This window comes from Malania oleifera, chromosome 10 (genome assembly GCF_029873635.1).
Source record: "Malania oleifera isolate guangnan ecotype guangnan chromosome 10, ASM2987363v1, whole genome shotgun sequence".
NCBI lineage: Eukaryota > Viridiplantae > Streptophyta > Magnoliopsida > Santalales > Ximeniaceae > Malania > Malania oleifera.
Genome location: NC_080426.1, coordinates 86,569,196 through 86,857,553, shown reverse-complemented (window position 1 = coordinate 86,857,553; position 288,358 = coordinate 86,569,196). Strand labels below are relative to the sequence as shown.

Genomic DNA, 288,358 nt, shown 5'->3' with positions numbered 1-288,358 from the left:
TGTAAATATAGGAATGTAAAGAGAATAGGGAAAGAGTGACATAAGGTTTTTATCGAGGTTCGGCCAATACTGCCTACGTCCCCACCTCAAGCCAATCCACTTGAGGATTCACTAAATGCTCACTTAACTAGGTGGATCAATGTCATTTATAACTCTCCTTATGAGGCTGAGCTACAACTAGTTCTCCTTATGAGGCAGAGTCTCCTCAGTTCACTTACCAAGCAGAACCAAACCAATTTCCCTTAGGAGGCAAAGTCTGCTCAACTTACCTAACTAGGCTAGAGCCAAATTGGTACACCTTACAAGACGATGTATTCCTCTTCAGGCCACTTCTGAAATACAAAAATATGTAAAATAAAGTTTTGTGTACAACAAGATGCTTATCAAAATAAGCTAGTGTGTACAAGATAAAGCACTATAAACACTCTCAAATGATTTACAGTTGAAGCTCTATAGAGTATGTAATTTTCTTTCAAAAATATTTTTCAAATAAGGACTAAGAGTTTTGGAAGATGTCTTTCCTCAAGAATGACTTTGTATAAAATCAAAATATAAGAGGCTTTTCAAGTAAAGAATATATGAGTTGATATATTGCTTAAGCACTCTTGATTTACTCAAAGAATATCTCTACAAACAATTTTCAATGATGAAACGTATAGGAGATTTTGATCATTAAGGTTAACCACAAAATACAATAAAGACTTTCGAGCTAAGTATATGAAACTTAAATACAAGCTCAAGTAATTTTCAAGAACCCAAAAGAAATTTTCTCTAAAAAATTATTTTTCAAAATGAAGCATTTTGGAGAAAAGATTTGCTCTTTAAAATCTTAAGAACAAGAGGCTTTTCAAGCAAGATATATAACTTGAATAAATGCTCAAAGCCAACTCTTATGCACCTCAAGATTTCCTAAAAATATTTTTCAAAAGGATAGTGTGGGAAAAAATCTTTTGATATGGAGTAGGAAATGAGAAAGAATTAAAGAATAAGCAATATAACTTTCAATCTATTTTTCTAACATTCAAAAGATGTTTTCGCCAAGTATTTATAGACTTTTTTAGGAAATGTCCGTTATCTGATTGTTGGGCATTAAAATAATATTAAAATTTGAATTTTTCAACTGTTAAATGCCCAAAATTTTGAACTTCCGCGAGATTCGGTTGACTATCCAATAAGGCCAGTCGACTGACCCTTATGTGAATTCAAAATTCACGATAGTTAGTTAGTTGAGCAAAAGCATTGGTCGACTGAGCTATTTACGTTTTAAGGGGGTTGGTCCGCCGAGCTTATTGGATTTGCAAAATTGACCTTAAGCACTCATCAATCGACTGACCTAGATACAGCTGTAGGGAGGTCAGTTGACTAACCTTATATGAAAATATCATTTTTTCTTTTTAAGGACACGTCGGTCGATTGAGTTAGCTTGACTGGCCGGTCGATTAAGCTTTAGCAAAAATGAATTTGGCCAAGTCTTTAATTCCAAAAATAGTTTAAACCTTTTGTGGTAGTGTTTAACTCTGAGTAAACAATGTTTTAGTCTAGTTTACGGTTCCTACGGTCAATTTATAGTTTTAGTAGAGATTTAATAGAAATCAAATGAAATGCATGCACATCCAAACCCTAATTACTATTACAACACAAAATTACATAAGTCTTATGTCTTTGCTCTCTGGTGTCTATGGAAATACGCCTTGGAATATGATCATGTAGGAGCCTTTCAAGGCTTCCATATTGCACCATCATCTGTACTTTTCTAGGATTTAAATGTTAAACACTAAACACAAACATAATATGTTGTTGTTTGTCATAATCAAAACAAGGATAGAACTCAAAAAGTCAATATTTTAGAATTAGAGCTCGGCTGGCCTTTTAATTGCAAAATAAGAGTCAAATTGAACCTCGATTTCAAAAGTTAAGGTCCAATTGAATTTCAATCTTTCAAATTGAACTCAATCGAACCTTGAATCCCAAACATCAAACCCTTAACCAAATCCACATTATAAACTCAATTTGACACCAAACTCGTGCATTGAACATCAATTAACACCATGCATATTCATCCAATTAAAATCCAATTCAAACATTTCTTTTTTCACGCACTACGCACCCGCAATTCACACAATTTCTCACCTACAATTTCACATACTATCCTCAATTTCACTCAATTTCATTTTTAGCATATTTAATCACCTAAACATCCTTAAATTACACTCCCCCAACCTCCCATTTCACTAATTAATCACACACACATGCACTAAAATGCACATGCACACACCCAATGTTTCCCCTTGAGTTCACATCCAAATTTCCATGCGCTCTCCACACTTTATCTTACCCCTTTAACCATGGCATATTGCCTCTAACCCCCTTTCCCACATGGCACCATCTCTCTTTTCCACTTAAAACAAACATAAAAATAATTCTAAAATAAATCCTAATTTGGAGAATCCCTCCAACCAATTGCAATACATTTTGAAAATAAAAAATAAATAAATAAAAAAGGGAAAGGGGCTATAAAGAGTCCTTGGTGTAAATTAAAAGAGGAAGTCTTTTTTAGAATTAAAGAAAAACCATATGTAGGGCGCCCCCCCCCCCCCCCTCCTCCGCAACTCTCCTCTCTCAAACCTCAAGAAGATACCACCATAATTATCCCCTCCTATGAAAGTAGGAGGCTCCATGCACCATTGAACAAAGAAAAAAAATATTAGAGTCCTAAAATTCATCTCTCTTAGAGAAATTCGTTTTTCTTGTTTTATTTTCCGTTGGTGAGCATCAAGAGAGGAAAATCATCACAAATTATTTTTAGTCCTTCAACATTAACTGTATTGAATCACATTTAAATGATTGTATTATTTGATTGTTTCAAATATTAGATTCGTTTCTCATGATTAGAATAAGAACTTGGAGGAATGACTTGTAGAATGTATAAGCTTAAAGTTGGTATGAATGCATGAGTTACTCCATAGTTAGTGAATAATTTAAAGGTATGAAAAGTTTTAAAGAGGATTGAAGTGTTACATTTTGTTTAGATTGCAAAAAATGAAAATGAGATGGGTATGTCATGATTTAATCAAAATTTTGGTGATGATGCATTGTCAAACTTGATGTGTATACCACTTGAAAATTCAAAATTACTGAGTTTTTCAATTGCGTTTGGTATTTGAATTGGCTTAGAAGGGGGTAAGGAAGGAATTGAAATTGCAAAAATGGAAAAACAAGGAAGAAGGAGAGAGAGAGAGAGAGAGAGAGAGAGAGAGAGAGAGAGATGAAAAAGGATGGAAGTAGAGTGATATAGTGAGATTAGAAAGAGACTTCATAGTAGAGAAAGTAGAGGGACAACGTCAGGTAAGAGAGAAATTATGAGAGAAAAAGATAATTAATAGAGAGAATGAGGAGAGAAAAGAAATAGAAAAAAGGAGAGAGAAGCAAAAGGCTAGGTAAGAATTGAAGACAAAGCAAATTACAGAGGAGTGAGGCAGAGTTTAGAGAGAATGAGGAAAAAAGAAAGAGAAAATTAAGAGAGAGAAGTAAGAGTTAAAAAAGAATGAGAGAGAGAGAGAGAAAGAGAGAGAGAGAGAGAGAGAGAGAATGAGGAGTAGTAGAGAGCAAGGAAGAAAGGGAGAGAGGCTCAGTTGTTTTCATAAAGGATTTAGAGAGAGAGAGAGAGAGAGAGAGAGAGAGAGAGAGAGAGTAGAGAGAGAAGAAACGAAAAATAACAGTGTCTAGAGCTTCAGCGAGCTCTAATGGCAGTAATAGTGATCAGCAGGTGGTTGGCAACAATGGGGAGCCAAGTTGCTACAGAGGGCCGTATATGACCATAGCGCTAATGGCATCTGCCAGGCGGGTGGCTTAGTGACCCTAACGAACTTGCATACGAGAGAGGAAGAAGGAAAGATAAATGTGTGTTATTTGGTCATGCACTCCCCATGTGTCAATGGTTGATTGGGTTGTCAGTTTTTCTTTTTCCTACCTTTCTTTTTATTCGAATTGACTGATTTGACAAAGTTAACCAGTATTGACTCGGGTTGACCCATAACTAACTCAAGTTGACCTCTGTTTAGCTAGCCTTACCTATTGAACCCTTGACTGGGTCAACATGTCTGACCTTTTTATAGGTCAATATGTTTGACCCTTAAAAAAACATTAATATATAATAATTTTTAATTAAAAAAGCATAAAAAACTAATTTAAAATTTTAAAATTTTAAAAATTTAAAATATATAATAAAAATTGTAGTAAAATTTTAGGATTCTTAAGTCTTGAAAAATTAAAATATTTCTAAAATAAAAAAATTAACTTTATAAAAGCAGGTGAAAATTGGGAGAAAATTCATTTAAAAAATCATAAAAATTAATTTAAAATTTGAAAAAAAATAAAGAAAATATAGAAATTTGGGAGTTTTGGAATTTCACAAAAAAAATATATAAATTTTAAAAATACAAAAATAAGAAAATTTTGGAAAATTCTTTTAAAATCATTAAAAATTGCAAAAAAATATCCTAAAATTTTGGGAAAATGTGAAAAATTTTCTAGAATATTTATTATCTATTTTTAAAATCATTTTCTAGTGTATTTTGACTTTAGATGGCTTTTATTTATATGTTTTAGTATATTTCTTCATGTTTGAATGCACGATTGGATGTGCTTGTTCGCTTTTGTGTATGTATGCACACCCCTATGAGGAGGGGCTTAATAAAACATGGTTATTTAGTTCTCAAACGTCTTCTGAGGGGTGGAGAGTCTAGCAAAATTACTTCAAGTTCACTCGATGGTGATTCTATTAGACTCTGATTTTTGTGCGCACTATTTGCAAATGCCTTGCATGTGTGGTTGTACAAATGATTATGTGCATGTTTGCAAGTTTGTGTTGCATGTTTACTTATAACTATTTTTGTTTGTGTGTTAGTTTATCATGTTTCCTTGCATGCCTCTTTGGTTTTTACGCATGTTAGTGTGCAACTTTTAGCTGGATAAACTACCATTAGTAGTGAACTTTCCTTTGGTGTTGAGAGTTATGTTTTCGCATGCATTTGAGAAATCGGAGGCCAGGGAAATTTTTGTCTCATGCAAGGTCTTCCAATATCTAAAGGTCAAGTAAATAAGACATTTAAAATGAAAATAAAATAATAAACAATTAATTCTCTTAGGGGGTTTGCTAGGGGTTGTATATTTGTACGCTTTTGGGGATCTTAAGGTGAAGGTAATTTTTAATTTTCGCAGAACTATCCAATATTTAAATATTTGATAATCAAATAAAATGGAAGAACTAAAAGTTTCGATTAGTCGAATTTGAAGGCAATCTTAGGCAGGTACCATTAAATGAATGAGTGTATAGGGAATGCTAGTACCTTTCTCTTACATAACTAACTCTCGAACTCAATTTTGGTGACACAAATTAACTTTGTCCGCTAGTTTTTTCAGCTTTAAGTTTAACTTAAAGATCAACTCATCAGTAGTAATTAGACGATTTAACGATATCTAGGTAAATAAATGGTTAGTGGTGAATCCTCAGACTTTATTGACCCAATTTATCGTAGTCGCCATTGCCTCCTATAGATTTACATACCATCTATACTATTATGTGTTTCATTTATTCATGTTGACAATAATACTCCTAACCCTCCTCAAAATTCAAATATGAAATCTCTAATATAGAAATTACAACCTTTAATGACTCCTAGACGATTCCTATCCTTGTCGTCAATGAAGCTCCCAAGAGTGAATTTCAATATGGGTGGATAGGACTGAGTCTGAAACCAATGTTTTAGATTGTTTTTTAGTACCTTCATTTGAGCTAGTGCAGTCAGGATAGTTGAATAAGGGCATGCTTTGACTAGTTGCGGTGAGGGGAGTTAGCAATGTTAGGATTGAAGTTGGATGGAAGCATGAGAGTGACAAGGTGACTTTAGGGACATTTTGGTAGAAATCAACTAATTAAAATTCTAGTTTAAATTATTAAAGTAAAAATTTTAAAAAATATTTGAACCAATGACAATTCAAAAAAAGTAGTGCTTGATTTACATTTAAATAAAAGATTATTTCAAATGGGTGTTTTTTGAATTATTTTTCTTTTTAGAAAAAAAAAAAACCATTTTTAAAAAAGCACTTGAAAGTACTTATATAAGTAATTTTTTGCTACTTTTAAATAAGTAATTTTTCAGATAAATACTTTTTTTTTTTTATTTAAGAAAAGTACTTTTGTAAGTGGCTCTAAATTCACAAATATTTTATCACACAAAATCTCATACAATTAAAGGATTTTCCAAGCGAATAGTTGTTGTCGGTGACCTTCAAAAGAGAAAGACTTGCCTACCACATCCACATGGGTATTGTGCGGGCACCCTCTCTATGAAATTTGCACTGACATAAATAGTTTGACCTTACACCTGCATGCATGACGTAATTTTAATAAAGAAGTATTATAATATTCCGCTATCCCATAACACTCTTGTTGCCTTTGAGAATACAAATTTTAAACTTATATTTTAATTTTTTGGTATAATTTTATGCTACACATTACCAGAATTGAATTTAAATTTGAAATTCAGTGTGCCTGTGAACTTAATCAAGAGTTTTTCCTTCAAAGCAAACAAAAACAGAAGTTGGGCGTGACGGCTGAGGGGTCCACCGTCCACGAGGACACAAATGAAATGCCCGTTGAACTGCTGAAGGGGCCAGGGTCCGTTTTGGAGAGCTCAGTCTGTCAACGCGTTCACACAACTGGCTTGCCCCTTCCTCAACATTTCCGATTCCCACAACAGGCCAATGGCCGCCCCTTCCCTTTTTTTTAGATAACGCTCCGGGTGTTCACGTCCGTTTTAACGGTCCGCGACTAATCCCGCGCCCCATGCCAGCCTTGCCCACAGCCCACGGAGAGGGTAAATCCAGGAGCCCGCCGCAGGAATCGAACCCAGGAGGGGAGAAAGCCCTGACCTTGTGAAAGGCACTCCCAAGGTCCGCCCTGCCAACTGAGCCACCCCTTCCTTTGAATTAGGGCTGGTTTGCTCGTTCCATTTTCCTTCCCCCAACCCCTCTTTCATATATATATATACATAACTTTTGAAAACTTTATTTCCGAAATTTTGGCTTGAGAAAAAAATGAAAAATAATTTTCTTTTCATTATAGTTTTATATTAAATATTATTCAAAATAAAAATTATTTTTACCATATTTTAAAATTTACATACAATATCCTTATTTATATTTGACTCAATATATAACTTATGTTGTCCTCTTCTAAGATCATTAGCATTGAGGATAAAATTTAAAATCTGTCATAGCACGAGCAAGTTAGGTCAGACATGTGCAGCGCTTGACCAATAAAACATCTACATTTGATATGCTAAGTCTACCATGTATTGATTACGTGACTGACAGAGTCTCTTCAAGTGGAAAAATAATATTAATAATCACTCTAGTTGTATATATCATATCTAACATGATTCTTATAAAGTCTCTATTGAAATTGGTGTATTCCCAAGAGGGGGGTGAATTGGGCATTTAAAAATTTCTTCTTAAGTTCGACTATCCAGATCAACAGCAGTATTACACAAACCTAGGGTATTTCTAGATAATCATAAACCCAATAATTCACAATGTAAAACATAAATGTTCAAGTGCTGTGAAATTAGGAATAGCTTTTCAAGAGGGGGGGTGAATTGGATTTAAAAAAAAAAAATAGTCCCTTTATGATTAGTTCTTTTAAGTTGTAAATCTTAGAAACAATCACAATTAACACAATAAGATCAAACACTCAATTTATGTAACAATATATGTGAAAATTCGCTACACTCAGTATAAACCTTGTATCACAATTATTTTTCTTCTCAATGTTCAGTTTTTAAATAAACTTTCAGATTAATAGGTCAAGGACAATCAACCAACGTATTCTCTTTCGGTTTCCGCAATCAATGTTGATTTATCCAAAACGAATTACCTTCCGGTCTATTTAACAATCAAACATTCAGAATTGAAATTTAAAACAACCACGCAGATTATATCTTTAAAAAAATTAAAGAGTAGAGTAGAGAAAGAAGAACACAGGGATTTTTACGAGGTTCAGCTTCAACACAGTCTACGTCCTCGCCTTTGAAAAAATCGCCAAAGGATTCACTACTACCGTTCCTTTATCAGCCTAAACAAAACCAATTACAAGCACTCCTTGGGTAAGGCTAGAGTCCGCCTTCTCTAAACAATATACCCTTGTTTGGTCCAACTATTCAACACTCAAATCGTCAACAAATCCTATTACAAAGATAGAAAACAAGACATACAAAAACTTGCTCCTCAAAGAGCTGATTCGTACAAATTTGAAACACTTATGCACTTCAATAAATTCAAAATATGAATTTCAGAATGAAACTCTTAGAAACTTATCTCCGTAGGTATCTTTCAATGAAAGAATCAACAACTCAATGATCAAACACAGTAAGAGATTCAGCAAAACTTCTCTTAATTTCGAGCAAGGATGAGAGCAATTTGAAGCACTTTCAGAAATTCAAAATGAGAGAGTATGATAGCAGAATATGATTTCTTAATGATCTTGATGTAAAAATCAATGTATCTTAGGGGTATTTATAGATGTAAAAAACCTTCTTGCTTATTCCCCAAGAATATTCAGAGTTGTTTCCTTATATTAAACTTATTTGAGTTTCCAAATATTTGAATTTCAAAAATTATATCCGTTGGAAAATAGAAAAATGCCGCGAGGCAGAAGACTGTGAAGTCCTGGTAGTCGTTTGTCCATTTAATATAACTATAAAAAAATAGGCAGAAAGGTGGCATTCGTCTGGCCATATGGTGATAGTTGTCTATTCATATGTAATTTTAAGCCTTTCAATAACATAGAAGGTAGACAGTCGTCTGGTGAAACCTTTACAGTCTTCTTACTTTTCACTGGCAGTCGTCTGTCAGAGCCTTGACAGTCATTTGTCAGGCTTCTGTGTTTGAGTTTTAAGCCTTATTAATTTGGCCAGTCATCTATCGATTTATAGACAGTCATCTGTCCACTGAATGTTTTTCTTTTCTAGTCAATTTTTGATTTTTCTCTCATTGTTGCTTGGAATATAGATTTGTTTTAACTTTAAAAACATATTCCAAGTTTTATCTTAAGGTCCCTAAGTCTCTTTGCTTAATGAGCTTCAAAATGAAAACTTTATATTTGAATAAACTTAAAGTACTTACAAAAACTTTTCCTAAGTACTTAAAAATTCTTCTTTACTCTAAACTTTCTTTGTTGCTAGTCTCTGATCTCTCAGAATTATCTGAGCTTTCATCTCTTTAAACCCTCTTGATATTTCTTCATTGATTTAGACTTTGAGCTCTCATGTTGATCTTCTTTAATCATCATGCTCTTATGGTCTTTAGACTTTGATCCATGCTACATAAGTACTTTCAACATTGATTCCTAAGAAAATAAAACACCCAACCGAAGCATGTTAAGCCCTACTTGTTTGTTAGCATCAAAATAGAGTATTAGACCTTGTAAGGCCAACATGCTGGAATTTAAAATGCGGAAATTAAATTAGGTGCAAGAAATGTTATTGGGGTTCGGCCAACTATGCCTACGTTCCCGCCTTGACTCGCAAGCCCAAGGATTCCACTACGGCTCACTTAACGGGTGGAGCAGCACCATTTACAATCAAGTCAAATTAAAGCAGGATTGACCTCAACCTTTACACACTCTCCTTGCGGGGCGGAGAAGGCCCTTGGTCAAACTTATAGGGCTGACCACAACCTTTATAACACACTCCTTAACAAGGCAGAGTATACCTTCTTCAGGCCCATGCTTGGAATACAATCAATCAGTTCAAATTTTGCGTACAAATAAAGTTGCTTCTAATGCAAGTAGATTTGTATTGATACGCACAAGCAATAGCTAATGCACTTCAAATGTAACACTCAATATAATGTCAATAAGCAATCAAGTGTAAGAGTGTATTATCAAACTATCTTTGAAACAATATATAGATATATATATATATATATCAATCACAAGTAGGGTTTCAAAAATTTCCAATAGTATGATCAAATATCTCAAAAAATGACTTTCGAAAGTATTAAGCACAAGAGATATTTTGTAGCACTAGCTTGTCAAAAAGATTTTTACTTCAAAAATCATAAGACAAGCTTAGGAGTCTTGCAATTTGAATGCTAAGACTTACAAGCTAAAAAGTTTCCCCACACAATGGATTTATTAATTAAATCAAAGGGAAAACTTTTGATTAAATTTTCAATCAAAAATCAATCAAGCAATCAAAGTAATGAGAGTTTAAGCAATAGTAGGGAGTGTAGGATCACTTAGAATACTCTCACTCAAAAGGATTTTGCAATAGAATGATCAATGGAAGAGTATTTGACTTAGTATGTGAAGAAAAGACTGTCAAAAATTCAGAGGATTTTTCTTAATCCAAATTCCTAATATTAGCTTAATTTGTACAAATGAACTCATATATATAGACACCCTTAAAATTTTGACCGTTGGGACACTGGGGACATTTTTAAAATTGTTTTAAAACATGTTTAACCCTAATAACCTCATTTTAACCTTAATAACCCGCGGTAAAAATAGGCCAACCCGAGAGTTTCGGTCGCCTGAATAGGCATATGAAGAAAAGAAAATTTTGAAGTTCGGGTGCCTGATGAAACGTTCAGGTGGTTGAGTCTAAGGCAATTTCCAAACTGCTCGAGGTTCAGTCGTCTGGTCCTAAGTTTGGTCTGTCGAGCTTGCCACTTTGGTTGCTCAAGGTATTTTTGAACGTCAAGTTCGGGCGCTCGAAGAAGGTGGAAAAAGTTACGGCTAAGGTTCGATCAAGCGAGGAAGATATGTTTATATTGGGTTTGGTCGCCCGGGCCTTAGTCAACTTTTTGACTTTCTATACCTTTGATCAACCAGGGCGTTTTCAACGCACACAGTTTGGTCGCCCGAAGTCCTTTTAAGCTTAAATTTTGGTCCTGATTTTGAGTATAAGTTACCCCTGATTGCATAGATATTATGTGCAAGATAGTGGGGATTTTCCTAAGTTATTGTGCAAGGACCTAATAGTCAATCTAAGGTTTAGGCTTCTTAATTAAGCCTAAAAAACTTGGCGTCGGTCGACCTAACCTGCGGTTTGTCTACGGTTACTGCAGAGCTTACAGTCCTACCATGCATACCATGCATTAATTATTACAGACTTTTGATAATAATTACAGACCCTTGATAAATAAAAATGCAACTTAAAATAAAAATCATTCTTCATACGCTGCTCCTTTACAATTCTATGGAATACGCCAGGGTATGCTCATTCTCAGTAGGTTAAGGCAGAGCACTAGAGGCTGGCGGGGCCGTTGTAGCCATTATTTATTTTAGAGTGGAAGTAGGATCATATATCTATGGATTTTGTTGCAAGTATGCCGTCAACATTACATGTTCAGAATGCAATCTGAGTGATCGAGGATCATTTTACGAAAATTGCCCATTTCCTTCCCATTAAGATCAACTACTCCATGGACAGACTGGTAGAGATTTATATTCAGGAGATAGTCTATTCTCACGATGTGCCAATGTCTGTAGTATCAGATCGAGGCCCGCGTTTTACGTCATGATTTTGGAGGAGTTTGCAAGAAGCTCTGGGGTCTTAATTATCTTTTAGCACGATGTTCCATCCTCAGACGAATGGACAGACTGAGAGGACGATCCAAATATTTGAAGATATGCTTCGAGCGTACGTGCTAAATTTTGGGGGTAGTTGGACCTAATTTATGCCGTTGGTGCAATTTGCATACAATAATAGCTATCAAACCAGTATTGGTATGGCACCATTTGAGGCACTCTATGGAAGAAGATGTTGTTCTCCTTTATAATGGGATGAGATGGGTGAGCGGCGAGTTGTGGGACCAGAGTTGGTGCAGCAGGTAAATGATAAGGTTCAGCTCATCAAAGATAGGATCAGTGCAGCTCAGAGCCGACAGAAGAGCTACGCCAACACTCGCCGCAGGAAACTAGAGTTCAATATTGGAGACCATGTGTTTTTAAAGATAGCTCCGTTAAAGGGAGTTATAAGATTTGGAAGAAAGGGTAAACTTAGCCCTAGATTTATTGGTCCATTTGAGATTTTTGAGAAGATAAGGCCAATTGCCTACAGGCTAGCTTTACCACTTGTTTTGTCCAGGATACACGACGTATTCTATGTCTCTATGTTGAGGAGTTATGTCCCAGATCCCTCCCACGTAATTAGTTATAGGGAATTAGATTTCAGTGATTCACTAGCTTATAAGGAGGTACCAGTTCAGATTTATGGACAAGAAAGAATATGAATTGCGTAATAAGAAGATTCCTTTAGTAAAAGTCCTGTGGAGAAACCATGCGGTAGAAGAAGCTTCTTGGGAGCTCAAGGAACAGATAAGGCAGAAATATCCACATTTGTTTAGTAGGGTTCATTTATAATCAGGAAAAATGTAAGTGGTTATGTAATGTTTCTTTTTGCAGGTTAGTCACTACATGTAGTAGTTTAGTTAGTAGGTAGTATTTTAGTTTTGGGGGAATTTTATTTTATATATGTAATCTTCGAGAACTTTAAATGTAACCACGGTATTTCTCCGTCACAAGTAAGGGTATGTAATAAAATAAGTAGACCATTTTTCTTTAAGGGATGGTGAATCGTACAAATAAATTTCAGGGATGAAATTTTTGTAAGGAGGAGAGAATGTAGAGACCCGATGAATTATATTAATTAAATAATAGGATGAGGAGAGGAAAAGAAATTGAAATAGGAAATTCAGCAGGGTCTCGTCGACGAACGAGCATCTTGAGCTTGTCGATGGGGACACGTGTCTTATCGACAAGAAGATACCGAGAAGGCTGTTTTCGGACCTGAAATTTGTCGACGAAGGGTAAGTGTTCGTCGACGAAATTCCTATATGGCTTTATCGATGAAGTGATATGTCTCATCGATGAAGACACATGGCTAAACATTCTATAAAAGGCCAAGATGACACGTGGCTAAGCATTCTATAAGTCCCATCATAGACTCCTTGCGCAAACAAGGCATGTACATACAAAAATCTCTTGGATTAGTTCTTTAAGTCCAGAACCAAGAGATCATGATTCCTTATATTGAGACCCATTAATTCCATACTCCCAAAATGTTTGACATTCATTTAGTCCAAATTTTATAAACCAAGTTATGTAAATCTACAAAAATTCTGACATTGAGATGCTAAGACTCTACCCCTTCTCAATGCATGATACACACAAAATTAATGTTAGAAATCCAAAGTAGAAACAATAATAAAAAGAATATTTCTAATCTTTTAATATAAATTTTAAAACAAAAAAATAATTTAATATATTTTGTAATTATTTGTTTTTTTTTAAAAAAAATAATGTAGTATTTTGTAATTACTCGAAAAATTAAAAATGAAAAAACTATTTCTACAAGTGATGCCAAATTTTTTTAATTAATTACTGTTTATTTATTTTATATAAATGCTATAAAATATAAAAAAATTAACCATGTTCATAAAGTTTTTGTAAAATTAAAATGACCAGGTCAAATTTATTTTCCTCTCTCTATTTATTTTTTCGCAAGTTCCTAAGAAGGCCAATCAAAACAAAGGGAAAACCGTGCAAGCCAAATCTTCAATTGCATCAGTGTCATTAATTCCGATGTGCCACCAACTGCCAGCATTGAATATTAACGTTTGAACTCTTGTATTGTAGGGGCCCAAACAATCAATGATTCTGTGAAGCCCAAAGAATCACGGGCTGGCCCAGTATGGCCCATATATTTCCCCCATGTGATGGTCTCAGTATTTCGTGGTCCATCAGAAGCAAAAATGCTTTTGCTTTAGATGCCGTGACAGCCCAATTGATTTAGCTAACATCCAGTGGGCATCAAATTTTACGTTCGAAGGCGATGTCGTCGCATTTACGTTAGTCTTAGTGGGTCGTTGGCTTTACCTGTTATCTCCTTCTATGACATGCTGTTGTCGACGTCATATTCCACATGTCACTTAGTCATCTCTGCCTCGCCACGGGTCAGCACCTTCGAAAGAAACAGAGGACTTCATTCCGAGATAGGGAATAGGAGAGGCTAACTAGAGCGGATGAGTTCAGCTTATCTATAACGTCGACCTATGAGAGTTTGCTTTCGTTTCATGTTTCTAAGGGCGGATCCAATATCAAGACGTCTTCTTTCAGAGGGCAAGTACTTCATTTGACATATCAAGTCAAAAAATATAATAGATTTGAATTTGAATATGAATATATTTAAATAAAATTAAACATTTTAAATTTATGTAATATATATATATATACACTCAGGCACATAATCATATTTTCTACGTCATCTAACATATTACAAATATCCACTTTAACATTTAAAAATAATATTAAAAATCCATTTTAACTTTCCATTTAATTACACAATGACCGTTTTTTATTATTAAGAACCGCTAAATTTAATAGAAAACTTTATCATCATATGCATTACTCCAAATCCATACACCCAGCACATGAGATAAATTGTATTTGGCTATGCTATATAATTAACTGTCCAAAAAATTTAGTCATAATCCTACATACATATGTTATGCACATGTTGTTGGTTTGTTATAATCATTTAATCATTTTTGTCAATAGGCAAAAAATTTTGCAACTAAACAAATAGTATAATGGCTTATAGTGCAACTTTTAAAAGTGAATGAATACATTTCTAACATGATAGATATTTCAAATGATGTAATATAATACTTGGGAGCATGAATTTCAAGTGTAGATATGGATTTGTGTGAATTTTGAAGAAATTCAATACAATTTTATATTTCATATTTTTCTAATTAAGTTTATTTTTTATTATATTTATTTCTTATTTTTAAAAGAATAATTTCACCCCTTAATTTTTAATTTGCAACTTGCAAGTGAAAAGAAAAAAAAAATAATATTAAAGATGGGGCATTTATTGTTTCATCGTCGAGTAAGAAGAAAATGATGAATTGTTTATAATATTTTTTTATAATGCCACCCATCCAATAGTGCACAACAAAATGAAATGATTGGATTTCTATGAGGTTATTATTGACTGAAACAATATAATCTTATTGGATCAACCCATTATTATTATATTTTTCCATCACCAATAAAAATTTGGATTGAGGTAGTAGGAAATCTGATGTCATTGGTGTAATCCCAATAGGGGAGGGGGTGAATTGGGTATTTAAAATATTTGGCTAATTTAAGCTTTGTGCCGATACACCACAAAACATATCTCATTCAAAGAATAAGCGTGTATTATGTAAAATGATTTACCAATTAATGTGAACATACACGAGTCTAGCATATATTCATTTAAATTAAATGTATGAATGCAAATAAGTTTAACGGTAAATAAACAAGCATACACAAATGGAGATTAAAGTGCAAAAAGTAAATGAGATAGAGAGAGACACATACAATTTGTTATCGAGGTTCAGCCAAACTAGCCTACGTCCCCGCCTTGGGCATACCCCCAAAGGATTCTACTATCCCTACTCACTTAAATGTACGGAACAGTAGTCGTTTACAACCTCTCCTTATAGGACGAAAAATACCCCAGATACACTTACCAGGCAAAGCCAAAATTTAGCCAGAGGAGGAGGGAGAGAGAGATCAACAAGAAATGATCGAGCTAGTAGGAAATCTGATGTAATTGGTGTAATCCCAAGAGGGGAGGGGGTGAATTGGGTATTTAAAATATTTGGCTAATTTAAGCTTTGTGCCGATTCACCACAAAACATATCTCATTCAAAGAATAAGCGTGTATTATGTAAAATGATTTACCAATTAATGTGAACATACACGAGTCCAGCATATCTCGTTTAAATTAAATGTATGTATGCAAATAAGTTTAACAGTAAATAAACAAGCATACACAAATGGAAATTAAAGTGCAAAAAGTAAACGAGATAGAGAGAGACACACACAATTTGTTATCGAGGTTCAGCCAAACTAGCCTACGTCCCCGCCTTAGGCATACCCCTAAAGGATTCCACTATCCCTACTCACTTAAATGTACGGAACAGTAGCCATTTACAACCTCTCCTTACGGGACAAAAAATACCCCAGATACACTTACTAGGCAAAGCCAAAATTCAGTCAGACTTTTACGGGCGGTGCCAAAACCCAACTCAATTACGAGGCTAAGTTCAACTCATCTTCCTTAAGAGGCGAAGACTCCCCACAACTCATTGCGAAGATTCATAAGCTCATTTATGCTTATTGACAAAATTCTTTTTGAGCTAAAAAACCCTAGGTTTTCCTATATCCTTAATTGAAAAATATTTTGTTTGAGAAAATCTTATTAGGGTTTAAATCTTTATGTGCTTATCATATACATCTTTTTTAAAGATTGAAAATATTATTTTGAGTATAACACTCTTACTCCCTGAGCATTATTGCATATCATATTAAAGTGCTTGTATTGAGCTTAAAATTGTATATCTCTGCTTGTATTTAGAAGCATGTATTTTGTACAAAAATAAATTATATTTATTGTACCGGTTGGGTTCAGCCCATTAATTGAATTGGAGAGTCTTAGCCCCGTAAGTGAGACCGGTTTGAATTGGAGAGTCTCTGCCCCGTACTTGTAATTGAACTGTGGTTTACCATACCCTGTAAGAAAAGGATGTAAACGACTTCTGCTCTACCCATTTAAGTGAGCAGAGATAGTGTAATCCTTGGGAGTATGCCCAAGGTGGGGACGTAGGTTGGTTTGGGCGAATCTCAATAACAAATATCGTGTGTTGCTCTCTCTCTATCTCATTTAATTACTGCACTTTAAATTTCCATATGTATATGCTTGTTTATGTATAAGTCTAATTATTTGCATGCACATTTTTATTTAAATGAGATATGCTACATGTGTATGTTCATACTCATAGCTTGATCACTTTACATACACGTTGTAATTAAAGTGGGATATGATATGTGGTGAAATGGAAAAAGTTTAATTTAGTCAAAATATTTTAAAACCGAATTCACCCCCCCCCCCCCTTTATTGGGATCACACCTGTAAAGACCTGGAAAATTAAAATAATTAAGAAAAATAATAAATAAAATAATAAATAAAATTAATTAATTAATTAAAATTATTGATCAATTAATTAGTTAAACATTATTAAATTGATGTATTAAATAAATAAATAAAAAGTATGAAAAAGAAAAACGAATTGAAATAAGATATATATGTATATAAATATATATAGGTAAGTTATTATAATAGATATATATATATATATATATATATATATATATATAATATGTGTAAGTTATAAAATAATAACTTCCAGAAGCTTTAAGGAAAGTTATAAAATGATAACTTTTGCTTCAGGAAGAAGGAAGTGTTTGATTTTTTTTTAACAGAGAAAGCGTCTGCATCCCTCTGTCTTCTCGTCCCTTCTCTCCCATTCTCCTCCATCACGTCTCCAATATGTGGCGAATCGGGAAACAGAATGTGTCGTTGGATTCCTATTTCCGCTACCAATATTTCTACTGGAGCAGATTTGTCTTGGAATGACCTAGACCCTACTCCTAGGGAAAGGTAACTTTTCCCCATATTCTCAATTTCTCTGTAAATATGCGGTTAAATAGACGATCGGGTACCACCACGTGGTCTTAGTCGCGATTGTAGTCATTTTGGCGTAAGTAAACTTCAAATTGGGAGTTTTCTAAGCCTCACTCCAAAGTGAGAGTGAGATTTGGAAAATTTGGAAAAATGGTTATATTTGCGGGTATAACTATTTATTTGAAAATTATGGCCCTAAGAAATATTTAAATAGTATTTTATTTAGGAATAATTTAATGGAACTGAGATTTTTTATTCAGGGCCCGAGTGAGCGCCGTAGGTATTTTTTGGGGTCCCTATTGACGTAGTTCAAGAAACCAGGTAAGGGAAAAAATATATATTAAACCAAAATTTTTATGAATTTAATAGAAAAATAAACTATGTTATATGTACATGTATATGTTTCAGTATAGGTAAAATGCCAGCCATTTAAATTATATATTTTTTTCAAGTTTAGGACCGTTTATTAGATATGTATATGCGAAAATCAACTGATGAAAGTGGAAAATATTTTCAGCATATAAATGTTAAATGTGAGTTGACCTATTTTACAGAAATTTGTATGAATTTTATTATTAAATTGTGTGGCATGAGATTCTGTGCAAATATATGTTAAATGTATGAGATGCAGGCTAAGTAAGTAAGACATTATGAATAAAATGTCGTATGGATAATGTTGCCTGTGTATGTTAAATGCAACCATTTAAATGTAAGACAGCTGAAAGACAGCTATGTTAGCAGATCTAACTCATTTCTATGTGGACTAACTGATGATGACAGTTAAAAGGAGCTGTGTTAGCAAATTCTAACGCATTTATGTGTGAACTAACTGATGATGGCTAAAGACCAGCTGTAGTACGAAGGAAATGAAATGAAAACATTATGCAATGAAATGAAAATGGAATGACAATGCAATGAAATGAAATGTGAAACGTGAATGATACAAATGGGAAAGAGTAACTTAAAGTGAAATGCAATGTAATGTTTAAGTTATGAATATGAACAAGTGTGTGTGATTGAATAATGACAGAAAAAATGATGTATTATGGTATTAGCAGTATTTATGCTAGTAGAACATGTTACGATTGGGGTGAGACATACTCTTCGCTTGAGGGCTTGCTGAGAAAGGCGAGTGCCCTACTTGTATCAGGTGTAGCAATAGGCTGCATAACGTGCTAGGGCAGAGGGAAATTACTTGTATGGGCGGGTAGATTTCCCTATTCTTGGGAGCCTTTGCCGGTAAGCTATTGTTGAACGGTGTGAGTACGAAATCAATCTAACACTTGAGGGCTTACTAAGTAAGGTGAGTGCCCTGGTATGCTTTATTAGTGACCTTAGGGTTACCTAAATATCAGAGCATAAGGGTGCTACTTGTATGGGCGGGTAATCACCCCTATCGTCGGGTAATCTCGTGGGTTAAGTCTCTGCATGTGATTGATTAGGTTCAGAGAATGATTTCATTATTAAGTTCATGATTTACAAATTTTATTAAAATGATATTTATTCACCTCATGTTTGCCACACACTGTTTTAATATATGGTTTCTTCCCTTACTGAGATGTGTCTCACCCGAATATGAATTTATCTTTTCAGGATTTTCTCGAGATCGAGCTTTAAGAGCTCGAGGTTTTTATAGCATTATTGGGAAATAGAAAAAGAAAATGGTATATTTCTATGTTAATTTTGGTGAATGTAAATATTTATATTTTATGTCTTTATATTTTAAGACTGTTGAGTAAGGAATGATTGTAAAAAATACCGAAATGTTTTGGGAGTTATGTAGATTTATGGAAATGCAGGTGATGGATGATTTATTATGGATTATAGTTAGAATTAGTAAACTCTGGTGTTATGTTATATGGAGATTATGTTTATATTTTCCGCTGCATATGTTATGGATCATAGATTATTAGGAATTTTATCAGGTATAATGCACCGGACCCAAGTATAAGGGTTCGGGGCATTACATTATGGTATTAAAGCAATGTCTAGCCGGAAGTGTGATTAATTTCACATCGCCTGGATATGAAAATGTTAGAGTGTTAGGTTAGAGATGATTTATACTAGAGTATAGAAAACAATTAGGATAAGGATGCTAGATGGATAGGTCAGGTTAGGTGTTGAAGAGTAGGTTTGGTGTAAGGAAGTATAGGATTTTGTCTTATAGCTTGGAGGCAAAAATCCCTTGGCGGACTTCTGTGATTTTCTGATTCAGTCAACGGTTTCAGAAAATCACGGTAAATCCATTGATGGTGATGTTTCTTAGTCATGGAACTGGTTTTTATATGAAGAACTTGGATGTATATTGGAAATTATATAATTGTATTGTTGGGATTATGGTATGAGATATAGTAAATCGTAAAATTATGAAAATGAAATATTTGGTAACGAATTTCGAGGACGAAATTTCTTAAGGAGGGGAGAATGTAAAGACTTGGAAAATTAAAATAATTAGAAAAAATAATAAATAAATAAATAAATTAATAAAAATTATTTATTAATTAGTTAAACATTATTAAATTGATGTATTAAATAAATAAATAAATAAATAAAAAGCATGAAAGAAAAAAAAATTAATTGAAATAAGATATATATGTATATATATATATATATATACATGTATATAAATATATATAGGTAAGTTATTATAATAGATATATATATATATATATATATATATATATATATATATATAATATGTGTAAGTTATAAAATGATAACTTCCTGAAGCTTTGCTTCAGGAAGAAGGAAAGTTATAAAATGATAACTTCTTGAAGTAAAGCTTCAGGAAGAAGGAAATGTTTGATTTTTTTTAACAGAGAGAGCGTCTGCGTCCCTCCGTCTCCTCGTCCCTTCTCTCCCACTCTCTTCCATCTCGTCTCCGATATGCGGCAGATTGGGGAACAAAATGTGTCGTTGGATTCCTATGTCTGCCACCAACATTTCTACTAGAGCAGATTTGTCGTGGGAACGGCCTAGACCCTACTCCTCGGGAAAGGTAACTTTTCCCCATATTCTCAATTTCTTTGTAAATATGCGGTTAAATCAACGATCGGGTACCACCACATGGTCTTTGTCGCAATTGTCGTCATTTTGGCATAGGTAAATTTTCAATTGGAGTTTTCTAGGTCTCACTCCAAAGTGAGAGTGAGATTTGGGAAATTTGACAAAATTGTTATATTTGTGGGTATAACTATTTATTTGAAAATTATGGTCCTAGAAAATATTTAAATAGTATTTTATTTAGGAATAATTTAATGGAACTGAGATTTTTGATTCAGGGTCCAGGTGAGCACCGCAGGTATTTTTTGGGGTCCCTTTTGGAGTAGTTCAAGAAACCAGGTAAGGGAAAAAATATATATTGTTTATGAATTTAATGAAAAAATAAATTGTATTATATGTACATGTATATGTTTCTATATGGGTAAAATGTCAGCAATTTAAATTATATTTTTTTTTTGAGTTTAAGACTGTTTATTAGATATGTATATGCGAAAATCAACTGATGAAAGTGGAAAATATTTTTAGAACAATTATACAAGAAATGAAATGTATTTTCAGCATATAAATGTTAAATGTGAGTTGGCCTATTTTACAGAAATTTGTATGAATTTTACTATTAAATTGTGTGGCATGAGATTCTGTGCAAATATATGTTAAATGTATGAGATGCAGGCTAAGTAAGTAAGACATTATGAATAAAATGTCGTATGGATAATGTTGCCTGTGTATCTTAAATGCAATCATGTAAATATAAGATAGCTGAAAGACATCCATGTTAGCAGATCTATCTCATTTCTATGTGGACTAACTGATGACAGCTAAAAGGAGCTGTGTTAGCAGATTCTAACACATTTCTATGTGGACTAACTGATGATGGCTAAAGACCAGTTATAGTACGAAAGAAATGAAATGAAAACGTTATGCAATGAAATGAAAATGGAATGACAATGCAATGAAATGAAATGTGAAACGTGAATGATACAAATAGGAAAAAGTAACTTAAAGTGAAATGCAATGTAATGTTTAAGTTATGAATATGAACAAGTGTGTGTGATTGAATAATGACAGAAAGAATGATGTATTATGGTATTAGCAGTATTTATGCTAGTAGAACATGTTACGATTGGGGTGAGGCATACTCTTCTCCTGAGGGCTTGCTGAGAAAGGCGAGTGCCCTACTTGTATCAGGTGTAGCAGTAGGCTGCATAACGTGCTAGGGCAGAGGGAAACTACTTGTATGGGCGGGTAGATTTCCCTATTCTTGGGAGCCTTTGCCGGTAAGCTATTGTTGAACGGTGTGAGTACGAGATCAATCTAACACTTGAGGGCTTACTAAGTAAGGTGAGTGCTCTGGTATGCTTTATTAGTGACCTTAGGGTTACCTAAATATCAGAGCATAAGGGTGCTACTTGTATAGGCGGGTAATCACCCCTATCGTCGGGTAATCTCGTGGGTTAAGTCTCTGCATGTGATTGATTAGGTTCAGAGAATGATTTCAGTATTAAGTTTTTGATTTGCAAATGTTATTAAAATGATATTTATTCGCCTCATGTTGGCTACACACTGTTTTAATATATGATTTCTTCCCTTACTCAGATGTGTCTCACCTGAATATGAATTTATCTTTTCAGGATTTTCTCGAGATCGAGCTTTGAGAGCTCGAGGTTTTTATAGCATTATTGGGAAATAGAAAAAGAAAGGGGTATATTTCTATGTTAATTTTGGTGAATGTAAATATTTATGTTTTATGTCTTTATGTTTTAAGGCTATTGAGTAAGGAATGATTGTGAAAAATACTGAAATATTTTGGGAGTTATGTAGATTTATGGAAATGCAGGTGATGGATGATTTATTATGGATTATAGTTATAATTAGTAAACTCTGGCGTTATGTTATATGGAGATTATGTTTATATTTTCCGTTGCGTAGGATCATCGATTATCAGAAATTTTATCAAGTATAACACACCAGACCTGAGTTTAAGGGTTCAGGGCATTACAACACCATTTCCAACAACCTCTAAAGAGGTAATCCATTTTTTAGCATCAACCAACATAGGGGATTTGTAGTTATTTAGTTTTTTTTTTTCCCTTTTTTTCTTTATTAAGGTTCAGTATGACAATTAAGTTGATAATTAATTTTCTTTTTTTAATTTATTTTTGGATGGATGAGCATTTTTTTTATTCTATAAAAAGATAAAATTAAAAGAAAACAAGTAGGAGGAAGACATCTCAAAATACTCTCCGCCCACCTACATAATAAAATTTATTAACCATATTCCTTCTTTGACTTATATGGGCACTTTGTCCAAAAACAAATTAGTCATAATCATACGTGCATGTGCCATGCACATGTTAACTGTTGGTCCATTAGATGGATTTAATCCTTTTTGTTAATAGGCAAGGATTTTTTTAACTGAACAAATAGTTTAATGGGTTTTAGTGCCACTTTTAAAAGTTGAGGAATATATTTCTAACATAATAGATATTTCAAAGGATAATGTCGTTGGGGATGTGGCTCATATTTAGAGTTAATCACATGTACCATAGAAAGCCACATAACGCGAGGGACAAAGGAAGAGAAGCAAGGTGTTTTCTTCTGCTCCAAACCATCGACAGTTTGGTTGAATTGTTGACAGTTTCCGTTAGCGCAGATTACGTAAATTCAAATTAGGGGCTTGTAGATTGGGCTTATCTAGAAGAGTTTCTTCTGGGGGGATTACTACCGATGTAGTTTAGTTATACCAGAACACTTATGTACACATTGGATGTTATATAAACATCATTATGTAACCCTATTGGGGTAAGCTTTGACATTGATCATAGTGAAATTGAGGTTGCTGCTCTCGTAGATGTAGGCTATTGTCGAACCACATAAATCTTGTGCGTTCTAGTTGTGTTTTTGCTTGTTCTTATTATTGTTTGATTGCTTCTTGAGTATATTTCATCATCCAGTGATTGCATTAGTGGTTGTTGATTGTTTCGTGTTTGATTGTGTCCTTCTGATACACGTGTTCAAGTTGAATGAAACTACCAACAAGTAGTATCAGAGCTATTGGTTCTCAATGGCTGGGATCTCTTCAATTAAGTTCGATGTGAACAAGTTCGATAGAACTGGTAATTTCAGGCTTTGGCAAGGAAGGGTGAAGGACTTGCTAGTGTAGTAAGGGATGGTGAAGGTGTTATACAAAAAAAAGTCGGACGATATGAACGACGCAAGTTGGAAGGAGCTTGAAGAAAAGGTGGTTTCCACGAGCAGGTTATGTTTGGCCGATGACGTGTTGTATCACATCATGGATGAGGACTCGCCAGCGGAGGTTTGGTTGAAACGGGAGTGTCGATACATGTCAAGGTCAATCTCAAACAAGTTATATTTTAAGCAAAAGCTTTATTTACTTAAGATGGTGGAGGGTTCGGACCATTAGTGATTTGGTGTGAGTTAATGTGAAGTTCGAGGAGGAGGATAAGGCGTTGATGCTGCTAAATTACCCACCTACGTCGCCTACATACGAGAATCTGGTTACCATGTTGACTTTGGGGAAAGAAACCCTAGAGTTGGAGGACATCACAAATGCATTGCTGGGGTTCCATCAAAAGAAGAAGGCCAACGATGAGGGTTCACTTGGTGAAGAGCTCGTGGCAAAGGGTAATTAAGGTCGTGGGAGAGGCAAGTCTTAGAGTGGATCAAGTGGTAATAAAACTCAATCCAGGAGGAAGAAAGATGTTTGTTGTTTTAAGTGCTGGAAATTAGGGCACATAAAATCGAAATGTCTAGAGTGGAAGAAGGAAAAGTGTTAGCTTTGGTGCAACCCCAAGAGGGTGGGTGAATTGGGTATTTAAAATTTATTGCCAATGTTAGAATTGGTGTATTCCCAAGAGGGGGGTGAATTGGAATTTTAAAGTTTATCTCCTAGGTTAAATGAAATACCCGTATAATATAACCTAGGGTCTTTCTATGCAATTCCAAATGCATCAATAATATAATGTACGAAAATTTTAAATCAAGCACATCATTCACACCATAACATACATGTGCAATAAATATAAAGTGTAGAAATATAAACAAGACACATGATATGTTATCGGGGTTTGGCCAACTGTGCCTACGTCCCCGTCTCTAGCTCGCAAGACCGAGAATTCCACTAAAGGCTCACTTAACGGGTGAAGCAGCACCAATTACAACCAGATCAATTATCATAGGGTTGACCTTAACCTTTATAACCAGGTCAATTAGCGAGGCTAACCTCAACCAACATGCCTTAATAGGATGGTGCACCTAACTTTCCTAACGGGTCTAAGCCAATCTAGCACTATTTCATAAGGCTAGTCTCCCTCTTCAGGCCCATGCTTGGAAATACAATAGTATGTTCACAATTAATGAAATTGGTACAGTGATTATGCTTTCATGTAAAACCAATATGTACCCAGTTATGCGCAATCACATATACCACAAATAAGATATAATAAGTAAGCTCAGCGTGGTTTAATAAATCTACTCTTAAATATATTTGCTATCGATGTAATCGGTACATGAGAGTGCAAACCAGTTTGTTCTTTGTATCACAAGATGTTCAATCAATGTGCTTAAACAAAGATATCAATCAATTCTCAAATATACCAATCAACAGGATGTCTCAATCATGTAAATATCAAATAATGTATATGCTTGGTTTGCAAAGGATATTTAATCTTTGTATTCAACAAATGATATGTAAGTCGATGAATATGGCAACAAAGATCAATATCACATAAACAAATATATGTTCAAAGGTATGTCAAGATAAATTACTCAAGATATTTGAAAATGTTTTGAAATAGTTTTTGCAATTCAAAAAATAAAAAATAAAAAATACGAACTTCTCAAAATATTGCAATGAATATGCAATACTCAGAAGTTTAATACAAGTCTTTTTAGAAGAAACTTATTAACAAAGTCCCCTTAGGACACTTAGGTTTGACTCTCAAGAAAATCGTATCAACCAAACAAAACAAGGAGAGTAAACCTTTCTAAACAATTGCTCAAAGCAACTTACGAAGAGTTCAGGCAACAGTGGAAGGTAAGTATGAGTGAATGGAGTGTGAAAATGAGTAGTAGGAATTTTGAGCTTGAGAGATAATTTTTTAATCAAGTTGGCTAATCAAGTTACTAATTATTCCAAATGAAAGGGTATATATAGACTTCCCTTGAATTATAACCGTTAGGGACATGATTGGAATAATTAGAAAAGATTTAATGATATTTAATTATTTTAACCCTGTTTTACCGAGTTAACCATGGTAAAAAATTAAGTCCAACCCAAGAGCACAGGTTGACCAGGAAAAGTTCAGTCGACTCAAGTTCTTGAGGTTCAGTTGACCGAGCCAAAAATGAACTGCCAGTTCGGTTGACCGAGCATGTATATCTGAGGCAATTTTTCAGTACGTCCAAGGTTCGATCGACCAAGATCATTTTGAACTAGATTGGTTGGTCGATCAGACCGTTGGGTTCCCACACGTGGGAACTCGGTCGACCAGGTTGGTAATATAAAATTTTCTCTCGGTCAACCAGGAAGTCAAAATGTTGACTTCCCAGGAGGCTCGGTCAACCGGGGACAAATGAGCTACACCGTTCGGTTAAGCATGCTATGGTCAGCCGGTTGATCCGGTCTAGGGTTGGTTGACTAGGGGCAAAATGAACTTGCATTGCCGATCGACCGAAGGTGCATATTTTGTGCATTTCGGTCCTGTTTCATGCAATAATCACCCTATTCAAGTGTCTAACACATACAAGTGAGTGTGTGAGTGTCTTAGGATTTTTTCTGAGTCCTGTTTCATTTATGATTCAGTTTGAACTCACCTATTAGACCATGCATGTGATGTGTGTGATTATTACAGACCAAAAAGCCCTAATTACTATTACAGACCCTTTACATGAATGAAATATATTACAACATAAAAAATGGGTCTCCAATCTTCACTTTCTTCCATGTGCATTAAGATCTTTCAATTTAAGTTCCTACACATAACCTCAAACACCCATTAGATATAATGAGTATTTGTCATAATCAAAATTGGGCGTGATGTATAAGGTCAACATTCTCCTTCTTTTTGATGATGACAAATACACCTAGAAAAAAAAAATATGAGAATAAGCCTAAGAAGGCTCCCCCTATCAATATGCATTAAGAAAAATCAAATTTTAACCCAATTATTTTACCCAATTTTTGCCTCTTCATCTTCCCCTTTTGGCAACAGCAAAAAGGGTCATAAGTGTGAAAAGCTCTAGGCAATGGGTGAGTGTAATATTTATATATTATAAGTTTTGGAAGATTTTGAAAAATTTCGGCAGAGTGCCGTTTGAAAATTGGACTTTCCAAAACATATCTTGTATAAATAATATCCTTTTTGAATTTTTAAGACTTAGCAGTTTATCCACAACTACTCAAACACTTCCAGTACGATCCATGCAATAAAACATAAAGTCCAATGGCATCATGTAGTAGATATAAGAATTATATATACAAACAAGAACAATTTTTACAAAGTCTAATCCAATGAGAGATATCAACAATTCTAGGGTAGTTAGACTTTGTAAATTTTACTTGAAGGCTCTCCTAGCAAATTGCATTCAAGCTAGGATAAAAAGAAACTGCTTAGACTAAGTAGATAGATATTTTATTAAGATTCGTAAGAAGTGTAAGCAATCAATTATTGAGTCTTAAAGATGAATATCCTATATTGGAGATTGATTCACTTTACCAGTCAATTAGTATAATCACACCTAAGGATCACGCACGCATCGAAAAACAAACATTAAGGCATTAAATAAAGCACATACCGAAAACCATCCATATCAAAGCATACAGAATATAGTGACGATCAAGGTTCTTAGAAAAGCCTTAATATTTAACAAGTCAAACCATGATGCATGTGAGTTTATTATTTTCTTTCTTTAGTGATGGAGCTGAGCTCCTCTAAATATGTGATGATTATGCAAAGATGAAGGTTTGATATCTCTATTTAAGTTTTCACTCATCCTTTCAAAAATTATTTTAAGGTTAATTTCATCATAATTATCCTTGGATAAAGTTTTCTGTTGAGAAAAAATCCTGAAAAAATTTTGGTAGCATGCCGTCTGTAAATAGGACATTTCCCAAATAAACCTGTATAGAAGATTCTCAACATTCAATATATCAAAGATTTAGGGCATGCGAGAACCTATTCAACTATCAACATGCAATTACACATCAACTGCATCCGTCATGCAGGAGGCATTCTATCCTAAACATGCAAGTAGATAGGTAGTGATGTATATATATGTGCCGTTTATGATATCCAATAAAAGAGCACAAGACTATTATCAAGGCATTACACACAAACATCATGCAGTACCTGAGAAACAGATAGCTACGACATTCCCAAAGTTAATACACATAAACAGATAAAAATAAATAACTAACCCAATCAACATCATAATCCAAAATAGACAGGGGTTAGAGTGAAATGTGTGGCAAAAGAGAAAAGAAAAAGAAAGAAAGAAGTAACAGTTGTTTTATAAGTACAGACCAGATGATATAAAAAAATGAATCATAACCACAAATCCTGATTTGTAGACTGCTCTCTTGAATCTAGATGTCTCCCCCATCAACACCATCATCGGCCCCATCACCGGCATCAAAGTCGAAGTCCATGGTCATCCGATCTCTCTCGTCCTACATCTCCTGAATCCGGTCATTTAACTTGCTAAAGTTAACTGCCATGGTCCTCTCCAAATCTGTGAACCGACTAGCAGTAGAGATGGAGAACTGGTGGAACTTGTCATGAAGTGTAGTAGATGATGACGCAAGATCTCTAAGATCTGTCTAAATTGACCAAAAGAATTAGAGAGGCTGATGATGGTAGCCATTAGATCCACGTTTGACAGCTACGTGGGCTGTGGTGGAAACTCGTATTGGGCCTCCTCTTGTGTTGTGGCACCCCTAGATGGCAACCATACGTTGCCAACCAGCTCATACCGTATAAGTCTTAGGGTGTAGCAGAAAATATATCAGCCGATCTCCTTCTCTTCAGTATAGCCACATTGGTGGGGGTGACTCCCATGGATCGAAATAACTTGTTCAAGATCCCTCCGTATGACATTATAATCCTGTGGCCAATCGTCTTGGCCATTATCCATCGTATCATCAAACTAAGTAAATCTAGATTTTTCTGAGCAAACAAGCACCATATAATGAAGCAGTCTAAGAAAGATACGTGCACCCTAGAATCTACCTTAGGAAAGATATTATACGTAATCAAGTGGTGCACAACCTTAGCCTCTAAAGTGAACTGCTTATATTGTGGGGGGTGATTTTGACTGGCTGCTCATGGATCAGACATAGTTAGGTCCGCAAATGTGGCAACCGTAAAATCCTGTTTGTGGATCCAGGAAGTTACCGAATCTGGGCATTCAAAGTTCCCACAATCTATATCTAAGATGTCAGATAGATATTCAACATCAAAGCGAACATCAATCCTTAATACTCTAGAAAAATATCCATTTTCATTATTCCCCAGATTGGCGTAAAACAACCTAACATATGTAGGATAGTGGCCGCTAGGCTGATAGGAAATAAAATTTTTCCACCCCTAATACTCAAGCATATTCATGACATTTTCAAAGTACTGGTCCATAAATTCCAGACCTAAAATCTTACCCTGTATGGCTTCCTTCAGGCGAAACTCTCGTACGTATCTGACCTTTGAGCGCTTTGACAAGAAGTAGTCATCCTCAATGTGTGCTAAATTGTGGGCTTCAACACGATCATTTTGATGCTCCATGAGTGCTAGATGAGGGAGATTTGGCACTGGTCTAAGGATTTTGGGCAAAGTTTGGAGGAACAGTGAAGAAAGCTTTGAAATTTTCTAAAAAAAAAATAAGATTTGAGCTTGAAGAAGGCATTTATATAGCATGGTTTGGTCGACCAGGAGCAAATTCGGTCGACCGAAAGTTCAAATTCTTCACGAACCGACACTATTCGATCGACTAGAAAGAATTTGTACTGAAATGGGCGGTCGACCGAGGTGGCGTACTATTCTTCTGTTTCGTTAACCAAGGGAAAACCGACGAGTTCGATTGACCGGAGTGGAGAAGCTCACCGAGGGTCGGTCGACCGTACGATCAAAGTCAGGGGTCGGTCGATCGGGAGCTCTAGTTCAGTTAATGCTCGATCGACCGAGCATAGTAAATTTCTCCGATTTGACTTTATTTTGACCAAAGATTTTCCTTTAGTTTAGATTTGATATGTTACATATATTTTCACATTAAAATGATTCTTAAGGATCCTTGGTGAAGTAATATCATACAATTAAAGCACGTACCAAGAATTGACAGATTAAACATAGATTACTTCCTAGTTTTGCAGTTACCACAACCCCTAAACTTAGAGACTAACGAAGGATCAATTAGAAGATGATTTCACTTTGAACACACTTTTCCTTAAGTCTTATGAGATTTTCTAACATGAGCAACCAATCCATTTCTCTTACCAAGCCTCTGGCACTTATGAGTAGACAATTAGACCAAATATGCCCTTTTCTCATACAGAATAAGAAAACTTTATACACACGTGAAAGATTATGCTTATTTATTTTAGCTTTACTCATTGAGGCATCATTGTGGGTTTGCTGAACAAAACATATACCCTTTTTGAAAGATTTATTTCCTTTGAACTTCAAGGGTTTAGTAAGATTATTCTTTCCACATTTTACTTTGGGTGAAGCTCTAGAATAATCACTTACTTCTATCCTTAAGTAGATAATTTTCAATGTCCTTTTAATTTTTCTCTTATAAAAAATAGAATGATAATCTTTTAATCCTCTCAATTGTATAGTTATCCTTTTCTTTTGATTTTTCAGAAAGGTTTTATGATATGACATTCTAACTAGAGACTTATGAATTTTAAATGACTCCTTTTCTAGTTGTCCATTCAATGATACACTTTCATCATAAAACACACCGCATGATTCAATATAAGATTTATTTCTATAATTGTCACATGAATCCATGCATACAATATCATTATCAGAGACAATTGGTGGTTCATCATAAGAAATATCACAGTTATTACATGAACTATTGCATGCTATGTCAATAGTAATATCACTGGGAATATCAAACGAATTAGCACAATAATGTTCACATGAAACATTGCATGCAACAATAGCAGTGTTTTCACACGGAACCACAAATGATTCTTCACATGATATTTTTGCAGTAATCAACATAAGAATCATCAACGGCATAACAAACTAAAACAGAAGGTGAGTCATGTACCTCCTCGTTGATTACTAGCTCATGATTCACCACTACCAGATCATCTGATCTTAGAGCTTCTAGAGTGGCAATCTCCTTGTTGTGGTTCTCTCTATATCTCTTTTCCAACTCAACCCATATTTCCTATGCGCTGCTACACGCCATAATCTCATAAAGAATATTAGTATCTAAAGCACAATATAACATGTCCATGGCATGTGAATTTGCATGCATCGAATTAATATTATTTTCTACAGGCATACAAAACCCATTTACAATCACTTGGCAGACTCTCCAGTTCATTGATTTTATAAAAATTCTCATTCTAATTTTCCATGTGGTGTAATCGACACCACAAAATATAGGAGGACTGAAAGGTGATTGTTCCTTATTGAATGGGCATACACCAATTTGAACCATTGCGATCTTTTTTTGCAAAAATGTTTAAGTCTAGAGCAACGAGGCTCTGATACCAATTGTTAGAATTGGTGTATTCCCAAGAGGGGGGAGGGGGGGTGAATTGAAATTTTAAAATTTAGCTCCAAGGTTACATGACATACTCGTATATTACAACCTAGGGTCTTTATATGCAATTCCAAATGCGCCAATAATATAATGTACGAAATTTTAAATCAAGTGCATCATTCACACCATAACATACATGTGCGGTAAATATAAAGTGTAGAAATATAAACAAGACACACGATATGTTATCAGGGTTCGGCCAACTATGCCTACGTCCTCGCCTTTAGCTCGCAAGCTCGAGAAGTCCACTAAAGCTCCTTAACGAGTGGAGCGGCACCAATTACAACCAGGTTAATTATCAAAGGGTTGACTTAAACCTTTACGACTAGGCCAATTAGCGGGACTGACCTCAACCAACACGCCTTAATAGGATGGTGTACCTAACTTTCCTAATCGAGTTTAATCCAATCCGAGACTATTTCACAGGACTAGTCTCCCTCTTCAGGCCCATGCCTGGAAATACAACAGTATGTTCACAATCAATGAAATTGGTACAACGATTATACTTTCATGTAAAACTAATATGTACCCAGTTACGCGCAATCACATACACCACAAATAAGATATAATAAGTAAGCTCAGTGTGGTTTAATAATCTACTCTCAAATATATTTGCTATTGATGTAATTGGTGCGTGAGAGTGCAAACTAGTATGTTCTTTGTATCACAAGATGTTCAATCAATGTACTCAAAAAAAGATATCAATCAATTCTCAAATATAGCAATCAACAAGATGTCTCAATCATATAAATATCAGATAATGTATATGCTTGGTTTGCAAAAGATATTTAATCTTCGTATTCAACAAATGATATGTAAGTCAATGAATATTGCAACAAAGATCAATATCATATAAACAAATATCTTTTCAAAGATATGTCAAGATAAATTACTCAAGATATTTGAAAATGTTTTGAAAGAGTTTTTGTAATCCAAAAACAAATACAATTTTTTCAAAATATTGTAATGAATATGTAATACTCAGAAGTTTAATACAAGTATTCTTCGGAGAGACTTATTAACAAAGTCCCCTAAGAACACTTAGGTTTGGCTTTCATGAAAATTGTATCAACCAAACAAAACAAGGAGAGCAAACCTTTTCAAATAATCACTCAAAGCAACTTACGAAGAGTTTAGGCAACAGTGGAAGGTAAGTATGAGTGAATGGAGTGTGAAAATGAGTAGTAGGAATTTTGAGCTTGAGAGAGAATTTTTTAATCAAGTTGGCTAATCAAATTACTAATTATTCCAAATAAAGGGCTATATATAGACTTCCCTTGAATTATAACCGTTAAGGACATAATTAGAATAATTAGAAAAGTTTTAATGATATTTAATTATTTTAACCCTATTTTACCGAGTTAATCGTGGTAAAAAATTAAGTCTAACCTGAGAACATCGGTCGACCAGAACAAGTTCGGTCGACCCAAGTTCTTGGTGTTTGGTCGACCTGCCCAAAAATGAACTGCTCGTTTGGTCGACCGGGTATGTACGTCTGAGATTCGGTCAACCAGGGTCATTTTGAACTAGACTAGTCGGTCGACCAGACCGTTGGGTTCCCACACGTGGGAACTCGGTCGACTAGGAAGTCAAAATGTTGACTTCTTAGGAGGCTTGATCGATCAGGGCCAAATGAACTACACAATTCGGTCGACCGGGCCGTGGTCAGATGGTTGACCCGGTCCAGGGTCCGTCAACTGGGGGCAAAATGAACTTGAATTGTCGGTCAACCGAAGGTGCACATTTTGTGCATTTTGGTCATGTTTCATGCAATAATCACCCTATTCAAGTGCCCTAACACATTCAAGTGAGTGTGTAAGTGTTTTAGGATCTTTTCTAAGTCCTGTTTCATTTATGATTCAGCTTGAACTCACCTATTAGACCATGCATGTGATGTGTGTGATTATTACAGACCAAAAAGCCCTAATTACTATGACAGACCCTTTACATGAATGAAATATATTACAACATAAAAAATGGGTCTTCAATCTTCACTTTCTTCCATGTGCACTAAGATATTTCAATTTAAGTTCCTGCACATAACCTCAAACACCTATTAGATATAATGAGTATTTGTCATAATCAAAACCGAGCGTGACCTATAATGTCAACAACCTAGGTTAATTGGATTTATAAATAGAATAATACGGCGTAGGGTTAGTCTATGGAATCATCAATTAAACATACACGTGCAGTAAATGTAAAGTGCGGAAAGTAAACAATACACACAATATGTTATCGAGGTTCAGCCAAATTGCCTACGTCCCCGCCTTGGCCACACCAACACAAGGATTATCAATATAATGCTCACTTAAATGGGTGGAGTGGCACCTAAACAAACCATGTCAATTCAAGGGGCTGATCTCAACCAACATGCCTTAGTAGGATGGTGCACCTAACTTTCCTAACTGGGTCTAAGCCAATCCAAAACTATTCCACAGGGCTAGTCTCCCTCTTCAGGCCCGCACCTGGAATACAACCAGAGTGTATAAAGTTTGTACACGAAAATACACTTCTAGACAAACAAGTGTGTGTACCAATACAGCTCAATCAATATTGCAAACATGAATGATATGTAAATATGCTCAATGCTCTAATATGTGCTAAACACTCAATCAAGTATAATAATCAGATAAGGGTTTCAAATATGCTAAGCAAGTTAAATCAAACAAACTCAATAGGATATTATGCTAAGCAAGTTAAATCAAACAAACTCAATAGGATATTTCAATATACAAAGCACAGTGGAGTTGTTTGAAAGAGAGCTTTTTGAAAAGGATTTTTGCACACCAAAAACTAGGTTTAGGTATCTTACAATGACAATGTAAGAACCACAACCCTCAAAGTCTTCCCACACAAGATTTATCAAATGAAATCGGTGGAAGAACTTTAATGCTAAACTCTTAGATAAAATCAATCAAGCAATAATACAAGTGAGAGTTCTAGTTGGAGAGATTAAGTACAATAGCTTTAGAGATACTCACAATGCTTAAAGAGATCAAGAGTGTGGAGTATGTGAGTGGTTGGAAGTAGTATTGGCTATAAAATGATTTTTAGATTTAAGAGAATTTTGGCCTTAATGATCTTTCTAATCTATTTTCTAATTATTCCAAATGAAGGGGTATATATTGACTTCCCCAAAAATATGACTGTTAAGGACACAAATGGAATAATTATAAAAGTTTTAACATCATTTAAATAAATTAACCCCGTTTAAAAAATATTAACTGTGGTAAAAATAAAGGGCAACCTGAGAGCACCGGTCGACCGAGGCAAGTTCGATTGACCGAAGTTCTTGAGGTTCGGTCAACTGGGACTAAAATGAACTGTGAGCTCGATCGACCGGACTTATAAGTCCAAAGCATTTTTGCGAGGTTTGGTCGACCAGGACTAAAATGAACTGCACGTTTGGTTGACCGGACTTGTATGTCCAAAGGTGATTTCCCATTTTTATGAGGTTCGGTCAATCAAGGACATTTTGAATTGCCTCGGTAGGTCAACCAGACTATTGAGTTCCTATACGTGGGAACTCGGTCGACCAAGTCGTTGGCATACATTTTAGGCTCGGTCGACGAGGTGGTCAAAATGTTGACTCTTGAGGAGTTAGGTCGATCAGGGTCAAATGAACTATGTGAGTTCGGTTGACTAGGCTACGGTCAACATGTTGACTTGATCTTAGTTCGATTGATTGGAGGAATTTTATACTATGGAGTACGGTCGACCGAACATGCATATATTGTGCATTTCAGTCCAATTTGATCATGCAAACACCCTATTCACTTAGTTATACATATGTGAGTATCCTAGGGTCATTTTAAGCCTTTTTGAGTGCACCGAAAAAATCTGGCGCTGATCGACCTTCGGTTGACCAAAGGGTGATCCCTAAGGTCTTTCTATGGTCAGTATAGGTACCTAAAGTCCAACTAGGGTTGATTTGAGCATACCTACCTATCATGCATGATGTAAAATATTACAGGCCATAAGGGTGCACAACCCACAAATAAATTTGCATCCGAGAATGAAGAAATGAAATAATGAATACAAATACAAGACACAAATCTTCATTCTTCGGCACGAACACCGCACGCCATCATGATATGTCTTTCAGTACGAATACACGTGCACAGTGAACCTGCATGCAATCCTTAGTACAATCATCAGTACCAAAGTATTTGTCATAATCAAAACTAGGTGTGCCCTATCAGGTCAATAATCTCCCCCTTTTTTATGATGACAAATACTTTATGCAAAAGTGGGTACAACCAAGAAAGGCTTCCCCTGACTTTATGCATAAAGATAATTAAAGTAATGAGTAATAAAAGATTAAGCATGATTAAGCATAGTTTTACCCACTTTTGCCTCTTCTCCCCCTTTTGGAAACAACAAAAAGGGTTAAGCAATAAAGCGCAAAGGCAAAAGAAGTCATTTAGTTACAAAATATATATTGGGAGGATTTTTGAAAAATTTGGCAGCATGCCATTTGAAAATAGACCATTCCCAATCATAACTTTGTACCTAAGTGACCTGTGCTGAGTTTCAATCAACATATATAGCACATATTCATCAATCAACTCAACCAATACAGTATGATCAAGAATTATAACTTTTAGCATCCAAAAAGATAATATAATCATACAATACACAATGAATGACAAAGTATGAAGTATAACAATTTGATCACACAAGCTATATAAATGGTCATTTAAATGATTTAAATGACATGAAAATAAGGTTAGACCATAAACATACACAGACCATTACAATTAAAGCATATCATAAGACCCATGAAAAATTTGAGTTAAGAAAACACGGCATATGATCCTAAAAAGAAGGTTTGAGCATAAATACGGTCTAACTAGTTCGCATACATTTTTATGTGAAGTTATAGAACCAGTCATGTGACTTTAAAACCATATATGTATATAATAATAATAGCAAGGAAAGAGAGAAAATTTGAGTTTTGAAAATAATTCTTGTCATAAGATATTACAATAAATATATATATGTTTATATATCCCTCTTATGATATTTGCAAAAAGTATTGGGGAGTTGCTTGCTGAAATAGAAGTTTTAATTTAAAACAAGCAAGCACAAATTTTCTGATTTGTCAATTAAGCACATACAAGAATATAACCAGAAAACTACAACCATGATGATCCTAAAGATTTAATAATTCACATGCTAGATTATATGACAAATACAAATAACTTGTGGCAAAATAGTAAGTATCAACTTAAGATTTTCACAAAGATCTTTTCATTTAAGCACATGCCACATTTGATTCAACATCATATCTAAGCTAAAAATTTGGTGAGCATAATATGATAGGCGTTTTAATCTTAGAAGCTCCCCCTATCAATTTGAGTTATAGCTTAGATGCAATAAACTGCTTATACTAAAGAGAGAGTTATTTCATTATGCCTAGTTGTATAAGCCATCATTTTAAAACTTTTAACATAATTACACTGGATATTAGCTAATTTATTTCAAACATGGCAACTAGTATAGTCTCCCTATAATCTTCAAAACGCATAAGAGAATATATATTAAGGCATGAAATAAAGCATATAACCAAGAACAATCTATATCTAAATATATAGTTTTAAGAGCTGGATATGATGTTCAAGATTCTTAGAAGAGCCTCAATATTTAAAATTCAAAGCATGATGCAAATGAGTTCTTTATGCTCCTTTTCTAGGGATGAATCTTAGCCTTTCTAAATATTTGATGATTATGTTAGGATGAAGTTTAATTTTCTTAATTGATTTTTACTCATCCTTTCAAAAATGTTTTAACGTTAATTTTATCATAATTATCTTTATCACATGATTTTATATGGGAAAATCCTGGCGAAATTTTGGCAGCATGCTATTTGTATATAGGACATTTTCCCATAAAACTTGTACCTTATAGTGGGTTGTTTTCAACAGATGAATCATATATAGCAAGCAACAACCTAGTATCCACAACTAGCACGCAAATTATATCACTGCATCCGCCATGCAGGAGGCTTTCAACACAAGCATGCTTTCCAGTAGTTCAATCAAACAACAACAACAAAACCAAGCCTTAGTCCCACTAAGTGGGGTCGACTATATGAATCCTTTTCCGCCAATTTATGCAATCATTATTTTGATAGATTCAAGGATATATCCTTACTCACTATCTCCTCCCAAGTTATTTTAAGTCTACCCCTACCCCTTTTACTGCCCCCCACAGTAACTAAGTCACTCTTCATCATAGGTGCACTATAAGGCCTACGTTGCAAGTGTCCATACCATCTGAGTCGTCCCTCCCTTATCTTATCTTCTATAGGAGCTACACCTAACTTACCACGAATATGTTCATTTCTTAATTTATCTTTCAATATTATACCACTCATCCATCTAAACGTCCTCATCTCCGTAACTTTTACTTTTTGGATATTATGTTTCTTCGTCGCCCAACATTCCGATCCATATAGCATAGCTGGTCTTATAGTTGTCCTATAAAACTTCCCTTTCAATTTTAAGGATATTCTACGATCACATAGCACACTTTAATGAACTATTCAATAGATGAAATGAGCTATAGCTAACAATAAATAGTTATGAGATTAGTGTAGAGTTGTTCTCACAAAGGCATACATACATATAAGCGTAATAAAAATTGAGAGCATTTTAATGAATATAGATATGAAAGATGAATGCTCCCCCTCAATTATGCACTCGACTCATTTACTGTCTTTTTCTTATTTTTCAAATCAATTAGCCAAGAGATCTAGATTTTTAATGATATATGCTTGGCTTCAAGTTCTTAGGCTTACCTAACCAAAAAGTCATAATTGTATATTTCTTTAAGAGTTCTAAGCCTATATTTGCCTCTTTTCATACGTGAGAGGCCTAAGTTCAAATGGCTTTAAATGTTAAGGTTCGTGCATACCTTTCTTTGAATTTTGTTCTATCATCTAGATTGAAACCTATATTAATCATTTTAGCCATTTAACTTAATTCACAAAGCTAAAGCTCTAAAGGATTTGATTTAATATTTGAGAGCTTATAAAAGAAATTTTGGATTAATACTCTTGAAAAATTAAAATTTAAGTTATGTTCAAAGAGTGTTCATTATGAATGGACATGATTCAAGATATTTGCATGGAAGAGGAAATGTCCAAACAATTTAGATAAAGGGCAACTAGAAGAGTATGAATTTTGGAACATTACTCTTTGGTGATTGGAAAGTATCCTTTAGGTATGATCACAAATTTGGAGCAAGGATACAAACCAATGAGAGGGTGGATCTTTACCTGATGTGATTGTGGTTGGTAAAGATTTCCTATGGAGGATACGGTGAACCAAAATTAGAAGATTTTTATATTTTAAACACAAAAGGGAATATTTTGATTGATCAGTGAAACTAGAATCCCTTAGTGGTTGCCTCTAATTTTGATTATGGAAGGATGCCTTTTAATAAGCACTAGAAATATTTGGAGTTTATGATCAATAGTGCTTTAAGCGTAGAATGATGACTAAACATTTTATTAGGCATTTTAGGCTTTCAAGATGAGTTTAGGACAAGATTTTTAACTTCATTTCCTAAAACTCAAACTTGTGCAATGGACAAAGTATGCTTAACTTTAGATATTCATATTTAAGCGTGAGTTAAGAAATTTGAAATTTAAATACAAGGCAAACATGCCATGTCCATTTGGAAGTGGATTTTTATTCAAGCAGCCAATATTTTCATATTTTAACCAATGAATATATGTATCAAGTTCAAATTGGTTATATACTTGGATTTGTAGATTGGCTTGATTTTTCAAAATACTTAGTATGTAAAATTTTAAATAATAGACATATACTAAGATTTTACATTTTCAGCCCCAAACCACTTCCTAAGCCTTTAGAAGATACAACCTCCAATAGCTAATCCTAACTGCTAAGGAAGAATTATATGATCATGTAATTCCTGTTTGAGCAAATTCTTCCTTGAATTTCAAGGGGTTTTCTTTCTTAACAACTCATATCATTTTTCTACCTTTTATTCTCGATGGGTTAGGAGTTGATGATTCTTTGACTTTCCATACTCATTTGGGTTTCACACCTTTTCTTTTAAAAGTGCAATCAAATTTTGTGTGCCTCTTCTTTTTACATAGGATGCATGTGGTGTGAGTGTATGGAATGGAGGAGGTACTAGCATAGTGTTTCGATTCTTTTACAAAATACCCTATGTATAGGTTCTTCCTTTTCTTATTTTCAATTCCATTAAAACCTATACCTTCCTTATCTAAGGTCATTTTTTGTGAATCTAACAATTTATCAAAGTTTTCCTTGCCTCTAGTGAACGTATAGATGATCTTAGATTGGTATTCTATTTTCTACTCTAGATCTTGAATTTTTGAGTTTTTCAATTCTTTGCAAAAATTTTGAAGTTTCATAAGTTCTTTAGACATATTGTTTGCTTTATTTTCAAGATCAAGGATATAAAAATCCTTTTCATTTTCAATTGTAAGTTGGGATCTTACGTCTTTAAGCTCTTTTTGCATCATAGCATTCTTGTTTTCCAAATTTGTGATTTTTAAATCCTTTTTTTTTTATTAAAAAGAATTTGTTATTCAAGTTCTTTCAATGATGCCTCATTCTTGTTTTTCAAAACATTGTAGCGTCCAAGAGTTCTAATAAGAGACTTATGAGTTCTAACATATTCAACTTGCAATTCCTCATAAGTAGGCATACTTTCACTATCAGTATTATCATATGATTCAGTATCAGATGCATCATTCAATTCATCACATGAATCATTACTAAATTTATCTACTAAAGCAGAAGGAATAGAGATAACCTCATTATCTGTTAAGGCAACAAAGCACTAGTTACCTCCTTCGGGATTAGTAGGGCTTGAGTCACACGGAGAGATCACATTATTTTGCATAGATGCTCTATATCTCCTCTCAAGTTCATCCCAGATCTGCTTAGTATTACTACACGACATAACCTCACATAAAACATTAGAATCTAAGGCATGCAGTAAGGTATTCATGGCATCAAAATTTATTTGCACTAAGTTCCTATCATGATCATTCAGTTCACACTCAGATTAGGAACATCACTACAACCAATGGATTTAACAGGCACACAATCACCCCGATCAATGACATTCCAAAATTTTCAATTTAAAGTTTTCACATACACAGTCATTCTGAATTTCCATATAGCATAGTTATCATCACAAAATACTGGTGGGTGTGTGACAAATCTTCCCTCACATAAAGGGGATGCATTAACACGAGCCATCATGATATTTTAACTAAAAGATATCTAAGTCTAAGTTACGAGGCTCTAATACCAATTGTTAGCTTTGGTTCAACCCCAAGAAGGGGAGTGAATTGGGTATTTAAAATTTATTGCCTAGGTTAACTTGATTTATCAATAGTGTAATGCGGAGTAGGGTTAGTCTATGCAATCATCAAATAAACATACACGTGTAGTAAATGTAAAGTGCGGAAAGTAAACAGTACACGTAATATGTTATCGAGGTTCGGCCAAATTGCCTACGTCCCTGCCTTGGCCACACCAGAACAAGGATTACCACTATAATGCTCACTTAAATGGGTGGAGCGGCACCTAAACAGACCAGGTCAATTCAACGAGCTGACCTCAACCAACACGCCTTAATAGGATGGCGCACCTAACTTTCCTAACTAGGTCTAAGCCAATCCAAAATTATTCCACAGGGTTAGTCTCCCTCTTTAGGCCCATGACTGGAATACAACCAAAGTGTATAAAGTTTGTACACGAAAATACGCTTCTAGACAAGCAAGTGTGTGTACCAATACAGCTCAATCAATATTGCAAGCATAAATGATATGTAAATATGCTCAGTGCTATAATGTGTGCTAAACACTCAATCAAGTATGATAATCAGACCAGATCTAGAGTGTATATCCAAGCAAGATTTGAAACACAATATGTGAATAACACAAAATTAGATTAGAGTTTCAAATATGCTAAGCAAGTTAAATCAAACAAACTTAATAAGATATTTCAATATACAAAGCACAGTGGGGTTGTTTGAAAGACTAGCTTTCTGAAAATGATTTTTGCACACCAAAAACTAGGATTAGGTATCTTGAAATGACAATGCAAGAACCACAACTCTCAAAGTCTTCCCACACAAGATTTATCACATGAAATCGGTGGAAGAACTTTAATGCTAAACTCTCAAATAAAATCAATCAAGCAATAATACAAGTGAGAGTTCTATTTGGAGTGATTAAGCACAATAACCTTAGAGATACTCACAATGCTTAAAGAGATCAAGAGTGTGGAGTATGTGAGTGGTTGGAAGTAGTATTGGCTATAAAATGTTTTTTAGATTTGAGAGAATTTTAGCCTTAATGATCTTTCTAATCTCTTTTCTAATTATTCCAAATGAAGAGGCATATATAAACTTCCCAAAAAATATGACCATTAAGGACATAAATGGAATAATTATAAAAGTTTTAATATTATTTAAATAAATTAACTCCGTTTAAAAAAATATTAATTGCGGTAAAAATAAGGGGCAACCCGAGAGCACTGGTCGACCGAGGCAAGTTTGGTTGACCGAAGTTCTTGAGGTTCGGTCGATTGGGACTAAAATGAACTGTGAGCTCGGTCGATCGGACTTGTAAGTCCAAAGCCTTTTTGTGAGGTTCGGTCGACTGAGACTAAAATGAATTGCACGTTCGGTCGACCGGACTTGTATGTCTAAAGGCGATTTCTCATTTTTGCGAGGTTCGGTGGAGCGGGGACATTTTGAACTGCTTCGGTCGGTTAACCGGACCATTGAGTTCCCAAACGTGGGAACTCGGTCGACGAGATAGTTGGCATATATTTTAGGTTCGGTCAACTAGGTGGTCAAAATGTTGACTCCTGGAGAGTTTGGTCAACTTGAGTCAAATGAACTACATGAGTTTGATCGATCGGGCTATGGTCAACCTGTTGACCCGGTCCTGGTTTGGTCGACCGGGGGAATTTTATACTATGGAGTACGGTTGATCGTACATGCATATATTGTGCATTTCGGTCCAATTTGATCATGCAAGCACCCTATTCACTTAGTCATACATATGTGAGTGTCCTAAGGTCATTTTAAGTCTTTTTAAGTGCACCAAAAAAATCCAGCATCAGTCGACCTTCGGTTGACCGAAGGGTGATCCCTAAGGTTTTTCTATGGTCTTTGTAGGTACCTAAAGTCCAACTAGGGTTGATTTGAGCATACCTACCTATCATGCGTGATGCAAAATATTATAGGCCATAGGGGTGCACAACCAATAATTAAATTTACATCCCAGAATGAAGAAATGTAATAATGAATTCAAATACAACACACAAATCTTCATTCTTCAGGACGAACACTACACGCTATCATGATATGTCTTTCAGTCCGAATACACGTGCACAGTGAACCTGCATGCAATCCTTAGTACAATCATCAGTACCAAGAGTATTTGTCATAATCAAAACTGGGTGTGACCTATTAGGTTAATAGAAAGGCAAAAGCTCAAGCGGGTTCTTCAAAATATGCAAATGTAGTTGAAGAAGGGGAATTGAGGAGCAGTGATGGTGAGATGCTTTCTGTGTCATTAGGTTTAGAATGCCTCATGGGTTCTTGGATCCTAGACTTGAGATGTTCTTTTCACATGTGCCCAACAAATTTTGGTTCACCACTTATAGATTGGTGAGTCCTTGGTTCTATTTTGATGGGAAATGGTGCGATTTGGAAAGTTATCAGAATGGGGGATATTAGGATCAAGATATATGACGGTGTGGTAAGGACATTATGTGGGGTAAGGCATGTACCCGATCTACGGAAGAATGTGATATCATTAGGTGCTTTGGATTGTGACGGGTATAGTAACAAGTCCAAAGGTGGGATGATAATGGTGTGTGATGACGTATTAATGGTGATGAAGGGATAGAGGATAGCAGGAAATATCTATGCATTATAGGGTAACATAGTTGTAGGAGGAGCTACAGTTGAGAGTTTTAAGTTAGGAAATACTATTTTGTGTAATGTAACCACACACAAAATAGTGGGTATTCTTAATTACATTGGTGTGGATGTTTGGAGACCATTGAGGGCAACATCACGAGTTGGACATAGGTATTTCGTGAGGTTATCACAAAAGGTCTGGAGGTATCTTATGCGGCACAAGTTGGAGATGTTTGCCAGGTGTAACTTGTGGCTGAGGTAGAGCACCAGACCAGGAGAGAGTTCCTCAGGTCAGATATTATTTTTGAGTATGTTGTCATTCAAGGAGTTTTGTGAGCAAGGCATGGTGTATGTAGGGCTTGCAAGGGACTTCTTGGTGAAGTTAGAGAGAATCATATGTTTCTCGATCGATCAGTTGCCAAAGAAATCACTAGAAAGGAGAGTTATAGGAGAGGCTTGGACTGGTTATGCAGTAGGCTTTGGAGGTCCAACTATACACATTTCTAGTGAGAGGGGATCTAGGCTTGGTGTGTTATCCGAATAGTGCATCTTTCTAGTATATAAGAAAGATGGGTTTAAGTTGGGTGATCCAATGACAAACAGGGTGAAGATTGGTCGAGACATGGCTTTAGGTGTTAAAGCTATAGGAAAACGTACTTAGGTAAATAAAGAGAAATGAGTGCCAGAAAGTTGCAGTAGCAACAATGAGCATGTTGTGCATGTGGAGTTGAAGACTCAGGGCAGGAGTGCAGGTAGTTCTAACTCAGGAGACTTGCAGTATCATAGGATAAATTGGAGTAGAGAGGAGATTGTGATGCAAGTAGAGTTTCAGACTCAGGCCAGAATTGCAGGGAGTTTAAACTCGAGAGACCAACAGGATCACAATGGGCTCAGAGGCACTATTAGTCTCTAATGTCTTATGCAACTATTACTGCCAGGAAGGATCCTACTACCTTTCAAGAGGCAGTGCACGGCCAGGAGAAAGGTAGGTGGACAGGTGCCATGGTGGAGGAGATAGAGGTATTGTATAAGAATCAGACAGGGGGGTTGGTGGCGCTCTTAGAGGGGGAGAGGGAGATAGGTTGCAAATGGGCAGGTATTTTGTGGTTTTATGTGAGTGACATGCCGATTGCTGGAAAGGTTTCGACTGAAGTAAATCAGTTAGGGACTCTGTTGAGAATGGAAGTTGACATAAAGGTTTTGAGTGCTGCCAAGAGTGTTCTGGGGTTGGAGATTTGCAAGAGTAAAGTTACAAGGAGATTGAGATTATCTTAGGGTAACTTTGTAGTTGCGGGAAGATTGGTGTTATCTCAAGATGGCTATGTGGACAAAACTACATTGAGATTATGGTTATCTTAGGGTGGTTTTTAGGGTCAGGTGTTGGTGAGGTTTAGCATGGTTGATGTTAAACCTATCATCGGTACACCATTGGCGAATGTAAGCAAATAGTCTACCGCTCAATACTCGAAGACAAATGGTGATGTTCAAGTCATGTCAAAGGTTTTCTATGCCAGTGCAGTTGGGTACTTCGACGAGCAATAGAGGGTTACGTCAGTTGTGAGGTTCGTAAATGGAGACTACACAAGGGGGTTAATTGGAAGACAGGGCGTATAGTCTTAAGGTGCGCTGGTTACAATTGCATCAAAGTTTTTGTCATAGCCTGAGGCTACCAAGGTAGCATTGTGGCTCGAAGGATTGTTCAAGGAGCTGGGTGTTCGGCTAGGTGAAGTTCTTATTACCACGGTCAAGTTCAAGTGTGGTTTGGACTTGGTTTATGTCTACAAGTGTTAGAGGGGAGGTGGGTTCTGATCTATACGCACTAGTGGAGTAGCGATTATGCTTTCAGATTTTCAAGGTGGTGACTATTTGCCAAGGTAGAGATTGTTGGCCATGTGACTCATATTCATAGCAAAACACATGTACCGAAGAAAGTTACGTGACATGAGGGACAAAGGGAGAAAAGCAAAGTGTTTTCTTCTGCTCCAAACTGTTGACAATTTTTGTCGATGCAGATTACGTAAATTCAAATAAGGGGCTTATTGATTGGGCTTATGTGGAGGATTTTCCTCTCGGGGTTTGCTACAGATTAGTTTAGTTATATTAGAACACTTTTGTACTTATTAGATGTTATATAAACATCATTATGTAACCCTATTGGAATGAACTTTGACATTGATCATAGTGAAACTGAGGTTGCTGCTCGCGTGGACGTAGGATATTGTCGAACCACGAAAATCTTGTACGTTCTAGTTGTATATTTTCTTATTCTTATTATTATTTAATTGTTTCTTGAGTATATTTCATCATCTAGTGATTGCATTAATAGTTGTTGATTGTTTCGTGTTTAATTTTGTGCTTTCGCTGCGCGTGCTCAAGTTGAATGAAACTACCAACAGTCTTGTTTAGCGACATGGATTTCAAGTTTAGATATGAATTTTGAAGAAATTCAATATAATTTTATTATATATATATATTTACCCTTTAATTTTCACCGTACAACTTGCGAGTATAATAATAATAATAATAATAATAATAATAATGAAGATGTGACATTTATCATTTTATCGTTATGCAGGAAAAATGATGGATTGTCCATAATATTTTTTTATAGTGCCAATAATATTACCCAAATACGGATTGTCCAAAATATTTTTTTATAGTGCCAATAATACTATCCATTCCATAATACACAACAAATGCAACGTCTGGGTTTCCCTGCAACAGTCTAATCTTATTGGATGTTGGCCATTATTATTGGATTAAAAACAATACATTTTTCCATCATCAACCAAAAAATTTCCCAAGAACCAAACAGACACAGAGAGAAAGTGGGAGGTATATCAACAAGAGATGATGGAGATAGCAGGAAATAGCCACTGCAAAAGGATTCTATCATGCAAGATGAAACTGTAAAGGAAAACTTGATTAGGGTCGCTGCTATAATTATATAGTTACATGCTCATGGGACTTTGAGGATCATTTAGTACTGCAATGGCGGCTTCAATCCTCCTCTTCAACTCTTCTTTCTCCCCTTCCTCTGCCTGTCACCACACCAACATTCATATATGTAATTAAAGAGGCTGTTTTTGAATGATAAGACATTGGAAAATGGTTTAAAAACCAGTTAATATTGTTGTTTTTATCAATCTAATCATTTCATTAGTTAAGTCTGCTACTGGCTATGGGGATAATTGCCAGTTATATATCACATGAAGAACTAAAGCCCTCCCTCTACCATAGTTGTAGCTTAAGGATATTCAATCAAGTTACTAGATCAATATATATATATATATATATATATATATATGCGCAGAGAGAAAGATGACAAATTAAATGTCATGATAAACAAGTTAAGACAAATTTGTCATGTTGGAGAAGAGAGAAGATATTTTCATTTAAAAAATTTCAATTTGTCATAAAGTTTGTGCAACATTTTTTCTGCCTTGAAAAAATATTCAAACCTAGCGAAAATCCATCGTATAATTAATGAATCTCCCAAAACCATCCCTTTCAATGTCCCACTATCAAAATAAATAATAATTAAATAAAATATAAAGCAAAACAGAAATAAAACTAATGAGCAAGTACTTTATAAGACATTCTAGCTGTAATTAAAATTTTAACATTTTCATATCTAAGGTTTTTATTAGAATATTGTGAGCTAGATAGATAAAAAGTAGTGTATTATTTCTTGTTGGGTAATCAAATATTTAATGCCAACCTCAAATATATTAAAATGAAGTGGCATATTCCATGGTAGTCTCCACCCCCGGGCCCCGGCTCAACTGAAAATTTGTCAAAAAGATGAAACCTACAGCAGTGATCCAACCCATACTCATTACCATGGGTACACTGCCACCTGCATGCTGATTCCGCCATAGTCGTTCCTCACACACTCCATACTAATCATTGTGCTGAAGCCAAAAAATGTTTCATTTATCATTTTTTTAAGAGCATCTGTCCCACTTTATCAAAGTAATCTCATTGCTGCTTTCCACCCACAAGGGTCCCCCTCTCATGGCCCATACCCACCCTGCTCTCTCTTCCAATCAACCCCTTTCAACTAGACGACCCTCCCCAATTCTTTTTCTTTTTTTCACCCTTTTGTCTGAATTGTATCCGTTAATTTTTCATTTAGTTCATTCATATAAGAAGATGATGAACCAGACGGAAATCTTTTGGCTTTCTTAAGGATAAAATTTTCTTTTATGAAAGAGAAAGCTAAAATTTTAATTTAAACTAATTAAAGAGAAGGAGAAAGAAAGAAAAAGAAAGAAAGAAGGAAACCCCAATTAAGCATATATGCACATGATATTTGCAGTAAATTAATTAAAGAAAGAAAGAAAGAAAAAGCCCCGGGGGGGGGGGGTGTGGTGCGTGGGTGGATTTGAAGCTTGACGGAAGTAGCTGCTTGACAGATATGTGTACAAACCTCAACGAAGACAGTTGTCAAAAGTCTGCCTGAAAAAGCGGTAATGTTGGCAGTGATGATCTTGAGCTTCAAAGATTCGAAGACCTCACACAGCTTCACCATGGTGTCTGTTCTTTTGCTACAAGTCAAGCTCACTACCACAGTCTTCTCTCCCATATACGATGCTCGCAGCTGTATATATACATTATATATATATATATATATATATATATATTAATTCCCAGTTATATCATTCATTTGATAGTTAATTAATTAATCGAGAGAGAGAGAGAGTGAGGCACCTCAAGGACTTCAATGGGAGATGGGGGGACAGGCTCGAAATCATAGCAGAACTGCCCAGTTCTCTTCTTCTTGGGTCCCCAGGGGCCGTTGAGCACCATCGCCCCTTGCTCGTAATCAAAGCCCGTGTTTTTCTTCACTTTCCCTGATTCCAGTTCCAATATCTCCGCTTTTATTTTCCTTTCTTCCTCGTGCAAACTTTGGATGTATTCAATGGCGTCCTTGATTATCGACGCCTTATCCATCTGCACTTATTTATTTAGCCACCACCACCCCCTCAGCGTCGCCGCAAATTGATATTTACATGAAACTTAATAGATCAAGAATTATATCTATATATATGTATATTAAAGTGAAAATTAATGTAGAGTGTGACGTACAGTAGCCCCCCCCGCTGAAGGGAAGGGACATCGCCGTGGGACGTCCATATCGCCCACTAGTAGTCGTTTTTATTTTAAAAGTAAAATGACAAGAAATTGTTGGCAGGGTGGAATGTCCAATAATAATATAAGCATCGTGCAGATATAATTTAATATTTATAAAATAAAAATAGTATTGCAATTTAAAAATATCGACCACAGTTTGATCATAATTTTATTTATTTATTTTTTCTATTTTTCATGAGCAAAATAAAATTTTTAAAAATAAAAATTAAAGTAATTTCCTTTCTTTTTTAAAAATTTTCTTTTACTCTTTTAAATGAAAATTAAATAACAAGAGTAAAACCCCTAAAATTATTATGATTGAAGTTCAACGACCTTAGTGATGTTGGGGACAACTGATCTGAGAGCAAACAGTCTCTCATTCAGCTTCTTCCTCCTGTTTCTTTCGGACACAATGTTCTTGGACGCCGCCGACGACGCCGCTCCGTCCGGCGAACTCGAATCGTAATACCCAGAAATTGCCTCATCGAGACCCCAACTAATTTTTTTAAAATAAAATAAAAATCAGTGGATCGCTCCAGCAGCAGGGGTTGGGGACTGGGGAGGGTTAATTATAAAGGGAGCAGGTAGGTTGTACCTGTCGAGTTCTTCAGTTTGGAGGAAGACGTTGGTCTCCCAGTAATACTTGTATTCTTCTCCAATATTCTCCATCGTCAACTATCAAACCAAGGAAACAGTGAAAGGAAAGAAAGAAACAAAGGGAAGTGGTTTGCCGTGCTTTTTTAAGTAGTCTGGGAATTGAGAGAGGGAGGGAGGGAGGGAGGGAGGGAGAGAGGATTTGTGTGTGTTGTGGGGGAGTGCGGGATGTTGTTGGGAATGAATTTATAGGGAGAGAGAGAGAAGTTAAGAATGGACACGTGGGAAGCTCCTGCTTCTGTTGCTTCTTCCCGGAAACATCTCAGCCATCCAAAAAATATTCAATGCGGGTCTACGACGCCGCGTTTCACAGGGGACGCCGTCCCCACTCCCCCCCCCCCCCCCCCGAAACCCGTTTCTCTCATTTCAGCCTTCAGAGGTTTGTTTTTCTACTCTCAATGCCTCGAGTCTGCACCACGCGCTCTCTTCTCTGCCCTTTTACACACCTACTCCATTTGTCACCAAAGCGACGGGCCCTCATCACCCATGCTTATGGGAGATTGCCCTCAACGCTCTTGGCTCAGCGTTTGCCCGCTCATATTTTCTTCGTTGGAAAATGTAACAAATTATATATATGTATATATATATTTTGGGTAGAAGCAAAAATTATGATGTATAAACCCTACAAGCCACAAAGATAAATGATAATGAGAAACTGGGTTGGGGTGGCTCCAATTAAGGAAACATAATGGCGGAGAAGCAGCGTCGCGTGGCCAACATGCAGTTCTTCTCGCGCAGCACCTCCAGCCTATTCATAAACTAAATAAAGTGTGCTTGCAAATGATATTTACTAAATGTGAATTGCTCAATTCATTGCTAGAATAAGTCACTAACCTTGTATTTATAGGTAAGTTGAACTACTAACCGTTTTATGGTCGTTGACTTAATAAAATAATTAAATATTTTGAAAACTAGTCATTTATAGCCGTTGGGTATAAAATCTCGATGTAAACTGTCGATGGATTTTCCTAAACTGTCGATAGTTTTCTCAAACCGCAGACGATTTGCTCAAACTGTGGACGGTTTCATCTAGACCAATTTCCATTTAACTTATTGTCTAAAATCGTCGATGCACTTGGGTCAAACCGCAGACAATTTGGGTTTGCAAAACTAATGTTTTGGTGATATCCTAAATACTTTATAAAATAATATGCAATGCATTTGCTCAACGCGTTGCTCAATGAACTTGCGGGAGACTGCAAGAGTTACATAAGTTCCTACCTCAAAACACTCCCTCTTACAATAAGACTTTGTTAGATGTGCTTGAGTTCGTTTGAGTGAGTGTCCACTTTGATCTTGCCTACTTGAATATTCACTTGGTCTTTGCATTTGATCCAATACCTTCATGTCTTTGTTACTTGTACCTGTACTAACTTGATCTGCAAAGATAGGTTATCTTGGAACTAGAAAAATGGTTGAAATCATCAAAATACATCAAATATGATTATGTAGCCATTAAGACTAACAATCTCCCCCTTTTTATGATATCAAACCTGTTGAGTGTTTACTTGATCTTTGCATTTGAATTTGTACCTATCATAGCTTGATATGCAAAGATTAGTTTACTTAGAATCACTAATGGGCTGTTATCATCAAAATATGACAATTAGGATCATGTAGTTACTAAAGCTAACAATCTCCCCATCTTTTATGATGGCAAAACATTGATGTTCTTATAGGATATAATTACAAGCTCCCTCTTAATTTATGCATATTGTTGAATACAATATAATTTTGCTCCCCCTTGCTATATGCATATAAGGCATAATAAATACATTCAACTAGATATTTCATATCACTAGAGCTTTATAACACACAATATATTTAACTATAAAGTTTATTATATATTAAGATAAGACAACAAATGAACCGAACTTTCATTAAGAAATTTTCAAGCAACAAATCTGAACTTCCATTTATAACAATTTAAACATCATTACAAAGTTGTACTTAATACACCAAAAATTCAAATATACCGATTTTACACCAATTTTACTTCTCCCCCTTTGATCATCATAAAAAAGAGAGGCACTAGTGATTTATCTTAAAATGCTCTAAAGCCTATTATGACTATTTTCCATGCTATTATAACGAGCATTAACCCCATGTTCTAAGTTGTCTAAGCATGTGGAAATTTCATGTTTTAGTAAACTGATGCGTGCATGTGTCCCATCAAGATGTTGCCTAACATAGTCATTATCCGGACCACCAGCATTAGGTTCTTCCATCTCCTCATCCGGATTACCAAAATGTCCTATTCCTAGGTCTTCTTCTTCCATAGTTTCCTCAACTTCTTCTACTAGGCCTTGTACCTATGCCATACGCAGTACATAGCGAATATGTCTCTGTGCGTTACCGTATCACATCCACTGTGTCTCGGCGAGACATTATAGGTAATCATGTGGCGCAAAATCTTGAATTTTACAATGAGATCCTTGGCTTTTGGGTTTTTTCACTTGCGGTATGTTTGGGTTTCCCGTTATTAGTTGGAGTGCTTCATGGGGATTAAACTAATCCTTATGTATGGGCCAACCTTGCTAGGGAGACTTTCTATGTTGTACACATCATAACTGTATTAAACGTGTTGGCATCTAGATATATAACCTTATTCCTAATCATGGAATGTGCAGGTTCTCGAGGAGTTGTAGGTATGAAGTTTGCATAGAATTCCTTAACTAATTTAGGATAAACAGGATTATCATGAGTCATTAGGAACTCCAAGCCTATAGCCCTAAATTTGTCTGTGAACACTAGAAAGTTATCCTCAAGGAATTTTATCAATATGATTTTGCTACTTATAACATTCTTTTTGGATATATCCTTTTTGAATTGTGCGTAGGCTTCCTTGGAAACAAATCTACTTTCCCATTCCTCAAAAAATTTCCTCGCTCATTCTTTAGATTAAGGAGGAGTGGAATCCTAAGTAGGTTCCTTTTCTTGTATTCTTGAGGAACTTCCTTCACCTCTCTTAGTCTCATAATACTAGTGTAGTTGGAGGAAAATTGGAGGGCTTTTGGAAGATTTTGGACGTAAGGAAAACAGTGGTACGAGAGATTAGGGTTTTAGTCTATCTTAAAGATGATTATGTGCGTGTTTTTAAGTGACTTCTTTGAAAAAGTTGTGGCATTGAACCTAAGCATCAACCTTCTTGATTGATTTTTATTCTTTTTGAGTCTGATCTCTATTTTGAGGTTGACAAAGCACATGTTTCTTATGTGTGCATTTAGTACTTGAACAAGTTAGGTTTCAACTCACACATAAGGACAAGCGACATGAAAGCCAGGAGGAACCTGAAAATTATACTTTTAGCGCATTCCATGGAAGACAGAAGAACAAAAAAAGAAAAGGAAGATATTTGTGTTTATTGTAATTGCATTTAGCTTTTATATCTAGTCTATAATAATACATACATCTTGCATGATATGATTTTAATGCTGAGACAGCACCATAGACGGACCGTAGGGAATCAAAGGCCATAGGCAGACCTTAGGGCACTGATTTTTTTCATCAAAAATCCTCTTCATAAAAGTTAAAATTAAACAAGATTTTTGAAATATCTTTAGGGTCAAAATTGGGGGAAAAATAGGGCTAAAATTAATTTTACAAAGACATCAGTCAACCTTTGGTCGATTGATGTTACATTTTTAGGCTTAATTAAAAGACCTCAGTCGACCGACCCTTTACATTTTAAAACACCTCGGCCGAACGAACTAACCCTGAGGGCAAAATAGTAATCTCGGTCAACCTCGAGTGACCGACCCCTAAATAAACTAAAATGCTTAGCTGACCAACCATGCATTTTAGGTCTATTTTTTGCTCCTTGATGTAGGACGGGGTAGGGTAACCTAGTCCTACAGGTTTCAACCCTCAATCAACACACATAAGAAACACTTTAAAATAAGAGTTTAATCAACCAAACATTAATTAAACAAATCATGCTTTATCACACGGGTCCAAAGATTTTGAAAAGGTCTATAGTTCAATTCGAAATTCAATCCCAAGTGGTTCTTTCATAAAATAATCAAGTGATATGCTTATGAAAAGGTTATTCAATCATTCAAGAAAATAAGTCTATGTTATTACAATCATATTCCATAATTGACAAGCAAATATATGTTAAAATCCTAAGAATTTAAGTTTTGGGAACTTCAGTCGCTTGGGGAGGAAAGGTTAGTCGCATGGGGTCACAAAATCAGGGTTTTTGGCTAGCAAAACTAGGTTAGTCGACTAGGTTTGGGAGGATCAGTCGACTGACTGAATTTTCAGTTGAGATACAGAGAGATGAAAAGGATTAGTCAACTAGGCTTAATGGGTTTGTTGATTGACTGAATGTTTGTGAGGATACCGAGAGTTAAAATGGGTTCAGTTGACTGGGCTTTCGAGGTCAGTCAACTGACCAGTGGGCAATGGAGATAAAAATGGGGTTTTTAAGGGTTCTACGAAATAGATGCTTATGAGGACTTAAACAAGGATCTCAAACAAAGTTAAGGACGGATTAAGATGGATATTACTGTGTGCAATCGTTGGATATCTTACTGATGACCAACGAACTCAAATCAAACTAAGAAATTTGTCTAGATCGTGATGAATTGGTGTGGGTGTTTTTGTTGTTGTCGAATACGAAAGGTGTGGGGATATGAGATGGTGAAGATATGATGGATAGATGTGTTGGTATTACACCAATTGATCTTCGAGGAGAACGTCATAGCCTCTCACCACTCAATCTCAAGGATCGAAACAAAGCTCCGAGCTTTCAAAGGAAGAACCTTTATTCAATCAATAATAATACTTGGCTAAAACAGTTTTCCAACGTTTACAATAGTAATATATATAGGGAAAATAAAGAGCTAGAAATAAATGACCTAAATGTCCCTATACATGCATAGGAGATAACTCACTTAATGTTCACAAATTAACTCGCATAAATCTCTCACAAATTAAGTACTTAACAACTTATAATACAATTAATTAAATATAAATAAACTTAAAAGGGAAGAGTGGATCTGCAGGGTCCCAAATGAATTGGTGTGGGGCCTAGAGTAGCCGTGTGGGGCTCAATAGGCCTTTGAGCTCGAAATCACAACTCGGGCTTCTTTATTCTGAAAAGTTTTCAAGTATCTCTATTCCGGGGGTTGGACACATGTCACCATTTCAACGTATGAAAGGGAAAGTGGTTGCCGATCCCCATTATCTCTCGTGGGGCCAAAATAATTCTTCTCCAAAGAATTAGAAGCAAAATACTGGGAGTAGAGTTTCGAGTTGAGACGAAGTACATCTTCCTTCAAAATCCAGCTATGCTCTGACATTAGTTTACCTTTCTACTTGATCAAGAATTTCTGATAGGATCCAGCTCATGTGATCATGGTTTTGTCATTCAGGATTTCCTCAATTTCATCACAGTTCTTGGATATTGGTGGTTGTTAGCTTTACCGTGATCCTAAGAGGGGGGGGGGGGGGTGAATTGGTATTTTTAAAATTTATCTCCTAGGTATTCCTCCTAACAGCAGTATGTTCACAAGCCTATGGTCAATCTAGTGCAAATAATGTAAACATACCAGAAATTAAATAAAGCAGTTTAAACAATCACACAAGCACCAAAAAGCAATAAATAAAGGTTGACACGCAGATATGTTATCGAGGTTTGCCCAACTACCTACGTCCCCGCCTTGGCTAACCAGCACAAGGATTATCATAATAACTTGCTCACTTAAATGGGTGAAGCGGCACCTATACAAACCAGGTCAAATTACCACAGGGCTGACCTCAACCTTTACACCAATCCTTACCGGGTTGGATTACCGCCCCCTCAAGCTATGCCTGGAATCTCTCAGATATACAATCAAACGGTACAATATATGGGTGCTTTCACGTAAAGCAGATTTGCACCACGAATGCGCACAAACACAAACACCACAGATGATTTAAAATGTAAGCTCAGTGTGGTCTAAATAGTTTCAACTCTCAAATAGATTTACAATCGTTGTAATGAGTGCGTGAGAGTGCAAACCTAGATGATCTTTGTATCACAGGATATTTAATCTAAGTGCTCAAACAAAGATATTATCCAAACTTCATATATTTCAATCAACAAGTTTTCTCAATACATATATGTATATGAAGCTCTAGCAATGTATATGTTTGGTTTGCAAGATATATGAAATCTTTGTATTTCAGTAGATGATATAGACTTGTATGGATATTGCTACAAAGATTAATATAACACACACACAAATACCTTTTCACAAATGTATCAATATGAATACCACAAGATATTTGAGTATGTTTGAAAGTATTTTTGCAAGCCCCAAACAAATACGAACTTCCTAAGTTATTGCAATGAGAATGCAATACTCGGGAGTTCACCACAAGTCTTCTTAGGGTAGGCTTATTGGCAAAGCCTCCTAAGAAAACTTAAGTTATGCTCTCGAAGAAAAATCGATTCAAATATGCAACAAATGAGAGAGCAAACCTCTAAGCAGTAATACTCAATACACTTATAAATGATATAGATAGATGAAGAAGGTAAGCTTGAGTGGATTTCAAAAGAGTATGAGCAGTGAGAAGCAAAAATAAAGTATTTTTGCTTGAGAGAGATTTTCTTAATCTTTTTGCTAATCAATACTTAATCCACAAAATGAAAGAGTATATATACACATACTGAAAATTTTGACCGTTGGGGACCCATTAGAGATTATTAGAAAAGATTAATGACATTTAAATCAATTTAACTCTGTTTAAATTTATTAACCGCGGTAAAAAAATAGGAACAACTTGAGAGGTCCGGTCGACCAGGACTCAATTGGTTCGGTCGACTCGAGGATTTTTGAACTGAAAGGCTCGGTTGACCGGAAAGGGAGATTTCCCAAACTTTCGAGGTTCAGTTGACCGGGCCTTTTTTGAACTGTATGGTTCGGTCGACCAGACCGCTGGGAATTCTCCCGAGGACCCTCTGGTCAACCAGGTAGTTGGAGTACAAAAGTGGTCGGTCGACCGGGAGGTCAAAATGTTGACTCCCAGGTGGTTCGGTCGATCGGGGTCAAATGAACTACAGGGTCTCGGTCGACCGGGACCTTGGTCAATGGTTGACCCAGGTATGGTTCGGTCGACCAGGCCAAAAATGAACTGATTTGGCCGATCGACTGAAAGTGCACTAAGTGTGCATTTTGGTCTCATTTTGACCCAATCAAGCCCTATTTAAGTACCTAACAAATATATGTGAAAGTGTGAGTGTCCTAGGAGCACTTGGGGTCCAATTTGAAGACACCGAAAAAGTTCGATGTCGATTGAACGAAGGGTACACCCTAAGGTTTTTCTAAGGTCATTTTTTGTTTGTATCTAGTTTGAGCTTACGAAATAAATCATGCATGTGATGTGTGTGTTTATTACAAACTGAATACCCTAATTACTATTACAAACAAATTTCACTAAAATTATTACAAATAAGAGCATGAATTTGTCTTCAAGCTTTGAGCTTTCACTTGCCATCGATGATATGCTAATATGAACCTGCACATGAACTAGATATTTATTAAATATAGGAGTATTTGTCATTATCAAAACCAGGCGTGACCTATAAGGTCAACAGTGGTGATGGTGGCAAAGAAAATTTTCTGTGGTTCGGGTGCGTAATGAATGGAGAACAGAGTGGGATTACTTGCAAGGTTAGAAATAAGTGGCTTTGCAAAAGTAAATGCTTCAAGAAATGGGGTTAAGTCCTCAACATTTAACGCATTACTTATTGACTTTTTGGTTAGATCCCTATTTTGATTATGACAAACCACAGTATCTTATCTGTGTGCTTTGAGTACTTGAGCAGGTTTATGTTTTAGTTAGTACAAATGATGATGCAATGTGGAAGCCGTAAGAGCATCTGATCGAGAATATCCTGACGTATGCCATGGAATTGCAAAGGAGCCGCACATGAAGATCGATTTATATTTCAAGTTCTATTATATTTTTATATTTATCATTATGGGTCTGTAATCTTATATGGTCTATAACAATTAATGTGTTGCATGCATGATAGGACTAATAAACTTAATTGACCATAGGGATCTGAATGACCTTAGGGCGGTCGACCAACGCCAGATTTTTGGGGTTATCTCTCAAAGACCATAGATTGACTTTAGGACCCCAAAATCACATGAAAAGTCCCCTATAACTTAGAAATGAGAATTATGTGAGAATGGGTGACTTTATATAGAAATCAGAACTTAAATGCACAAATTTTGTATGTTTGGTCAACCAAACCAAAACATACAGAACACCTTCGGTCGACCAAACCTTGCTAAGGTTGATTGTTGACCACTTGGTCGACCAAACCATAACACGCATAGATCTTCGGTCGACCGAACCTCCCTGGGGTCAACAAGTTGACTCTTCGGTCAACCGACCAAAAATGAACTGTAATGCTCTGGTCGATCGAACCACCCCGGGGGAAGTCCCAACGACCTGGTCGACCGAACCTCCAAGTTCAAAATGACTTGGTCGACCAAAGTAAATGAAGTTCAGTCAACCGAATTAAGTTCGGTCAACTGAACCTCGGAGGGTTCAGAATCTCCTTTGATTGGTCGACCATCTTCTCACTTCAAAGTTGTCCTGGTCGACCGAATTGAGCACCACGGTAGATCGAACCATGAAATTGGTCAACTGACCCTCTTGGGTTGTCAAAATTTACTGAGGTTAAAAATGTTGTTAATATTATTAACTTCACTTAAACTTTTGCAAAAATGACATATATGTCCCGAACGATTATAATTTTGGGAAATTCTATATATACCCCCTTATTTGCAAAGATTAGTTTGAGATTAGTAAACACAATTAGAAAATACCCTCTAAATTTCAAAAAGCCTATTTCTCATACTCAAGCTTTATACTCCCATTCTTATTCATCCATATTGCAAATACCACTTAGTAAGAGTGCTCTTATGTACATCTCACCAAACATAAACTCTCACTTATTCGTTTTGATTAGAATTAATTTTTTATTTGAGAGTAAGCTTCTAGTTTTTCTAGGGGGCTTCGTAAATAAGCCTTACGTAGGAAAACTTCTTAGAACTTCTGAATTTTGTATATTCATTGCAATATTCAAGAGTTTGTATTGCGTCTTGTCTATGAAATACTATTTTACAAACCGATTTCCAATATCTTGTGTGGTTTATTTTGAGAAAAATATTTGTTGAAGGTATTTGAAGTGTGCTTGAAGATAAATACTATTTTACAAACCAATTTTAAATATCTCTTGTGATTTATTTTAAGAAAATTATTTATTGAGGATATTTGAAGTGTGTTTGAGATCTTTGTTGCTGCATTGTGATTGATACTGTTATTTTGACACAAAAATATTTTCACTCTCACGAACTGATTTTCATATTTGCATTAATATTTGAGAGTAGACATTAAGACTACACTGAGCTTATCATATCCTGTCATTTGATAGTGTATTGATTATATTGGTACATATATGCTTGTGTAAGAAGCATTTGTTTGTATGAAAATTTTCATATTTGTTCTATTCTAGGCGTGGGCCTGAAGAGGGAGACTAGCCCTGTTGAATAGTCTTGGATTGGCTTAGACTCGGTTAAAAAAGCTAGGTGCACCATCCTAGTAAGGTATAGGTTAAGGTTAGCCCCGTTAATTGACCTAGTTGTAATAGGTGCTGCTCCACCCGTTAAGTGAGCATTAGTGGAATCCTCAAACTTGTGAGCTAGAGTCAGGGACGTAGGCACAGTTGGCCGAACCCTAATAACATATCATGTGTGCAATTTACTTTTCCATAATTTATTTTCTGCACGTGTATGTTATTTTATGAATGTCGTGAATGATTTAAGTTCCACATATTATTTGCGCATTTGGGTTTATGTGTATATAAAAAGGCTCTAGGTTGTGAATTACTGCTATTGGTTTAGCTAAACTTAGGAATAAATTTTAAATACCCAATTCAACCCCCCTTTTGGGAACACACCAATTCCAACATTACTAATGCCAAATTCAGTGGGAAAATCAATCATATAAGCATTAGAACCGATTTTCTTTAAAATCTTGAAAGGACCCATCTTTTTAGCATATAACTTTCTTACCTTTCCTACCGGAATCTGTTCAGGATCAATACGGATTGTAACCATATCACCCTCTGAAAATTCTTGTAACCTGCAATGAATATCGACAAGAGATTTATAATGTTCATTGTTCAGAATGATAGTAATTTCAAAGTGTAAGTCATATATGTGTTTAGCAAAAGCATAAGTCGGCTCACTCACTCTAGACTCAAGTTGTAGTGGAATAAGATCTGCAGGCTTTCTATGACTATATCTTGTGATATCTTGACATGAGATGAGTATGGTGATCCTATCCATTAAACTACTGAATGCAAAATTGGCTACAGGAAGGCATAAATCCCAATATATGTTGTGGTCAACTATTAAACATCTTAATAGGCCGCTAAGGCTTCTATCAACTACCTTAGTTTTCCTATCAGACAGAGGGTTACAGGCATTAGAAAATTTGAGTTTGGTGCCTAACATCGTCCTCAAGACCTTCAAGAAGTAACCTATGAGCTTCACATCTCTATTAGAAACAATGATTTTGGGAAACCTATTCTTGAAGTCAATTTTGTTGGTTACTCTACGATTGATGCATGTGCTCAAATTTTTATCTTTCTTGGGATTAGGGAAAGTAAGGCAGGGAAGTGGAACTAATTTCTTATGAACAAAGTCATGTTTCTTCAATTAATTCACTTGTTTCAGACTCTCATGTTCTATCGAGTTCACTTTAGGATGTGGTAAATGAGGCAAAGAAGAACAAGGAACAAGATCTATGACATGCGGAATCTTTCCCATGTGAGGTAGCTCGCTAGGTGGTTCAAGAATGAAATTATCAAACTTAGAAGGCAGGGATGATACTTCTAAGGGTGTTTCTTTCTCAGGAAGGGGTATTTCAGTCTCCTTAGTAACATCCACTGACACTATCTTTGTATCTTGCCTTTCTTGCTCACACAACTTTTTACCTATGGTGTTCAAGGATCCTCCACTAATTTCTCTCTTTTACTTCTTTTTTATCTCACTATCTTCCCTTTCAAGCGCCAAGTTCAGGGGTGCTTTTCCTTTGTCCATAGATTGTTGGACTGGGGAAACGCTCTCTTGGGAGGTGACTAGACCTGATTGCGTGGGTCGAGACTTGTCATAACTCTGTATCTTTCGGGAGAATGACTCGTTGGAAGAGCTATCAAACCATTTTTCCATGGGCCTTTTAGTAATTTTCTCAAAATCATATGCTAAAGTATAGGTCTGTTCAAGGGATTCAAAGTGATATGGAAATAGTTTACTCCGTAGTTCAGGCTTTAATCCTAGGCGGAATCAGGAGATCTACTAATTAACAGTCACATAGACACCACATCTTATTGACAACTCATCGAATTGACTCATGTATTCTGACACAATCATGCTACCTTGATACAAACTGTAAAGTTGATCTATAATGTGCTCTCTATAACTAAGGAGTTCATACTTCTCTCTTAACCTATCCTTCATTAGATCCTAATGCTCAATGGTTCGATGATTTAACCTTGCTTCCTGCCTCTCGACATTTATCCAATGGAGCTTGACTTGCCTCGTTAATCGTATTTTTGCAAACATAACCCGATGAGGGTCAATCATCTTACACCAATCAAAATAAGCATCCATCCTGGTCAACCAATCTTGGAAGACTTTGGGATCCTTTTGTCTATCATAGGTGGGGGCTTCTATCCACATTACATCCTTATATGGATTACGATGGGCCCTACGGTAAGGTCTCCTAACATGAAGGTAATCAACGTTATTGTCCTCATCATCCCAATGTTGGGCATCGGGCTCATGACGTGGGGGTCTCCTAGCAAAGTCATCTTGATGATTCAATCATCGTTGTGGAAGGAGAGTTACTAATGGATTTTTAGCCACATACGCCCTTTGGTATTTGGAGTATAACTTTTGCTAAAAAACTCCAAATAACACGTTCCTGATGTCAAAAGAAAGCTAATAAAATTTTCCACAACTTTTCTGTTTATGGTTTTTGAAGAGGCGAAGGTTTTGGTAGTGAAAATTGCATATCAATTTGGAAGACGGACAATGAAGATGTTGGGACTCAGAAGGTTCGCCTAATCCGACCTAGGCTCTAATACCAAGATGATGTAGGATGGGGTGGGGTAACCTAGTCCTACGGGTTTCAACCCTCAATCAACACACATGAGAAACACTTTAAAATAAGAATTGAATTAACCAAACATTAATCAAACAAATCATGCTTTATCACACGGGTCGAAGGATTTTGAAAAGGTCTATAGTTTAGTTCAAAATTCAATCCCAAGTGGTTCTTTCACAAAAGAATCAAATGATATGCTTATGAAAAAGCTATTCAATCATTCAAGAAAATAAGTCTATGTTATCAAAATTATATTCCACAATTGACAAGCAAATATATGTTAAAATGTTGAGAATTTAAGTTTTTGGGAACTTCAGTTGCCTGGGGAGGAAAGGTCAGTCGCATGGGATCACAAAATCAGGGTTTTTGGCTAGCAAAACTGGGTCAATCAACTAGGCTTGGGAGGGTCAGTTGAATGACTAAATTTTCAGTTGAGATACAGAGAGATGAAAAGGGTTAGTCAACTGGGCTTTATGGGTTTGTCGATTGACTAAATGTTTGTGGGGATACCGAGAGTTAAAATGGGTTCAGTCGACTGGGCTTTCGGGGTCAATCAATTGAGCTTTCGGGGTCAGTCGACTGAACAATGGGGAATGGAGATAAAAATGAGGTTTTTAAGCTGGATATCTTACTGATGACCAACGAACTCAAATCAAACTAAGAAATTCGTCCAGATCGCGATGAACCAGTGTGGGTGTTGTTGTTGTTGTCGAATACAAACGGTGTGGGGATATGAGATGGTGAAGATATGATGGATAGATGTGTTGGTCTCACACCAACTGATCTTTAAGGAGAACATCGTAGCCTCTCGCCACTCAATCTCAAGGATCGGAACAAAGCTCTAAGCTTTCAAAGGAAGAACCTTTATTCAATCAATAATAATACTTGGCTAAAACTGTTTTCTAGCGTTTACAATAGTAATATAAATAGGGAAAATAAAGACCTAGTAATAAATGACCTAAACGTCCCCATACAGGCATGGGAGACAACTCACTTAATGTTCCCAAATTAACTCACATAAATCTCTCACAAATTAGGTACTTAACAACTCATAATGAAATTAATTAAATATAAATAAAGTTAAAAGGAAGGCCCAAGCTATGTGGGGCCTAGAGTGGTCGTGTGGGGCCTAATAGGGTCTTGAGCTTGGAATCACAACTCGGGCTTCTTTATTCTGAAAAGTCTTCAAGTATCTCCATTCTAAGGGTCGTCCACATGTCACAATGTCAGAAAACGAAAGGGAAAGTGGTTGCCAATCCCCATCACTCCTTAGCCAATTGACCTTATAGGTCAAAAAGGCTTCAGACGACTGAACCTCGAGCACCAGTAGATCGGCATTTGGCCTTAGCCAATCGAACCTAAGAAGGTTCAAAATTGCCTATCTTCAGCGGACCGATCATCTTCCACAGCCAACAAAACCTATTTCAAAATTCAAAATGGTTGTGTGTGTTCGATCGACCGATGCTGAAGGTCAGACACTGAACCTATCGAGTTGGAAATTTTTTAAATGCCAAAATGTAATTAAATATTTCCAAAATACCGAGCGTGTCCCTAACGGTCAGATTTTTAGGAAACTCTATAAATAGCCCTTCCATTTGCTTAATTAGTAACTTTGATTAACTTTAAAATCCTCTCAATTCTTTTCTTAATCAAAGTTCCCCCATATTCACTCTTATTTCAAAAATCATTTTGGGGCAAAAATTTAATACTCCTTCTCTCTTTATTTTTTGTTTAACAAATCTTTTGGAAGAGAGAAATTTCCTTTGGGGCATTTATTTAAGTTTGTGCATATCCTTTAAGCATTCACTCTCACTTATACTTTATTGTTGAAAATCATTTTGAGAGTATTCCTTAAAACTTTTCTCATACATTTTCTTGATTAATATTTCTTTGGGAAAACTTGTTTTTGCTTGTGAATTTAGCACATCCATAGCAAGATTCAAAGGTTCACTTGTGTTTTGCTTGCAAAAATCTTTTTTAGCCATAACCCTAGCTTCCCTTAAAGATTATTTGAAAAATTATTTTTGGGGAAATGTCCTAGGGATACTGAAAGGAATACCTTGAGCATAATCTTTGCTTGAAAGGTTTCTCATATTTTCAAGAAAATTATTTTTCTTATTTTAGGGTTTTGTTTGAAGATACTTTAAAGAGAAAAATCACACATACTTACTTGAACTTTATCCTATATCACACGTGAGGGCATTTTGTGCTTATTGTTGTACATAATATGTGAGAGTTATGGTGTATTCCCAAGAGGTGGGTGAATTGGGTATTTAAAATTTTTTTTTAGGTCAATTTATCTTTATTTTAATTCCTCAATCAGTATAACACAACCTAGGGTTTTTTTTTAAAATAAGCATGAATCCCACAAATAATAATGTATGCAAATATTTAAAATAATTATAACATTTAGCACAAATTGAACATAAGCATACAAGTGCTGAAAGTAAAGTACGAAATTTAAATAGAGTAGGGAAGAGAGAGCGCAAACACAAATTTTTTAACGAGGTTCGGCAACTCCCCCCTATTTCCTTGCCTTGGGCAAACCACCCAACAATTTCACTATTTGCTCCTTAAAATTGGGATGGAGCTTCTTGTTACAATCCGCTTCTTACTAGGGTGAAGCTTCCCATTATAATCTGCTGCTTACATGAGGTGTAGCCACCTCTTTACAATCCACTGCTTCCATATGAGGCATAGCTACCTCACCACGGTTCACAATCCGAACCATAAATACAAGTGATATAAGGAATGAATTTTTCGTACAATGAAATGCTTCTCAATAAGCTAAGTTGTACAATGTAAAAACCTTAATGCACTCTCAAATGATTTATAAAATTTGAAGCTTGGTAGAGTAAGGATATTCCTCTCAAAAATATTTTTCAAGTCAAAATGAGAGAGTAGAATGATTTGCTCAAAGCTACCTTGTAAAACTCAAAATATTTTCTCCAAAGGATTTTTCAAAATGAAGAGTAGGAGAAGAATATTTCTTCAAGATTGACCTTTAAAAACAAATAGTAGGAAGACTCTCAAGAAAAATATATGGAAGAGAATATATGCTCAAGTCTTGCTTGTATAACCCAAAATAATTTCCCCAAAATGATTTTCAAAAAGAAAGAGTAGGAGAAAATAGATTTTGATCTTCAAAGAGAGTATAATGATGAATAAGAATGAAATAATTTTTAACAAGGCTTTCCAAGTGTATAGACTTGGTATTTATAGGCAAATTGGAGATATAGCCGTTTTATGGTCGTTGGGGGTATTAAAATATGAATAAATTTGAAAACTAGCCGTTTTTTCGGCCGTTAGGATGCTTTCTGCGTGAACACCTTTCAGTTGTTTAGGTATAACCTTTTCTATACAACTCCAAATTGGATGTTCTAGATATCAATAGAAAGCTAAGAGAAAATCCCACAACGTTCATGTTAACACTTTTTAAGATAAAAGGTTTTTAATTGATAAAATCGGTCATCAATGAGAAGGAAGAAATATGAAGGGAATTCTTCTGCTGCGGACACCTTTCAATATTTTTCACATATATTTTACTGTATAACTCCAAGTTGAATGTACTTGGTATCAATATAAAGTTAAGGGAAAATCTCACAACTTTTATGTTGGAGACTTTTTTTAGAGAAGCAGTTATTGATAGAGAAATGTGCTCATCAATGCGACAGAAGAAACATGAAGGGTTTTTTTTTGAAAAAAAAAACTTGTTTTGGAAAAAATGTTTTCATGAAAAGTTTATGCTCCTAAGGTCAATCTAAGGACTCGGTTATTTTGTGAGAGCTTCAACTCAAATCATATGATCATGCATGCATAAATTGAAACCTAATTACTATTACAACTTAAAGAATAAATAAAATCTTCATGCTTCTGCTCCTTAATGCTCCATGGAATATGCCATAATTTGTGCTCGATTAGGTACTCCATGGCTTCCATTTTGCATCCCTTATTTGCGCCTTCTGCATCATAAATCTGTTCAAAGACTAAACGCAAAAATGAGATGCTTTGGTTTGTCATAATCAAAATAGGGATCAGATTCAAAAAGTAAACAATCTCCTCCTTTTTTATAATAACAAACACAGGAGCAAAATTGGGATTGCCTGACAAGGCTCCCCCTTACAAAATGCATAATTTAAAATGATTTTAAATAATGTTCACATTCACACATGAAGACTTTAGAAATTTCTAAGTTGAGCATTCGAGATTAGTTTAGTTTAATGTGCAGTTTTTGTTGAAGCTAATTTTAAAAAATATTTAGTTAAGGACATTTTTCATTTTCCATTTTGTAATTAAGAAAAGGGCAAGAGAATGCAATTTATATGATAGTTTTGCTCTAAATAGTTCCCCCTCTTTCGTCATCAGTAAAAAGTCTAACAAATTTTTTCTATGATAAGAAAACCATTTAAAAATAAGGCCCTTGAATTTTAAAATTTCATGACACACAATTGATTTTAAGAACATTACAAAAGCACATGTCATGATGCATTTAAGCTTACAAATTTTGAAGCAAAAGAACAAAATATTATCTATTAAAGGTTCATTTCTTTCCATAAAGATTAAAAAAAATTTTCCTTTGGATATTATCAATAAGTATTGGGGATTATGCTTGTTGAAAAAGAAACTTTTGAAAACTAAGGTGTAGTCCCAAGAGAGGGGGTGAATTGGGTTATTATAATTTTCTTTTAATTCTTTTTAAGAATCTTAACCTCTTATTAATTTAGCAATCACACAACAAAAACTTAATTGAATAATCAATCCACAAACCAATATTGTAATAACTCGAAAAAAAAAAGTTATTAAATAAAAAAATTATGAATTAATTAAAATTATTAATGAATTAATTAGTTAAACATTATTAAATTAATGTATTAAATAAACAAATAAAAATAAATAGTATGAAAAAAAATTGGAATAAAGATATATATATATATATATATAAAAGTTAAAGTATAAGTTTAATGTGTGTGTGTATATATATATATATATATATATATATATATATATATATATATATATATATCAATATAAAAGTTAAGTTAATGTAAGTAAAAAGGAAAAAAAAAAGAAAAAAAAAAGAAAAAGAGATAAGGCAGAAGACTTCCTGTGAAAATTACAGAGAGAGAGAGAGAGAGAGCTCCTACGCTCTCCCTCGTCGTCCACTCCTCCGTCTTCTCTCTCTCTCTCTCTCTCTCCCCCCCCCCCCTTATTTCTTGATGGATATTCAACCAATCAGAAAATGGAAGGTACCGTTGGATTCCTAACCCCACCACCGACATTTCTACTGGAGCGGATTTGTCGTGGGAGCGGCATAGGCACCATTCCTAGGGTAAGGTAATCTTCCCCTAATTTCTCAATTTCTCATTAAATCTACTCTTGAATCGACAATCAGGCACCACCATGGGGTCCTAGTCATGATCGTCGTCATTTTGACATGGGTAAATTTCTAATTGGGATTTTCTAGGCCCCACTCCAAAGTGAGAGTGGGGTAATTTGACTATATTTAATGGTATAGTTATTTATTTAGAATTTATGACCGTAGGAAATATTAAAATAATATTTATTTAGGATTAATTTAATGGAATTAGGATTTTTGATTCAGGATTCGGGTGAGTACCGTAGTTATTTTTCAGGGTCCCTGTTGGCGTAGTTCAAGAAACCAGGTAAGGGAAAATTATATATTAAATCAGATTTTATGAAATTAAATGTAATAATTTATGTTATATTATATGTATGTTTTGGTATTAATTATTTAAATGCCAACCATGTAAAACTATGATTTTTGAGCCTAAGACCACTTATTTAGTTATGTATTTGTGGAAATGAACTGAAGAAAGTGGAAGGAATTTCCTAGATAATTATGTAAGAAATGGAAATTGTATTTTCAGTAATTAAACGCTAAATGTGAGTTGGCTTATTTTATAGGAATATGTATGAATTTTTACTATTAAATTATGTGGCATAAGATTCTATGGAAATATATGTTAAATGTATGAGATGCAGGCTAAGTAAGTAAAGCATTGAGAATAAAACATGAATGAATTATGTTGCTTGTGTATGTTAAATGCAACCATGTAAACGTAAGACAGCTGAAAGACAACCATGTTAGCAGATTCTAGCACATTTCTGTGTCGACTAATTGATGACAGCTAAAAGGAGTTGTGTTAGTAGATTCTAACGTATTTTTATGTGGACTAACTGATGATGGTTAAAGACTAGTTGTAGTACGAAGGAAGGAAATGAAAATGCAATGTAATGACAATGAAATGACGATGGAATGACCATGAAATGAAATGACAAATGTGAACGAAGTAAATGAGAAATAGTCACTTAAAGTGAAATGAAATGCAATGTTTAAAATATGAACATGAATAGATGTGTATGAATGAGTAATGACAGAAAGAAATAAAGTATTATGTTATAAGAAGTATTTATGTATGTAGAACATGTTACGATTAGGCGAAGCAAACTCTTTGCCTGAGGGCTTACTGAGAAAGGCGAGTGCACTAGTAGCTTCAGATGTGCAGTAGCCACATAACGTACTAGGGCAGAGGAAACCTACTTGTATGGGTGGATAGATTTCCCTATCCTTAGGGCCTTTGCCGGTAAGCTATTGTTGAACGGTGTGAGTACAAGATCGATCTAACACTTGAGGGCTTACTGAGTAAGGTTAGTGTCATGGTATGCTTTAGTAGTGACTTTAGGGTTGCCTAAATATCATAATAGAAGGATGCTACTGGGAGGGTAATCACCCCTATCCTTGGGTAATCTCGTGGGTTAAACCTCTGCATGTGATTGATTAGGTCCAGAAAATGATTTCAGTGTTATGTTAATGATTTGAAAAATGTTATTAAAATGATATCTTTATACCTCATGTTAGCCACACGCTATTTTAATATATATGTTTCTTCTCTTACTAAGATGTGTCTCACCCGAATATGATTATTTATCTTTTTCAGGATTTCCTCGAGATCGAGCTTTGAGAGCTCGAGGTTTTTATAGCATTATTGGGAAATAGAAAAAGAAAAGGGTATGTTTCTATGTTAATTTTGGGGAATGTAAATATTTATGTTTTATGTCTTTATGTTTTAAGGCTGTTGAGTAAGGAATAATTGTGAAAATACTGGAATGTTTTGGGAGTTATGTAGATTTATGGAAATGCAGCTGATGGATGATTTATTATGAATTAGAGTTAGAATTAGTAAACTCTGGTATTATGTTATATGGAGATTATGTTTATGTTTTCCGTTGCGTATACTATGAATTATGGATTATCAGGATTTTATCAGGTATAACGTGCCGAACTCAGGTTTAAGGGTTCGGGGCATTACAAATATTTAATCAATCAAATAACCAATCAACAACTAAACCAATCAACCACAAAATACCAAATCAAGATATGATATGCAACTCTTTGGCAATTTTCAGCTTTTGTAGGAACTCAAGATATTTGTTTGTAGCCATGTGTATATGAATTAATTTTGCTTGCTATCTCAACTAAGATTTTTGCAAACAATTAAACAACGTATTCCCTTTTGGGTTTCCAAAAAAGTTTAATCAAATGTACTTTTTTAAGTTAAGAGTCTTCTTAATCTTGGTCTTTGATTTTCAGCAACCTGCACTTAGCATACACACCACACAATATATATAGATATTGAAAATAAAGAGAAGGGTAAGAGAGAGACCAAGATTTTTATGAGGTTCGGCTTATCCTCAACCTACATCCTTTATTTAGGCCAATACCACCTAAGGATTCCACTATAGCACTCCTTTCTGGGCGAAACAAACCTTTACAAGTCCCTCTTTAAGGGTAGAGATCCCTCTCCAAGCAATACCCCACGCTTGGTTACAACGATCCAATAGCCCTAAACCGTTAAGAAATAAGAAAACAGAAGAAGAGATTTGTGTACAAGATTCACTCTCAAAATAGAGTAGGTTAGTACAAGTACAAGCACAAAGTATACATCAATGTAAAACTCAATATAATGAAATTGAAGCTCAATGTGAATCTATCATCGGTTTGATATTTGAAAGATTCAGACTTAAGGCTCAATTTTGGTGTGAGAAGTTCAGAAAAAACTCAGTTGAAAGATCAACAAGATGTGAGCAAGATAGCCTTTGAGAATTGAGAGCACTTAAGAGTATGTTGATTGCTGAAAATATTTCTTGGTAATGAAAATCTTTGCCTTGGGGGCTATACATGGAGTTTAAAAAGTCAATTCCTTATTCCCCAAGTTTACTTGGAGTGTTTCTCAAGGTTGCACAAAATTTGGAGCCCAAGAAACCAAATTTTGAAACTTTCCCATTTGTAATTTTAAAAGACTTTCGAATGGAAATCGCCTGTCTCACAGGGTCAGGCGCCTATCTTAGTTTAATGTTGAAAGTCAATGTACTGGCAGGCTCCTATCAAAACACAGTTAATTGTCTCAGTTGACAAGGCAGGTGCCTGTCTGGCTATGCTGAGGCGTCTGTCACCATTCTATTTACCTATCTTGAAAAATATAAAAAAGGTTAGCCACCTGTGGGTTTTATGTCAGGCTCTTGAGCATCCTAAAAAATTTGTTTTTCAAGATTTTTATTTAAAAATTTTTTTTTCTCTTGGAACCTTTATAATATATAGTTTTAGAAATTATATTTCAAGGTCTTTAAAAATGGTTTCTAGGATTTTAATTATCCCTAAGGAGCTTTAATGCATTTATATTGATTTTTACTTGAAGTACTTACATAAAACTTCCTTAAGACTCTAAATCCTTCAACTCTTAAAGTCTTCATGTATGTCACTTACATAGAACTTCCTTAAGACTCTAAATCCTTCAACTCTTAAAGTCTTCATGTATGTCCTTGTTTGAATCCATCTTGAATTTCAACATTCTTTAGGCTTCCACAATATTTGTCAGACTTTAAGCTTTGTCACCCTTTGATCTGAGCTTTGCTTGAACCACTTGTTTGCATATTTTCATTTACTTGATCTTGAGCTTTCTAATATGTGATTCCTGAAACATTTCAACTTTGAAACATATTAAATTCTCTCGATTTGTTATTATCAAAATTGGAGTCGTAAGCTTTGTTATGCCAACAATCTCCCCCTTTTTGATGATGACAAATTCGGAGCAAAAGGGAGTGAACCTTAAAAGGCTCCCCCATACAATAAGCACGTATGTAATAATAAAATTTTAGTACTCAAACTTAGATTGCAAGATCCATTAATATCAAATTGTAAAACAAAGTTGAATAGAGTTTCTAATCATTTAATCATTTAAATCATTGAACAAAGTTGTATCTTGTATATCTTTTCAATCATTTAAACAATTGTATCTTTTATATTTTTAGTGTTAGTCGTATGTTATATATATATATATATATATATATATATATATATATATATATATATTTCTTTTGCTCTCACAAATATTCTCCCCCTTTTAACATCAATCAAAAAGCGAAAGAAAATCAACAAGCAGAGGCATAATAGAGCATACAAAAGAAAAATGTCATATTCTTCTAGAGTAATACATGTATAGTCAAAATTCCGGAGAAGCAAACCAAAAAGTATTGAATGTCAATACAAAAAAAAAAAAAGGAAGCTAAGATCAGAACATCATTTAAGATCAACAACATTTAAGATTAAAAAACATAAAATATAGCTAAGATCAATCATCATCGGTATCGGCAACATCATCATCTTTATCAACATCAGTAGTTTCTTCATAATTATCGTTGGATGCATCATCATCTTCTTTCTTTCCCTCAGAAACATCATCAGATGCAGCGTCGCTAGAAGGAGTAGTGCTAATGTCTGTAGGTGTTGCACCTTTGGAGGAGCTAGCCAAGTTTTTCTCCATACGATCTATTCGATGATCAAAAGAGGAACAATAAGTTTCTATAGCAGTGACCTTCTACTAAAGAGAATCAAGACCAGATTGCATCCTTTGACTGAAGTTGAGGTAATGAGTATAAAAAGGGAGGAACCAAGGAGGTGTGTCCACGTCCTATGGAATAGATGGAGCTAGCTCAAAAGACTGAGGAGGAGGCTCAGGTGTGGTCTACTTATGACCTCTGTGAAACTACCCTTGAGTATACTTCTTATATCCCATTAGCTTAAGAGTTGTGGCATAAAATATATCATAATGGTTTTTTTTTTTTTTTTTTACAAAATTAAGGATTGGTGTGAGGATGTGATGATGAGCAAACACTAAATTCAACATTCCTGCATGAGGAAGAACAATAAGAGGAGCTTCTTCCTTCATGATCATACACTTGATTATGAGGCTCGGTAGGTCCAACTTTTTCCCTTTAAGAATGCCCCATATGACAAAACAATCGACAAAAGAAACGTGGTCATGTGAACCTGCTCCTGGTAGGATTTTGTTGGTGATTAGTTTGTGCAAAATCAATGCTTGAAGATTCAACTATTTATAGAGTGGGGGATTGCCAAAATAAACAGGATCATCTGTCATTACTAGTGGTAAGAACTCATGTGGAGTAAACCCCTGTTCCATTATCCACTATTTTTCAACGGGTTTGCACTCGAAATATCCTTTCTTTATACGGAGTATCTTTCCTAATGATAATGAAGTGAGATGAATGGATTGCCCCAAGAGATTAGTTGAGAAACCAATGTCTTGCTTCACCATATTGGCATAAAAAATCTTTACTAGATTTGGATAGTGTCTAGTGTCCTGATATGTGATAAATTTTTCCCTCCCAATATCTTCAAATAGCGTTATGATTTTAGGAAAATTAGAATTCAAAAACATAACATCGAGTACTTTACCAAGGATTGGATCAATAGATTGGATTCAATTCCAGTAAAGTGTCTTGGCCTGAGGAGTGGTTAGCCACTTTTTTACTTCGTCATTGTCGATATGTTGAGAAGAGGAGCCCTTGTTTTTGGTTGACTTTGTTCTTGGCATGGTTCGTGATGATGAAAACCCTAGGGCGTAGTGACGATTGGAGGTTTAGGTTTTGTTGAATTCTAAGGATTTGATGAAATCTTAGAGGAGAGAAGATGGTTTAGGGAAGGAGGAGAAGTTTTAGGGAGGAATGGAACAGAGTTAGGCGGCTAAAGGGTTTAAAAATGTAGGTCTTTTCATGTTTCAATGGATGACCCGCTGCAAGTCAAGTGCCTGGTATTCGAGGAGTCAGGCGCCTAATGGCCTTAATTGCAATGCCTTGAACCCAAAAAGCCGGTCCGGTGTGTTATACCTGATTAACCATGCCTCGTGGCGCCCCGAACCCGCCTTGTGGGACTCAAGTGCCACATCATTCATTTTCCTATACCTCTTATTCCATTAATATTTACATAGCAAAAAACATAACTACAGTCCTCAATCAGTGTAATACCAAAGTTTTTTACATCTATCTACATTCCAACATAAATCATACATCCACCTGTATCCACATTTATGCATAACTCCAAAAAACATAAACCACAATTTCCAGTATTCACATTCATCCATTTCTCAGATGACTTAATACATAAAACATAAAACATAAAACATAAATTTATACAACCCAAAAGTATCATCAAGTTTATACCATTTTTTTTTTTTTTTTTTTCCTTTCTCTAACTCAAAAACGCTATATAAACCTTGAGCTCTCTAAGATCGATCTCGTGGAGGTTCTGAAAAAGAATAATTTGTATTCAGCTGAGACACATCTCAGTAAGGGAAGAAACAATATGTTAAAAATAGCGTGTGGCCAACATGAGATTATAATTAACATAATATTCAACATTTACAGATCTTTAACATAATTTCTAAGATCATTTTTTGAACCTAATCAATCATAAGCAAGATATTTTATCCATAAGAAAAACCTAAGGATAGGGGTGATTACCAACCCATACAAGAAGCACCCCTCTGCTCTGATACTTTAGGCAACCAATGGTCACAATTGAAGCATATCAGGGCATTTACCTTACTTAGTAAGCCCTCAGGTGAAAAAGTAATCTCGTACTCACACAATTCATACAATGGTTTACCAGCGAAGGCTCTTAAGAATAGGGAAATCTACCCGCCCATACCAGAAGTTTCCCTCTGCCCTAGTACGTTATGCAGCCTATTTCTACACTTAATACTAACCAGGGCACTTGCCTTTCTCAGTAAGCCCTAAGACTAAGAGTTTGCCCTGCCCAAATGTAACATGTTCTATGAGCATAAATAATGATACTACCACAATACATTATTTTGTCTGTCATTATTCTGTAATTCTCATCTATTCATGTTCTCAGCTTTGACATTTCAATACTTTTCACTTATATGGCTCTTTCCCATTTCACATCATTCACATTTCACATTTCATTTCAATTTCATTCTCAATTTCATTTCATTTTATAATATACCCAGCATCTTTCAGTTATTTTTGTGTTAGTCCTAGCATCTTTCAGCTATTTTTGTGTTAGTCTCAACATCTTTTAGCTATTTTTGTGTTAGTCCACATAGAAATGCGCTAGTCTGCTACCTAGCATCTTTCAACTGTTTTTGTGTTAGTCCCAACATCTTTCAGTTTTTTTGTATTAGTCCCAGCATCTTTAAGTTGTTTCTGTGTTAGTCCTAGCATCTTTCAGCTATTTTTGTGTTAGTCCTAGCATTTTTTCAGCAAGTTTTATGTTTGTCCTAGTATCTCTTAGCTGTTTATGTTTCCTTATGGTAATTTACTAATTTGGCCTTAAGCACTCGTTAATCGACTATCCAAGTATAACTAGAAAGAGATCGGTCAATTGGCCTAATATGAAGAACGTTATTTTGGCCTTTAAGGACATGTTGGTCAACTGAGATGAAAAAGGATATGACATTCAAAACATTAAAAGTGATTAAGGTAGAAAATTCAAAAATAAAGATGTTGAGAACTATTGTACTGAACATGGAATATCTTACAACTTCTCAGAACCTCGTACATCTCAACAAAATGGAGTTGTTGACAGGAAAAATAGGTCACTTCAGGAGATGGCTAGAACCATGTTGAATGAGCATAACCTACCTAAATATTTTTGGGTTGAAGCGGTGAATACCGCATGTTATGTTATGAACAAAGCCTCACTTAGGACCACCCTAGAAAAGACCCCATACTAAATCTAGAAAGGTAGAAAACCAAATATATCCTATTTCCATGTTTTTGGATGCAAGTGCTTTGTTTTAAAAGACAAAGAGGACCTAGGAAAGTTTGTTGCCAAATCAGATGAAATCTTCCCAAGATATGCCATGAATAGCCTTTAGAGTCTATAACAAAAGAATCCTTTCAGTTGTAGAATCTATTCATGTAACATTTGATGAGGATAATCCATTTTATCCTAAACATATTGATATTGATGAAGTTGAAGTAAGAAAAGGTTTAGAAGACTTAACAATTCAGGAAATAAAAGATGAGAGTAATGAAATCAACACACCTTTAAATGATAACTCTCACGGTTAATCTGAATTGCCTAAGGAGTAGAAGTTCATAAGGAATCACCCCATAGATCAAATTATAGGTGAACCTTCATGAGGAGTGTCCACTAGATCATCATTAAAGAATATGTGCAATCATTGTGTGTTCCTATCTCAAGAGGAACCTAAAAAATTAAATGAGGTAATTAATGATGAATCATGGATAGTCTCCATGTAAGAGGAGTAGAATCAATTTGAAAGGAATAAGGTTTGGAAGTTAGTTCCTAGACCCACCAATCACTCTGTTAGTGGCACTAAATGGGTGTTTAGGAATAATAAGGATAGGAATGACATTGTAGTCCGCAACAAGGATAGGTTGGTAGCTCAAGGTTACAATCAAGAAGAAGGAATAGATTATGATGAGACCTTTGCTTCAGTAGTTAGAATGGAAGCTATAAGAATGCTACTAGCCTATGCATCCCACAAAAACTTCAAACTTTACCAAATGGATGTAAAGAGTGCATTTCAAAACTGATTCATAAATGAAGAACTATATATTGCACAACCCTCAGGGTTTGAAGATTTTTATTTTCCTGGTCATGTAGTTAGACTAACGAAACCCTTATATGGATTGAAACAAGCACCTAGAGCTTGGTACGAAGAATTAAGTGGCTTCTTGTTAGAAAATGATTTTTCTAGAGGAAAAATGGATAGCACCCTATTCATAAAGTCAAAAGATAATGATATGCTTATTATACAAATATATATTGATGACATTATCTTTGGCACTACGAATAAGGATTTATGCAAAGATTTCACCAAATGCATGCAAGATGAGTTTGAAATGAGCATGACGAGTGAGTTGACATATTTCCTTGGTCTTCAGATCAAGCAAGCTAAAAATGGTACCTTTATAAATCAATCAAAGTATTTAAGAGACTTACTTAAGAAATTTGATATAAACGGTGGAAAGCCATTGGGAACTCCAATGAGCACTTCTATTAATCTTAATAGAGATGAGCAAGGAAAGCCAGTAGATGTGAAATATTACAATGGCAAGATAGGTAGTCTACTCTATTTTACATCTAGTAGACCTAACATCATGTTCAGTGTCTGCATGTGCGCTCGTTTTCAAGCAGCTCCTAAAGAATCTCACCAAATAGCTGTAAAAAGGATATTGATATATTTAATAGGTACTATTGACTCAGGTCTTTGGTATCCTAAAGATACAGAAAAAGTACTAGTGGTACTTGCCACTTTTTGGGATGATCTTTCGTTTCTTGGTTTTCCAAGAAACAGAATTCAGTGGCACTGTCTACTGCTAAGGATGAATACATTACAGCAAGTAGTTGTTGTGCACAAACTCTATATATGAAATAAAAACCTAAGGATTTCAACTTGGAATATTCGGTTGTACCGATCAAATGTGATAACACAAGTGCCATAAATATTTCTAGAAATCCCATTTCTCACTTTAGGACCAAGCATATTGACATTCAACATCATTTCTTTGTAGATCATGTGCAAAAGGAAGATATAATTCTTAAATCCATAAATACTGATGAACAATGGACTGACATCTTTACTAAACCTCTCTAGGATGATAGGTTCATCTCCATACGATGAGAATTGGGTTTATTACATAGTAGAGAGGTGATTTGAGAAGAAGACTTTAATGTGAATGAGTGGTTGAGCTAAAAAAATATGTAAGTCATAAGCTCTGAAGGACACACGATTGAAACCTCAGTATCAGTTGACTAAAACTACACTGACTTACTAATATTTTAGGTTCAGGCTCATCAGGCGACTAACTCCTTTAGTGAAGTCGACTAACTCGCTGCTGACTTGTGAAATTTTGAAGAAATAAACATGTCAGGCGACTAACTCTTCGAGCATAGTTGACTGACCCGTGGCGGTATATATATTTACTTTTCGGAAAAACCCTAACTTTTCACATCTCATCCAACTGACCATATGTCTTCACTCTTCCAAAGTGTCTCTTAGTTATTCTCAAGTCCATATTGAAGAAAATCACACCGATTAATCTTCAAAAGATCCTTCTATCTTTCATTTTCATCTCATTTTTGAAGGATTTAACCAATTATTTTTCTCAAAATCATGCCTAGAACCAAGCATACAGCTAATTGAGGTCCCTCATCAGGCAGGGATTATTTAATCTTCGATAAGGTTTTAGATCTTGAGTTCTTTAGAGATGAATTTCTCGATATTTTTCTAATGTTTACTGCTTCGGGTTGGGAAAGATTCATAACTTAAAAAGCTAGGGGCATGTATCCAAATCTTGTGAAACTTTTTTATGCTAATATGGTGAAGGGAGAAACTGTATGCTCCACTCAGATTATGGATAAATTGTTTGCAGTAACCCCATAAATTTTAACCACTAGGCTTAGAATCCAAGTAGGTGAATTTAAGTCTCCACCTATTGGCACATTTTGGATAATGGAACAAGATTTTACCCTTGAGGAGTTTTTACCATTGATTATGACTAAAGCTCGTGTCTATTTTGGTCATCCTTTGTTGTGTCATCAGCTGAACTTGCCGGCCCAAATCTTACAGAAACTTATCACGTATAATATATTGCCTAGGGTAGGATCACATGACCATATTTCCTACCCCTGACTGTTTTATGATGTGGTGACTGTTAAAGGGCAAGAAGCTTGATCTGCCCAGTTTGATGTTAAAGTGGATGATTTCACGAGAAGAGGCTATGTTAGAATTCGTGTATTTCCAAGAGGGGGGTGAATTGGAATTTTCAAATTTATCGCCTAGGCTAAATACCCGTATAAAACAACCTAGCGTCGGTCTATATAATACAAAAGATAAACTATCCATTATAAGATATACTCATTTAACGCATAATGAATAGTAGGAATTCAGTGCTTTTCATATGAAGGCATATGGGCATGAAGGATAAAAATTCATTAGAGCATTTAATGTATATATATTTATGAAGAGTAATGCTCCCCCTAAGTTATGCACTTATTCAATTTATGCCTTTTTCATTTTCTAGTTCTTAAGTCAAGTGTTTTAAGATTTTTGATGATGTATGCTTGGCTTTGGATGAATAGGCTTAGAGGACCAAACAGTCACAATAGATATTTCTTTAAGTAAGCTAAGCCAGTATTGCCTCTATTGATATGTGTAAGAGGCACAAGTTCAAATGGCTTTTCAATTCAACTGCATGTGCATGGGTTTACTTGAATTTTGTGCACTCATCTAGATTGAGACCTGTTGCAACCAACATAGCCATTCAAATCATCTCTACGTATATAAAGCTCTAAAGGATATGACCTAATAATTTGAGAGCTTGTGAAGTGAAAATGAGTAAATACTCTTGACGATCAAATTATCATTTAGTTCAGAAGAGTATTTAATATGAGTGGACATTTTCAAAAATGTTTTCGTCCTTAGTAATGATGTCCAAGTATGCGCAAAGAGCGTCTAGGAGAGTATGAATTTTGAAAACAGCTCTTTGAATAGTGGTATGTATCCTTTAGATATAATTATAATTATGAAGCAAGGATACAGCTAGTGAGTAGAAGGGACCTTACCGAATATGAACATGGTTTGATAAGGATTTCCTATGGATGGGAGGGTGAACCAAAATTAGAGGATTTACAATTTAAACTCAAAGGGACCAATCCCCTAGTGGATGCCTCTAATTTGGTTATAACTATGAGAAGCACTCAATATATATTAGTAATTTGTGATCAATAGTGCTTTAAGCCTAGAGTGATGACTTGATTTTGATTTAGGCATTTCATATTCAAAAGTGAGTTTAGGGTATAGTGATATATGATATAAGATGGATCCCTAACGCTCAATCTTGTGCAATGGACAATAGTGGCTCAACTTAAAGTATTATATTTAAGCATGGGTTAAGCTTTTAGAATTAATTACCAGACAATCATGCCATGTCCATTTGGAAGTGGATAAAGGTTCTTAGCATAACAGGATAGTGTTTAGTGAGTGTGTATACTAAGATTTTCATTTTAAGCAACAACCACTTCCTAAGCCTGCAGTCATCACGACCCCCTAAACCTAGAAACTAAGGAAAGAATGACTCCGTTTTTCCTTAAGTCCTACGGGGTTTGCTTTCATGATAAGCCATATAATTTTCTTATCCAAGCCACAGGCATCTCCAGATGAATAATTATGTTTAGTGTGCCCATTTCTTTTGTAGTGTAAGCAAGTTATGTATGTGCGTGTCAGAGTATGTTTTCTGATTTTATGTTTGCACGAAGAATCATGATTGTGGGATTTATAATCTGAACCATTTTCAAAAGATTTATTTCTTTCAGCTCCTAAGGGTTTATTTGAACTGTACTTCTTAGATTTGAAAATCATTTCAGAATGATTGTCAATTTTTCTTTCTAAGAAGATGATTTTCAAGACCTTTTTAATCTTTTTCTTCTCAAGGATAGTATGATATTCATTCAAATTTTCTATTTGTTGAGCTATCCTTTCATTTTCATTTTTGAAAGATACCTTCTTCTTGTTCACCCAAACTAGAAACTTATTCATTTTCAATAAAGCATTTTCCAGTTTTTCACACAAAGGCATGCTTTCATTTATCAATTCAGTACATGATTCATCAAAAGAATTAAAACAATAATTTTCACATGAATCATTGCATGCAACAACAACAGTATTTTTACAAGGAATACCAGATGATTCATCATACAATATACTGCAATATTTTTCACAAGAATCATCACATGTATCAATAACAAGATTATCACAACATTCAATAGATGATTCAACACGTGATATTTCAAAAGTTTCAGTATAAGAATCATCACATGAATTATATAAAGAATTATCATAAAATTCAACAGATGATTCAGCATTTGAAATATCACAACATCACAAGAATCATCAAATGAGCTAGAGTGAGAATTATATACCTCCTCGTTCATTTCTAGCTCATGATTTACCTCCTCCTGATCATTTGAGCTTGGAGCATTCGGAGGAGTTACAATCTCCGTCTCCTGGGATTCTTCATATTTGTTTTCCAACACAACCCAGATCTCTTGTGCACTACCACAAGCCATAATCTCATGAAGAATATTAGTATCTAAAGCACAGTACATTAGATCCATGGCATATGAATTTGCATGCATAAAATTAATATCATTTTCTACTAGCATACAAATTCCATTAACAATCACCCGCCAGGCCATCCAATTCATTGATTTTATGAAAACACTCATTCTAATTTTCCAAGTGGTGTAATCAACACCACAAAATAACGGAGGACTGGAAGGTGACTGTCCCTCACCGAATGGGGATACACCAAATTAAGCCATCTCGATCTTTTAGTAAAAATATTTAAGTCAATGCCACGAGACTCTGATACCAATTGTTAGAATTCGTGCATTCCCAAGAGGGGGGTGAATTGGAATTTTTAAATTTATCGCCTAGGTTAAATACCCGTATAAAACAACCTAGGGTCGGTCTATATAATTCCAAATGCGCTGGTGTATAAGATATGTAGAAATTTAAATCAAGCGCATCATTCACACAATAACATATGCGTGCGGTAAATATAGAGTGATGAAATGTAAATAAACACACGATTTGTTATCGGGGTTCGCCAACTGTGCCTACGTCCCCGCCTCTAGCTCGCGAGCCCGAGGATTCCACTAATAGCTCTCTTAAGGGTGGAGCGGCACCGATTACAACCAGGTCAAATTAACACAGGGTTGACCTCAACCTTAACCAGGTCAATTAGCGGGGCTGACCTTAACCTACACACCTTAAACAAGACGATGCACCTAGCTTTCCTAATTGGGTCTAAGCCAATCCGGGACTATTCCAGGGCTAATCTCCCTTTTTAGGCCCGTGCCTGGAAATACAACAGATGTGTAATACAATCAAATGGTACGGTGATTGTGCTTTCGTGTAAAGCAGATATGTACCCAAATACGCGCAATTACATACACCACAGATGATATAATATATAAGCTCAATGTGGTCCAATAACTCAACTCTCAGATATGTATTTACTATAAGTGTAATAAGTGCGTGAGAGTATCAATCAAGCAATCTTTGTGTCACAAGATATTCAGGCAAGATGTTCATACAAAGATGCTAGCCAAACAATATATATATGTATATTTCAATGAGCGGATTTTCTCAGTTGTATGATGCTCAAGTACTGTATATGTTTGGTTTGAAAAAGATGTATAATCTTTGTATTCAGAAGATAATATATGAGTGAATGAATATTGTAACAAAGATCACTATTTCATAAACAAATATCTTCTCAAAGTTATATCAAAATAAGTACACAAGATATTTGAAAAATAATTATGAAAAGATTTTGCAACCAAAATACTATACGATCTTCTCAAGATATTGCAATGAATATACAATCTCAGAAGACCAAATAAAAGTCTTCTTAGGAGAGACTTATTAACAAAGCCCCCTAAGAATACTTAGGTTTAGCTCTCAATAAAATCGTATCAATTAAGCAGAACAAGGAGAGTAAACCTTTCCAAACAAACACTCAATCAACTTACAGAGAGTTTAGGCAATAGTAGAAGGTAAGTATGAGTGAATGGGGTGTGAAAATGAGTAGTATAGGTATTGGGATTTTCAGAGAATTTTTCTCAACTGAATCTGATAATCTCTTCTTACTTTGCACAAATGATCTCATATATATAGACATGGGAAGATATATGACTGTTAGGGACCTATTGGGTATTATTAGGGAAGTTTAATGACATTTCAAATATTTTAACCCTGTTTAAAAGATGTTTAACTGTGGTAAAAATCAGGGTAACCTGAGAGATCCGGTCGACCAGAAATGTTTCAGTCAACCAAGTCTCATATGGTTCGGTCAACCAAGGGAATTTTGAACTAAGGGCTCGGTCGACCAGGAGAAGGCATTTTTTCAAATTTTCGAGGTTCGGTCGACCGGGCCATTTTGAACTGGCTGGTTCAGTTGACCAGACCGCTGAGATTTTTCCCGAGGACCCTCGGTCGACTAGGTAGTTGGTGTACAAAACTAATTCAGTCGACCAAATGGTCAAAATATTGACCAAAGAGTGTTTCGGTTGATCGGGGCTTTCTAAACTATTCTAGTTTGGCCAACCAGGGCCTTGGTCAATAGTTGACCCAGGTCTGGTTTGGTTGACCAAGCCAAAATGAACTGACTTGGCTGGTTGACTGAAGTGCACCATGAGTGCATTTCGGTCCAATCTTGAAACATACAAACCCTATTCAGGTGCCTAACAAACGTATGTGCAAATGTGTGTGTCCTAGGGTCATTTATGTCCAACGTTAAGACACCGAAAAATTCTGGTGTCGGTTAAACCCTAAGGTCATTTTGCATTGTGGTTGGTTAGAGCTTACCTATTAGATCATGCAGGTGATGCATGCAATTATTATAAGCCATAAGCCCTAAATACTATTACAGACGCTTTGCATATGAATTAAATACAATACAATTGATAAATGGGTCTTCAGCTTCAATTCCTCTTTGTGCACATCTCGATCTTAACAATTTTAGTTCCTACACAAAACCTCAAACACCTATTAGATATTATGAGTATTTGTCATAATCAAAACTGGGCATGACCTACAAGGTCAACAGGCTAGAAGGGTCATTATTCCATATGGAGGAATACTGAACCAAATTTTTAACCATCTAGGTCTTATGACACTATCTACTTTATTCATCAAAAGAATTCATTACGATGTGTTTTCTGCTACTACTATGAAGCAAATTAGATATGAACAACGTCCACAAAGGATGGTTTCCCAAGGGTGGCAGGGGACGTGGACAGGCTCCTGAACCCTAGCAAGATGCACCACCAACAAATGATATGCCCTCCTGGTTTATAGCTTATTAGCAGCAGATGGCTGAATTTCATTGTGAAGTGCGTACTGGTATCAGTTCTCTTGAGTCTAGCATCACTGGACTTGATCAAAGGATGGGACACTTAGATAACTATATGGCTGGATCATCTTTTTCATGAAAAAAAGCTCCTATGGAAGAAAATTCAGATGATGATGAGGAAGGCATTGAATCAGATGACGGTGATGAAGATTATCTTTGTTTTACTTATGATCTTTTAAAACAATTTGAGTTGTAATATTTGAGCTGCTTACAACTCTTCACACTGCTTTCTTATCTTTACTTATCTTTAATATGACTATTTTCATGCTAGAATTTGATTCTATTGAATATCTTTGGTATGATGCTTGAATATTTGATAAATGTTTGACTTGAGAAATTGCATGCTGAATTATGGACTATGATTGTGAACTGAATTCTAATTTTAGGTCCTATCGTTCAATGCATATTAATTTCTTTAGGTACCCTTTTTGTTGATGTCAAAAGGGGGAGAAATCATAGGCAAAATGAGAATTTATGATTTAGTTTATGATTGATGTATGAACATATATTCAGGGGGAGTTATTGAGAAAGCATGATATTATATTTAAAAATTATGAATACTTGAATGATATGAGTTATTGGACAACATGATATTATATTGAAAATTCTTAATGAATGATATGAGTTATTGGAAAGCATCATATATATTGAGAATTCTGAATGCTTGAATGATATGAATTATTGGAAAGCATGATATATATTGAAAATTTTGAATGCTTGAAATTGCTCTAACATGAATATTGAAAGCATGATATTTAGAACGCTTGAGATATTCTATTGTGAGTGTATGACTTATTAAGCATATGCTTATTGTAAGGGGATGCCTTAAAGGCTTTCTCATTGTTTCTCTTTATATGTCATCATCAAAAAGGGGGAGATTGTTGGCCTAACAAGGCTTGATCTCATTTTGATAATAACAAATCAAGGTTACTTAACATGTCTATGTAAGTTTGAGTTTCAGGACTTAAGTGTTTTTGTGAGCATACTTGAAGAGCTTAAATGATATGTACACTTAAATTCATGAATCATGAAGGAATTAAAGAAATAAAGTTATGTGGGACATTAAGCTCATGGAAGCAGTGCATAAAGCTCAGAAGAATCTTGAAAGCTTCACAACATGAAGACTTAGGCACTTAGATAGGAAAATTGTATGCAAGTCTTTTATAAGTACTTCAAATTCCAATATTGAATGATTGAAGCTCCTAGGATATATTATTGGACTTAGATACTTGATTTTATACATGGAAAATATTTTCTGAATGTCCAAATTAAATTTCCAATATATGAATTTTAGTTTGGAACCAAACATTGAAAAACAAGTGTTTGTTGACTCTATGAGTCTAATCCTATTTTGATAATGACAAATCACTTGGTATTTGGTCTGTGCATTGAGATTGTGAACACGAACAATATTTAGCATGCACAGAAGGTTAGGAAGTCATGGAAGCCACAAGGATTAAAGCATATACAACCTGGCACAATCCATGGAACTAAAAGAGTAGAAGAATGAAGATGCAAGTATCAAGTTCAAGATCGTCACAGGAATGGGTATTTAGAATTGATTGTATTTGCATATTTTATATGATATAACTAGAAGCTTAAAATATACCCTAGACTGACCTTAGGACACAAGCATCTCATGAAAATATTCTAAGGTTAAACATGGACTTAGAGATCTTATTTCAAAACTTGGAAAATATTTTATAAGACATCAAAACAAACTAGCAAAAAGGATTTTGAAACCAAAATGAAAATTCTAAAGTTGGTATGCCCAGACGACTGAGTTGTACCCTCAGAAGTCTGAAGATGCACGCTCAAACGACTGAAGTTTTACTTCAGAAATCTGAAGAATTTCCTCAAAATATTGAAGAATTAGTTCAGTCATTTAAAGATTTAATTATTAAAACCAAAAAGCGAAACACTTTCAGACGTCTGAACCCTGAGTTCAATTGTCAGAGCTGAGACTTCAAAAGACTGAACCTACAGTCGTCTGACCTTGTGTCCAGACTATAATTTTTAGTGCTTTATGGAACATCAGATGTCTGAACCTTAACGCTCAGTCGTCTAAACCTGCAGACACTTTAAAAATATGAACTTTAGTGAGAAAACACACCAAATTATTCACTTAATCAAATTGATCCAATGGTCAAGACTTAACCTAAGGCCAAGATTACTTACAAAAACAACTTCTAAACCCTAGTGCCTTGCTTTTGGCATATGATTGGGAGCCTTGAATGTATACACAACTCTGGAAAGCATTGAACACATTGCTAAGCTCTTGCCTACGATTTCAAAGCATTTACATCATATCTAAGCTTGGGCTATGTTGATTTTCAAAAGGAGTTCCAGCGAATATTGTGCAAACAACTTAGATATTGAGGTTTGGTGATCAAACTAATTTTTTTCTTATTCTTAAAGACTTTTTCATCTCGCAGACTTATTCTTGAATATTCATTTTGAGAGATTGATCTTGAGTTATTAATTATATATACATTTTGTGAAAGACCACTACTTGAGAAAAGTTTTTATTAAAACTAAAATCTTGAAGAAAGTTATAAATATATTTTCATTCAAAGATTTTCTATTTGATTAGTGTAAGAATTATTTGATTGCAAACGCTAAAAGCTTCTAAATACATATTCTTGAGGAATATTATTTTTGAAACATAGTGTTTAAATATTTGAAATATTCAGAGTTGTATATTTATTCAAAGATTCAACTTTACAAATTATTGATAGCAAGAACATAGATCTGCGCATTATTCGAGATTATTTATGAAAGGATCTTATTTTCTAATCTTGCATAAGGTCTTCTAAAATCGAACCATACGTTTCTCCATAGCATTTATTGGTAAAATCATTTTTGGGAGATATTGATTCAAAGGGTAGATTTGTGAAGCATATCATTTATATAACGATCTCATCGTTACATATATACCGAGTTTCAAGTTTTATCATATGGATATGTGTTAGGAATTTCAATTGTACTTACTAGCTTTGTGTAGAAACATTTGAGTTTTTGCAGAAATTGTATTTCTATATTGTAATCACGGTTCAGGTTGTGAATTGGGTTTGAGGAGAAAGCTTTATCTCTTGTAAGTAGCGGAGTAGGAGAAAATTGTGCCTCTTGTAAGCAGCGGATTGTAAGGGAAGCTCCATCCCAGGTAAAGGAGTAGGGATTTAGTGGAATCCTTGAGTGGGTTGCTCAAGGCAAGGATGTAGGTCAGGTTGGCTGAACCTCGTAAAATCGTGTTTTCCTTCTCTTTTCCCTTAACTTTTTAATTTCCACTTGCAATTCATTATCATTTTATGCATCTTTGTATGTTGATCAATATTACATACACTTGATAATTAATTGGGTATACTTGAATTTATTGAGATAATAATTTCAATTTATTTCAAGCCCCTGCGATTATTTTTTAAAATATTGAAATAAGGATTAAGTGGTAAAATAAACTTAAATAATTTGAAATACCCAATTCACCCCCCCTATTGGGATAACACCATAATTCACATTTGGTATCAAAGCGAGTTTACATAGACTTAACCATCATTTTTGTAAAAAGATCATATGACACACATCGGTGTAACCCCATTCGGTGAGGGACACTCATCCACTAGACCACCTATTTTTTTGGGTGTAAATTACACTTACTAGAAAAGAAGAATGAGTATATATCTCTTAAATGTTGATTGGAAAGTGTGGAAAATTGTATCTAAAGGAAATCATGTTCCTATGAAAGTAGTTGACAAGGTAAATGTTCCTATGACTGAAGATGAGTACATAGAGGAGGAAATCGGTGCAAATAGATGCCACTACAATGAACTTGCTATTCTGTGTACTAGATGTAAATGCGTTTAATAGGGTGATGGCCTATAACACTACTAAAGAGATTTGGGAAAAATTAGAAGTTACATATGAAGGTACTAAGGAAGTAAAAGATAGTAGGATAGACATGCTTACTAGTGAATATGAGGCATTTAAAATGACTGCTAATGAATTTATTCAATCCATGTACACTAGATTCACACACATCAGGAATTATTTAAATGCTCTTGGTAAATCTTACCTTACGTATGAGTTGATCAGGAAAATACTCAAGGGACTACTGCTAGTTTGGGAAGCTAAGGCTACTATAATAGCTGAAGGAAGGAATTTGAAGGAGATGTTAGTTAATGAACTGATCAGATCGCTCGTCACTTATGAGCTAGCAATAAATGAGAGGAAGAATGAGAAAAATAAAGCAAATAAAGTTACAACACTTAAGGCATCATCTAACCACTCCAGTGAAGGAAGTGATTCAGAATCGGATGATAACATGACTCTTCTCACTAAGATGTTTGGAAAGTTCATGAGGAAGAATAAAAAATACACAAGAAAATTCAAGGGCTCAAAAATAGAAAAGGGAAAGACAAGCAGAAAGAAGCAAAAGAAGGATCTTCCTATGTGCTATAACTGTAGAGAAGTTGGGCATATCAAGCCAGACTACCCCCAACTGAAGAAAGAGTCTAAGAAGAAGAAGAAGAAGAAGAAGAAGGCACTAAAGGTTGGTTGGGATACTCACAATATTATTAGTTCAGAATTTGAATCCAGTGATGATGAGATTGCAAATCTGTGTCTGATGGCTCACGAAGACTACGAGGTACAATTTTTTTTTCTACTTCATCTTATTATTCCAGTGATTTAGAAAATGAAAATAGCATGCTCTCTTATGATGAACTGCAACAGGAATATTTGTATACACTTAAAATGCTTGAAAAAATGAATAAGAAAAATTTTGTTTTGATGTTAAAATTCAAGGAACTTTCAAAGTTAGTGGAAATTCAAAATGAATCTCATGCATCCTTAATGAGAGACAAGGATTTGAAAACTGAGGAGTTAGAAAAGAATTTGAAAGATAAATCTAAGATTATTTGTAAATTTACAGAAGGTCAAACTAATTTTGAAAAACTCCTTGGAGCTCAAAGAAATTCCCTAGATAAAGAATGACTTGGTTTTAATGGAAAAGAAAATTTGAAACTAAAACATCTTTACATGTGTTATTTTCTAAAAGAATCGAAGACTTATGTTCCATCAAAAGATTATTATAAATATACCACATGCTTTAAATGTAAAAGGATGGTTCATATAAAATTTGACTATCCTTTTAAGAATAGAGATGTTAAGATGAAAAAGGTATGGAGAGTTAAAAGAGAGTCAAACACTAACCCCTATGGACCCAAGAAAATCTACAATAAAAAGTAGTTATTTGATTATGGGTTGCAGATCTGCTTGAGATTGTCCACTTCGAAAGATAGATGGTATATGGATAGTAGATGTTCATGTCAAAAAGAAGGATCACAGGTGTAGGTAAAGTTGGTAATGATTCATACCTTATTATAGATGATATTTTACTAGTTGATGGTTTAAAACCTAACTTATTAAGTATAAGCCAACTATGTGATAAAGGTTATAAAGTATCTTTTGAACATGACAAGTGCATTGTTGAACATAAAACTGATAACAAAATTCTATTCACTGCTAAGCGTTATGAAAATGTATATACCACCAGCTTTGATAACTTAACTTCTCAACACGTAACCTATTTTTCTACTATGGATGAGATTAGTTGGATTTGCCATAGGAGACTAGGACACACAAACATGGAATTAATATCTAAATTAGTTAAGGGAGACTTAGTTAAGGGACTGCCTAAGGCAAAATTCATAAAAGATAAAATATGTGATGCATGTCAACTAGGAAAACAAACAAGATCTAGTTTTAAGAGGAAGAAAGTCATCTTTACTACTAGGCCACTTCAAATGTTACATTTAGATTTATTTGGTCTAAACCCATTTTAGAGTTTAGGAGGAAAATCATACGCATTCGTTATAGTATTTGATTATTCTAGATATACAGGGGTGCTATTTTTAGGTCACAAAGATTAAACGTGTGAACAATTGATTAAACTATGCAAGAATATTTAAAATGCAAAATATACAATAAAAAATATCCGGAGTGATAGGGGTAGAGAATTTAAAAATCAAGATATGGAAGAATATTTCAATTCATTAGGAATATCTCATAAATTTTCAGCTCTTAGAACACCTCAAGAGAACGGTGTAGTTGAAAGAAAGAATGTGTCTATACAAGAAATGTTCAGAACTATGCTGAATGAACAAAAGTTACCTAAGTACTTCTAGGCTAAGGCAATGAATACCGCATGCTATGTTCGAAATAGAGTTTTGATTAGACCATCTCTAAATAAGACTCCCTATAAATTTTGGAATGGACATAGACCAAACATCTCGTATTTTCATTTCTTTGGCTGTAAATGCTTTGTGCTTAGAGACAATGAACACCTAGGAAAGTTTGATGTCAAATCAAATGAAAGTATTTTTCTAGAATATGCCTTAGGTAGTAAAGCCTACAAGGTATATAATAAATGATCATTAACCGTTGTAGAATCCATTCACGTAGTATTTGATGAATCCAATCCATTTACTCAAAAGACGGATGAAGATGAAATTGAGATAAATAAAGATTTTGAAAAACTATCTACTGAAAATGATTCAGATAAGAGAAATGAAATTAAGGAACCATCTGCTGAAAACAATCAATTTGAAAATGAAGTTAATAAACTACCTAAAGAATGGAAGTACATAAATAATCACCCCATTGATCAAATAATAGGTGAACCATCCCGTGGCGTAGCCACACAATCCTCACTTAGAAATATGATTAGTCAATGTGCATTTTTATCTCAAGAAGAACCTAAGAATGTGAGTGAAGCAATTGAGGATGAATCTTGAGTGATGTCCATGCAAGAAGAGTTAAACCAGTTTGAGAGAAATAAAGTATGGACATTAGTTCCTAGACCATGAGAAGAAGACAGTTACTGGAACAAAATGGATATATAAGAACAAGAAAGATAAACATGGGATAGTTGTTAGAAATAAGGCAAGACTAGTAGCTCAGGGATATAACCAAGAAGAAGGAATAGATTTTGAGGAAACCATTGCACCTATAGCTAGAATGGAAGCCATTCGTATGTTGTTAGCTTATGCTACTTTTAAGGATTTCAAACTATATCAAATGGATGTCAAAATCGCATTTTTAAATGGCTATAAGTGAAGAGGTATATGTAGAACAACCCCCAAGTTTTGAAAACCATAAGTATCCAAAATATGTTTATAGACTAACTAAAGCCTTGTACGGTTTAAAGCAACCTCCTAGAGCTTGGTATGAAAGGTTAAGCAGTTTTCTACTAGAAAATGGATTTATTAGAGGAAAGATAGGCACAACACTATTCATAAAATCTAAGAATGATAACAAGCTCCAAGGTCAAGTATACGTAGATGATATCATTTTTGGAGCAACAAATGAAGAATTGTGCAATGAGTTTGCAAGTACTATGCAAAATGAATTTGAGATGAGCATAATGGGAGAACTAAATTTCTTCTTATGACTTCAAATTAAACAAGAAAAACATGGAATTTTTATAAATCAATCGAAGTAAATTAGAGACTTACTCAAAAGGTTTAATATGGAAGATGGAAAAACACTAGGGACACCTATGAGCTCTTCTTTGAAATTAGACAAAGACGAACAAGGTATACCAGTAGATATTAAGCTCTATCGTGCGATGATTGGTAGCTTACTATATATGACTACCAGCAGGCCTGATAGAATGTTTAGTGTATATTTGTGTGCAAGATTTCAGGTTGTACCTAAAGATTCACATTTATTAGCTATCAAACGAATACTTAGATACCTAATAGGAACCGTGGAACTTAGATTATGGCATCCTAAGTATACATCCTTTGAGGTTGTTAGCTATTCCAATGTTGATTTTACCAAAACTAAAGTAGATAGAAAAAGTACTAGCGACACATGTCATTTCCTAAGACATTCGTTAGTATCTTGGTTTTCAAAGAAGCAAAATTTAGTTGCTCTGTCCATAGCCAAGACTAAATACATAGCGGCTGGAAGTTGTTGTGCTCAAACACTATACATGAAGCAACAACTTATGGACTTTGGATTAAGCTATGATATAGTTCCTATAAGATGCGACAATACGAGTGCAATAAACATCTCAAAGAATCCTATATCACATTCACGAACTAAACATATAGAAATTAGACATCATTTTCTCCGTAACCATGTGCAAAAAGGAGAAGTGACACTTGACTTTGTATGCACAGAGGAACAATGAGCAGACATATTCATGAAACAACTTGCAGAGGATAGGTTTATCCAAATAAGATGTAAATTAGGCCTGATGCATAGTCGAGAAGTTGCCTAGAATTATATTTGATTACATAATTCAAGGGGAGCAACATCAATTAATATTCACTATTGGTTAGAAATTTCAAATTTGGCTCATTTGTTCACATTTGGTATTAAACTCATAGCATGATGATTGCATGTTAAATGACACATGTTGATACTCACATAAACCTTTGAACTTTAATGACTGTTTTGCTTATCCATGTCTATGTAAGTTGACACACTGTGTATGTTCACATTGAAACTTAATTCAACAACACAGTTTTGCATTAGCAAAGGGGAGAAGTAAATTAAATAACATAGGGAGACATATTTCACAGTACAATTTTAAAATATAAAGGTTGCATTTTTTTTTTTTAAGGATGAGATATAATTATGTCAGAATATTTTTGTTATATACCTTTTTGTTGATGTTAAAAGGGGGAGAAGTAAGGTTATAGCAAAAATAATTTGCAAATTTTTTTTTTTTTTTTAATGTAAGAGAGAAAAGTACATAAGTACATGAGTTATACATGCAAAACTATTGTCTATTTTACATTATGCTGAATTTTATACTGTGCATTATTTGAGGGGGAGCCTTGTTAGGCGTAACTCATTTTCTATTTTTTCTCATGTATTTGTCATCATCAAAAAGGGGGAGATTGTTGACTCTATGAGTCCAATCCTATTTTGATAATGATAAACCACTTGGTATTTGATCTGTGCATTGAGATTATGAACAGGAACAATATTTAGCATGCACAGAAAGTTAGGAAGTCATGGAAGCCACGAGGATTAAAGCATATACAATGTGGCACAATCCATGGAACTAAAATAGAAGAAAAATGAAGATGCAAGCGTCAAGTTCAAGATCGTCATGGGAATGGGTATTTAGAATTGATTGCATTTGCATATTTTATACGATATAGCTAGAAGCTCAAAATATATCCTAGATTGACCTTAGTACACATGCATCTCATGAAAATTTTCTAGGGTTAAACATGGACTTAGAAACCTTGTTTCAAAACCGAGAAAATGTTTTATAAGACATCAAAGCAAGAGAGGAAAAAGGATTTTGAAAACAAAAATAAAAATTCTGAAGTTGGTCTGCCCAAACGACTGAGGTGTACCCTCAAAAGACTAAATATGCACGCTCAGACGACTAAAATTTTACTTTAGACGTCTGAAGAATTTCCTAAAAAAACTGAAGAATTAGTTCAGTTATCTGAAGATTTAATTATTGAAACACAGAACAGGCAGAATACCTTTAGACGTCTGAACCCTCTATTCAGTCATCTGAGTTAAGACATCAGAAGACTGAACCTATAGTTCAGTCGTCTGACCCTGTGTCCAAACTATAATTTTTAGTACTTTAAGGAACATCAGATGTCTGAACCCAAACACTCAATCGTCTAAACCTACATAAACTTTAAAAATCTGAACTTTAGCAAGAAAACACACGGATTATTCACTTAATCAAATTGATCCAACGGTCAAGACTTAACCTAAGGCCGAGATTACTTATAAAACAACCTCTAAACCCTAGTGCCTCACTTTTGGCATATGATTGGGAGCCTTGAACGTATACACAACTCTAGAAAGCATTGAACACATTGCTAAGCTCTTGCGTGCGATTTCAAAGCATTTACATCATATCTAAGCTTGGGCTACATTGATTTTCAAAAGGAGTTCCAGCGAATATTGTGTAAACAACTTGGGTATTGAGGTTTGGCAATCAATCTAATTGTTTGCTTATTCTCAAAGATTTTTTCATCTCAAAAACTTATTCTTGAATATTCATTTTGAGAGATTGATCTTGAGTTATTAATTATATATACATTTTGTGAAAGATCACTACTTGAGAAAAGTTTTTGCTTAAAACTAAAATCTTAAAGAAAGTTTTAAATATATCTATATTCAAAGATTTGCTATTTGATTAGTGTAAGAATTATTTGATTGCAAATACTAAGAGCTTCTAAATACATATTCTTGAGGAATATTATTTTTAAAACATAGTGTTTAAATCTTTGAAATATTTAAAGTTGTATATTTATTCAAAGATTCAATTTTACAAATTATTGATAGCAAGAACATATATGCGCATTATTCGGGTACAGTCGACTGACCCTATTGTGACTTTTAGAATGCACTATTTTGAAAAGAGCACAGGCGACTGACCCCTCGAGTTTAGTCAACTAATGTGTATGCTTAAACGTTTAACAATGTTGATCTTGTTTCCAAAACATGCGTGATTAGCTTCCAAATTGAGAGAAAACTTGAGGGAAACTTTTTGAAACCCTAAAGCACTATTTAAACATCCTATTCTTGCACATTAGGGTAAGAACATACGACGAAAAAAAGAATGACACACACATTTTTCTAGTTATACTACTGCTGTGTTCTTGTTGCAAACAAAATAAATTCTAATTTGTTCTTTTGAAACTTATACTTGTAAATCTGATTTCTAGTGATATACTTTCAAGCTTCATCTTTCATATGGTGTTATTTGAAGTATTTTGTATTCTAACGTGTACTAATTTATTCATTTATGGATATTTCTCTGACACAAACAATTGTTGCTTTGGTGGTATTGTTTAATGATTCGGGTATTGTGAATTGTTGCCTAGCTAGTGGATTGTTCTTGTTAGAGAGGCAAATCCACCTTGAACGGAGAGAGGCTTTACTTCATCTGGTAATGAAGTTGGAAAGGAAATCCCCACAGCGGGTTGCTTGAGGCAAGGACGTAGTGTAGTGACCCGAAGAATTATGGTATTTAAATAATAAATAGGGAGAAGAAAAAGGAAATTAAAAGGGAGGATAGCAGGTCCTCGTCAACGAACGTGACGCGTTCGTCAACGACGTAACATATTGGGCTCGTCGACGAGGGTGTGCTTCGTCGACGAGGGTGTGCTTCGTCAATGAGAAGATACCGAGAGGGTGTTTTGGGCATCTTTGAATTTTGGTGATAAGGGAAGAGCTCGTTGACAAATTGTCTTCTTGACCTCGTTGACGAGATGACGTGGCTCGTCGACGAAGGCCAGTATATGAATAGCCCTAAATGTGATTTTTCAGTCCATTTTCCGCAGGAACCCTTCTCTCTCTCTTCCTTCGCTTCCCTTTACTTCTCTCTAGGATTTCGGGCCAATATTTTACCCATTCAACATTCTGATGCCACCACGATGCTTTTGGGGAAATTCTTTGCATATCTACCGGAGTGGATCTTTGATGGGGCTAGTGCGAAACCCATCCCAGATCCAGAATTAGGCTTTCTACTCAATATTTGACTTCTTGATAGTTGTAGGAAGCGTAGTATGCGTAGAAATATTGGAGTTTAGTTCTAGGGAATATCATTTTCAGGGTGTTGAACGGGGAAGCCTACGGGTGCAGGACTGTTTTTCTTAAGGGTTTTTCAGGATTCAGGTAAGGAGATAAACTAAGCAAGATATTTATGAAAATATAAGTATAATTTTATAGCATTTGATTTCAGAAAAATGTATGTATATAAATATGTATTATGTTGGAAACTACTTAAACTGATGAGATATTCTTATTATTTGTAAAACCCATTCTGTGTGGCATGAGTAGAATTTATGATAAATTACTGTTTTTTGGGAACATGATAATGCTATGGTTATGATTTTATGGCGTACGAGCCAAGCTATGGTTATGATTTGCCGGCGTATGGGCCGAGGTATGGTAAAATATGAAATGCCGGCGTACGGGCCAATGATTTTCATGATATATATAAATATAAAAAATGATGCGATGATGTTGATTTGGCAGTTAATAATATGAAATATCTATGTATCACAGTTTGATTATATGTTATATCTTATTAGAACCTAGTTGGCTTGGTTTAGACTAACACTTGCACGATGCCGCTACTATGCGTTCATGATCATCATGATATTGTGTTAACACTGCTGTACGGAGTAGCGTGAGAATGTATAGTCGATGTGGTTTTAAGAAGTATAGATGCCCCTAGTGTATAGACCAGGTCTGGTAGACCCATCGGACTTACAGACTGTACTTTTGACTTGGTAATGGTCGACCAACCATTGTCAAGTCCCGCGTTCGAGCCACACAACCCAGTCATGTGGGGGTAATACATGACAATAGCCAGTTAACCTACCAGGGTTGTTTTCTTATTGTTATTATTGTATGAGATGGATTATGCTTAAAGAAATCCTATATGTTCTCCTATGCTATGATTATACATGTTTTTCCAAGAAATGATATCTATACAGTTTTACTGGTTATGTTTATGTATATGATTATATGTATAACACAGAGAAGCTCATGTTGCCACACACTAGTATTAGTTTATTTCCCTTACTGAGAGGTATCTCACCCCAAATTATATATACTTTTCAAGAGCCTCTGATAAGAGAGCGGATAAAGCTCTGCTGAGATAGATACAACTGACCTACCCTTTTTGAAGGGTAAGTATTTTGTTAGGGCTAGTTGGATTTGGTAAGAAGTGGCTCTAGGACACTTTTTGGGATGTGTATATAAATGTAATGGATGTAGTAACTGTGGTACTAAGATGGATAATATTATGTTTATAGTGATTATGATTTTATGTTTCTTACTGCTTAGGCTTCCGTATTATATCTCTGATGTATCCCTGGTACCCACGAGTTTAGGTTGATCATGATCGCTAGATGTGTTATACCAATTTTATTATATTATAGAAAATATATATATATATATATATAGAAAATAAGCAAGTCATTACAGTTTGGTATCAGAGCCTAGGTTGCTAAGTTCTGTAGACTTTAGAGTGCAGCCGAAACAATATCAGAGTATAGGAAAATGATTTAAGGTTTTGTTCTATAGTCTAGAGGCAGGAATTCCATGGTGATTTCTATGTTTTTCCTGGCGTGATGATTCTAGGAAAATCATGGTAAACTATTATCGGGTTGTGTTCCTATAATGTAGGATTGGGATTAGGAATGAGTTGAGGAAGTTAAAGTGGGGAACTATGTTAGGTGTGTAAGCTAAAAGTATAGGATTTCTTAGTTACATTTGTTGTTTTTCAGGATGGATCCACGAGGAGGTAGTGCCTATGCGAGCGGTAGTGATGGGATAGGGCCCTCAGGTGTAGGTGGGACTAACTCTGACGTAGTATTACGTAGCATGGCTTAGCAGGTTATGGTTGAGATCGCTAGGAGCTTTAGAGAGCAAGGTGGTCCGTCTACAGGCCATGGGTGTTCTATAGAGAAGCTTATGAAGATGAATCCTCCAACATTCTCAAGAGGAGTTGATCCTGCAGCCGCCGAGAACTAGATGTAAGAGACCGAAAAAGTCTTGACCATGTTGTAGTGTACTAAAGAACAGAGGGTCCTCTTCGCCACCTATAAACTAATAGGAGAGGCTAAGAGATGGTGGGCTGCTGTGAGGCTTTTGGAGCAACAGAGGACTACGCCGATAGCCATGACTTGGGATCAGTTAAAGGAATTGTTCTTCGATAGATATTTTCCAGCTACTGTCAGGGAGGCTTAAGTGGAAGAGTTCTTGAATCTAAAGCAGGGATAGTTATCGGTCCAACAGTATGCAGTGCGTTTTATTGAGCTTTCTCGTTTCACTCCGTATATTATCCTTGATGAAGTGAAGAAAGCGAAACAGTTTGAAAGAGGCTTGAGGTGAAGCCTATTTAAGCAGGTGGTAGTGCTACGGATCCAGGATTTTGCTGAGTTAGTCGATAGAGTAGCCTTGGCAGAGGTTGGTGAGCGTTTGGATGCAGTGGAGTAGGGACAGAGGAAAATATCTGAATCTTTGAGCTACCAGTAAAGTCCTATACAAAATCAGTGGATGAGAGGAAACCATGGCAAAGGACGAGGGCAGGAGACTAGAGGACGCAAGGTTTAGACAGTGCAGGGTCCTACTGTCTGTCAGACTTGTGGGAGGAGACACTGGGGAGAGTGTCGAGCAGATCGAGCTATCTGCTATCACTGCGATAGACTAGGGCACATGGTCCAAGACTATCTTACAGCACCAAACGCAGCTCCTACTCCCACACTGTACCGAGGAGGTTACCAAGCACCATATGGGTGTCAGCGGAGGAATATGGTTGCAGCCAGAGTATTCACTCTAACGTTGGATGATGTTGAGACGGCCGGTGATGTGGTGATAGGTATGGTTAGTATGTTTTCTTTTAAAGTTATTGCATTGTTTGATTCAGGATCCACACACTTGTTTATGTCCTTGGAGTGCACTAGACTGTGCGGGGCAATAACACAGTTGTTAGACACTGAATTGTTGGTATCTACACTGACTGGGTCGATAGTGAGGTGTAGCAGGGTGTTCCGGGGTTGTTCAGTTGATATTCAAAGGAAAATCTTGTCTGCTAATTTTATAGTGCTAGATATGCATGGGTTCGATGTAATAATTGGTATGGATTGGTTAGTAGCTAATTTTGCCAACATAGATTACCATGCATGAGAAGTGATATTCAGACCTCCAAGAAAAGAAAAATTCAGATTTGCAGGGTCGCGAGTGCAATCTTCGCCCCAGTTAGTTTCAGCTATTCAGGTGAGGAGACTACTATGGAGCAATTGTCACAGTTTGGCGCTTTGTGAAGGAGATGTCAGAGAATGAATATAAACTTGTTAGCACGCCTGTAGTAAAGGAGTTTAGATATGTTTTTTCCAGATGAATTACTAGACTTGCCGCCTGATCGTGAAATGGATTTTCCTATAGATTTACTTTCAGGTACAGCACCGATTCCTAAAGTACCTTATCGTATGGCACCAGCAGAGTTGGCAGAATTGAAGAATCAGCTACAAGATTGCTTGATAAGGGCTTTATACGACCTAGTGTATCTCTGTGGGGAGCTCCAGTTCTATTTGTGAAGAAGAAAGAAAGGACTATGAGGATGTGTATCAATTATAGGGAGATTAATAAGGTGACAATCAAGAACAAGTATCCTCTACCTTGTATAGATGATTTGTTTGACCAGCTTCAGGGTACACGAGTGTATTTTAAGATTGACCTCAGATTTGGCTATCATCAAGTGAAAGTGAAAGTAGAAGATGTCTCAAAGACAGCCTTCGGGACCAGGTACGGGCATTACGAATTTCTTATTATGCCATTTGGTTTGAAAAATGCTCCTGTAGTATTTGTGGACTTAATGAATAGAGTCTTCCACCAATACTTAGACCAGTTCATTATTATTTTCATTGATGATGTACTGGTCTATTCAAGAAGTTATGAGGAGCATGAGACACACTTCAAGCAAATTTTGTAGACGCTCAGGGAAAAGAAGTTGTACGCCAAGTTCAGTAAATGTAAATTCTGACTTGAGGAAGTCGTGTTTTTGGGGCATGTTATTTAAGGAGATGATAATTCTGTGGATCCTAGTAAGATTGAGACGGTAGTGAATTGGGCTAGACCGAGGAACGTCTAGGAGATCAGGAGTTTCTTGGGACTAGTTGGGTATTACTGTCATTTCGTTGAGGGATTCTTAGCATTGTCAGGGCCTCTGATAAGACTGACTAGGAAGAATGTCAGATTTGAGTGGGATGACAGTTGTGAACATAATTTCCAGGAATTGAAGCAGAGGTTAGTCACAACACTAGTATTGGTCATCCCGTCAGGGGGTGAGGGTTATGTCATATAGTGATATGTCCTTGAAAGGACTTGACTGTGTATTGATACAACATGGCAGGGTGGTAGCGTATGCTTCTAAACAGTTGAAAGAATATGAAAAGAACTACCCTACCCATGATCTTAAATTGGCTGCAGTAGTACACGCGTTGAAGATTTGGAGGCATTACCTGTATGGCAAGCGGTGTGAGATCTTTTCTAACCACAAGAGTTTAAAGTACTTTTTCACTCAGAGGGAACTGAATATGAGGCGGAGAAGGTGGTTGGAGCGTATTAAGGATTTTGACTGCACTATCAGTTATCACCCAGGAAGGGCTAATGTGGTAGCTGATGCGTTGAGCAGGAAAACTAGGGAATCAATGTTGGTGGCTATGGAGATCCAGTATCCAATTATGATGGATCTAGAGAGACTCGACATCGAATTAAGTGGTCCTCAGGTATGTATCGTCAGTTTAGTAGTGCAACCTACTCTGCAGGAAAGAATTAAAGCTGCTCAGAAAGAAGACCTAGAATTATGAGAGGTGATGCACAGAGTGTAGAGTGGTTCGGGGGACGAATTCAGTATTGAAGATGACAAAACTTTGCAGTTTCATTCCGAATTATGTGTTCCTGCTAATACTGAGATCAAGAAGATTATTTTAGAGGATGCCCACATATTTTTGTATACAGTTCATCTCAGTAGTACGAAAATGTATAGGGATCTGCGAGAGCTATACTGGTGGAGTGGTATGAAGAAAGAGATTGTTGAGTATGTAGTCCAGTGTTTGACGTGCCAGTAGGAAAAAGCTGAGCACCAGAGGCCGGTAGGGTAGTTGCAGCCGTTATTTATCCCAAAGTGGAAGTGAGATCATATATCTATGGATTTTGTGTCAGGATTGCTGATGGCGTTACATACTCAGAATGCCATTTAGGTGATTGTTGATTGTTTGACTAAGATTGCCCACTTTTTACCTATCAAGATCAGCTACTCCCTCAACATATTGGCGGAGATTTACATTCAGGAGATAGTTCATTCACATGGGGTGCTAGTATCTATTGTGTCAGATTGAGACCAACGCTTTACATCACATTTTTGGGGGAGCTTGCAGGAAGCTCTAGGGTTTCAGTTATCATTTAGCACAGTATTCCATCCTCAGTCAGATGGGCAGACTGAGAGGACGATACAGATATTAAAGGATATGCTTCGAGCGTGCATATTAGATTTTGGGGGTAGTTGAACTCAATTCATGCCTCTAGTGGAATTTACTTATAATAATAGTTATCAGACCATCATTGGCATGGCACCGTTTGAAGCATTGTATGGCAGGAGATGTCGTTCTCCTTTATTTTGGGATGAAGTGGGTGAGTGGTGAATTGTGGGACCAAAGCTTGTTCAGCAAGCATGTGATAAGGTTCAACTTATCGAAAACAGAATCAGTACAATTCAGAAACGATAGAAAAGTTACGCTAATACCTGCTGCAGGAAATTGGAATTTGACATCGGTGATCATGTATTTCTAAAGATAGCTCCGTTGAAAGGGGTTATGAGATTTGGGAGGAAAAGTAAACTTTGCCCTAGGTTTATCGGTCCATTTGAGATTCTAGATAATGTGGGTCCAGTTGCCTATAGGTTAGCTTTTCCACCTGTATTATCCAGGATGCACGACATATTCCATGTTTCCATGTTGAGGAAGTATGCCTCAAACCCTTCTCATATTATCAGCTATGGTGAATTGGAGCTCAATGATTCACTGGTGTATGAGGAGGTACCAGTACAAATTCTGGATAGGAAAGTGCAGGAGTTACATAATGAAAAGATTCCTTTGGTAAAAGTTTTGTAGAGGAATCATGCAGTGGAAGAGGCTTCTTGGGAATCTGAGGAGCAGATAAAGCAGAAGTATCCGCAATTATTTCAAGAAGCTTAAGTTGTTAGGAAATATTTCTTTTGCAGGTACATGTGATAGTTAGTAAGTAACATTTTAGTTTTGGGGGAATTTTCTTTTGTGTATGTAATCTCCCAGGACTTGGAATGTAACCATGGTATTCCTCCACCATAAGTGAGGGTAAGTAATAAAATAAGTAGACCATTTTGTTTAAAGAGATGAGGAACCATATGAATGGAAAATTTCGAGGACGAAATTTTATAAGAAGGAAAGAATGTAGTGACCCAAAGAATTATGGTATTTAAATAATAAAAAGGGAGAAGAAAAAGGAAATTAAAAGGATGACAGCAGGTCCTCATCGATGAATGCGACATGACATATTGGGCTCGTCGACGAGGGTGTGCTTCGTCGATGAGAAGATCCTGAGAGGGTGTTTTGGGCATCTCTTAATTTCGTCGACAAGGGAAGAGTTTGTCGACGAATTGTCTTCTTCACCTCGTCGACAAGATAACGTGGCTCGTCAACAAACGCCAGTGTATAAATAGCCCTAAACGCGATTTTTCAATCCATTTTCGCGCAGGAACCCTTCTCTCTCTCTTCCTTTGGTTCCCCTTACTTATCTTTAGGATTTCAGGCTGATCTTTTGTCGGTTTGACGATCCGAGGTCACCACGACTCTCCTAGGGAAGTTCTCTGCATATCTGCCGGAGTGGATCGTTGGTGGGGCTAGTTCGAAACCCATCTCAGATCCAGGGTAAGGCTTTCTACTCAATATTTGACTTCTTAACAGTTGTAGGAAGCGTAGTATGCGTAGAAATACTGAAGTTTAGTTCTAGGGAATATCATTTTCAGGGTGTTGAACAGGGAACCCTGCGAGTGCAGGATTTTTTTTCTTAGGGGCTTTTTAGGAATTAGGTAAAGGGATAAACTAAGTTAGATATTTTAGAAAATATAAGTATAATTTTATAGCATTTGATTTCAGAAAAATGTATGTATATAAATATGTATTATGTTGGAAACTACTGAAATTGATGAGATATTCTGATTATTTGTAAAACCCATTATGTGTGGCATGAGAAGAATTTATGATAAATTACTGTTTTCTGGGAACATGATAATGCTATGGTTATGATTTTTTGGCGTACGGGTCGAGCTATGATTATGATTTGCCGGCGTATGGGCAGAGGTATGGTAAAATATGAAATGCCGGCATATGGGCCGATGATTTTCATGATATATATAAATATACAAAATGATGCGATGATGTTGATTTGGCAGTTAATAATATGAAATATTTATGTATCATAGTTTGATTCTATGTTATATGTTATTAGAACCTGGTTGGCTTGGTTTAGGTTAGCACTTGCACGATACCGCTGCTATGTGTTCATGATCATCATGATATTCTGTTAATACTGCTGTACGAAGTAGTGTGAGAATGAATAGTCAATGTGGTTTTAAGAAGTGTGGACGCTCTTGGTGTATGGACCAGGTCTGGCTGACCCATCGAACTTACAAACTGTACTTTTGACTTGGCAGTGGTCGGCCAACCATTGTCAGGTCCCGCCTTCGGGCCATACAACCCAGTCATGTGGGGGTAATACATAACAATAGCCAACTAACCTACCAAGGTTGTTTTCTTATTATTATTATTATTGTATGAGATGGATTATGCTTAAAGAAATCCTATATGTTATGTTATGCTATGATTGTACATGTTTTTCATAGAAATGATATATATACAGTTTTACTGGTTATGTTTATGTATATGATTATATGTATATCACAGAAAAGCTCATGTTGCCACACACTAGCATTAGTTCATTTCCCTTATTAAGAGGTGTCTCACCCCAAATTATATGAACTTTTTAGGAGCCCCTGATTGGAGAGCGGATAAAGCTGCGCTGAGATAGATACTGCTGACCTGCCCTTTTTGAAGGGTAAGTATTTTTTTAGGGCCTGTTGGATTTAGTAAGAAGTGGCTCTAGCACACTTTTGGGATTTGTATATAAATGTAATGGATGTAGTAACTCTGGTACTAAGGTGATTATGATTATAGTGATTATAGTGATTATGTTTATAGTGATTATGATTTTATGTTTCTTGCTTCTTAGGCTTTCGTATTATATCTCTGATGTATCCCTAGTACCCACAGGTTCAGGTTGATCATGATCTGCTGGATGTGTTATACCAATTTTATTATATTATGGAATATATATATATATATATATATATGGAAAATAAGCAGGTCGTTACACGTAGGTTGCGACCGAAAGTTTTAAAAATAAGGGTGTTCAACTTCTTCTTCCCTTAAGTTTTTAATTTCTATAAGATATATCAGCGTGCATGATTTTAGTTTCATTAAGAAGTTGTTGAGTATTGAATCTTGTTGAATATTTGAGGAAGTGTTGAACATTGATATTGCTGAGTATTGAAAAACGTGTTGAATGATTGAAAATTAATTTTTTATTAAAATAAGAACTCCTATAGTTTGCTATTTATATATTGGATTAAAAATTAGAATAACTAAGGTTTTAAACCTTTGATTAAGTCATTTGAAGTAAAAATGATAGGTATTTAATCATTTTATTGAAGTATACTTGCTAAGATAAACAAACCTTCAATGCTAAAATCTTTTTTTTTTTTTTTGTAAATCTCATTGATTTCAGCTGAAAATCATATTCTGAATAATTACTTCACTGAATTTATTAATTCTTGATTTCATATTGTAAATTTAGATTTTGTATTGATCTATATATTCATATACATATTCGTGCTTATATCTAGAACTCCCGATTAGTATAGTAAGGTCACTGAATAGATATATTATTTGTGCAAATCATTGAGGTTTAAATAATCAAGGACTAAAGTAAAAAGGAATTCCGCAACCAAATTTTAAATAACTCAATTCGCCCCCCTCTTGGGATTACATCCTAATTTCATTAAGTGTGCATATCAATTAAGCTCTTCAAGTACACTTACAAAAACACTTAAGTCCTGAAACTCAAACTTAAATAGACATGTTAAGTAACCTTGATTTGTTATCATCAAAACGAGATTAAGCCTTGTTAGGCCAACAATCTCCCTCATTTTTACGATGACAAATAAGGAGAAAAAATGAGAAAGCCTAAAAAGGCTCTCCCTTACAATAAACATATCCTTAACAAGTCATACACTCATATTAGAATATTTCAAGCGTTCAGAATATCATGCTTTCAACATTCACATCAGAACAATTTCAAGCATTCAGAAATTTCAATATATATCATGCTTTCAATACTCATATCATTCAAACATTCAAAATTTTCAATAGATATCATGCTTTCAATACTCATATCGTTCAAGCATTCAGAATTTTCAATATATATCATGCTTCAGAATTTTTAATAGATATCATGCTTTCAATACTCATATCATTCAAGCATTCAAAATTTTCAATATATATCATGTTGGAATTGTTGTAATCCCAATAGGGGGGTGAATTGGCTATCGAAAATAATATCCTTCCCAGGTTTGGTTCAAATCGTAGCCAGTGGTACAACACCTTGGGTGTTTCTGAAATAGTCTCAATTCCCCAAGCAATTAACTGAGCAAATATTCAAAGCATATATAGCAAGCTCAGTAATTCATAATCGTACACAATAATAAAACATAAACATTCAAGTATAGGAATTTAAATTGTGGAAATTAAAATCAGGCACAAGAAATGTTATCGGGATTCAGCCAACAATGCCTATGTCCCCACCTCAAACTCACAAGCAAGAGGATTCACTAAAGTTGTTCACTTATGGGTGGAGCAACACTGTTTACAACCTCCCTCTCCTTACTGGGCAGAGGAATACCCCAAGTCAAATTAACAGAGCTGACCCCAACCTTTATAACACCTTACCAAGATGGTGCACCTAATTCTTTTAACCGGGTCTGAACCAGTTTGGTGCTCTCCTAACCGAGTTTGAGCAATTCGAGACTATTCACAGGGCTAGTCACCCTCCTTCGATCACCCGTCAAGATTACAACAAATATTCAAATGAAATATTTTTCGTACAACCAGAATGCTTCTCAAAAGCAAGTGTACAACAATAAGCACAAATAAACTCAAGTATGATATGAAATAAGCTCAATAAGAGGATGTGACTTTCACAAAAATAATCTTTGAATAAAAATGTGTATGATGAGTGCTCAAATATTTTATGCCCAAATAAGAAATTTCTCCAAAAATATTTTCTAAATAAGGTGCTAGAGAATCTAGGGTTTATGGCTCAAAAATATTTTCACAAGTACAAGCAAATGAACCTTTGAATCTTGCAATGGATGTGCAAGATTCACAAGCAAAAAATATTAACTCCTAAAAATATTTATCAAATGAAATATGTGGGGGAAACTAAAACAATAATCTCAAAATAAGATATAAAAAATATATGTTGGATAAGAGTAAAAACGATTTAGATTTGTAAAACAAATGCCCAAAGGATGTTTAAAGAAAAGCTCTCTTAAAAGATTTAACAAAAGAAATAATAAAGAGAGTATATGTTGAGTATAAAATTTGAAAGCGTTTTTGGGCTAATCATCTTGCTAATTATGAGTAATGAGGGGGTATATATAGAGTTGGGCAAAAATATAATCATTGGGGACACGCTGGAATTTTTAGAAAAGATTAATTAATTTTTAATCATGTTTAGGAATTTAAAAAAAAATGGCTAACTCGAGAAGTTCGGTTAACCGTGTTCAAGGTTCGGTCCACCACATTACTAAGTTCGGTCGACCAAGGCAAATTGAACTATGGATTTGGTCAACCATCTAAGGGCGATTTTGAATCCTTTGTAGGTTTGGTCGACTATGGCTTAGGTTTGGTTAACCATCTTTGAGGTTCGGTCAACCAAGGCTATTTAGAACTATGAGTTCAGTCAACCAAGTTGGTGGAAAAGTGAATTTTTATAGTTTGGTTGACTGAGGAAGGTTAGTTCAATTTGGGTTGGTCGACCGAATCTTTGACTTTGGTCAACTTCTCAGTTCGGTTGACCAAAGTCAAATGACCCTGTGATGGTCAATCGACCAAGGCAAGTCAAATTAATATTTTGCCCCTGATTTTGACCTTTAACAAAATTTCCCCTCAAATGTATGAGTGGTTTTTAAGTGAGAGATTTTTCCATGAAAGATTTTTTGTCCTAAGGTCAGCTATGGTCCTTGTATGGTTCCCTACAGTCGAGGCTTTTGAATTAAGCCAAAAAATCCAATGTCGGCCAACCTTTGTAAACTTGGTTTTGGGCCTAATCTTTGACCCTAACCAATTAGTTATTTAAGAAAAGAGTTTTTGTGAAAAGCGCTGCTCCCTAGGGTTAGTCTGAGGCCATCCTGAGCTTATCATCCATATTATGGATGCCATGCATTATTACAAACCAAAACATAAACTAAATGCAATACAATAAAATTAAATGTCTTCTTCTTGATATTTTGCTCTTCACTTCATGGAGTACGCCACGTGTATGTGCATTAAGATCTGTCTTGGCCTCCATTTCTCTTAATCTTTATGTGTGTGTCGAAATATGAACATGTTCACAAACTAAGTACACACATATGATATAGATATTTATCAATATCAAAATAGGGATTGGACTCAAAAAGCCAACATATCATGCTTCAGAATTTTCAATAGATATCATGCTTTCAATATTCATATCATTCAAGCATTCCAAATATTTAGTGTATATCATGCTTCAAAATTTTCAATAGATATCATGCTTTCAATACTCATATCATTCAAGCCTTCAAAATTTTCAATATATATCATGCTTTCCTAATAACTCCCCCTGAATATATGTTCATATGTCAATCATAAATTTTCATTTTGCTAGTATTTCTCCCCCTTTTGACATCAACAAAAAGGGTAACTTAAAAGATACATGCATTGCAATATAGGACCTAAAATCAGAATTCAATTCACAATCATAGTCCATAACTCAGCATGCAATTTTGTAAAGCAAACATTCATCAAAATGTTCATTCCAAATATACATCATTCATCATGCAAAAGATATGCAATATAATCCAAATTCTGTCATAAAACGAAACATATCCAGAAGTAGCAAAGACATAAAACATAGTGTCAAAAGTTGTATTAAGGCAAATATTACAACCTAAATAAAGTTCAGAGAGAGCAGAGTTAAAGTTAATCTAATCTTCATCGCCACCGCCTAATTCAATGCCTTCCTCATCATCATCATCTGAATTTTCTTCCATAGGAGCTTTTCCTCATGAAGAAGATGATCCGACCATATAGCTCTCTAAGCGTCTAATCCTCTTATCAAGTCCAGTGATGCTAGATTGAAGGGAACTAATACCAGTATGCACTTCACCACGAAATTCAGTCATCTGTTGTTGATAAGCTGTGTACCAGGAGGGCGTCTCGTCTACTGGTGGTGCGTTTTGCTGAACTTCAGGAGCTTGCTGAGGTCCTAGAGCTTGTCTACGTGCCCTATCACCTTTGGGCAACTAACTTTGTGGACATTTTTCATACCCCATTTGTTTCACTGTAGTAGCAGAAAACATATCATAATTGGTTCTTTTGACGAATAAGGTAGATGATGTGGTAAGGCCTAGATGGTAAAAAATTTGGGTTAGTATTCCTCTATATAGAATAACAACCCTTCTAGCCTCTTCTCTAGTAATCATCCATTTTAAGATTAGGCTAGATAAATCAAGCTTCTTTCCTTTTAACATACACCACACCACAAAATTGTCAAGGTAGGAAATATGGTCATGTGACCCTACCCTAGGCAATAAATATATTATACGTGATGAGTTTTCGTACAATTTGGGCCTGCAAGTTTAGCTGATAATACAATGGAGGATGACTTAAATATCCAGGAGCTTATTTCATAATCAATGGTAAAAACTCCCCAGGAGCAAAGCCTTGAGCCATTATCGAAGATGAACCAATTGGTGGACATTCAAATTCACCTACTTGGATTCTGAGCCTAGTGGTTAAAGTTTGTGGGGTTATTGCAAACAATTTATCCATCACCTGAGTGGAGTATACATTTTCTCCCTTTACCATATTTGCATAAAAGAGCTTTACTAGATTTGGATACATGCCTCTAGATTGATAAGTTATGAATCTTTCCCAACCCAAAGCATTAAACATTGGCAAAACATTAGGAAACCTTACTGCAGATGGGTTTGGTAGATTGAAGATGTTTCCAATGAACTTGTCTGAGGTGTCATCAACCATTGCTCAATGTCATGTGAATCATCTCTTTTGGAAGAAGGACCTTGGTTCACTATATGCTTGGTTCAAGGCATGATTTTGGGAAAATAAACAAGTAGAGATTTCAAAAATGAGATGAAAATGAAGGATAGAAGATTCTTCTTAAGATTAATTAGAGAGATTTTCTTCAAAATGGACTTGGGAACAAAAGAGAGACACTTTGGGAGAGTGGAGATATACGGTCAATTGACTGAGATGTGAAAAGTTAGGGTTTTTACGAATAGTAAATACTTATATTACCACGAGTCAGTTGACTTTGCTCGAAGAGTTAGTCGCCTGAAATTTGTATTTCACAAGTCAGTATATATTCAGTCGACTGAGGATAAATGGTCAGTCACCTGACCTTTGATATTTTTGACCTACATATTATTTTAACTCAATCACTTATCCTCACTAATTTCTTTGTTTCAAATCACCTCTCTACCATGTAACAAGCCTAACTCTCATTGTATGGATATGAACCTATCCTCGGAAAGAGGTTTTGTAAAAATGTCAACTCATTTTTCATCTATATTTACAAACTCAAGAATGATATCTTCCTTTTGCACATGATCTTTAAGAAAATTATATCTAATGTCAATGTGCTTTGTCTTAGAGTGAGAAATAAGATTCTTTGAAATATTTGTGGCACATGTATTATCACATTTGATCGGTACAACCGAATATTCAAAATTGAAATCCTTGAGTTGTTGTTTCTTATATAGAGTTTGTGCACAACAACTACCTGCTGCTACGTATTTAACCCTAGTAGTAGACAATGCCTCATAATTCTCTTTATTGGAAAACCAAGATACCAGAGATTGTCCTAAAAAGTTCCAAGTACCACTAGTACTTTTTCTGTCTATCTTACATCCAGTATAATCTGCATCCAAATAGCTAATCATTTCAACGGTTGTGTCTCTAGGATGCCAAAGACCTAAGTCAATAGTACCTATCAAATATCTCAATATTCTTTTGACAACTATTTGGTGAGATCCTTTAGGAGCCGCTTGAAAGTGAGCGCACATGCAGACACTGAACATGATGTCAAGTATACTAGTAGTCAAATAGAGTAGGCTACGAATCATGCCACGATAATACTTTACATCTACTGGCTTTCCTTGCTCATCTCTATCAAGACTAATAGAAGTGCTCATTGGAGTTCCCAATGACTTTCCACCTTCCATATCAAACTTCATAACCAAGTCTATTATATACTTTGACTAATTTATGAAGGTGCCATTCGTAGCTTGCTTGATCTGAAGACCAAGGAAATTTGTCAACTTGCCCATCATGCTCATTTCAAACTCATCTTGTATGCATTTGGTGAAGTCTTTACATAAGTCCTCATTTGTAGCACCAAAAATAATGTCATCATACTATATTTGTATGATAAGCATATCATTATCTTTAGACTTTATAAATTGGGTTGTTGATTTTTGAGTCTGATCCCTGTTTTTACTGTGATAAACCACAACATCTCATCTATGTGCCAAGTATATACAGGCTTATCTTTATGGAAAAGTACAGATGATGATGCAACATGGAAGCCCTAAAAAGAAATTAAAAGAACACATTTCATAGCATATTCTAAGGAGTAGAGCTTGAAGACTCTAATTTTAAGTTGTAATAATAATTAGGGCTTATTTGTGCATGCATGTCAATTGGTTTAATTTGAAGCTCTACTAAAATAATAAATTGACCTTAGGAACCCAAAATTAAAGGAAAACCTTTTATGCATGAAATTAATAATTTTTCACAATAGGTTTGAAAATAGAATAGCTTTCCCAAGAGGGGAGGAGAATTGGATTATTTAAAATTTTATCCTCTTTTTAACTTTTTACTTGTCTAAATGCAACAACAAGAAAGTAACCTAATAAGCTTATAAATATAACCAAATCACACCATAAGGTACTGAAAAATTAAACACACAATCCAATCAACCAAAGTAAGAAAGTCAAACAATCATTCAAGATTTTTTATACTTTTTGTCAACTGCCCTGTAGTTGTTTGCAAACCTATTTTGAATGAAATTTGTATTGCACTTCTCCTGATCAAGATTTTCGCAAATTAACCAACGTACTCCCTTGTGGGTTTCCACAAATGGTTAATTAAAACATACTTTCTAAAAATCAAGAGTCTTCTTTTAAATATGGATTTTAAGCCCTACAACATACACTTAACATACACAAGAATATATCGTACAGAAAATAAAGAGAAAAGAAAAAAGAGACACAAAGATTTTATGAGGTTTAGCTTCAACACAGCCTACATCCTTGCCTTTGGCAAACCACCAAAGGATTCCACTATCTTAGATCCTTTACCAGGTGGAACAACACCTTTACAACCACTCCTTCAAGTAGGCTAGAGTCCGCCTCTCCAAACGATGTACTCTCATTCGGTCAATGATCCAACAAGCCTGGAATCGTCCAATAACTACAAGAGAAATAGCAAGTGGATGTGTACAAAGAGTGCTCACACACAGAGCAAGTTAGTACAATTCAAATCTATATACTTCAGAATTTAAATATCAAGGATGAAATACAATTTGAAGCTCAAGATTAGAATTCACCAAGTTCCCTTTTCTCCAAATGAGAAATAAGTATGTAGAACTCAGGGATTGATGATCAACACTTTCAGAATGTCAGTACTTTCAGATTGTAAGTATAGTTGAGCAAGTAGACACTTTGTATGCAAGAGAGCTTAGAGCAGCTTTTCAATTCTTAATATGTTTTGATTTGCAAAACTATGTATTTATAGCCTTTCAAAAGTATTTTCGTGTTGCCCAAGTTTACTAGGAGTATTTCCCAAGTTTTTAGAAATTTTGGGGCACAAGCAACTGATATTTAAAATTTGAAACATTTAAAAAATTTGTCCAATAACAGTGTTCAAACGATTGAACCTTCGGGGTCAGTCTTCTGAAGTTCCTTAACCTTTGAAAATTTTGAACTGGATACAGGGTCAGACCACTGAGGTTAGGGTTCAGACTTCTGAAGTTTCGGGTTCAGGTGACTGAAGTCAGAGTTCATTCTTCTGAGGTGCTTCTGCTAGCTTCTGTGTTTCACCAATAATTCTTCAGACGACTGAACTTATTCTTCAAATGACTAAACTTAAAGTTTAGTCTTCTGAAGTTGCCACTTCAGTCTTCTATGCAGAATATTTTTTGATTTTTCATTTCCATTTCAAAAATATGTTTTGCTCTCTTTCTTTATTCTTTTCTAAAACATTTTCTGGGATTTTAGAATAGATCTCTAAGTCCATATTTTTCCCTTAAAGAGCTTCAAATAATATTTCAATAGATATTTAACTTTGAAGTACTTACATTGTTCTTCCTAAAACCTTATACTTTAAGCTTGAAATCATCCACTTCAAGGTTACTTTTGAAATCCCTTGTACTTTAGTTTGAGCTGGTTTTAGTCTCTCATGCTTTGATCATTCTAGTGCTACTTTAAGCTTCTCTTGGATCACTTGTTAATTAATGTAGCTTGATAGTCCATAATGATCCTCGTTTTCTTGTCAAACCTAAGACACCATTACTCAACCATTCCAATTTAGAATATCATTTGTTTGTTATCACCAAAACTGATTGAAAAGCCCAGTTAGGCCAACAATCTCCCCTTCTTTTATAATGACAAACAAGAAGCAAAGATAAGAGTTTCTTTGAAAAAGACTCCCCCTTACTATAAGCATCTTTTTCACATTTAAAGTAAACAAATAGCATATCATCCAACATGTAGTAAAATTTAATAAGTATGTCACACTTTATTTAATATGAATATGTTATAATTTCTTACATGCATATTTGTATATTTATTTTTACTTGCATCTTTACAAGTTATGTGTCATATTTCACTTTAGCATATTATTTCACTTTAGTATATTATTTCACTTTAGCATATTACCTTTTAGCATATTACCTTTAAGCTTTCATTTTGTATTTATCTTTGCTAACAATGTTTTCTCCCCCTTTGTCATTAGTCAAAAAGAAACAAGTAATAGGAAAGGATTCATTTTATAATCAGCAAGGAATGAGTTACACATAGAGGGGATTTACATTCAAAAAGTGGAAAAAACAAACATCTCAAAATAAACTTTCAACTAGTAGTATACAAAACAAATAACTACATCATTAGATAGTCATCTACTCTAGTTTCTTCCTAGTGTTCTTCTTCTTCATGACTTTCTTCTTGACCTTCTTCTTCTTCTTGTCCTCCTTCTTCCTCAGTTCCTTCTTCTTCTTCCTATCCTCCTTCTTCCTCGGATCTTTCTTCTTTTTCCTGTCCTCCTTCTTCCTCATATCCTTCTTCTTCTTCCTCAATTTCTACATCAGAGCTATCAGCTTCGCTGCGAGGAGCTGAGCTGAGGTCCATAGGATCACCAACCCGAGAAGATTTTTCCTGATATTCCTCAATCTGAGTTATGCGTTGATCAAGTGAGGTAACTTTATCCTTGATACTCTAAATCCCGGATCGCACTTTAGATAAGAAAGTGGAGAAGTCTTGCTGAAAGGACAAAAACCACGAGGGTTTATCTTGGGAAGATCCCTGATCATGTGTAGGAGGAGGAGGAGCTGCTGCTGAGGCTGCAGGAGCACGCTGAGGTCTACCTGTTTTAAAGTACTAACCCGCATTGCCTTTGTCATACCCCATTTTTTTTAGGGTATTAACATTGAAAATATCATATCGAGTTCTTTTAACGAAGAATTCATAACTACTGGAGATATGAAGATTAGCAAAGAGAAGGGTGAGAACACCACTATAGGGGAGAACAACTCTAGATGATTCTAGTTTGGCCCACATCCATTTTATGATTACACTGGCCAAATCTAGTTTTTAACCTTTGAGAAGACACCAATGAACAAAGCATTCCATGTATAAAAGATGATCAAACGAACCTTGCTTGGGGAGAATATTATAGGCGACAATTTTATGTAAAATTTGATCTTTCAAACTGAGTTGCTTATATAAAGGAGGATGCCCAAAGTAGATGGGTTCCCTGTCCATAATTAATGGGAAAAAGGTTTCAAGAGTAAATCCTTGTTATAAAATCCAGGATTGAGTGGGAGTAGGACATTCAAATTCTCCTGGAGTAATTTTGAAGATAGGAGATAAAATTTCAGATTTCAAAAGAATTTTCTTCCTTTTCACTTCAGATGAAAAAATGCCATTTTCATAAGTCAAATTTGCATAGAATATTTTAATGAGATAAGGAAAGATACCTTTGGATTGCTGAACAATGAAATCATACCATCCTATGTTTTTAAATAACGGAAGAATTTCAGGAAATTCAGCAGTGAGGAAGGAGATATCTAACACCTTACCTAGAATAGGATTTATGGAGCCGAGAGAGGCACGATAACAAAGTTTGGCTTGTGGTGCAACAAGCCATTTTTCAATATTTTGTTCATCCCTTCTTGAAGAAGAATCGTGATTTGTTGTTTGTTAGGTATGAGACATGTTCAGAGAGACGAAAGAACTTGATTGAAAAAACCCTAGACTTCGTGAGATTGACCGTGGAGGAGTGAATGGAGCTTTGGATTGAATGATTTCTAGTTGAGAGAGGAGAGAAATAGAGAGAGGTAAGTTCGGAAGAGTGATAAAACAGACTTCATATGTCTGAAATTAGGGTTTTGAAAGAGTTGTTATATTTAAACTATGCGACTTTAGAAGACTAAGGATTATCTTCAGTCATCTCAAAATTTGCAGATCTAAAATTTGAAAAGTTAGTAGTGTCGCGACGTCCCGGGTGCGCGTGTGGCCCCGAGTGGCGAAATTAAAATCAATTTAATATTTTCATGGAAAAACATGGATATCGGAGTCGCCACTAACCTTTAGTGCGGTTAGAACACATGATTACTACCCCGTTCGAGGAAGAATCGGTCTACATTACAAGAGTTGGGGTCGGGAGTTCGGTTACGCGAGGGGAAGGTACGAGCACCCCCTACGCTCCCGTTCTTACGAACGGTATCTAATTAATTTGAAATTATCCCTAAGTTAATCTAATAATTCTTTAAATTATTCCTTTTTATGAATTTATGAATACATGTAAAAAAAAAAAATAATAATAAATAAATGAAGATAATATATACATATATATTCCCTCAGAGCTTAGGGTATGTGATGCCCGAAGGCTCATACCCCCGCAATAAAATCATAGGCAAGAAAAAAATCAAAAATACTTAATAACAAAAATATAATAATAATAATAATAATAATAATAATAATAATAATAATAAATGATCATAAAATAATAATAATGATAGTAATAGTAGTGATCTACAATAATAATAATAATAATAATATTAATAACTCGACACATGTATATATACGTTTGATAATAATGAATAGCATGTACCCTAATATATGGAAATAATATGTGACTATATACATGCTAACATACATATATACTTGCACAAAAAGGATAGTAAGAATAATACCGCGTTCCAAGATTTATAATATCAGCCCACCTCTAAAAATATACATGTGTATATATATATGATAATTATGGCAATAATACTATTAGTAGTAATAAGCATATATTAATAATACTAAACCTGCCTTAATAAAAACATGTACAATATGGAAATAATAAACTAATCCTATAATTAACATGTAAACTATACAATTTGGAAACAAATCAAGTAAAATTATGGGAACAATTCAAATTATAATCTATTATGTGAATATATATATATGGGTATAATATATAAACATGTGATAATTAGGAAATATACCAAAATCTAACATGGAAATACAGTAATAATACGAAACTAAATAGGTAATCAAATATACAATAAGAAGGATAGGTAAAGGTAATATAAATATGCACCTAAACATATGAGGTGATCACAATAATAAGATGTAAACTATACAATTAAATAATAATATAAATATGCCAATAAATAATTAAGGCTATGACAATAATGCCTATGCATGCAAATTAGATATACAATTTAAGATATGCAATCAATAATAACATAAATATATATAAGGTCATAATAATAACAATCACATAAGTATGTAAAAATATATATAAAAAAAATATGCAACGTAATAATAATAATATGCAAAATAAATACACAATGATAATATGACAACAATATTAAAGTATACAATAATAATAACAAGAAAAATATATCATGGATATTAAACACTAAAACAAACAATGTAACAGACAACAATAGTATTAATATTTTATACATATAATAAACGCAGCAAAAAAGCGCACTTTAAATATTAAAACGAATTTTTACAATGGAGTTTCTACAGCTATATTTAATATCTAGAGATAAATAAATAGACAAATAAGCATGAACAAATATCATAAACTGAATATTTAACATATACAATCAAGAGCTTAATCCTGCATATTTAAAAAAAAAAACACAACTAATAAAAATCAGTTAATCATTTAATTTCTACATATACATAATAAAGGATTTAAACTTTAAATGTTAAAACATGACAAAAAAAAAAAAACTAATGACAATGCAGTAAAAATATAACAGAGGTGAGTATATCAGTGAGTGCAAGTGGGTGCGTGTGTGTGTGCAGCAGGTGATGCCGGTGCGGTGAAAGGCGACTCACGGCTGGTGGTGATCAAGATGGGTGACCGGAGCAGGGGTGGCCGGAAAGACAAGCGAACGCCGAGCGAACACCGAAGAAAAACAGTAGTGAGCGCCGGAGAAGATGACTGGTGCTGTTGCCGGAACTAAAAAAAAAAAAAACTGAGAAAGATGGCCGCCGAAAAACACAAACGAGCGCCGGGCTATTGGGTTGCTGTTGCTTTTGGTGCCTCGTGCTCCAACAGAGGACTTCCAGCTGAAGACCTCTAGAGTAGCCTCCTGCGATGCCGTTGGTGCCTTCCCACCTAAAACCCGTAATGCCGTGATGGAGGGCTCGGGGAGTTGGTGGCTGGCTACTTCTGTTCTGGTACTGGGATGCGGCGGTTGGAGTTGTAGGGGATGGCCGGAGGAGCTGTGGCGGCTGGATTCTATGGACTGGCGGCAGAGGAGGCCAGTCGTTGTTGGTTGAGAACGTGAGCAAGAAGAAAGGGACGCGCTCGGGTGCTAGTCTGGCGTAGTGGAGATGGAAGAAAGAGGGGGAGAAGAGATCAAGGTGGGAGACTGAGGAGGATCAGCGGGTGATGGGGTGGCCGGAGAAGAAGAAGAAGATGGTTTTTTTGTATTTTTGGCTCTGTGGCTGTGCTGTGCGCAGCGCCCCCCCCTTTTTGCTGTGGGAAGGAGCCTTTAAATAGGCTCCAACCCCAAAACCCTAGGCTAAAAAAATAAAATAAAATAAAATAAAATAATAATAATAATAATAATAATAATAATAAAGTAGAAATAATAATAATAGTAAAAATATTGAAAAATAATAACAATAATAAATAAAAATAAAAATAAAATAAGGTAATAATAAAGATAATAAAAATACCAATAAAAATAATAATAATAATAATAATAATGATATTTAAAAAATAACAAAAACAATGAAAATAAAAATAATAATAGTAATATAATAATAATAACAATAGTAAGATAATAAAGTGATAATAATAATATTTAAAGATAATAATAAAAATAAAAATAATAAAAATAATAATAATAGCAAAATCATAATAATAATAATAATAATAATAATAATAATAATAATAATAATAGGAAATATAATAATAATGCTACTACTACTAATAATAGTAATAATAGTAAAAATAATAATGATAATAAAGTAATAATAATATTTAGAAATAATAAAAATATTAATAATAATAGTAATTATAGTAAAAATAATAATAACAAAGTAACAATAATAGTATATAAAATAATAATAATATTAATAATAATGGTAATAATAGTAAATATAATAATAACATTGGGTCTGGGTAAAAATGGGGTGTCTACAGCTGCCCCTCTTTGTAGGATTCGTTGCTTCAAAGTAAAAGTAGGAGCTCTCCTACGTTATTTGTGGCAACAAACCTGCAAAGATAAAAGACGCTGATTTTGGACCAGGCCAAATGCATCAAAAGAGTGGGACCGCAGAGGGTCAATAAGGTGGGACTGCAAAGGGTCAATAAGGTGGGACCGCGAAGGGTTAGTAAGATGAGATCGTGATGGGTCAATGAGATGGGATCGTGATGGGTCAATAAAAGTGAGACCGTAAAGGGTCAATAAGGTGGGACCGCGAAGGGTCAATAAGATGGGACCACAAAGGGTCAATAAGGTGCGACCGCGATGGGTCAATAAGTGTGGGACCGCGAAGGGCCAATAAAAGTGGACCGCGATGGGTCAATAAAAGTGGACCGCGATGGGTCAATAAGAGTGGGACCGTGAAAGGTCAATACGAATGGGACCGCGATGGATCAATAAGGTGGGACCGCGATGGGTCAATAAGAGTGGACAGCGATAGGTCAATAAGAGTGGACCGCGATGGGTCAATAAGATGGGACTGCGATGGGTCAATAAGGTGGGACCACGAAGGGTCAATAAAAGTGGACCGTGATAGGTCAATAAAAATGGACCGCGATAGGTCAATAAAAGTGGACCGCGATGGGTCAATAAAAGTGGACCGCGATGGGTCAATAAGAATGGGACCATGATAGGTCAATAAAAGTGGACCGCGATGGGTCAATAAGAATGGGACCGTGATAGGTCAATAAGGCGGGACCGTGATGAGTCAATAAGGTGGGACCGCGATGAGTCAATAAGGTGAGACCACGAAGGGTCAATAAGAGTGGACCGCGATGGGTTAATAAGGTGGGACCGCAATGGGTCAATAAGATGGGACCGCGATGGGTCACTAAGAATGGGACCGTGATAGGTCAATAAGGTGGGACCACGAAGGGTCAATAAGGTGGGACCGCGATGGGTCAATAAGGTAGGACCGCGAAAGGTTAATAAGAATGGGACAGCGATGGGTCAATAAGGTGGGACCGCGATGGGTCAATAAGGTGGGATCGCGAAGGGTTAATAAGAATGGGACCGCGATGGGTCAATAAGGTGGGACCGCGAAGGGTCAATAAGAGTGGGACCGTGAAGGGCCAATAAGAGTGGACCGCGATGGGTCAATAAAAGTGGACCGCGATGGGTCAATAAAAGTGGACCGCGACAGGTCAATAAGAATGGGACCATGATAGGTCAATAAGATGGGACCGCGAAGGGTCAATAAGGTGGGACCGCGATGGGTCAATAAGGTGGGACCGCGATGGGTCAATAAGAGTGAATAAGATGATCAAAACAATTTGGATGAAACTACTCGCATGAACGAGATAATCAAGAAAGCTTTGAGGTGATCCAACACCTCGATTTTGTTGTGAACAACATTTTTGGATGTGAGGGCTGATGCCCTAATTTCAATGCAGATGACTCAATTTGGACTAAGGAGATGGTTACTCTATATGGGGGATGATGAATCAGGTACGAAACCTTGAGATCTTTTTGGAATATGTCCTCAGGTGTAGGGTCTAGAATTATTCCACTGGGGATTATCCATTGGGAATGAAAACCCGAGTTTCTTTGGCTGTCTTTAGATTACCCTCTTTGAGAATCAACAACCAAGGGGTCAACTGCCACAGTTTCAAAGTATGTCAATTTGTGCATTGGGGCCAGCTGCCCTAGTTTCAAAATATGTCTAGACAAGAATGGCTCAGTCAATGAGGCAAAAGAATTATTCAGAAGTTTATTCAACCAGACAAGTATGATTGAATGGTGCTCTATTGCGATATGTATGCATGTTGCTACCTAAGATGATAGAATGCAGTGAAATGTTGCTATGTGTGCATAGTGAAGTGTGAATGCAAAGATGTATGCATGTCGCATGAGATGCCCTTTGTATTTCCTTTCTTATGCAATGCATGGGATGTATGGTAATGCATGAATCTTTTCTCCTTCCAACGTGCTTGTAATCAACAACCCAATCTCTGATTTCGGGTGTGCCTTCAAATTCCAAGTTGCCGCTGATTCTAGCCATGTTTCAAATTCCAAAAGGCGCTCAAAATCTACCCCAGTGTTTACATGCCATTGGTCATGGCCCTATTTTCGACTTTTATTCTGTTCTGAAAGCTCCTGAATTCACTCCAATAGAACTTAAAAGCTGCCCCAGATTCGATCCTTGTCCACTGATCTTGGCTATGTTATCATTGTGCACTCTAATATGACAGCATTGGAATTAGTCCAGTCAAACTCAAACCAACATCTGCCCCAGTTACCATCATTTGTTACTGATATTGGCTTCAATTTTCTTGACTCATCCGGCCATGGAGGTGATTGGCTTGGCTCAAATGAAACTCGATCACAAAATATGCCTCAGTTGAATGAATCTATAACTGATCTTGACCCTATTTTCATATGCCAATCTGGTAAGAAGGTGCTCGAATGGGTCCACTGAAACTCAATTCTTTTTGATAAGCGGATCTTTGAAACCTGACATGACATTTGCCCTAGTTAGATTGCTCTTTCTCTACATGGATCTTCTTTATATAAACTGCTGGTGATTCTAAAACCCTTTGACTATCCATCCTCCTTTAAAACTTTGAAGGGCAAGAAGTTTTTTTTTTTTTTTTATATGATGACGTGCCAATTTACTAACGAGCTCGTAACTAACCCAATTATGATCTTGAATTCCCAACTAACATAGATGTCTCTAACTGTGTTCCTCTGAAACTTGGCATGACACCTAGCCTAGTATATGCATTTGTAGCTGATCTTGTCCGTCTCATATTTTCTTCACAAGGACGTTCTTTGGATTGCATCCTTAATGTTTTAAAATCTCTTTGAAATTTAAATGAATAAGCATGCAATCAGATAACTCAATCTCAATAGGAATATGAATGGAATGCACAAACTTGCTTGTCTTTGCTTGATTTTTTGTGCTTGTTAAATAGGAGACAAATTTTACCAGTACTTTGACACTAATATAAGTTTGCTAGCTTAGAGAATCATATCAATGGGCAAAACCTTTTTTTTTTTTCTTTTTTTTAGCCTCATAACCGTAACTCCTCCACTGTATCACCGCTTAGAGGTTCTTTCTTGCTTATTTCAATCTTGTTTCAAACTCCCTGTCTTGAATTATAACTAGTATCTCATTAGGTAGTCAGATCAATATTCCGATCTCAAGGTGGACTTTAAGACATGGGACGAAACGTAGGCTTAGGATTGAGGTTTCACCAAGAATAAGGAAACTAAGGCTCAAAATTCCCATTCCATAATAAAAGTTTTGGCTCCAATTTATGGTGCCATATTCACAGAATTTTGACCGAACTTGTTATTTGAATAAGCTGCCTACATACCTTTTCAGGATCAGGTCATTACATAGTTCAAACTCATCATTGAGTCTGATAAATCACTTGAGACAACAATGTATACCAATCTGGTCAGGACTTTCATTTGGACCGTAATGTAGGCTAATGGTATGGGTTAAAGAAAGAAAGATTTAAATAAGGCTCAAAATTTATCAATTTCATCAAGGGTAATTTGGTCAAAGATCACATATGTAGTATGTCCCATATTTTCCTTTTTTTTTTCCTTTTCTTCTTTTTGCTCTCTTTTTTTTCTCATTTTTTTTTTCATCATCATCTTCTTCTTCTTTTAATGTAACTTTTTCTTTTACTTTTATGAAGAAATCTTAACTTCATTTTCATTTGAACTTCAGTTAGGACCAATCTTTCAAAAAACTGCCCCAGTGTGGGGTGTGATCCTTCAACAGGTTAATCAAGGAATGAATTTTTCAGGCTCAAAAGGGTTGTTAAGGGATTTCTTCTTTTACTTTCTTTTAAATAGTAGAAAAATGGCCTGCCATCATTTTGGTAATGATCATTGCCTCAAATGACTTTTCAAACACTACAAGACCCAAACCCAGGTTGAATTTTTGATGAACTAACTTTTAAGAAAAGATTGGTTTAACATTTAGGCTCGAAATGGGTTAGCAAATGGTAAATCATCGTTTGGTTCTTTATGGGAAAACTGGTCAATCAAAGATAGCCACCCTTCATTTGATCAGAATATAATCATCATACCTTTAAGACACCAATCATAGATAACAAAGACAAGAGACTTTTTCATCGATTTTATCAAGCGAATGTAGAACAAAACTTGATGAGTTCTTTCTGTATATTTCTCCTATGACTCTTCATCATTTTGAAATCCATATCTCAACCAGGCTCTTGAAAATGTCTTGAAGTGGGGGGTCTTTAAAGACTTTTCCTTCATCATCCTTTTTTTCTTTTCTTTCTTTCTTTTCTTTTTTTTCTTTTTTTTTTTTTTTTCTCTTTTTGCCCCATTGAATAAACTTCCAAAACTAGCTAATGGCTCCAAGTCCTTTGTACTGACAAAACTATTACCTATGTCACTTTACACAAAATACAAGCAAAGATAGACAAAATTTGGCATAAAGTGATGATTCAAGGAGGATGAAATGAGATGAGACTGAAAAGCATTCTTATTTCATTCAATTTCAAAATGATTTAAATAAAAAGCATGGACATTCCTCTTGTTATCAGCCTTAGGTGATCAAGCAGCATTTCTGTATCATGTGAGCTCACTTCTAAAGTTGAATACCAATCAATCTTCTAACCCGATGGCGTTTATTACATTCCTACTATGATCACGCAATGGGTCCTTTCTCTGTAGAGAGATCATCTTGCTCTGCTCAATATTGGAATCCTGGATCTCAATTCTATCACCTTGGACCATGGCTTTAAAGATAAATTGGAATGTGATTATTGATCCATTAGAGATGATTATGCATACATGGTTATGAAATTGAGCATGGAATGCATGATTATGTTATGCAATGGGTGTTTATGCATGGGGGTAACTAGTGCACAAATACATACAAATAAGGATATGAACATGCATCAACCTATCATGCATGGTTATGCGTGTAATTATGCGTGAATGCATGAATGCAATGTAACCTAAATGACTACTTTGCCAGAATTTTGAAAACATCCCGCTAATGAAAGATTTCAAGATTAAGACGACCATTGATGGGCCACAATTTCAATTCAACTCTTCCCTTAACCATTCCTTTCTTTAATGACGGTCCATGTACCTCGTATTCTATGAAAGGTCAAATTATGATCGGAGGTTGGGGTTGACCCAAGCTAGTCAACCCCTTGGATTTCTTCAATGCGGGCTTGTGAACTTTAACATGCACTTGGATCTCGAGTATTTTAAAATATGGGTTTCAATATATTTCATGATGGGATTAGGCCCTAGTTTTAAAAGGACTTGGGCTTGGATTGCTTAGAAAATATTGGCCCGAATTTTTGGGTAATAGGGCCGAAGCCCATTTTTGGAAATCTGAGTTTGACCCTTTTTGAAAATCAGGCTTGGGCTGAGTTTTTACTTAGGAAAAGGTCGGGCCTTGGTTTGTTTTTAAAGAATTGAACCCAAGTTATTTGAAAAGGGTTGGGCCGACCCATATTTTAAAATGCTCAGGTCAAGTGCTTCATTTTTTTTTTTTTAAAAGGATGGGCCATGGTCTCATTATTGGGCTTTTCTGAATACTGGCTAAGTAGTATATATGTCTAAAATGGATGTCAAATGTATGATATAATACAAAGTATCTCATAACATATATACAACATACTATACATGGAGTAGGATGTGGCTCCTGTCCCAACCCAGGGTAGGTATATATATACAGGGTTCTTCATGATTCTATCCTAATTAGGGAAGACTATAGACAAGTATGTGTGGGTAAGCTCTAATTCTTATATACAAAGGTTCCCAATCTAACCTCCATCCTCACCCAAAAGGGGTTTGGACGAAGTTCAAATTGAGCGGAGTGGTTCACGGGTCCCCACAAGCCCTGCCACGTGGGGACAAACGCTATTACACTCCTATCTAATCCTAGTAAGGAAAGCTCGGGTATAAAGCGTGAAAGTGTGTGCATTTAAATTTAACCTAATCCCGCTATCCCCACATTTATTCACATGCTATAAACAATATGGAAACAAGATATCTACCATTAATACATATATTCAAAAGATAAGGAAACACAATATATGCAATTAATATGTTTATTCAAAAAAAATTTGGAAACAAAAAATAAGGAAACAAAATATTTATGATTAGTATACACAATATCTATAATTAATATGCTTATTCACAATATCTAAAATTAATATGCTTTATTCAAAATATTTGGAAACAAAATATCTACAATTAATATTCACAAAATTAGGAAACAAAATATTTTTAACTAATTTTGGTTATTTACAAATTATGGAAGTAAAATATTTACAATTAATCAAAGTTTATTGACAAATTACAATATTTACAAAATAAGGAGTAATTAAAAGATTTATTAAATTTAAACTTGGGATAATTTTCAATTAATTAATGGCTCGACTTTCTAAGTCCCCAGCGGAGTCGCCAAGCTGTTGCGACGTCTCGGGTGCGCGTGTGGCCCCGAGTGGTGAAATTAAAATCAATTTAATATTTTCATGGAAAAACATGGATATCGGAGTCGCCACTAACCTTTAGTGCGGTTAGAACACAAAATTACTACCCCGTTCGAGGAAGAATCGGTCTACATTACCAGAGTTGGGGTCGGGAGTTCGGTTACGCGAGGGGAAGGTATGAGCACCCCCTACGCGCCCGTTCTTACGAACGGTACCTAATTAATTTGAAATTATCCCTAAGTTAATCTAATAATTCTTTAAATTACTCCTTTTTATGAATTTATGAATACATGTAAAAAATAAATAAATAAAATAATAAATAAATGAAGATAATATATACATATATATTCCCTCAGAGCTTAGGGTATGTGATGCCCGAAGGCTCATACCCCCGCAATAAAATCATAGGGAAGAAAAAAATCAAAAATACTTAATAACAAAAATATAATAATAATAATAATAATAAATGATCATAAAATAATAATAATGATAGTAATAGTAGTGATCTACAATAATAATAATAATAATATTAATAACTCGACACATGTATATATACGTTTGATAATAATGAATAGCATGTACCCTAATATATGGAAATAATATGTGACTACATACATGCTAACATACATATATACTTGCACAAAAAGGATAGTAAGAATAATACCGCGTTCCAAGATTTATAATATCAGCCCACCTCTAAAAATATACATGTGTATATATATATATAATAATTATGGCAATAATACTATTAGTAGTAATAAGCATATATTAATAATACTAAACCTGCCTTAATAAAAACATGTACAATATGGAAATAATAAACTAATCCTATAATTAACATGTAAACTATACAATTTGGAAACAAATCAAGTAAAATTATGGGAACAATTCAAATTATAATCTATTATGTGAATATATATATATATGGGTATAATATATAAACATGTGATAATTAGGAAATATACCAAAATCTAACATGGAAATACAGTAATAATACGAAACTAAATAGGTAATCAAATATACAATAAGAAGGATAGGTAAAGGTAATATAAATATGCACCTAAACATATGAGGTGATCACAATAATAAGATGTAAACTATACAATTAAATAATAATATAAATATGCCAATAAATAATTAAGGCTATGACAATAATGCCTATGCATGCAAATTAGATATACAATTTAAGATATGCAATCAATAATAACATAAATATATGTAAGGTCATAATAATAACAATCACATAAGTATGTAAAAATATATATAAAAAAAATATGCAACGTAATAATAATAATATGCAAAATAAATACACAATGATAATATGACAACAATATTAAAGTATACAATAATAATAACAAGAAAAATATATCATGGATATTAAACACTAAAACAAACAATGTAACAGACAACAATAGTATTAATATTTTATACATATAATAAACGCAGCAAAAAAGCGCACTTTAAATATTAAAACGAATTTTTACAATGGAGTTTCTACAGCTATATTTAATATCTAGAGATAAATAAATAGACAAATAAGCATGAACAAATATCATAAACTGAATATTTAACATATACAATCAAGAGCTTAATCCTGCATATTTAAAAAAAAACACAACTAATAAAAATCAGTTAATCATTTAATTTCTACATATACATAATAAAGGATTTAAACTTTAAATGTTAAAACAGGACAAAAAAAAAAAAAAAACTAATGACAATGCAGTAAAAATATAACAGAGGTGAGTATATCAGTGAGTGCAAGTGGGTGCGTGTGTGTGCGGCAGGTGATGCCGGTGCGGTGAAAGGCGACTCACGGCTGGTGGTGATCAAGATGGGTGACCGGAGCAGGGGTGGCCGGAAAGACAAGCGAATGCCGAGGGAACACCGAAGAAAAACAGTAGCGAGCGCCGGAGAAGATGACTGGTGCTGTTGCCGGAACTAAAAAAAAAAACTGAGAAAGATGGCCGCCGAAAAACACAAACGAGCGCCGGGCTATTGGGTTGCTGTTGCTTTTGGTGCCTCGTGCTCCAACAGAGGACTTCCAGCTGAAGACCTCTAGAGTAGCCTCCTGCGATGCCGTTGGTGCCTTCCCACCTAAAACCCGTAATGCCGTGATGGAGGGCTCGGGGAGTTGGTGGCTGGCTACTTCTGTTCTGGTACTGGGATGCGGCGGTTGGAGTTGTAGGGGATGGCCGGAGGAGCTGTGGCGGCTGGATTCTATGGACTGGCGGCAGAGGAGGCCAGTCGTTGTTGGTTGAGAACGTGAGCAAGAAGAAAGGACGCGCTCGGGTGCTAGTCTGGCGTAGTGGAGATGGAAGAAAGAGGGGGAGAAGAGATCAAGGTGGGAGACTGAGGAGGATCAGCGGGTGATGGGGTGGCCGGAGAAGAAGAAGAAGATGGTTTTTTTGTATTTTTGGCTCTGTGGCTGTGCTGTGCGCAGCGCCACCCCCCCCCCCCCCCCTCCCCTTTTGCAGTAGGAAGGAGCCTTTAAATAGGCTCCAACCCCAAAACCCTAGGCTAAAAAAATAAAATAAAATAAAATAATAATAATAATAAAAATAAAAAAGTGGAAATAATAATAATAGTAAAAATATTGAAAAATAATAACAATAATAAATAAAAATAAAAATAAAATAAGGTAATAATAAAGATAATAAAAATACCAATAATAATAATAATAATAATAATGATGATATTTAAAAAATAACAAAAACAATGAAAATAAAAATAATAATAGTAATATAATAATAATAACAATAGTAAGATAATAAAGTGATAATAATAATATTTAAAGATAATAATAAAAATAAAAATAATAAAAATAATAATAATAGCAAAATGATAATAATAATAATAATAATAATAATAATAATAATAATAATAATAGGAAATATAATAATAATGCTACTACTACTAATAATAGTAATAATACTAAAAATAATAATGATAATAAAGTAATAATAATATTTAGAAATAATAAAATATTAATAATAATAGTAATTATAGTAAAAATAATAATAACAAAGTAACAATAATAGTATATAAAATAATAATAATATTAATAATAATGGTAATAATAGTAAATATAATAATAACATTGGGTCTGGGTAAAAATGGGGTGTCTACAAGTAGCCTCCCAGATGTCTGAAGTTCCAGGTTCTGTCTTCTGAACCTACATTCTACAGTGTTGAGTCATCTGAGGATTTAGGTTCAAACGACTGAAGTTCAGAAAAATTTTATAATTTCTTTTCTAAAACAATTCTCTGCTATGCACTAATCCAAGTTCTCTTCTTATGGTTATAAATCTTTCTTCACTAAGAGGTTTTGTAAATATATCTACCCATTGATCGTTTGTATTGATAAATTCAAGTATTATATCCTCTTTTTGAAAACGATCTCTTAGAAAGTGATGTCTTTTATCAATGTGCTTAGTTCTTGAGTGTGAAATAGGATTTTTGGAAATATTTATTACACTTGTGTTGTCACACTTAATTGGTATTGTTTGGTATTCAAGACTGAAGTATTTTAGTTGTTGTTTCATATAAAGTGTTCGTGCACAACAACTTCCGACAGCTATGTATTCAGCTTCAACTGTGGATAATGCTACGAAATTTTGCTTCTTTGAAAACCAAGATACTAGTGAGCGTCCTAGAAAGTGACAAGTGTCACTAGTACTTTTTCTATATATTTTACATATAGCATAATCCGCATCCAAATAGCTAATCATTTCAAAATCAGTCTCCTTGGGATACCACAATCCTAAATCAAGAGTGCCTACCAAGTACCTTAGTATTCTTTTAACCGGGACTTGATGAGACTCCTTAGGTGCTGATTGAAATATAGCGCACATGCATACACCAAACATAATATCGGGTCTACTGGTTGTTAAATACAAGAGGCTTCCTATCATTCCTCGATAATGTTTTGTATCTATAGATTTTTCCTTTTCAACTTTATCAAGGCTTGTTGAGGTGCTCATAGAAGTTCCTATGGGTTTACTTCCTTCCATGTCAAACTTTTTCAACATATCTTTAATGTCTTTTATTTGATTTATAAAATTTTCACTTTTGGCTTGTTTGATTTGTAACCCTAGGAAATAATTCAACTCTCCCATCGTACTTATTTTGAATTCTTTTTGCATACAATTTGCAAATTCTTTGCATAATTCTTCATTTGTAGCTCCAAAAATAATGTCTTCTATATAAATTTGTACTATTAGCATGTGTTTATTTTTATTTTTTATAAATAAAGTGCTGTCAACTTTTCCTCTTGAAAAATTATTATTAAGTAGAAATTTGCTTAGTCTTTCATACCAAGCTCTAGGAGCTTGTTTTAAACCATACAAAACTTGTGTTAACTTGAATACATGATTTGGATTTGTTGTGTCTTCAAAACCTGGAGGTTGTTTAACATAAACTTCTTCATTTATATATCCGTTTAAGAACACACTTTTTACATCCATTTGGTATGGTTTAAAATCCCTATGGGCTGCATAGGCTAGGAGCATTCTAATTGCTTCCATTCTAGCTACAGGGGCAAAGGTTTCATCATAATCAATACCTTCTTCTTGGTTATATCCTTGTGCTACTAGCTTAACTTTATTTCTTACAACTACCCCATTTTCATCTTTCTTGTTTCTAAATACCCATTTGGTTCCTATGATTGAATGTTTTATAGGTTTAGGTACTAGTTGCCATACTTGACTCTTTTCAAACTGATTTAGTTCTCCCTGCATAGCCATAATCCAAGAATCTTCTTTTAAAGCTTCTTCAATATTCTTGGGTTCATCTTGAGATAAAAAGACATAATGGTTGCATATATTTTTCAATGATGCTCTAGTGGTTACTCCTTTTGATGGTTCTCCAAGAATTTGATCTTTTGGATGACGTTTAACATATCTCCACTCTTTTGGTAGTTCTTGGTTTTCTATGGAGTTTTCATTTGAGGTTTTATCATTGTTTTCTTCTTTTATTTCAAGATTATCTTCTTTTTGTGAGATATCTTCTCTTTCATCATTCTTTATTTCTTTGACAGAGTGATTTGATTTATCAAAAGTTATATATATGGATTCAAAAATAGTAAGAGTTCTTTTATTATAAATCCTATAGGCTTTACTATTTGTGGAATATCCTAAGAAGATACCTTCATTAGATTTTGCATCAAACTTACCTAAATCATCTTTAGTATTGAGAATAAAGCATTTGCACCCAAATACATGGAAGTAGGATATGTTGGGTCTTCTACCTTTCCATAGTTCATAAGGTGTTTTATCTAGACTTGATCTATTAGATACCCTATTTATAATATAGCAAGCTGTATTTACGGCTTCTGCCCAAAAGTATTTAGGTAAATTATTTTAATTTATCATGGTTCTTGCCATTTCTTGGAGGGTTCTATTTTTTCTTTCAACAACTCCATTTTGTTGTAGAGTCCTAGGTGCTAAAAAGTTATAGTTTATTCCATGATCATCACAAAATTTATCAATGTCTTTTTTTTTTAACTCTCTACCTTGATCACTCCTAAAGTGAGTTACATTATAGCCTTTTCATTTTGTAGTTTCTTGCATAGAGTGATTAGCATGTTACAAGCTTTATCTTTATTTGCTAAGAACAATACCCAAGTGAATCTTGAATAATCATCTACAATCACAAAGGTATATTGTTTGCCTCCTAAGCTTAGGGTTCTAGTAGGACCAAATAAGTCTAGGTGCAAGAGTTCTAAGGGTTTACTAGTTGATATGTACTTTTTCTTTTTGAAACTTGTTTTGATTTGCTTTCCTTTTTGGCATGCATCACAAATCTTGTCTTTCATAAATTTTGTATTTCGTAATCCTTTTACTAAATTTTTCTTGGATAGTTTAGATAATAGGTCCATGCTTGCATGTCCTAGTTTCCTATGCCAAAGCCAACTCATTTCATTTATGGCAACCAAACAAGTCACATTTTGATTTACTAAGTTCTCAAGGTTTATACAATATACATTATTTACCCTATAAGTTGTGAATAAGGTTTCATTATTCTTAGGGTTTTGAATAACACATTTGTCTTTCTTATAAATTATTTCAAAACCTTTGTCACTTAATTGACTAATGCTCAAAATAATATGTTTTAATCCTTCTACCAACAACACATCATCAATTGTAAGAGAGGGTTCTTTACCTATTTTACCAATGCCAACAATTTTACCTTTGGCATTGTCACCGAAGGTCACGTATCCCCCATTTATTTGTTTTAGTGTGGTGAACTTGGTCTTATCACCGGTCATATGTCTTGAACACCCACTGTCCAAGTACCACTTTTCCCTTAATGGTGTTGTCCTAAAGCACACCTACAATGAAGGATTCATAGTGTTAGTTTTTGGAACCCAAATTTTCTTAACTTTCTTAAATTATTTTTAGTTCCATTATTTACTTTCCATTCACCTTGAATTTTAACATATTTTCTTTTGAGATGGCAATTAAACATCACGTGTCCTTTATTCTTGCACATGTAGCAAGTAGTGTGTTCATGTTTATTGTTTGAAGAAGTACTAGCATAGTGCTTTTCTTCTTTAACAAAATATCTCATGTATAACTCCTTACTTCTTTTATTTGTTTTTCCATTATATCCCATTCCTTCTCTATTTCCATGTAATCTTTGTTGTCCAATCATTTTTTCAAAATTTTCTTTTCCTTTGGTAAAGTTATAAATTGTTTTCTTTTTATCCTCTATTGATTTCTTAAGTTCAATTATTTCTAAATCCTTCTTATTTAGATCATCTGCTTGTATTTTTCCTATCTCTTGAGTCATATCTTTTATTTCCTTTTCTAACTTTTCAATACGAGATTCTTTCTCCTTTTCAATGGATTTTGAAGTTTCAAGTTGTTTTACTAGTTTTTCATTTTGCTCTTTCAAAGTTATGTTTCTTTTAGAGACTTTGATAAATCTATGTAAAGCAAATAACTCAGCTTGTAGTTCTTTATAGGAGGGCATGCTATTGCAAGATTCATCTCAAGACTTATTACTAGATTCCATTAAGGAGTAGTAAGAATTTACCTCTTCATCATTTTCCATGAAGCACATATTCGTTATCTCTTGTCCACTTGACTCGTTCTCTATTTCACTTAAGCTTGAATCATCCCAAGTAGCTTTCATGGCCTCCTTCTTCTTCTTTTTGTCCTTCTTGAGTAAAGGGCAGTCTGGCTTGATGTGTCCTGGTTTCTTGTAATGATAACATATAGGAGGATCATTTTTACTTTTATTTTCTTTCTTACTTGTTTCCCCTTTTTCAGATCTCTTTTTACTAAACTTTCTAGGGAACCTTTTATTTCTCCTATAGAACTTTCCAATTCTTTTAGTGATGAATGCTAATTCTTCTTAGTCTAGGTCACTTAATTCACTTTCATCTTCACTTGAGCTTTTACTAGAAGCTTTTAAGGCGAAGTTTGTTTGTAGAATAGAGATACTCTTCAAAAGAGCAGATTTGTACACGTTAGAATCACAATATGCTTCAATAAAATCAATAAAGAGATGAAGCTCAAGATTATATCACTAGTAATCTGACTATAGAGTGTGGATTTCGAAAGATTAAATCAGAATTTCACAAGGTTTCAGCAAGAACAGACAGCAGCCGTTCAGAAAATAATTTTAGTAGTATAACTCAAATTTCAAATCATATGTGTGTATGTGGTTAACCTAATTTGCAAAAATATTACCTTTATATAGAGTAGAAAGACATCTGAACATTTTCCCCAAGTTTTCTCTGAGTTTGGAAACCCAATCATTTAATTTTAGAAACAAATTCATGTTGTTAAAAGTTTAAAACACAAACATCAGTCGACTAAGCCATAGGGTTAGTTGCTTGAGCTCTTTAAAAATGGTGCATTTAGAAAGTTAGTACTGGGTTAGTCGAGTGGTCATGATGGTTCAGTCGCCTGATCCTATTCTGTTTGCTCATTAAGAAAGTCAGTAGCATATCAGTCACCTGATATGAGATCATCAGTCACCTGACCACTTAGCTATTTATTGTTTTTCAAAGTTTGGTTCCAAAACATAAATTTGTAACTTGGAAAACTAATTTTGGACTTTGTGAAAATATTTTCCATGCTTCAAAACAGGTCTCTAAGTCTAGAATGAATCCTAAGAGCTTCAGCTTCAATATTGAGATTCGAAGTACTTATATGAGACTTTAACAAGATAAAAATTAATTCTTGAATATGCTTTATATCCATCATGACTCATAACTTTAAGTATCGACTTCATTCAAGCTCTTCAAACATAATCACTTGATTTCATAAAAACACTTGAGCCTTGAAACTTAACTTAAACAAACATGTTAAGTAGCCTTGATTTGTTATCATCAAAATGAGATTAAGCCTTACTAGGCCAACATCTACAATTCGCTCATAGGTTTCTTCTAAATTGTCCCAAATTTCCTTTGTAGATTTACATTCCATTACCTTGTTAAACTCATTAGCGTCTAGTGCACAGTATAAGCATTCATTGCACTTGCGTTTATTTGTAATTGTTTCATATCAGTTTCACTTAATTCAATTTCATCTTTGGGAACCTCCTTGTTATATACAATCTTAGAAGGCACATAGTTGCCTTGGGTTACTACTTTCCAAACTTCCAATCCATAGTTTGCAAAAATATTCTCATACGTTGTTTCCAGAAGGTGTAGTTCACACCGCAGAAAATAGGAGGTCTAGATGAGGATTACCATTCACCAAAAGGGGATATACCTATGTTTGCCATTATATCTTTGTGCAACTACTTATAAATATTTGCTACAACCTAGGCTCTTATACCAATTGAAACTAAAGATGTAATCCCAAGAGGGGGGTGAATTGGGTATTTAAAAATTTTTAAGAGAAATTTCAATTTATTTTAACCTTTTAAATTTAAACCAATCACAACCTCACACTAATATTAAACACAATCAACTAATCAGCGACTGTATTATACCAATCGACAATCCTAAATATATATGAGAAGTTGAAAATACAATCCAAATTTTTACCTTCAGCAATTTCAGTAATTAGCCAGTTCAATATTCAAAACTGAATTTCAGTAACAACCAAATATTCTTCTTAAGACAAAAATTCAGTAATATAAATCAGATAAGTTAGATGATTATGCTTTGAACAATTTAAACAACCAAAATAGCTTTTAACTCAGCCAACCACAAATAGATTCAAGTATCAGTATTTGTCTGAATTTTTAGCAAAAAATATAAACCATACCAATTTACCAATAATCTCACTTTAATTACTTGATGCACACTCAATCAATATCTCAATTTTTAGTAAGTTTTCCCAACAAATTCAAAAAATACACACAGATTATAAAGTGCTGAATTTAAAGATATAGGGAAAGAAAAGCGAACACCATATTTTTTACAAGGTTCGGCTCATCACCTACGTCCTTACCTCAAGCAACTTTCTGTGAGGATTTCCTTTACCACTTTGTTCAATAGGTGAAGTAACCCTCTCTTTGTTGGTAGGGGAGACCCCTCTCTAATGAAAACACCCTCTCGCTAGGCAACGATTCAAAATCGTAAACCATCAAAGTTGCAAAAACAGCAATACAAGATGTTTGTACAAGCTAAACACTCTCAGTAGAGCAGAAATTGTACAAGTTAAAGCACTATATACTTCAAATAATCAATATAGAATTGAAGCTCGCAAAGAATTCTAAGGTATTCTGTTTGTAGGATGGAGAATTGAGAAAATCAAATCAGAATTTCGTCTAGGGTTCTAGCAAAATCTCACAATAATTTTTCGAAGAGTATATCAAGAGTAGAACAAGAATTTGAATTGTATGTGTGAGTATTAGGTTGCCTTAATTGCGAAAAAATCATTCTTTTATATAGTAGGAAGTATTCTTACCGTTTTCCCCAAGTTTGGAAACCAAATCATTCGAATTTGGAAAGAAAATTAGCATTGTTAGAAGTTTAAAACATAGACTTCAGTCACCTCAACCATGAGGTCAGTCGCCTGAACTTATTCAAAATAGCGCACCAGAAAAGGCAGTAGCAATTCAGTCGCCTAACCCCAAGAGTTCAACCACCTAACCTTGTTCTATTTTCTTATTAACACTGGCATAAGCATATCAGTCGCCTTATAGACAATCATTAGTCGCCTGACCACTATACTACTTAGTGTTTTTCACATTTTGATTTCAAAACTTGTTTTTTTAACTTTGAAAAGTATTTTAGACCTTATAAAAAATATTTCCATAATCTAAATCAGGTCTCTAAGTCTAGAATAGATCCTAAGAGTTTCAAACACAATATTGAAATTAGAATTACTTACATGAGACTCTAAAAAGATAAATACAAATAAATTCCTAAGTCTTCATGTCGTATAACTTCAATATTTGTCCGAGCTTTGATCAACTCTTTAATACGCTTCATATTCCTTATGACTTGTAGCTTTAAGTTTAAGCTTCATTTAATCTTTTCAAGTAGATTCATTTTACTTTGTAAAACGCTTGATTTTTGAAACTTAACTTGAAAACACAATTAGTAACCTTAATTTGTTATCATCAAAATGAGATTAAACCTTGTTAGGCCAACAGTTCATATACTTAGCCAAACCCCACATATCGTTCATCTTTACACATGCTTATTCAAAGCATATATACAATCAAATATTCATAATCATATAAACAATATTCACAAAATAAGATGGAGTAATTAAAAGACTTATGAAATTCATATTTGGGATAATTCCTAATTAATTAATGTCTTGACTCTCTTATGTCCCTAGCGAAGTCACCAAGCTGTCACGACGTCCTAGAATTAGAGCTCGAGGAGACAAGGGAATAAGATATATGATTTTGAAAAATTTTTGAATTTGGAGTCGCCACTAACCTATTTTCCTTGGTGCAACTAAAACACCTAATTCCTACTCATTTGATTGATCACTAGGCTAAACCTAGGCCAAAGAACCAGTAGTCTCAGTTTGCTTATACCAAGATTGGAATTGAGAGTTTGGTTATGTGAGGGGAAGGTATATGCACCCCCTACACACCCATTCTATGAATGGTACCTATTTAATTAATAATTATCCCCAAATTGAATTTAATAACCATTTAATTAACTTCTTTTAAAATAAACAAACAAAGAAATAAATAAATGTTCAAAATTAATAGGAGATTAAAGAATTTGGGTGTGACTTAGAAATGTCTAATAAAAACTCCAAAAGAGGGTATTTTGTTAGAAAAACTACCCTCAGAGCTGATACAGGTGAGGTTGAAAAATATCCCATTGTCCTTTTTAAAATCATAGGGAACCACCCCAAAAGTGATAGGGATCAACATGCCGTACCCATTTCTTTTGCAAACATGGTTACACATGGACAACCTCCCGATGTCCACTCCTTTGCCGACATTATGACACGTGGACGACCTCTCAATGTCCACTTCAGTTCATGATTGTTTTGTAGGTTCATGTGGGATGATTTGGAGACTTTTGATTTGAAGACCATATACTATTTGGATGGAAGACTTTATTATTATGTTCATTTTATAATGTGCTGCTTGAAGACACCCAAGTGAATTATGGAAGCAAAATACAACTCAAGACCCATGTGAGCCTCACACAGTCTTATAGGCTCCACACGGATTGGGCATCCCTTTGACTTATGTTTTATAATTAATTTGTAATATTGCAAGACAATTAAGCTTGCTTGCATGTGCATGTTAAGTAAGTTTTTGTGTTTAGTAACTTGTAAAAGTCTTTAATATGTTTGTAAGTTGTGTTAGCATTTAGTAGGTTGTCTCTCATGCTTATATGGGAATTGTTAGCTTGTTTAATGCTTTGTCCCCCATGCTATCTAATATTGTCCCCCCATGCTAGCTATATGTATCCCTTCATTGTGAAAACAAAAAAATTAAGCTAAGATTTGATATTGAATATTGAAAGGAATTTCCTTTGCTAAAACTTGAAAGTTTTGTCCAATCATTTTGATTAAGTAGTGTGAGGCTATGCGTTCTCTCTAAAGATCAAGTGGTGAGAGACCACTAATCTATCTAGTGACTCCATCTCCACCACCCCTCACTAATCAACATGGCCTCCTGTCCAACACATCCACACGGCCACCATACCATAGACCACACGACCATCTTCCATCCAACACCCACACAACCACACCATCATACACCCACATGGCCACTTTTCCTTACCTCCATTACTACGTTCGTCCCAATGTTTCAAAGCTTGAATGAAGGACTTTGGTATGGTCTAACTTGTGTTGAACAACATCAAGTCATCCAAACAATTCTCTTGGTAATTTCAGTACTTGTGTTTGAACCCTTACTATATATTATGCAAACCTTTGTTTGCTGCCTAAAATCCCTTATTTGCTAAGCCATTTGAATCCTTAAAATTCAATATTGATATTTGCTAGCTTGAATCAATTGTATGAAAATTAGTTTGCTAACATAGAACTTATATTCTTGAATCTTTGAAGTAGAACTTTTTTCGCATTTAACTTGATTCATTTGTGAAAGACCAATTGGGACTTATTTTCTGGACAACATCATACACCGTTTAAAAATTCAACATGTGAAATGAAGCTTGATTTATTGTGTTTATGTTTAGTTAATTGAGTTTTTAAATTAAAGTGTTTTGAGTGTATGTGCTTGTGAGGGTTGAACCGTATGACTAGGTCAATCTATCTCGTCCTACATCAACAAGTCAAGAAAATCATCAAAAATACCTTTTAAAAATATTCTCAGATTTTTCAAAGTTTTGTATAAATTTTTTTGAGCACTTTTAAAATTTTTCTAATATTTCAAGGATATTTTCCAAGATTTTTCTCCATTTTTTGCGAGTCCAAATGACTCAAAATATTTTTCTTAAATTCAAAATTACTTTTCCAAGTTTTACCTTTTCTATTTTTTTGTGATTTTTTTGCTATTTTTATCTAATTTTAAAATAAAAAAACTAATTAAAAATAATAAATAAATAATAAAATAGTGAACCGCGTCAACCAATTCATTCAGAACGGACTGGTTCAATCGAATCATTTAGAATCAACAGGGTCAACAAACAACATCCACGTGTCCACCCACAGCGGCGACACGTGGCCCCAACTTTTTTTTGGAATTTGTTATGTAGGGTGATGTCATCAGTTGCCCCCATCCATTAAACATGGATTGCAGATGTGGCAAACATTTTGGTTGTCCAAAGAAAACGCAAATCGAACAGCCCAAATTAGGCCATGCTGCCCCCTCTCTTTTGGTCCAGAATGTGCCACATGTCACCGCATGGGGGTGACACATGGCCCACTATCCCCGAACATAAAAGCCTAAATTTTTCCTCTTTCTCATTTTTTTTCCATTCCTCTCTCACTCTCTCTCTCCTCTCTTCCTCTGAGCACTCTCTCCTTTCTTTCTTCTCTTCTCCCTTTTTGTTCTATGAACTCTCTAGTTCTTCTCCCTCTCTCCTCTCCTCTCTCTCTCTCTCTCTCTCTTCTCCCTTTCTATTCTGAGAACTCCTTGGTTCTTATCCCTCTCTCTCTCTCTCTCTCTCTCTCTCTCTCTCTCTCTCTCTCTCTCTCTCTCTCTCTCTCGCTCTATCTATCCATCTATCTTTTCTCTTATCTTCTCCCTTTTTGTTCTACTTTCCTAAATCCCCCTCACCTCTCTACTCTCTCATCCCTTTCTATTCTACTTTCCTGAGTCCCCCTCATCTCTCCGTTCTCTTATCTCTTACTCTGAGCTCTCTCTCTCTCTCTCTCTCTCTTCTCTTCTCTTCTCCCTTTATGTTATGCAAGCTCTCTTTTTCTATACCTACTGCTCTCCATTTGTCCCTATTCCCCCCTCTGTGCTACAAAGCACCCTATGAGACCCCTCTTTCCAGGGTTTTCAACTACAAGTTTAAATCTCATATGAAGGGTCAAAGGGCTCACAGATTCGTCAAGAACTCCAGATGAGTATCCTTTGCCCCTCTTTTTTCATTTTGAGCTTAGATTGGGGAATTATGGATTGGAGGTTCTAGGTTTGATTTATGTGTTCTTGGCTTTGGATCTTGAGCCAAACCTGGTTCCAAGTGAGTCAACTTACCCTAAACAAGTGAGTGGGGCTCGAGTGATTCAGTGTGTTGACTCTTGATTTAGAGTCAGGGTGACTTGAGGTTTGACTCGGTTCTTTAGCTGTGTTTAATTCCTAGGTTAGGTTGGACAAGTGGGGTTGAAAAAATTGGGCCTAGGTCTGAAAATTGGGCTGATGGTTTTCTTTTAAAACAAATGGGCTTGGGTCCCAAATTGGGCTGAGGATTTTAAAAAAATAGGCTAGATCCCCAAAATTAGGTTGAGGGTTTTTTAAAAAAATGGGCTCGGGCTCCAAAATTGGGCTAATAGCCCCCTCCTTTGTTCTTAAAATGAGGCCCTAACCCACTACCTCTCTCTTTTATTTCAAAAGGGCCAGGGGTTTTGGTTATCAAAAATTTGGGCCCAAGGCCTTTTATTTTAAAACACGGGGCCTGGGTTATTTTTTAAATCCTAGGCTTTGGGCTATTTCCCAATTGGGTTTTAGGGATATTTTACAATTGGGCTTTAGGGGCTGGGTTTAAAAAATTTGGGCTTAGTTCACTGTTTCAAAAGTTGGGCTTTGGGGGCTTAGTTTTTAAACATGGGCTTAGCTCACTTTTTGGCTAAGTCCTAAGGGGCTAAGGGTGTTTTAGGCGTTTTTTGGACAGGTGAGTCTCAATCCACTACAGGGCTTGGGGTGGGTTCTTAGATTTGGATTTCCTGGTCTTTCAGAGAGAGGCTTTTGGGCTAGGTCAAGCAGAGTGGAACTCTAGGGGTTTCTAGGTTCTCATAATGTACTCTATGTGTATGCATGCATGGGGAAATCCTTCTTCTGATTGAGTATCTGTGATATATGATAGCTTAAGGAAGTGTAAGCTAAGAAATATATACTTGAGGTATTCTACTCCTTCGGGTCTTCGCATCCCTGTGTTCCTTTCTATCTAGGCTCTTACTTTTCTCTCGGGTAGTCCTCTAGGTTGGGTGTCTCTTCAGGTAGACAGGGATGCCTTCGATTTGCATGGGGCATTAGGCTGCGTTGCCTTCTTCTCTAAGTAGGGTAATAAATTGCCCTTTTAGTTTCCCTAGGGTTTTTGCCCTCAAGACTAGCCTATCCCTCAACTTACAATGATGTCTCTCTACTTTTCTTTCGGAGCTCTATCTTTCCTACTCAATGTATTGGTGTACTTTCTCCTTCTGCAAACCCCCATATTTATAGGGTTAGAGCTTTAACTAAGATTTGCAACCTTTAGAACTTTCCTTTCCCAGTGTCTTCATTTCATTCAAATCCTCGCAAGTGCTTTCCTTCCTATAGCAACCAATCCCCTCCTTCGTGTGATTTGATCGATTCTCCTTTTCTCACTGAGTCTTTGGCTGAAGATATGAGGGGATACATCCCAATCTTTTGAAATATTCTCTAATTAATTTCTAAATTGCAAAAATTTATTTCTTGTACTACTAGATCTTCTTTCTATTTTTGGATGCAAGTACCTATGAAGATGCTTTGGGAATATCCTTGTGCGCTAGATTTTTGTTCATCTTCCTCTCTATTTTCTGTATTTTTGGTGTTTCCTGTGATGTATTTCCCATATTTTCCTAGCCCACTCCCAATGTATTTCCCTATATTTTTGTAACCCTGATGTATTTCCCTGCATTTTTATACCTCTCCATGTTTGTTTATTTGTAAAAAAGGTGAGATTAATAAAATAAAATAAAAAGTTATTTAGTAAAAAATGGTCCGGTTACGTATATGAGAATGAAAAGTTATCAAAACAAGGAACTTAGTTAAATTAGAAACAAAATATTTATTAAAAAGGACCTGGGTTAAGTTCAAAAAAAATAATATAAAAAAATTATCAAAATGGGACCTAGTTGAATTTAGCCGAATGAAATAAATAAAAGAAAAATGTTATCCACAAGACCCAGTCAAAGTTATCACAAAGGAGCCCTAGTTGTGTTTCATGTATTTGCACAAATAAATGGATAAAATAAAAGGAACTCTATTAAAATGGAGTCCAATTATAATTGGGTGTCTACAATATTATTAATTTTCAATTACCTCTAATATAATGTTAATATTTTTCTTCCTAATTAACATATGTAATTAAATGAAACGATGCATGCATCACATATTGAGCCATTAAGTTGTGTTTGACAATATAAAAAAATATATATAATGATTCATTGTGCAAAGCAACAAGTGGTCGAAAAGAAAAGTACCAATATTGTCTTGAATAGAATAAATAAAATTATATTAATTTATATAATATAATTTTTCAATATGATATGATAATTTCTTTTAAACATACTACAAAACATATTTGTACTTGCAAATTATTGTTCGAGTCTAGTTGTCAGAAACTGTGGTTGAAACTATACCAATGACATATCTTAATTTAGCCTTTACAATGTAAGTGGAAAAATAATTTAATTAATATTTTAAATTTCATTATAGTTAGAATTTATGATATCATTATCCAATATTGGGGAAACGCACGTATTGGTCACATCAGAATTAAACTTTGAATAAATTGATTGGTCATTATATTCATGAACTTTGTTTTACATTTTCCCAAGTATCTAACTTTAAATTCGAAAATAGTTTGAGGAACACATTAGTGCTTGTCATATATCATGTCATTTAAAATTAATAAATTAGTTTGTATAGATCTTAAAATGCATGGTATATACTTACTATAAATATGACACCAATTCGCTAGATTCTAAACATTGAAAATTCGTAACAACTATTACACGTATATATTTGTTTTATTGTTTTCATATTATATATGTCATATAACATATATTTATACATACATATATATACATATATATATATATAATATTATATATATAAATATATATTATGTTAGTTTATATTATTTAATAATCAAATTAAATTTATTGAGTGAAGCTCGAGTTTCTAGAATTTACGTTTGAATCAAATTTAAACTCAATAATTTTGTCACGAATCAAGCTTTGAATGTAATATTTTTCTAAATGAATCTGAATTTTCAGAATGTGACTCTTCCAACTTAATTAGATACATTCGAAAGAAAAATTATAAAAGATCGTAATACTCATTATAGGGGTGGCAAAATGGGTATCGGATAAACAGGTTCCTGTTAAGCGCCTATTTAAAAATACTTTTTATTTAATTTAATTTTTCTTTAATATTCCATCAAAATTGACTTAATTTTTTTATTAAAAAAAATAGCACTTTTAAATAAATAAATAAAACAGCCTAAAAATCAAAATGGTCAAAAGTATATATATATATATATATATATATATATATATATATATATATATATACATTCACAGAACCAGCGGTACTTGTGGATGGTGAAATTTTACTCTGTGAGCCAATGAATATCGTAGATGGTGAGAGTTCACGCTGTGAGCCAGCGGGGATCGTGAATGGCGAGAATTCTCTGTGAGCCAACGGGGATCGTGGATGGTAATGAAGATGTGTCTCGGGGGTCAAGCTGGCCGAATGTTTAACTGATGTACAGAAAATGTGTTCCCATTCCGGACTTTGCCTTGATCAGCGAGATTAGGAGGCGGAGGACGCTGATCCATAGGTTTGGTGTCGTATCAGGGAATCCGAATGGCTCGTCGGTTGCTGGAGTTCCTGTGTAATAAAAAGAAAAGAAAAAAAAAAGTAAATGGGTATCTTATTCAAATTCGATGAATGGACAGCTGAGGAATCACGGGTCAAATTTTAAACTTTTTTGAACCCCCTAACGCATTACCCAGCAGTCTTCGGACTATCCTGCCGTAGCTCGTGCTGCAATGTTGTAAGAGGCGGGCGGCCACTGGACGCTTGCTGGCGTTCCACGACGTGCGGCGCGGAGTACGATAATGGCATCACGGTTGCTGTCCAAGAAATTGCGACATCTTGACTTGTGCCGGGTTGAGCACAACAACAACTTAAAAAAAAAAACAAAGGGAAAATTTTCACACTAACAAAATACTCCCACATAAATTGGAAAAGCAAATTAAGGCATTATATAAAAAATTACAGAAAAAAAAAACTAAAAATCAGAAAGGTAAAATCTATTAACACGCCTCACTTTTAGAAAATGACACTCCGTTCCCCTAAACTCTCGAAAACTATCACAAAATATTTTAAAGTTTAATTTTATTGATAAAATTAATCTTTCCTTAGTTGACCGTCAGTTGATTATTAATTTTAGTACAAAAATTAAATTGAATGTCTAATAAAATGACAATTTTACCCTTCCACTCAATTTTGATAAGATAAATTAAGAAAATGACATTAATTTAATAAATTAAGTTGGACAAGTTGATCGGTTAATTACAATATACTTTGAAAATTAAATTTATAAGTGATTTGAACGTTTATCAACTTCGCCTAATCAATTAATTGACATAATTAAATTATTATTTTTTAAAAATAAATTTTATGATAAAGGAATAAATAATACAAGTAATTCAAAAAATACTTAAATAATTATATGATTACAAAATATTTCCTATATAAATTGTGATGAATGATATAATCCTAAGAGTGGGGTGAATTGAAATTTTAAAAATCATTGCAATTTATTTTGTCGATTCACCGACAATATCCTAATCAAATTTAAAGGCGTGTACGTAAAACAATCACAACAATAAATAAGCAATCACAACAAAATAAATGAAAACATACACGTACAGAATTTAAATGAGTTAAGGGAGAGAGAACGACACCGAGATTTTTACGAGGTTCGGCTATCCCCGCCTACGTCCTCGCCTTGAGCAAACCTCTCAAGGATTTCCACTATACCACTCTTTTAACCGGGCAAAACAACCACTTACACACTCCTTATAGGCAGAGCCACTTCTCCGAGCAATATCTCATCACTTGGTTCACTCTAGACCTAGTAAAGCGGATCGGGTCGGATAATCCGTGGGGGATAAGGCGGATTATCGGGTGAAAAAATCATAATCCATATTCGACTCGTTTAAGTGGCGGATTAAGCGATTTCGGGTCGGATAATTCATGGCGGATGGGCGGATAATCCGCCATTCTCAAATATAATTTTATTAAGAATTTATTTTGTGTCGTAATATATTAAGTTGTATACGATAACTTACGATTAGTTTGTGTATTAACTTTTTTAGTAACTATATCAATCATTCAATCGTTTATATTAATTAACAACTCCTAAATCAAGCAAGTAAAATTATAAGTAATAAAACATAATAAATTAGTCTCAATCCAACTCAAAATAGAAACTCAAAGTGTGTGACTCGTGTGAGTCTCTAAAATCCAAACATTACAACTGTTCTTAAAGCATGTGAGTTTCTTTAAACACAACTATTTCATCATTTTGATAAATTGAATTCGCTATTTACTGAGACATTTTTTTCTCCTAATCCTTATAATGTACTGCAAAAAATAGAAAAATGGGATTAAATATTTTCATTTTATATCTATATTGAACATAATGAAATGAGTCAAACGACCACAATATTTATATTGAAATTTGACTGACCGAGTCGAAAAGTTGTCATTATGCATATAAAGAAAGAACAGAAAATGATCATAATCCAACCATCACCTCATACCATTGCCATGGAATCATGGACTAATTAATATTTAATATAGTTTTTGGTTCTATCAAAAAAAATTTATACGTAAGAATGAAAAAAAATTTCAATATTGATATTACTTTAGAATCGGACTCCATAGTCTTAGAAGTATTAGAAACTCTGAAAGAGACCATGTACATGTACTACATACAGATACAGACATACATTTACATATATATACCATAAAGAATTTGTACATGTACTACATACAGATACAAACATTCATATACATCAACAGTCTTGCTGATGCTAAGAATTTGCAGCCTTGCAGTACATCTAATCCTTCTGTAGCAACCCAACTCAACAGATGGGAAAAAAATGCAATTATACCGCCTGGTCATGGACATTGATAATGTTTTATCTATTTGGCATATGTTCTCTTTTGGAGTTCATTCATGGCATGTAAATTGGTGTGGCTTGGAACCACATGCACAACTTTACTTACCCTTTACTCCAAAGTAAATGTATATTTTCTTTTTCATCTCTGCATTTGAGAAAGTGGTTGGTATTCCTTCATATGGAGGATTGAATTATCTTATGATGCAGATTAACCTAACTTAAAAAATTTATGTAGGAGTGGTGTGGGAAAATACAAACTTTGTACAACAATTGTTGATCATAAAATGGTCTTTTCATTAGTTCAATCTGTTCATTTTTTTGCCCAAACTGACAATCTCTATTCTTGGTCATGTTCTTCTACAAGATTTATCTGAACAAAGAGAATGTGGGTGACAAATAGCAAGATACAACAGGCCTCTCCATATTATCTCCTACTATTAACTTGAAGCCTAAAGAGAATTCATTCTCCTTTCCAAGATACCCAATTTAATACAACAAGCTGATTTAGCATAGATTACAACCATGGACAATTCTGCACTTGGTTAAACTATTAAAGCCATGTCATGTACCACCAAAACATCCAACAGGAATAAAAGATGAAATTTATGAATTATAAAGGCCAGCAAAGGAATTATTTTTCACTGCCCTACCTTCTTGTTAGTATAGGAGTAGAAAATTCTGTAGAAATATGTAATGTCCTAATATGCAATAACAGAGAAGTGGAAGAAGCATATCTGTAGAAGAAGAAAAAGAAGAAGAAAACTCACAAATTTGAACTTTGAAGTAGATGAAATCACGAAGGCTCGAAGACGAGCTTGCGAAGAGCTTTTGGTTCGAAATGTCCACGAAGAACTCACGAAGCTCCTGACGAACTCGCAAAGGGATTCTGATGGTTCGTAGTGTGGAAGACCAACTCATGAAGCTCCTGCTGGTTCAAAGGGTCGATGACGAACTCACGAAGCTCTTGACGAACTCACGAAAGGCTCTTACTGGTTCGAAGTGTTGAAGATGAACTCACAAAGTTCCCACTAGTTCGAAGGATCGAAGATGGACTCGCAAAGGGTCAGAGGGCAAAGGGCTTCGAAGGGTCGAAGAAGAAGGGTCTCTCGTTCTGGCTCTCTCTTGGATCGAATGTCGAATCGAATAGGGCATTAGGGCTAGGGCTTGAATCGAATAGGGCTGGCCTTGGAGTGGGACTCCACTACGAAGACTTGGCATAAATAATGGGTCATGTGGACACTGTTGGGGCACTGGGCTTTCCATACTTGGGAAGTGGGCTATGGGCACTTCCATTGGGATGGGTTAATTAGTAATGAGTTTTTAAGCGGTTTGGCGGATATCCGCCAGATAAAACCGACCTGACCCACTAAGGAGGCGGATATGAAAATTGAAAACCATATTCGACTCATTTAGCAAGCGGTTGATTATGAGTTGGTTAAAACGGGTCAGATGCGGGTTAGATTAACAGATTTTTATCCATTTTGCCAAGTCTAGTTCACTCCTAATAGGCAAAGCCACCTCTCCAAACAATATCCCCTACTTGGTCTACTTCTTATAGGCGGAGCCACCTCTCCAAGCGATATCCCCTCACTTGGCTACAATTCACAACCCGAATCACAAAGAGTATGAATGAAAATAAAATTTGCGTACAATGAATGTTTCTTCACAAGCTAATTTGTACAATGAAAAATATAACTAAATGCACTCTCAAACAATTTGAAATGTGAGGCTCAATAGAGTTTGGTGGAAATGATTTTTCTCAAATAACCTTTGAAATATTAAATGTAAGAAGACTTTCAAGAAATATATATGAGTGTGAATATATGCTCTAGCCTTTCAAGGATAACTCAAAAATATTTTCTCTAAAATATTTTTCAAAAGAATAGGAGAAATTTAAATTTTATGCTCAAGAAGACTTTTGAAATATCAAATATAAGAAAGCTTTGGTGTAGAAAATATGAGTGCAAAAATATGCTCAAAGCTTTTCAAGAATCGCTCAAAATGTCCTCTTCAAAATTGTTTTTCAAGAAAAGTAGGAGAAATTTGGATTTAATCTTCAAAAAGAAGTTTGAAATATGAGTAAGAATGAAAGAATTTTCAACAAAGCTTCCCAAATGTTTTTCTAACATTCCCAATTGTTTGGACTTAGTATATATAGGCAAAAACCAAATATAGCCGTTATATGACCGTTGGAGCTTTAATATAATAGTTTATTTTTAAAACTAACCATTTTTCGGCCATTGGGGTGCTTTCCCAAAAGGTCCAGTCGATTGGGGCGAAGATCCGGTTGACTAGATCTTCAAATCCGCGAGTTTCGGTTGACTGACCAATGATCTGATTGACCGGATTTGGGTTTTTGGTGCGGACACCCTTTAGGTTTTTGGAAATAACTTTTTATATACAACTCCAAATTAAAGGTTCTTGACATCAACAGAAAGTTAAGAGAAAATTCCACAACATTTATGTTGACCACTTTTTAAGATAAAAAGTGATTAATTGGCAAAATTGCTCATCAATGAGACTGAAGAAACATGAAGGGATTTTTCTACTGCTGACACCTTTTAGTATTTTGGATATTACTTTTTCTAGAAAACTCCAAATGGGACGTTCTTGGTATCAAAAGAAAGCTAAGAGAAAATCCACAATTCTCATGTTGCAAATAGTTTATAATGATGACTGATTGATCAACAAAATCATTCATCAGTGAGACGACAGAAACATCAAAAGAAAGCTAAGAGAAAATCCACATAGTTTATAATGATAACTAACTGATCGAGAAAATCATTCATCGGTGAGACGACTGAAACATGAAGGGGAGTTTGAAAATCTTATTTTGGAATTCTTTATTCCAAAAATGATTTTTACACTTGATATAATTTTTACACAGTTGTAAAATGATTTTACATGAAATATTGAGTGTCTAGGGTCCAACTAAGGTCATGGTTGAGAGAGAACTTCAATTCAAATCAAATGATATGCATGAATAATTTAAACCTATAAATACTACAATTGAAAAATATAAAGTTTTCAATCTTTACTCTTCACAAATCCATGGAATACGCCAAATGATGTGAGCATTGATTAGCTGATTTGGGACTTTTTGTTTTTAAAAAAATTTCTAACTAATTGATTACAAAATATTTCCTATATAAACTTCATGAAAAAAATGAATAAATATATCCTTAATAAATAAAATATAATTTTTAAAAATAGATTTGGATCAAACAATTGGTTGATTTTGTGGCTATTTTTTTTTTTTTTTGGATTTGGGTGGATATCATATTTAATAACATAACTTCTTGAATAAAATCAAGAAAAGTTGGGTGAATTGTCTCAAACATTGGTCAATCAATTAATATAAATTTAAATTTTATTTAACCCTTTTAGTATTCATATTTTACACACAGAAGAACTAACATCTCATTTTATAATTTAATTTATAAAGAATGAATTTTAAAATTTTATTTGAACTTTTTTTTAACACTATGTTTGGAAAGTGTTTATTTGAACATCCCCAATAGAAAGTCACTTGAATTTAAAAATATTGAACTATGTTTTACTTGTTTTATGATGTGTTTAGTTATTAAATTTTTATGAAAATTACATCTAATAAACATTTTATGATATTAAAATTATTAGGTATTTTTATGATTTATTAGTAATTTTTTTTACATATTTTTTAAAAATTAAAATTAACAATTTTTTTTTTTTTTTGTTATGATGATGTCAATTGGTTGATCTAAAGTAATTAGATCAGATACATCAGTTAATTTTAGAATCAATTAGGTCTTTAGTTAGTTTTAAGACATTATGTTGATTCAATTTTTTAAATTTAATTTATTAAATAGGTTTCATTTTAAAAATATCATTTTATTACGATTAAAATTATTTTTTTCACATATACATAATAGTTTACTAACAGTCAATTAATGGAATGCTCATTTAGTTAGTAAAATTAAACCTCAAGAGGTTCTTTGGTAGTTTCTAAAAACACGGATGGTGGAGTGTCATTTTCAAAAAACTTAAGGGGTGTTATTAAATTTTAACTAAACTAAAACATTAGAAACCAACAACCTATTTGTTAATATTATAAAACTAAAATAAATTAAAAAAATAAATTAAAAATGTTTACTTTCATCTTTTAATCAAGTAATATTATAAACATATGATTAAAATAATAAATTTTCAAAATAATATTCATTAAAAAAATCATAATAAATAAAAATTATTATAATTATTTTACTTAACTGTTATACTTCCAAAATTACTTTACAATAAAAATTTTATTGGACATAATAACTAAAAAAATAGTAAAAAGTATTTAATAATTGCTTTTATGTCATTTTTAAAAATTTTTTATTTTAATTATATTTAAATTTGTATGATCATTTTGATTTTATTTTAATTTTAAACTGTATAAAATGAATGATTTAATCCACAAAAATAATTTATAAATATTAAAATTTCTAGCAACAGATTGCCAAAATAACTAAAACCCATAAATTTTGGCTTTCAATTTTTTCGCAAACAGCAGAAAATCGAGAATAAAAATAGAAAATTAGCAATATAAACAAAAGCACTTTTATAATCTTTTTTATTACTGTATAGAAATAAAAATTGAAAATTGAAAACAACGACAATGTTGACTTTAGTGTATTCCCAAGTGGGGAGTGAATTGGAATTTTAAAACTTTTCCTAGGTTAAATTTAAATCCATAATCAGTATATTGCAATGTAGGGTCTTTCTAAAGATATGTTAATTACCCAACACAATAAATTGAGCAGATAAATAAAATAGTCATATTCGACTCAGTATTTCACAATCATTCAAAGCATGCATGTAAAATAATCAAGACAATAAATGATAACATATATGTACGAAAACTTAAAGTGCAAAAAATAAAGGAACACACGATATGATATTGGGGTTCGGCCAATACTGCCTACATCCCCTCCTCAAGCTCACAAGTAAGGGGATTCCACTAATTGCTTACTTCACTGGTGGAGTGACACCGATTACAACCTCCCTCTCTTTACTGAGCAAGGGAAACTCCAGGTCAGATTAATAGGGCTGACCCCAATCTTTACAACACCTTACCAGGATGGTGCACCTAGTTCTCTTAATCGGGTATGAACAAGTCCGGTGCTCACCTAACCAAGTCTGAGCAATTCGAGACTATCCGACCACACAGTGGGAATACATTAGATAATCAAATATTTATGTACAATCAAGATGTTTCTTACATGAAGAAAATAAGTACCAATATGCACAATCAATGCACTCATAGATGATAAGTATTTATGCTTAAGTGAGGTAAGGTCAATCTATATGCCAACTCTTAACCAAAAAGCTAGTATATCGTATATACATGAGAGTGATACCTTTGATTTTAAGATATTATAATCAAAGAGCAATAATCAAAGGAACTCAAATTTCTATCCAAATATCTCAAAACAATGTATATCAAGTATCAAGCACAATTGAGATAAGGGATGCTAGCTTGCAAATATATCTTTTTAGCAAATAACACAAGCAAGCCCTTGAATCTGGCAATGAAAATGTCAAAACTCAGAAGCCAAAATATGAGTTCTTCCTGAATAATATATATCAATAAAATAGTACAGGAATCACTCTAGCTTACTCTCTAAAATCAATTTCAAACAATGCACAATGAGAGAGTTGTAAGCTATTAATAATATGTATGAGATGTAAGTACAATATCAAGAGATTAACCTCCTTTGCAAGTTGCAATTGGTTTGCAACCAAGGAGTATAACAAATAATTCTCCTCAAGAGATAGTTTTTCAAATCAAGGAACAAGGAGAATGAGCAATATGCCTCAAAAGATTAGAATAATATGAGTTATATAAGTATTACGAGTGAAAAAAATTTCAGAGAATTTTTGGCTAATGATTTTTCTAATCTCTTCTAATTAAGACAAATGAGGGGGTATTTATATATATTCATGAAAAAATAAACGTTGGGGACACAGAGGACATTTTAGAAAAAAAGATTAATGATGTTTTATTAAAATTAACCTCATTTACCTGTGGTAAAAAAATTGACCAACCCGAGAGGTTTGGTCGACCAAGGACAAGGTTCAATCAACCACTTTTATAAGTTCGATCGACCATGGAAATTTTGAACTGAAGATATGGTCGACCGTCTCAAGGCGATTTTGAACCCTTCATAGGTTTGGTCGACCAAGACAAATGATGGTTGGCTACTCATCTAGGTCCAGTCAACCATGGCCAAATAGAACTATACATTTGGTCAATTGGACAGTTGGGGGCTCAGATGTTTCAGTTCAGTTGACCTAGGACGATATGTTCATTTTAGAACGGCCGACCGCGTGAAGTCAACATGTTGATTTCTGATCGGTTCGATCAACCAAGGCTTTTATGCTACTAGGGGTTCGGTTGACCGAGGTTTAGTCTTTTCAGCCTACAATGTGTTTGGTTGACCAAACTCATTATTACTAGAATGGTTAGTCAACCGGGGCTATTCAGAAACATAATTTTGACCCTAATTATGACCCTAAGTTTTATCCCTACTTGTATAAATGTGACATTTTAGCCTAAGGGACTTTTCATTATGTGCATGGGGTCCTAAGGTCAATCTATGGTCATTGAGATTATATTACCTATCATGCATGAAATGCAGTTATTACAAACCATAATATAAAAACCAAATGTAATTACAATTGAAATGAAAAAAATGTCTTCTTTCTTCTTTACTCTTCTGCGTGGAATTCACCTGAAATGCCTAATCTTTAAGTCCATTAGGCTTCCATTTTCTCATATCTTATGTCCGTGCTGAGATGTAAACTCGTTGACACACTAATTGCACATATAAGATACAGATGCTTTGTCAGCAACAAAACAGGGACCGGACTCACAAAGCCAACAAACAATACCAAACGAACTCTAAATCAAATAAACTATCTAAATGAAAAAAAAAATAAAAAAAAACGAAAAAACTAAAAATAAAAGCACTAACCATGTAATTCAAAAACTTAGATATCGGATTTTAGATGTTGTTGCTACCAAAAATTGATTGGTTAATGTATATTGATCTCTGATTATGACCACCTACAAGGAATCAAACAAGAAAGACTTGGAGGACCTAGGGCGTACTCTAAGGAATTGCTTCGATGCCTAAGTCATGGAGTGTGGGAGGATAAGATTGCAACTGAACGAAAATGTTGCTTGGGAGAAGGCTCTTCAGAAAGAGATTACCTAGCTTCGTAATGTTAAACTTGCTGACCTGATAGGTCACACCCAGTTTTGATCATGACAAATACTCTTGGTACTGATGGTTGTACTAAGACTTGCATGCAGGTTCACTGTGCACGTATATTCGAACTAAAATACATACCATGATGGCGTGCGGTGTTCGTGCCAAAAATGAAGAATTTTGTCTTGTATTTGTATTTATTATTTCATTTCTTTATTCTGGGATGTAATATTTTATTACGGACTGTGCACCCTACGGCTTGTAATAATTTGCATCATGCATGGTAGGTAGGTATGCTCATAATAGACCCTAGTTAGGCCTTAGGTACCTACTTTTAGTACACAAAGTCCCCAACATCACTCTTCATGTCAAGGGAATTAAATTGGCTAAAAATGAACTTAACTGAAAATGTTGAGAGGGTTCGGGCGACCAAGCAAGTCAATATATTGACTTTGTGTTTGGGCACTCGAACTTGATTTAAGCATATCTCCCTCGAGCACCGGAACCTGTGTTAGAGCACTTTTCAACTACTTGGGCGACCAAATGATCATGTTCAAATTGGGCTTGGGCGACCAAATTGGTTAGTTCGGTTAATCGAACTTAGAACCGAGCACTCGAACTTACAAACAAAATGCTACTGACTTTTGGTCAGCCGACCGACTGCTTCTTCGGGTACCCGAACCATTAAAAATTGATTTTTTGAGTGAGTCTATTCGGGCACCTGAATCTCAAGCCAAGCACCCGAACCTTGAGGGTTAAAATATTTTTTACTGATTTTTTAATGAGGTAAACTAGGTTAATTTTATTAATGGCTTTTGAAACAAATTTAATTATTCCCATTGTGTCCCCAACGGTCAAAAAATCCTCCTTACCTATAAATACCTATTCATTTGTCATAATTAGCAAAGATTAGCATTTTGATTAAAGCCAAAATTCTCTCAACTTCCAAAACCCTATTTTAGCCTATACTACTCCAAAACACTCATACACTTCATATTTTTTTATCTGTCAAGTGTTGTGAGTATTTCTAAACTAATTGTGCTTGGTCTTACTAGCTAATACTCTCATTTGGTATATTGTTTGATCGATTTTATTTGAGAGTATAGCCTTAAATTCTTCCATCGATTTTACTTGATAAATCTTGTGTGGAAAGACTTAGAAGGTTGTGATTCTTGCATTGTCATTGCAAGACACCTAAACCTACATTTTTGTGTGCAAAATCCTTTTCAATAGCTAGTTTTTCAGACACTCCATTGTGTTTTGTATATTGAAATATCTTGTTGAGATTGTTTGAATCAACTTGCTTAGCATATTTGAAACCCTGATTTGATTTTGTATTATTCACGTGTTGTGTTTCAAATGATGCTTTGATATACGCTCTAAATCTTGATTGATAATCTATACTTGATTAAGTGTTTAACACACATTAGAGCACTGAGCATATTTACATATCATTCGTGCTTGCAATATTAATTGAGTTGTACTGGTGCATATATTTATTTGTGTAGAAGTGTATTTCTATGTACAAATTTTGAACACATTGGTTGTATTCCAAGCATGGGCCTGAAGAGGGAGACTAGCCCTGTTGAATAGTCTTGGACTGGCTTAGACCTAGTTAGGAAAGCTAGGTGCGCCATTCTAGTAAGGTGTGTTGGTTGAGGTTAACCCCTTGAATTGACTTGGTTGTAACTGGTGTCGCTCCACCCGTTAAGTGAGCAGTAGTGGAATCCTTATGCTGGTGTAGCCAAGGCGGGGATGTAGGCAATTTGGCCGAACCCCGATAACATATTGCGTGTATTGTTTACTTTTTCGCACCTTACTTTTATGTATGTGTATGTTTAATTTTTAAATTGCATAGATTGACCCTAGGCTGTGTTATACTGTTATTAAAACCAGTAGACCGAGGCTATAAATTTTAAATACCTAATTCACCCCCCCCCCCTCTTGGGGTTGCATCAAAACTAACAATTGATATCAGAGCCTCGTAACTTAGACTTAAACGTCATTTAGTAAAATATTATGACGGCTCATGTCAGTGCATCCCCTTTATGTGAGGGAAGATTAGTCACACACCCACCAGTATTTTGTGGTGGTAACTATGTTGTGTGGAAATTTAGAATGACTATGTATGTGGTAGCCTTAAATTGGAAATTTTGGAAAGTCATTGATCAAGGTGATTGTGTGACTATGAAATCTACTAGGTGTACTGATGTTCCTAAATCTGAGTGTGAACTAAATAATCATGATAAGAACTTAGTGCAGATAAATTTTGATGCCATGAATACCTGCTTTAGATTCCAATGTCTTATGTGAGGTTATGGTGTGTAGTAATGCTAAACAGATCTAGGATGAACTTGAAAGGAGATATGGTGTGTCCACACAAAAGGAAGTCATCTCTCCAAGTGACTCAAGCTCCATTGATCTTGAGGGAGGTAACCAGTATTTTGTTGCTTTAACTAATAATGAGGTTATCTCTATTCCTTCTGCTTTAGTAGAAAAATCAGAAAATGATTCACATGCTGATTTGAATGATGTGTCTGATTGTGAATCATATGATAGTAGTGATAATGAGAGCATGCCTACTTATGAAGAACTGCAAATTGAATATATTGGGACTCATAAGTTACTTGTTAAATCGAATAAGAAATATTATATGCTGAAAAACAAGTATGATGCATGCATTAAAGAATGTGACTCAAAATTTATTGTTGAAAAAGAAAATAATTTGAAAATTAAAAGATTGGAAAGCAAGAATGAGTCATTAGAAAAGAAATTGACTGTTTTGAAATCTCAAGTTTCTAATCATAATAAAAAGGACCACTTGATTGCTGAACTTGAACAAAAGGCAAATAATTTGATCAGAGTATTCATTGAACTTCAGGATGATTGCAAGGGTCTTAAAAATTTGAAAATGAAAGAGTTTGAAAAGAAAATAGAGGACCAATGTAGGATCATTTACACATTCACTAGAGGTAAGGACAACTTTAATAAGTTGTTAAGATTGCAGAAAATGACCTTGGATAGGGAAGGTATAGGTTACAATGGAGTAAGAAATAGGAAGAAGAAAAGTCTATACATGGGGTACTTTGTAAGAGAGTCCCAAGATTATGCTAGTACCTTGTTCAGTCCATAAACAAACACCTATTGTGCTTTGTGTAAGAAGAAGGGTCATACCATGTTTGATTGTGCGCTTAAGAGAAAAGGCGTTAAAATGAGACAAATTTGGAGAGTCAAATCCGATCCCATCTCTTCTTGACCTATAGGAGTTCTCTTGTATTCATAGAACTGATTAGGAGTCCTCACAAAGCCCTAAGTCTTGTAGATAAATCATAGGGGTCTTAGTTTGGGAAAGCTGGTCAAAATAGAAGAAGTTGACCAAGCTCGGGCGACCGAACCATACAGTGCTTTTGCACTTCAAGCGACCGAACTTGGAAGTCTAATCAGGGCATTGACCATTCTTCGGGTGGCTAAACCTCTACGTTCAAATTCATTTGGGCTGCTGAATATGGTTCAGGTAACCAAAATTACTTTAGGGTAACCAAACGTAGACTTCGGGCGATCAACCGATGCAGTTCATCTTTAGTTCGGGCGGCCGATCCTTGGTTTTTTAAAATGGCACCTAAAATTCATCCAACCAAATCATTGCTCGGTCAACCAAACAGACTCAGTGGGGCTGTGCAATTATAACTATTCAGGCAACTGAACTTCTTCTCAAACACCTGAATCGCACTGATATATATGGAAATCCACGAAAAATAGCTTATTTTACATCCACCGTTAAAAGCTGCCCTGTATTTTTCCCATTTCTCAGCCTAGTATGTAAAAACCCGAACTGTGACAAGTGGGTTTAAATAAATAAGAGAGGGGTAAAAGTGGTATTTGAACAGGCTTCGTTGACGAAGCCTGAGTTCGTTGACGAAGGCCATGCATCTCTCGTCAACGAAGTTCAAAGGCTCGTCGGCGAGGAGAAACCAAGGAGTTTTGGGAGCCGGTGATATCATGATTCGTCGAGGAATTCACCATCTCGTCGATGAGAGGACTATAGAGCCTCGTCGATGAGTTCGCCCAAGTCAAAGGGCTATAAATATCATTTTTCATTGCTTAACCATTAAGAATTTCAAATATCTTCTCTCTCACTCTTTCTCTCTCTCTCTCTCTCTCTCCCTACACTTCCTCTCTCTTGATTTCTTCACTGATTGTCACTAGAATTGTGAATCTAAAGTTACCATGAGGATCGTGGAAAGATTCTCTACAAGTTCTATGGATCGAAATCCCGTTTTGGAGATTTTTGGGTTTTGGCGTAAAATCGAGGTAAGGCTCGGTTTTCAATTTTGATCTGGTAGTTTTGTAGGAAACTATCTTGTGAGTATATTCTATATTATTGATTGTAGGTTTTGGAACTCGGTTTTTTGTTTAGGGGCCTTGGAGTTCAGGATTTTTTATTCGGGGAAAATGTAAGGGGAACTATGTTTATATCAGTTATTTTTGAAATGAGACTTGGTGGAACTGTGGTCCACAGTTCTGTGTGTATTTTGGCTACTCATTTGGGGGATTTAACAGGGAAAACTATGGGTTTTTCATGATTACAGTTTTGGGAAAAAGGGGGCGACGGGCTGCATCCCTGGTTTTTTATTGAAAATTAATTGTATATGTTGATTTATACTGTGATATTGGGATGGTCGTACCTTGACTTGTTTAAACTATATTTGTTTGAAAAACCATGATTTAGATTACCAAATGGGTGTAGTTTGTTTGGTTATATGAGCATGCATGTGTGTGTGACTGGTGAAATGCTAGTAGGAATGGGGTTCTGAATTGTTCCAGATACTAAAAGTGTCCAGCTCTATATCTGAGGGCAAGTGTTTATTGCCTGCCATGTAGGTAAGAGTGTCCGACTCTATATTCGAGGGCGTAAGCCTATTCTAGCAGATCAGGGTGTGAATCCACCAGTTAGCGCCGATACGATGCCATGTGAGTTGGGGACTAGCCATGTGCCAGTGGTGCCATATTTGCGGATTGGCTATGGGCCAACGCCGTATGTCACGGGTCGGCTTTGGGCCGATGGGTGTGACAACACCGGGATTGCTGATCATGTGTATGTGTGCGTGTATGCACTGTGTAAACTAGTATTGGACCACATTTAACTGTGTGTATGTTGTATCATGATAACATTCAAATGCCACACACTAATATAACCTGTGTTCTTCCTTATTGAGAGGTTTCTCACCCCTACTGTATGTACATTTTTATAGGTCCTTCGAGTAACCGAAACTAGATTCATGGTGTAGGGAGCATAGTGGCCGGTGTACTGTGGTTAGCGCTTGGGTAAGTGTTAGGACTGTATTTTGGTGGGTTGCCATTTTTAGATGTATTTGGGCACTCATTTGTACGTTTTGATAGAGCCTGTTTCTGCTCTTATATAGACTCTGATATGGTACTGCATATGTATATATAGAATGACCTTTTTCCGCTGCGTATGTGATTGTGATTGGATGTGTTTAGGGTGCCTAGGAACCCCATGGGGTCGGACCCTCATCCTTTGTACTGTATCTCTGGATGATTTTTATGATACAGGGACAGATTAGGTTACATTTTCACCCCTGGGTTCCATTTTGGGATTAGGGGCGTGACAGCTTGGTATCAGAGCTAACCAGGTTATTAGGTCTTGTAGACTTAGTTAGGCTTAGCTGTGAGTACATACCAGAGTATAGGATTTTGGATATGGGTAGAGTTGGTTGAGGGTTGTTCGGTTGCTAGACCAAGATTTTTCGACGGTATTCCATGTTTTTCCTGGGATGACAATTCTAGTAAAAGTAGGGCAGATCATTGATGACTTTCATGTCGATATGATAGGATAGACCTGGACCTGGCAGGGAGTAGTGAACACGATTAGTGTAGATCATTGTGTTAACTGTATGTGTTGTAAGGATACTGATAGATTCCTATTGTGCTACAGAATGGAGCCCAAGGATAATGACCTGGGAAGTGGCTTTGAGGAGACTGCGAGTGATGAGTCTCCTTCTGTGCCTTGAGGTTTGACAAGGCAGGTGTTACGAGAGATCGAGCGGAGTGTGAGGAGACGCGAGCACTCTCTTATTGCTGTGGGGTGCACCATTGAGAGGTTCACATGCATGCATCCTCCAACGTTCTCTAGAGGACCTGACCCAATGATAGCAGAGGATTAGGTGGAGAAGACTAAGAGGATTCTAGAAGTCCTTCACTGCACGGATAGGCAACGAGTCCTTTATGCCACCTTCTAGCTATCTGGGAAGGTGGGTCGATGGTGGACTACAGTGAGCCTGCTAGAGAAGTAGAGAGTCGGTCTAGAGGAGATGTCATGGAGTCATTTTAAGGAGGTGTTCTTCGACAGATACTTCTCGGCTTCTGTACGTGATGCGAAGGCAAGTGAGTTTTCTGCTTTGACTCAGGGAAGTTTGATGGTGCAGGGATATGTGGCTTGGCACATAGAGCTATCCCAATTTGCACCGTGTTTGATCTCGAGCGAGTATGAGAAGACTCGAAGGTTCGAGAAGGGTTTGAGGAAGGATATCTATAAACTAGTGTGTATGCTTCAGATCTGTGAGTTCTCGGTGTTGGTGGATAAAGCCACGATGATTGAGATAGGTATCCGAAAGGACGAGGTGGATCAGGAATCGAGGAAGAGGATAGTACCTTCTGGTTCTCAGACATGATCTCGTTAGGGATCGTGGAAGAAAAGGAACAAGGGCTCGGGTTACCATCAGAATACTGAGTGCCAAGATTTCCAGATGATCCAGACTAGTGGTCATTGTACCAGATGCCACAGGTGGCACGAGGGTAAGTGTTGGTCATTTGGGGGTAACTGCTACAACTGTGGCCAGTTAGGCCACATGTTTTGTGATTGTTATGCACCGAAGCGAGATGTTCCTACATTTAGTGTGAATCGAGGGAGCAACTAGATACCTCGGGGAACCGTTCAGACGAATACAACTTCAGCTAGAGTATACTCGCTTACTCCAGTGGATGCTAAACATGCAGGGAACGTGGTGACAGGTACCTTATTGTTACTTTCAAATAAAGCTTATGTTTTGTTTGATTCGAGTGCAACCCAATCTTTTGTATCTGTGAATTTTGTGGAACGATGTGGGGTTGAGACCTAAGACATGAATGAGGTGTTATCTGTTACTACACCATCTGGGAGTGTATCTTTCTGTAGGAAGATGTTGGTAGACTGCCCAACAGAAATTCAAGGGAAGCTGCTACCGGTAAATCTTGTGGTATACGACATGTCAAGGTTCAATGTCATACTGGGGATGGATTGGTTGTTCTCTAGTTATGTTGTGATCGACTGTCGTAGGAAGGTTGTAGTTTTCGGACCTCCTGGGGAGTAGGGGTATGAATTTATGGGATCGTGTGTGCGTCTAACGCTACAGATTCTGTCAGCACTATGGGCGAGGAGGTTACTCTTGGAAGGATGTCAGGGGTACCTAACTTGTGTGCAGGAACCGTCACGAGATAAGTTGAGGCTCAAGGACATTCGAGTAGTCAGCGAGTTCCCGGATGTGTTTCCAGATGATTTACCTAGTTGACCTCCGGATCGTGAGGTGGAGTTTACGATAGAGTTACTACCTGGCAAGGCACCGATCTCTAAAGCTCCATACTGGATGGCTCCAGCAGAACTTCGGGAGTTGAAGGAGCAGTTATAGGAATTACTGGACAGGGGATTCATTCGACCTAGTGTTTCACCCTGGGGAGCTCCAGTATTGTTTGTAAAGAAGAAGGACGGGTTGATGTGCATTGATTACCGTGAGATTAACAAGGTGACTGTGAAAAATCGCTATCCTTTACCTCGTATAGATGATCTCTTTGACCAGTTGCAAGGAACACGGGTCTTTTCAAAGATCGACTTGCGGTTAGGATATCATCAGGTGAGGGTCAAATCAAAGGATGCAGCAAAGACAGCTTTTCAAACCAGATATGGCCTCTACAAGTTCTTGGTCATGCCATTTGGGTTGACGAATGCTTCGGCGGTGTTCATGGATCTAATGAACGGGGTTTTCCATGAGTACCTGGATCTGTTCGTGGTGGTGTTCATTAATGACATTATGGTATACTTGAGGAGTACAGAAGAACACGTGGAACATTTGAGGTTAGTGTTACAGATTCTATGAGAGAAGAAGTTCTATGCTAAATTGAAGAAATGTGAATTCTAGTTGAGTCAGACTGTATTCTTAGGGCATGTGGTAACTGGTGATGGTATATCAGTTAATCCTACCAAGATTGAAGTTGTGGTTGACTGGGTGAGGCTGAAGAATGTGCAGGAAGTTCAGAGTTTTCTAGGACTGGCGGGTTATTGTCGTCGATTCGTGGAGGGGTTCTCTAAACTATCAGGACCTCTGACACGATTGACCAGAAAGGGGGTGCAGTTTATGTGGACTAGTGATTGCGAGCAGTGTTTTCAGGAGTTGAAGCACCGGCTGGTTACTGCCCCACTTCTAACCATTCCTTCAAGGGATGGTGGGTTTGTGATTTATAGCGACGCATCTCTGAAAGGTCTGGGATGTGTGCTTATGTAGCAAGGTAAGTAGTAGCTTATGCCTCTTGGCAACTGAAGGAATATGAGAAGAACTACCCTACGCACGATTTGGAATTGGTTGCTGTTGTGTATGCACTGAAGATCTAGAGACACCATTTGTATGGTGTGCAGTGTGAGATCTTCACTAATCATAAGAGCCTTAGGTATTTCTTCACACATAAAGAGTTGAATATGAGGTAGAGACAGTGGCTTGATTTGATTAAGGACTACGATTGCATGATCAGTTATCACCTAAGGAAGGTTAATGTGGTAGCTGATGCGTTGAGTCGGAAGTCAAGACCTGCGGCTGTATCTGCGATTGTAACTCAGTGTCACATCAAATGAGATTTGGATAGCTCGGGTGTAAAGTTGGTGGTTGGTGATAATCAGGCTTATCTTGCTGGTTTGGTGGTCCAGCCGACTTTGTTTGAGTGTATAAATGCCACGCAAGCTAGTGATGCAGAGTTGGCAGAGGTTAGGAAAAAGGTACAGCAAGGACTGGCTATAGAGTTTAACATCTCTAACAGAGGTGTGCTGAGGTTTGGGACCAGGGTATGTGTTTCGGACGATGATGAGATCAGAAAGACGATTCTCGAGGAAATGCGTCGTTCTTTGTTTACGGTACATCCTGGTAGTACGAAGATGTATCGGGATTCGCGCGAGACCTTTTGGTGGTCTGGTATGAAGAGGTAGATTGCTCAGTTTATGGAGTAGTGTATGACGTGTCAGTAGGTGAAAGTTTAACATCAGAGGCTGGCAGGTCCGTTGCAGCCTTTGCCTATTCCGGTATGGAAATGGGAGCATATTTCCATGGATTTTGTGACCGGTTTGCCACCAACACTTCACGGGAAAAATGCTATCTGGGTGATCGTGGATAGATTGATGAAATATGCTCATTTCATACTGATGAAGGTTGGCTATCCTTTGAGTAGGCTAGGAGATTTGTACGTGCATGAGATTATGAGAATGCACGGAGTACCAGTGTCCATTGTGTCAGATCGAGATCCGAGGTTTACTTCTCGATTCTAGATGAGCTTGCAGGAGGCATTGAGGATGAAGTTTACTTTCAGTACAGCGTTCCACCCCCAGACTGAAGGACAATCGGAGAGGATGATACAGATCTTGGAAGATATGTTGCAAGCTTGTGTGTTGTACCTCGGTGGTAGCTGGATACAGTTTATGCCACTTGTAGAGTTCGCTTATAACAACAACTTCTAGACTAGTATCAAGATGGCACCGCTCGAGGATTTGTATGGTCGGAGGTGTCGATTTCCTTTGTGTTGGGATGAGGTTGGTGAATGTCAAGTGTTAGGACCTGAACTCGTGCAGCAGGCATCTGAGAAGGTGGGCTTGATCCGGGAGAGGATTAAATCAGCTCAGAGCCGGCAGAAGAGTTATGTAGATGTTCATTGCTGTGATTTAGAGTTCGAGGTGGGGGGTAACGTATTTCTGCGTATCGCTCCGATGAAAGGGGTGATGAGATTTGGGAGGAAGGGCAAGTTGAACCTGAGGTATATCGAACCATTCGAGGTTCTCGAGCGAGTGGGTCTAGTAACCTACAAGATTGCATTACCTCCAACACTTTCAAGGGTCCATGATGTGTTTCACATATCCATGTTGAGGAGATACGTGTTGGATTCTTCACATATTATTAGCTACGATGAGTTGGAAATTGGGGATACTTTAGCGTATGAGAAGATACCTTTTTAGGTTCTGGATCGTAAAGTTCAGAAACTTCGTACTAAAGATATACCGTTAGTGAAGGTATTGTGGTGAAACCATGAGGTTGAGGAAACTTCTTGGGAACGGGAAACGGAAATACGCCGGAAGTATCCACAATTGTTTTGAGCACTTGTATGTTATCCTACTTTGGGTTGGGATAGGTGGTTTGTCGTCGGGAGTGTGTGTATTGTGAACTCCTGAGATAGTTGTATATGTAACCACAGTATTCCTCCGCCATAAGTAAGAGTATATATGTGTATGTTGTTAGCCTAATAAGGCTTACAATTCTTTTTTTTATGATAACAAATCAATGATGAGTTTGATATGGTTCAAGTGGAAATTTTTTAGGAAAGTGACAAAGCTTAAGTGCATAAGGAAGCTTATGGATTACAAAGAATTCTTGAAGAACATAATAAAGCTTATGGATTACAAAGAGCCTGAGGAATAAAGTTATACTGGTGAAAAAGCTCGAATAAAAAATTGAAATCACAAAGATGATGGAAGAACAAGATTGAAGATCAAAGAATTATATTTTTAAGGATGTTCTAAATGTAAGTACTTCAAACTTAATTTCAAGTATAAATTGGTTTGAAGGTCTTAGAAATTCAAAAATATATTTTTATATATATACTCTAAAGAATATTTTTATGATCAATGAAAAGAAAAGTTTTTGAAAAAGGAAAAATTTTCAAATATTGAAGGGCCAGGCGACTGCCACATTAAGAAAGAGTTTTTTTAAAAGTCAGTAGTTAGACAAACGACTGCCTAAACCTGTTAGATGTCTGCGTGAACAAACTAGGCAACTGCCTTGGTTCTAGCAGATGACTACAAGCATTCTGGGTTGAGAGATTGCTCTGTGACAGGCGACTGCCAAGTCGTGGCAGACGACTACCACTCGAACATTGGCATTAAATCTCTCAACGGAAAGATTTTTTAAACCATGTTTTTGGACATATTTTTTTCAAAATACTTGGAAATGATTTTTAGGAATCTTTGGGAGTAATGAATGGCTTCTCAAACATCTATAAATAGTCCAAATATTCAAAAGTTTCATCATTGAAGCAATATTCAAAGGTTTTTAAAATTAAGCAATCTTCAAAGGTTTTCAGATCCAGCAATTTTCAAAAGTGTTTAGATCAAGCAACCTTCAAAAGTTTTTAGATCAAGCAACCTTCAAAGGTTTTTAGATCAAGCGATCTTCAAGCATTCAAAATTCTCAAAGGATCTAAAACTCTCTTATGTTCAAACTACTAATCTGCTATTGATTTATATTTTGAAGCAAAGCTTTCAAAAATCTGAATCTTTCATCTTTTGAAAATTATTTGGTGATTCATACTAAGTGTTGAGCTGCAAATTCTTTTATACTTAAGTCACTTTGAAGTATCATTGAGCTGATTATTGTACTAATCTACTCTGCTGTGAGAGTTTTTCATTTGTACATAAAATCTCTTTATCTTGATTCTTTGACGATTCAGAGCTGTTGAATCATTGGACCAAACGAGGGATTGTTGTTTGGAGAGGCAGGCTCTAGCCTAACAGAAGGAGTGGTTGTAAGTAGGTGTTGTTCCACGCGGTAACGGAACTGATATAATGGAACCCTTTGGTATTTTGCCAAAGGCGAGGATGTAGGCTGTGTTGAAGCCGAACCTCGTAAAAAATCTTGTGTCTTTCTCTCTGTTTTACTTTATATTTTTTACTTGCTATTGTGGTATGGTTTAAAAGTGCAAGTTGCAGGTTTTTAAGTGAGAAAGAAACAAAGATACTTAATATTTAGAAAGTACATTTTGATTAACCGTTTGCGGAAACCCAAAAGTGAGTATATTGGTTAATCTACGGAAATCTTGATCAAAAGAGGTGCATTCTAAAATCTTACAGGGAAATCAACTAAACCTTTAATATTCTTGGTTGAGTGATTGAATTACTCTGATTTCATTAATTGACTTGTGAATTTAAATTTCAGTATTTTTAAGTGTGATTATCATTTATATATCTTGTTGTTTGGGTATTAAAATGAAAAGCTTAAAAATTGTTAAACTTCAAAAGAATCCAATTCACCCCCCCTCTTGGGAAGCTATTCCTTATTTCAATTGGTCTCAGAGCCTAGTTATAGAAATTCCGAACAAGAAACTATAAAAAGATCAAATGGCAAACATTGGAGTAGCACCATTGTGTGAAGGACAATCCTCAACCCGTCCACCAATCTTTTGTGGACACAATTATACTTTTTGGAAAAAGAGAATGGAAATATATCTCCATCACATGGATTGGAAAGCTTGGGAAGTTGTTATGGATGGAAATCTTATCCTCACTAAGTTAGTTGATGGAAAACATATTCCAAAAGAAAAGAAAGGCATGACCGACTTAGATTATAAAATGCTTTAAATAAATGCAAGTGCTATAAATGCGTTATATTGTGCAGTAGATGCTAATGAGTTTAATCAACTCATGGCCTACAAAACAGCTAAGGAGATTTGGGATAAACTAGAAGTAACTTATGAAGGAACTGTTGATGTTAGAGACAATAGGATAGAAACCTTAAGACTACTTCTTTGGATGAACTTATGAATTCACTTCTTACATATGAAATGGCATTGAAAGAAAGGAATCCTAAACCAAAGCATAAAAGATCCATAGCTCTAAAAGCATCTAGCCATAGCACTAGTGAAGAAGAAAGCGAAACAAGTGACCAAGATCAAGATGAATTGGCATTCATTACTAAGAGACTAGGAAAATTCTATAGAAGAAATAAAAGGTTTCCTAGAAAATTTTATAAAAAGAAAACTGAAAAAGGAGATACAAGTAGGAAAGAAAATAAAGGTAAGAATGAACTACCAATCTGTTATCATTGCAAAAAGTCAGGGCATATTAAACCAGAATGTCCATTATTCAAGAAAGACAAGAAGAAAAAGAAGGAAGTAATGAAAGCTACTTGGGACGACTCAAGCTCCAGCGAAACTGAAACTGAATCAAGTGAACAAGAGATGGCAAATATATGCTTCATGGCGAACGACGAAGAGGTAAATTCTTGTTATTCTTCAACCGAATCTCAAAATGAGTCTTGTGATGAGTCATATGATAGTTTGCCTTCTTATAAGGAATTACAAACTGAATTATTTTCACTACATAAAAAATTTATAAAAGTGTCTAAAAGAAATATAACTTTGAAAGATCAAAATCAAGAACTAGTAAAGCAACTTGAATCATTCAAAGTTATTGAAAAAGAAAGAAATACTTATATTAAGAAGTTGGAACAAGAAATAAACATAGAAAAACAAGAATTAGATAAAACTCATAAAAATGATTTGAATAAGAAAGATTTAGAAATAAATGAACTCAAAAAATAGTTGAGGATAAAGAAAAGATTGTCTATAATTTTACTAAAGGTAAAGAAAACTTTGAAAAGATGATTGGACAACAAAGGCTTCATGGAAACAAAGGAGGAATAGGCTACAACGGCAAAACAAATAAAAGGAATAAAAAGCTATACATGGGATATTTTCTTAAGGAAGCTAAGTTTTATGCTAGCACTTCATCAAATAACAAACATGAACACACCACTTGCTATATGTGCAAGACTAAAGGACATGTGATGTTCAATTGCCCATTAAAGAAAAAATATGTTAAAGTTTAAGGAGGATGGAAAACAAATAGTGGAACCAACAACAAAACAATGAAAGTCAAAAGAATTTGGGTTCCAAAAACTAACACAAAGTGTCCCTCATTATAGGTTTGCCTTAGGACAACAACGACAACGGACAAATGGTACTTGGACAGCGGATGCTCAAGGCATATGACCGGTGACAAGACCAAGTTCACTACCTTAAAACAAAAGGATGGGGGATATGTCACCTTCGGCGACAATATCAAAGGTAAAATTGTTGGTATCAAAAAAATTGGTAAAGAATTTTCACTCACAATTGATAATGTGCTATTAGTAGAAGGACTAAAACATAATCTTTTAAGTATTAGTCAATTAAGTGATAAAGGATTCAAAGTGATTTTTATGAAAGAAAAATGTGTTATCCAAAATCCCAAAAATAAAGAAACCTTGTTTATGGCTCATAGAATAAATAATGTTTATTGTATAAATCTTGAAAAAATAGCAAATCAAAACATAACTTGTTTAACAACTATGAATGAAGTAAGTTGGTTATGAAATAGGAAACTAGGTCATCCTAGTATGGACCTACTATCTAAACTATCTAAGAAAAATCTTGTAAAATGATTACCAAATATTAAGTACATAAAAGACAAGATGTGTGATGCATGTCAAAAGAGAAAACAAGTAAAAACAAGTTTTAAAAAGAAAAAATTCATATCCACCAAAAGACCCCTAGAACTCTTACACTTAGACTTATTTGGTCCAACTATTACCTTAAGCTTAGGTGGAAAACAATATGCTTTTGTAATAGTAGATGATTTTTCAAGATTTACTTGGGTAATCTTTTTAGCAAACAAAGATGAATCTTGTAACCAACTAATAACCTTATGCAAGAAATTACAAAATGAGAAAGGCTATAATGTAACGAGCTTTAGAAGTGACCAAGGAAGAGAGTTTAAAAATAAGGAAGTTGATAAATTTTATAATGAACATGGAATAACTCACAATTTTTCAGCGCCTAGAACTTCACAACAAAATGGAGTTGTTGAAAGGAAAAATAGAACTTTGCAAGAAATGGCAAGAACAATGCTCAATGAAAATAGTCTACCTAAATATTTTTGGGCAGAAGCTATAAATACAACATGTTATATTGTAAATAGTGTATCAATAAGATCAAAAATAGATCAAACACCATATGAACTTTGGAAAGATAGAAAACCAAATATATCCTACTTTCATGTATTCGGTTGTAAATGCTTTATATTAAATACTAAAGATGATCTAGGAAAATTTGATGCAAAGTCAGATGAAGGTATTTTCTTAGGCTGTTCTACAAATAGTAAAGCTTATAGAATTTATAATAAAAGAACTTCTACAATTATGGAATCAATTCATATAATTTTTGATGAATCAAGTCATTATGATATTAAAGATATGAATGATGAAAAAGGAGTCACTTCACAAAAGGAAGAAGTTCTTGAAATAAAAGAAGAAAAGAATAATGATGCTCTAAATGAAAACATTTCAGAGAATCTGAAACTTCCTAAAGAGTGGAAATATGACAAAAATCACCCAAAAGAACAAATTCTTGGTGAAACATCAAAAGGAATAATCACTAGAGCCTCACTAAAAAATATTTGCAATCATTATGCTTTTTTTTTTATCCTAAAATGAACCAAAAAATATTGAAGATGTTTTAAATGATGATTCTTGGATTATAGCTATGCAAGAGGAATTAAATCAATTCGAAAGAAGTCAAGTGTGGGAACTAATACCAAAACCCAAAGATAAATCAATTATAGGAAGTAAATGGGTGTTTAAAAATAAGAAGGATGAAAATGGAGTTGTTGTAAGAAATAAAGATAGGCTAGTGGCAAAAGGGTATAATCAAGAAGAAGGAATTGATTATGATGAAAATTTTGCACCTGTGGCAAGGATAGAAGCTATTAGGATGCTACTAGCCTATGCAGCCTATAAGGATTGTAAGTTATATCAAATGGATGTGAAGAGTGCATTTTTAAATGGATATATAAATGAAGAAGTATATGTCAAACAACTTTCAGAGTTTGAAAATTCTAAAAATCCAAACCATGTATTCAAATTGACAAATGCTCTTTATGGTTTGAAACAAGCTCCAAGAGCTTGGTATGAGAGGTTAAGTAAATTTTTACTTAAAAATGAATTTACAGGAGGAAAGGTTGATAGTACCTTATTCATTAAAACTAAAAACAAAGATATGCTATTAGTTCAAATATATGTGGATGATATTATATTTGGAGCTACAAATAAAGATCTATGTAAAGAATTTGGCATATGTATGCAAAAAGAGTTTGAGATGAGTATGATGGGAGAATTAAATTACTTTCTAGGATTATAAATCAAACAAGCAAAAAATGGAACTTTCATAAATCAAACTAAATATATTAACGACATGTTAAAAAAGTTTGATATGGAAAAAAGTAAACCTATAGGAACTTCTATGAGTACTTCAACTAGTCTTGACAAAGATAAAAAAGGAAAACAAGTTGATACTAAGCATTATCGAGGAATGATAGGAAACTTACTTTATTTAATAGCAAGTAGGCCAGATATTATGTTTAGTATATGTATGTGTGCAAGGTTTTAGTCAACTCCTAAGGAATCACACCAGACAACAGTCAAAAGAATCCTTAGGTATTTATTAGACACACTTGAACTAGGATTATGGTATCCAAAGGAATCTAAATTTGAAATGATTAGTTATTCAGATGCAGACTTTGCTGGATGTAAAATAGATAGAAAAAGCACAAGTGGAATGTGTCATTTTCTAGGATACTCTTTAGTTTCATGGTCTTCAAAGAAACAAAACTCTGTAGCATTATCCATAGCAGAAGCAGAATACATTGCTGTAGGAAGTTGTTGTGCACAAACATTGTATATGAAACAACAATTAAAAGATTTTCAAATACGATATCAAACTATCCCTATCAAATGTGACAACACAAGTGCTATTAATATTTCAAAAAATCCAATATCTCACTCAAGAACAAAACACATTGACATAAGACATCATTTCTTGAGAGATCATGTGCAAAACGAAGATATAATGCTGGAACTTGTAAATACACATGATCAATTAGCAGATATTTTCACAAAACCTTTGTCGAAAGAAAGATTCATATTTATAATAAGAGAATTGGGCATGCTTTATAGTCGTGAAGTAATTTAAAAATTGTTCTGCTTGGCAAGCGACTGCCACCAAGGAGCCAGGCAGCTGCTAGACTACTGACTTTTCAGATTCCACATAGACAGGCGCCTGCCACATTCAAGCAGGCAACTGCCTCGTGGTAGGTAGGGTTTAAAACCCTGTTTTAAGTTATTTTAAAACCCACCAGGCGCCTGCTCATTCATCTTTCTCACTGAAATCTTTCATCTCTATTATTTTCCATACACATATCCCGTTCAAATCATCTTGAAACCAAGTTTCTAATCCTTCCTACTCACCAAATCCTGAACCTAACTTAGGGTTTCCTTGTTTTTCTTCTCCATACAAATATGCCTCGATCCAAATTTGTTGGTGTCAAGGGATCCTCATCGTCAACAAGGATCAATAATGATGAGGTGGAGAAATGGTTAGTGACTCCACATGCTAAGCACCTTTACCTAAATCAGATTGCTTCAGCCGAACCTATTTTAGGTAAGGTTCTTGATGTAACGTTCTTCAATTCCGATTTTCCTGAAATCATGGAACCCTTTAAGAACATTGGATGGGATAAGTTTATTACCTACCAAGCTAAAGAATATTATCCCAATGTTGTTTGAACTTTTTATGCAAACATGGAATGATGCGATAATGGGATCAAAACCAATTTTCTTGGGCAAAATATCCATCTAACTTCCATATCCTTGGGAAAGATTCTTCGAATCAAGCCAGGGGATTTTGAGGTTCACGTTGTTGAAAAGCAATGGATTATGATTCAAGGTTTTACTCCCCAAGATTTTTTGCCCCTAGTCATGACTGAAACTCCTGTTAACTTTGGGCATCCTCCTCTTTATAAGCAGCTTAATCTGAAAGCTCTGATTTTGCACAAGCTCATTACAAACAACATCTTACCACGATCTGGCTCACATGATCATATTTCATTTCTGGATTGTTTTGTACTGTGGTGTATTCTCAAAGGAAAGAAGATGGATCTTCCAAGTTTAATTATCCAGTGGATTATCATAAAAGTCGATGCTCCTCGTATTTGTTCTACCATATGCTGGGATGTTGAGTATGGTTTTTGCTCACTTTAATGTTCTAACACCATCATTCAACTTCACTAGAAAGACTTATTATGATATCTTTTCTGATACCGTTCTTAAACGTATGGGCTATAAGAATTCTCCTCAAGGATGGTTTCATAAAGGACATCGGAATGTCTCATCTGCTCCACCACCTCCTTCATCTTCCATCCCCACACCTTCAATTCAGCTTGATCCAGAAACTCCTTCATGGTTTGTTCCATTTTTCAATCATTATATGACGTTCAGTGATGGTATGAAATCTGGCCTTGGTACTCTGCAAGAGAAGGTTACCTCTATAGAAACTCATTGTTCACATATTGATAAGCGAGTTGATAAGATTGAACAACAGTTGGCCAGTTCTTCTAAAGGAAAATCTCCTATGAGTATCAGTTCTACTACATCCAATGATGATGAATCTGGTGACCAAAAGGAAGGAGATGATGATGAATTTGGTGAACAAGAGAAAGGAGACGATGAAGAAAGTGGATCTATGGAAGCTTCTGATTGATGTGTTTTTCATCTATAAGATATTTATCACTTTTGTGTGCTTTTGTGAATTCAAGCTTTATCGGATAGGCTGTTCTTGATGTTCTAAAAATAGTACTTTGTCTTGTAGCATTTCTCTATTTTTTTATTTTTTTTTTCTCCTTTTTGATTGATGTCCAAAGGGGGAGAAATGTATAAGAGAAGTGAGTGCAAAAATATTATGATATATCATTGTTTGTAAAACTTTAAATGGATGGATGGATATGTTATTGGAGCTTTTATGGATTATATTTGTACTTGTATGTACGGTTTATTCATGGATTATCTTTTGGATTTATATGCATGAATCATACCTTTAAAAATATGTCATGCTTATTGATAGGGGGAGTATTTTGGATTTTTATGCATGAATCATACCATTAAAAATATATCATGCTTATTGATAGGGGGAGCCATGAGTATTAATTTTTAATTCTTATTATTTTTGCTTTCGATTTGTCATCATCAAAAAGGGGGAGATTGTTGACCTAATAAGGCTTATGATTCTTATTTTGATGATAACAAATCAATGATGAGTTTGATATGGTTTAAGTGGAAGTTTTTCAAGAAACTGACAAAGTTTAAATGCATAAGGAAGCTTATGGATTACAAAGAATTCTTGAAGAACATAATAAAGCTTATGGATTACAAAGAGCCTGAGGAATAAAGTTATACTGGTAAAAAAGCTCAAAGAAAAGATTGAAACCACAAAGATGATGGAAGAACAAGACTAAAGATCAAAGAATTATATTTTTAAGGATGTTCTAAATGTAAGTATTTCAAAGTTAATTTCAAGTATAAATTGGTTTGAAGTTCTTAGAAATTCAAAAATATATTTTTATATATATACTTTAAAGAATATTTTTATAATCAATGAAAAGAAAAGTTTTTGAAAAAGGAAAAAATTTTCAAATATTGAAGGGTCAGGCGATTGCCATATTAAGAAAGAGTTTTTTTAAAAGTCAGTAGTTAGACAGGCGACTACCTAAACCTGTCAAGCACCTGCGTGAACAAGCCAGGCGATTGCCTTGGTTCTAGCAGGCGACTGCCAGCATTCTATGTTGAGAGATTGCTCTGTGACAGGCGACTGCCAAGTCGTGGAAGGTGACTGCCACTCAAACATTGGCATTAAATCTCTCAACGAGAAGATTTTTTAAACCACCTTTTTGGACATATTTATTTCAAAATACTTGGAAATGATTTTTAGGAATCTTTGGGAGTAATGAATGGCTTCTCAAACATCTATAAATAGTCCAAATATTCAAAGGTTTCATCATTGAAGCAATATTCAAAGGTTTTTGAAATTAAGCAATCTTCAAAGGTTTTCAGATCCAACAATTTTCAAAAGTGTTTAGATCAAGCAACCTTCAAAAGTTTTTAGATCAAGCAACCTTCAAAGGTTTTTAGATCAAGCGATCTTCAAGCATTCAAAATTCTGAAAGGATCTAAAATTCTCTTGTGTTCAAACTACCGATCTGCTACTGATTTATATTTTGAAGCAAAGCTTTCAAAAATCTGAATCTTTCATCTTTTGAAAATTATTTGGTGATTCATACTAAGTATTGAGCTTCAAATTCTTTTATACTTAAATCACTTTGAAGTATTATTGAGCTGATTATTATACTAATCTACTCTGCTGTGAGAGTTTTTCATTTATACACAAAATCTCTTTATCTTGATTCTTTGACGATTCAGATCTGTTGAATCGTTGGACCAAACGAGGGATTGTTGTTTAGAGAGGCAGGCTCTAACCTAACAGAAGGAGTGGTTGTAAGCAGGTGTTGTTCCACCCGGTAACAGAACTAATATAGAGGAACCCTTTGGTATTTTTCCAAGGGCGAGGACGTGGGCTATGTTGAAGCCAAACCTCGTAAAAAATCTTGTGTCTTTCTCTTTGTTTTACTTTATATTTTTCACTTGCTATTGTGTTATGGTTTAAAAGTGCAGGTTGCAGGTTTTTAAGTGAGAAAGAAACAAAGATACTTGATATTTAGAAAGTACGTTTTGATTAACCGTTTGCGGAAACCCAAAAGGGAGTACGTTGGTTAATCTACGGAAATCTTGATCAAGAGAGGTGCATTCTAAAATCTTACAGGGAAATCAACTAAACCTCTAATATTCTTGGTTGAGTGATTGAATTACTCTAATTTCATTAATTGACTTGTGAAATTAAATTTCAGTATTTTTAAGTGTGATTATCATTTATATTTTTGTTGTCTGGGTATTAAAATGAAAAGCTTAAAAATTGTTCTAATTCACCCCCCTCTTGGGAAGCTATTCCTTATTTCATATGTGTATGTGTATGATGGGGCTGCGCTATAGTAGTCACCAGTTTCTTGTTGGTATTTCATGTATATGTATTCCATGTATGAGTCGTGAATGAGAGATGGCAAATTTCAAGAACGAAATTTTTGTAAGGAGGGTAGATTGTAAGAACCCGAACCGTGATAAGTGGGTTTAAATAAATAAGAGAGGGGTAAAAGTGGTATTTGAACAGGCTTTGCCGATGAAGCTAGAGTTCTTCAACGAAGGTCATGTATCTCTCGTCGACGAAGTTCAGAGGCTCATTGATGAGGAGAAGCAGAGGAGTTTCGGGAACCGGTGATATCAGGATTCGTTGACGAATTCACCATCTCGTCGACGGGAGGACTATAGAGCCTCGTCGACGAGTACACCGTCTCGTCAACAAGTTCGCCCGAGTCAAAGGGCTATAAATATCATTTTTCATTGCTTAACCATTAAGAAACTCAAAAATCTTCTCTCTCTCTCTCTAGAACTCTCCCTACACTTCCTCTCTCTAGATTTCTTCACCGATTGTCACTGGAATCGTGAATCAGAAGTTACCACGAGGATCGTGGAAGGATTCTCTACAAGTTCTATGGATCAGAATCCCGTTTTGGAGATTTTTGGGTTTGGAGTAAAATCGAGGTAAGGCTCGGTCTTTAATTCTGATCCGGTAGTTTTCTAGGAAACTGTCTTGTGAGTATATTTTGTACTGTTGATTGCGGGTTTTTGAACTCGGTTCGCTGTTTAGTGGCCTTGGAGTTTGGGATTTGTTGTTCGGGGAAAAGGTAAGGGGAACTGTATTTATATCAGTTATTTTTTAAATAGGACTCGGTGGAACTGTGGTCCACGGTCCTATGTATGTTTTGGCTACTCATTTGGGGGGATCTAACAGGGAAAACTATGGGTTTTTCATGATTATAGTTTTGGGAAAAAGGGGGCGACGGGCTGCATCCCTGGTTTTGTTAAAAACCGAGTGTATTTGTTGATTTATACTATGATATTGGGATGACCGTATCTTGACTTTTTTAAACTGTATTTGTTTAGAAAACCATAATTTAGATTACCAAATGGGTGTGGTTTATTTGGCTATATGAGCATGCATGTGTGTATGACTGGTGAAATGCTAGTAGGAACAAGGTTACGAATTGTTCCAGGTACTAAGAGTGTCTAGCTCTATATCCGAGGGCGTGTGTTTATCGCCTACCACGTAGGCAAGAGTGTCCAGCTCTATGTCTGAGGGCGTGAGCCTATTCCGGTAGATTAGGCTGAAGGGTGTGGATCCACCAGTTAGCACTGGTACGATGCCATGAGAGTTGGGGACTAGCCATATGTTGGTGGCGTCGTGTTTGCGGATTGGCTACGGGCCAACGCCGTATGTCGTGGGCCAACTTCGGGCCAATGGGTGTGACGACATTGGATTGCTGATCATGTGTATGTGTGCGTGTATGCACTATGTAAACTAGTACTGGACTGCATTTAACTGCGTGTATGTTGTATCATGATAACACTTAAATGTCACACACCGATATAACCTGTGTTCTTTCTTACTAAAAGATGTCTCACCCCTGCTGTATGTACATTTTTACAAGTCCTTTAAGTAATCGGAACTAGCGTCCTAGTATAGGGAGTGTAGTGGCTGGGGTACAGCGGTTAGTGCTTGGGTAAGTGCTAGGGTTGTATTTTGGTGGGTTGTCATTTTGAGATGTATTTGGGCACCTGTTTGTACATTTTGATAGAGTCCGTTTCTACTCTTGTATAGACTCTAGTATGGTACTGCATATGTATACATAGAATGACCTTTTTCCGCTGCATATATAATTGTGTTTGGATATGTTTGGGGTGCCTGGGAACCCCATGTAGGGGTGAGCAAACGGTCGGTTCGGTTAAATTCGGGTAATTAACCGAATTAACTGAAAAATTCAGTTAAATAAAACCATTAACCGAACCGACCAAATTGACGATGGAAACCGAACCGACCCCGACCGAATTGACCATTCGGGTAATTCGGTTAACCGATTTTAACCGAAATCATTTAAAATTAATTGTTAGAAATATAATACAATTATAAATTTTTTTTAAAACCAAATCTAACTTAATTAAATACCTTATTTATTAAATTTATTAATGAAAATAATATTTTACCGTAAAACAAAGAATCGAAATATGTTAATTAAACTCCTTCATGCACTTGCATAAGCAAAATTTATATTCATAAATTATATTTAAAATCTAATTAATTAGTAATTCGGTTAATTCGGTTAATCGAAATTTTTTTACCCTTAACCGAACCGAAACCGATTAACCAAAATTTTGTGGAATTATAACCGAACCGACCGAACCGGGATTTTTACCCGAACCGAACCGACCAATTTCGGCCGGTTAATTCGGTTAATTCAGTTTTCACCGAATTTTGCTCACCCCTAACCCCATGGGGTCGAAGCGTCATCCTTTATACTGTATCCGTGGATGATTTGTATGATACAGAGACAGATTAGGTTACATTTTCACCCCTGGGTCCCATTTCGGGGTTCGGGGCATGACATAGTACCCTTCAAGAAAAATTTTCTCTCATCATGGCAAGGGGCCATAGACGTGCTGCGGTAGGCATTCCGCTTGTACAGTGGTTCCTACACCCTACAGACGAATTAAATATGAAAGGGTTTTTCGTCCTACAAATCCCATCCTAAGAAAATTCCTAGACATAGATTTTATGCAAGCCTATCTCAATAACATCCTGGACATGTTTTGATACCAGAGGTGGTACAAGTTCATCGTCTTCTAGCCCAGGGGGATGTATCCTCTGCTCATTTGGCTATTCAACACCAATTTTGCACAGGATGGCTGAGGCTACTACTTTAGGGTACTTGAGACTGAGCTCCACTTTGATGATGCATACTTGGCAGAGACTGTAATGACTCAAAGAATAATGTTATTTAAATAATAAAGAGGAAGGGAACTGAGAACAGAAACAAAAGGAAGCAATCGACTTCGCATTCGTCGACGACGTTGCATTTTGGAATGTTATAACCTAATAATTTTCCTAGGGTCTCGTCGATGAACATAGGGGATTCATCAACGAGGGTACATGAGGACCTCGTTGACGAGGTAGCATTTCGTCGATGACAAAATACCAAGCGGCCGTTTTTCAAATTCTAAATTTCATCAATGAGGAGATGGTATTCATCAACGAACATCCTTCTATACCTCGTTGATAAGATGACGTGTGTAATGCCCCAAACCCTTAAACCTGGGTCCGGTGCGTTATATCTAATCATATCCTGACAAATCATAATCCATAACATACGTAGCGGAAAATATAATCATAATCTCCATATAGCATAACACCATAGTTTACTAATTCTAACTATAATCCATATTCAATCATCCATCACCTGCATTTCCATAAATCTACATAACTCCTAAAATAATTCAGTATTTTCACAATCATTCCTTACTCAATAGCCTTAAAACATAAAGGCATAAAACATAAATATTTACATTCCCCAAAATTAACATAGAAATATACCCTTTTTCTTTTTGTATTTCCCAATAATGCTATAAAAACCTCGAGCTCTCAAAGCTCGATCTCAAGGAAATCCTGAAAAAAGATAAATTCATATTCGGGTGAGACACATCTCAGTAAGGGAAGAAATAATATATTAAAGCAGTGTGGGGCCAACATGAGTTTATAATCAATATAATATTTAACATTTGCAAATTCTTAACATAATTTCCGAAATCATTTTCTGATCCTATTCAAACACATGCAAGATATTTTACCCACGAGATTACCCAAGGATAGGGGTGATTACCCACCCATACAAGTAGCACCCCTCTGCTCTGATACATTTGGCAACCCAAAGGTCACAACTAAAGTATACCAGGGCACTCACCTTACTCAGCAAACCCTCAAGTGATAAATTGATCTTGTACTCACACAGTTCATACAAAAGTTTACCGGCAAAGGCCCTAAGGATAGAGAAATCTACCTGCCCATACAAGTAGGTTCCCTCTTCCTTAGTACGTTATGCGGCTACTGCCACATCTATAGCTACTAGTACACTCACCTTACTCAGCAAGCCCTCAAGCAAAAGGTACGCCTCGCCCAATCATAACATGTTTTACATACATACATACTTCTAAAATCATAATACATCATTTTTTCTATCATTATTCAATCACATACATCTGTTCATATTCATAACTTAACATTGCATTGCATTTCACTTTAAGTGACTCTTTCCCATTCGTATCATTCACGTTTCACATTTCATTGCATTGCATTGTCATTCCATTGTCATTTCATTGCGTAACATTTTCATTTCATTCCTTTGTACTACAACCGCTCTTTAGCCATCATCAGTTAGTCCACATAGAAATGCACTAGAATCTGCTAACACAGTTCCTTTTAGCTATCATCAGTTTGTCCACATAGAAATGAGATAGATCTACTAACTCGGCTTTCAGCTGTCGTACATTTACCCAGCATCTTTCAGCTGTTTTACCCAGCATCTTTTAGTTGTTTACATGGTTGCATTAACACACACAAGCAACATAGTCTATGTCATGTTTTATTCACAATGCATTACTTACTTAACCTGTATCTTATACAGTTAACATATATTTCCACACAGCATTCTATTTACTCATGCCACACAATTTAGTAATAAAATTCATACACTGCCTGTAAAATAAGCCAACCAACATTTAATGTTTATATATTGAAAATACCTTTCATTTATTACATAATTATCCTGAAAATATTTCCCACTTTCATCAGTTCATTTTCGCATATACATATCTAATAAACAACCCTAAACTCAAAAAATATAATTTAAATGACTGGCATTTTACCCATACCAAAACATATACACGTACATATAACACAATTTTTTTTTCATTTGATTCATAAAAATTCTAATTTAATATATATTTTTCTCCTTACCTAGTTTCTTGAACTACGCCAATAGGGACTCCAAAAAAATACCTGCAGCGCTCACCTGGACCCTGAATCAAAAATCTTAATTCCATTAAATTAATCCTAAATAAAATATTTATTTAATACTTCTTAGGCCCTTAAATACCCAATAAATAATTATCCCCTTAAATTTAGCCAAATTTCTCAAATCCCACTCTCGTTTTGGAGTAGGGCCTAAAAAATCCCAATTGAAAAATTACCTATGTCAAAATGACGATGATGACGACTAGGACCACGTGCTAGTACTTAATCATCAATTTAACCGCATATTAACAACGAAATTGAGAAAATGGAGAAAAATTACCTTTCCCTAGGACCAGTGCCTAAGTCGTTCCCATGAAAAATCTGCTACAGTAGAAATGTCAGCAGCGGAACCAAGAATCCAATTGCAACTTCCGTTTCCCGATCCATCGTAAACTCGTCGAAAAATTGAGAGAAAAAGAGACGGAGACGGACGTGGAGCGCACTGCACGCAGGAAAATATATTCAGTGGAGGGGGGGGGGGCATGTCTGCGCCTCTGTTCTTCTTCTTTCTTCTTTTACTTTCTTCTTTACTTTATATATATATATATATATAACATATATATTATAATAACTTACTTATATATATCATTCCAATTAGTTTTTTTTTTAAATCCAATGTAAAAATGTTTAATTTAATAACTAATTATTTAATTCATCTTAATTTAATTTAATTTCTTTAATTTTAATTTTTTCCCTTTTTCCCACGCCATTCCTTTTATTTATTTATTTTTTATTTTATTTTTTTTTATTTTTTTTCTAATTATTTTAATTTTTTCTGGGTCTTTACAACATGGCTTGTCGATGAAAGCCACACTATAAATAGTGCAAAACCTTGGATTAATGCAAAAATTCAGCGCCGTTCTCTTTTCATTCTCTTTCCTACGGTTCCTCACCCTTACTTCTTCAATTTTGGCTCCGTTAGTTGCCGGATCGACAATTTGAGGCCACCATGACACTCCTAGAGGAATTCTCTTCAAGTTTGCTGGGGCTGATCATTAGTGGGATCGAGTCAAATTTCTCCCCAGAATCAGGGTAAGGACTTTTATTCAGTTTTTGGCCTTCTGATAGTTGTAGGAAATGATGAAGACAAAGAAATAATGATATTCTGTTCCGACGAATGTTGTTTTCAGGGTGTTGAGTAGGAAGCCCTACGAGGGTTGGACTAGTATACCATAGGGGCTTACCAGTAGTTAGGTAAGGGAAACATGTTATGCTACGTAACCATATATGATTTCAGTACAAATTATATGTTTTATTAACTTATTATTCAAATTATATACACAGTTTTCAGAGCCTGGTAATATTAATATTTACTTGTGTAGCTCGATTTGATAACAAAAATAGTATTATATTTATAGAATTTTTCAATACCATGCTTATTGTTATTAACAGAATACCATGATATTTGCATGTTTATAGAATGACAAATTTTTTAGCATACAGTATACTTAGATATATGCATTTTCAGTAATTTCAGAATAACACGTTTATAAGTACTATAACGCCCCAATATACAGGTATTCAGACAGCAGTTCAGTTATACAGAAATCAGATTTTCAGTTAGTTTATTAAGAATTTTAGATAAATTCTATGAGGTTATGGTTATTTAGAAACCATAGTAAAAATAGTATATTACATATATTAGTTACCTATATAGTATCAGACCTTGATGGATCAGACAGCAGAGTACGGGACTGTAGCTACAAATATTCAGTTCAGAGTGCAACCACATTACTCAAACAGTAAGTGGTATGAGGTCGATCGTGCCCACGTCGGGACAGACTCTCCATCAGACATGGATTGAGGGGTCGATAAGACTGTTAGAGTTTAGTTTACTTACCCTGGTCAGCCAGCCAGGATAGGACCCGCCTTCAGGCTGCACAACTCTGTCATAAAGGGTTGAATCATGACATACAGCCATCCAGGGAAATTTCTCATATATTATGAGTACTATCACACTTTCAGAAATAGTAGTATTAATATGAAAAGTAATTTCATACAGATTGGCATGTTCAGTTATATAGTTAATGGTTTTATTATACGTTATGTAACATCAGCACTTTTGGATTCAATTATTCATATTATTCTTAAATCAGATTATTTTTACCAAGGTATAGCTCAATAGCCACACCCTAGTAATAGCATGTTTAGTCTTACTAAGCGTTGGATCATCCCAATGTTGAATTATTTTTCAAGTGAACCAGCTAGGCGAGCGGAGCAGGCTCGCAGGTAGAGGGGCTGTTGTACTGCTCTTTTTGAGAATGAGTATTATTTTTTTGGGTGGCATGTCTTGTAAACCTATGGTATCAGTAAGGGTAGTTTCAAGAGAGCAGTGATGTTTGTATGTTGTGAAATGATTTGACACTCTGGTATTGTATTATGTGTGGATTTATTTTATATGATTGGCCTTCCGCTGTTTAGGTTAATGATTGAATTTAAAACTAGGGAAAAAGATTTTATTTTTATTAGCAGGTCATTTCAATTTGGTATCAGAGCCTAGGTTGCTAGGTTCTGTAGACTTTAGAGTACGGCGGAAGCAATACCAGAGTATAGGGAAGAATTTGAGATTTGTTTTGTGGTCTGGGTACAAGATTTTTCATAGTAGTTTCTGTGTTTTTCCTAGGGTGACGATTTCAGGAAAATCATAGTAAACTATCGTCTGGTCGTGTGTCTGGGTGGCGGAACTTGATTTTGAGTCAAGATTGGGGAGGGTAGTTAATTATAAATATAGGATTTGAGTAGAATAAAATGGATTAGGTTTGTGTAGGAGATAAGGTTCTTTAGTGTGTTCTTATTTTTCAGGATGGAACCGGGAAATAGTGGCACAAATGTTGGAGGAGACAAACCAGGACCTTCCAGCATGGGTGGTGATACTGATGTAGTATTGCGCAACGTCACCCAGCAGGTGATGGCTGAGATGGCCAGGAGCTCTGGGGAGCTTGACTATTCGGTCGAGCAGTTTACGCGGATGAAAGCCCCATCCTTTGCTGGAGGAGATGAACCGATTGTAGTTGAGAACTGGGTCCAAGATATTGAAGAGACATTGGCGGTGCTTCCTTGTTCAGATGAGTAGAAGGTAGTATTTGCAGCATTTAAACTGACAGGGGAGGCGAAGCGTTGGTAGAGATCAGCGCGACTGATAGAGGAGCAGCAGCCGATTCCAGTGCTAGTGACTTGGTATTGATTCAAGGAGCTAATCTTTGAGCAATATTTTCCTTCTGTCGTTCAGAGCACGAAGGTAGTAAAGTTTCTGCATTTGGTACAGAGGCAAATGACCGTATCCCAATACACAGTTCGGTTTATTGAGTTGTCACGTTTTGCTCCACATGTAGCACCTGATGAAGAGAAAAAGGTTAGGAAGTTTGAAGAGGGATTGAGGCAGAACTTGTTTGAGCAAGGTGATTGACTTCAAAGTTCAAACATTTACGGAGGTTGTAGATAGAGTTGCGATCATTGAGAGTGGTATTTAGAGGGGTTTAGTAGCTCAGAGTCAGAGGAAGAGGCCGGCGTCTTAGAGTTACCAGGATGGCTACACTAAGGGTCCATGGAGAGGAGGCCGTGATAGAGGAAATCAAAGGCAGACGACAGGACCTCGGGAATACCAGGGTATATAGACCTTTTCAGTGTGCCAGACATGCGAGAGACGTCATTCGGGGGAGTGTTTGGTAGGGAGAGGTATATGTTATCATTCTGGGAGACCCAACGAAATGGCACGTGCATGCCCAGGGCTGCAGGACCAGGTTCCAACTCACAAGCCCTATTGGGGAGGACATTAGGTAGCTCGGGGAGGATATTAGGTGCCTCGTGGAGGCCATCAGAGGGATGTAGCTCTAGCACGAGTTTACGCCCTGACGCTGGGTGATGCTGAGATTGTTGCGAATGTGGTGACAGGTACATTTACTATTTTATCATATCCAATTATTGTTCTATTTGACTCAAGTGCCACTTATTCCTTTGTATTTACATCTTACGTTAAATTATCTGGAAGTAAGACCCAATTGTTAGATATAACATTGTCAATGGCTACACCATCAGGATCAGTGATGAGATGTCAAAAGGTACTTAGAAGCCATCCAATAGAAATTCGGGGGAGAGTGCTACCAACAGATCTGATTGTATTTGATATGTATGGGTTTGATGTAATACTGGATATGGACTGGTTGGCTGCTAATCATACCAGCATTGATTGTTGTCAAAAAGAAGTAATTTTCAGACCCTCTGGTGAGCAGGAATTTAGATTCATTGGTTCACGGGTACGTGCTTCACCGCAGCTAGTGTCCGCTATACAGAAGAGCAAACTACTCCGCGATGGAAATCAAAGGGCTTGTGTTTTTTGTTAAGGAAGTCTCAGAAAATGAATTGAGGCTTGACAGTACCCCAGTCGTGCGAGAATTTTCAAATGTTTTTCTAGAGGAACTACTAGGATTGCCTCCTGAACGCGAGGTGGATTTTCCTATAGATTTGCCTCCAAGGATAGCGCCGATCTAAGGTTCCCTACCATATGGCTCCAGCTAAATTGGGAGAATTAAAGGAGCAGTTGTAGGACTTATTGAACAAAGGGTTTATACGATCCAATGTATTGCCATGGGGAGCTCCAGTGTTGTTTGTAAAGAAAAAGACGGGTCTTTGAGGATGTGTATTGATTATAGAGAAATCAATAAGGTTACTATCAAGAATAAATATTTTCTACCCCGTATAAACGATTTGTTTGATCAGCTCTAGGGTACACAGGCATATTCCAAGATTGACCTCAGATCAGGGTATCATCAAGTAAAAGTAATGGCAGAGGACGTTGCAAATACAACCTTCAGGACCAGGTACATGAACTATAAATTTCTCGTTATGCCTTTTGGCCTGACGAATGCCCCAACTATTTTCATGGACTTGATGAATAAGGTCTTTCATTGGTATCTAGATTAGTTTGTAGTGGTTTTTATTGATGATATACTAGTGTACTCGAAGAATTTTGAGAATCATGAGATGCATTTGAGGCAGGTACTGCAGACACTCTGGGAGGAAAAACTTTACACCAAGTTTAGTAAATGTAAGTTTTGGCCTGAGCAAGTTGCATTTTTGGGCCATGTGATCTTAGGAGATGGTATTTCAGTAGATCCCAGCAAGATTGGCGCGATGGTGAATTAGGTTAGGCCGAAAAATGTGCAGGGAGTCAGGAGTTTCTTGGGGCTGGCAGGTTATTATCGTCGATTCGTTGAGGGGTTTTTAGCTTTATCAGGACCTCTCACGCGTTTGACTTGGAAAAATGCCAGATTTTTGTGGATGAAGAATGCAAGCAGAGTTTTCAGGAATTAAAGTAACGGCTTGTCACTACATCAATCCTGACAATTCCATCTGGAGGTGATGGTTATGTTATCTACAATGACGCGTCTTTGAAAGGGTTCGGTTGTGTATTGATGCAGCATGGTAGGGTGGTAGCGTATGAGTCCAAGTAGTTGAAAAAATATGAAAAGAACTATCCTACTTATGATCTAGAATTGGTTGCGGTTGTACATGCATTGAAGATCTGGAGACATTACTTATACGGTAAGAGGCGTAAGATATTTTCCAATCACAAGAGTCTAAAATATTTCTTTATACAAAAAAAGTTGAATATGCGACAAAGAAGATGATTATAACTCATTAAGGATTACGATTGCACCATCAGTTACCAACCAGGTAAAGCATATGTGGTGGCTGGTGCTTTAAGCTATAAATCATAGGATACATCGTAGGTGGCAATAGTAGTTCAGCACCCAATTCAAATAGACTTGGAAAATCTTGGTGTGGAGTTAGTAGCAGATGATCCTCATGCGTTCATGGCCAGTTTAGTAGTACAACCTGCATTGTATGAAAGAATTAAATCTACTCAGAGAAATGATCCCGAATTAGTGGAGGTGCTAGCAAAAGTTCAGGATGGTCAGGGAGAGGAACTCAGCATTTTCGATGATGGGGCTCTCAGATTTCACACCAGATTGTGCATGCCTGTGGATGATAGCATTAAGAGAACGATTCTAGAAGAGACGCACAAATCTCTATACACTGTTCATCCTAGTAATACGAAAATGTATAGGGATCTTCGGGAGTATTTCTAGTGGAGTGGTATGAATAGGGAAATAGTAGAATTTGTGTAGCAGTGTTTGACGTGCCAGTAGGTTAAGGTTGAGCACTAGAGGCCAGTAAGACGGTTGCAGCCACTTTTTATTCCTGAATGGAAGTGGGACCATGTATCCATGGATTTTGTAACTAGGTTATCGCCAACCCCACATGGTTAGAATGTCATATGGGTAATTGTTGATAGGCTCACAAAGACAGCTCATTTTCTGGCCATTAAAGTTAGCTACCCTATGAAAAGGTTAGCAGTGATTTACATACAGGAGATTTTTTGACCCCATGGAGTGCCGGTATCCATAGTCTCGGACCATGATCCATGTTTTACATCGCGGTTCTAGAGGAGCTTGCAGGAGGCATTGGGGACTCAGCTAGAATTCAGCCCCACTTTCCATCCTCAAACAAATGGCCAGACAGAGAGAACGATTCAGATACTTGAGGATATGTTGCGAGTGCGTGTACTAGATTTTGGAGGTAGTTGGACTCAATTTTTGCTGCTAGTTAAATTTTCTTGTAATAACGGTTATCAAGCTAGCGTCGGCATGACACCATATGAGGTTTTATATGGTAGAAGATGCCGATCTCCTCTTTTCTGGGATGAAGTAGGTGAGAGGCGAGTTTTGGGTCCAGAGATGGTTCAGCAGGCGTTCGATAAAGTTCAACTCATTCAAGATAAAATCAATGCAGCACAAAGTTGACAAAAGAGCTACGCGGATACTCGCCGCCGGGAATTGGAATTTGAAGTGGGTGATCATGTATTTTTGAAGATCACACCATTGAAGGAGATCATGAGTTTTTGGGAAGAAGGGTAAGTTGAGCCCTAGGTTCATTGGCCCATTTGAGATACTCAAGAAAATTGGGTCAGTGGCCTATTAGCTAGTTCTACCACCATCTTTATTCAAAATTCACGACGTGTTTCATGTCTCTATGTTAAGGAAATACATCCCAGATCCTTCCCATTTTATTAGCTATACAGAATTGGAACTCGGTGGTGATCTAGCATACGAAGAAGCTCCGATGCGGATCCTAGATAGAAAAGAACAAGTATTGCACTGTAAAAGGATACCGTTAGTGAAAGTCTTGTGGATGAATCATGCGGTAGAAGAAGCCTCGTGGGAGCTTGAAGATGAAATCAGACAGAAATATCCCCACTTATATGGTGAACACAGCAATGATGTATAATTAAGGTAATAGTAATTTTATTTTGTTTAGCATAGTGTAATTGTAATGTAGTGTATAGGATAGGTAGTATTTTGGTTTTGGGGGAATTTTATTTTATAATTGTAATCTCTCAAAACTACCCATGTAACCACAGTATTCCTCTGCCATAAATGAGGGCAAGTAATAAAATAAGTAGATCATTTTTCCTTCTAAGAAGGAGAAGTCATATGAATAATAAATTTCGAAGACGAAATTTTATAAGGAGGGGAGAATGTAACGACCCGAAGAATATGTTATTTAAATAATAAAGAGGAAGGAAAATGGGAACATAAATAGAAGGAGGTAGCCGACTTCGCGTTCGTCAACGACGTTACATTTTGGAATGTAATAACCTAATAATTTTCTTAGGGCCTTTATGACAAACACAAGGGATTCGTCGACGAGGGTACATGAGGACCTCATCAACGAGGTAGCATTTCGTCGATGAGAAAATACCGAGTGGCCATTTTTTGAATTCTCAAATTCGTTGATGAGGAGATGGTATTCGTTGATGAACGTCCTTCTGGAGCTTGTCGACAAGATGACGTGGCTCGTCGTTGAAGGCCGCAGTATAAATAGTGCAAAACCTTGGATTAATGCAAAAATTCAGTGCTGTTCTCTTTTCTTTCTCTCTCCTACGATTCCTCTCCCTTCTTTCTTCGATTTCGGCCCTGTTAGTCTCTGGATCGATGATCTAAGGCCACCACGATACTTCTGGTGGAGTTCACTTCAAGTCTACTAGGGCGGATCGTTGGTGGGATCGAGTCGAATTTCTCCACAAAATCAGGGTAAGACATTTTATTCAGTTTTTGGCCTTGTAGCAGTTGTAGGAAATGATGGAGACAAAGAAATAATGATATTCTGTTCTGGAGAATGTTGTTTTTAGGGTGTTGAGTAGGAGGTCTTGCGGGTGTTGGACTAGTATACCATAGGGGCTTACCAGTAGTCAGGTAAGGGAAACATGCTATGCTAGGCAACCATATATGATTTCAGTACAAATTATAGGCTTGTATTAACTTATTATTCAAACTATATATACAGTTTTCAGAGCTTGGTAATATTAATATTTACTTGTGTGGCTTGAGTTGATAACACAAACAGTACTATATTTATAGAAATTGTGAATACCATGTTTATAGTTATTAACAGAAATACCATGATATTTGCATGTTTGTAGAATGAAAAATTTTTCAGTGTACAGTATACTTAGAAATATGCATTTTCAATAATTTCAGAATAACACGTTTATTAGTACCATAATGCCCCAATATACAGGTATTCATATAGCAGTTCAGTCATACAGAAATCAGATTTTCAGTCAGTTTATTTAGAATTTCAGATAAATTCTATGGGGCTATGGTTATTTTAGAAATCACAGTAAAAATAGTATATTACAGATAACAGTTACCTATATAGTATCAGACCTTGATGGATCAGACAGCAGAGCACGGTACCGTAGCTACAAATATTCAGTTCACAGTGCAACCACTTTACTCAGACAGTAAGTGGTATGAGGTCGATCGTGCCCACATCAGGATAGGCTCTCCATCATATATGGATTGAGGGGGTCGATGAGACTGTCAGAGTTCAGTTGACTTACCTTAGTCGGCCAGCCAGGATAGGTCCCGCCTTCGGGCCGCACAACCTTGTCATAAGGGGTTAAATCATGACATATAGCCATCCAGGGAAATTTCTCAGATATTATGAGTATTATCACACTTTCAAAAATAGTAGTATTAATATGAAAAGTAATTTCATACAGATTGGCATGTTCAGTTATGTAGCTAATGGTTTTATTATACATTATGTAATATTAGCACTTTTGGATTCAATTATTCATATTATTCTTAAATCATATTATTTTTACCGAACTATATCTCAATAGCCACACCCTAGTAATAACATGTTTCGTCTTACTGAGGGTTGGCTCATCCCAGTGTTGAATTATTTTTCAGGTGAACCATCTAGGCAAGTGAAGCAGGCTCGCAGGTGGAAGGGTAGTTGTACTGCCTTTTTTGAGAGTGAGTATTATTTTTTTTTTGGGTGGCATGTTTTGTAAACCCTTGGTATCAGTAAAGGTAGTTTCGAGAGAACAGTGATGTTTGTATTTTGTGAATGATTTGACACTCTGGTATTGTATTATGTGTGGATTTATTTTATATGATTGGCCTTCCACTGTTTAGGTTAATGATTGAATTTAAAACTAGGGAAAAATATTTTATTTTTATTAGTAGGTTGTTTTAAAGACATTTCGAATCCAGCGTGGCGACTTTATGTATCCTAATTCATCCTCCATCTAGATTAGTGAGCAAGATTTCACAGTGAGCACCTTCCTTAATCTTGTTATGATGAATCCTGTAGCTAACCTGGCACACACACCCAGCTACAGATCACTGACTTTGGAGGCAAAGGTGGTACACCACCTGATTTCATATAATATACTACCAAAGTCAGGATCTAGGGATCACGTATCTTATTTAGACTACTTTGTGATGTGGTGCCTATTCACAAGAAAGAAGTTAGGTCTCCCTAGGCTGATCCTATGATGGATGTTTCTTAAGACCGTTGGAAAGAGGATCATACTGCCCTACGGTGGTATCTTGTCTAAACTATCTGTTACGAAGAGGGTTACCAGGACTACATTTGCTACCATCAAGAAAGTTAGACCCTCTAATATTTTTAACTCCACCACTCTAAAATTAATGGGAAACGAGCTCACTGGCAATATGTGGTTGCCCACTACTCTTGAGAGAGACCCAGGAGCTCAAGAGATCTCGCAGGAGCTGCCCCATGCGCCGTCCAATGCCGAGATCATGGCAGCCATCACCGACCTCTCTGCGTCATTTCAGGAGTTTATGACCTCCATGACAGAGCAGACATCCTCCTCCCATGCTATACTTGACTCACTTTATAGTGAGTTCTCCAAGTTCCAGTCTGATGTACGGGCTAACTTTCATATTCTAGGTGAGCAGTTGAGAGAGATGAATGACGAGGATATTGGGGAGGATCAGATGGAGATGAGTGGTGAGGAGGATAATGATCACGATGGTGGGGAGACCTAGTGGTGTACCGTGAGGATCAGTTACTTCATATCCCAGCTTATATTTGATCTATTTTATGCTTCATTTACATACACTTACATTTGGCCTGTAATAACTTTAAAACAACTTCTATTTCTTTTTGTTTTGCCGAACACACTCACCACACACACATATGCAGATACTATCTTGTGGTGATTATGTTTTTGCTTATGTTCATATATATATCTGATGGTATTTAGATTTGCATGATTTTTGTGCTTACATGACTATACTACTGAAAGCATGTTTGCGTTGAAAGCCTCCTACATGGCGGATGCAGTGATTGAGAATTGCCTGCTGGTAGATTTAGGTTCTCGCATGCCTTAAACTCTTGAGATACTACTTGTTTGAGGATTATTTTTGTGCAAGTTAATTTTGGGAAATGTCCTGTTTATAGCCGGCATGCTGCCGAATTTTTTGTAGACATTTTCCCGAAAAGGTTGAAATTGAAAACTATGTGTGGATAGGAAATTTAATCTAGGATTTTAAATACTGACGCTTAGCTCATTTACTTTAAAATTTTGAATTCTCTAGAGCTGGTTGTGCATGCATATTTAAAATGCTTTGAAATTGGCAGGTTCTTATGGATAGATCACATTTTCAAACAAAATATTGCCAAAATTTTTCAAAATTATTGCACATAACTCTATTGTTTTTTAAGTGCTAAACTTCCTAAAACTTGAATTGTGCTTTTAAAATAATTTTTGAATTATGCTCAAGTTGATATATAAAGAAAGTGTATATTCTTATGGGGAGTCACTTAACCTTAAAATCATTAGGCTCTGAGAAAATAAATATGTATTTTGCTTTCATTTTTATATCCTTTGGAAATACATTAACAATGTGGTATCAATGTGCATATTTTGGTAAATCTTTGCTTGATATCATGTTCATTTCAAAATAACATTTTTTATAACTAGTGGTATTTTAACAGTTAGTATCTTCTCTACCACGTAATTATAACAATTGGTATCAGACCCACATGTTTTCACTATCTTATACCTTATGGGAATACATGTTTATTTTGGAAACCAAAGATGATTATGATAAAATTAACATTAAAATATTTTTGAAAAGATGAGTGAAAACTAAATGAAAAATCAATATTTATCCTTGCATAATCACCCTTTGGGGGAGTATAAAACATTAAGATTGTTAATGTGCTGCATGCTACTTTTACTACTTTGATGCACATTCTGTTTGAGTTAATTGATTGAAATATGCTATATACTATTCATTAAAACTCCAAACAGATTACTTAGGTACAAGGTTATCTTGAAATTGTGTCATTTTCAACCGGCATGCTGCTGGATTTTTTTAATTCCTCCCAATATACCTTTTGTATCTAAATGACATATTTTGCCTTCATGTTATATTACTTAAAGTTTTTTGTTGTTGCCAAAAGGGGGAGAAGAGGCAAAAGTGGGTAAAACAATGCTTAATCTATAATTACCCATTGCTTGAATTATCTTTATGCATAAAGTCAGGGGGAGCCTTTCTTGGCTGTACCCACTTTTGCATAAAGTATTTGTCATTATCAAAAAGGAGGAGATTGTTGACCTGATAGGTCACACCCAGTTTTGATCATGACAAATACTCTTGATATTGATGGTTGTACTAAGGCTTGCATGCACGTTCACTGTGCACGTATATTCGAACTAAAAGACATACCATGATGACGTGCAGTGTTCATGCCAAAGAATGAAGAATTTTGTGTTGTATTTGTATTTATTATTTCATTTCTTCATTCTAGGATGTAATATTTATTATGGACTGTACACCCTGCGGCTTGTAATAATTTGCATCATGCATGGTAGGTAGGTATGCTCATAACAGACCCTAGTTGGACCTTAGGTACCTACATTTAGTACACAAAATCCCCAACATCACTCTTTATATCAATGGAATTAAATTGGCTAAAAATGAACTTAAATCAAAATATTGAGAGGGTTTGGGTGACTAAACCTAAGTTGTGTAAAACGACTTGGGCGACCGAACAAGTCAATATATTGGCTTTGTGTTCGAGCACTCGAACCTAATTTGAGCGTATCTCCCTCGGGCACTGGAACTTGTGTCAGAGGACTTTTCAACTACTCGGGCGACCGAATGATCACATTCAAATTGGGCTCGGGTAACCGAATTGGTTAGTTCGGTTAAGCGAACTTAGAACTGGGCACCCGAATTTATGAACAAAATACTACTGACTTTTGTTCAGCCGACCGACCACTTCTTCAGGCACCCGAACCATTAAAATTTGATTTTCTGAGTGAGTCTATTCAGGCACCCGAAACTCAAACCGGGTAGCCAAATCTCGTGGGTTAAAATATTTTTTACCAATTTTTTAATAGAGTAAACTGGGTTAATTTTCTTAATGACTTTTGAAACAAATTTAATTATTCCCATTGTGTCCCCAACGATCAAAAAATCCTCCTTACCTATAAATACCTATTCATTTGTCATAATTAGCAAGGATTAGCATTTTGATTAAGGCCAAAATTCTCTTAACCTCCAAAACCCTATTTTAGCCTATACTACTCCAAAACACTCATGCACTCTATATTTCTTGATCGTTCAAGAGTTGTGAGTATTTTTAAACTGATTGTGCTTGGTCTTACTAGCTAATACTCTCATTTGGTATATTGTTTGATCAATTTTATTCGAGAGTATAACCTTAAGTTCTTCCACCGATTTTACTTGATAAATCTTGTGTGGAAAGACTTAGAAGGTTGTGGTTCTTGCATTATCATTGCAAAACACCTAAAACTACATTTTTGTGTGTAAAATCCTTTTCAAAACCTAGTTTTTCAAACACTCCATTGTGTTTTATATATTGAAATATCTTGTTGAGATTGTTTGAATCAACTCGCTTAGCATATTTGAAACCCTGATCTAATTTTGTATTATTCACGTGTTGTGTTTCAAATATTGCTTTGATATAATCTTTAGATTTGGACTGATAATCCATACTTGATTGAGTATTTAGCACACATTAGAGCACTTAGCATATTTACATATCATTCGTGCTTGCAATATTGATTGAGTTGTACTGGTGCACATATCTCCTTGTGTAGATGTGTATTTTCATGTACAAATTTTATATACATTGGTTGTATTCCAGGCACGAGCCTGAAGAGGGACACTAGCCTTATTGAATAGTCCTAGACTGGCTTAGACCTGGTTAGAAAAGCTAGGTGCGCCATCCTAGTGAGGCGTGTTGGTTGAGGTCAGCCCCTTGAATTGACTTGGTTGTAGCTGGAGCCGCTCCACTCGTTAAATGAGTAGTAGTGGAATCCTTGTGCTGGTGTGACCAAGGTGGGGACACAGGCAATTTGGCCAAACACCAATAACATATCGCGTGTATTGTTTACTTTTCTACACGTGTATGTTTCATTTCTAAATTGCATAGATTGACCCTAGGCTGTGTTATATTGTTGTTAAAACCAATAGACCTAGGCGATAAATTTTAAATACCCAATTCACCCCCCCTCATGGGGTTGCACCACAAGTAACATTCCTACTACTATTAAATCTATTGTTGTAAGATACCAAAATTCCAATACGCACTAAGAAGAGAAAAAGAAGTTTGGAATCAATTCCTACTGAGGAGGATTTCATAGGTGTCAAAAGTAGTTTAAAATAAAGTGTCCTAGTGTCAAAGTTTCTGGTATCTATTTTGTTGGATATGGTGATGTGAGCCCTAAAGGAGAAGAAAATGAAGAAGAAGATGAAGCAAAAATGAGAGCAGCTTTGGGGAGTAGGACTTTGATTAGTATAACTTTTATTTTTAACTATCAAATGATTGTATCTACATGAAGAACTTTTATTTTCTATTGAAAAAAGTGTACAATAATTGATAGTATTTTTCAACATTTTAGAGTTCCATTTGTTATGAATCTCCCTTCCTGTTATGTCTTTTAATTTATATATCTTGGGCTTGATTTCTACTGCTATTTACTAAGGTCTTTCCCTGCTATGCTTGATTTTGTTTGGCCCTAGTTCGCTGAGGTTAATCTAAACCTTGCTTAGCACAAAATCTCCTAGTTTAAATATTCCAGCTTTTACTCGAGCATTGTAATATTTGGCCACTTTATGTTGGTATGCTATTATCCTGATCTAAGCCTGGTCTCACCTTTCTTCTAATAAATCTAGCTCTGCCCTCATTCCTTCATTATTCCTTTTTTCATCAAAGTGTTTTATTTGCCATGAAGGAACTCCAATTTCTATTGGGATGACCACTTTTGTCCCAAAATTGAGCAAGAAAAGGGTCTCCCAAGTGGCCTTTCTAGTAATGGTGTGATATGCCCAAAGTATTGAAGGGAGCTCCTCCAGCGACTAGCCTTATGCAGATTCTAGATGCGTCTTTAGCTCATATAGTATTGTGCGGTTAATGTTTTCCACTTGCTCATTACTCTGTGGGTGTGCTATTGATGCAAAGTGTAATTATGCCTAAATCGGAGCAAAAAGGCTTTCAAATGATGGTTGTCGAATTATTTTCCATAATCTATCAAAATGGTTTGAGGTCCTTGTATCTACATATAACAAAGGTCCAAATAAACTTGCTAGTATTTTGTTTTCTGATGCGAGATATGCTTTTGCTTCCACCCACTTTGTAAAATAGTAGTATGGAAACTACCAAGAAGTTTCTTTGCCTAATAGCTTAGGAAAAGGTCCTAACATATCTATTCTCCATTGCACGAAAAGATACTTGCTAATTAAAGGGGACAACATATTGGTTAGAGTACGGGGTACGTTGGTGCATCTTTGGCATTTGTCACATCACTTCACTAATTCTAGTGCATATCTTCTCCTGGTTGGGCAGTGATAACCCTATCATAGAGCCTTATGAGCCAACGCTCTTCCTTTTAAGTGTTCGCCACATATTCTCTCATGGATCTCCCTCAAGATGTAATATGCCTCTTCCTTTCCTAAACAATGTAAGCATGGGATTGTGAGGGATCGACGATACGTATACCTTGCTGCCTTCCTTCCAAGCCTCAGTAATTCTTTTGGGAAGCACAAAAGAGAAGGGGCCACAGGGTTCTAAAAGGGGGACCATGCTGCAAGGAGAAGAGGAGAAAAGAATAGGATTTTAAAGGGGGAGCTAGCAACCATAAGGGACCAGAGTAAGAGTTGCTAAAAAGAGGAGGACAACTACTTTTCCCAACTGTTGGTGCTGCTGTGCACGGAGGATTAAAGAAGAAGAAGAAAAAAAAAAAAACATAGATGTTTGTGTTAAACACAGCAGGCTGTGTTTGGCCATCTCCTCTACCCTCTCTCCCTTCTCCTCTCTCCTTTGTTTCTTTATTTTAATGTTCATTTTAGTTCATTATTTGAATATCTTATTGTTGGATTGAGCGCTCCTCATTTTTTTTTATTGTCATGAATTTTATTGTTTTGAAGATTTAATATTAGATTAATTAGGCCATTGTCTTTTATTATATTGTCTTGGATAGTTTATCATTCGATTAATTTGCATCTTTAATTTTAATTTTCCAATTATTTTAGTGTCTTGAATGAGCCATTATTGGTTTATTTTGTTCTTTTAATTTTGTTATTTTATTTTATTGTTGCGATGGTTTGTTGGTGGTTTAGCTTGTTCCTTTAATTTTAGTATCTAATTAGCTTATTGTTTTTTAGCAAGTCATTGTTAGGTTAATTTGTTGCATTTTTTTTTTTTTGTATAATTTGCTAATTTTATTTGTGTTTATGGGCTATTTTACAACTTAATGAGATTAGAACCTAATTTAATTTCAAGGTGCACACAAGGTGTTTGAAAAAATGCTCTTTAGAGCATAAGCATTATACTTTGCCATTTATTATTGGAAATAAGTGGATTAGATGATGTTGATGATTATGATTTAGCTCATTGAGCAAAGATAAGCATAATTCATTCAACACATGTCCTCAATTTCCTCTAATTTATAGACAAGAGTAATGTTAGTGTCAAAGCCATCAAAGCATGAATTCCAAACTTGTTATGTAGCTATGTTCAACTTCTTATTTGTGTTTATAAACATGCTACATTTAAAATTCCTTTAGTCCATTGAGTACACATTTTATCAATCTCATACAAAAGAAGAATAAACCATCTTTAGGTTATTCCCGAAAATCCCGTTTCACTGTAAATAACATTTTAATTAGTCGTAGTGTTTAATTCTCCTTCATTTTTTTTTTTCTTATAATAGTTAAAGTTGAAACTCAAACATACCATTCCATATGGAAATAACTTAGGGACTTCCACAATACTACTTGGTGACACTCTGACACTTGAGAGTTATTCTCTAAGGTTTTTAAAGTGAGCCGACATTCAATAGTAGAATGAGAAAAAGAAGAAGAATAAGAAAAAGAGAATGAAAGGGAGGGGGAGGAGGAGGCATACCTTCTTGCAGAGGGCAATGGGTAGTGGCGGCGGTGCGTACAATGGGTGGTAGGGGTTGCGGTGCGTAGGGAGGACTAGACGAGGGCTTCGTGCAGAGAGCTAGGAGAGGGGTTCTATGGAGGAGGGAATATTGGGGGATTTGGGATTTCATTGCGAAGGGGAAGAGGGCTTAGTTGCATAAGGCTTTTAGTGACGGTTTGAAAAACCGTCACTAAAACTCAACTATTAGTGGCAGTTTTAAAAACAATCACTAAAACATTATTACTAGTGACAAAAATTTTCATCGCTAATCGCCAAAAAATCATTGTTAATATTTTCGCGCAATAGTTTGAGTGGAAAACCTACCTTTAGGGACAAAAGTATAATTAACGATTTTATTTTCGACACTAATAATGCATTTTTAGTGACGGTTAGTAGTTTTGTCACTAATGTCTTGACTATTAGTGACAAATTTTATTTTCGTCACTAATGACCCATTATTAGTGACGATGTGTGCTCTGTCTCTAGCTAAGAGACATAGTTTTTCTTCCTGATACGCATTAGTGCATGAGTTTGAGAAACATTCAGAGTATAGGACTGGAAGTTAGGTGTGAGTCCCACTTCCTTCAAACGACCATATGGTTTGCTAGTCTTATGCTTTTTACCTCCCTTAACTGTGACACCCCGAAACCCGCCAAGTGGGGCCCGGGTGCCACATGTTCCAATCACCTGCATTTGATACCATAATTATCATGCACGCAGCGAAACATAAATAAATAACCTCAAATAAATACCAGAGTTCTATATAACAACCCAAAAACAAACACTACAACATCTAGATATCTATATTCACAACCAGTATTTAAAACATAATCTCGTACAAATATATTTATACATATATCAATATCTCACAATACCCCAAAAAGAAACCAGCAAAAACAGTCCTAGCCTGGGCCTTCAAACTAGGTCTCCAGAAGAACCTTAAAAATTGTTAATCCACTAGGGTGAGACATTTCTCAGTAAGGGTGGAATAAATTATAACAGTGTGTGACAAATGAGTTTTAATATTTATATATCAAAATAAACTGCTTCTCACATAATATCAATAACAACTGAGAAAATGTACCATTAATAACATCCTCGACATCTAATATCATACACACATCCAATATGCACAAGTACATAATTTTAATGCAGGAGAAAGTCCCTGATGATAGGGAAGATTACCCGCCCATACAAGTAGCTTCCCTCTGCTCTGGTACTAAAAACTACCTACCAGAGCACTCACCTTACTCAGTAAGCCCTCAGGTGAAGAATTACCTCGCCGCCAGTACACACATCTTTATTATTTTAAAGGCAAAGGTTTCCGAGGATCGAGATGTCTAGCCGCCCATACAAGTAACATCCCTTTGCACTGATACCAAGAAACTACCTAGCAGGGCACTCGCCTTTCTCAGCAAGCCCTCGGTGGTATGTTTACCTTGCCGCATGCACACACATGCATTTACAATATGCTATACCATTATTTTTATGCTATAATTAAATTCACATGCACACAACACATCCACACAGGAATCATGCATCTTATACTTCATCTTCCAATGTCCTCAGTACGTGGTCCACACAGAGCAACTGTGTATATGTTAGTAGGTGGCCCACACAGGCACCTACGTACTTCTTATCTACACGTGGCCCACACATGTAACACTACCCACACAGGGTACATAATATGGCCCACACAGGCGCCATTATCCACACATGATATAACGTGGCCCACACAGACACCACTACCCACACAGGGTACATAACATGGCCCACACAGGCATCATTATCTACATAGGATATTACGTGACCCACACAGGCACCACTCCAGCTTCCGCAACACGTGGCCCACATAGGCACCACTATTCACCAGTATCCAATCCCTATGACCTACCCATCATACATCAGTAGAACAAGCTCTTTGACCTATCAATGTCCTACCCCATATAAATTACAGTATGACGAGCTCCTCAACCTGCCAATGTCATATCATGATTTATATCTAGGCAATATAACAACCTCCTCATGTCAACGTTATATTTAGATGCATACGAATAACCACACTAGTTAGTTCACACAGACACATCAATACATTATCACACAGGTATCCGACATATCAATACATTCCCACACAATATCCCAACAGATCAATACATTTCCACACAGGAGTCAAACATAACAATTTATTCATCATGTCATAATCATTCCAAACATTCCCACATGCAAACCCAAATGCCACAGCAATTTATTTTCAATTTATTAGGAAAAATTATTCCCATGTCACACAAATTTAATATCATATGCAATTATCACAAATATAAATTTTAAACAAAATCATCATTTTTCTAGTAATCAGACTATTCTGAAAATCATATAGATAAATAATAAATTTCATATGCTCGTAAATAATTAGTTCACCTTAATAAAATACTAATATAATTTTAATCCCCCTTACTTGATTCCCTGAACTACGCCTGCAGGCTCCTAAAATTATACCCGTGATGCTCACCCGAACCCTAATTCAATCAAATCAACTCTAATAAAATATTATTTTAACCTTTCCTAATTTATAATAATTAAATAATAATTAATTTCTAAATAACCCATTTATCCTAGTTTTTGGGCTATTTCTACAACAATCCCACGAGAAATCCGCTCCGCCAGATTTGTAGAGAATCATCCCTAGATTTTCGTGGTGGTGTCTGATTGCTCATTTGACTTAAAATTTAAGAAAAATTGAGGCAAGAATAAGAATTTGCCTTACCCCAAAAGATATGCCCACGTTACTCCTACGACAAATCCACTTCGGTAGATATGTCGGTGGCGAAGAATGGAGTTTAGTGATATTTTCAAATTTTCAACTGGGCGAGAATCCGCCACGAAATTGTAGAAAGAAAAGGAGTGAAGAACGTGAGCTGAGAGAAATTTTTTTTTTTCCTTTTTTTCTCTTTCTGTCTGCGCGTGAGGCTCTCCCCTTCTTTTTTTTGCCTTTCCACTTCCTGTTTTCTACAGGAAACTTAATAACAAAGTTTCCTTTTCCTTTTTTTTTTCTTTCCTTTATCCTTACCTTTCCTTTTTTCTTTTTCTTTTTCTTTTACCTTATTATATAATAACTTTATATATATATATATATATATATATATATATATATATCCTTATTTCAATTTTTTTTCCACACTATTCCTTTTATTTGTTTATTCCTTTAATTAATTTCCTTAATAATAATTAATTTTTTTGGGTCATTACATTAACTATTTCATCAATGTCTCTTAAGTCCTTCCTTTTCAAATTGGTTCGGCTCCTTCTTGTGGTGATGACCTCTTCTAAATTGATATACTTTTGGGCTCGTGCCATCAACTCACCCATATTGACTAGAGGCTTCTTTCCTTATGAATTCAAGAAAGCTTATGGCTGGAGAGTTGTTGTTATAATTTATAATTTTTTGTTTACTTAATATTCAATCAATGAGACTTTTTTAATTGAAATAAATTTAAATTTTATTATTTGATGAGTACTTCAAGATCTATTCTTTTATTTCTAAAATATATCTTTTATAAATTAAATTATTATTTATTTAGATGATTTAAAACACTTTATAATATTTTTAAAGATGTCAAATAAATTTATTTATTTTATTTTGCAATTTATATTTTATTTAGCATATAATACCCTCAATTCATTTTTAGTCCAATAATTTTTTAAGGTTTAAATTTTAATATATTTAAAATAAATATTCTAAACATAATTTATCTAATTTTATTGAATTTGGTTTCTTTTAGGCAAGTTTTGTTCTAACTTTTAAAACATAATATTTTTGTTTATAAACTTATGTTTATAAATTGATTGACATAGTTGGAACTTCTACATACTATGATATGTATATATACTACTAATTTAACTTTCTTTAATACTTCTAATTTAATTTTCTTTTTTTACCGAATGGATTCTTTCTCTAGTTTTGAACATTAACTAATATAAACTAGACTATGGAAATGTACATTTCTCTAGTTTTTCTTGAATTGATTTTCTCTTTAAAATGTTTTGTCTTTTTTTTAAATGTAGGAGTATATATATATATTTAAAAAAATGATTAACACTATTTTAGTATTTGTTATCAACAGAAATGATCCATGATCGCATAAATTGACAAAAAAAGATTAATATAATTGATCTCATCTAGTGGGACTTGAGGCTTGGTTTCGTTGTTGTTGTTGACTATACTAGTATTTGTTCTTTTATATATAATGTGGATAATTTTTTTTTAAAAAATTAAATAATATTTATATAATTATTTTAAAATTTAAAAATAAAAATACAAGAATTATGTTCCACAACTAAAGTGAATTTAATAAATTATATTTGCATTATTCATCTCTTAATTTATATCCCGGGATGTGAATCATATAAAAATTTAATTTTCAAGTCATGGGGTGTGTACACCTTCTATTAAAATTATTCTAAATGAAATTTACTTGAGGATTGTTCAATGTAATGTTTGGTATCTAACACTATATATATAATCCTGAAAAAGTCAAAATATTGCATGTCATGTCTTTCTTAAACCTAATTAAAGAAGAAATTAAAATTAGAAACAACACACATTTCTATAAATTGTAATAACTTTGTATATATATGATTCTCATAAGCATTACTTTTTGATTCCTAACATATTTAATATTTATTTTTCTAGGTTTCACTATTATGTTATCTAATGAAGTGGGTAGAGAGTGACACAAATTTATTTGTAAAATTTTATGACGTGACTTGAAAAATTGCTTTAATGAAGGACGTTACATTTTGGAAGATTTAGAAATCTTAAAATGATATCTCATCCTATATGGAAACTTAAAATCTTTAAAGTAAACCTCATGAAAAGACTTAATGTATAATATTAGAGACTTATATCTATAAATGTTCAAACTATATATTGTTCGAAAACGTGATTCATTAAGATATTTGAATGCGCGATCAAACTAATCACTATCATAAATGAGATTCTTTTATGGGCTTATATCTATAAATTTTAAAAGCCCATAAAAGAATCTCATTTATGATAGTGATTAATTTTATCGCGCATTCAAATATCTTAATGAATCACATTTTCAAACAATATATAGTTTGAACATTTATAGATATAAGTCTCTAATATTATACATTAAGTCTTTTCATAAGGTTTACTTTAAAGATTTTAAGTTTCCATATAGGATGAGATATCATTTTAAGATTTCTAAATCTTCCAAAATGTAACGTCCTTCATTAAAGCAATTTTTCAAGACACGTCATAAAATGTGACAAATAAATTTGTGTCACTCTCTACCCACTTCATTAGGTAACATAATAGTGAAACCTAGAAAAATAAATATTAAATATGTTAGGAATCTAAAAGTAATGCTTATGAGAATCATATATATACAAAGTTATTACAATTATAGAAATGTGTGTTGTTTCTAATTTTAATTTCTTCTTTAATTAAGTTTAAGAAAGACATGACATGCGATATTTTGACTTTTCAGGATTATATATATATATATATTGTGTTAGATACCAAACATTACATTGAACAATCCTCAAGTAAATTTCATTTAGAATAATTTTAATAGAAGGCATACACACCCCGTGACTTGAAAATTAAATTTTTATATGATTCACATCCTGGGATATAAATTAAGAGATGGCTAATGCAAATATAATTTATTAAATTCACTTTAGTTGTGGAACATAAATTCTTGTATTTTTATTTTTAAATTTTAAAATAATTATATAAATATTATTTAATTTTTTAAAAAAAAATTATCCACATTGTATATAAAAGAACAAATACTAGTATAGTCAACAACAACAACGAAACCAAGCCTTAAGTCCTACTAGATGGGATCAATTATATTAATCTTTTTTTGTCAATTTATACGATCATGGATCATTTCTGTTGACAAAAAATACTAAAATAGTGTTAATCATTTTTTTTAAATATATATACTCCTACATTTAAAAAAAAGACAAAACATTTTAAAGAGAAAATCAATTCAAGAAAAACTAGACAAATGTACATTTCCATAGTCTAGTTTATATTAGTTAATGTTCAAAACTAGAGAAAGAATCCATTCGGTAAAAAAAGAAAATTAAATTAGTAGTATTAAAGAAAGTTAAATTAGTAGTATATATACATATCATAGTATGTAGAAATACCAACTATGTCAATCAATTTATAAACAAAAGTTTATAAACAAAAATATTATGTTTTAAAAGTTAGAACAAAACTTGCCTAAAAGAAACTAAATTCAATAAAATTAGATAAATTATGTTTAGAATATTTATTTTAAATATATTAAAATTTAAACCTTAAAAAATTATTGGACTAAAAATGAATTGAGGGTATTATATGCTAAATAAAATATAAATTGCAAAATAAAATAAATAAATTTATTTGACATCTTTAAAAATATTATAAAGTGTTTAAAATCATCTAAATAAATAATAATCTAATTTATAAAAGATATATTTTAGAAATAAAAGAATAGATCTTGAAGTACTCATTAAATAATAAAATTTAAATTTATTTGAATTAAAAAAGTCTCATTGATTGAATATTAAGTAAACAAAAAATTATAAATTATAATTTCAACTAAACCTCTCCAACACCTTCTGTACATAACTACCCAGAGATAGCTGTCGAAACGTCCTGAAGTGGAATGAGGCAAATGAAAAATGTGAGGTTTAATTTTCTAGAAAAATCATCTAATGGTGTAATGGTGTATTTTACATAATTTCAATTACGATATTCCTTGTCGACACCCACTTCTGTTTGAAGGCCAATTTGATTAGAATTTGAAGGTCAATTTGATTAGAATTTGGGAATTTATCAATTAATTTGATAAAAAAAAAATGAATTGAGAGAAAGTAATTGAGAGTTTTTTGCCTTTTTATAGATTCTTACTAGCGCATTTTTGTCCAGGCCAAGCTCAAGCTTCAAATATATACTTTTAAGGCTTAAACCACCTTTTTATTAGAATGGGAGGATAACCCAATCCTAATTTGGATTTTCGTATTGAGTTGTGCACAAACACCCTTTTTGGACAAGAAACGAAACTCCTTGCATCCTAAAGGGCATTTTTTTTTTTCCGGGAAGACACTTTTAGACACCTAATCATGTTCGTGGTCGATTTAAATAAATCATGAGATTTCTTGATTAATTGGAGTATAGTAGACAATAATTGGTTAAGGAAGAAACAATTATAATTTCCCAACTTTCCCCTAATCCCTTGTTATGCAATTTAATGTTTTTTTTTTTTTTTTTGTTTAATTGCCTTTTCACCATCTAATAGGTGCTTAACCTCTATTTGATAGATATTTGCTCCTTAGCCTTGAAAAATTAGCTTCCAAGCACTCTTCTAAGGAAGGGGTTTCCATGTTCTAAAAGAGTATTTTTGAAAGTTGAGGATTAGGGCAATACCTCTTGCTTCCCTTTCTTTATAAAAAGGAAGCAAGAGATTGGGAAGGGGTTGCGGGAAGGGGGGGGGGGACCATAGAGGAGGATACATTAAATGAAGAAAGGAGACAAACATTGAATCACAAAGAGACTCTCAAAAGGGAGTCCACACTCAACAAAAGGGAGGAAGAGGAGAGGCATACATAGAAAGTTGGCATTCAAGATCTCTAGGCTTTGGTTTTCGAAACTTTGAAGAGAAATAAGGTATGATTTCATTTTATGTGTGCTCTTAGGAATAAAGATGTTTTCTTGTGTAAACCATCATTAGAATAGTTGGGATTACGGGGTTTCAATGTTCAAGCTCAGGCATTCATAAACATCTTTGCAAACTTGGACTTTTCTCCTTTATTTCATCAAAGATGCAATTTTTGTTGGTACTATGTGTTTAATATGGTTTCTAGATATCTTAATCAAGCTTAGGTTAGAAAAAAAAGAAAAAAAAAAGGAGGGGGGGGGGGGAAATTTGGGTGCGTTTTAAGAGCAAAAATAGTAAGGCCAAATGGGTGGTTAGAGTTCATTGGGGTTTGGGGAAAGTAAAAGAGGAGAAGCTAAGTTTTTGGATGCACATGCAATTAAAGGTGTAAAGGCGGAGATAATATGAACATCGGGGGTGCAAGATGAACAGAAAATGGGTTGAAACAATCTTGGAGTAAGAGGAAATATAGTCGCCACCATTATTACCACTGACGACTAGCTAGACTAGGGAAGGTATATTCAAGGTTTTCTTTTTTTTTTTGGGGTGGTTCTGTTTGTGTAGCATAGTTAGAGATACATGGGGAAGTCAATGGAGGTGAGAAGGAGCAATTTTTAGCATCAAAACTTTTGGAAAATGGCCTATGCAGCTATAAGGTTCCAATGTCTCTCCAGCGAGTCATTGAATAAGATGATCGAAAAAGAAGGTGCACACGTGTTTAATTTAAGGTGTGAGTGTACATTTTATGATTTAGAATTTTTTTTATATGATTTTTGGTTAATTTTTAGTTGATTTAATTAATTTATTTGAATTTTAGTTATTTTTATGAATTAGTAATTGTTGTGGAAATTTAGTATAGGATGCACAACAAAATAATTAAACTTGCAGCAAATGATAAAGCACCACAAGACACAATTCATACACAACCAGAATTCTGAAAGCAAATAAAGAGAACAACATGACAATATGTGGTTCAGCAAAGCGTACATCCACGGTAGCAATCGACACAAGAATTTCACTAAGAAATATGGAAGTACACAATACACTTCACACAATGATCTCTCTATATACAAAACATGTCCATAAGGACCTATATAACAACCCATCGGAGGTTTCCCTCCAAATACCCAACCACTCCAACGTTCTAGTTCAAAATTCAAATTTTTTCTCGCAACCTAGATGCACTCATTGGTGAGAACAGAACACTCGTTGATGAGACAAAGAAAGCTTCTTGCTCTCGATATCTCAGAAACTTTACAATTCCCAGCCTTTCGGTAACCACTCATCAATGAGTCCCTGCTGTGCAACACCAATGTAATCCATATGCTTTTCTTCTTCCTTTGTTTATGAGCCCTAACAAGTATAAAAGAAACACATTGAAATACAACAATCTCCACCTTGGCGATTATACGCCCCTTAGGAGAACTGCAGTAGACAACTTAAAATGACTCGCTATCGGTAATACACACCAATTTTGCATCAGTCGTGCTAAACCTCTCCAACACCTTCTGTACATAACCACCCTGAGATAGCTGTCAAAACATCCTAAAGTGGAATGAGGCAAATGAAAAATGTAAGGTTTAATTTTCAGGAAAAATGTAAGGTTTAATTTAGGTTGAAAATAACAATTTAGAAATTGAAATAAACTTATTCATATTTTTTATGAAAGAAGTCACATATCATGATTTTTTTACAAAATGAATAAAAAAATGATATATTTTAAAAAATTGTATGTATTTTACATAATTTCAATTACAATATTCCTTGTTGACACCCACTTTTGTTTGAAGGTCAATTTGATTAGTGTAGACACCCTATTTTTGCCCTAACCAAATAGAACAAAGGAGTCCCTTCTCATTATATTATTATTATTATTACCTTATCTTTATTATTATTATTTTCTTATAATTATTTGTATTATTTATTATTGTTCATTACTAGTATTATAATTAGTGTTACCTTACTATTATTTTGGGTATATTTTTTAATTTTTTTTTATTTATTATTATTATTATTATTATTATTATTATTATTTTCCTATATTATTAGTACTTTACTATTATTTTGCTAGTATTTTTATCATTATTATTATTATTTTTCATTTTTATTATTATTACTAGTACTTTTATTATCTTTATTTTATTTTTACTTTACTATAATTATTTTTGTTTTCCATTTATTTTATTGTTATTATTTTTGATATATTATTATTATTATTATTATTATTATTACTTTTTGTATTATTACTCTATTTTTATTAGTATTATTATTATTATTATTATTATTATTATTTTACTGATAATATCTTTATTATTTTTATTCTTACCATAATTATTTATTATTATTTACTATTAATAGTAGTATTATTTTTATTATTATTATCTTATGGATACTTATATTATTATTATTTCCTTTTTCATTATTACCATAAGAATAAAAGAATAGAAAAAAAGAAAAAGAAAATCAAAAAAGGGAAGTTGTTTTAGGGTTTTTGAGATTTTTTTATATAATGGCAAAGAGGGGACAGCCAAGGGGGGGCGCGGCACTGCACAACATAGCCGGGGCAGCGCACAGTGAAAAAAAAAATCTATTTCTTTCCTTCTTCTTCTTCTTCTTCTCAGGCAATCCATCCTCTTCTCAGCAACCATCACCGCCGCCTCCGCCACAGTCTCGACCACACAGCAGCAACTCCAGCCACGAGCCCCGGCGGCAAAACCTCCCAGTACTGTCGCTTCCTGCTCCATACTCCATCCACCCCTGTTTTGGTTCTCTCCGAACTGCAGCAACCACCGCCGAGACCCCCCTCTGCAACTCACCTCTGGCTACTAGCCAGAAGCCACAACCGAGGCCACCATTCCAACCATCTGCTCCCAACCCGACAACCCCATCCTCTTCACGCCGCCAGCAGCAGCGACCACCAGCAACACCCGAGGCTTTGCTCTGCAACTCTGCCACCACACTTCCCCCTGCAACCACTGAGTCTGCTGCGACTAGCCGCAAGCCTCCACGACCACCACCAGGTCCATCATCCTCGGCCACGAGCTCCACGACCACCACCATCCTCCAAGCTCAGACGCAGGACACCCGACAGACAGCAGCCATCTCCACACACCGCCGACTAGCGTCTCCAGTGCCAGCCCTCTGCACCCACCGCTGCACACTCCAGACGAGCCAGCTAGCCCTCCGACTAGCATCTCCGGCGAGCCAATCCCACTCCGACAGCCTCTGCAGATCTCCCCGGCGAGTCCCTCTGTAAGTACCCGCTGCAATCTCCTGTACACACACACACGCACACACTCACACCCATACACTGTGCACACACACGTATTGATTTTTTAAATTTTATTTTAGGTACGTTTATATCTTTGTCGTATTTATTATGTATATTAAATAATTAATATTATTATTGTAGGATTTTAATGTTGTAATATTACTATTTAATATCCATGTTTAGATTTTTGTCATATTTATTATAAATACTAATTGGTTTATTTTGTTTTTGTAGGATTCCTCTTTGTTTGATCGGGTCTCAAGTGTCAATATATGAATTTTCTTGTCATCTTTTTTTTTTAAATATGTAATATTATGGTTTACTATCTAATATTGTATTATCAGCATGTATATATATATTTTTCTTATGATATGCTTTTATTATTACATTTGTTTTGTATTATCATGTAATATTAAGGCTCATTGTTTCATATTGTTTTATTATCATATATACATATTCATATCTATTATGGTTTGTCATTGTACATATTTATATAATATTATGATTTATTATTTTGTGTTGTATATACTATGGTTCATTATCATGTAGTAGTATCGTTAGGGTTTTGATTATTCAACGTTTATATTTAATAGGATTTTAAGTATTTCACATTATCAGGGTTTAGATTTTTTTTTTTTTTTTAGAGTTTGGATTATGTCATATTCATATTTATTAGGGTTTTGGTCACTTCATAATATCTTTGTGTACTTTTAGGGTTGAAATTGCTTCCATATAAATTATGTACTTAGGGTTTTTGGTCATTATTGTACTCACTTTGTATTTAATATTTGTATAGTTAAGGTTGTGTATTAATTTTGGCAACCATTTTGTATTGGTATATATTATTTTCAGCAATGCCTTGTTTCCATAATTTCATTGTTTCTTTACTTGTGCATAGGTTTCCATGTTTTAATTTGAAATTTGGTTTATCTCTTTTATCAATTATTTCCATATGGGTGTAAAGGTATTTATAGGATATTAGGGGTGTGTACCATTAGGAAGATTATTATTATTACCTTTTATTTATAGTGTATTATTATTATTATCATGTGTGAAATTATTATGTTACCATTATGATATTTAGAATATGTATTTATTGTTAATATGTGCGTATTAATATTATTTATTATTGTCATTATGGGATTACTACTATTAATATTAATATTATTATTATTATTATCATTAGTACCATTATTATTATTTTTACTGTTGTTATTTATTATTATTATTATTATTATTATTATTATTATTATTATTGTTATTATTATGTTCATTATTATAATGATTATTATTATTTTATTTTATTATATATATATATATATTTATTTTTAGTTTTATTTTTATAATCCCTATGATTTTATTGTGGGGGTATGAGCCTTCGAGCATCACGTACTTTAAGCTCTGAGGGAATATATGTATATATATTGTATTACGTTTATTTATTTATGTATATTTATAAATTCATAAAAAAGAGAAATTTAAAGACTTATTAGATTAACTTAGGGATAATCTCAAATTAATTAGGTACCGTTCGTAAGAACGGGCGCGTAGGGGGTGCTTGTACCTTCCCCTCGCGTAACCGAACTCCCGAGCCTAACTTTGGTAACGTAGACCGATTCTACCCCTAACGGGGTAGTAATCATGTGTTCTAACCACACTAAAGGTTAGTGGCGACTCCGACATTCCATGAATCTTCCTTAAAAATATAAAATTAATTTTTATTTCGCCGCCCGGGGCACACGGGCTCCCAGGACGTCGCGACAGCTTGGCGACTCCGCTGGGGAGATCGAGAGTCGAACCATTAATTAATTAGAAATTATCCGAGTTCAAATTTAATAAATCTTTTAATTACTCCTTATTTTGTGAATATTGTAATTTGTAAATAACTTTGATTAATTGTAAATATTTTACTTCCATAATTTGTAAATAACCTTAATTAATTAAAAATATTTTATTTCCTAATTTTTTTTGAATATTAATTGTAGATATTTTGTTTTCAAATATTTTGAATAAGTATATTAATTATAGATATTTTGTATACTAATAGTAAATATTTTGTTTCCTTTTTTCTAAATTTTTTGAATGAACATATTAATTGCATATATTGTGTTTCCTTATCTTTTGAATATATATATTAATTATAGATATCTTATTTCTATATTGTTTATAGCATGTGAATAAATGTGGGGATAGTAGAATTAGGTTAAATTTAAATTCACACACTCTCACGCTCTATACCCGAGCTTTACCTGCTAAGATTAGATAGGGGTGTAATAGCGTTTGTCCCTTCGTAGCTTAAGCTTGATGGGACCCGCGAACCACCCCACTCAGTGCGAGTTTTATCCGGACCCCTATGGGGGAGGATGAAATTTCAAACTGGGGCCCTTCTTGTCAATAGGGATTAGAGCCTACCCACACGTACTTGTCCATAGTTTGTCCTTAACTAGGATAGAGCCATAAAGAACCCTGTATATACATACCTACCCTGGGTTGGGACATCCTTATCCCCATACTGACTATTGTATATATGTTGTGAGATACCTTGTATTATACCATGCATTCTGCATCCATTTTAGACTTACATACTACTTAGCCAGTATTCTGAAAAAGCTTAATAATGAGACCATGGCCCATCCTTTCAAAAAATGAAGCACTTGGCCCAAGCATTTTAAAATATGGGTCGGCCCAACCCTTTTCAAATAACTCGGGCCCAATTCTTTAAAAACAAACTTGGGCCCAACCTTTTTCTAAACAAAAACTTGGCCCATGCCTTATTTTCTAAAGGGGTCAAACCCAAATTTCAAAAATGGGCTTCGGCCCTATTACCTAAAAATTTGAGCCAACATTTTTCCAATAATCCAAGCCCAATTCTTTTTCAACTAGAGCCTTAACCCATCATGAAATAGCTTGAAGCCCATATTTTAAAAGACTTGAGGCCCAAGTGAACACTAAAAGTCCACAAGTCCACATTGAATGAATCCCATTAGTTGACTAGCCTAGGACAACACCAACCTCAGAACATAATTTGACCTTTCATAGAATCTGAGGTATATGGACCATCATCACGGAAAGGAAGGGCTGAGGGAGAAATTGAATTGAAATCATCACCCATCAATGGTCGCTTTAATCTTTGAAATGTTTCATTAGTGGAATTTTCTAGAATCCTGGCTAAGTTGTCATTTAGGTTACATCATATGCATGCACTTCATTTCATACATAGTCATGCACAATAGGTTGCATGCACACTCATATATTTGTTTGTATATATAAGCGCACTAGTTGCATCCATGCATAAACACCTATTGCATACCCTAATCATGCATCAAAACACATTCACTCATGCAGTACATAATTGTGCATTTATGATTCTAAAGAGGAAATTGTTGGTTTTCAGTTCAAAGAGGTCGTTTGAGTAATATAAAGCAATAATTGAGACCACCACGCATCAGTACAATACCAGGCGAAGAGCGAGAGAAATGAGTGAACAATTGGAAAATAGAGTCCTGGGTCTAGAACAAGGACAAGAAGAGATAAATGACAAGATAAGTAAGGTTCTGGAGTTACTGATGAACAAGGGAAAGGCAGTGCATGTTGATCCCGAAGTAGATGTGGACCCCGCTCATCCCCCAGGGTTCACCCCAGATCATGGACAAACATCAATTCCACCGCCTGGTGTCATGGGGGGTCCACCGCCAAATATGCCTCCTTTCATCCTTGCTATGCCAGCACAGGGGTTCCCAGTAGTAGGAACTCCTTCATTAGTACCTTCTGATATGGGGATCAGCAAATCTGAGGCTGAGCGTCGCTGTGACGTATTAGAAGAGCGCTTAAAAGCAATGGAAGGTTCTAATACTTTCGATTCAGTTAATCCAAATGACCTCTGCTTGGTGCCTAAAGTCACCCTACCACCAAAGTTCAAAATGCCAAACTTTGAAAAGTTTGACGGGACCCGGTGCCCTCGAACACATTTAGTGATGTACTGCCAAGCAATGGCCGCGTACTCAGACGATGAAAAACTAATGATGCATTGCTTTCAAAGTAGTTTGACCAGGTCCGCCATCCGTTGGTACATTCAGCAAGATAAGGCTCGGGTCCGCACTTGGAAGGATTTATCCAACGCCTTTGTTACTCACTACCGCCATGTGACGGAAATGGCGCCTGATCGAATGACTCTACAAGAGATGGAGAAGAAATCCACCGAAACATTTAGAGAATATGCTTATAGGTGGAGGGATATGTCGATCCAAGTGGACCCCCCGGTGAGTGACCGAGAGGCCATCTCCTTGTTCATGAGCACATTAAAAGACCCCTACCGTACGCACCTTAGGGGAGCAACTCCCCATGATTTTATGGATATTGTGGCTGCGGGAGGAAGAATTGAAGGCGATATCAAGGCAGGCCTAGTCAAGGATAGTGGCTCGGAAACTGGTTTAGGCAAAAGGTGGACTAATAGGAAGAAGGAGGAAGAGGCGCAAATGATACAGGGGCAGTTTAATTGGAAGAATCAGTACACTAGAGGTGGGAACCAATGGCCCAAGAAAAACTTTGGTTTTGAGCCCATGGTAAATCAAATGAGGCATACAGGCACAAGGCCCCAGATTGTTCACTCTGGTCCATCGAATCAGCAAACTCAAGACAGGTTTGTGACCAGAAACTTCCGCAGGGTGGACCCCATTCCCATGACATATGCCGAATTATTTCCTCAGCTGCGGGAAAAGGGGATGGTATCTGCAATCCCTGGGATGCCCGTTGCGAATCCTCCTCCACAATGGTATGACCCTGGGGTTCGTTGTGAGTACCATGCTAACTCTCCCGGCCATACTATTGACCGTTGTTGGGCTTTCAAGCATAAGGTGCAATCGTTAAAAATGCAGGATGGTTAGCTTTTGATGACAAGCAACCAGGAGTCCAGGGGAATCCTTTGCCCAAACACGAGGAAGGAAGTGGTTAACATATCAGGGGGGTTCCCAAATCAATGGTTTCAGTCGTTATCCACCGAGGCTAAAGTGATGGAGTACCGAACTTTTGACTATCTAATCCTTTTCAGTTGATGTTCTTTTGTTTTCCATTGTTATTTGCTTTTTGTAATCCGTGGACGCCTGTGTCTCGGAATAGTTTCTATATTCAATAAAATGAATTATGCATTTCGTTATCTCACTTGCATCATGAGTTCGTTTGCCAAATTTTGTTTACTTATGTTTCATGCCGGAATAGGGAAAGTAATATTGCCAGTGTTCATGAGTTATAAAGATATGTTAAAGGATGAAACAATCATTGAATTCAGACGTTATGAAGAAGTATCTTACTTTCCAAGGAATTCAACGAAGCGGCTATACTGTTTTAATAATTTCCTATTAATTAATCACTCATGTTTTGATCAAATGATGGACGGCCCTCTTTGGCTGACCAGTTATCCCTAAAAGAACCTAAACAATGATTTACCATTTGTTAACCAAATTGAGCCTGAATGTTAAACCAGCTTTTTCTTAAAAGTCAGATCACCAAAAATCCAACCTGGGTTTGGGTCCTTTAGCGTTTGGCAAATCATTTGAGACAATAGTCATTACCAAAATGATGGCAGGCCATTTTTCTGCTATCCAAAAGAAAGTAAAAGAAGAAATCCCTTGACAACCCTTTTGAGCCTGAAAAATTCATTCCTTGATTAACCTGTTGCAGGATCACACCACACACTGGGGCAGTTTTTAAAAGATTGGTCCCAATTGAAGTTCAAATGAAAATGAAGACAAGATTCCTTTAGAAAAGGAAAAGTGAAAGTTGCGGTAAAAGAAGGAAAAGAAGATTAAAAGGGAAAGAAAAGAAAAAGAAAAATAGGAGGAAGAAGAAAGAGAATAAGGGACTTACTACATATGTGATCTTTGACCAAATTACCCTTGATGAAATTGATGATTTTGAGCCTTATGTAACTCCTTTCTTCTTTGACCCATATCCTTAGCCTACATTACGGTCCAAATGAAAGTCCTGACCAGATTGGTATACATTATTGTCTTAAATGATTTGTCAGACTCAATACTGAGTCTGAACTACGTAATGACCTGATCCTGAAAAGGTACGTAGGCAGCTTGTTTAAATAACAAGTTCGGTCAACATCTTGCAAAAGCGCCTCAACTCGAACTGGGGGCATGAAACATTATTTGGGGTGGTATTACTGAGCCTTAGTTTTCCTTTTATTCTGAAATCCTACATCCCTAAGCCTACGTTTCGTCCCGAGTCTTAAAGACCATCTTGAGATCAAAGCATGGGTTGATGAAACTGGGGCAGTTGACGAGAAGGACAGTCATCTAGGTTGGGAAATTAACGTTACATGACTTTTGAATACTGGTATGAATTTCTCCCTATGATAGCATTGAAACATGGTAAAATGTTTATTTTGTGCGGATGGCCTTTTGATTTAGCAAGTTGATGTCATAGTTGCATAATCATGTCTCGTTCCTTAAAATCACAAAAAAAAAAAAAAAAAAAGGAACCCTTCTTATTCTTTAGAGCATTAAAAGAGGATGGATAGTCAAAGAGTTTCAGAATCACCAGAAATTTCTATAAAGAAGATCCTTGTGGAGAAAGAGCAGTCAAACTAGGGCAAATGTTATGTCAAGTTCAAAGGGAATCCAATAATAGAGTCAAGATCGGTGGCAAATGAATTTAACTGGGGCAAATTCTGAGTTGAGTCTCAGTAGGTCCCATTCAAGCACTTTCTTATCGGATTGGAATAGGAAATCAGAGTCAAGATCAGTCGTAGGTCCATTCAACTAGGGCAGATTTTGTGATTTTTGAGTTGAGTCAATCACTTTCATGACTGGATGAATAAAGAAGATTAATCCAAGATCAGTTACAGATCCATTCAAATATGACGAGTTTCATGTGGAGACCAAAGATGAGGACATTGATCACGAGTGCATTGGGAGAAAAGATTCATGCATTGTCATGCATTACCCCAAATTTCATGCATTGTCATACATTTCATGCATTACCTAGATTTCTTGTATTGCCATGCATTCCATGCATTACCATTCATCTCATGCATTTTCATCCATTTCATGCATTATCTGCATTTCATGCATTATCATCCATTGCATGCATTACCTACATTTCATGTATTACCATACATCTTATGCATTGACATGCATTTCACGTATTACCATACATTTTATGCATTACCTTGCATTTCACGCATTGCCATACATCTTATGCATTACCATACATCTTATGCATTGCCATGCATTTCATGCATTACCATACATCTTATGCATCGCCATGCATTTCATGCATTACCCTATATTTCACACATTACCACACATATCATGCATTGTCATGTATTTCATGTATTACCATGCATCTTATGCATTGTCCTGCATTTCACGCATTACCATACATTTTATGCATCGCCATGCATTGCATGCATTACCTACATTCTATGTATTACCAATACATCTCATGCATCACCATTGTGCATTTCGTACATTACCCAAAAAAATAAAAACATAAAAAATGCATACATATGATCAAAAGTTGGTAACATGCATATTAATAGCCATATATCACTGCATTATAAGTTAGCAACATGCATACATATAGCAACATATCATTGCATTCTAGCATCACAAGCAGTAATAGAGCACCCTTCACGCTTTTCTTGAGCTTTTGAATGATTATTTGACATCCTTGATGGAGAGATTCCTGTTGTGTTTAATTATGAGCTGGGGTAACTGACCCCAAGCGCACATTGATTTACTTGGAAAACTGGGGCAAGTTGACCCCAGACACACATTGATTTATTTTGAACTAGGGCAATAGATCCCAAAGACAAGGGGATTCATTCATTGACATTCGGCCTTTACCCCAAGTGCATTTTCCAAATAGAGTAACAACTTTCCAAGCTTTGCTTTCATACCTTGTTACTGGTTGAGGTGGCTCGGATCATCGTATCCGCTACGGCTCAGATTCTTACATTCGAAGCAAGCCATTATTGTGTCCCATGGCTGGATCATCGTGTCCCTACGGCTCGGATTCTTACATTCGAAGTAAGCCATCATTTTGTCCCATGGCTGGATCATCGTGTCCCTACGGCTCGGATTCTTACATTTGAAGTAAGCCATCATCGTGTCCCATGACTGGATCATCGTGTCCTTACGGCTCGGATTCTTACATTCGAAGCAAGCCATCATTTTGTCCCATGGCTGGATCATCGTGTCCTTACCGCTCGGATTCTTACATTCGAAGCAAGCCATCATTGTGTCCCATGGCTGGATCATCGTGTCCCTACGGCTCGGATTCTTACATTCGAAGCAAGCCATCATTGTGTCCCATGGCTGGATCATCGTGTCCCTATGGCTCGGATTCTTACATTCGAAGCAAGCCATCATTGTGTCCCATGGCTGGATCATCGTGTCCCTACGGCTCGGATTCTTACATTCGAAGCAAGCCATCATTGTGTCCTATGGCTGGATTATCGTATCCCTACGGCTCGGATTCTTACATTCGAAGTAAGTCATCACTGTGTCCCATGGCTGGATCATCGTGTCCCTACAGCTCGGATTCTTACATTCGCAGCAAGCCATCATTGTGTCCCATGGCTGGATCATCGTGTCCCTACGGCTTGGATTCTTACATTCGAAGCAAGCCATCATTGTGTCCCATGGCTGGATCATCGTATCCCTACGGCTCGGATTCTTACATTCGAAGTAAGCCATCATTGTGTCCCATGGCTGGATCATCGTGTCCCTACCGCTCGGATTCTTACATTCGCAGCAAGCCATCCCTGTGTACCTCAACCTGGATTCTTACATTCAGCGCGGATCGTCTCTGGTTGGCAGAAATCAACAACTCTTGATTAACCTGAAAAGCCATAGAGAGTTGAATGGCTTGGCTAAAATAGGTGTCTTTTATCTTTGCAGGCTTGTTGTTACAAAAACGTAGGAGAGTTCTTATCGTTACATTGAAGCAACTAAGCCTACAAAGAGGGGCAGCTGTAGACACCCTATTTTTGCCCTAACCAAATAGAACAAAGGAGTCCCTTCTCATTATATTATTATTATTATTACCTTATTTTTATTATTATTATTTTCTTATAATTATTTGTATTATTTATTATTGTTCATTACTAGTATTATAATTAGTGTTACCTTACTATTATTTTGGGTATATTTTTTAATTTTTTTTATTTATTATTATTATTATTATTATTATTATTATTATTATTATTTTCCTATATTATTAGTACTTTACTATTATTTTGCTTGTATTTTTATCATTATTATTATTATTTTTCATTTTTATTATTATTACTAGTACTTTTATTATCTTTATTTTATTTTTACTTTACTATAATTATTTTTGTTTTCCATTTATTTTATTGTTATTATTTTTGATATATTATTATTATTATTATTATTATTATTATTATTATTATTATTATTATTATTACTTTTTGTATTATTACTCTATTTTTATTAGTATTATTATTATTATTATTATTATTATTATTATTATTATTATTTTACTAATAATATCTTTATTATTTTTATTCTTACCATAATTATTTATTATTATTTACTATTAATAGTAGTATTATTTTTATTATTATTATCTTATGGATACTTATATTGTTTTAGGGTTTTTGAGATTTTTTTATACAATGGCAAAGAGGGGACAGCCAAGGGGGGGCGCGGCACTGCACAACACAGCCGGGGCAGCGCACAGTGAAAAAAAAAATCTATTTCTTTCCTTCTGCTTCTTCTTCTTCTCAGGCCATCCATCCTCTTCTCAGCAACCATCACCGCCGCCTCCGCCACAGTCCCAACCACACAGTAGCAACTCCAGCCACGAGCCCCGGCGGCAAAACCTCCCAGTGCTGTCGCTTCCTGCTCCATACTCCATCCACCCCTGTTTTGGTTCTCTCCGAACTGCAGCAACCACCGCTGAGACCTCCCTCTGCAACTCACCTCCGGCTACTAGCCAGAAGCCACAACCGAGGCCACCATTCCAGCCATCTGCTCCCAACCCGACAACCCCATCCTCTTCACGCCGCCAGTAGCAGCGACCACCAGCAACACCCGAGGCTTTCCTCTGCAACTCTGCCACCACGCTTCCCCCTGCAACCACTGAGTCTGCTGCGACTAGCCGCAAGCCTCCACGACCACCACCAGGTCCATCATCCTCGGCCATGAGCTCCACGACCACCACCATCCTCCAAGCTCAGACGCAGGACACCCGACAGACAGCAGCCATCTCCACACACCGCCGACTAGCATCTCCAATGCCAGCCCTCTGCACCCACCGCTGCACACTCCAGACGAGCCAGCTAGCCCTCCGACCAGCATCTCCGGCGAGCCAATCCCACTCCGACAGCCTCTGCAGATCTCCCCGGCGAGTCCCTCTGTAAGTACCTGCTGCAATCTCCTGTACACACACACGCACACACTCACACCCATACACTGTGCACACACACGTATTGATTTTTTTAATTTTATTTTAGGGACGTTTATATCTTTGTCTTATTTATTATGTATATTAAATAATTAATATTATTATTGTAGGATTTTAATGTTGTAATATTAGTATTTAATATCCATGTTTAGATTTTTGTCATATTTATTATAAATACTAATTGGTTTATTTTGTTTTTGTAGGATTCCTTTTTGTTTGATCGGGTCTCAAGTGTCAATATTTGAATTTTCTTGTCATCTTTTTTTTAAATATGTAATATTATGGTTTACTATCTAATATTGTATTATCAGCATGTATATATATATTTTTCTTATGATATGCTTTTATTATTACATTTGTTTTGTATTATCATGTAATATTAAGGCTCATTGTTTCATATTGTTTTATTATCATATATACATATTCATATCTATTATGGTTTGTCATTGTACGTATTTATATAATATTATGATTTATTATTTTGTGTTGTATATACTATGGTTCATTATCATGTAGTAGTATCGTTAGGGTTTTGATTATTCAATGTTTATATTTAATAGGATTTTAAGTATTTCACATTATCAGGGTTTAGATTTTTTTTTTTTTTTAGAGTTTGGATTACGTCATATTCATATTTATTAGGGTTTTGGTCACTTCATAGTATCTTTGTGTACTTTTAGGGTTGAAATTGCTTCCATATAAATTATGTACTTAGGGTTTTTGGTCATTATTGTACTCACTTTATATTTAATATTTGTATAGTTAAGGTTGTGTATTAATTTTGGCAACCATTTTGTATTGGTATATATTATTTTCAGCAATGCCTTGTTTCCATAATTTCATTGTTTCTTTACTTGTGCATAGGTTTCCATGTTTTAATTTGAAATTTGGTTTATCTCTTTTATCAATTATTTCCATATGGGTGTAAAGGTATTTATAGGATATTAGGGGTGTGTACCATTAGGAAGATTATTATTATTACCTTTTATTTATAGTGTATTATTATTATTATCATGTGTGAAATTATTATGTTACCATTATGATATTTAGAATATGTATTTATTGTTAATATGTGCGTATTAATATTATTTATTATTGTCATTATGGGATTACTACTATTAATATTAATATTATTATTATTATTATCATTAGTACCATTATTATTATTTTTACTGTTGTTATTTATTATTATTATTATTATTATTATTATTATTGTTATTATTATGTTCATTATTATAATGATTATTATTATTTTATTTTATTATATATATATATATTTATTTTTAGTTTTATTTTTATAATCCCTATGATTTTATTGCGGGGGTATGAGCCTTCGGGCATCACGTACTTTAAGCTCTGAGGGAATATATGTATATATATTGTATTACGTTTATTTATTTATGTATATTTATAAATTCATAAAAAGGAGAAATTTAAGACTTATTAGATTAACTTAGGGATAATCTCAAATTAATTAGGTACCGTTCGTAAGAACGGGCGCGTAGGGGGTGCTTGTACCTTCCCCTCGCGTAACCGAACTCCCGAGCCTAACTCTGGTAACGTAGACCGATTCTAGCCCTAACGGGGTAGTAATCATGTGTTCTAACCACACTAAAGGTTAGTGGCGACTCCGACATTCCATGAATCTTCCTTAAAAATATAAAATTGATTTTTATTTCGCCGCCCGGGGCACACGGGCTCCCGGGACGTCGCGACAATTAGAATTTGGGAATTTATCAATTAATTTGACAAATACCGAAAAAATGAATTGAGAGAAATTAATTGAGAGTTTTTTGCCTTTTTATAGACTCTTGCTAGCACATTTTTGTTTAGGCCAAGCTCAAGCTTCAAATATACTTTTAAGGCTTAAACCACCTTTTTATTAGAATGGGAGGATAACCCAATCCTAATTTGAATTTTCTTATGTTTTTTGGACAAGAAACGAAACTCCTTGCATCCTAAGAGGCATTTTTTTTTTTTTTCCAGGAAGACACTTTTAGACACCTAATCATGTTCATGGTCGATTCAAATAAATCATGAGATTTCTTAATTAATTGGAGTATAGTAGACAATAATTGGCTTAAGGAAGAAACAATTATAATTTGCCAACTTTCCCCTAATCCCTTGTTATGCAATTTAATGTTTTTTTTTTTGTGTTTAATTGCCTTTTCGCCATCTAATAGGTGCTTAACCTCTATTTGATAGATATTTGCTCCTTAGCCTTGAAAAATTAGCTTCCAAGCACTCTTTTAAGGAAGGGGTTTCCATGTTCTAAAAGAGTATTTTTGAAAGTTGAGGATTAGGGCAATACCTCTTGCTTACCTTTCTTTATAAAAAGGAAGCAAGAGATTTGGAAGGGGTTGGGGGGGGGGGGGACCATAGAGGAGGATACATTGAATGGAGAAAGGAGACAAACATTGAATCACAGAGAGACTCTCAAAAGGGAATCCGCACTCAACAAAAGGGAGGAAGAGGAGAGGCATACATAGAAAGTTGGCATTCAAGATCTCTAGGCTTTGGTTTTCGAAACTTTGAAGAGAAATAAGGTATGATTTCATTTTATGTGTGCTCTTAGGAATAAAGATGTTTTCTTGTGTAAACCATCACTAGAATAGCTGGGATTAGGGGGTTTCAATGTTCAAGCTCTGACATTCATAAACATCTTTGCAAACTTGGACTTTTCTCCTTTATTTCATCAAAGATGCAATTTTTGTTGGTACTATGTGTTTAATATGGTTTCTAGATATCTTAATCAAGCTTAGGTTAGAAAAAAAAAAAGGGAGGGGGGGGGGGTGAAATTTGGGTGCGTTTTAAGAGCAAAAATAGTAAGGCCAAATGGGTGGTTAGAGTTCATTGGGGTTTGGGGAAAGTAAAAGAGGAGAAGCTAAGTTTTTGGATGCACATGCAATTAAAGGTGTAAAGGCGGAGATAATATGAACATCGGGGGTGCAAGATGAACAGAAAATGTGTTGAAACAATCTTGGAGTAAGAGGAAATATAGTCGCCACCATTATTACCACTGACGACTAGCTAGACTAGGGAAGGTATATTCCAGGTTTTTTTTTTTTGTGGTTCTGTTTGTGTAGCATAGTTAGAGATACATGGGGAAGTCAATGGAGGTGAGAAGGAGCAATTTTTAGCATCAAAACTTTTGGAAAATGGCCAGTGCAGCTATAGGGTTCCAATGTCTCTCCAGCGAGTCATTGAATAAGATGATCGAAAAAGAAGGTGCGCACGTGTTTAATTTAAGGTGTGAGTGTACTTTTTATGATTTAGAATTTTTTTAATATGATTTTGGTTAATTTTTAGTTGATTTAATTTATATATTTGAATTTTAGTTATTTTTGTGAATTAGTAATTGTTGTGGAAATTTAGTATAGGATGCACAGCAGAATAATTAAACTTGCAGCAAATGATAAAGCACCACAAGACACAATTCATACACAACCAGAATTCTGAAAGCAAATAAAGAGAACAACATGACAATATGTGGTTCAAAAAAGCTTACATCCACGCGAGCAATCGACACAAGAATTTCACTAAGAAATATGGAAGTACACAATACACTTCACACAATGATCTCTCTATATACAAAACATGTCCAGAAGGGCCTATATAACAACCTATCGGAGGTTTCCCTCCAAATACCCAACCACTCCAATGTTCCGGTTCAAAATTCAAATTCTTTCTCGCAGCCCAGATGCACTCATTGGCGAGAACAGAACACTCGTTGATGAGACAGAGAAAGCTTCCTGCTCTCGGTATCTCAGAAACTTTACAATTCCCAGCCTTTCGGTATTAACTCATCAACGAGTCACTGCTGTGCAACACCAATGTAATCCATATGCTTTTCTTCTTTGTTTATAAGCCCCAACAAGTATAAAGGCAACACATACAAATACAACAATCTCCACCTTGGCGATTATACGCCTCTTAGGAGAACTGCGGTAGACAACTTAAAATGACTCGCTAGAGGTAATACACACCAGTTTTGCATCAGTCATGCTAAACTTCTCCAACACCTTCTGTACATAACCACCCTGAGATAGTTGTCGAAACGTCCTGAAGTGGAATGAGGCAAATGAAAAATGTAAGGTTTAATTTTCAGGAACTGGTGTAATTGAGATAGCTGTCGAAACATCCTAAAGTGAAAATTTATGCAACCGCCTAATTGTCAACCCAAGTTTCCTTTTCCCTTTTTTTTTTTCTTTCCTTTATCCTTACCTTTCCTTTTTTTTTTTTTCTTTTAGCTTATTATATAATAACTTTATATATATATATATATATATATATATAACTTAATTTATATCCTTATTTAAATTGTTTTCCCACACTATTCCTTTTATTTGTTCATTCTTTTAATTAATATCCTTAATAATAATAATTAAATTTTTTTTGGGTTGTTACATTAACTATTTCATCAATGTCTCTTAAGTTCTTCCTTTTCAAATTGGTTCGGCTCCTTCTTGTGGTGATGACTTCTTTTAAATTGATATACTTTTGGGCTCGTGCCATCAACTCACCCATATTGACAAGAGGCTTCTTTCCTTATGAATTCAAGAAAGCTTATGGCTGGAGAGTTGTTGTTAAAGTGGCTACTGCCACCTTGGCCATGAACTGAGTTTTTGATTTCTAGGGTTGCATTGACAAAGCAGCGCATGAACTCTTACAATGTTTCTTTCTCCACTTGAACAAGACTCACCAAAAGGGCTGAAGTTTTCACCTTTTTTGGACTGCTATCAAAATGTCCTATAAATTGTTGCCCCATCTCGGAAAAGGACCAAATTGAACCGGATTTCAGGGTTTGTTACCATGCCCTGGTGTTTCCTTTTAGAGTTATTGCAAATTGCATCAGATGCACCTCGCAATTGCATCAACACTCTAAAAGTGTCAAGGTGGTTTAAATGATTTGACAGCCCATCGTGCTCTTCAATGCTTGACATTTAAACTTGCTTGACCAAGGAATTCCATCACCTCTTTTGTAAAGAGCGGTCTGATCGAGGTTTTGGTTGATGTTTTCCTTATGGAGGGATGTTTGCACACCTCCTTTACCAACTTCTCTAGTTGGTCAATTTTCTTGAACTTCCCCTCAAGTTCTTGGGATTCTTGCTCATAAATGCCCACACTATTAGCATCTTCTATCTTTTTGGTTGGATTTGATACCTTTGCAGTGGCTTCTTGGGTTATCACCAAACGCCTTCTCGTTGGGTGCTACTTTTGTTTGGGTAGCCTCTGAAGCATGTTCTATATGATCATTTTTTTTATTTTTTTTTATGTAGGATCATATTGAACAAGTCTTCTATTTTCTTTTAAAAGTCTAAAAATTCAGTTAGGAGTGACGAGTTGTTTGAAATGAATTGATTGGGGTGGTTAATTCGACATGCTATAACTTAGAATTATGTGACACGGTCACAGTGAAAGAAAAAAATCCTCCAGCTTTCCCCCTACATGACGCCAATACCCTGAGTCCAGTTAACCTCTCCGCCGAAATAAATCAGCCGTTCCCATTGTCCACATGAAAATTTATGCAGCCGCCTAATTGTCAAGTCAACCCAAGTTAACAATTTCTGCAATAAAAGAAATTATATTGTGGGGATGGTTGTACCGATGACTCTGTGGAGCAGAAAAAAGGCGTTCAACACATTTTCATTTTTATTTTTATTTTCATAAGACGAACTTCGGGCCTTTGTCCTTTTCTGTGAGGTCACGCCTCCATCACGTGGGATCATCCTTCTTGTCTTCTCTTCTCTTGTCTTGTCTTCTTCGTCCGGATCTTAGATCGCAGCCGTTCATCACATCGCATGGTTGAACGTTAATTTCCATGCATGCCCCACGCTGTGTTGGATTTAACTGTGCCTAATGCGGCCAAAGCCTCCCGCAAAATCCGCGCCGTTGTACACGTAACACAATAATTTATTAGAAAAACATGCTGCATGTTCTCATTCTTGACTACACAATAATCATAGATGAAAATATATGCCCGATGATCCTTGTACCTCAAAATTTTAAAACCCCATAAAAGAATCTCATTTATGATGGTGATTAGTTTTATCTATCGCGCATTCAAATATTTTAATGAATCACGTTTATTTTTTTTGAACGGCATGTAATTTGAACATTTATGAATAAAAGTCTAATACTACATATTAAGTCTTTTCATAAAGTTTACTTTAAAGATTTAAAATCTTCATTCGAAAAGGCAACATCGGGTAAGATATTATTTTAAGATTTCCAAATCTTCCAAAATAACGTCCTTCATTAATGCAATTTTTCAAGACATGTCATAAAATATTACAAATAAATTAGTGTCACTCTCTACCCACTTCATTAGTTGACATAATAGTGAAACCTAGAAAAATAAATATTAAATATGTTAGGAATCAAAAAGTAATGCTTATGGGAATCATATATATATATATATATATATATATATATATATATAGTGTTAGATACCTTTGTATTCCAATAGACGTCTATCTAGATTGGAACAAGGTATGAATCAATACATTGAACAATTCTCAAGTAAATTTCATTTAGAATAATTTTAATAGAAGGCGTACACACCCGGTGACATACAAGTCTCCTTTTTTTTATATGTTTTTTTTTTTTGTTTCTGCCTTGACTCATTTTTTTTGTAATTTATTATTTATTTCTATCAAACTATTCTCAAACAAATAGTAACTTTACTACATTTTTACTTTAATTTTAACTCATTAAGTCATAGTAGGTTCATTCACATAACATTAATATTTAATATAATTTCAAAAAATAAAAAGAAGAAACACCCTATGGTGACTTGAAAATTAAATTTTTATATGATTCACATCCTGGGATATAAATTAAGAGATGACTAATGCAAATATAATTTATTAAATTCACTTTAGTTGTGGAACATAAATTCTTGTATTTTTATTTTTAAATTTTAAAATAATTATATAAATATTATTTATTTTTATTTAAAAAACAAATATTAGAATAGTGTTGATCATTTTTTTAAAAATAAAAATATATTCCTACATTTAAAATAAAGACAACATTTTTAAGAGAAAATCAATTCAAGAAAAACTAGACAAATGTACATTTCCAGAATCCATTCGGTAAAAAAAGAAAGTTAAATTAGTAGTATATATACATATAAGTACCAACTATGTCAATCAATTTATAAACAAAAGTTTATAAACAAAAATATTATGTTTTAAAGTTAGAACAAAACATGCCTAAAAGAAACTAAATTCAATAAAATTAGATAAATCATGTTTAGAATGTTTATTTTAAATATATTAAAATTTAAACCTTAAAAAATTATTTGACTAAAAATGAATTGATGGTATTATATGCTAAATAAAATATAAATTGCAAAATAAAATAAATAAATTTATTTGACATCTTTAAAAATATTATAAAGTGTTAAAAATCATCTAAATAAACAATAATCTAATTTATAAGATATATTTTAGAAATAAAAGAATAGATCTTGAAGTACTCATCAAATAATAAAAATTAAATTTATTTGAAATTAAAAAGTCTCATTGATTGAATATTAAGTAAACGAAAAATTATAAATTATAAAGATTTTAGGTTGAAAATCACAATTTAGAAATTGAAATAAATTTATTCATATTTTTAATGAAAGAAGTCACATATCATGATTTTTTTTACAAAATGAATAAAAAAATGATATATTTTTAAAAAATTTTATGTATTTTACATAATTTCAATTACGATATTCCTTGTTGACACCCACTTCTGTTCGAAGGTCAATTTGATTAGAATTTGGGAATTTATCAATTAATTTGATAAAAAAAAAATGAATTGAGAGAAAGTTATTGAGAGTTTTTTGCCTTTTTATAGATTCTTACTAGCGCATTTTTGTCCAGGCCAAGCTCAAGCTTCAAATATATACTTTTAAGGCTTAAACCACCTTTTTATTAGAATGGGAGGATAACCCAATCCTAATTTGGATTTTCGTATTGAGTTGTGCACAAACACCCTTTTTGGACAAGAAACGAAACTCCTTGCATCCTAAAGGGCATTTTTTTTTTCCGGGAAGACACTTTTAGACACCTAATCATGTTCGTGGTTGATTTAAATAAATCATGAGATTTCTTAATTAATTGGAGTATAGTAGACAATAATTGGTTAATGAAGTAAACAATTATAATTTCCCAACTTTCCCCTAATCCCTTGTTATGCAATTTAATGTTTTTTTGTGTTTAATTGCCCTTTTGCCATCTAATAGGTGCTTAACCTCTATTTGATAGATATTTGCTCCTTGGCCTTGAAAAATTAGCTTCCAAGCACTCTTCTAAGGAAGGGGTTTCCATGTTCTAAAAGAGTATTTTTGGAAGTTGAGGATTAGGGCAACACCTCTTGCTTCCCTTTACCTCTTGCTTCCCTTTCTTTATAAAAAAGGAAGCAAGAGATTGGGAGGGGGAGGAGGAGGATACATTGAATGGAGAAAGGAGACAAACATTGAATCACAAAGAGACTCTCAAAAGGGAGTCCACACTCAACAAAAGGGAGGAAGAGGAGAGGCATACATAGAAAGTTGGCATTCAAGATCTCTAGGCTTTGGTTTTCGAAACTTTGAAGAGAAATAAGGTATGATTTCATTTTATGTGTACTCTTAGGAATAAAGACGTTTTCTTGTGTAAACCATCACTAGGTGAACATCTTTGAATAGTTGGGATTGCGGGGTTTCAATCTTCAAGCTCAGACATTCATAAACATCTTTGCAAGCTTGGTCTTTTCTCCTTTATTTCATCAAAGATGCAATTTTTTGTTGGGACTATGTGTTTAATATGGTTTCTAGGTATCTAAATCAAGCTTAGGTTAGGAAAAAACAAAAAGGAAAAAAAAGGGGGGGAATTTGGGTGCGTTTCAAGACCAAAAATAGTAAGGCCAAATGGGTGGTTAGAGTTCATTACGGTTTGGGGAAAGTAAAAGAGGAGAAGCTAAGTTTTTGGATGTACATGCAATTAAAGATGTAAAGGAGGAGATAATATGAACATTGGGGGGGGGGGGGTGCAAGATGAACAAAAAACGGGTTGAAACAATCTTGGAATAAGAGGAAATATAGTCGTCACCATTATTACCACTGACGACTAGCTAGATTAGGGAAGGTATTTTCAAAGGTTTTTTTTTTTTTTTTTTTTTTTACGTGGTTTTGTTTATGTAGCATAGTTAGGGATATATGAAGAAGTCAATAGAGGTGAGAAGAGGCAATTTTTAGCATCAAAACTGTCGGAAAATGGCTTGTGTAGCTATAGGGTTCAATGTCTCTCCAGCGAGTCATTGAATAAGATGATTGAAAAAGAAGGCGCGCATGTGCTTAATTTAAGATGTAGGCTAGATGACTAGTCCTTGCAATTTGTCGACTAGTCCCTTTTAAAATTATTTGATTGTTTTTAAACATTTCTTTAATCTGTTTTAAAGTTCAAAATTGAAAAAAAAAAATTCATAGAAAATAATTCTAAAAAAAATAAGGAAAAATAAAAAAGTCCTTTTATTTTAGGAGCAATTTAATCATTTTATTTATTTATTTATTTTCTATTTATTTTATATTTTCTTCAAATTGTGCTTCTTTAATTAGAAAATTATTAGCTTACATGATTTTAATTTGTTTGCTTCAATAAAATTGTCTGTGAGTGTCTTTTATGATTTATAATTTTTTTTAATGATTTTTGGTTAATTTTTAGTTGATTTAATTTATTTATTTGAACTTTAGTTATTTTTATGAATTAGTAATTGTTGTGGAAATTTAGTATAGGATGCACAGCGGAATAATTAAACTTGCAGCAAATGATAAAACACCACAAGACACAATTCATACACAACTAGAATTCTGAAAGCAAATAAAAAGACCTGTTGACTCTATGAGTCAAATCCGGTTTTAATAATGACAAATCATTTGGTATTTGATCTGTGTATTGAGATTGTGAACAAGAACAATATTTAGCATGCACGGAAAGATAGAAAGTCATGGAAGCCATGAAAACTAACGTATATATATTTTGGCAAAATCCATGGGACTAAAAGAGTTGAAGAATGAAGATGCAAGCGGCAAGTTCAAGATCGTCATGGGAATGGATATTTAGAACTGAATGTATTTACATATTTCATATGATTTAATTTGAGGCTCAACATATACCCTAGAGTGACCTTAGGACTCATGCATCTCATGAGCATCTTTAGGGGATATTTATGCACTTAGAGATTGTTTTTGAAACCCCGGAAAATATTTTATAAAAGAGCAAAGAAAGAGGGCAACACAGATTTTTGAAACTAAAAAGCAAAAATCTAGAAAATGATATGTTTAGAAGACCAAACTCCACATTCAGTCATCTGAAGATTCAACTTCAGAAGACCGAAGTTAAGCTCAATCATCTGAAAAATTTCTTCAGAAAACCGAAGATTAAGTTCAGTCGTTTGAAGAATTATTAGTGAAACACAAAATCTGGCAGAAGCACATTAGAAGACTGAACTCAAACTTCAGTCGTCTGAACCCGACACTTTAGAAGACTGAACCCTAACCTTAGTCGTCTGACCCTGTGTCCAAGTTTTTTTTTTTGAAGCTCTAAGGAACTTCAGTCATTTGAGCCTTAACCCTCAGTCGTCTGAACCTGCAGGGAAGTTCAAAAATTTAATTTTTAATGAGAGAACAAGCGAAATAATTTTTGATCCAACGGTTAAGATTCATTCTAAGGGCAAGGATATCTATATAATCATTATCTAAACCCTAGTGCCCCACAAGAACAACAAGAGGAAAACAAGAAGAAAAACAAGAACCTTTGGCATACTTGAGCATATCGTACGATTAGCACAACTTGGAAGAACACACTACTGAGTTTTTGATTGGGATTTCGAATCTTATACTTCAAATCTAGGCTAAAGCTACATTGATCTTCAAAAGGATTTCTTATGATTGTTGTGCAATCATTTTAGTATTGACATTTGGTAAATCGATCTACTTGTTAATATTTATTCTCATAGAGTTTTTCATCTAAACTGATTTGCTTGTCGATATTTATTTTTCAAAGAACTTTTCATCTCAAAATCTATTATTGAATATAAGTTGAGTGATTGATCTTGAGTGTGCTAACTTATAGATTGTTTTGATAAGATCACTATTTGAGAAAAGTTTTCGCCATTAGTTAAACGGTTTTGATTCAAGTGTGTATTCAGTTAAAAACTCGATATTTTTGATATCACAAAACCACTTGATTAAATATCCTTAGTGCTCATAACTATATATATATATATATATATATATATATATATATATATATTATTGAGGGATATTTTCTAAAAAATATTAAATTAGGTTTTTGGATATTTGGAAATCATATATATATATATATATATATATATATATATATATTGCAGATTAAAAAGATCATATTGTGGTTGAACATTTGGAAGAAAGCTTATTGATTTTGATTGTTATAATATTCAAGACAAAACTTTTGATAAGTTCACATTTGATATTTGTGCTTTTAGCTAGTTGAACTAGAACCCTAATTTTCTCCACTGCTTTTACTTATATCATTACTTGGAAAATTTGAAAAATATGGGAAATTGGTTGAAGCATATCATTCATATAACGATTGTATCGTTACATACATACTGAGCTTCAAGTTTCATCATATGGATATGTGTTAAGTTTCAATTGTACTCGCTAGCTTTGTTAGAAGTGAATCTTGAGTTGTTTTTGCAGATTTGATATTACATATTGTAATCACGGTTCGGGTTGTGAACTGGGGGAGGAGGAAGCTGTGCCTCTTGTAAGCAGCGGATGTAAGGGATGCTTTGTCCCAGTTAAAGGAGCTGGGATTTAGTGTAATCATTGAGTGGGTTGCTCAAGGCAAGGATATAGGCCGAGTTGGCTGAATCTCGTAATAATTGTATTCTCCTTCGTTCTTCCCTTACTTTTTTTTTATTTTTTGCACTACATTTCATTACTCGTTTTTCATGTGTGTATGTTTGAATAACCTCACACGCACTTGATAATTAATTGGGAAAACATCCATTGTTATAATAATTTAAATCAACCTCAAACCCTTGCAATTAATTTGTTAAATATAGAAATAGGGATTAAGTGGTAAACAATCTGAAAGGTTTTAAAAGTACCCAATTCACCCCCTCTTGGGATTACACCTAAATTAACAGTTAGTATCAGAGCGGGTTTACATAGATTTAATTGTTCATTTGTAAAAAGATCACATGACACACATCGGTGTAACTCCATTCGGTGAGGGACACTCGTCCACTAGACCACCTATTTTCTATGGTGTAAATTACACATACTGGAAAATAAGGATGAGTATATATCTTATAAATGTGGATTGGAAAGTGTGAAAAATTGTTTCCAAGGGAAACCATTTCCCTATGAAAGTAGCTGATAAGGTTAATGTACCCAAAACTGAAGATGAGTATACTGAAGAGGACTTGAAATTTGTGCAAATTAATGCTACTGCAATGAATCTATTATTCCATGCACTAGATTTAAATGAGTTTAATAGGGTAGTGACGTGTAAGACTGCTGAAGAAATTTGGGAAAAATTAGAAGTTACATATGAAGGTATTAGATAGTAGGATAAATATGCTCACTAGTGAATATGAAGCATTTAAAATGACTTTTGATGAATTTATTAAATCCATGTACACTAGATTCACACACATCACAAATTCTTTAAATGCGATTGGAAAATCTTAGCCTACTTATGAGTTGATCAGGAAAATACTCAGGGGACTACCTCCAGTTTGGGAAGCTAAAGCTATTGCAATAGCATAAGGGAGAAATCTCAAGGAGATGTTAGTTAACGAACTAATTGGATCACTCATCACTTATGAGCTTGCAATAAATGAGAGGAAGAATGAGCAGAGCAAAGCAAAGAGAGCCACAACACTTAAGGCATCATCTCACTGCTCCAGTGAGGGAAGTGATTTAGAATCGGATGACAACATGGCACTTATCACCAGGAGATTTGGATAGTTCATGAGAAAAAACAAGAAATACACTAGAAAATTCAAGGGCTCAAAAGCAGAAAAAGGGAGAGTCAAGCAGAAGGAAACAAAAAAGAATGATCCTCCCATGTGTTGTAATTGTAGAGAATTCGGACACATCAAGCCGAATTGTCCCCAGCTGAAGAAAGGGTCTAAGAAGAAGAAGAAGAAGAAGAAGAAGGCTCTAAAAGTGGGCTAGGACACGCACAACACTAATAGTTCAAAATCGGAATCCAGTGATGATGAGATGGTGAATCTATGTCTTATGGCACATGATGACCATGAGGTACAATTTTTTTGTTCTTCTTCATCTTACTATTCAAGCAATTCAGAAAATGAAAATAACATGCTTTTGTATGATGAATTGCATCAGGAATATTTGTACACCCTTAAAATGCTTGAAAAAATGAATAAGAAAAATTTTGGTTTGAAATTAAAATTGAAAGAATTTTTAAAGCTAGTTGAACGTCAAAATGAATCTCATGCATCTCTCATGAAAGACAAGGATTTGAAAATTAAGGAGTTAGAAAAGAATTTGAAAGATAAATATAAGATTATATGCAAATTTACTGAAAGTCAAAATAATTTTGAAAAACTCCTAGGAGCTCAAAGAAATTCCCTAGAGAAGGAAGGTCTCGGTTTTAGTGGGAAGGAGAATCTAAAACAAAAATATCTGTACATGGGACATTTTGTAAGAGAGTCAAAATCGTATATTCCAACTAAAAACTATCCTAGAATTATTACATGTTTTAAATGTAAAAGGTTGGGTCACATAAAATTTGACTGTCCTTTAAAAAATAAAATGTCAAAATTAAGAAATTCTGAAAAGTCAAAGGAGAATCTAGCACTAACCCTCATGGACCCAAGAAAATATGGGTATCAAAAGTAGTTATCTGATTATGTCCTGCAGATGTACTTGAGATTGTCCTCCTTGAAGGACAAGTGGTATATGGATAGCGAATGCTCGCAACACATGATAGGAGATAAAGCTAAATTCACATCGATCATATCTAAAGATGAAGAATTCGTTACATTTGGGGATAACTTTAAAGGTAAAATCATTGGAGTTGGTAAAGTTGGTAAAGAACCTTCACTTGTCATTGATAATGTGTTGTTAGTTGATAGATTGAAACATAACTTATTGAGCATAAGTCAAGTATGTGATAAAGGTTATAAAGTCTCATTTGAACATGACAAATGCACGGTAGAGAACAAATTTGAAAATAAAATATTGTTTACTGCTAATTGTCATGAAAATGTATACATCACTAGCCTTGATAACCTTGCATCTCAACATGTTATTTGTTTCTATACCATAAATGAGATTAGTTGGATTTGGCATAGGAGACTAGGACACGCAAACATGGACTTAATATCTAAACTTGTTAAGGAAGAATTATTTTAGGGATTGCCTAAGACTAAATTTGTGAAAGATAAAATCTGGGATGCATGCCAACTAGGAAAACAAGCAAGAATGAACTTTAAGAAGAAGAAAGTAATTTTTACTACTAGGCCACTTCAAATGCTACACTTAGATTTATTTGGTCCAAACCCAATTCAGAGTTTAGGAGGAAAATCATACACATTCGTTATAGTTGACGATTATTCAAGATATACATGGGTTCTATTTTTAGGTCACAAAGATGAAGCGTGTGAACAATTCATAAATTTGTATAAGAAAATTCAAAATAAAAAGGGTTATACTATCACTAAAATCCGAAGTGACAGGGGTAGAGAATTTAAAAATCAAAGCATGGAAGACTACTGCAATTCGTTGGGAATAGCTTATAATTTTTTAGCTCCTAGAACACCATAGTAGAATAGTGTAGTTGAAAGGAAAAATAGGTTTATACAATAAATGACTAGAACTATGCTTAACGAACATAAATTATCTAAGTATTTCTAGGCTGTGGTAGTAAATACCGTCTGCTCTGTTCTAAATAGAGTTTTGATTATACCATCTCTTAATAAGACACCTTACAAATTATAGAATGGCCATAGACCAAACATATCATATTTTCATGTTTTGGCTATAAATGTTTTATGCTTAGAGACAATGAACATTTAGGAAAGTTTGATGTGAAATCGGATGAAGGTATCTTCCTAGGGTATGCCTTAGATAGTAAAGCCAACAGAGTATACAATAAACGAACATTAATTGTTATAAAATCCATTCATGTAGCGTTCAATGAGTCAAATCACTTCTCAAAAAGGACCGATGAAGATGAAATTGAGATAAATGAGGAATTTGAAAAACTGTCCATTAAAGATGATTTAGGAAAGAGAAATGAAATTAAGGAACCATTCACTGAAACTACTCAAATTGAAAATGAGGTTAATGAACTACCTAGAGAATGGAAGTACATAAAAATTCATCCATTGATCAAATAATAGGTGAACCATTATGTGGAGTAGCCACTCGATCCTCACTTAGGAATATGATTAGTCATTTTGCCTTTCTATCTCAGGAAGAACCTAAGAATGTGAGTGAAACAATTGGGGATGAATCGTGGGTGCTGTCCATACAAGATGAGTTAAACCAGTTTGAAAGAAACAAAGTATGGACATTAGTTCCTAGACTTGAGAATAAGACAATTATTGGAACAAAATGGATATGTAAGAACAAGAAAGATGAACATGGAATAATTGTTAGAAATAAGGCAAGACTAGTAGCTCAGGGATATAACTAGGAAGAAGGAATAGATTTTGAAGAAACCTTTGCACCTATAGCTAGAATGGAAGCCATTCGAATGCTTTTAGCATATGCCGCTTTTAAGGATTTCAAATTATACCAAATGGATGCCAAAAGTGCATTTTTAAATGGCTACATAAGTGAAGAGGTATATGTAGAACAACCCCCAAGCTTTGAAAACCATAAAAATCCATATCACGTTTATAGACTAACAAAAGCCTTGTATGGTTTAAAGCAAACTCCTAGAGCTTGGTATGAGAGATTAAGCGGCTTTTTACTAGACAATGAATTTATCAGAGGAAGGATAGACACAGCACTTTTCATCAAGTCTAAGAAAGACGACATGCTCCTAGTTCAAGTATACGTAGATGACATCATATTTGGAGCTACAAATAGAGACGTATGCATTAAGTTTGCTAACGCTATGCAAAATGAATTTGAGATGAGCATGATGGGTGAACTAAATTTCTTCCTAGGACTTCATATCAAATAAGCGAAATATGTAATTTTTATAAATTAATCGAAGTATATTAGAGATCTACTTAAAAAGTTCAATATGGAAGATGGAAAAATACTAGGAACACCTATGAGCTCTTCTTTGAAATTAGACAAAGATGAATAAGGTATACTAGTAGATGTCAAGCTTTATCATGGAATGATCAGTAGCTTACTTTATTTGACTGCCAGAAGACCTGACATAATGTTTAGCGTATGTTTATGCGCAAGATTTCAGGCTCCACCAAAAGAGTCACATTTGTTAGCTGTCAAACAAATACTTAGATACCTGATAGGAATCGTGAAACTTGGATTATAGTATCCTAAGTATACATCTTTTGAGATTATCGGCTATTCAGATGCTGATTTTGCTAGTAACAAAATGAATAGGAAGAGCACGAGTGGTACATGTCATTTCTTAGGACATTCGTTAGCCTTTTGGTTTTCCAAGAAGCAAAATTCAGTAGCTCTCTCCACAACTGAGGCATAATACATAGCGGTAGAAGGTTGTTGTGCTCAAACACTATACATGGAGCAACAACTGACAGATTTTGGACTAAGCTATGGCATAATACCTATAAGATGTGACAATACGAGTGCAATAAATATCTGAAAGAATCCACTATTACATTCACGAACTAAACATATAGAAATAAGACATCATTTTCTTCGTAATCATGTACAAAAAGGAGATGTGACACTTGAGTTTGTTTGCACAAATGAACAATGGGCAGACATATTCATGAAACCACTTGCGGAGAATAGATTTATCCAAATTAGGCTTGAATTAGGCCTGATGCATAGTCGAGAGGTTGCCTAGAATTATATTAAATGATATAATTTAGGGGGAACAACGTCACTTAATATTCACAATTGACAAAAATTTCATATTCAACTCATTTTTTCTCATTCGACATCACATTTATTCAGATTATGATAAGAGCATATCGACTTACACATGTTCATCATCATGTAATCTTTGAACCTTAGTGATATATGAAATTTGACACAGTGTGTATGTTCACATTGCAATTTGCATTCAATAACACAACTTTATGCATTAGCAAGGGGGAGAAGTAAATTGAATTAACATAGAGAGATACATTTCACAGTACAATCTTTAAAATCTAATGGTTAAATAAGTTTAAAACTTTAAGATTTAAAAGGGGAGAAAGACATAAGGTTATGTCCACTTATGTATTATTATTATACACATTTTTGTTGATGTCAAAAGGGGGAGAAGAATTAGGGCAAAAATGGGCAAAAATGGTTGGAAAAACTAATTGTGTAAAGGGGGAGAAGAATCAGGCTATAGAAGAATTAGGCTATAGGAAGAAGAATCAGGCTATAGCAAAAAAATGGGTAAAAATGGTTTGACAAAACTAATTGTGTATGAACATGAGCATATTTCATTTGGCATGAACATATTTCATTTGTTGCATATTTGATGCATTATTTGAGGGGGAGCCTTGTTAGATGTAACTCATTTTATATTTTTTCTTGTGTATTTGTCATCATAAAAAAAGGGGAGATTGTTAATTCTATGAGTCTAATCCGGTTTTGATAATGACAAATCACTTGGTATTTGATCTGTGCATTGAGTTTGTGAACATGAACAATATTTAGCATGCACGTAAGGATAGAAAGTCATGGAAGCCATGAATACTAACGTATATATATCTTGGCAAAATCCATGTGACTAAAAGAGTTGAAGAATGAAGATGTAAGCGGCAAGTTCAAGATCATCATGGGAATGGGTATTTAGAACTAAATGTATTTACATATTTCATATGATTTAATTTGAGGCTCAACATATACCCTAGACTGACTTTAGGACTCATGCATCTCATGAACATCTTTAGGGGATATTTATGCACTTAGAGATTGTTTTTGAAACCCTGAAAAATATTTTATAAAAGAGCAAAGAAAGAGAGCAAAGTAGATTTTTGAAACTAAAAAGGAAAAATCCAGAAAATGATTAGTTCAGAAGACCGAACTCCACGTTCAGTCATCTAAAGATTCAACTTCAGAAGACCGAAGTTAAGATCAGTCGTCTGAAGAATTTCTTCAGAAGACTGAAGATTAAGTTCAGTCGTCTGAAGAATTACTGGTGAAACACAAAATTTGGTAGAAGCACATCAAAAGACTGAACTTAGACTTCAGTCGTCTGAACCCGACACTTCAGAAGGCTGAACCCTAACCTCGGTTGTCGGACCCTGTGTCTAGATTAATTTTTTTGAAGCTCTAAGGAACTTCAGTCGTATGATCCTTAACCCTCAGTCCTCTGAACTTGCGGGAAAGTTTAAAATTTTAATTTTTAATGAGAGAACAAGCAAATTATTTTTTCATCCAACGGTTAAGATTCATTCTAAGGGCAAGGATATCTATATAATCAATATCTAAACCCTAGTGCCCTACAAGAACAACAAGAGGAAAACAAGAAGAAAAACAAGAACCTTTGGCATACTTGAGCATATTGTAGGATTAGCACAACTTGGAAGAACACACTACTGAGTTTTTGATTGAGATTTCGAATCTTATACTTCAAATCTGAGCTAAGCTACATTGATCTTCAAAAGGATTTCTTGTGATTGTTGTGCAATCATTTTGGTATTGACGTTTGGTAAATTGATCTACTTGTTAATATTTATTCTCATAGAGTTTTTCATCTAAACTGATTTGCTTGTTGATATTTATTTTTCAAAGAATTTTTCATCTCAAAATCTATTATTGAATATAAGTTGAGTGATTGATCTTGAGTGTGCTTACTTATAGATTGTTTTGATAAGATCACTATTTGAGAAAAGTTTTCGCTATTGGTTAAACAGTTTTGATTCAAGTGTGTATTCAGTTAAAAACTCGATATTTTTGATATCACAAAACCACTTGATTAAATATCCCTTGTGTCCATAACTATATATATTTTTGAGGAATATTTTCTGAAAAATATTATATTAGGTTTTTGGATATTTGGAAATCATATATATATATATATATGTATATATATTTGCATATTACAAAGATCACATTGTGGTTGAACATTTGGAAGAAAGCTTATTGATTTTGATCGTTATAATATTCAAGAAATAGCTTTTGATAAGTTCACATTTGATATTCGTGCTTTTAGCAAGTTGAACTAGAATCCTAATTTTCTCCACAGCTTTTACTTATATCATTACTTAGAAGATTTGATAAAAAGGGAAATTGGTTGAAGCATATCATTCATATAACGATTGTATCGTTGCATACATACTGAGCTTCAAGTTTCATCATATGGATATGTGTTAAGTTTCAATTGTACTCACTAGTTTTGTTAGAAGCGAATCTTGAGTTGCTTTTGCAGATTTGATATTACATAGTATAATCACAGTTTAGATTGTGAACTAGGTGAGGAGGGAGTTATGCCTCTTGTGAGCAACGGATGTAAGGGATGCTCCATCCCGGTTAAAGGAGAAGGGATTTAGTGGAATTATTGAGTGGGTTGCTCAAGCTGAGGACGTAGGTCAGGTTGGCTGAACCTCGTAAAAATTGTGTTTGTCTTCTCTTTTCCCTTACTTTTTTTATTTTCTGCACTACATTTCATTACTCGTTTTTCATGTGTGTATGTTTGAATAACCTCACACGCACTTGATAATTAATTGGGAAAACATCTATTGATATAATAATTTAAATCAGCCTCAAACCCTTGTAATTAATTTTCTAAATATAGAAATAGGAATTAAGTGGTAAATAATCTGAAAGGTTTTAAAAATACCCAATTCAGCCCCGCTATTGGGATTAGACCTAAATTAACAAGAACAACACGACAATACACATGGTTCGGCAAAGCCTACATCCATGGGAGCAATCGGCATAAGAATTTCACTAAGAAATATGGAAGTACACAATACACTTCACACAATGATCTCTCTATATACAAAACATGTCCAGAAGGGCCTATATAACAACCCATCGGAGGTTTCGCTCCAAATACCCAACCATCCCAACGTTCCAGTTCAAAATTCAAAGTTTTTCTCGCAGCCCAGATGCACTAGTCGATGAGAACAGAACACTGATTGAAGAGACAGATAAAGCCACTCGTCAACTAGTAAGATCACTCATCGATGAGTCTTCACATTTCTGATTTCCTGCTCTCGGTATCTCAGAAACTTTGCAATTCCCAGCCTTTCTATATCCACTCATTGACGAGTATAGGGCACTCTTCAACGAGTCCCTATTGTGCAGCACCAATGTAATCCATATGCTTTTCTTCTTCCTTTGTTTATGAGCCCTAACAAGTAGAAAAACCACACATACAAATACAACAATCTCCACTTTGGTGATTATATGCCGCTTAGGGGAACCTGAAAAATATATCTAATTGCTCCACCTTGATCTTGAAATGTTTGGTTGGGTTTGTCTCCTTTCTATCACTTAGAGACATGGGGTAAGTTTAAGCAATGCTTGAACTTTTCACTAGTAACCGATTTTGTCAAAATATTCACTGTGTTTTCAGACATGTGAACCTTCTCCAATACAAGCTCCCCTAAAGTAATCAACTCCCGAACCCTATGGAACCTTACATTAATATGCTTGGTACTAGCATGATACAATTGATTGTTTGCTAAGTAAATAGCACTTTGACTATCACAATGCAACACAACCCCTTCTTACTATAAGCCTAACTCTTTGACCAAACTGGTAAGCCAAAAGGGTTCCTTTGAAGTTTTGACAACTGCCATATATTCTCAGTTGTGGATGATGCCACCAGAGATTGAACCATGGATCTCCAATATATAGGTCCTCCTACAAGGGAAAAAACATAACCCATTGTAGACCTTCTATCATCCATACCCCTTGCATAATTAGCATCTACAAACCCCATAACTAAAGGACTACCCTATTACTTGCCGAACATGATGTCATATCCCGATATACCACGTAAGTATCTTAAGATCCATTTGATGACTTCCTAATGTTGTCTTCCTTGATTAGAGATAAACTTACTCACCACACTCACAGCATGTGCCAAGTCTAGCCTTGTACACACCATGACATATATTAAACTGCCCACAGCGCTAACATAGGGGACCTTTGACATGTCCTGGATATCCTAATCCGTACTTGGGCAACCTGCAGTAGACAACTTAAAATGACTTTCTAGAGGTGTACACACCAGTTTTGCATCAGTCATGCTAAACCTCTCCAACACCTTTTGTATATAACCACCCTAGGATAGGTGTCGTGACATCATGAAGCGAAACAAGGCAAATGAAAAATGTAAGGTTTAATTTTTAGGAAAAATGGTGTAATGGAGTAACCACTAACCTTTTGGAGTGTGGTTAGAATACTTGATTAGTACCCAATTAAGGGTAGAATCGGTCTACATTGTCAAAGTCAGGATCGGGAGTACGATTACGCGAGGGGAAGATATTAGCACCCCTTATACGCTTATTCTTACGAACGGTATCTAATTAATTGAAAATTATCCTAAAATAAATTTAATAACCCTTAGAAAATTACTCCCTATTAAAAGTGTAAAGAAAATGCACAAAACAAATACTATATAGATATTCCCTCAAAACCGGGCATACAATACTCCAAAGAGCTCAATGCCTCCCATTACAATCATCGAGATGGAAAATCGAGAAAATAGTTTGCAAAAATGCACTCTCGGGGTTTTGAAATCTGTAGGATTTTTCTAAGTATGAAAATAATATTTCGAGAGGTTTTTGGACTCTTTCGGGACGACACAAATCTCGAGAGCTCAAAAATATTTTTTATGGTTTTCCTAAGACTTTTCTCGACCTTTTTTGTGATTGATTTTTTTTTTCAAGTACAAAGACATTTTTTGAAATTTTTAATTTTTGTGATTTTTCAGTATTTTTCCTAAAGTAATTAAATAACAAAAAAGGAATTAAGGCAAAATATGTGAAAATTAAAAAAATATGGAAAATAAAATGGAAGGCTAAACCAGTTTCATACCAATTCAGAGGATCCAATTACTCTCAAAGGAGCAAAGGAGTTTTAAATCCAGGGTTGAACCCAACATTGAGCTTGAATTCCTACATTCACAATTTCATACCTCTCGTCTTCCTCTCCTCCAGTCTTCTTTTCCTGTTGGTTAATCTTCAATGGGTCAGTCTATAGTGTCTTTCTAGGGATGGTTCTTGAACCTTGAGTTGAGGCACTACAGAGTACTTTCTTCAGATGGGATGACTCGGCAATAGTAGGAAACAGGATTGGTCGACCATTGGATTTCCCGATAAAATGAAACGTAGCCTTACCATTCACTCACAAAGAGAAACAAACGTAACAGTGCAAGACTTCAATATCTCCCAAATTCTCCTAAAAATTCTCCTCTCCTTGCTTACAACAAGAAGACTATTTATAGACTTAGCTTGGGGCAAACATGGGAACAAGACATAGGGGAATAATTATGAGGGGAACAAAGCATAAGGTGAAAAATGATGAGGGAAACAAAACATGGGGTAAATAATAATGAGGGGAACAATGCATAGGGTGAATAATAATGAGGGAAATATAACATGGGGTGAATGATAATGATGAGGACAATGCATGGGGTGAATAATAACAAGGGGGATATAGCATGAGGTGAATGACAATAAGGGAGACATTGCATGGAGTGAATAATAATATGGGGAATATAGCATGGAGTGAATGTTAATGAGGGGAACAATGCATGTGGTGAATAATAATAAGGAGATTATAGCATGGGGTGAATGATAATGAGGGGGACAATGCATGTGGTGAATTATAATGAGGGGAATATGGCATAGGGTGAGGAACAAAGCATGCTTGCATTTTATAAGTTAGATAAATAATAATAATAATAATAATAATAAATATAAATATACTTCAAGTCCAGCCCAATCTGCATGGGGCCTATGAAGATATGCGGGACCAACAAGTCATGCGGGGCCCATAAGCTGTGTGGGGGGTTACAAGCCGCGTGAGGGTTGTAGAAATTTGAGCTAGCGTCAAAGAGGGCAACATGCATCAGATGTAGGAATCTGAGCTAACGTACCAAATGGGGTAACATGCACCAGATGTAGGAATTCGAGCTAGCGTACCAAAATGGGTAATGTCCACCAGATGTAGGAATCCGAGTTAGCATACCAGGAGATGATGTGCATTGGGGGTAGAAATCCATGCTAGCGTACTAAAAGGGATAACATGCACCGGATGTAGGAATCCAAGCTAGTGTACCAAAGGGGGTAACGTGCACCGAATGTAGGAATCTGAACTAGCGTACTAGGAGATGACATGCATCGGATGTTGAAATCTGAGCTAGCATACCAAATGGGGTAACGTGCATCGGATGTAGGAATCTGAGCTAGCGAGCCAAAGGGGGTAACATGTACCGGATATAGGAATTCAAGCTAGTGTACTAGGAGATGACGTGCATCCAATGTGGGAATCTAAACCATAGTATACCAGGGGATGCAAGGCCAAATGGAGATATGTGGGGTCCACAAGCTATGTGGGGTCTACAAGACGCATAAGGGTTATAGGAATCTAAGCTAGTGTCAAAGAGGGCAATGTGCACCGAATGTAGGAATCCGAGCTAGCGTACCGAAGGGGGTAACGTGCATCAGATGTAAGAATCTGAGCTAGCATACCAAATGGGGTAACGTGCACTGGATGTAGAAATCCGAGCTATTGTACCAAAGAGGGTAATATGCACCTAATGTAAGAATTGAGCTAGCGTATGAGGAGATGACGTGCATTGGATGTGGGAATCCGAGCCGTAGCATACTAGGGGATGCGGGGCTCACAAGTTACGTCGGGCCTACAAGCCACGTGAGGTTTGTAGGAATTCAAGCTAGCGTCAAAGAGAGTAACGTGCAGCAGATGTTGGAATCCAAACTAGCGTACCAAAGGGGGTAACGTGCACCAGATTTAGGAATCTGTGCTAGCGTACTAAAGGGGGTAACGTGCACCAGATATAAGAATCCGAGCTAGAGTACTAGGAAATGACGTGCATCGGATGTGGGAATTTGAGCTAGCATCAAAAGAACTCAATTTTGAAATAAATTGGGACTCAATTGGATCCTTTTACTCCCAATTTAAAAAGTCGTCTTTCTTATCACACGGGCTCTCCTTAGATGGGCATGGTCAAAATTGGGGTGTCCATGGCTACAAATATATGTCAAGCATGGCCCAATCCGTGTGGGATCCATGAAGATGTGTAAGGTCCACAAGCCATGTGGGGTCGATAAGCCGTGTGGTCCTACAAGATGTGTGGGCTCCACAAGCAGTGTGGGACCCATTAAGATGTGTGGGGCCCACAAGAAATGTGGAACCTACAAAAATGTGTGAGGGCCACAAGCAACGTAGGGCCCATTAAGATGTATGGGGCTCACAAGCCATGTGAGAGAGGGTTTGACATGAGGTCTCCTTGGAAAGCCTAGTTAAAATCGGCGTGTCTACAATAAGCATAGCCTCCCTGTAGTTCTTTCTGCGAATCTCCATCCCAAGTATCTTCTTGGTTGAACCAAAATCTTTCATGTCAAACTCTTTATTCAATAGTTCCTTTAACTCATTTGCCTCAGCTAAATCTTTTGTGGTTATCAACATGTCCTCAACATACAATAACAAGAAAACAAGAGAACCATCATCAAGCTTGTTCACACACACACAACATTCATACTCACACCTTTTGTAGCCAATCTTCATCACATAGGAATCAAATATTTTATACCATTACCTTGGAGCCAGTTTCAACCTATAAAGAGATTTCTTGAACTTGCAAACTAAGTTTTTCTTTCTTGGTTCATTGAATCCCTCCTGCTACACCATATAATTTTGTTCCTCCAAGTTGCCATGAAGAAATGTCGTCTTCACATCCATTTGTTCCGAATGAAGATCATAATGGGCTACTAACCCCAACACTATCCTAATAGAAGTATGTTGAGCCACAGGTGAAAAGATCTCATCTGAGTCTATTCCTTTCTTCTGTGAGTACCCTTTTGCGACTAACCGTATCTTGAACTTTTCTCCTTCCTTTTCTGAAATTGCTTTCTTCTTCCTATATACCCATTTGCAACCTATCAGTCTCTTCCCATTTGGAAGCTCCACCAAATCCCAAGTTTGTTTCTTATGTAGTGATTCCATCTCTTCAATTATTGCACCCACTTACCTTTCTCCTGGACATGCACTACCTCTTGAAATGTAGTTGGATCGTTGCAACTCGTAAGAAAAGTATAAGACACTAACTCTTCAAATCCATACCTTGGTGGAGGTCTAATAGTTGATCTGGATCTTTGTATAGGAAGATTGTTGACTTGCTGATTTCCCAAGTTAGAACTCCCTGCAACCAAAGGACCATGATCATTGTCGTTGTCTTAAGTTTCCAAATCCACATGCACAACATGTTCATCACTGCCCTAACTTTCTAGCTTCTGTTTCTTATCATCACAATCTTAAGTATGCTTCATTATAGCCTTCCAATAAAAAACTATATCCCTACTAATCAACACCTTGTTTGCCACTGGATCCCATAGCTTGTACCCCTTCACACCCTTTTGATATCCCAAAAAGATGCAACATCGAGATTTTGCGTTAAGCTTCGATCTCTCCTCACTAGACATGTGAACATAGGCTGGACACCTAAATACTTTCAATTTGGAGTGCTATACTGCATTTTCCGTCCATACCTCTTATATCACTTTACTCTCTAGTGATGCCCTTGGTGATCGGTTTATTAGAAACAAGTCATACTAACTGCCTCGGTCTTCGGTATCCCTACATTAAATTTGAGACACCGAACTCTTTTAGCTAGAGTTCGATTCATCCTTTCAGCCACACCATTTTGATGAGGTGTCCAGTGAATGGTAAAGTGTCTCTTAATGCTCTGCTACTCACAAAACTCCATAAACCGAGAATATATCATCGTACTCGGTCCTATTATCCGACCATATATATTTGATTCTCCTCCTTATCTGGTTTTTCACTTCAGCCTTCCACATCTTGAACCTAGAAAACGTATCAGACTTATGCCGCATGAAGTATACCCAGAATTTTCGTGAGTACTCATCAACAAAACTCACGTAATACACATGTCCACTCGTTGATGTTACTCTAACTGGGCCCCAAACATTGGAATGCATACAATCAAGAATACCTTTCATCTTGCAAATAGCTGAGTTGAATTCTATACCATTCAAGAGTTTCCTCTTGTGTAATTCCTTCATACTATGTATCCCTATATTCCTAAGAAGCATATGCCACAAGATAGTTTCATCAGATTCAACATCTACTGCTGCAACTTCACCTGCAATAGTAGTTCCCTACAATGTGTAGATATTCTCATCTAGTTTTTGCCCTTTCATCACCATCAGATTACCTGTCCATACTTTCATAACCTCACATTCGGTCTTGTAATTGAAACCATTACAATCCAAGGTGCCAAGTGAAATCAAACCCTTCCTTAACTCCGGTATGGGTCTCACATTACTCAAGGTTCTCAGAGCACAGTCAAACATTTTTATCTTAACGTTTCCTATGCCAACGATCTTACAAGAGACATCATTACCCATGAGAACTGAACCTGAGTTTACCAACCTATAGGTGCTGAACCACTCCTTGTTTTGAGTCATATGGTAAGAACATGCCGAGTAAAGTATCCATGAGTTTGTAAAGTGATCCGACCCCGACGAAACCGAAAGCACATCACCATCACTACAAACTAAATCTCCTTCTTGAACCACATTTGTGGATTTTGAAGTACCCTCATGATCTTCAACATTTCCTTTCTTCCAATCCGGAAACTTCGGTTTCATATGCCCCCTTTTATCGCACTTATAACACTGGATATCCTTTTTCTTCTTGGATTTAGTATGAGATTTCTGACTCGATCCATGTTTGAATTTTCCTTTGCCACGCTTATTGTTACTTGTCACCACAAGTCCTTCTCCTTCATCACATATTTTAAGCTTTTGATAAAAATTCATTAAGGCACTTGTCATCTCTTCTAGATTAAGAGATTCATTTCCCTAAGTAAGAGTGGTAACTAAAATTTTCATAAGGGTGAGTCGCTAGCAAGGAGTTAAGTAACATCAAAGCTTTATCATCTTCACTAAAATTAACATCAACAAGCATGAAATTACTTATGATTTGATTGAAGGCATTAATATGTTGATTTAATTTTCATCCTTTAACCATCTTAAGCCAATAAAGTTGATGCTTAAGAAGGAGTTTATTAGAGAGTGATTTGGACATATACTTGTTTTCTAACTTTCACCATATAGCCGTTGGAGAATCCTCTTCCATCACATGATAGAGAACTTCATCGGCCAAACACAAGCATATTGTAGAAATGACCTTTGCCCACAAGTCTCCCCAAGTTGCCTCATCCATATTATTTGGTTGAACACCATGTAGAGCCTTCACCATTCTTTGTTGCACAAGTATATCCTTAACTCTCCTTTGCCACAAACCAAAAATCTCGATTTCATCAAATTTGACGACATCAAATCTTATAGAAGATGTACCCAACGCCATGATAACAACGCTCTGATACCAATTTGTTGGGGAAATCGAGTATAGGATGCATAGAGGAATAATTAAACTTGTAGCAAATAATAAAGCACCACAAGAAACAATTCACACACAACCATAATTATGAAAGCAAATAAAGAGAACAACACAACAATATACGTGGTTCGGCAAAGCATACATCCATGGGAGTAACCGGCACAAGAATTTCACTAAGAAATATGGAATTACACAATACATTTCACACAATAATCTCTCCATGTACAAAATATGTCCAAAAGGGCGTGTATAACAACTCCTCATAGGTTTCCCTCCAAATAGCCAACCATCCCAACGTTCCAATTCAAAATTCAAATTCTTTCTCGCAGCCCAGATGCACTTGTCGATGAAAATAGGACACTCATTAACGAGACAGAGAAAGCCACTCCTCGACTAGTAAGATCAATCGTCGATGAGTCTTCACATTTCTGATTTCCTGGTCTCGGTATCTCAAAAATTATGCGATTCCTAGCCTTTTGGTATCTACTCGTCGATGAGTACAAGGCACTCATCGACGTGTCCCTACTGTGCAACACCAATGTAATCCATATGCTTTTCTTCTTCCTTTTTTTATAAGCCCCAACAAGTATAAAAGTCACCCATACAAATACAATAGTAATTGATTAAAAATACAAAAAAATTGAAAAAAAATCTAATAAAAGACCAAAAATTCGATAATTAATTTCTAAAGATGGTTTTAGGAGTCTCTTGGACCTTGTCAGTGTAACGCCCTGAACCCGAAAGTGGGGTTCAGGGTGTTATTTCCCTATACTATAGTCTCTGATCACACATTCAACCAATAAAAGCAGTTGAAATCATTTAAATAACCTCACATACATTACTAGAGTTCTACACTATCACACACATAGACATAAGTATCTCCATATAATGTTCTTACAACCCAAAGATCAAAATAAAACATACAAGTTCCATCTCTCAAAACCACTTACTATAATTACAATAACTAAACCCTTCCCCACAATCCTCTAAGCTCGGTCTCTTGCAGGTCCTAAAACATTTGATCATTCATTGGGGTGAGACACCTCTTAGTTAGAAGGAATATCTTATCATCAGTGTGTGGCTAAAATGAGTTTTCGTGTAAACAAAATATAACCTTTACTTTAACTTTAAGAAACACTGCATTTAAAAATGTAACTCATGCCTATATAAATAGATAACATACTATTCATTTCATTCATAACTTAATTCTACCATATACTTTCATTTCCATTCATAACATAATTCTATCATCATACATAGAAGAACCTTTCTGTTTGGCAATCATGTAACATCATGTATTCATTTGCCTGCCCCCTGCTGGCCAATATATCGGGGGGTACAAACCCGTGCTAGCCCATATACTAGGGGGTTCATAGATTTGGTACTGAGCTTTCACGTGTTCCGTACATTTCCATAATCATTTACTTTATATGCATTATTTTTACAGTTCCATAAAATAGTATAAAACTATAACATTTCAGTATCGCAAATCAAAAAATCCAATTGTAGTTAAATAAAGAACTTAATCTCATGCCACACAGTTTGAATGTAGTATCATAAGGTAATAATTTGCCTAGAGGAAAACATCCAAACATACTCATTAAAGTTGATTAAAATTAGGGTTTGATTATCTCCACAACTTAATTTAACAAAAATATATTTTGTATGGAAACAGAGATAATCAACCCTACTCACTTTGGTTTTCCCAAGTATACGTATAAAGATCCCAAAACCATCATTTCAATATTCCTGAATCACTCTGAAAATCATTCATAATATTCTTTTAATCACATACTCAGTTTTAAACAGATCAATTTGTAAAATAAATTGATATAATCTTATATCCTTAGCTATACTCATTTTAATCGGTTGGTTTTCATAGTATAGTTATCATAATATTCTTATATCCATATACGTTAGTTTAGTTGGTTCACTTTATAAAACAAACTGACATAATCTATTCCTCTTACCTATTCCTAAAGATATGCCTAAAATGTACGAAGGACGGAAACCTTAACTTTTCAAAATTATCGTAGGAAGTAAGCCGGCGAGTCGAGAGGAGAGAGAAAGGCAATCGAGGAGCAAAAGCAGACTCTAGATGGACTTAGGAGAGAGAAAGACACATAAGGGATGAAAGAAACCGAAACCCTAGCTTTTAGAGAGAGAGAGAGAGAGAGAGAGAGAGAGAGAGAGAGAGAGAGAGAGAAGGAATTTTCTAAAAAAAAAAGAGTGAACTTTTATTTATAGGCAAGCTGCCCTCGCATGAAACCGTTGATGGTTTTCCTGAAACCGTTGACGGTTTGGCCCTGTGCCCCTTTATAAACGCTCTCAGTAGTTGAAATTGTCGATGGTTTTTCTGAGCCTCTTGAAACCATCAATGGTTTGGCCTATTTCCAAACCATTTCCTTCTTCTTCTTTTTTTCTTTTCTCTTATTTCTCCTTTCTTTTACTTATTTTCTTTTCTTTTCTGGGTTCGAGTCCCTATAATCTCCCCTCTTTATAAAAATTTCATCCTCGAAATTTGCTAAAGATAGCTCCAAGTAAAATCCTTCGTGAATCTGGCAGATTTAGGTTACACTTGTAAACACTTGCTAACTAAATAACCCAATGGAATGAACACTTTGCTCTTAAAATTCCAACATTTCTCCCCTTCCTACAATTCCATTAGTCACTTCCAAATTCAATTCTAAACTAAGGTATCCTAAACTTTCACTATACCACATCACCCCACTATAGATTTTAGAACTCCAAGATCAGACATAACCATCTGATAAAAACATTCTTACACACAATAATACAGGATCAATATCCCACAACTTTGATTTTCAATCAAGATATCTGAAAACTAATATATATATTGCCTTACAGATGTAAGCTCAAAAAATGATGAAACCCATTTAAGAAATCTAACTATGAAAAAATATTGCTTCCTAAGTATCAATGTCTTAAAATCCACAGTTTTGATCACCATACTATCCCCATAAATAAACAATCAAAGATACCAATCATTGTAGTCTTTTAAAATAAAGAAGTGTTACCTGTTTCCCTATCTCAAACATCTCCTGCATCTCCCGGAGTAAGCATGTAAACCCGCACCGGGGCGGTGTTCCTCTAATAACTCCCACGGGGTGCCAGATTGTTACCCTGATACTGATTAGGAGGGGGTGCATTGTTTGGTGGCCTATGACAGTCTCATGCCAAGTGCCTAGACCTACTGCACCAGCAGCAGTTAGCACTTCCAGCCCAGCATTCACCCCGATGCTTCTTATTACACTTAGGGCAAAGGAGACATGATGGAGTACCTGGGTTAACTCGATTCTCCACTTCTTGCCTCTGGCACACCTCACTATCATTTCTCTTCCATATACCTTAACTGGCATCAGGGTGAAAATAGGAAGACACATGCCTCTTTCTCTGATCTGACATCTCTGCACCTTTCTACCGGCTAATTTCCATCACGCTAGCTTTGTCCACCAACTACAAGAAGTGTTGAACCTGAAACCCCACCATTTGTTCATAGACCCTCTGACTCAGACCCTCTTAAATCTCCACTGTTATGCACTGAACCTGCGGATGGGCCCCAAGTGTGAATTTAGTAACCTAACCTGTCTCTGTATCAATTAAAATATACATGATACTACACTGAATGAGGGTCCGACCCCGTGGGGTACTTGTATACCCTATACAAATTTACATACACATACATACACATCACATATGTAACGAAAATGTTGTTTCTATTACATACAACGTCCCATACCAGAGTCTACACATAACCAGAGTCTACGCTCCAAAATACAGTACATACACTAGGTGTCTACAAAACCCAACAATGACCATCCGGTTCCAAAATTTGTACTTACATAAGTACTATACGCAACTAACCAACAACCATGCTCCCGAACGCTAGGACGGTAGTTTCGACTACTTGAAGGACCTGAAACACATTTGTATAATCGGGGTGAGACACCTCTTAGTAAGGAAAAAACATATTATATCAGTGTGTGGCACATAAGTGTTATTTTGACATAAAATGTAACACAATACAGTTCCAGTATTTTCACAATCCAATTCCAGTACATACGATACAAAATATGCGGTCAGTGTCATCACACTCTTCGGCTGAAACTAGCTGCATTATACGAAGCATCGGATAACATGGCATTAGCCGATGCCCCACAATGATATTGTTACTAATACAGTGTCCATTCACACCCATCAGTGACCAATTGGAACAAACAGGTGATATTTCACACCCTCGGATATAGAGCTGGACACTCTCGCCCATGGTATTTAGCCGAAACATAGTGTTTGCCCACGGTAATTAGCCGAGATGTGGCAATTTCAAAAAACTTTGAACATTTTGGAACTCATGTTCCTATACCTCTCAGCTTACGGTAATTAGCCATCATGGTTGTTTTTCACAAACCTAGAATATTTTACATATAATAGTTCATTCCACACTTATTTGAGTATATACAGCAAATCATATCTGTTGATTTAGGTGTAATCCCAAGAGGGGGGGTGAATTAGGCATTTTAAAAGTTCTTTGAAACTTATTTACCACTTAGTCCCTATTTGTGTAATTAAAAAATTAATTGCAGGGATTTAAGACTGCATGAATTAAATTTATTTTATCAATGAGTTCTTTTTACCCAATTAAGTGCGTGTAGAGTTATACAACATACACATGCAATATGAGTAATGAAATGCAATGCGAAAAATAAAAAGATAAGGGAAGAGAGAAGGCAAATGCGATTTTACGAGGTTCAGCCAACCCGGCCTATGTCCTTGCCTTGAGCAACCCACTCAAGGATTCCAATAATCCCTGCTCCTTAAATTGGGAAGTAGCTTCCTTTACAATCCGCTACTTACAAGAGGTACAACTTTCTTCTAATTCACTGCTTACAAGAGATGCAGCTCTCTCCTCAAACCCGGTTCACAACCTAAACCATGATTACAATCAAATCGGAAAAACACTCAATGTTACTTCTAACAAAACTAGTGAGTACAATTGAAATTCCTAATACATAATCATATGATGAAACTTGAAGCTTAGAATGTATGTAATGATATAATCGTTATATGCAAGAGTATGATTCACTAATTTTCCCTTTTATCAAATCTCCCAAAAATATTTATATAAGTCAATGCTTTGGAGAACTTAGGTTAAATCTTTGAAAACATAAAAAGCTTTGAAGATTGCAAAGATTTGAAACAGACTTTGTCACAACAATATTTCTCACAAGTGTATATAGATAACCTTTAGACTTTTCAATCAAATAGATTTTGGAATATTAAAAATATCAAGACTATGAATGAAAACTTACTTGAATCAAAAATATCTAATCAATAACAAAAGCTTTTCTTAAGTGGTAATCTTATAAAAAATGATTTAATACATGCACACTCAAGATCAACCTCTTAACAAATATTCAAAAATGGATTTTGCAATGACAAGCACTATAAAAAATAGATATCAATCAACAAATCAGTTTAGATGAAGAAACTCTATGAGAATAACTCTTAATAAGAAGATTGATTTATCAAAACTCAATACCAAATAGAGATCAAAATGTGTATATGAAATCCCTTTGTTTTTCTGAGTTGATTTGCCCAAGCTTGATCAGTATGAGTTGGAGTGTAGGCAATTGTATAGCAATGTATTCAAGTTTCTTAATTCTCTTTCAAAAACGTTGCTCCCTTCTCTTCTCTTTCAAAAGTCTTGTTCTTGTTGATCTTAGCTTCTTGCACTAGGGTTTAGATGTTCAATATATAGGTGTCTTACCCTTAGAATCAATCCTAACCGTTGGAATAAAAAACATCTCGCGAGTTCTCTTATAAAAATTAGATTTTTAAGTTTTCCAGTAAGTTCAGACGAGTAAGGTTAAAGGCTCAGATGACTGAAGTTCCTTAAAGCTTCAAAAAATCAACCTGGACATAGGGTCAAACGATTGAGGTTAAAGGCCTAGACGACTGAAGTGTCGGGTTCAGACGACTGAAGTCTAAGTTTATTCTTCTAAGGTGCTTCTACTAGGTTCTGTGTTTCACCATTAATTCTTCAGACAACTTAACTTAATCTTCGGTCTTCTGAAGAAATTCTTCAGATGACTGAACTTGTCTTTGGTCTTCTAAAGTTACAACTTCAGACGAAAGAACACTGAGTTCGATCTTTTGAAGTTCCCATTTCCGAAATTTTTTCTTTCTAGTTTAAAATTATGCTTTGCTCGCATTCTTAGCTTTTTTATAAAAATATTTTCCAAGGTTTTAAAAATATTTCTAAGTCCATGAATGTCCCCTCATGATGTTCATGAGATGCATGAATCCTAAGGTCATTCTAGGGTATATGTTGAGCCTCAAATTAAATCATATGAAATGCAAATACATTAGCTCTAAGTACCCATTCCTATGACGATCTTGAACTTGTTGCTGGCATCTTCATTCGTCAACTCTTTTTGTTCCATGGATCTTGCCCAGATATGTATGCTTTATTATTTATGACTTCCATGACCTATTATCCTTCTGTGCATGCTTAATATATTTCCTGTTCACAATCTCAATGCACAGATCAAATACCAAGTGATTTGTCATTATCAAAACCGAAGTGAACTTATAAAGTCAACAATCTCCCCCTTTTTGATGATGACAAATACACGAGCAAAAATATAGAATAAAATGGGAATGGGTTACGCCTATTAAGGCTCCCCCTCAAATAATGCATCAAGTATTCCGTAAGTGAAATATGCTCATGCCAAATTTAATATGCTCATGTTCATACACAAGTTGTTTAACTTGATTCTTCTTCTATAGCCTGATGTTTCTCCCCTTTACACAATTAGTTTTGCCAACAATTTTTGCTCATGATTTTTCTTTTCAATGATTTTTGCTATTATCCTTCTCCCCCTTTGCATAATTAATTTTTCCAACAATTTTTGCTCTTGATTTTTCTCCCCCTTTTGACATCAACAAAAAGGTGTATAATAATACATGAGTGGACATAGTCTTACATTTTTCTCTCCTTTTAGGTATTAAAGTTTGAACTTATTCAACCATCAGATTTGAAAATTTTTACTTCCCCCCCTTGCTAATGCAGACATTTATGTTGCTGAATTTTAAATTTCAATGTGAACATACACAGTGTGGCAATTTTCAAAGATTATGTGATGATTAACATGTGATACCAATTGTTAACAAATGTGATATCAATTGAGAACAAATGAGTTGAATTTGAAATTTTTAACCAATTGTGAATATCAAGTGACATTGCTCCCCCTAAATTATGTCATCTAATATAATTCTAGGCAACCTCTCGACTATGCATCAAGCCTAATTCTCACCTAATTTGGATAAACCTATCCTCCGAAAGTGGTTTCGTGAATATGTTTGCCCATTGTTCATCCGTGCATACAAACTCAGGTGTCATATCTCCTTTTTGCACATGATCACGAAGAAAGAGGTGTCGTATTTCTATATGCTTGGTTCGTGAATGTAATATGGGATTCTTTGAGATATTTCTTGCACTCGTATTGTCGCATCTTATAGGAATTGCTTCATAGATTAATCCAAAATCCGTCAGTTGTTACTTCATGTATAGCGTTTGAGCACAACAACTACTTGCCCCTATGTATTCTACCTCAGCTATGGAAAGAGCAACTGAATTTTGCTTCTTGGAAAACCAAGAAACTAATGAATGTCCTAAGAAATGACATATACCACTCGTGCTCTTTCCATCCACTTTGCTACTAGAAAAATCAACATCTGAATAGCTAATAATCTCAAAAGTTGTATACTTTGGATACCATAATCCAATTTCCACAGTTCCTATCACGTATCTAAGTATTCGTTTGACAGCTAACAAATGTGACTCTTTTGGTGCCGTCTGAAATCTTGCACACAAACATACGCTAAACATTGTGTCAGGTCTGCTGGTAGTCAGATATAGTAAGCTACCAATCATTCCATGATAAAGCTTGACATCTACTGGTATACCTTGTTCATCTTTGTCTAATTTCAATGAAGTGCTCATAGGTGTACCTAGTATTTTTCCATCTTCTATATTAAATTTTTTGAGTAGATCTCTAATATACTTTGATTGATTTATAAAGATTCTTTGTTTTTCTTGTTTGATCCAAAGTCCTAGGAAGAAATTTAGTTCACCCGTCATGCTCATCTCAAATTCATTTTGCATAGTATTAGCAAATTCATTACACAATTCTTTATTTGTAGCTCCAAATATTATATCATCTACATATACGTGAACTAGGAGAATGTCATCTTTCTTACACTTTATGAATAGAGTTGTATCTATATTTCCTCTGATAAATCCATTTTCTAGTAGAAAACCGCTTAGCCTTTCATACCAAGCTCTAGGAGATTGCTTTAAGCCGTACAAGGCTTTTTTCAGTCTATACACGTGATCAGTATTCTTATGGTTTTCAAAACCTAGGGTTTGTTCTACATATACTTCTTTACTTATGTAGCCATTTAAAAATGTGCTTTTGACATCCATTTGATATACCTCGTGTAAGAACCCGAACCGTGACATGTGGGTTTAAATAAATAAGAGAGGGATAAAATTTGAATTTGAACAGGCTTCGTCGACGAAGCCAAAGTTCGTCGACGAAGCCAAAGTTCGTCGACGAAGGCCTTGTATCTCTCGTCGACAAAGTTCAGAGGCTTACCGACGAGGAGAAGCCGGCAAGTTTCGAAAAATCGGGGATCCCAAAATCGTTGATGAGGTCCTTGTCTCATCGATGAGAAGACTATAAAGCCTCGTCAATGAGGACGTAATTCGTCGATGAGAAGTGGCTGAATCAAAGGGCCAAGTTTTCATTACTTCCAAGCTAAGAAACTCAAATATCTTCTTTCTTTCTCTCTAGAACTCTCCCTACTCTCTATCTCTCTAGATTTCTTTGTCGTTCGTCGCAAGAATCATAAATCTAAAGTTACCACGAGGATCATGGAAGGATTCTCTACAAGTTCTATGAATTAGAATCCCGTTTTAGAGATTTTCGAGTTTTGGCGTAAAATCGAGGTAAGGCTCGATTTTCAATTCTGATCCGGTAGTTTTGTAAGGAACAGTCTTGTGAGTATATTTTGTACTGTTGTTTATAGGTTTTGGAACTTGGTTCGCTATGTAGCGACCTTAGAGTTCAAGATTTGCTTTTTGGGGAAAAGGTAAAGGGAATTGTGTTTATATCGGTTATTTTTGAAATCAGACTCGGTAGAACTGTGGTTCACGGTCCTGTGTATGATTTGGATACTCATTTGGGGGGATCTAACAGGGAAAACTATGGGTTTTTCATGATTACAATTTTAGGAAAAGGGGCGATGGGCTGCATCCCTGGTTTTGTTAAAAATCGAGCGTATATGTTGATTTATACTGTGTTATAAGGATGACAGTGCCTTAACTTGTTTTAAACTGTATGTGTTTGGAAAACCGTGATTTTAGATTACCAAATGGGTGTGGTTTGTTTGGTTATATGAGTATGCATGTGTGTGTGATTAGTTTAAATGCTAGTAGGAACGCAGGTCCGAATTGTTCCAGGTACTAAGAGTGTCTGGCTCTATACCTGAGGGCGTATAAAATTGCTGGCCATAGATTGGCTAAGTGTCCAACTCTATATCCAAGGGCGTGAGCCTATTTCGGCAGATCAGGCCGAAGGGTGTGGATCCACCAGTTAGCGTTGGTACGATGCCATGGGAGTCGTGGACTAGCCATGTGCTGGTGGCGCCGTGTTACGCGAGTTGGCTACGGGCCAACACCGTATGTTGCGGGCTGGCTTTATGCTAAAGGGTGTGGTGACACCGGGATTGCTGATCATGTGTATGTGTGCGTGTATACACTGTGTAAAATTAGTACTGGACTGCATTTAACTGCGTATATGTTGCATCATGATAACACTCAAATGCCACACACCGATATAACCTATGTTCTTCCTTACTAAGAGGTGTCTCACCCCTACTGTACGTACATTTTTACAAGTCCTTCGAAAAACTGGAACTAGCGTCCTGGTGTAGGGAGCGTAGTGGCCGGTGTACTACGGTTAGCACTTAGGAAAGTGCTAGGACTGTGTTTTAATGGGTTGCCATTTTGGGATGTGTTGGGCACCCAGTTGTACATTGTATGATAGAGCCTATTCTGCTATTGTATAGACTCTGGTATGGTACTGCATATATATAGAATGACCTTTTTTCGTTGCGTATATTCTATTATGTTTGGATGTGTTTAGGGTGCCTAGGAACCCCAAGGGTTCAGACCCTCATCCTTTGTACTATATCTTTGGATGTTTTATTAGATACAGGGATAGGCTAGGTTATGTTTGCACCCCTAGGACCCATTTCTAGGTTTGGAGAGTGACATCTTGGTCTCAAAGCTAACCCAGTTGTTAGGTCTTGTAGACTTGGTTAAGCTTAGCTGTGAGTACATACCAGAGTATAGGATAATGGATATAGGTAGAGTTGGTTGAGGGTTGTTCGGTTGTTAGACCAGGATTTATCGACGGTATTCCATGTTTTTCCTGGGATGACGATTCCAGTAAAAGTAAGGTAGATCATTGATGACTTTCATGTTGGTACGATAGGACAGACCTGGACCTGACAGGGAATAGTTAATATGATTAGTTGTTGATCATTGTGTTAACTGTACGTGTTGTAGGGGTGCTGATAGATTCCTATTGTGCTGCAGAATGGAACCCAATGATAATGACCTGGGAAGTGGCTCTAAGGAGACTGCGAATGATGAGTCTCCTATTGTGCCTCAAAGGTTAACGAGGCAGGTGTTACAGGAGATCGAGTGGAGTGTGAGGAGACGCAAGTGCTCTCCTACTGCTGCGGGGTGCACCATTGAGAGGTTCACAAATCCTCCGACATTCTTTGGAGGACCTGACCCAACGATAGCAGAGGACTAGGTAGAGAATACTGAGAGGATCTTGGAGGTCTTGCACTACACAGATAGGTAGCGAGTCCTCTATGCTACCTTCTAGCTATCTAGGGAGACGGGTCGATGGTGGACTGCGGTGAGTCTGCTAGAGAAGTAGAGAGCCGGTCCTGAGGAGATGACATGGAGCCATTTCAAGGAGGTTTTTTTTGATAGATACTTCCTGGCTTCTATACGTGATATGAAGGAGGATGAGTTTTCTGCTCTGACTCAGGGGAGTATAACGGTGCAGGGGTATGCAGCTCGGTACATAGAGCTGTCTAGGTTTGCGCCGTGTCTGATATCGAGTGAGTATGAGAAGACTCGGAGGTTCGAGAAGGGCCTAAGGAAGGATATCCGCAGATTGGTGGGTATGCTTTAGATCCGCGAGTTCTTGGTGTTGGTGGATAAAGCCACAGTGATTTAGATCGGTATCCGAGAAGACGAGGTGGATCAGGAATCAAGGAAGAGGACAGTACCTTCTGGTTCTCAGACATGATCATGTCAGGGATCGTGGAAGAAGAGGAACAAGGGCTTAGGCTACTGTCAGAATATTGAGCGACAGGATTCTCAGATAACCCAAAATAGTGGACATTGTACTAGATGCCACAAATGGCACGAGGGTGAGTTCCGATCATTTGGGGGTAATTGCTACAACTGTGGCCAATCAGGTCACATGTTTCATGATTGTCGTGCACCGAAGTGAGACGTGCCTGCATCTAGTGTGAACTGAGGGACCAACCAAATACCTCGGGGAACCGTTCAAACGAACTCTGGCCAGAGTATACTCTCTTACTCCAGTGAACACTGAGCATGCAGGTAACGTAGTGACAGGTACCTTATTATTGCTTTTAAATAAGGCTTCTGTTTTTTTTTTTTATTCGGGTGCAACCCATTCCTTTATATCTGTGAATTTTGTTAGATGGTGTGGGGTTGAGACCCAAGTCATGAACGAGTTGTTATTTGTTATTACGCTATCTGGGAGTGTATCTTTCTATAGGAAGATGTTGGTAGACTGCCTAGTGGTAATTTAGGGAAAGCTACTACCGATGAATCTTGTGGTATATGACATGTTGGGGTTTGATGTTATACTGGGGATGGATTGGTTATTCTCCAGTTATGCTGTGATCAACTATCGTAGGAAGGTGGTAGTGTTCAGACCTCTTGGGGGGCAGGAGTACGAATTCGTGGGATCATGTGTGCATTCAGAGCCATAGATTCTATCACCATTGCAGGCGAGGAGGCTACTCTTGGATGGATATCAGGGGTACCTAGCTTGTGTCCAGGAACCACCGTGGGATGAGTTAAGAATCAAGGATATTCAGGTAGTCAGCGAGTTCCTGGATGTGTTTCAAGATGATTTACCCGGTTTACCTCTGGATTGTGAGGTGGACTTTGCTATAGAGTTGCCGCTTGGCATGGCGCCGATCCCTAAAACACCATACCTGATGGCTCCAGTAGAACTTCAGGAATTGAAGGAGCAGTTGCAGGAATTACTGGACAGGGGTTTCATTCGACCTAGTGTTTCACCTTAGGGAGCTCCAGTATTGTTTGTGAAAAAGAAGGACGGGTTGATGCAGATGTGCATTGATTACCGTGAGATTAATAAGGTAACTATAAAGAATCTCTATCCTTTACCTTGTATAGATGATCTCTTTAACCAGTTGCAGGGGACACGAGTCTTTTCGAAGATCGACTTGTGGTCAGGATATCATCACGTGAGGGTTAGAGGTAAGGATGTAGCGAAGATAGCTTTTCGAACTAGATATGGCCACTATGAGTTCTTAGTCATGACTTTTGGGTTGACGAATGCGCCAGCGGTGTTCATGGATCTAATGAACAGGGTTTCCCATGAGTATCTGGATTAGTTTGTAGTTGTGTTCATTGATGACATTCTGGTATACTCAAGGAGTCCGGTAGAGCATGAAAACCATTTAAGGTTAGTATTACAGACACTGCGGGAGAAGAAGTTGTATGATAAACTGAAGAAATGTGAATTCTGGTTGAGTCAAATTGCATTCTTAGGCCATGTGGTTACTGGTAATGGTATATCAATTGATCCTAGCAAGATCGAAGTTGTGGTCGACTGGGTGAGGCTGAAGAATGTGCAGGAGGGTCAAATTTTTCTAGGACTGGAGGGTTACTATCGTTGGTTCGTGGAGGGGTTTTCTAAACTTTCTGGGCCTCTAACTCGATTGACCAGGAAAGGGGTGCAGTTTGTGTGGACCAGTGATTGCGAGCAGCGCTTTTAGGAGTTGAAGCACTAGCTAGTTATTGCTCTAGTGTTGACCATTCCTTCGGGGAATGGTGGGTTTGTGATTTATAGCGACTCATCTCTGAAAGGTTTGGGATGTGTGCTTATGCAACAAGGTAAGGTGGTAGCGTATGCTTCTTGGCAACTTAAGGAGTATGAGAAGAATTACCCTACGCATGATCTGGAATTGGCTGCTGTGGTATGTGCACTGAAGATCTGGTAACACTATTTGTACGGGGTGCAGTGTGAGATCTTCACTGACCATAATAGCCTCAGGTATTTCTTCACACAGAAGGAGTTAAATAGGAGGCAGAGACGCTGGCTAGAATTGATTAAGTACTACAATTGCCCAATCTGTTACAACTCGGGGAAGGCTAATGTGGTAGCCAATGCGTTAAGTTGGAAGTCAAAACTTGCGGATGTATGTGCAGTTGTAGCTCAGCATCACATTAGACAGGATCTGGAAAGACTTGGTGTGGAGTTGGTGTCTGGCGAACATCAGGCTTTCATTGCTAGCTTGGTGATCCAGCCGACCTTGTTTGAGTGTATTAAAGCCACATAGACTAGTGATGCAGATTTGACAGAGGTTATGGAAAAGGTATAGTAGGGACTAACTATAGAGTTTAACATCTCTAAGGGTGGTGTGTTGAGGTTTGGGACCAGGTTATGTGTTCCGAACAATGATGAGATCAGAAGGACGATTCTGGAGGAAGCGCATCGTTCCTTGTATACGGTACATCCTAGTAGTATGAAAATGTATCGGGACTTGCGTGAGACCTTATGGTGGTCTGGTATGAAGAGGCAGATTTCCTAGTTCGTGGAGCAATGTCTGATGTGTCAATAGGTAAAAGCATCAGAGGCTGGCAGAGTCGTTGCAGCCTTTGCCCATTCCGGTGTGGAAATGGGAGCATATTTCCATGGATTTTGTGATTGGGTTGCCTCCAGCACTTCACGGGTAGAATGCTATTTGGGTAATCGTGGATAGATTGATGAAATATGCTCATTTCATACCGATGAAGGTTGGCTATCCTTTGAGTAGGCTGGCAGATATGTATGTGCATGAGGTTGTGAGAATGCACAGGGTACCAGTATCCATTGTGTCAGATCGAGATCCAAGGTTTACTTCTCGATTGTGGATGAGCTTGCAGGAGGCACTGGGGACGAAGCTTACTTTCAGTACAATGTTCCACCCCTAGACTGATGGACAGTCAGAGAAAACGATATAGATCTTGAAAGATATGTTTCGAGCTTGTGTATTGGACTTCAGTGGTAGCTGGATACAGTTTATGCCACTAGTAAAATTTGCTTATAATAACAACTTCCAGGCTAGTATTAGGATGGCACTGTTCGAGGCCTTGTATTGTCAGAGGTGTCGATCTTATTTGTGTTGGGATGAGGTTCGTGAACGTCATATGTTAGGACTTGAACTCGTACAGTAGGTGTCTGAGAAGGCTCAGAGTTGGTAGAAGAGTTCCACGGATATTTGCTGCTGTAAGTTAGAGTTCGAGGTGGGGGCTAAGGTATTTCTACGTATCGCTCCGATGAAAAGGGTAATGAGATTTAGGAGGAAGGACAAGCTGAGCTTGAGGTATATCAGACCATTCGAGGTACTTGAACGAGTAGGTCTGGTAGCCTATAGGATTGCACTAATCCCAGCACTCTTGAGAGTCCACAATGTGTTTCACGTATCCATGTTGTGGAGGTATGTGTCGGATCGATCACATGTTATTAGTTATGATGAGTTGGAAATTGGGGATACTTTAGCGTATGAGGAGATACCTGTTCAGGTTTTGGACCGTAAAGTTCAGAAGCTTCGTACTAAAAAGATACCATTAGTAAAGGTATTGTGGCGAAACCATGAGGTTGAGGAAGCTTCTTGGGAACTAGAAACGAAAATATGCCTGAAGTATCCACAGTTGTTTTGAATATTTGTACGTCATCCTATTTTGGGTTGGGATAGGAGGTTAGTTGTTGGGAATGTATGTATTGTGAACTCCTGAGATAGTTGTATATCTAACCACGGTATTCCTCCACCATAAGTGAGGGTGTGTATGTATGTTTATGATGGGGCCACACTGTAGTAGTCGCCAGTTTTCTCTGTAGTTACGTGTATGTAATCAGTTGTATGTATGAGTTTGTGAATGAGAGATGGCAAATTTCGAGGATGAAGTTTTTGTAAAAATGGGAGGTTGTAAGAACCCGAACCGTGATAGTTGGATTTAAATAAATAAAAGAGGGATAAAATTGGAATTTGAACAGGCTTCGTCGACGAAGGCCTTGTATCTCTCGTCGATAAAGTTCAGAGGCTCGTCAACGAGGAGAAGCCGACAAGTTTCGAAAAATCGGGGATCCCAAACTCGTCAATGAGGTCCTTGTCTCGTCGACGAAGAGACTATAGAGCCTTGTCAATGAAGACGTAATTCATCGACGAGAAGTGGTTGGGTCAATGGGCTATAAATAGAAGTTTTCATTACTTCCAATCTAAGAAACTCAAATATCTTCTCTCTCTCTCTCTCTAGAACTCTCCCTACTCTCTATCTCTCTAGATTTTTTCACCGTTCATCGCGAGAATCATAAATCTGAAGTTATCACGAGGATCATGGAAGGATTCTCTACAAGTTCTACGGATCGGAATCCCGTTTCGTAGATTTTTGGGTTGTGACGTAAAATCGAGGTAAGACTCGATTTTTAATTATCATCTAGTAGTTTTGTAGGGAACAGTATTATGAGTACATTCTGTACTGTTGTTCATAGGTTTTGGAACTCGGCTTATTGTTTAGGGACCTTAGAATTCGAGATTTACTTTTAGGGGAAAAGATAAGGGGAATTGTCTTTATATCTGTTATTTTTGAAATCGAACTCGATAGAACTGTGGTTCACGGTCATATGTATGATTTGACTACTCATTTGGGGGGATCTAACAGGAAAAATTTTGGGTTTTTCATGATTATAGTTTTGGGAAAAGGGGGCGACGGGCTTCATCACTGGTTTTGTTAAAAATCGAGCATATATGTTGATTTATACTGTGTTATAGGGATGGTCGTGCCTTGACTTGTTTTAAATTATATGTGTTTGGAAAACCGTGATTTTAGATTACCAACTGGGTGTGGTTTGTTTGATTATATGAGCATGCATATGTGTGTGATTGGTTTAAATGCTAGTAGGAATGCCATTCCGAATTGTTCTAGGTTTTGAGAGTGTCCGGCTCTATATCTGAGGGTGTATGAAATCGCTAGCCATAGATTGGCAGAGTGTCTGGCTCTATGTATGAGGGCGTGAGCCTATTTTGGCAGATCAAGCCAAAGGGTGTGGATCCACCAATTAGCGCCGGTACAATGTCATGGGAGTTGGGGACTAGTCATGTGCCGGTGGCACCATGTTACGCTGGTTGGCTACGAGCCAACACAGTATGTTGCGGGCCGGCTTTGGGCCGAAGGGTGTGACGACCCTGAGATTGCTGATCATGTGTATGTGTGCGTGTATGCACTTTGTAAAATTAGTACCGGACTGCATTTAACTACGTGTATGTTGCATCATGATAACACTTAAATGCCACACACCGATATAACCTGTGTTCTTCCTTATTGAGAGGTGTCTCACCCCTACTATACGTACATTTTTACAGGTCCTTCGAGTAACTGTAACTAGTGCCCTGGTGTAAGGAGCATAGTGGCCAGTGTACTGCGGTTAGCGCTTGGGTAAGTGCTAGGACTGTGTTTTGATGGGTTACCATTTTGGGATGTGTTGGGCATCCAGTTGTACGTTGTATGATATAGCCTGTTCTGCTATTGTATAGACTCTAGTTTGGTACTGCATATATATATAGAATGACCTTTTTCACTGCACATATTTTGTTGTGTTTGGATGTGTTTAGGGTGCCTAGGATCCCCAAGGGGTTGGACCCTCATCCTTTGTACTCTATCTTTGGATGTTTTATTGGATACAGGGACAAGTTAGGTTACATTTTCACCTTTGGGTCCCATTTCTGGGTTCGGGGCGTGACACCTTGAAATCCTTAAAAGCTGCATAGGCTAAAAGCATTCAAATGGCTTCCATTCTAGCTACAGGTGCAAAGGTTTCTTCAAAATCTATTCCTTCTTCCTGGTTGTATCCTTGAGCTACTAGTCTAACCTTTTTTCTAACAACTATCCCAATTTCATCTTTCTTGTTCTTACATATCCATTTTGTACCAATGATTGTCTTATCCTCAGGTCTAGGAACTAGTGTCCATACTTTGTTTCTCTCAAATTGGTTTAGCTCTTCTTGCATGGACAACACCCACGATTCATTCTCAAATGCTTCACTTACATTCTTAGGTTCTTCTTGAGATAGAAAGGCAAAATGACTGATCATATTCCAAAGTAAGGATCGAGTGGCTACTCCACGTAATGGTTCACCTATTATTTGATCAATGAGATGATTCTTTATATACTTCCATTCTCTAGGTGATTCATTAACCTCATTTTCAATTTAATTAGTTTTAGTGGATGGTTCCTTAATTTCATTTTTATTTTCTGAATCATTCTCAATGGATTGTTTCTCAAATTCCTTGTTTATCTCAATTTCATCTTCATCGGTTCTTTTGAAGAAAGGATTTGACTCATCGAACACTACATGAATAGATTCTATAACCGTCAATGTTCGTTTGTTATATACTCTATAGGCGTTACTATCTAAGGCATACCCTAGGAAGATACCTTCATCTGATTTCACATCGAAATTTCCTAAATATTCATTATCTCTAAGCACAAAACATTTACAGCCATAAACATGAAAATATGATATGTTTGGTTTGTGGTCATTCCATAACTCATACGGAGTCTTATTAAGTGATGGTCTAATCAGAACTCTATTTAGAACATAACAGGTAGTATTCACTGCCTCAACCCATAAATACTTAGGTAATTTATGTTTGTTAAGCATAGTTTTGGTCATTTCTTGTATAGACCTATTCTTCCTTTCAACTACACCATTCTGTTGTGGTGTTCTAGGGGGCGAAAAATTATAAGCTATTCCTAATGAATTGCAGTAGTCTTCCATGCCTTGATTTTTAAATTCTTTACCCCTATCACTTCAAATTTTAGTGATAGTATATCCCTTTTCATTTTGGATTTTCTCGCATAGGTTTATGAATTGTTCACACGCTTCATCTTTGTGACCTAAGAATAGTACCCATGTATATCTTGAAAAATCATCAACTATGACAGATGCGTATGATTTTCCTCCTAAACTCTAAATTGGGTTTGGATCAAAAAGATCTAAGTGTAGCATTTGAAGTGGCCTAGTAGAGGAGATTTCTTTTTTCTTCTTAAAACTCATTCTTGGTTGTTTTCCTAGTTGACAAGCCTCACAAATTTTATCTTTGACGAATTTTGTCTTAGGTAATCCCTTAACTAAGTCTCCCTTAACTAGTTTAGATATTAAGTCCATGTTTGCATGTCCTAGTCTCCTATGCCAAATCTAACTAATTTCATTCATAGCAGAGAAGCATGTCACACTCTGTGAGGTTAAGTTATCAAAACTGGTGGTATATACGTTTTCATGATGCTCAGCAGTGAACAATATCTTATTATCAGTTTTGTGTTCAACAATGCACTTGTCAAGTTCAAAAGAAACTTTGTAACCTTTATTACATAGTTGACTTATACTCAATAAGTTGTGCTTTAAACCATCAACTAATAAAACATCATCTATAATTAGTGATGAATCATTACCAAATTTACCTACCCCTGTGATCCTTCCCTTAGTATTATCTCCAAAAGTGACAAATCCTTCATCCTTGGGTGTGATGGATGTGAACTTAGTTTTATCCCCGATCATGTGTCATGAACATCTGCTATCCATATACCATCTGCCTTTTGAGGATGATAATCTTAAGCATATCTGCAAGACACAATTAGATAACTACTTTTGGTATGTAGATTTTCTTGGGTCCATGGGGGTTAGTACTAGATTCTCCTTTGACCCTCCATACTTACTTAATTTTGACATCTTTATTTTTGAAAGGACAGTCAAATTTTATGTAACCCAACCTCTAACATTTAAATCATGTAATATTTCTATGATAGTCTTTAGTTGGAACATATGATTTTAACTCTCTTATAAAATATCTCATGTAAAGATGTCTTTGTTTTAGATTTTCTTTCCCATTAAAACCAACACCTTCCTTTTTTAGGGAATTTCTTTGAGCTCCTAAGAGTTTTTCAAAGTTATTTTGTCCTTCAGTAAATTTACAAATAATTTCAAATTTATCCTTCAAATTATTTTCTAACTCCTCAATTTTCAATCTTTGTCTTTCATGAGAGATGCATGAGATTCATTTTAGCATTCAACTAAACTTGAGAGTTCTTTGACTATATTTTTAAAATCAGAAATTTTCTTAGTTTTCTTCTCAAGCATTTTAATAGTATACAAATATTCTTATTTCAGTTCATTATATGGAAGCATGTCATTCTCATTTTCAGAATCACTAGAATAATAAGAAGATGATGAGAATGATGATTATACCTTAAGGTCATCATGTGCCATTAGACATAGATTGGCAATCTCGTCATCACTGGATTCAAATTTTGAACAGCTTGTGCTGTGTGTATCCCAACTGACTTTTAGCGCCTTATTCTTTTTCTTTGAGGCCTTTACTAGTTTGGGATACTCAGGCTTGATGTGTCCAACCTCTCTGCAGTTGTAGCATGTAGGTGGATCTTCCTTCTTTTTCTTCATGCTTGACTCTCCTTTTTCTGATTTTGAGTTCTGGAATTTTCTATTGAACTTCTTATTCTTTTTCAAGAACTTTTCGAACTTCTTTGTTAGCAAGACCATATCGTCTTTCGTATCAGAATCACTTTCTTCACTAGAGTTGTTTGATGATGCCTTAAGTGTTGTGGCTTTCTTTGCTTTACTTTGCTTTTCTCATTCTTCCTCTCATTAATTGCAAGCTCATAGGTGATGAGCGATCCAATGAGTTCATCAACAGACATCTCCTTGAGATTTCTCCCTTCTACTATTGTTGTAGCTTTCGCTTCCCAAACTGGAGGTAGTCCCCTGAGTATTTTCCTGATCAACTTATAAGCAGGGTAAGTTTTTCCAAGAGAATTTAAAGAATTTGTGATGCGTGTGAATCTAGTGTACATGGATTGAATAGATTCATCTACCATCGTTTTAAATGCTTCATATTCACTGGTGAGCATATCTATCCTACTATCTTTTACTTCCTTAATGCCTTCATATGTAACTTCTAATTTTTCCCAAATTTCTTTAGTAGAGGTACATACCATTACCCTATTAAACTCATTTACATCCAATGCACAGAAAAGAAAGTTCATTGCAGTAGCATTTATTTGCACTGATTTCTAGTCCTCTTCAGTATACTCATCTTCAGTTTTAGGTACATTTACCTTATCAATTACTTTCATGGGAACATGATTTCCTTTAATAACTATTTTCTATACCTTCCAATCTACATTAAATAGATATATGCTCATTTTACGTTTCCAATAGGTGTAATTTACACCACAGAAAATTTGTGGTCTAGTGGATGAGTGTCCCTCACCGAATGGAGTTACACGGATGTGTGCCATGTGATCTTTTGACAAATGAACTATTAAGTCTATGTAAACCCGCTCTGATACCAAATGCTGATTTAGGTATAATCCCAAGAGGGGGGGGGGGTGAATTGGGTATTTTAAAAATTCTTTGAAACTTATTTACCACTTTTCCCTATTTGTATATTTAACAAATTAATTGCAGGGATTTAAGACTGAATTAAATTTATTTTATCAATGAGTTCTTTTTACCCAATTAAGTGCGTGTAAAGTTATTCAACATATACATGCAATACAAGTAATGAAATGCAGTGTAGAAAATAAAAAGATAAGGGAAGAGAGAAGGCAAACGTAATTTTACAAGGTTTAGCCAACCTAGCCTACGTCTTTGCCTTTAGCAACCCACTCAATGATTCCATTATAATCCCTACTTCTTAAATTGGGACTGAACTTCCTTTACAATTTGCTGCTTACAAGAGGTACAACTTCCTCTTAATCCGCTGCTTACAAGAGATACAACTCTCTCCTCAAATCTGGTTCACAACTCGAATCGTGATAACAATCAAGTCAGCAAAACACTCAACGTTGCTTCTAACAAAGCTAGTGAGTACAATTGAAATTCTTAATACATAATAATATGATGAAACTTAAAGCTCAGAATGTATGTAACAATATAATCGTTATATGCAAGAGTATGATTCACTAATTTTCCCTTTTATCAAATCTCTCAAAAATATTTATATAAGTTAATGCTTTGGAGAACTTAGGTTAAATCTTTGAATAAATAAAAAGTTTTGAAGATTGCAAAGATTTGAAACACACTTTGTCACAACAATATTTCTCACAAGTATATATAGATATCCTTTGGACTTTTCAATCGAGTAGATTTTGAAATGTTAAAAATATCAAGACTTTGACTGAAAACTCACTTGAATAAAAAATATCTAATCAATAACAAAAGCTTTCCTCAAGTGGTAATCTTATAAAAAATGATTTAATACATGTACGCTCACGATTAACCTTTTAACAAATAGTCAAAAATGGATTTTGCAATGACAAGCTCTTTGAAAAATAGATATCAATCAGCAAAACTCTACGGGAATAACTCTTAATGAGAAGATTGATTTATCAAACCTCAATACCAAATAGAGATCAAGATGTGTATATGAAATCCCTTTGTTTTTCTGAGTTGATTTGCTCAAGCTTCATCAGTATGAGTTGGAGTGTAGGCAATCGTATAACAATGTGATCATGTTTCTCAATTCTCTTTCAAAAACGTTGCTCTCTTCTCTTCTCTTTCAAAAGTCTTGTTCTTGTTGATCTTAGCTTCTTGCACTAGGGTTTAGATGTTCAATATATAGGTGTCCTACCCTTAGAATCAATCCTAATCGTTGGATCAAAAAATATCTCGCGAGTTTTCAAGTTTTCCCGCAAGTTCAGACGACTGAAGTTCCTTAGAGCTTCAAAAAATCAACCTAGACACAGGGTCAGATGACTGAGGTTAAAGGCCTAGACGACTGAAGTGTCGGTTTTAGATTATTGAAGTCTGAGTTCAGTCTTCTGAGGTGCTTCTGTCAGGTTCTGTGTTTCACCATTAATTCTTCAGACGATTGAACTTAATCTTCGTTCTTCTGAAGAAATTCTTTAGACGAATGAACTTATCTTTAGTCTTCTAAAGTTACAACTTTAGACGACTGAATGCTGAGTTCGGTCATCTGAAGTTCCCATTTCCTGAATTTTTTCTTACTAGTTTAAAATTATGCTTTGCTCACTTTCTTAGCTCTTTTATAAAAATATTTTTCGGGGTTTTAAAAATATTTCTATGTCCATAAATATCCCCTAATGATGTTCAAGAGATGCATGAGTCCTAAGGTCTTTCTAGGGTATATGTTGAGCCTCAAATTAAATCATATGAAATGTAAAAACATTAGCTCTAAGTACCCATTCCCATGACGATCTTGAACTTGTTACTTGCATCTTCATTCATCAACTCTTTTAGTTCCATGGATCTTGCCCAAATATGTATGCTTTATTCTTTATGGCTTCCATGACTTGTTATCCTTCTGTGCATGCTTAATATATTTCCTGTTCACAATCTCAATGCATAGATCAAATACCAAGTGATTTGTCATTATCAAAACCGAATTGGACTCATAGAGTCAACAATATCATTTTCAATTCGAGAATACAATTTATTACAAATATAGGTACGGTCATCTTAATACCACAGTTTATACAAATACATGATTTTCCAATAGAAATAGAGATGATACTTGAGACCCCCATTTTTCCCCAAAATCTGTAACCCAAAAATCTCGTATTTTCACCTTATAGAATTTCCCAAATAAGTAGCCAAAACATACATACGATCGTAAACTATAGGTTTACCAATTTCGATTTCAAAAATAACTGATATAAATAGAATCCATTTACCTTTTCCCGAATACCAAAACACAAATTCTATGACTCCAAAACAGCGAACCGAGTTATCAAAACCTAAACAACGAAGAACAATACTTCCTTACAATACTATTCTCTACAGATCTACTGAAATGAAAATGAATTCAGAGCCTTACCTCGGTTTTGGGTCAAAACCTGAAAATTCTAAAAACAAAGATCTAATCCGCTATCCTCGAAGAGATTCTCCTCCTAATGCACATGGCAATGTTGGATCGTTGATTCCAGCAATAGATGGCCCGAAATCCTAGAGAGAGAGAGAGAGAGAGAGAGAGAGAGAGAGAGAGAGAGAGAGAGAGAGAGAGAGAGAGAGAGAGAGAGAGAGAGAGAGGATTTTGATTTCTTAACCATGAAGCAATGGAAAATTCAACTTATAGACCTTTGACCCGGCTAGACTCGTCGACGAGACGACGTCCTCGTTGACGAGACATAGAAAGAAGTTTGTCGACGTCAAGGTGGACTCGTTGACGAGCCTAAGATTTCAGGATTTCCTAAAATCTCTCGGTATCTCCCCGTCGACGAACCACTGAAACTCATCGCCGAGTTGTACAAGAGACTTCATTGATGAGAAAAGAAGCCTCGTCGATGAGCCTTGCTGATTTTTACCTTTAAAATTGTCCTTCTTTTTTCTTATTTATATAATACACTTATCTTGGGTTGGATTCTTACAACCTCCCCTCCTTACAAAATTTTGTTCTTGAAATTTGTAATCTCTCATTTACCAACTTAACAACATACCTAAATACATACCCGCCTCTAGAAAGAGTCGGTGGCCACCCAAATAGTAGCCATATCTCAAATACATACATACCCTCACTTATGGCAGAGGAATACCGTGGTTATATACATACCATCTCGAGAGCTCATAATATTACAAAACTCTCCTAGAGACTATTCACACATCATTACTACGATAACAGAATACTACATACATACCCATACCGATCCTGCTACCAAAGCTACTACTCAAAACAACTGTTGATATTTTCAGCGTATTTTTCGTCTCCAATTCCCAAGAAGCTTCCTCAACCGCGTGATTCTACCACAACACTTTCACTAACGGTATCTCCTCGGTACCCAACTTCTGAATTTTCTAATTCAGAGTCCGAACAAGTATCTCCTCATGTGCCAAAACATCCCCAATATCTAAGGATTCGTAACTGATCACATGTGACAAGTCCGACACATACCTTCTCAATATGGATACATGGAGCACATCGTGGATCCGAGAGAGCACTGGAGGTAGTGCAATCCTGTAGGCTACTGGACCCACTCATTCAAGTATCTCGAATGATCCAATATACCTCGGGTTCAGCTTGCCCTTCTTTCCGATTCTCATCACCCCTTTCATCAGAGCGATTCTCAGAAATATCTTACTCCCTACCTTGAATTCCAACTCATGGTGGTGAACATCTGCGTAACCCTTCTACCGACTCTGAGCCGATTTAATCCTATCTTTGATCAAACCAACCTTCTCAAAAGCTTGCTATATGAGTTCGGGCCCCAATACCTGTCGTTCACCAACCTCATCCCAATACAGAGGAGACCGACACCTCTAACCATACAATGCCTCGAACAGTGCCATCTTGATACTAGCCTGGAAGCTATTGTTATAGGCAAACTCTACCAATGGTAGAAACTGAATCCAACTACCACGAAAGTCTAATACACAAGTCCGTAACATATCCTCCAAGATCTATATCGTCCTCTCTGATTGTCCATCAGTCTGGGAGTGGAACGTTGTACTGAAAGTAAGCTTCGCCCCTAGTACTTCCTGCAAGCTCTTCAAGAACCGAGAAGTGAACCTTGGATCTCGATCTGAAACAATGGACACCAGTACCCCGTGCGTTTTGACTATCTTCTACACATATAGATCTCTTAGCCTACTCAAGGAGTAGCTAACCTTCATCGGTACAAAGTGAGTAGATTTTGTCAACCTGTCCACGATCACCCAAATTACATTCTGCCCATGAAGCACTGGTGGCAATCCGGTGGCCAAGTCCATGGAAATGTGCTCCTATTTCCACTCTGAAATACTCAATGGCTACAATGGCTTTGCTAGCCTTTGATGTTCAGCTTTCACGTACTGACACGTCAGACATTGCTCCACAAATCAGACAATCTTTCGTTTCATGCCACTCCACTAGAAGGACTCACGCAAATCTCGATACGTCTTTGTATTATCTGGATGTACCGTATACAAAGAATGATGTGCCTTCTCCAGGATTGTCCTCTTTATACCTTTGTCGTTTAGAATGCACATCCTGGTCCCAAACCTCAGCACACCTCCATTGGATATGTTAAAATTTGCAGCCAACCCTTGCTGCACTTTCTTCACAGTCTTAACTAACTCCACATCACTTGCTTGCGCGGCTTTAATCCTCTCAAATAACGTCGGCTGGATCACCAAACTAGAAATGAAAGCCTGATAATTACCATCTACCAACTCCACACCAAGACTTTCCAGATCCCGTCTAATATGATGCTGAGCTATAACTGTAGATACTACTGCATGCTCTGACTTCCAACTCAATGCATTAGCTACCACGTTAGCCTTCCCCGAGTGATAGCTAATAGTACAATCGTAGTCCTTGATTAGTTCAAGCCACCTTCTCTGTCTCATGTTCAACTCCTTCTGCATGAAAAAGTACTTAAGGCTTTTGTGATCTGTAAAGATCTCACACTGTTCACTATAGAAGTAGTGTCTCCAAATCTTCAAAGCATATACTACTGCTGCCAACTCTAGATCATACGTGGGGTAACTCTTCTCGTACTCCTTGAGTTGCCAAGAAGTATAAGCAATTACCTTACCCCGTTGCATCAACACACATCCCAAATTTTTCATAAATGCGTCGCTATATATCACAAAACTGCCATCCCCAGAAGGAATACCCAAGACTGGAGCAGTGACCAATTGATGTTTCAACTCTTAGAAACACTGCTCACAATTATCGATCCAGTTAAACTTCACACCCTTCCTTGTCAACCGTGTTAGAGGGCCAGACAACTTAGAGAATCCCTCCAAGAATCGACGATAACAACATGCAAGTCCTAGGAAACTCTAAATCTCTTGCATGCTCTTTGATTTCACCCAATCGGCCACTGCTTCAATCTTACTAGGATCAACTAAGATACCACCCTTCGACACGACATGACCTAGAAACGCGACCTCATTCAACCAGAACTCGCATTTCTTCAACTTACCATACAGTTTCTTTTCCTATAGTACCTGAAGTACCAACCTCAAATGATTCTCATGCTCTTCCAAACTCCTAGAGTATACGAGAATGTTGTCGATAAATACCACCATGAACTAGTCCATATATTCATGGAAAACTCTATTCATTGGGTCCACAAATACCGCCGGTGTGTTAGTCAACCCAAAAGGCATAACCAGAAACTCATAGTGACCATATCAGGTTCGGAAAGCAGTCTTCACAACATCCTCAGTCCTAACTCTCACCTGATGATACCTTGACTGTAGATCGATCTTAAAAAATACCTACATTCCCTGTAGCTGGTTAAACATATCATATATACGAGGCAATGGGTATCGGTTCTTCACTATTACCTTGTTGATCTCACGATAATCAATGCATATCCTCATTGACCCATCTTTCTTCTTAACGAACAATACTAGAGCTCCCCAGGGCGAAACACCAGGTCTGATAAAGTCCTTATCCAATTGTTCCTACAACTGCTCCTTGAACACCCTAAGTTCAGGTGGAGCCATCCAATATAGAGCTTTAGAAATTGGTGCCTTTCCTGACAGCAATTCAATAGCAAACTCCACCTCACGATCAGGAGGTAAACCTAGTAAGTCTTCTGTGAATACATCCAGAAATTCGTTAACCCCTCGGACATCTTCGAGCTTCAGATCATCCCGAGGTGGTTCTTTCATGCAAGCTAGATACCCCTGACATCCATCCAAAAGTAGCCTTCTCACCTGTATAGCCGATAGAATCTGTGGCGTCGAACACACACACAATCCTACGAACTCATACTCCTGCTCCCCAAGAGGTCTAAACACTACTACCTTCCTATGGCAATCAATCACCGCATAACTAGAGAATAACCATTCCATCCCTAGTATGATGTGAAATCCACACATGTCGTACATTACTAGGTTCACCAGTAGCAGCCTTCCTTGAATAACCACTGCGCAGTTCCCTAACATCTTACTACTGATCGTTACACTCCCAGTTGGTGTAGCCACAGACAACCACTCATCCATCACTTGGTTTTCAACCCCACACAATTTCAAAAAACTTGCAGATATAAAAGAGTGGGTTGCGCCCGAATCCAATAAGACAAGAGCTCTATTCGAAAGTAATAACATGGTACCTATCACCATGTTTCTAGCATGTTCTGCATCTGTTGGAGTAAGAGAGTACACCCTCGCCGGAGTCGTGTTTGCCTGATAGTTTCCCCGAGGCATCCAATTACTTCCACGGTTCTGGCAAGGTGCAGGCATATCACTCCTCTATGCATGATAGTTTCGAGATATATGGGTTGATTTGCTATAGTTGTAGCAGTTACCCTAGAGTGGTCGGCATTCATCATCATGCCATTTACGGCATATGGTGCATTGTGCGAGAGATGGATCCCTCTGAGGACCCTGTCATTTGGTATTTAGGCGATAACCCGAACCATAGTTCTCCTTCTTCCATGGTCCCTACCGAGAACCAATTTGAGAACCAGAAGATACTGGCCTATTCTTCAGTTCTTGTACCACCTCGTCCCCCTAGAGGTTAGCCTCAACTATGATGGCTTTATCCACCAAAATGGAGAACTCTCGAATCTGCAGCATACCCACAAGCTTGCGGATGTCCTTCCTCAAACCCTTCTTGAACCTCCGAGTCTTCTCATACTCATTCGAGATCAAACATGATACGAAACAAGATAGCTCAATATATCTGGAAGCATATCTTTGGACCTTCAAGGTTCTCTGAGTTAGGCTCGAGAACTCATCAGCCTTCGCATTACGAGTCGAAGCGAGGAAGTATCTTTTGAAAAATACCTCCTTCAATCGGCTCCAAGTCATACTAGATGGACTAGCTCTCTGCTTTTTAAGCAGACTTATAGCCGTCCACCATCTTTTAGCTTCTTTTGCCAGCTGAAAAATAGAATAGAGTACCTTCTGCTGGTCAGTGCAGTGCAGAACTTCCAATATCTTCTCGGTCTTCTGCACCTAGTTTTCTACTACTATCGGATTAGGTCCTTTAGTAAACATCAGAGGGTGCATGTGGGTGAACCTATCTATGGTACAACTCGTAGCAGTAGGAGAATGCTCACTTCCCCTAACACTTCACCTGATCTCTAGCATGATATGCCTCGTCAAACCCCAAGGCACAAAAGGAGACTTGTCACTCGCAATCCCCTTTGAACCACTATCCAAGTTGTTATCCATAGGCTCCATTATGAAAGTAAGATAGGAATCAGTTAGAATTCCTATATCATACACAGTTAACACAATCATTGAAAGCTAATCATGTTAACTACAACTCTCACGGGTGTCTGTTCTACCACACTAACACGAAACCATCAATGGTTTGCTATGATTTTATTGAAATCATCATTCTAGGAAAAACATAGAACACCGTTAATGAGTCATGTTTAGCTACAAGACAACCCTCAACCTACTTTACTCATTTCCTACATCCTATACTCTGGTATGTTCACATAACTATGCCTAACTAAGTCTATAAGACCTAATAACCTGGTTAACTCTTATACCAAGCTGTCACGCCCCAAACCCACGAATGGGCCCCAGGTGTGAATTTAGTAACCTAACATGTCTCTATATCAATTAAAACATACATGATACTACACTGAATGAGGGTCTAACCCCATGGGGTACTCGTATACCCTATACACATTCACATACACATACATACACATCACATATGCAGCGAAAATGTTCTTTCTAATATATACAACGTCCTATACTAGAGTTTACATATAACCAGAGTCTACGCTCCAAAATACAGTACATACCTCGGGTGTCTACAAAACCCAACAATGACTACCCTATTACAAAATCTGTACTTACACAAGTACTATACGCAGCTAACCAATAACCATGCTCCCGAATCCTAGGACGCTAGTTTTGGCTACTTAAAGGACTTAAAACACATTTGTATAATTGGGGTGAGCCAACTCTCAATAAGGAAGAAACAGGTTATATCAGTGTGTGGAACATAAGTGTTATTTCAACATATAACATAACACAATACAGTTCCATTATTTTCACAATCTAGTTCCAGTACATATGATACAAAACATATGGTCAGTGTCGTCACACTCTTCAACCGAAATCAGCCACATTACATGGAGCACCCGATAACCTGGCATTAGCCGAAGCCCCACAGCGTATTCATTGCTAACACGGTGTCCACTCACACCCATCGGTGACCAATCGAAACAAATAGGTCATATTTCACACCCTCGGATATAGAGCCGAACACTCTCAGTCACGGTATTTAGTCAAGACATGCCGTTTGCACATGGTAATTAGCCGAGACGTGGTAATTTCACAAAACCTAGAACATTTTGGAACTCATGTTCCTATACCTCTCAGCTTATGGTAATTAGCCGTCAAAGCTGTTTTTCACATACCTGGAACATTTTACACACAATTGTTCATTCCACACTTATATAAGTATACAAAAAATCATATTGTTTTCAATTCGAGAATACAATTTATTACAAATATAGGTACGGTCATCTCAATACCACAATTTATAAAAATACATGATTTTCCAACAGAAATAGAGATGATATCCGAGACCCCTAATTTTCCCCAAAAACTATAACCCAAAAATCCCGTATTTTAACCTGATAGATTTTCTCAAATAAGTAGCCAAAACATACATAAAATCATAAACTGTAGGTTTACCGAATTTGATTTCAAAAATAACTTATATAAATAGAATCCCCTTACCTTTTCCCGAATACCAAAACCCGAACTCTAAGGCTCCAAAATAGTGAACCAAGTTACAGAAACTTAAACAATGAAGAACAATACTTCTTTAAAATACTATTCTACAGATTTACTAAAACGAAAATGGATTTAGAGCCTTATCTTGGTTTTGGGTCAAAACCTGAAAATCCTAGAAATAAAGATTCGATCTGCTATCCTCGAAGAGATTCTCCTCCTGATCCACGTGGCAATGTCAGATCGTTGATTTCGGTAACAGATAACCTGAAATCCTAGAGAGAGAGAGTGTGTGTGTTCGAGTTCTAGAGAGACATAGAAAAAGAGAGGATTTTGATTTCTTAACCATGAAGCAATGGAAAATTCAACTTATAGACCTTTGACCCGGTCAGACTCGTCAACGAGACAGCATCCTCATTGACGAGCCATAGAAGACGTCAAGGTGGACTCATCAACGATGTGACACCCCGATTATCGTACAATTTTTTTTCCTAATAATAAATGAATTTTCACTTGTCATCCACAATATCCACAAATCGGCCACGTCAACAACCCTATTACCATTCATATAATCTGACCCGTATTGGATACTGGGTAAAAAGTCATTTTATTTATACAACTTAACAGCGGAAGACAATATACTTATATCATCCAAAATACAATATCCAGAGTATTAACATACATATTTACACAATACTATCTTATACCCAAAAACAATACAACCCTAGGGAATCACACCTCCCTAGTCCAAACTCACCTTGTATATCAGGGTTCCAACTCCCTATGATCAGAGGCTCTATCACTGTTCCTTGAAAAATTAAGATAATTTGAGTAAGACACATCTCAGTAAGAAGAAATAAATTATTTATAGTGTGTGGCCATATAAGTTCAGTTATAACATGCTTTACTCTTTTTTCAAAACAACATTTCATCTGAGAAAATACACTGATATTCATATTCTCATAATCATATATATATACAACACAAGCTTTTATAAGCTTTAAAATCATTCCTCAAGGTTATTCATTTCCAACACACATAATTACCCGCGAAGTTCCTAAGAATAGGGAAGATTGCCCGCCCATACAGGTAGCTTCCCTCTGCCCTAATACGTTATGCTGCCAGGAATAGCCACGTCTAATATCTATCAGGGCACTCACCTTACTCAGTATCAGGCAGAGAGTTTCACTTTGTTTCAATTATTTATTTTATAAAACACACACTTTTTCATTTTTCATAATCATTTCCCATTTTAATTCATTACATATCTATGTATACATAAATTCACATTTATGTACTTTACCTAATACATTAGATCACATAATTCCAATTCTCAACATATTCACGATTTCCATACTAAGCATACCTCCCCAACGGAATTAGTAGGAATCTCAGAACACAATTTCCATACTGAGCATACCTCCCCAACAGCATTAGTAGGAACTTCACAATACAATTTCCATACTGAGCATACCTCCCCAATGGCATTAGTAGGAACTTCACACATACAATCTCCCTACTGAGCATGCCTCCCCAACGGCATTAGTAGGAACTTCACACACACACACACAGTCTCCATACTGAGCATTGATTACGCGCCGAAACTGCGTAATTGGACGTTTAACCCGAGCTTTACGGTTTATATTTTTAATTAAATTTCCAAAATTGTCCAATATTTTAATAAAATTCCAAAATCATCATTCTCGAACTTTATTGCACTATTTATGAGAATTTGGTAATTTTTTGTCGCAGGAAAATACCCGGGAATCAAAACTGACACCTGTTCGTATTTCGTGCATAACTTTTCTGTCTGAGCTCTGATCGAGACGATTCAAATTTCTGAAGAAATAAGAAGGGATCATCTACAACTTTTGTGTTTTGAGTTTTGTGAGATACAAGCTTCAGAAGAGCAGAATTTGCGACGAACAGAGAACATAAAAATACAACAATTCGGGTCAAGTTGCCGGGTCAAGTTGGTTGGATCCGGGTCCTAGGGCAGCTTCTTTCCTCCATCCTATTTAATTCCCTTTTCTCCCCTACGTAGGGTGTGCCTCCGGCACCCTTTTTCTCTCCCTCAAGCTCTCCTCTTCTCTTCTTCTTCTTTGGTTTTGTTTTTTTTCCTTTCCATTGCAGTTTCTCTTTCTCTCTTTTCCTCTTTCTCTATTCCCTTGCCTCCTGCCTTCTTTCCCTCTCCCGAACTCCCTCTGTCCCTCTCAATTTATTCTCTCCACTCTCCACAGTAACCCGAGAGCCGTGACAGCTCCTCCAGCGAGCCTCTGCTGTAGACTTCTAGCACCTACATAGACCACCCGCTGCATACCACCTAGCAGCACAGCAAGACCCGAGCCATTCTTTGCTGCAAACAGCAAGCCTCCTCCTCACCCTCTGCATAGCCAGCAACCTGTGACACACCACCACATCAGCCTGCAGCTTCTCCAACCCGAGAACACAGCAGCAGCAGCCCCAGCTCCGGCTTCCAACACTGCAAACAGCCGAGACCTCTTGCTGCCACAGCTCCTCCTGCAAACAGCCGAGACCTCTTGCTACCACAGCTCCTTGCTGCAACTCTCTTCTCAACAGAGTCCCATCCAAGCCCTGCTCTGTTTTCTCTCTCTCTCTCTCTCTCTCTCTCTCTCTCTCTCTCTCTCTCTCTCTCTCTCTCTCTCTCTCTCTCTCTCTCTCTCTCTCTCTCTTTCTCTTATTTTCTTTTCTTTCTTCTATTTTTAAAATTGCAATTGAATATTTCTTTTCTTTTGATTTAGTTATTTATTAGAGTTCTTTTTGAAAACTTGCTTGAATGAGTATTAATTAATTTTAATTTGTTTTAGTGAAGTTTAATTTTTATTTGTTTATGTTTCTCCTAATTAACGTTACCATTAGACTTGAAGAATTTAATTTAGTTTCTTTTATTTATTTATCGTTCGGTTTAGTTAGGGTCAATTTCATCAAAGTTCGTATTTTTCAGTTTTGTTAAAGTTCTTATTTTTATCTTTCGGTATCATTCAAATTTTAGATTTTTGATGTGTTTGCATTTTTGTTCGAGTTCTCGGTTTGAATTATTGATCCGTATTAAAGGTTTAATTGTTAGTGTGTGTGTGTTTGATTAAGTTTCCTTTCCCACGTGTTTTAATTCCTTATTTGTAGTTTCCATTTTTAATTAGTGCGTGTTTCGATGTTTCCTTAGGTAGATTAGAGTTTCTATTCTTGCATGTTTTAGTTCCATGTTTTAGGTTTCCAGTTTTTATTAACGCGTGTCCCAATGTTTCTTTAAGTAAACTAGGATTTCTATTCTTGTTTTCTTTTATTTAGTACATGTTAGTTTTAGGGTTTTTAAATTACGTGTCATCTAATTCGGCAAAAGTGAAATTGAACCATCTTGAAAAACCAGAATCTGAACTGAGTTCAGTGCATTTTTGTTTTCGATTAGACGAACGTGAAATTGAAATTAAAACGCATTCCTTGAGGAGACGATCTAGCCCTTAGGCTTAATATTATACGATGTAACTCCTATACTTGGGATAGCTTTAGCTGCTCATTTTTCAAGTGAGTCAAGCATACCACCCCAACGACATCAGTAGGAACTTCACACACACACACATAGTCTCCATATTGAGCATACCTCCCCAACAACATTAGTAGGAACTTCACACACACAATCTCCCTACTGAGCATACCTACCCAACGACATCAGTAGGAACTTCACACACACACACAGTCTCCATACTAAGCATACCTCTTTAATGGCATCAGTAGGAACTTCACACACACACAGAGTCTCCATATTAAGCATACCTCCTCAACGACATCAGTAGGAACTTCACACACACAATCTCCCTATTGAGCATACCTCCGCAATGGCATCAATAGGAACTTCACACACACACACATAGTCTCTATACTGAGCATACCTCCCTAACGACATCAGTAGGAACTTCACACACACACACACATAGTCTCCAAACTGAGCATACCTCCCCAACGGCATCAGTAGGAAAGGAATACCACCCACCCGCAATTATTGTGCGGTATTGGCATATCATCAATCATATTTCAGTATATTTCAATTCAATTTAATATAAATATTCTCATCATTTTTCTGTGCACATTTCATCATCTTATAAAAATATATATTATATTTCATATATTTTCACATTTCCCAAAATACTCATATCAGTAATTTGTACAAACTCATTTTCCATGCAAATAATTTCTACTCACGTATAAATATCACATCAATTATTCTCATTTCAATATTTTCTCAGAAAATACACATAATTATATTTCATATTTTTCAACACATGTCATGTGCCACACAATTTTCATCTAATACTCATAATATGTTAATTTCACACTACAAAGTATCACAATTTAATATTACCCAAATGCCACATAATTTATCTAATATTTATATCTTAATAATTTTTAGGTCAAATATAATATGCTCATTTTCATATATTAATTCAAACGGTAATTCTAAAAATACTGCTATAATTTATTCTCCTTACCTGGCTTACTGAGAGACTCGTTAGCACCCAGATTCTACTCGCTTGGCGCTCGAAACTCAAATCCTTAAATTCACATTTTTCCTAGATTAATTAACTCATTTCCCCCAAAACAATACTCAACTAACCTTCCCTAAACTCCATATACCCCAAATTATCATTTAAACTATTATTTAACACCCCCACTTAATTTTTTAAATTTTGCCTGCGGGTCCCAAAATTACACTCGCGGTGCTCACCTAGGCCTTAAATTCAGAAATCTTACTTCAACCTCAGATGTTCAATATTTTAGCATTTCTAAATTAATACTAATTAATTAAAAATAAGCCCCTTAATAACCCCTGTACCCCAAATTTGAGATTTTGCCCACTACGACCCCACGAGAATTCCGTCCCGCTAGACTTGTAGAGAATCACCCCTAGATTCTCATGGTGGTGTCTGTTCGTCAATCAGGCTTATAATTTGCAAGAAATTAAAGAAAAAAGGGGAAATTGGCTTACCCTAGGAGATACGTCTATGTCGCTCCTATCACAGATCCACTCCGGTAGAAATGACGGCAACGGAGAATGGAACTCAACTATATCTTTTGATTCTCGATCGAAGGAGAATCCGCCACATAATTGAGGAGAGAAGGAGAGAGAGAGAGAGAGAGAGAGAGAGAGAGAGAGAGAGAGAGAGAGAGAGAGAGAGAGAGAGAGAGAGTTGGGCTCTGCGCAGGGAGCTCTCTGGATCCCCCCCTTTTTTTTTCTTTATGAAATCCTCCTAAAGGTTCAGGAGGATTGTTGATTACATATATAATAATAATAATAATAATAATAATAATAATAATAATAATAAATATTAATAATAATATATTTTATTAATAAAATAAAAATTAATTTTAATTATTATTATTTTTCTTTTCTTTTTTTTAATCAGATTAATTAATTAATTAATTAATTAATTATTTTTTTTTTGGAATCACTCCACTAATCTTCTATATCCATTTTTGGGGTTATTACAGATGAGCCTAAGATTTTAGGATTTTCCAAAACCTCTCGATATCTCCTTATCGACGAACCACTGAAACTCGTTGCCGAGCTGTACAAGAGACTTTATCGACGAGAAAAGAAGCCTTGTTGACAAGCCCTATTGATATTTACCTTTTAAATTTTCCTTATATTTTCTTATTTATTTAATACACCTATCTTGGGTTGGATTCATACCATCGACGAGACGGCGTCCTCGTCGATGAGCTGCAGAAGGAAGTTTGTCGACGTCAAGGTGGACTCGTTAACGAAGTCTCTTGTACAACTCAGAGATGAGTTTTAGTGGTTCATCAACGAGGACATGCTGATAGATTTTGGAAAATCCTAAAATCTCAGGCTCGTCAACGAGTCCACCTTGACGTCGATGAACTTCCTTCTGCAGCTCGTCGATGAGGACGCCGTCTCGTCAATGAGTCTGGCCGGGTCAAAGGTCTATAAGTTGAATTTTCCATTACTTCATGGTTAAAAAATCAAAATCCTCTCTCTCTCTCTCTCTCTCTCTCTAGGATTTCGATATGTCCGTTGCCAGAATCAATGATCCAATGTTGCCATATGGATCAGGAGGAGAATCTCTTCGAGGATAGCGGATCAGATTTTCATTTTTAGGATTTTCTGGTTTTCACCCAAAATTGAAGTAAGGCTCTGAATCCATTTTTGTTTCAATAGATCAGTAGAGAATAGTATTGTTCTTCGTTGTTTCTATTTTGGTAACTTGGTTCGCTGTTTCGGAACCGTAGAGTTCGGGTTTTGGTATTCAGGAAAAGGTAAGGGGATTTTGTTTATATTAGTTATTTTTGAAATCGGAATCGATAAACCTATAGTTTACGATTATAAGTATGTTTTCGCTACTTATTTGGGAAAATCTATCGGGTTAAAATATGGGATTTTTGGGTTATAGTTTTTGGGGAAAATTGGGGGTCTTGGGTATCATCTTTGTTTCTGTTGGAAAATCATGTATTTTTATAAATTGTGGTATTGAGATGACCGTACCTGTATTTGTAATAAAATGTTTTCTTGAATTGAAATCGATAAGATTTGTTGTATACTTAAATAAGTGTGGAATGAACAGTTGTATGTAAAATGTTCCAGGTTTATGAAAAATAGTTGTGATGGCTAATTACCGTAAGCTAAGAGGTATAGGAACATGAGTTCCAAAATGTTCCAGGTTTTATGAAATTGCCACCTTTCGGCTAATTACCATGGGCAAACGCCATGTCTTGGCTAAATAACGTAGGCGAGAGTGTCCGACTCTATATTCGAGGGTGTGAAATATCACCTATTTGTTTCAGTTGGTCATCGATGGGTGTGAGTGGACATCGTATTGGCAACGATATCGTTGTAGGGCTTCGGTTAATGCCAAGTTATCTGGTGCTCCATGTAATGCGGCCGGTTTCAGCCAAAGAGTGTGATGACACTGATCATATGTTTTGTATCGTATGTATTGGAACTAGATTGTGAAAATGCTGGAATTGTATTGTGTTATGTTTTATGTCGAAATAACACTTATGTGCCACACATTGATATAACCTATTTCTTCCTTACTGAGAGGTATCTCACCCCGATTATACAAATGTGTTTCAAGTCCTTCGAGTAGCCGAAACTAACATTTGGGAGCGTGGTTGTTGGTTAGCTACGTATAGTACTTGGGTAAGTATGGATTTTGTAACCTGGTTTCATTGTTGGGTTTTGTAGACGCCCGGGGTATGTATTGTAATTTGGAACGTAGACTCTAGTTATGTATAAACTTTGGTATGATACGTTGTATGTATTAGAAAGAAAATTTCTGCTGCGTATGTGATGTGTATGTATGTGTATATGAATGTGTATAGTGTATATGAGTACCCCACGGGGTTGGACCCTTATTCAGTGTAGTATCATGTATGTTCTAATTGATACAGAGATAAGTTAGGTTACTAAATTCACACCTGGGGCTCATCTGCGGGTTTAGGGCTTGACAGTGGAGCCTTCTTTGCTTCATCTGGTATCATATACGGGACAAATCGGGATAGCTCTATGAACTCGGCCGCATCCTATTGCACTATCAAATTCCCCTAAGTCAAGCTAAGGAATTCCTCCGCCTTTGCATCTCTAGTGGATACGGGGAAGTACCTATCAAAGAAAATCTCTTTAAAGTGGTTCCAAGTCAGTGCTACAATTACTATCCTCTGCTTCTCCAATAGCTTTATAGCTAACCACCATCGCTCGTCCTCTCATGTCAGCTTAAACGTGGCATATAGGACCTTCTGCTCATCCGTGCAGCGCAGCACTGCCAGTATCTTTTCCATTTCCTAAATCCAGTTTTTTTCCACAATTGGATCCGCTCCTCCCACAAACGTCGGGGGATTCATTTGGATAAACTACTCGATAGAGCAGCCCTAGTCTGCGGGTGGCCCATCCTAACCTCTGGAGTCTTGCCTCATATCCGCCTTAACCTGTTAGACTAAATCTCGTAGCAATGTGGAGGTATTAATGTCATCCTTACAAGAAGCCCCTAAATTGTTATCCCCTATAACGTCCATGTCCTTACCTTTGGGATCCATCCTGACGATAGGATAAAAATCTAATATAACACTAGGAATTTAGAAGATATTCAACACACTATATTGGATTACATAGACTCCCTTTCAGAGACTTCTCCCTCACAAATCAATCCTTTTAATATTCAACTGCAACATTTCAAATTTCTATCTCACCGCTCAGAAACAAAACCGTCTATGGTTTATCGTGACTTTTCTGAAACTGTCGACTGCTTCAGAAAAATCACAGAAGTCGTTGATGGATTTCTACTTCCAAGCTATGAGACAAAAATCATTCCTAACATTACGTAACTTACCCATTCCAATCCTTATAATAATCCACACCTATACTCTGGTAATGATCATCCCTAAAGTCTACAGAACCTATTTCCTAGGCTCTGATACCACCTATAACTCCTTGAACCCAAAAGTAGGGTCCAGGGTGTTATTTCCCTATGCTATAGCTTCTGATAACACATTCAACCAATAAAAGCAGCGAAAATCATTTAAATAACCTCACATGTACATACATTACCGGAGTTCTGCACTGTCACACACATAAACATAAGTATTTCTATATAATGTTCTTACAACCCAATGATCAAAATAAAACATACAAGTTCCATCTCTCAAAACCACTTACTATAATTACAATAACTAAACCCTTCTGCATAGCCCTCTATGCTCGGTCTCCTGCAAACCTAAAAAATTTGATCATTCATTGGAATGAGACACCTCTCAGTAAGAAGGAATATATTACCATCAGTGAGTGGCTAAATGACTTTTCGTGTAGACGAAATATAATATTTACATTAACTTTAAGAAACACTGCATTTAAAATTGTAATTCATGCCTATATAAATAGGTAACATACTTTTCATTTCATTCATAATATAATTCTATCATATACTTTCATTTGCATTCATAACATAATTCTATCATTATACACATAAGAACCTTTCTGTCTGGAAATCATGTAACATCATGTATTCATTTGCCTACCCCATGCTCGACAGTATATCGGGGGATACAAACCCATGCTGGCCTGTAAACTGGGGGGCTACCCCGTGCTGGCCAGTATGTCGAGGGGTACAAACACGTGCTGGCTTGTATACTAGGGGGCTATATCATCATTAATTCATTTGCCTACCCTGTGCTGGCCAGTATATCGAGGGGGGTACAAATTCATGTTGGCTCGTATACTAGGTGGTTCATCACTTCAGTACCGAGCTTTCATGTGTTCTGTACATTTCCATAATCATTTACTTTATATGCATTCTTTTTACAGTTCCAAAAAACAGTATAAAACTATAACATTTCAGTATCACATCATAAAATCCCGTCATAGTTAAATAAAGAACTTAATCTCACGCCACACGGTTTGAATGTTGTATCAAAAGGTATCATTTGCCCGAAGGAAAACATCAAAACAAACACACTCATTACAATTGATAAAAATCATGGTTTGATTATCTGCACAACTTAATTTTTAAAAAATATATTTCGTATGGAAATAGAGATAATCAACCCTACTTACTTTGGTTTTCCCAAGTGTATGTATAAAAATCCCAAAACCATCATTTCAATATGCCTAAATCACTCTGAAAATCATTCATAATATTCTTGTAATCACATACTCAGTTTTAAACGGATCAATTTGTAAAATAAACTGATATAATCTTATATGCTTGCCAATACTCAACTTTAATCAGTTGGTTTTCACAATACAGTTATCATAATACTCCTATATCCATATACGACAGTTTAGTCTGTTCATTTTATAAAACAACCTGACATAATCTATACCCCTTACCTATTCCTGAAGATATGCCTAAAACGTTCAGAGGACGGAAACCATAACTTTTCGAAACCACCGGAGGAAGTAAGCCGGTGAGCCAAGAGGAGAGAGAAAGATGATCGGAGAGTGAGAGCAAACTCTGGATGGCCTTAGGAGAGAGAAAGACACGTGAGGGATGAAAGAAACCGAAACCCTAGCTTTTAGAGAGAGAGAGAGAGAGAGAGAGAGAGAGAGAGAGAGAGAAAGAAAGAAAGAGAAGGAATTTTCTAAAAAAAAATGAGTGAACTTCTATTTATAGGCAAGCTGCCACCACACGAAACCGTCAACGATTTGGCCCTGTGCCCCTTTATAAACGCTCTCGATAGTTGAAACGGTCGATGGTTTTTCTAAGCCTCTTGAAACTGTCGACAGTTTGGCCTGTTTCCAAACCATTTCCTTCTTTTCTTTTCTTTCATTTCTATTTTCTTTTACTTATTTTTTTTTCTTTTCTGAGTACGGGTCCCTACAGTTTGTGCCTCAGATTAGGTTCAAAGAGTGAAAATGCAAGAAAATGTGAGTTTTGAAGGTGTTATCCATCGTATGTTGTGCCTTAAATTCTTTATTTGTGAGCGTGAGACATTTATTTGATTGCCATGAGAAGATACTGTAGACACCCCATTTTTACCCAGGCCCAATGTATGTATTATTATTATTATTTTTCACTAATCTTATTATTATTATTATTATTGTTATTATTATTTTCTTTATATTATTATTCTTATTATTATTATTATTATTATTATTATTATTATTATTTTTCATTAGTATTATTATTATTACTTATTTTTACTTCTATTATTATTATTATTTATTATTTTCATTATTATTTTTATTATCATTATTATCAGTGTTTTTTATTACTATTATTACTATTATTTTATTTGTTATTATTACTATTATTATTTTTCGCTAATCTTATTATTATTATTATTATTGTTATTATTATTTTCTTTATATTATTATTATTATTATTTTTCATTAGTATTATTATTATTACTTATTTTTACTTCTATTATTATTATTATTATTTATTATTATTTTTAATTTTTATTATCATTAAGGTTTTTTATTACTATTATTACTATTATTTTATTTATTATTATTATTTATTTATTTATTATTATTATTACCTTATTATTATTATTATTTTTGTTTCCTTATAACCATAGTGGTAGTATATCTTATTTCCAAAAAAGAGAAAATACCAAAAGTTGAAAAAGGAAATATTGCTAGGGTTTTTTTTTTTTCAAAAATTTTATAAGAAGGGGGATCCGGCGCTGCACAGAGGACACGGCCGGGGCTGCGCAGAACAGAAAAAAATTCAGTCCTGCTTCTTCTGCTGGCTCTCTTTCACACACCCGGCCATCACCATCGCTCTCTCCCTGCTCCTCTCAGCCACCCACAAGCATCTCCTGCTTACCCTCTCCGTCTCAGTCTCCTTCGCTCGCCACCCTCTGCACAACCAACAGCCAGCAGATCAAGTCACTCCCCACAGCCATCTTTAGCCTCCAACCCTTACCAGTTCCCTGTCACCACCGACAGCCAGCACATCCAGCCATCCTTTGGTCATCCTTGCAACTCTAGCGGCAACCCGACGACTCTCTCCGGCGACCACCGAGTACCAGCAGTAGCTTCGCAGCTCCACTGCTGCCCCACTGCAACCGACCACCCCCCAGCAGCTCCGCCATCACCATCGTGCCAGACGAACCCAGTCGTCGTTCAGCGTCTCCCACCGTACCCCCCCTCTGGTGAGTTCCCTAGGCTCACATGCATGCACGGCTCGCGGGAGGCTTCCTGGTGAGCGCCTCTGCATGCTAACCCTATACACACGCACACACAAAGATATATATTTATATATATAGACTGGTTTGTTTTATTTTCATTATATAAGGTTTAGGTTTTATGTTACTTTATTTTTCTGTAAGTATTGTTGTTTATTATTACTTTGTTAAGTTTTTTATCTATTCCTTTATTTATATTGTTAATATACTTGCTAGATAATTAGAGAGGAGTTTTAATGTATTTTATATTCATGTTTAAGTTATTATATATATTTAGATTTATTATTGTTTGTTATCATGATTCGAGGCTATTATTTTGTATACATGCAGTGGCTTGGTTTGCTATTTGCATTATGTTATATTGATATGTAATATTACATTGTACGTGTTTCCTTTATTTATTAGGTATATATATTTTATCATCCCATACATGTGTGTTATTGACTTATGGTATTAATTTTTGTAGGTTTATTGTGTATTTATTATCCATGTGCTTTCGCATGTAATATATTTAGGGAGTTTTTATTTATGTCTAAATTTATTGTATATATTAAATAATATTATTATTATTGGATTTCATTGTTGTAATATGTGTTTTAATGTTTAATATCCATGCAATATTTTCCTTCTTGTTATTTTTGTGTTGTAATACGCATTGTAGTATTTCTGATGTTGTAACATTTGTTTAAATGATAATATCCAAGGTTATTTTAGCTTATGGGGAAATATCGGAGTATTGGTTTATTTTTGCGCAAGTATATATAAATATAAATATATGTTTTATTATTAAATGTTAAGCTCATGTACATGTATATTTACGTAATATCATTGTTGCATTATTATGTAATATTGTGTATTCACATTATTGTTGTTATATTGTGGCTGTAGTTCAGTGGTGAGAATTCTAAGTTATTGCCGGTAGGTGATTTTGTATTATTTAGCATGTATTTTTAATCGATGTTGTCTTATTTAAATTCATATTGTTTAGTGTTATTTTACATTTTGTTTTATATGTTGGTATTTATGTTTTTAAAGGTTAGGTTTATCATGTTAATACAGTTTAATTTTTCTTGTAGTTTATTTGCGTTATTTAAATTCGCTCACGGTTTTGGTTACGATTGTTTATTACTTAAATCATTTCATATTTTATGTGTAGGTTTGTTTAGGATTTTGGTAGTTTTCACGTTTTTAGAAGGTTGATAATTTTAGGTTTAAGTATTGCTTTAGGGTTTGAGTTACTTGCTTGTTATTATTAGTCTTATTATTGCACATTAATTTTCGTCCACATCATTGCATATCAATTTCTAGTATTTTCATATTATTGAACACTCCTTCATAAAAATTAAATTTATTTCCATATTTATTTCTAGGGTTCCACTCTTGTGGCTTATTGATTTCTCTAGAGTTTGTATATATTTCCTATTAGATTCATAACTTGAATTGTTTCCATAATTAATTTCTTTCCCTTACATGTTTATAAAAGTACATAATTTCTAGGATTTAATTTGTTTCCACATTGTCATTGTATATTAATGGTAAGACTTCGATTGGTTCCATAACTATTATAGTATACATCCTATATTTATTCTAGGGATTAATTGTCTCCATAATGACTATTGTATATACCGTTATTTATCTTAGGAATTAATTGTTTCCCTATGTGCATATATTGAGGTTTTGATTACTTATAAGTGAGTATCATTATATTTATAGAATGTTGATATCTTACTATATGCTTGTGTATTATTATTATTATTATTATTATTACGTGTAGTATGTCATTATTAGTATTACTGTTATTAGTATTATTATTATTGTTATTATTGTTATCGTTATTGTTATAAGTTTAGTATTATATTATCATTCCTATTTTTGTGTGTATATCACTACTATCTATTAGGTGGGTTTATTATTAGGATATGCCATTAGGTATTATAGCAATTTATTATTATATCCCTATTATTATCACACATATTAGGGTAATTTAATTTCTTAGATTATTATCTTATTAATATATATTAAAACTTCCCACACTAGTATTTTCCTATAAAAATTTTATATATATAATTTCAAAATGTTGAGAGTGTATTTTCTTAATTTTATCCCTATGATCTAATTGCAAGGGGTATAAGCCTTCGGGCTTCACGTACCCTAAGCTCTGAGGGATTATATATATATATGTTATCTTTATTTATTTATTTATTTTTCACATTTATTTATAAATTCATAAAATAGGAGTAATTTGAATAATTATTAGATTAACTTAGGGATAATTTCAAATTAAGTAGGTACCGTTCGTAAGAACGGGCGCGTAGGGGGTGCTCGTACCTTCCCCTCGCGTAACCGAACTCCCGACCCCAACTCTGGTAATGTAGACCGATTCTACCCCTAACGGGGTAGTGATCATGTGTTCTAACCGCACTAAAGGTTAGTGGCGACTCCTACACCATATTTTTCCGTGAAACATTAAATTGATTTTAATTTCGCCGCCCGGGGCACACGCGCTCCCGGGGACGTCGCGACAGATACCTTGGTTTGGTTTGATTAAATAATATGTATGTTTGCTCTAATCATTTAATGTTTCTCCAATGAGATACGTTGTTTCATGTGCATGGGATGTAATTGAATTTGTGGCGTGATGAGCTATGAAACTTTATTTGAATTGAGAATGGAATGAAATATAGTGGAAATAACCTTAATTAATGAATTCAATGAGGGAAGCTATACATTTTAAATTAGAATAGGAGTTGATTACACCGATGAAAAGGAGTCATCCAAGCCCCCAAACAGAAACCCCAAACAGAAACAAAAAAATTTATAGGTGGCTGGAGAGACGTTTGCCGTGGAGTGGCTGCAAGGTTGGTGGTTGCTGGAGTGAGAGGCTATGCTGGTTGTGGAGTGGTGGCTGGCTGGAAAGGAGGGCAGGCTTTGAAGGAGGAGCACGTTGTGAGGGCTGTGTGGGCGTGCGTGAGAGAGAGTATGTCTCCTCACGACGGTGTGTTTGCTCTCCTCTTTTGTTTTCTTTGTCCCCTCCCAAAACCCTATGCCTGAAATTTGATATTTATTCCTTAATCCCAGATTCTCTATTTAGAATATTCTGACATATTCTCTTTTGTATTGAATATTTTGGTATGTTTCCTTTTGCATGTTCCCATTATATCTATATTCCCGTATAAAATACGAAGAATTGATTGTTTTGTGGGATCCGATTGCAAAAGAGGGTGAATTTAATTCCCAAAAATAAAAGGACCAAATTTTAAAATATTCGGAACTCGACTTTAAAATAAACATGACTCAGTTTAAAATAAAAGGGACTCAATTTTAAAAATAAAAAGGACCTAATTTATAAAATAACATGGACTCAATTAAAATAAAAAAGGACTAAATTTTAAACATAAACTTAATTTCTAATTTTTTTTAAAAAAAAAACGGACTAAATTTAAAACCACATTAACTCAACAAAATGAATTTACTAACAGGACTCAACTGGATTTTTTCAAAAGAGATCCTCAAATTTTCGAAATACCAATGTTGATCCCGTTCATGTAAATTATCATGTTGTTATGACGGGTCTCCTCATCTAAGAAAAGAGAAGTCCGATTAAAATTGGGGTGTCTAGGAGGGAAGGATCAAATCAACTACACGTGGTCAAAACATTGAATCATTTCTTTGTAGGAATTTGAAACAAATTTGAATGACTCTCAGTAATTAATGCTGAAGTCTTTAGACAAATGTTTTATGTGTGTGTGGCACAGTTTGTACGCGTATTGCGTGTGGGAGAGTGTATGAATTTATTCATTTTCAAAATAGAATTTGGCTCACTAATTAACCAACTCAAATGCAAATTTTCTTCCCTTGCGCGCGGACCGCATGCGGCCATCATCCCGCGTTGTACTAAACAGCTCTGAATTCAACCCTAAAATGACACGTACAAATTTATAAAAAATAAAATAAAATATGAATCGTTTCGGTATTATTTGCTTAAGGAAAGGATTTTATTTTTCATTTCTAAATTTACATAGGAAAGTTGTTTTAGATTCTTAACTCTTGCTTATGTGAGCGTAAATTTGGATCTTGTACTTTTAATTTAGGAGATTTTTTTAACTCATCATCATTAAATTCTCGATTCCAATCTTGGATTTAAACCCCCGTCTCCATAAATTTCTAATAGCGATTGAGAGATTTTTCAACTCATCATTATTAGACTCTCGATTCTAATCTTGGATTTGAATGCTCATCTCCATTAAATTCTTGATTGCAATTAGGAAATTTTTTAACTCATCATCATTAAATTCTCAATTCCAATATTGGTTTTAAACCCCCATCTCCATAAATTCATGATTGCAATTACGAGATTTTTTTTTTTAAACTCATAATCATTGAATTCTCGATTCTAATCTTAGATTTAAACCCTCATCTCCTATAAATTATTGATTCCAATGAAGAGATTTTTCAACTCAATCGTCATTAAATCCTTGATTTCAATCTTAGCTTTAAATCTACGTCTTCTTTAAATTCTTGATTCCAATCATGATATTTTTCAACTCAATCGTCATTAAATTCTCGATTTCAATC

General features: G+C 35.5%; 1 protein-coding gene across 2 annotated transcripts; it reads right to left on the bottom strand.

Moving 5' to 3' along the window:
- Positions 1–46,047: 46,047 nt before the first annotated feature.
- On the bottom strand, positions 46,048–49,309 carry LOC131165238 (transcription factor bHLH35). 2 transcript variants are annotated; one of them, XM_058122842.1, is made up of 5 exons: positions 49,069–49,309; positions 48,807–48,969; positions 48,051–48,293; positions 47,770–47,940; positions 46,048–46,378 (listed from the first exon to the last, which is right to left on the bottom strand). In XM_058122842.1, the coding sequence occupies exons 1-5, from the start codon at positions 49,140–49,142 to the stop codon at positions 46,289–46,291; spliced, it is 741 nt and encodes a 246-aa protein (XP_057978825.1). In that variant the 5' UTR covers positions 49,143–49,309; the 3' UTR covers positions 46,048–46,288. The 2 variants fall into 2 exon arrangements, with proteins under 2 accessions (XP_057978825.1, XP_057978824.1); XM_058122841.1 differs by lacking the exon at positions 46,048–46,378 and having other exon boundaries at positions 47,521–47,940; positions 49,069–49,287.
- Between the last annotated feature and the right edge of the window lie 239,049 nt (positions 49,310–288,358).

Coding starts and splice junctions, on each gene's coding strand:
- LOC131165238 (XM_058122841.1), bottom strand. CDS start 49,142: ATGGAGAATATTGGAGAAGAATACAAGTATTACTGGGAGACCAACGTC. Junction 48,294..48,806: donor TTGTCCCCAACATCACTAAG/GTCGTTGAACTT, acceptor AAATAAGTGCAG/ATGGATAAGGCGTCGATAAT. Junction 47,941..48,050: donor CTCCCATTGAAGTCCTTGAG/GTGCCTCACTCT, acceptor GTATATATACAG/CTGCGAGCATCGTATATGGG.